General features: G+C 41.2%; 1 protein-coding gene across 1 annotated transcript; it reads right to left on the bottom strand.

The window, feature by feature from the left end:
* Nucleotides 1-48,745: 48,745 nt before the first annotated feature.
* DOCK11 (dedicator of cytokinesis 11) lies at nt 48,746-242,402 on the bottom strand. The gene is made up of 53 exons (XM_043974522.1): nt 242,201-242,402; nt 185,737-185,853; nt 185,551-185,640; nt 184,998-185,080; nt 182,435-182,504; nt 180,436-180,531; nt 161,912-162,046; nt 160,807-160,984; nt 160,352-160,431; nt 158,538-158,621; nt 156,054-156,194; nt 155,287-155,502; nt 151,208-151,330; nt 149,998-150,080; nt 146,790-146,912; nt 146,395-146,471; nt 145,271-145,455; nt 145,092-145,157; nt 143,295-143,387; nt 141,537-141,660; nt 133,946-134,067; nt 133,585-133,671; nt 132,794-132,883; nt 129,135-129,253; nt 127,146-127,215; nt 126,933-127,058; nt 124,664-124,735; nt 123,827-123,973; nt 117,347-117,430; nt 116,547-116,658; nt 114,321-114,499; nt 111,605-111,721; nt 107,047-107,122; nt 106,413-106,525; nt 100,172-100,280; nt 96,987-97,053; nt 95,883-95,930; nt 94,283-94,425; nt 86,076-86,191; nt 83,601-83,738; nt 77,912-78,094; nt 76,121-76,234; nt 74,246-74,461; nt 74,097-74,154; nt 69,837-69,943; nt 61,496-61,618; nt 60,837-60,950; nt 59,778-59,924; nt 56,560-56,770; nt 56,058-56,248; nt 55,025-55,125; nt 52,522-52,660; nt 48,746-48,892 (listed from the first exon to the last, which is right to left on the bottom strand). The coding sequence occupies exons 1-53, from the start codon at nt 242,300-242,302 to the stop codon at nt 48,770-48,772; spliced, it is 6,228 nt and encodes a 2,075-aa protein (XP_043830457.1). The 5' UTR covers nt 242,303-242,402; the 3' UTR covers nt 48,746-48,769.
* Nucleotides 242,403-252,592: the final 10,190 nt, after the last annotated feature.

The following is a 252,592-nucleotide window of genomic DNA, read 5'->3' as shown; positions in this document are numbered from 1 at the left end:
TCCACACCCAGCACTCTAAAGCTAGGTGGTACCATAGTAGATAGAGTACTAGGCCGGGAGTCAGGAAGACCTAAATTCAAATCCAGTAGGACCCTGGGTCAGTTAGTCACTTAAACTGTCTCAGTTTCCTGAATTGTGAAATTGGAATAATAATACCCAATGATATTTTTGTTTTGTTTTGTTTTGTGGGGCAATGAGGGTTAAGTGACTTGCCCAGGGTCACACAGCCAGTAAGTGTCAAGTGTCTGAGGCCGGATTTGAACTCAGGTCCTCCTGAATCCAGGGCTGGTGCCCTATCCACTGCACCACCTAGCTGCCCCAATACCCAATGATATTATGAGATACTTGTAAAGTGTCTGATCCATAGTGCTATACACATACTAGTAATTAATAATAAATGCTTGTGAACATTTTAAAATTCTTCAGTCCACATGCTGGGCGCATACTTCATGTCAAAAGTCACCAAAATTCACTAATTATTTAGTCATTTAAAAAAATGGACTCCAGCACTAGTACAATATCATTATCTGCATGTATAAACTGTTTTTTTCCTGAATCTTGAGTAATGCCAAAAAAGTCATAAAGGGTCTGAGAAACTGAGGTAGGGAGGGTGTGTGTGTGTGTGTGTGTGTGTGTGTGTGTCTGTCTGTCTGTCTGTCTGTGAGTGAGTGTGTAAGTATGTCTCTGTGAGTATGTATGAGTGTGTAGGTGTCTGTGTATGAGTGTGTGTCTCTGTGTGTGTGTGTGTGTATTCTGAACAATTTCCTTTGACTGTTGTGGTTTTGTGCTGCCTACAAGTAAGATAATTATATTCAGTTCCCCTTCCTTCCCCACCTAAAGTTTAAAAAAAAAAATAAATGGCAATAAATAAGCAGTACCCACAGAAGGTTGGGATGGAATGGCTTCAGTGCACAACCTGAGCTCTATAATCTTTCTGGATTTTGTTTATAGTCCTGTAGGTTGATTTAGACTATTGAACTAAACTCATCCCATTCCACCTCACAGGAACATATGTAGAAAGAAGGGATTTTCCGGAACCGTAATATAGTTGGGAGACCATATTTCTTGGCTCTGTGTAACTTTAACCAAGATGAATCAAAATAACTCTGGTGGACAAGGAATCTGAGACTATGTCATCATTTGGGAAAGGAAAAGGAGGAAGATACTTATAAAAAGCACTTAACTTATGGAACAAGGAATGTCCTTTCACATGAAAAAACAAACAAACCCCACTCTAGACACTTTGAGACTTCCCTTCTGTGGCATTCAGAAAGGAAATAGCAGCAACGATGTAGTTAGAAATCCTGGGCTTTATGGAAGCATGGTCCAGTGGAAAAAATCCCTGGATTTGGAGTCAGAGACCCTGGGTTCAAATTCTCACTCTGTCACTTATTTACCCATGTGACATTAGGTCAGTCACTTAACCTCTCTTGGCCTCAGTTTCCCCAACTGTAAAATGAGGGGGTTGTTCTAGATGATATGTAAGGTTTCTTCTACTTTTAAACCTATGCTCCTTAAAAAAAATTCATAAGGGGACCCCTTATTGCTTGGTATTTGCAAAACAGATTTTCAGTGCTGGCCATGATTTATTTGTGTGGTATTTAGAGCAACGGAGAGAGAAAAGAGAAGTGGGCAGGAGCTTCTGTGATCCTTGCTCAGACTCCTGTGCAATCTCTGCTGCCTCTTAGAACTTTGCCCACACAGACCAGAGCTGGGGCACACTGTCTCACCTCAGGGATTCACTCTTTACAAGCCCAACAACTAGTATCCTCTAAGTTTAGAGCAAGGGATTTATTTTAACGTCGGATCTTTGAACTTTCAAAAAACAATATCTTGCTATCTATCTCAAAACAACTGGTTTCCTTTATACTCCTACATGTTTTATTTTATGCGTTCAAAACCAGGAGTCTGAGAAGGGGTTCAGAATTTTCACCAGATTGCCAAAGAGGCCCATCAACACAAAATCCCTGGTTTAGAAGGTTTGACCAAAATAAGTTTTGTATATACACACTGTCCATTTCTGACCAGGCTGTAAAGATTCATCTTGGAAGAAAGAATCCCAAAGTATGGGTGGCACTGGAACTTGTTTTTTCAACTTTTGCTTTTATTAATAGCTTCTGGGGAGATTTAAATCACCATCATTTCTGAAGTATCGATTAGCTTTTACAAAAACACATTTAGTTCAAAGATATAGTAAGAACAGTAAGAGCAAACATTTCTCCCCAAAATGTTGTAGTCATCATTGGGTATCTACTTTCCATCTGTCCACCTCTGTTTCTGGAAGGAGTCTGCTCGACTTAGCTTCATTCTTGGCTAGCATTGGTCCTTTTAAGTTTTCCAGATGCTGACTGAGTCTTCATCTCTGCTTCTGATGATATGGGTCCAGGAGATCATTCTGGAAGGTCCCTGGGGGCCTCAGTTCTGCATTGGCTACAAAACCAGCTTGAACTCTGACTCCCAGATTCCTGTGGCTTACTCCCTTGACCCTTCAAAATTCACATGGTGGGAGCTTATGAAGGCCCTATCAGTGCCTCCAAAGCCAGTCAAAGAGCCTCTCATTCACCGCAGACCAAAGCCAGTTACACCTGCTCCACAGGCTCTCCAAAGTGCTTCCCCTCCACGTTATCCGGACTCTCCTAGAAACTGGAAAGATGTCATCCAAGACACTTTGTACATGTATCATAAAGATGAATGAGAAAATCCCTACCTTCAAGGAGTGTTCCATCTGGTAAGGGGGAGAACACATAGTTTAGGGATCTGTAATTTCTCCCATTGGCTCTGGTGGGAGCGGCCTAGGGGAACAGGGTCTGGCAGAGTGAATGCTGAGGGGTACCCTTCTCCTCCAGCCTACCTGCCAGGGCTGTTTTCTCTTTCCTCATTCTCCCCATCCCCTTCACTTACACTCATCAGCCATAGTCAAGAACAGCAGGCTTATCATTTGCCATGCTATTGCTCCCTAACATCATCTGGGTCCTACCATCTTCTCTGCTGCTGGTCCTTCCAAATCCTTGGGCACAGCCACTGCACTCTTAAGACTTCTAGGCCTTTCCATTACTCCTATGATTGAACCAAATTATTTTTTATTTCTTCCAATTAGGGTGACAGCTCCTTGACTTTTAAAAAAATTGTTATTGCTATCAGTTTGAGGTAAGAATTTATTATTAATTTATCAGTATTATACCAGTAAAGGATTGACCATGTGTCTCCCTAACTTCTCATGGTCTCAGGCCGAGTGGCAGAAAAAGCAGGAAGAGAACTTCAGCGTGTCAGCAGGAGAAAAGTCCCAAAGTACCTATGATGTCTCCCAGAGAGACTAAAAAGAGCTCAGAAAACCTAAAAGACCCAGAAGATCTAGAATACCCAGAAGCCCTAGAAGACCCCAAAGACCCAGAAAAGCCTCCTGTGGAGTCTTCCAAAGGTTTTTATTCTCTTTTGATAGAGGCAGGTCATTATACATTGATCAGAGCTAATTGGTTAACATCATTCAGTTCCATTGGTGCCATACCTTGAAGGTAGTCTACATTACAACAAACATCAGGGGCAGCTGGGTGGTACAGTGGATAAAGCACTGACCCTGGATACGAGAAGACCTGAGTTCATATACGGCCTCAGACACTTGACACTAACTAGCTGTGTGACCTGGGCAAGTCACTTAACCCTCATTGCCCGCCCCCAAAAAACCCAAACAGACAAACAACCCCCCCCAACATCAGGGAAAAGAATGCAAAAGACCCTCACTCAGGTTGCTTAAGGCAAGGCCCGTTATCTAGGTGTGTTTAATCCTTCACAGATCTAGACAAAAGAATCTACTTCTATTCCTTTTGCTCTCTTGGGTTTGTCCCAGATGCAATTTGATGAAATTTCTCATGGAGACCTGTACTTTCTGGAGAGAGGAGGGGGAGAAAGGACTGAGAAAGTGATCTCTGGGTCCTCCCAAGAAATCCATTATTGTTTTTTTGTTTTGTTTTTTTTTGTTTTTTGTTTTTTCAGGCAATGGGGGTTAAGTGACTTGCCCAGGGTCACACAGCTAGTAAGTGTCAAGTGTCTGAGGTCGGATTTGAACTCAGTTCCTCCTGAATCCAGGGCCAGTGCTTTAACCACTGTGCCGTCTAGCTGCCCCAGAAATCCATTATTAATAACTGTTTTCTCACCATAGCAGGGACTGTCTTCATTTTCTACTTGGTTCTTCAGTATTTAGTTCAATGCCAAACATATATAAGTACATAACAAATGCTTTTTCAGTCATTCCCTCCATTGACAGAAATCATAACCTTGCAATAATCTAGTACATGGTCTTTGAGAGTTGTAGTATCCAAAAAATTAGCCGCTCTCTCTTTTTTTCTTGCCCTCTCTTAATGAAGTCAACGCTGAAGGATTTTGAATTGGAGTGGGTAAGGAAATGGTTAATAAGTACAGCACAGAGGTGGAAAACATGGGTTAAGTAGTTTAGTTTGGCTGGAATGTGTTGGTATGTGTTAGGGGAATAGTGGGAAATAAGGCTGAAAAGGTGGTTTGAAACTATATCTTTGAATTAGGAGCTTGGAGTTCCCAAGAAAGAGAGGTGAGATCGTGGGGCAACATTGAAGGCTTTGGACAGGGTAATGACGTGACCACAATTGCCCTTTAGTAAGATCATGAAAGCAGCAGATTGGAGTGAGGAGAGCTGGAGGGCTGACCATGCCACTCACCTGCTCAAGAAGCTTCTGTGCCTCCCTTTTGCCTCAAGGATAAAGTCCAAACTAATTTTTTTGGGTCATTTAAAGCTCTCTTCAGTATGGTTCCCACTTATATTTTCAGGCTGATTGCTCATTATCCTTTCTCATACATTCTGTGCTATAACCAAAAGAGCCTATTTGCTGTTTCCCAAATATGGCCTTATATCTCCTGCCTCTGTGTTTTTGCACAGGTGATCCATGCTTGAAATGTTTCCCCTCTTCCCTTCTGCCGTAGGAACCCTTAGTTCCCTTCACGGCTTAACTCAAGTGGGAGCTTTGCTAAAAGGCCTTTTTTTGTTCTTCCAGGTATTAGCACAGCCCCTTTGAACTGTTGGGTAACTATTTTGTTTTTACTTTTCAATGTACTTATTGTATCTCCATCAGTAAACTTCTGGAAAGCAGGGACTATTTCATTTTTCTTCTGGTGTAGTACCTGGCGCACAGTAGGTGCTTAATTAAATGCTTGTAGAATTTAGGGTCACTGAGGTAGGGAGACCAATTTGGAGATGATTGCAATAGTTTAAGAGATAATGAAGGAGTAACCTCAGGTGATGGCAGAGGAAATGGAAAAGAGGGAACAAAGTCTGGAGAAATTGAGAGAATTTAGCTTCTGATTAGATGTGGGGGATGAGGGTGAGGGGAGACTAAAAAATGATGGTCTGGGTGACTGGAAGGATGGTCGTAGCAAAAGCAAAAGTGAAGGAGGAGCAGCAGCAGGTATAGGAGTGGCAGAGGATGAATGCAGGTGTGGACTTGTTGAATGTATGTGCTGTTATCAGTGGTTAGCAACCAGATGCAAATATGGGGCATGAGTTCAGGAGAGAGGTACAGAAATGTAGGCTTGGGAATCATAAAGTTGATATTTGAAGTCATGGGAGTACATGCGATCATTGAAGCAGTGTAGGGAGATGAGAGGGTCAACCTACATTTAAAGAGTGGAAAGTGGGGGCAGCTAGGTGGAGCAGTGGATAAAGCACCGGCCCTGGATTCAGAAGGACCTGAATTAAAATACGACCTCAGATACTTGACACTTAGTAGCTGTGTGACCTTGGACAAGTCACTTAACCCTCATTGCCCTGCAAAAAACCCAACCCCCCCCCCCAAGAAAAAAGAGTGGAGCCAGTGATTCGTCATCAGAAAAAGAATAGGACCAGGGATGTCATATTTCCAGATTTTGTGCTGCTTTGCTGTCTTTTCACTCTCTCTAGATGAACATATCAGCTCCTTTGGGTTTAAGTAGCACCTTTAAGCAGGTGACTCCTAGACCTAGTCAGCCTTTGTGTTGTTCCTGATGCCTCACATTACCAACTTCTTCTTAGACATTTTTTTGGGGGGGGCTGGTGAGGCAATGAGGGTTAAGTGACTTGCCCAGGGTCACACAGCTAGTAAGTGTGAAGTGTCTGAGGCTGGATTTGAACTCAGGTCCTCCTGAATCCAGGGCCAGTTCTTTATCTACTACGTCACCTAGCTGCCCTTATCCTCTTTCTCTTGAGGGTGCTTTCCAGTCATCCAGATTCATACCTTCAGTGTCCTCACTCTCTGCCTCTTCACCCCACCTCATCCAGGCATTTGCTAGATTTGCTTATTTCTATCTTCACAACATCTCTTGCATGCATTCTATTTTCTCTACTCACATAACCACCTATCTAGTGCAGGAGCCCTTCACATCTCACCTGGACTGTTGCAGTAGCCTCCTAATTGGTCTTCCTGCTCTAATCCATTCTCCAGAGTCACCAACAGGATTTCCTCCAAGTCTATGTCTGACCACATCACTCCCCAATCCATAAACTCCAGTGACTCCATTACTTCAGGATAAACTCCTGTTTTCCATTTAAATCTTTCACAGCTTTGCTCCAGCCTGTCTTCTCTGCTGTTACTCCACTGCCTATACTCTCTGGCCACATTGTCTCTCTTGTCATGCCTCACACACAGCCATCTTCTTGGAACTCCTGGTTTCCTTCAAGGTTCACCTCAGGTAACACCTTTTTCATGAAGCTTTTCCTGATCCATCCTCCCCACTTCTCTCTGTTCACTTCACTCTGCATCAATTCATAAAAATCTCAAGTTTCTCTTAACAGTCCTTTTCATAATTTCTTACAGCACAATAGTATTACATTATGTTCGTGTAACATAATTGGTTAAACCAATTGATGGACACCTCCTTTAAGTTTCTCTCTCTCTTTTTTTTTTTTTGGTGAGGCAATTGGGGTTAAGTGACTTGCTCAGGGTCACACAGCTAGTAAGTGTTAAGTGTCTGAGGCCGGATTTGAACTCAGGTACTCCTGACTCCAGGGCCGTTGCTCTATCCACTGCACCACCTAGCTGCCCCTTTTTCTCTTTTTTTTTTCTCCTTTAAGTTTCAAGTTTTTTGCCAATGCAGAAAGAACTGCCGTATCTTTGTACATATAGGGCTTTGTCCTTTGATCCCTTTGTATTATAAGCCTAATAGTGATATTGATGGGTTAAAAGATATGCACAGTTTAATAATTTGTAGGGCATAGTTCCAAATTACTTTTCAGAATGGCTGGACTAATCCACAGCTCCACCAACAATGTACCTGTTTTCCTACAGCTTCTCCAACATTTTTCATTTTCTTCTTTTTTTTTTTGTTTTGGTCAACTTTGCCAATCTTATGATTGTATGATGAAACCTCAAAGTTGCTTTAATTTGTATTTCTCTAATTAGTGATTTGGAACATTTTTTTCATATTGCTACAGATAGCTTAGATTTCTTCCTTTGAGAATTGCCTATTCATATCTTTGACCACATCCATATATTCATATCTTTTGCCATATCAATTGGCAGATGGTTCTTATTCTTATAAATTTTAATCAATTCCTTTTATGTCTTCAAAACGAGACGTTTATTGGAGAAAGTTGTTATAAAGATCCCCCCAATTAACCATTTCTCTTTGTAATCTTATCTGCATTGGTTTTATTTGTGCAAAATTTTTAAATTTTAATGTATCTAAATTGTCCATTTTATCTTCTGTGATCCTCTCTATTACTTGTTTGATTATAAACTGCTCTCCTATACATGGATTTGAAAATGAATTTCTTTCTCACTGTTATAATGTATCATCTTTTATATCTAGTTCATATATCTATTTGGAGCCAACTTGGCATAGGGTGTGAAGTGTTACTTTAAATCTAATTTTTGCCAGACCAAAATCCAGTTTTTCTAGCAATTTTTGTCAAATGGTAGGTCCTTTCCCCCAGTAGCTAGGGTTTTTTCCACATTGATTTTTTTTTTGTGGGGCAATGGGGGTTAAGTGACTTGCCCAGGGTCACACAGCTAGTAAGTGTCAAGTGTCTGAGGCCAGATTTGAACTCAGATACTCCTGAATCCAGGGCCGGTGCTTTATCCACTGCGCCACCTAGCTTCCCCCCACATTGATTTTTTTAAATTAATAAAGTATTTTATTTTTTTTCCATTACATGTAAAGATAGTTCTCAACCTTTGTTTATACAAGCTTTACAATTTCAGATTTTTCTCCCTCCCTCCCCTCCCTCCCCCCTCCCCTAGACAGCAGGTAATCTGATATAGGTTATATATATATACACACACACATAATAACATTAATCCTATTTCTGCATTAGTCATGTTATAAGAGAAAAAAAATCAGAGCAATGATGGAAAACCTCAAAATAGAAAAAAAAACAACAGCATCAAAAACAAAAGAAATAGTATGGTTCAATCAGCATCTATACTCCGCAGTTCTTTTTTTTTTCTTGGATTTGGAGATCCTCTTCCATCACGAGTTCCCTGGAACTCTTCTGTGCCATTGCATTGGTGAGAAGAATATAGTCCATCACAGTAGATCACCACTCAATGTTGATGTTACTGTGTACAATGTTCTTCTAGTTCTGCTCATCTCACTCATCATCAGCCCACGCAAGACCCTCCAGGTTTCTCTGAACTCCTCCTGCTCATCGTTTCTTATAGCACAATAGTATTCCATTGTCTGGGCAGCTAGATGGCACAGTGGATAGAGCACCGGCCCTGGAGTCAGGAGTACCTGAGTTCAAATCCGGCTTCAGACACTTAACACTTACTAGCTGTGTGACCCTAGGCAAGTCACTTAACCCCAATTGCCTCACTAAAAAAAAAAATAGTATTCCATTGTATTCATATACCACAACTTGTCCAGCCATTCCCCAATGGATGGGCACCCCCCCAACTTCCAATTCTTTGCCACCACGTAAAGAGCAGCTATAAATATTTTTGTACATGTGGGTCCCTTTCCCCCTTCCATGATCTCTTTGGGAAAAAGACCCAAAAGTGGTATTGCTGGGTCAAAGGGTATGCACAGCTTTATCGCCCTTTGGGCATAATTCCAAATTGCTCTCCAGAACGGTTGGATCAGTTCACAGCTCCACCAACAATGGATTAGTGTTCCAATTTTCCCACAGCTTCTCCAACATTTATTATCTTCCTTTTTTGTCATTTTAGCCAATCTGATAGGTGTCAGGTGGTACCTCAGAGTTGTTTTAATTTGCACCTCTCTAATCGTTAGAGATTTAGAGCATTTTTTCATATGGGAATAGATAGCTTTGGTTTCTTCATCAGAAAACTGCCTGTTCATATCCTTTGACCATTTCTCAATTGGGGAATGACTTGGGTTCTTATAAATTTGATTTAGTTCCCTATATATTTTAGACATGAGGCCTTTATCAGAAGCACTGGCCTCAAAAATTGTTTCCCAGCTTTCTGCCTCCCTTCCAATTTTGGATGCATTGCTTCTGTTTGCACAAAATTTTTTTAATTTAATGTAATCAAAATCATCCACTTTGCATTTTATAATATTCTCTATCTCTTGTTTGGTCAAAAACTGTTTTCCTTTCCAAAGATCTGATAGGTAGACTATTCCTTTCTCTCCTAATTTACCTATGGTATCACCTCTTATGTCTAAATCATGTATCCATTTTGACCTTATTTTAGTATAAGGTGTAAGATGTTGGTCTATGCCTAATTTCTGCCATACTATCTTCCAGTTTTCCCAGCAGTTTTTGTCAAATACTGAGTTCCTATCCCAGAAGCTGGAGTCTTTGGGTTTATCAAACACTACATTACTAGTGTCATTTACTACTGCATTTCCTGAACCTAGCCTATTCCATTGATCTACCACTCTATTTTTTAGCCAGTACCAGATAGTTTTGATGACTGCCGCTTTATAGTAGAGCTCCAGGTTTGGTACCGCTAACCTTCCTTCCTGTGAATTTTTTTTCATTATTTCCCTGGATATTCTTGATTTTTTGTTTTTCCAGATGAATTTTGTTATTATTCTTTCTAGCTCTATAAAATAATTTTTAGGTAGTCTGATTGGTATGGCACTGGATAAGTAAATTAATTTAGGCAGTATTGTCATTTTTACTATATTAGCTCTGCCTATCCATGAGCAATTGATATCTTTCCAATTATTTAGATCTGATTTGATTTGTTTGAAGAGTGTTTGGTAGTTGTGTTCATAGAGTTCCTGGGTTTGTCTTGGCAAGTAGACTCCCAAGTATTTTATATTATCTACTGTTACTTTAAATGGAATTTCTCTTTCTATCTCTTGCTGCTGGACTTTGTTGGTCATGTATAGAAATGCTGATGATCAGGGGGCGGCTAGGTGGCGCAGTGGATAAAGCACTGGCCCTGGATTCAGGAGTACCTGAGTTCAAATCCGGCCTCAGACACTTGACACTTACTAGCTGTGTGACCCCGGGCAAGTCACTTAACCCCCATTGCCCTGCAAAAAAAAAAAAAAAAAAAGAAATGCTGATGATTTATGTGGATTTATTTTATATCCTGCTACTTTGCTAAAGTTGTTAATTGTTTCAAGTAATTTTTGAGTTGATTCTCGAGGATTCCTTAAGTATACCATCATATCATCTGCAAAGAGTGATAGTTTTGTTTCCTCCTTGCCTATTCTAATTCCTTTAATTTCTTTCTCTTCTCTGATTGCTAAAGCTAACATTTCTAGTACAATATTAAATAATAGGGGTGATAATGGACATCCCTGTTTCACCCCTGATCTTATTGGGAAGGCCTCTAATTTATCTCCATTGCATATAATACTTGCTGATGGCTTTAGGTAGATACTTTTTATTATTTTAAGGAAAGCTCCCCCTATTCCTAAACTCTCCAGTGTTTTTATTAGGAATGGGTGTTGTATTTTGTCAAAAGCTTTCTCTGCATCTACTGAGATAATCATATGATTTTGGTTGGTTTTCTTATTGATGTGGTTGATTATGTTAATAGTTTTCCTAATGTTGAACCAGCCCTGCATTCCTGGTATAAATCCCACCTGGTCTTAGTGTATTATCCTGGTGATCACTTGCTGTAATCTCCTTGCTAATATCTTATTTAAGATTTTAGCATCAATATTCATTAGGGAAATTGGTCTATAATTTTCTTTCTCTGTTTTTGCTTTGCCTGGTTTTGGTATCACCACCATATTTGTGTCATAAAATGAATTTGGTAGAACTCCTTCTTCACCTATTTTGACCCCACATTGATTTTTTTTAAGTTTTTAAAATTTCATTTTATTAAATTGGATCTATAGCAACCAGTTTATCAAAATCTTCTGGGATCCTATAAGAGCTATATATATATTTTTTTACATATAAGGTATTTTATTTTCTCCATTACATGTAAAGATAGTTCTCAATTTTTGTTTATACAAGCTTTACAATTTCAGATTTTTCTCCCTTCCTCCCCTCCCTCCCCCCTCCCCTAGACAGCAGGTAATCTGATATAGGTTATATCTATATATCTATATATCATATCCATATCCATATAGATATATATACACACACACATATATATATATATACACATAATAACATTAATCCTATTTCTGCATTAATCCTGTTACAAGAGAAAAAATCAGAGCAGTGATGCAAAACCTCAAAATAGAAAAAAAAAAAACAACAGCACCCAAAACAAAAGAAATAGTATGGTTCAATCAGCATCTATACTCCACAGTTCTTTTTTTTTTTTCTTGGATTTGGAGATCCTCTTCTATCATGAGTTCCCTGGAACTCTTCTGTACCGTTGCATTGGTGAGAAGAATATAGTCCATCACAGTAGGTCAACACTCAATGTTGATGATACTGTGTACAGTGTTCTTCTGGTTCTGCTCATCTCACTCATCATCAGTTCACGTAAGACCCTCCAGGTTTCTCTGAACTCCTCCTGCTCATCATTTCTTACAGCACAGTAGTATTCCATTGTATTCATATACCACAACTTGTCCAGCCATTCCCCAATTGATGGGCACCCCCTCAACTTCCAATTCCTTGCTACCACGTAAAGAGCAGCTATAAATATTTTTGTACATGCCCCCACATTGATTTTTAAAAAAACTTTGTGTTCCAAATTTTCTTCCTCCCTTCTCACCCCTCCCTAAGAAATCAAGCAATTCAATATAAATCATACATGTGCAGTCATGCAAAACATCTTCACATTAGTCAGATTGTGAAAGTAGACAAAATAACTTTAGAAACAGGAACTAACAAACAAAATTATACTTCAATCTGTATTCAAATACCATCAGTTCTTTCTCTATTGATGGTTTGCATTTTTCATACATCCTTCTGATAGCATCCTGTTAATTTCTTTCACAGTTACTATTGCTAACTGTATTATCTTCCATCCTATTCCCTCCCCTTGATATTTACTCTGTTTTCTATCTTCTTTCACCCTCCTTGAAAGTGTTTTGCTTTTTACTGCGCCCTCTCCCAGTCTGCCCTCCCTTCCATCGCCTCTCCCCCTCTTATCCCCTTCCCCTCCCACTTTCCCCCAGGGAAAAATATATTACTATACCTACTTGAGTGTGTATGGTATTCCTTCTTTGAGCCAATTCTGATGAGAGTAAGGCTCACTCACTCCCCCACTCCTTCCACTCCATAAGCTTTTTCTTTGTTTCTTTTATGTGAGCTACTTTACCATCTTCCACCTCTCCCTTTTCCCTTCTTCCAGTGCATTCCTCTTACTCCTTAACTTTATTTTAAAGATATTATCATGGGTAAGCTAGGTGACATAGTGGGCAAAGCACTAGCCCTGGACCCAGGAGGCCCCGAGCCCAAATCCAGCCCCAGACATAAGTCACCCCACCCTGTCTAAAAACAAGGATAAATGAAAAAATAAATGCTTTACAGATATCATCCCTTCATATTCACTTCACACCTGTGCCCTCTGTTTAAGTATATTCCTTTAAGCTGTCCTAATACTGAGAATGTTCTTATGAGTTCGAAGTATTATTTTCCCATGTAGGGATTAAACAGTTTAACGTTTTAATATCCCTCATGATTTCTTTTTCCTGTTTACCTTTTTATGCTTCTGTAGGGTCTTGTATTTGAAAATCAAATTTTCTATTCAGTTCAGCTAATATTAGCCATGTTGCAAAAATAAAGCAAGAAAAAAAAAACAGATTCACCTAACTTCTTGAAGGCAACTAATTATTTCAGTAGTTTAATTGTTTTTTCAGTTGGTTTGGACTCTTTGTGATCCCATTTGGGGTTTTCTTTGCAGAGATACTGGAGTGGTTTGCCATTTCATTTTTCAATTCATTTTATATATGAGGAGCTAAGGCAGACTGGGTTAAGTGACTTGCCCAGGTTCACACAACTGATGTCTGATTGTCTGATGTCAGATTTGAACTCAGGAGGCTGAGTCTTCCTAACTCCAGGCCTGGCGCTCTATCCACTGCTCTACCTAGCTGCCCTAATTATACTGTCACATAAATCACATCTCTCCATCTTGACGGCAGGGATAGCATGAAAGACTGTCAAGTGCTTTGCTAAAATCTAGACATACTATGCCTATAGAATTCTCCTGATCTACCAGTCTAGAAACCCTTTTAAAGAGGAAAATTAGGTCAGTTGGCATGACATGTTCTTGATGAAGCCATGTTGGCTCTTTGTGATGCCTCTTCCTTCTTTTAACGTTCACTAGTTATCATCTAAAATTTTGCCAGGAATAGAAGTAAAATTCATCTACCTATATAGTTTACAGACACCATTATTTGCTCATTTTGGGGGAAATTTAGGATATTTGGTCCTCTCCTGTCTGAACAGTCTTTTTGAGATGACTGATAGTGTCTTAGAAATTACATTATTAATTTTTAATAACCTGGGAAGTGGTTCATCTGGACCTAGTTACTTAGCAGGAAAATGGAGGTCAGTCAGATAAGAGTTGAGTAGCTCTTCTTGCCTTTGAACCTACCCTTTGAGGCTTTCCTATCATTCCTTTGATCCTCTTCTTCCCTCCTTTTTTTTGTTCAAAAAGGGAAGTTAGATTTGGAAACCAGAGGTCTTTGGTAACTTTCAAAAGAGTATATCTTTAGTGGAATGGTTGGGATAGAAGGCTGGTTTCAAGGTGCAGAAGAGTAAATAAGTAGTAAGGAATGCTACACTTCCATGACGTCTGGCAGTGAAAGGATGGAGAAAGATAAGATGGTACATTGAGTAGCTATCATGTTACAGGAAAAGTTTCTTTACAATGGGAGAGGATGGATCTTGTTTATAGGCAGAGGAGAAGGATCCATTAAAGAGTGATAGATTGTGGGCCCTTTTAGAAAAGCCCAACCCTAAAGCAAGAGTTGGCAAACTTTCTGTAAAGGGCCAGTGAGTGATCTCCCATTAGTTATCTACAATTCTTGTTTTAGGCTTTGTGTGCCAAGAGGCAAAATTGAATACATTCTGTAGTTACTTTTGTAACAAAAAGGAAAACAAATTTCCACAAATGTTTATTGGTGAAATTAAAAAAAATGGTAATGTAATGAAAAATAATAATTTTCTGTAATATAGATCTAATGAGAACAATGGAATTCTTCATTGGGCGATAACATTTCACTTAATTAGGGTTCATAGGGTTCATCCCTATCACCAAAATCTATTGCAAATGTTCATCTGTTAATGCTCATCTATGAGGTTTGACATATTTCATCTTTGAAAATGTGTTTTCACATAGATAAGTATTGCCAAATACTGATATTTTAAACAAGTTTATTTTCTCTGGATGCTTTCTTCACATGCTGTTATAAAACACGATTTAATTAACTCAGCTATTGGCAAATGGCCTTCCTTGCTTGGCTAGCAAATGAGCAACTTGGAAAATTACTTCGGTTGCAGCATAATTTTTCATTTTTATTTTTTGCCAAGAAATTATGTTACGATACTCTTTTTGAATTTTCTAATCTTTCTGACCTCGCTTTCCCCTAAGTGGAGAATACATTGATGAGCGCTTAGTCTGGTAACTGATGTATTTGTAATTCTTTTAGCACAGCTTTATGTATAATAAACACAATGCTTTGCAATTTAATTGAATGACAAAATCATCCACACTCCACTGAGCCTTAAAAAGCACAACAACGGAAGCTCACTTTTCTCTTTTTGTTTTGACGTGATGTCTGTGCACTGCTCATTGGTAATAAAAAGTAAAATAAAGTGTTGTGGTACTCGAAGCACTTTATGAGAATGTTATAATTACATTGTTGTGATTTTTAGCGTGAGTAGCAGTGTGAAGAGATGAGAGTGCCACATAAGGGCTTTGTCAAAACCATTCAAATTTGCCATTGTAGTATGAAAACAGTCATAGCCTTGCTCCAATAAGACTTTATTTGTGAACATTGAAATCAGAATTTCATATAATTTTCATGTGCCCCAAAATATTATCCTTTTGATTTTTTCCAACCATTAAAAGCGTAAAAACTATTCCTAGCAGGGGCAACTAGTTAGTGCAGTGAATAAAGCACTGGCCCTTGGATTCAGGAGGACCATAGTTCAAATCCAGCCTCAGATACTTGACGCTTACTAGCTGTGTGACCCTGGGCTAGTCACTTAACCCTCATTGCCCCGCAAAAACCAAACCAAAACAAAAAAACCCTATTCCTAACTTGTAGATAATACAAAAACAGGTGGCAGCCCACAGGCCATAGTTTGCTGACCCCTGCCCTAGAGTTTTTCTGACCATGCTTTCCTGTTTCCAGTCTCTAACTCCAGTAGTCTTTTTTTTTCCTTTGGATTTCTGGAGAGGCAAGATTCTTCCCCTCAGACCTACCTCCTCCTGACTTCTGATCCAAATTGCTATCTTTGCAGCCACGTTCCCCATCAATTCAGTTAGCATTTCCCCGAACCCTAGAAATTCTGTTATCACTACATCTCCCCAGAACCTTTGCTCTTAGTCTTTTCTTTATTCATTCAACCCTTTCACTCTTTCATCTGAAGATTTTGACTAATCCCTCCCTAGGGCTACATTTCCTCTTAACCCCCCTCTCCTAGTCTTTGCCTGATTTCTTGTTGAGTTTCATGTATTTCTGTAGCAAACATTTTGTGTGTGTATTTAACCCTTCTTGGTTTGGTTCAGATGAAAGTGAAGCTTATTTGTAGCCTTTTTTCCACTCCTTCCTCCACATTTGTGTAGTCTTTTTTTCCATCCTGTATGTACCCTGATAATGTGAATGTGATAATGCCTTATTTTCTCCCTCCTGTGACTCTTGAAGATATTAGGATACTCAGGTTCATTTTTTCTTCTCCCTCATTAGACTATAATCCATTACACAGTTTTTGGCCACTGCTCACACGGATTTGTCTTTCTATATTTCTTTTGACCTTCTGTGTTGACATTTTAAAGTATCTTCTCGGCACTAGTCCCTTCAACAGGAATGCTTGGAAGTCTTCTGCTTCATTAAAGATTCATTTTCCCCCCATAAGATTGCACTCTTTTCCCAGGTAAATTATTCTTGGTTTTACCACCAAGCTTTTATCTTTTGCCTTCTAGAACACCTTATTCCGAGCTTTTCATTTCTTTATGATGGTAGCTGCCAGGTCTTTTTGTGAGCCTGACTGTGGTTCCTTGGGACTTGAACCCTTTCTTTGTGGCTGCTTATGATATTTTTTTCCTTTGATTTGGAAGCTCTGGACTTTGGCTATGATGTTTCTGGGAGTTTTCATTTTGAATTTTCTTTTAGGACATAGCCAGTGGATTCATTCTGTTTTCACTTAGTCCTCTTTTCTATTATATCTGGTCTTTTTTCAGTTATGATTTCTTGAGATATGGCATATAGGGTTTTTTTTTTTAATTTTTGCAGGGCAATGGGGGTTAAGTGACTTGCCCAGGGTCACACAGCTAGTAAGTGTCTGAGGCCGGATTTGAACTCAGGTACTCCTGAATCCAGGGCCGGTGCTTTATCCACTGTGCCACCTAGCTGCCCCCAGCATATAGGTTTTTAATAGTGGAAATTTTCTGGTAGTCTCATGATACTTAAGATTATTTCTCCTTTATCTTTTTTCCAGGTCAGTTATTTTTAATGGGAGCTAACTTGCATTTTCTGCTATTTCTTTTTGGTCTTACAGTTTTGTTCTAGTATTTCTTGTTGTCCCATGGAATCATTAATCTGGCTCTCTGGCCCTATCTAATTGTCATGGAACTTTTCTTCCTCTTACTCAGCTATGTTGAGGAAAGTCCCCAGCCCTTCCACTGTCTGTCAGTTCATTTCAGAGTCTATGTCTTTGCCTCCTTTCCTGTTTTTCTTAAATGCGATTTTCTAAAAAGTCTTCTTTGCTTATTAAGACTGGCTTATTTGGCTTCAGCCCACGTTGGTGTTCCCAGTGTTGCCATGAAAATTCTATACTCTTTTGGCTAAAAATGTTTAGAACATATAAGATCTCTCATGTATATTTTATGATATAAACCTCTATTTGCTTCTTTAGAAGTCTCTCCTCAATAATTCTTTTGGGGGAGGGAGGTATTTTGCACACTCTGATCTGCCTCTGACATCTCACTCAATTGCTGCCTGACTACTTGTTAAGACCTCAAATCACTGGGAGGCCATATACGTAATCTGAATGGTCAGTCAGTATTCAAGGTATGAAGATAATGAACTGGGATAAATATTAAAACTACTCCTAGATGTGACAGCAACATTCCTTTTTCCCTCTCCTTTTCTCTCCTCTTCTCCCTCCCCCCCCCATCTCCCCCCCCCAACTGCATTCCCATAGGCTTAATCTCCCTTTTGCCTAGGTTAACTTTTTTTTTGGTGTGGTCCTATTAATAACAGCCTGAAGGCAATGCTGCTCCATTTAGATTGTGCCTCCTCTGTAGGGTTCTCTTATTTTTTACTGTTCCTCTTCCCTTGTTCTCCTTTTTGCTCTCGCTGTTCCATTTGTTCTCTTTCCATTTTCTTTCATTTCTCCTTTATTGTCCTTCATTTCCAGTTTCCCGTTTTCTCCTACCCTTGATGGAAGCCATGAGGTATATAGTAGATAGACAGCTGGCCTCAAAGCCCAAAAGATCTGGATTTGGGTAGTGGCTGTGTGATTGTGAGGAAGATGCCTTATGCTGTGTTCCAGGGAGCTTCCTTCCTAAGACAATTGCAGAGATGGTACCAACCTTTATTGTTAGAAGGGATTTTACTCATCTGGGAATTCTCTATCAGCAAAATATCACAGATCTCATCCCTTTTCTAAGTTTCTACTCCCTGTACAAGTACCAGTAAGCCAGGTTTGGAAATGTGTGAAAGGATGGCGGGGTTAGTGTTAGGCTAGGGGACTGAGGCCATTTGCCTAATAATTCCTACCCTACAGGGTGACACAGAGCAGTGTGGTATAGTGTTGGATTTCAGGTCATGGGCCCTTGGTTTGTGTGACTTTGGGCAAGTGCCTTAACCTCCTTGGGCCTCCGTTGCCTTAACTGTGAAATGGTGAAGATGAACTAGGTCTCTAAGGTTCCTTCCACCTTTATTTTATGACAAGACTACATGGTATAGTAACAGGGAATGTTGTCTGGCATAGATGTAGAGTTCTTTCGGGATTCCATTTTTGGCAATTCAGCAAGCACTTATTCGGTGCCTCCCATGTCCCTAGGGCACTGTACTAGGTGTTGGTGTTATAGAAACAAACAAACAAACAAAAAAACAGCTCCTGCCCTCCCGGAGCTCACTCTTAAGAACCTGACTCTTTGTATCCACTGCAAAATTGGCACCTGTAGTGACACCACCTTGGGCAAGAAGTATACCAGCTGCTCTTGAGTTTAACTGCCTTGTACCCTACCTGTCCTACTAGAGTAGATCTTTGGCTTTCTGTTTGAAGAAACCAGTGGAGGGTGGAACTGATGAAGTGTTTGTACATGTTCAAGCCAGGGCCTGGAAAGAGGAACCACTTGTGGTAAAACACATTGTGGTCAGAGAAAAATCTTGTCATAGTTGTTATGACACCCTTCCAAGCTAAATTTAGCAAACTTCGTATTTGTCAGTGACTCTCGCAGAAATTGACACAACTATTTGCGAAAAGCCTAAGATGTACAGACAGAGTCCTTGCTGCTTCTCCTCTTAGCATTTGGTTGTTGGCATGAAATGAATTTCATGATTCCAGTTGTTTCATGTCTTCCTCCCCTCGCCACTTCATCTTTCTCCTAATTTTGTCACAAGTTATCATGAGAGCTTTGCCATATGTCAGAGTTGGGGACACTTTTCTAGCTTTTGGCGATTTCCTAATTGTTTGCCTTTGCAGCTGTTAGACATTTAGATTTGTAATGTGACTCATTCAGGCATGTCAGTAAGTAGTTGTAGTTTATCGATGTGCCATTAAGAAATTTGCACAGATTTCCCACATTCCCACTTGTTGGTCTACATAGCAATAAGATTCATGATAAATGTGTTACATTATCCCATTGTTGGTCATGTTTGAAGAAGATGTATCCGCTATCATGGGGTCAAGAGATAGAAGGGATGTTTGAGGTTATCCACGCCAAGCCTCTGTACTCTCCATTTTACAGTTGAGGAAACGAAAATCCAAAGAATTTCAGTGACTTTCCCAAGGTCACATAGCTAGTCTGTGGAAGAGCTCTCCACTGTGCCATGCTACTATTGTCACTGTAGCTTTTCAGGCCTACACATATGGAAAAAGGCCAAGTCTATGCTAGGTTGGTCTTCAGGGGAAGCAGGTAGATAGTTGACAATGACACAGAGTCATGGAGAGGATGAGGATGGGGGAGTGGGTGACATACATACAGAACCAGACATGGAGAAGGGTGAGGGGCCTTCCAGCATAGGTTGGACCATCTCTGCTTGGAAGTGCTATAACAATGATTCCTCTTTAGGTATGGTTTGTTAGTATACTAGCCCGAGGAAAGACAGGGCTCTGTGTAGCCAGAATGCACTAGTGCATCTTGTCACAGCCCTTTGGAGCTCTGATTACCTTCTCCAGGAGTTTAGAAATGGCTGGTCCCATACTGCGTTCTCACTTTCATTTTCAAAGTTCAGCATTTATTTTTCAAATGAATGTTTGTCTTCCCAGAGGTTTCTTTGGGTGTATAAAAGAATGATTTTAGTTTCAGAAATGCACTGTCCACCCCCATCCCCAAGAAACTCCTAGGTTTAGTGTGACTATTGGCAGGGCAATAACTATTTGAACCATGGCTTAAATCCCCACCTTAAATGTCATTTCTAAATATACCAGAGACATAGACATCTAATAGCAGAAGCATTTAATTATAACATGAAACATCAAAAGAAATTAATCAAGCATTTATACATTCTTTGCACCCAGACCTGGAGGTATGCAAATCAGTACCTTCAGGGGTGTTACAGTTTAATTCCCCATCAATCCTTCCCCCCTCTGAATAATGGGAAGACACTGTCTCTTTGCATTCACAGTCTTGGGTGGTGGATAACATACAGTATGGTCTGTTTGTCTTGCCTTGACTTTGTAGTTATCATCATGATCTAAGAGGGACAATAAAGTTTAGGATTTCATTACGATAACCCAACAGAGTAGTCTTCTCTTAATTCCATTTGAGTGAAACTTCTATTTTGCTTCTTCCATCCACTTGTCCTTGCAGCTCTTGCTTTTAAACATCCCACCTTCTAGAGTCTCTATACCAATTAGTGTCTTCATCTACCGAGATCACTACACTGTGGGCTCATATTAGCAGGAAATAACATTCTCTGAAGAGGTCCCTTACAAAGGTGTCAGTCAAAATTTGCTAGATATTTCTGAAATCAACACATGAGAGCTGAGTTCAGATTTAGTAAAACACAAGAGTAATGATGAGAAATAAGATGGTGGGCAGTTGAAACAACTCAAACTAGAACTATTTAAACGAGTAATTGAAAATAAAAATGGGGAATGGACAGAAACAATACCAATACTTACTACAGTAAATTTACCCAATGCAAATTAATTGCCACAACTAGGAAACCAAAAGAACTTAGGAAGTGCTTCAGTAAGCAAACATTTGACTTACTTGCCAAAAAGAACAAAATGGCTGCCAAAGACAATATTGGATATTTGTAAATTACTTCAAAGAAAGATGATGGACCATGGTGAGTAGCATTGCCTCATAAAGCAGATAGAAGAAATCAAGGTCAAAACATTCTTCCTTGGCACCTTATTCTGCTTCACTTCTAACCCTGAGACTAGCCTGAGGTGTTTACATATCTAGAGCTGAATTAAAACATTCCCATGAAGTGTAAAATGCGCCATAGCATCAATTAGTCAAACAATACACATTTATCAAGTGCCTTTGTACTAGGCATGAGGGAAAGAAAGACAAAAATGAAACATTCCCTGCCCTCAGAGAGCTCACATTCTTTTGGTAGAAACATGTACACATAAAAGGCTTTTCATTTTTTAAAAAATATTTATCTGTGTGTTTGTTTTTAACATTAACATTAATTTTTAAAAATTTTGAGTTCTAAATTCTCTCCCTCCCTTTAGCCCCTCCCCCACCCATTGAGAAGGCAAGCAATATGATACTAGTTATATACAAGTGAAATCATACAAAACATATGTCCATATTAGCTATGTTGCAAAAAACCCCCAAGAAAAATGAAGAAAATGAAAAAAGTATGCTTCAGTCTGCATTCAGAGTTCATCAATTCTCTTTCTAGAGGTGGATAACATTTTTCATTATGATCCTTTGGAATTATCTTGAATTAATGTATTAATCAGAATAGCTAAGTCTTTCACAGTTGATGATCATTACAATATTGCTGTTACAGTTTACAGTTGATTCTGCTCAATTCACATTGCATCATTTCACATAAGTTTTCCAAGGTTTCTTTGAAATCATCCCCCTCATCATTTCTTTTTTTTGGTGGGGCAATGAGGGTTAAGTGACTTGCCCAGGGTCACACAGATAGTAAGTGTCAAGTGTGCCACCTAGCTGCCCCCATCATCATTTCTTATAGCACAACTTTCTATATACCACAACTTGTTCAGCCATTTCCCAATTGAAGTGCATCCCCTAAATTTCTAACTGCTGTAAATATTTTTGTATATATAGGTCCTTTTAGTTTTCCTTCATTCTAGGATCTTCTTTGGGATACTTATGTAGTAATGGTATTGCTGGGTCAAAGAGTGTGCACAGTTTTTTTTAAGTGAAGCAATTGGGGTTAAGTGACTTGCCCAGGGTCACACAGATAGTAAGTGTCAAGTGTCTGAGGCAGGATTTGAACTCAGGTCCTCCTGAATCCAGGGCTGGTGCTTTATCCACTGTGCCACCTAGCTGCCCCCTTTCACCTCTGATCTTATCGGGCTCTAGTTTATTTCCAGTATAGACAATGCTTGCTCTTGGTTTTAGATAGATAATATATATCATTTTAAGAAAAGCTTCCTAGTGTTTTTAATAGGAATGGGTATTGTATTTTTTTAAAAATCTGAAGCTATTATGATAATCACATGATTTTTGTTGTTTTTGTTAATGATATGATCAGTTATGCTTATAGTTTTCCTAACACTGAAACCAGTCCTGCATTCTTGGTATAAATCCCACCTGATCATAGTGTATTGCTGTTATCTCCTTACTATTATTTTAACATTTTTGTATTAATATGCATTAAGGAAGTTGGTCTATAGTTTTCTTTTTCTATTTTTGTTCTCCCTGGTTTAGGTATCAAAGCCATATTTATATTGTAGAAGGCATCTGATAGGACTCCTTTACCTACTCTTTCTTTTTTTTTTTTTTTTATAGGTTTTTTTTGAGGCAATTGGGGTTAAGTGACTTGCCCAGGGTCACACAGCTAGTAAGTGTCAAGTGTCTGAGGCCAGATTTGAACTCAGGTCCTCCTGAATCCAGGGCTGGTGCTCTATCCACTGCACCACCTAGCTGCCCCTTACCTATTCTTTCAAATAGTTTATATGGTATTAGAATTAATTTTTCTTTAAATGTTTGGTAGAATTCACTTGTGAATCCATCTGATCCTAGGGATTTTTTCTTAGGGAACTCATTTATGGTTTGTTCAATTTCTTTTTCTAAGATAAAGTTATTTAAGCAGTCTATTTTCTCTTCTGTTAAATCAAGCAATTTATATTCTTGTAAATATTCATCCATTTCATTTAGATTGTCAATTTCATTGGCATATAATTGGGAAAAATAGCTCCTAATAATTGCTTTAATTTTGTCTTCGTTGGTGGTCCATTCATCCTTTTCATGTTTGATACTAATAATTTGGTTTCTTCTTTAAAATTAAATTGACCGATGGTTTATCTATTTTGTTGTTTTTCCCTATAAAGCCGGCTCCTAGTTTTATTTATTAGTTTAGTGGTTTTCTTACTTTTAGTTTTATTAATCTTTCCTTTGATATTAAGGATTTCTATTTTAGTGTTTAATTGGGGATTTATCATTTGTTCTTTTTATAGTTTTGTTTATAATTGCATGCCCAGTTCATTGATTTGCTTGTTCTCTCTTTTATTAATGTGGTTAGAAATACAGATTTCCCTTAAATACTTCTTTGGCTGCATCCCACAAATTTTGGTACATTGTCTCATTGTTGTCATCTTTAATGAAATTATTATTTCTTTGATTTGTTCTTTAGGATTAGATTATATAGTATCCATTTAATTTTAAATTTATGCTTCTACTGCTCTTTATTGAATGAAGTTTTATTGCTTTATGGTCTAAAAAGGATATGCTTAATATTTCTGCTTTTTTGCATTTGTTTATGAGTTTTTTATGCCCTAGTTTTTGTGAAGGTACTGTGTATGGCTGAGAAAAAGTTATATTTATTTATATTCCCATTTAGTTTTCTCCAGAGGTCTGTCATATCTAACTTTTCCAAAATTCTATTTATCTCCTTAACTTCTTTCTTACTCATTTTGTAGTCAGATTTATCTAGTTCTGTAGTTCTGAGAGGGAAAGGTCCTTCACTAGTATGGTTTTACCATTTCCACCTGTAACTCATTTAGCTTTTTTTTGTTTGTGTTTTTTTTTTTTTTTTGCGCGGGGCAATGAGGGTTAAGTGACTTGCCCAGGGTCACACAGCTAGTAAGTGTCAAGTGTCTGAGGCCGGATTTGAACTCAGTTTCTCCTGAATCCAGGGCTGGTGCTTTATCTACTGTGCCACCTAGCTGCCTCTACTCATTTAACTTTTAAGAATTTAGATGCTCAAAAAATTTGAAACTAGAAATCTTATAAAAACAAATGTTGAAAACTATCTCTACATGTAACTGGAAAATAATAAAATACTTTTATAATTAAAAAAGAATTTAGATGCTCTGCCATTTGGCATATATATGTTTAGTATTGATATTACTTCATTGGCTATGGTATCTTTTAGCAAAATGTAAGTTTCCCTGATTATCTCTTTTAATTAGGTCTAGTTTTGCACAGTGGGTAGATCTACATGCCTGGAGTCGAAAGACATGAGTTCAAATGTGACTCCAGACACTTCCTAGTTGTGTGTGACCCTGGGTACATCACTTAACCGTGTTTACCTCAGTTTCCTTATCTGTAAAATGTGCTGGAGAAGGAAATGGCAAACCACTCCAGTACCTTTGCCAAGAAAACACCAAATAGGGTCATGAAAAGTTGGACACGACTGAAATGACTGAACAACAACAAAGGTTTGCTTTATCTGAGATCATAATTGCTACCCCTGCTTTTTATGCTTCAGTTGAAGAATAATAGATTTCTGTTCAGACCCTTATTGAACTCTATATGTCTTTCTGTTTCAAGTGTTTCTTTTTTAAAATAAATATTCTATTTTTTCCAATTATATTTAAAAATAATTTTTGACATTCATTAAAAAAAAATTTAGTTCCAAATTTTCTCTTTCCCTTCCTCCCCTCAGTTGAGAAGCCAAGCAATTTTATATAGGTTATACATGTACAGTCATGCAAAACATTTCCATATTAGTCATGTTGTGAAAGAAAATGGAGTCCAAAAATTCCCAAGAAAAAGAAAGTTAAAAAAAGTGTGCTTTAATCTGAATCCAGACTCTATCAGTTCTTTCTCTGGAGGTAGATAGCATTTTTCATCGTAAGCCCTTTAGAATTGTCTTGGAGCATTGTGTTGCTCAGAATAACTTAAGTCATTCACAGTTGATACTGTGTCTGTCATATGATATTGTTGTTACTGTGTACACTGCTCTCCTGGTTCTGCTCACTTCACTTCGCATCAGTTTATGTAAGTCTTTCCAGGTTTTTCATTTCAAGTGTGTTTCTTGTAAACAACAAATTGTTGGATTGTGATTTCTCATCCATTCTGGGTTTTTTGGGGTGAGTTTATCCTATTTACTATGATTACTGTATATTTCCTTCCATCCTATTTTCTTCTGTATATCCTTCTCTATTTCTCTCTTTTTCCCATCTCTCCTCAAAAGTCTGTTTTGCTTCTGACCACTGCCTTCGTTAATCTGTCCTTCCTCTTATCAGGCCCCTCTTATCTCATTGCCTTCCTACTTCTCTGTTAGGTAAGATAGATTTCTATACCCAACTGACTGTGTTTATATATTCTTCCCTTTTGAATCAGTTCAGATTAGAGTTAGGATCAAGCATTGCCTGCATCTCTCCTCCATTTTTCTCTCCACTGTAAAAGCTCTTCTTGCATGCCTTTTTTTTATGAAATAATTGTCCTTGTTCATCTTCTCCCAACGATCCCTCTTTCTCACTCCCTCCATTTTTTTAGATCATCCCAACATAATCAACTCATACCCATGCTCTCTATCTATATAGAATCCTTCTAAGTGCCCTAATAATGATAATGTTCCTAATAGTTACATGTATCATTTTCCCATATAGAAATGTAAACAGTTTAACCTTATTGAGTCCCTTATGATTTCTCTTTAATGTTTACATTTTTATGCCTTTTTTTGAATCTTGTGTTTGAATGTTAAATTTTCTATTCATCTCTGTAAGTTTGTAAGGTCTGCAAGTGTTCAGTGCTTCCAAGGTAGTGTGATCCAGGGAGAGGTATGGTCATTGTGATCCTTCCCCAGGAGGAGCCCCTGTTCCCTTGCAGTCTTAATTGCTTGCGCTTTTCTTTGCCCTGGAACTGGGACGAAGGCCCCTGCTCCTTTGTGACCACAACCACACCTCTTCACCATGGAACTGCGACCTGGTGGTGGGTATGTGCAGTGGAGCTGACAAACAGCGTCCCGTCCTGGTCCCAGTGCTAACACAGGAGTCTCCTGTGATCTCTTTCTGAGCAGTCATCCAATCCCTTTACCTTGTCTGGGCTGAGAGTTCCCAAAGCCGCAGCTGCTGCCGTCACAGCCACCTCTAAGGCTCACGGCATGTGCTCAGGGCCATCCTCTACCCTTCTCCTTCTGACCTCCTGAGTTATCCTGGGCTGAAAAAAATGTCGCCTCAATCTTTTGTTGGTCTTTCCACTCCAGAATTCAATTTGATGTGTTATTTTAGAATTGTTTGGAGGGGAATGTTGGGAGAGTCCAGTTGCAATGCTCCCTCTACTCCACCATCTTGGCTCCATCCTCAAAAGGCATTTTTAAAAAGGAATTTATCATTTTCACAAAAGTTAGTAGAGTCTACTGGATAGAGAGCTGGCCGCAAAGCCAGGAAGACCTGGATTCCAGGTCATACTCTGACACATTCTGGTCATGTGATTCTGGACAAGTCAGTTAACTTTTCATTGTGCTAGGAAACTCTAAGATTAAAAGTTGCCAAGAGAGCATCACCTGCAGTGGAGTTTCCTTCTATGGGCATTCCTTACACCAGTCAAGTGACAGATCCATTCTTTATTATTTGGGGGCGAGGAAGTTAGGTGATATAGTGGAGAGTGCTGGAGCTGGAATCAGGAAAACATGAGTTCAAATCCAGCCTCAGACACTTACTAGCATGTCTCTTAACCTCAGTTTGCCTCAATTCCCTCATCTATAAAATGGGGGTAATAATAGCATTTGCCTCCCAGGGTTGTTGTAAGGATCAGATGAGGAAATATTTGTAAAGCACTTAACACAGGGCCTGGCACATAATAGGTGTCATATAAATGTTAGTTGTTGGGTATTTTTTCCACAGATGTTTTATATTTTATTTTTCTAAGAGAAATGAGAAATGGAGAAGTAAAGAGAATTGGGAAAGGAGGAGAGACAAAGGAGAAAAGGGAAGAGAAAAGACATTGGGAAAGTGGAGAGAGAAATGAGGAAATAGGAAGAAGAAATAGAGTGAGAGAAGGAATAGAGAAAGAAAGTGAGGAGGGCAGAGAAAGAAAATTGGAGAAGAAAGACAAAAGGGGCAAATTGAGGGAGGAAGAGAGAGAGAGAGACAAGAAAAGAGAGTAAAGGATACAGCTGCCACCAGGAGGCTTGGGACCCAGGCACCTGCCACCTTCTCTCTTTTGCTATCTCCTTCACTCCCTACACATACTCACATTGCAGTCCTTAGCCCTCTCCTGACAGCAGCTGATTGCTATCAGAGCCCCCTGACAGGATTGTAGTTTATGAAAGGACAAAGTAAGTGAATGATGATATTAAAAGAAGGCCATAGGAATTCAAAAGGACTAAAAATGAGACCATGTCCCATTTTTGTTTTTGCTGTTCTGTCTTATATGCAAGCACAGCAGGACACAAGCTAAATCAAATAATGGTATCAAATAATGGTCAGTCAAGAAACATTTATTGAAGTGCCTACAATGTGCCAGACTGAGCCTTAGCAATACAAAGAAAGCCAAAAGGCAGTCCCCACTCTCAGGGAGCTTACAGTCTAAGTACAGCCTGCATATATACAGGATAAATTGGAGATAATCAATAGAGGGAAGGGGGACCAGGAAAGGCTTCTTTTTATAATAAGCATTTTTACTTATAGTTTTGTCGTTTTTGTTTTTTTGTTTTTGGTGAGGCAATTGGGGTTAAGTGACTTGACTAGGGTCACACAGCTAGTAAGTGTTAAGTGTCTAAGGCCGGATTTGAACTCAGGTCCTCCTGACTCCAGGGCCGGTACTCTATCCACTGCGTCACCTAGCTGCCCCTACTTATAGTTTTGAGTTCCAAATTCTGTCCCTCCTTCCCTCCCTCTCTTTCCCCCTCCCCGAGGTATTATACATGTGAAATTATGTAAAACATGACCAAATTAGTCATTTTGTATAAGAAAACTCAAATAAAAGAACAAATGAAAGAAGGAAAGTGAAAAAGAACATGCTCCAGTCTGTGTTCAATCAATATCAGTTCTTTCTTTGGAGGTGGATAGTGTGCTTCATCATGAGTACCTTGGGATGGTCTTGGATCATTGTCAGGAAAGGCCTCTTGAAGAAGATGGGATTTTAGCTTGGACTTGAAGGAAGCCAGGGAATCCACAAGATAGAGATGAGGAGGGAGAGCATTCCAGGCATGCGGGACAACCAGTGAAAATGGCCTGAGTTGGCAGATGGAAGGAAAACCAAGGAGGCTGCTGTAGAGCGCCTAGTGGGGCTGGTGGAAAGTCAGTGGTAGTTTCCAAACCTTTAAAAAAGTAAAGCAAATTGTCTGTTTCTTCATGTTCATAAGGCCCATTAAATCACTTCCTAAGGACGTGGAGAGGTGCACTTGGAAATATCCAGCTTCTAGAATTTGTCCAAGTTTCATGTCACAGCTCAGGAAGCAAACAGCAAGGGCTTTATGACAGAAATTCTATCCGGTGATTTAACAGCATGGGAATTTGATGGAAGTGAGAAACCTCCAGCAAATGGCCATCTAGCCTTTCTCTGCGACACTGGAAAAGTCACTTCACATCTGAAGGGGAGGGTGGGCTCTGGGAAGATCTCTAGAATTCTAAGTGTTAGACTACTTGCTGATCTCCATCATTAGAAGGAATTTCCTTCTACTAATGAAATCATGGGTGTGGTCGAGAAAAAAATTCCCCCTGGAACAATCAACACAGTGTACATCCTCTTATTAAAACCTTAATGAACGAATGAATAGTGGAAAACAAATAAAAATCTACTAAGCCCTTTCCTATTCTTCCACCAAAGTTAGGAAGAGTTTAATTTACCAGGTCATTTTAAAAAGGTAAAATCTGAAAACTGAATTTACATTTTCAGTTTAAGTGAATTAGTTTGATTTTGCTAACAGGCATTACTTATACCACAGCCAAAAAGCAGTTTGGGGCTGTAGAACTCAAGTCTCAAGCACCTCATAGAACTTTCCTTAGTCAGTGTTCTTTGAGACATTATAGAGTATAAAAGAGGTTCCATAGCATTGGAGCAGGGAAGATACTATTTCAGTTTTTTAAAAAATGGAATAGGGGCATCTAGGTGGCACAGTGGATATAGCACCGGCCCTGGATTCAGGAGGACCTGAGTTCAAATATGGCCTCAGACACTTCACACTTACTAGTTGTGTGACCCTGGGCAAGTCATTTAACCCTCATTACCCTGCCAAAAAATGGGATAGAGTGAAATAAGATAACCATAAGTCATTGTAGTTCAATTCCTGGCAAAATTTTAGACTGTATTATGAAGAGAATATTTAGTGATCTATCTAACAAAGAAAGTAGTGATTGAAAAGAGCTGGAATGGCTTCAAGATCCAGCCATGTTGGACTACCCTTATTTTCCATTTTGACCGGAATATTAAAACTAGACACAGTTTGCTATAAGAGAGTATTTTGTTCTGCTAAATCAGATTTCACTATTCATTTTCCATCAGCAACTCTGCTCAGTTCCAACTTCATGAACCATCATGCCGATGTAAGCTGATCACCTGAAATCTCACCGCCACGGACTAAACTCCCACAGTTTCTCCTCCTGGTGAATCATGGTATTTTGTAGTCCTAAGTCGCAGCAGGGAGGGTACATAAAAGGGAAGAGAGGAATGTGTGATGTGTCCTAATCAAGTCCATGGATAAATAATTAAGGAAAGAACTACAGGAGAATGGGTGAGGTTGCAAAGGCAGGGATTGAAACGGAAAGAAAGAGGAAGATCTCAACCCAGTGGTGTGAGGGTATCCCACTGAAGACCATTCTCATGGGTGGAAAGATATAGTTTGTAATGGGTGATAGGGACCTTACCATAATGGGTCTAATCTTCAGTGAGTTGGTGCATAGGGAAACCATTTCCTCTGACATAGTGTTGTGCTTCTGTGGACATCAAGTCCTCAAGTGAAGGGAAATTAGAGCTCCTAAGGATAAACTGGAATCTAGAAGGGTGTGAGGGTATAATCATGGCAAATTGGGAAGTCAACAAATTATAACAAGCACTTACTAAAGATCCGACCATTCTGGAGAGCAATTTGGAACTATGGCCAAAAGGTTATAAAACTGTGCATACCCTTTGACCCAGTAACTAGGTCTGTATCCCAAAGAGATCATCAAAAGGGGAAAGGACCTATTTGTACAAAAGCAGCTCTTTTTGTGGTGGCAAGGAATTGGAATTGGGGAATGGCTGAACAAGCTGTGCTATATGAATGTAATGGAATACTATTATGCTGTAAGAAACAATGAGCAGGTGGATTTCAGAAAAACCTGGAAAGACTTAAGTGGACGGATCCTGAGTGAAGTGAGTAGAACCAGGAAACATTGTACACAGTAACAGCAATATTGTAATGATGATCAGCTGTGAAAGACTTAGCTCTTCTCAGCAATACAATGATCCCAAGGCAATTCCAAAAGACTTATGATGGAAAAATGCTCTCCACATCCAGAAAAAAGACTATGGGGTCTTAATGCAGATCGAAGCATACTATTTTCACTTTTTTCTTTCTCGTGGTTTTTCTCTTTTGTTCTGCTTTTTCTTTCACAACGTGACTAATCTGGAAATACATCCACATCCACATTCATATAACCTGTGTCTGATTGCTTGCCATCTTGGGGAGGAGAAAAAGAAGGACAGGAAAATTGGGAACTCAAAATCTTACAAAAATGGATGTTGAAAACAATTTTTTTCATGTAATTGGGAAATAAAATAAAATACTACCAACCCCTCCCCCCCAAGCACTTAGTAAGTATTTGCTATGTGCCAAGCACTGTGCTAAGAAAAGATCATTGGAGAAAAAAAAATCATTGGGATACTTCTGCCATGAATTGATGTTTGTAAGAGTGAGACACAACAGAAAAGAGGGGTGAGGGAGAAAGATCAACAAGGCAATAACAGTAATAATGATAAGAAGTTAGTAATAGAAGAGGGAATAGACTTACTGTTTTGGAAGCTTTAGTTTCATGAGGAACACAAAAAGGGTACGATCTCAGCAGGGGGCCCCTGGTAATACTATTCTCACAGAAGGAATTAATGAGTTAATTAATCAAAGGAGTCAGTCAACAGTCAACTATCATTTAGTGAGTGCCTGCTTTGTGCTAAGCACTGTACTAAAGAGTGGCAAGAGACCAGTCTCTGCTTTCAAGCAGATCACAGTCTAATGGACTTAGTCCAATTTTAAAGAATAAAAGTTCAGAATAGACAGAAATAGAAGAAAATAAAGAGAATAAGGTTAAGAAAGCCATTTTAGGGGGAAAAAACCCCTTACAAGTGAAGGAAGTTGGAGGGAAGAAGAGAAGCGGGAATATTTTAATTAACCATTTAACTGAGAAGGGGAAAAGGAAGGAGAAGAATTAAATAACTAAATAAGAAGAGATTGAGGGTTAACAAATTGGAGGAGGGGTGCTGAGGATGAGAAGAAGAGAGCTGTTGTGGGAAAAGGGTTGTGTTATAGTAAATTGAGCAAAACTAACTGTAATTATAGAGACAAAGTACTACCTTAAAACAGGAAGGGGAATGCACGTGTACACACACACACACACAGAAAAAACTCCTAATTCAGGAAAAAAGAAATGCTAAAGACACAAATGGAGGAAATATGAAAATCTAATAAAATGAGAGTGACAGATTGGTTAAGAAAACAAAACCTCATACTCCGTGGTTACAAGAAACACATCTAAAAGGTAAAGACATACATAGAATGAAAATGAGAGGCTGGAACAAAATTTACTAGGCAGCTGGTTAATCTACAAAACCAGGAGTTGGAATCATACTGTCAGACAAAGCAAAATCCACAATATAAACAAAGATAAGAAAGGAAATTGCATTTTGGTGAAAGAAACTGTAGACAACAAACCAACATCAATATTTTTTTTAGTGAGGCAATTGGGGTTAAGTGACTTGCCTAGGGTCACACAGCTAGTAAGTGTTAAGTGTCTGAGGCCGGATTTGAACTCAGGTACTCCTGACTCCAGGGCCGGTGCTCTATCCACTGTGCCATCTAGCTGCCCCTCAAACCAACATCAATATTAAACTTATATTCTCCATATTGTTAAGAGGTTTTTTCAGTCCTCATTCTCTTTGATCCTTTCTGCAACCTTTGACGTTGTCAGAGATCATTAGGGAAATAGCATGGTAAAGCAGAAAGACCATCAGATTTGTAGTCTGAGAACCCAGATATGAATCCTTGTTCTGCCACTTGCTACCTGTGTGATCTTGGGGGATTCACTTTACCTCTCTGAGACTCAGTTTCTTCTGTAAAATGAGGGTGTCAGACTAGATGGCCTCTCTTACGTCTTTACAATTCTAAAAATATGGGTCAAACTGCTTAGTTCTACTTCTTTTCTTTTCTATTCACTTCCTCACTGCCCAGTGTCTCTTACAATATGGCCTCTGCCCCCACCACTAGACTAAAACTTACAAGTGACATTCTCATAGTCAAATCAGATGCCCCCTTTTCAGTCCTCATCCTTCTTGACCCCTCTATAGCTTTTGACACAGTTCCTTACTTCCTATTGAATGACCTCAATCATGTCACCTAAACTTTTGGTGTGTTTCCATTTATTTATCAGATGGGGATTTTTTTTTCTCTGCCATAGCAGGTCATAAGGCTCAAATGAGGTGACAATCCTTTTAAAGTTCAAAAGTTCTAAGAAACGTAGGGAGGTATTTGATAACAGAACAAAGGTACTAAGTTAGCTGCAGCTGTGTTCTGTCTGTCCATTTACTTGGCCCCTTACCATCTGCAGTGCAAAAATCATCCAGATAATTTTGTTGCTGAATCTGTTATGTGAACAGTGGATTGTATTGGGTTATTCAGTATAAGTAGCTCAAGAAAAGATTATTCTTCTGAACCATCTGCCATATTAGGGGAAATAGTTATATATCTATATCTATACACACACACACACATATATATATATACATACATATATATGTGTGTGTGTATGTAGATATGTGTTATTTTTTAGACTGGGTTCTTCAACCTATATTTTTTTTATTTAAAAAAAAAAAACCATGGCGCTTTTGTTTATCACAACATAGTCATTTTCCAGTATCCTCACACTGTCTCAGTCATTTAACCCTCCCTGGTAAAGAAGAAAAACCAGTTAAGCTTAAGCTACTAATAAGCAACCATGACTGACAACCCTCTGAACTTAGAGTGCCCTTCCTCTCAGCTGAGGATAGGGGAGTGTGTTATGTCATCTGATATTAAGGAACAACCAAGATTGATCATTGCAGTGAATCTGAGTTTAGTTGCTCTTTAATGTTTTCATTGATGTTATCATGGTCATTTTATATATTGTCCTGAGTTCAAGGAACTGGAAACTAAGGGAGTGCTCATCAATTGGTTAATGATACAACATATTATGGAATACCATTGTGCTCTAACAAACTTGGGAAAACTTCTGTGAACCAATGTAAAATGAAGTGAACAGAACACATAGGGGGTGGTATTTGATACCACAATTTATACTATACATTACATTTATACTATATGTTACATTATATACTACACTAGAGTATGTCTGTATTTATACTTACTAAATATATTTACACACATGTACACTAAATATGTATTTATGTATAAATATATAGAATAAATATATTTGTACTAACCACTTATAACTACAGTATTATACAAATGCAGTTTTGGGTGGGAGGTGAAGCCAAGAAGGCAGAGGAAAGGCAGTGACTTCCCAGAGCTCTCCGCAGGACCTCTCCAAATACCTTCAAATAATGCCATAAGACAATTCCTGGAGCAGCAGAACCCACAAAAGGACAGGGGGAGATAATTTTCCAACCAAAGAAAGCTGTTTTTATTGGTATTTCCCCTGCAATATCACCATTACTTCTTAATAACTTTCTTCCCCCACCTCTACTCCTAGAATCTTCCCTTTTGAGAAAAAGGGAGCAAGGGGGCGGCTAGATAGCACAGTGGATAAAGCACCGGCCCTGGATTCAGGAGTACCTGAGTTCAAATCCGGCCTCAGACACTTGACACTTACTAGCTGTGTGACCCTGGGCAAGTCACTTAACCCCCATTGCCCCGCAAAAAAACAAAAACAAAAAAAAACAAAAAGAAAAAGGGAGCAACCCACAAATTGCATTTACTACATATGCCTTATTCTGTACCTATAGTCCTCCAACTTTACACTGAGAAGAGGGTATGTTTCATTCTCCATACTTAGGAGTTGATATTGGCCTTTGCATTGATCAGAATTCTTATGTCTTCACCCAATTGGGAGGAGTAATCTATCTAACCCTACAGTAAAGTAGGAGGGGAAGAGGATAAGGAGGAAAGAGTGAAAGAAGGGAAGGCAGAGCAGGGGAGGGAGCAGTCAGAAGCAAAACACTTTTGAGGAGGAATACAGTTAAAAGGAGATAGAAAATAGAGTAAGGGAATAGGATAGAGGGAAATAGTTATGATCATTGACTATAATGGCAAAATGTATGGTACCTACTTTGCTGGGATATTGTGAAGAAAATTCTTTGTCAAGTTGAAGGTACTATATAAAAGTTATGATGAACAGGATGCTATCAGAAAAACCTGGAAAGACCTATGTGAACTGAAGCAGAGTGAAATGTACTGTATACAAAATAACAGCAATAGTGTAAGATGATCTATTGGGAAGCTTGTGGTTATTTTCAGCAAGGCAATGATCCAGTATAACTCTGAAGGACTTAGGAAAATTGCAATCCATCTACAGAGAAAGAACTGATGGTATCTGAAAACAGATTGAAGCATAATTTTTTTTTGACAGTTCCTTAATCTGAAGTTTTGGTTTTATCTGTTTCTCTCACAACCTAGCTAATGTTTCCCATGACTACTCATGTATAACTTATATTGAATTGCTTGAGTTCTTGGGAGTGGGAGTGAGAAGGGAGGGAGGAAGAGAAGTTGGAACACAAAGTTTTAAAAAATTGATGTCAAAATTTTTTTTTACATGTAATTTGGAAAACAAAATTCTAAACAGAGCAAAAAAGAATTCTTATGTCTTTCAGTATTGTTTTCCTTTATATTATTGTGGTAATTATGTAGAATATTCTGGTGCCCCTTTCCCCCACACTGCTTCAGTCAATACAATCTTTCCCTGTCTTTTTAGATTCTTCATATTAGTTTGTTTCTTACAAACAGAAATGGTGGTGTTCACATATCACTATTTGTTCAACAGTTGCTCAATCAATGGACATCTACCTTGTTGCCAGGCTTGCGTGAGATCTTTTGTTTTCTTTTTTACTTGCTTGAGGTCCATTCTCAGTATTTATATAGTTGGGTTAAAGGTGGTATGGACAATTCAGTACTGTTCCTTGAATCATACCAAGTTATTTTTCAGGATGCTTTCACCAGTTTACAATTCTGCTGACCAAATGACCATCTTTCCACAGTTCTTCCAGCACTGTTTCTGTCTTTTGTTTATGAACTCTTTTTATTTGGATTTCTTGTGTTATTAATGATTTGGAGCATTCTCTTTTGTGTTGCCTTTCACGTGGATTTCATCAGGGAGCATAGACTGTCTAGTACAGTACACATATAAGGCCAATAAGTAAGTGCTAAGCCACATGTATTTTCCTGTGAGGGAATCAACCTATTTTACTCTTTTGTATATCAGAAGTATAAAGCTCTGGCTAGTCAGTAGTTTGTGGAAAATCTTGATAATGCAGTATTTTCTATCCTCAGCTGTTACCTAGCTGAAATAATCTTTATGAACAAAAGGCTTAGGATTCAAATACTATGACCTTGTTGGTGAGTCTCTTCAGCTTACTTATTAACTACTGAGTCAACTCTAGTAATAATCAAGTGAGGCAAACGTGGTCGCAGGTTCTAAGGCTGCTGTTATTGCTACAACTCTTAGTGTCTGTTTCGGTTTTTAGAGGGATACACAAATTTTTGTCTTACTCAGCTAAGGCCCTTAAGTTTGGTCCCAGTCCTGTCTCATAAACTTTGTTCTACCCAATTTGTAACTATTTTGAGTTAGGAAAAAAGATGCATGAAAAGCATCTCTTGTTTTCTTTATGATCCATCACTGCAGTGCTATAATCAGTAGCAGCTGTGGTGAGTTGTTTTCATTTCATAGTTAGTTCAAAGGCTTTAATAAACCTTAGTGATTTCCAGGATAAATGGGATGATAATAATAATAATAGTTGACATTTTATCTAGTTTGGTTTTTTTTTTTGTGGAGCAATGGGGTTAAGTGACTTGCCCAGGGTCACACAGCTGGTAAGTGTCAAGTGTCTGAGGCCAGATTTGGATTCAGGTACTCCTGAATCCAGAGCCGGTGCTTTATTCACTGTGCCACCTAGCCGCCTCAACATTTTATCTAGTTTTAAGGTTTCAAAGTACTTTCCATACATTCTTTCATTTATCCTCAGAACATCCATGGGATAGGAATGCTTACATCATCCTCATTTTGTGAATCATGAAAGTATAGCAGTGATTTTCCCAAGGTTCTGTAACTATCTAATGTGAGGGGTGAGACTTGAACCCAAAGCTTCTCCATTCCACTGTATACACAGGTCAGATTGGGGAAGGGAGTTGGGGCCAGATCAGTGAGGGTTGGAACCTCGAATACCATGCTGAGGAGGCTGGACTCTACCACTAAGACAGGGTATTGTGTATGAAGCCAAATGTGGTGGTGTCCATCTGTGCTTTGTGCGTCCAGGAATACCAAGGGTGGTGGATCACTTGAGTTGGGAAGTTATGGGATACAGTAGGGTTGGAGCAAACTGGGTGTCTGTAATGAGCCCAGCCCCAATGTGGTGGGCCCCTGGAGAGGGGCAGAAAAGTGGAGCTGGTTAGAGGTTTCATTCCAATCAGTGTTGGGACCAGACTGGGCGAGAAAAGGAGACCTAGTCTCCAAAAAAATCTTTGTTATGTCATGGACTCCTTTGGCAGAATGGTGAAGCCTATAGACCCATTTTCAGACTAGTGATTTTAAATGCATAAAATAAAATATATAGGATTGTAAAGGAAACAAATTATATTGAAATAAAAACAAATTAATAGAAAAATATTAAAAATTCCAAGTTCATAGACCTTTTGAATTCTATTCTTAGATCCCTTAGGGGATCCATATTAAGAACCCCTACTCTAGGCAATGGGAAACCATTGAAGGGTTTTTTGATTTCATTGAAATCATATTTCATTGAAACAGAAAGGAGTATTAGAAATGCAAAATGGAACCAGTTTGTATTTCTGTAGCCATGTCTAATCACCAGTGACAGTGGCACCCTATATCTGGAACCTCCTCAGTGTAATAGGCTGTTATTTAAGAAAGAAGCAATGCCATTCACCAAATTTACATGGAGGTGACTCAGTTTATTTATTTTATTTTTTATTTTTGAAGGGAAATGAGGGTTAAGTGACTTGACCAGGGTCATACAGCTAGTGTCAAGTATCTGAGGCCAGATTTGAACTCAGGTCCTTCTGAATCCAGGGCTGGTGCTTTATCCATTGTGCCACCTGGCTGCCCCCAAAGTGACTCAGTTTTTCTTTCTTTCTTTCATGAGGCAATTGGGGTTAAGTGACTTGCCCAGGGTCACACAGATAGTAAGTGTCAAGTGTCTGAGGTCGGATTTGAACTCAGGTCCTCCTGAATCCAGGGCTGGTGCTCTATCCACTGCGCCACCTAGCTGCCCCAAGGTGACTCAGTTTAAAAGACACACTTAAGTGTAATGTGGGCCAAAGGTGGGCAAAAGTCATGAAGGGGTTTCGATATATAATAACTCTTTTTTTTTGTTTTTAATTTACAACACTATAGCATCATATACAGTATACATATAGGAAATGAATTTACATAATGTGAAAAACCAAATCTTGTAAATGGTGAAAAATAAAGAAAAAATAATTTTCAAAAAGTTATTAAAACATCATGACTTTTGGTGCACACTGTACTTCTATTGTTTGTAGTTTGGGTAAAAATTTGGGTTACTGCATACAAAGAAACTTGATGCTATTTAGTATTGATGATCATCATTGGTTTGTCCCTTTGTGTCATACTGTTTATGTTTGCTGAGTTTTTTTGGTAATATGTAATCTCCCCTCTCAAAATTAGTCCACTATGAGCCCTCTAAGTAGTTTGGTCTGTAGCCTGACTTATTTTACCTATGGAATCTATTTAACAAGGCTTGTCTCCTTAGGGGATAGCATCATCATTGTTCTTATGCTTTGTATTAACTGTTGTAGTAAAGTATGTAAGAAGATGCTTCCCAGTGGTCTTTTGTTGATAGTGAGCATGAGCAAAATTAAAATATTGTAAATTTGGTTTATGGATCAAAGAGAATTGTATGAATTAAACTGACTCCATTTTGATACTTGTTTGATTTTCTTTTAAATTCTACCTATTTGCTAATCATGGGAATTGTGACATCCTGTTTCATATCCAGGGAAGTCTACCTGCTCACTCTCTCCTCCCAACTCCTGAAACTCACTCATCCCCCTCCTAACTCAGAAAGTCCCTAATCTTTCCTTCATTTATAAATCAGGTTGCCTAATCTCATATCATGGTTTATATCCTGTTAATTGTTATCTTTTAATGCATAAAAATCTGTCTTCTCCTGTATTTGGGGTCCAGTGCCAAGTTGAGGGGACCTAGTTCTGATTTGTTATGAATTTGGTATGCATTGCTTACTAAATTTATATGTTTGAAAGCTCTAATAATATTTGTTTCCTCAAGTTATTTCATATTTCACCCATCGCATCTGTCAATCTTAGCTCTGATTTCTAAGCAATGTGGTGTAATCCTGTAATATTTGAATTAACCTACCTTTGTAGTTAAAGACCTTGCTCTTGGTACTTGCAAAATTTGTTATCCGCATTGCCATTCTGGAAATTACTATATGTTTGGGAATTTAAAGTGTGTCATTTTCCTCTCTTTGCTATCCAGAATAAATCAATTAATACTTTTTGTCACTTTTAACAGCCCTTGAGCAATTTTCTTATAATCACTACAGGATAGTATTCAGGTTTTTAAATTTATCATGTTTTTCTGGGAGACCTATGATCCTTATATTATCTTTGAATATCCTGTCTTATGGGTCATTTGCTTTAGCTTGTATAGAACTCATGTGTTTCATGTGTTCTTTCAAAGTTGTTGTCTTGTACTTCTCTTCTGCCAGATTTGGTTCTAGACCTGCATTTTTGAGTTCCATATCTGTGATTTTTTATAAGCATCTACTATTTTTAGCCTCATCTGTGGTACATTTTAAGTTGTCTACTCTGCTGTTTGTCTTATGTATTTCTCCTTTGAGAGCTCTGATTTCCTATCTAATTTCCATCATAATATCTTTTAAAAGTTTTATTTATTTTTTAAAAACATTTTGGTCTTTCTTGTTTTATGATCTCTAAAGAATCCTTGAGTTTATTTTCTTGCTTTTTCCCTTGAGGTTTTTGGTTCCTTTTGTATTGAAGTATCATACTTATTCATTGTGCTGTACTCTTTTAATTTTTTTCTCATTTTTCCATCCTGTCTTTATAAGTCTCACTGTTGATTTCTATGGCATCTTAGCTGTCACCTAACCACTTTTTCTTTCAGCTTTCTTTTTTGTATTCCCAGATAGTTAATTTTTTTCTTTTCTTTTTTTTTTGGCAGGGCAATGAGGGTTAAGTGACTTGCTCAGGGTCACACAGCTATTAAGTGTCAAGTGTCTGAGGCTGGATTTGAACTCAGGTCCTCCTGAATCTAGGGCTGGTGCTTTATCCACTGCACTACCTAGCTGCCCCCGACCAAAGGCTCTTTATCCCTGGACTCCAGTCCAATCAACATTTAGTAAGCATCTACAGTTTTAAGCACTGCTGGGAATACAGTAAATAAAAAGAAAGCCCCTGCCCTCAATGAGCTTACAACCAAATGGAGGAAATAGCATACAGAAGGAGGCTAGAAAGTGGATGGGGAAGGGAATGGTATACCAGGGCGTACCCAGTGTGGGGAGCATCTTGTTCTGTAGAGTTCAAATGAGGCATGGCATCAGATGCAAAATGAAGTGATCGAAGTCAGGTTCTGCCCTCTATAAAGGAAGGCATTGGGAGGAGTTGGGTATTTTGCCCTCCTGCTCTCCAAACAGAGGGGAGAGGAGGCTGAGAGAGGTGGTGTCAATCAAGGTTTGAGTTAGCAGCTGGTGGAGAGATTAGAAGTGATGTGCTTGTCCTGGGAGGGGCATCTTGTTCCCTGGAGTTGAAACCAGGGAGAACAGCAGGTAAAAAGTTAGGGAGCCTGGTTGGATCCTTGCCATGTAAGTGGTCTGAATGCTGCTAGATTTGTAGTCCCCTTTCCCTCAGGCAGTTACATCTACTTTCTGTCATGTAGCTGGACAGGATCAATGTTTTATGACCCTTTATGTTGTGTAGAATGTTAGAGTCTGAGTTATTGCTGTTTAGGTATAGAGAGTCTGAAAGACAAACCTTGCAGATTGTTTAGGTAGGCCTGGAAGGAGGTGGTGGGTAAGGCTAATGGGAACTTTCCATATCTTATTCTTAGGATGACTTAAAAATTCTGGTTTTCTATTGTCATGTGACAATATTAAGGCAACTACAAGAATTGTATATACATTGGCTAGATGCATACATGAAGAGGTATGTAAATGAAGACTTTTTGTAACTCAAGATTGACTAACATAGCCCCACGACATTGAGTGAAAACTGGCTTAAAGAAACAGAAAACTGTTTCTTATGGTTTGGATTCACCTTACTAGGATGGTAGCATGGTGTTAGCACTGATTTATAAACTTTTTTTGCTAGCCTTAGGAAAGAAATTCTAGAATAGTCAGCTCTCTTAGATACTGGAAATCCAAGCTTTAGATATATAGAGCTGATCTATATAGATCTGTATAGATTTGGTGTTTCATAGAATGGATTGACATTGTCACATCACCAGCTCAGTTCTCTAGAGAAAAGGAACAGCCTCACATGCTACATGAAGAGACCTGCATAAGCATTTGGATCAGACATGTACAGGGTATACTAAAATATACACTAAGGGAACAATTGACTTGGATATTAGGTCAAGTCAATAATGATTCAGTAATCTAAAATGTGCTGATATTTGTCTAATATTGAGTACAAGCTTCCTCAAGTACAGGTCTCTTTTAAGAGGCTTATTCTAGTTTCATAAAGGTAACATGAGTATACATATAAATGTATCTATACATATCAGGATAAGCATATACTTTGCTAATATTTATGTAGCACACACTGAGCACCTGCTGGTAGTTGATTTAGAAGCATTTGCGATGGGCACTAGATAGGCCTTTGAATAAAAGGTATCTTCCTTCTTGCTGATCCACATCTGCTGGAAGGTAGAAAGAGAAGCCAGCAGAGAGTCACCGATCCAGACACAGTACTTACATCCAGGGGAAGCATTGATTTTCATTTTCATTGTGCTAGTCTCCAGAACTGTGATTTCTTTTTTCGTTATGTCAGCAATAAACTGACACTATCATTTTTGGCAGATAATATGATGGTTTATTTAGTGAACCCTAGAGATTCAACTGAAAAATTAATTGAAACAATGAACAACTTCAGCAGAGTTGTAGGATATAAAATAAATCCATACAAATCATCTGCATTCTGTATATTGCCAACAAAATTCAGCAGAAAGAGATAGAAAAATTCCACTTAAAATAGGTACGGACAGTATAAAGTACTTGGGAGTCTACTTGCCGAGACATACACAGAAACTATAGGAACACAATTGTAGGACACTCTTCATACAAATAAAGAGATCTTAATAATTAGAGAAATATTAATTGCTCACAGACAGGCTGTGCCAATATAATAAAAATGACATTACTACATAATAAAATTATTTATTCATTGCCATACCAAACTACCATAGAGCTAAAAAGAAATCCATCTGGAGGAACAAAATGTCAAGAATATCAAGGGAATCAATAAAAAAATGATAAAGAAGGGGATCTAACAATACCAGATCTTCAACTATACTGCAAAGCTGTAATCATCAAAACAATGTGGCATTGGATAAGAAATAGAGAGGTTAATCTGTGAAACAGATTAGGTACATAATATAAGCAATGAGTACAGTAAGCTAGTGTTTGATAAATCCAAAGATCCTAGCTATTGGGTCAAAAACTCACTATTCAATAAAAATTGTTGGAAAAACCGGAAAGTAGTCTGAAAGAAACTAGGTATAGAGAAAAATCTCAAACTGTATACCAGGATAAGCTCAAAATTCAGATTATGCAAAATTTAGATATACAGGGTGACATCATAAACATAGTAGTGGAGATGGAAGAAAATTCCTGTCAGATCTGTGGTTAGGTGAAGAGTCCATGACTAAACAAGAAATAGAAATGTTAATGGGGCAGATGATTTTAATGACATAAAATTAAAAAAGGTTTTGCACAAACACCAAATGTAACTAAAATTAGAAGGAAAGCAGGAAACTGGGAAGAAAAATTTACAGCAAATTTCTCTAATAAAGGTGTCATTTCTAAGATATATAGGGAACTGAGTCAAATTTACAAGAAAAAAAGAAATTCTCCAGTTGATAAGATATGAGTATGCAGTTTTTAGAGGAAGAAATAAGAGCTATTAATAGCCGTCTGAAAAAATGTTCTAAATTACTAATATTTAGAGAAATGCAAATTAAACAACTTGAAGGTACCATTTCATACCCATCAGATTGATTAAGATGACAGAAAAGGAAAATGACGAATGCTGGAGGAGTTGTAGGAAAGTAGGGACATAAATACACTCTTGGTTGAATTGTGAACTAATTCAACCATTTTGGAAAGCAGTATTTAAAACTACTCCTCAAAAGCTATTAAACTGTGCATATCCTTTGATTCAACAATGATGTCACTAGGTCTACATCCCAAAGAAATCAGAGAGAGGAAAAGGACCCATATGTACAAAAAATTTATAGCAGCTCTTTTTGTGGTGGCAAATAACTGGAAACTGAGAGGATATCCATCAACTGGGGAATAACTGAACAAGTTATGGTATATGAATATGATGGAATACTATTGTACTGTAATGATGAAGGGGATGGTTTCAGAAAAACCTGGAGAGACTTACATGAACTGATGCCAAATGAAGTGAGCAGAACCAGAAAAGTTTATGTAGTAACAAAAATATTATAAAGATAACCAACTCTGAAAGACTTAACCCTGATGAACACAATGACCTACCACAGTTCCAGAGGGCTCATGATGAGACATACTGTCCACCTCCAAAGAAAGAACTGATGGACTCACAGAGTGTAGACTGAAGCATTTTTTCCTCTTTCTTTTTCTTGCCTTTTTTGTGGGGGTGGTGGTTGGAAAGTGGCTAATGCTGAAATTTATTTTGCATGACTTCATATTTGTAATGGATGATATATTTTTTGCCTTCTCAATGGGGCAGGGACAAATGGAGGAGGGAGAAAACTTGGAACTGAAAATAAAATAAAATTGAATTAAGCAAACAAATGTAAATTGGAGAAGCACTGTGGTATAGTCAGTACAGAGCCAGTTTCAGAGTCTGAAAAATTAGGGTTCAAGTTCCACATCAGACATATATTGGCTGTGACCCTAGGAAAGTCACTCAAACTCTCATTGCCCCAGGCAGTTCTATACCTAAAAGAGAAGGTGCTCTCTTCATTGGTAGAGGGAGTTTCATGCTTTAGTGAAATCTCAGATCTTGTCTAAAATACAAACTGAATCTGTAACACCATTTCTGACTTACCTCTAGAAGAGTACCCCAGAGTTCTTTCCTTGATCTATTTTTTGGTAATTGCTTAGATTAAGAAACAGAGGGACATACTTATCAAATTTGCAGGTAACATGAAACTGGGAAGGGAGGGATAACCAGCATGTTGGAAGACATGATCCAAAAGAGAACTTGTAAAGCTAGAACATGTGGGGGTGAATCTAAGGTGGAGATAGTTTAATAGGGGAAAATATCATGTATCACACTAGGGTTCAAAAATGACTTTCATGAGTACAGACTAAGGGAGGCATGGCTATCCAGAAATTCATGTGTGAAAGATCTAGAGGTTTCTGTATATTTGCAAGCTTAATATTCATCAACAGTGTGACATAGCGAGGGGTTGGGAGCAGGCTAATGAGCTCTTAGCCTTCCTTGAGAGCCATGCTATCCATTACTAGAAAGGTGATCATACCATTGTCCACTACCCTGGTCAGAGTCCATCTAGAATATTGTGTTAAGTTTGGGGAAATACATCTTAAGAAGGGCATTTGATGAGCTGGAGTGCATTCCTAGAAACTCAGTCAGGATGGCAAGTGGATTGGAGATCATACCATGGGAAGAGTCATTGAAAACTAGCTGTTTATCCTGTAAAGGAAAGGGGTTCGATTTGTTCTGCCTGGCCCTGGAGGGCAGGAATAGGAGCAGTGGGTGGACATTACAGAGGTTTAGGTTTGGGAAAGGAAAGGAAAAACTTCCTAGAAATTAGAAGTATCTCAAAGTGGACTGGGTTGCCTTGGGGTCATGGGCTATAGATTTTGAGTTAGAAGGGACCTCAGAAAGCAACCTGGGGAGGTAGAGTGGGTTAGCCTTCATTGACAACACTAAAGCAGAGGCTTTAGCTAGCTTGAGCCATGGGCTTCATTAGATGTCTTCTGAGGGGCCTTCCAAGACTGAGTCCTACCTCTGCTCCTTAGTGCTTTGGCCTTGGGAAGATCATTTCCACTCTCTGGACTGTAGTTTCCTCATTTATAAAAAAAGAGAGGATTGGAATACATGAACTCTGGAGTCTCTTCCTGCCAAGACCAAAATCTAGGACAATTTCATAGTCGTGAAGTATGGGAGTCACTTCCAGGAGCAAGTTTCTTAGGTTCTTCATCATCTGTAAAAGAAGTCTAACGAGGAATGTGTTGGAGCTGCTGATCCTTCAATTTTCTTTTTCTTTTTTTTGGTGAGGCAATTGTGGTTAAGTGACTTGCTCAGGGTAGCACAGCTAGTAAATGTCAAGTGTCTGAGTCAGGATTTGAACTCAGGTCCTCCTGACTCCAGGGCCAGTACTCCATCCACTGCGCTACCTAACTGCCCCGTCCTCCAATTTTCAGTATGAACTTTTACACCTCAGAAGTCAGCAAAGGCCACAAATCAGGGCTTGATTTACTGTTTTGTTGATTTGTCTAGGCTCAAGTGACAGAGAATAAAAGATGAAAGTGTCATCCCTGGCATTTGTTACTTCAGTAAAAATGACCACATAGATGACCAAAAAGGGGTTGTAAATAAAGAATCTTAGAGCTGGGTTAGGAGTCTCCTTTGTAACATCTCTGACCTGCCTATATCCATTGCTGCTGGCATATCATGAATGTCTTCTCTTATGCTGAATATACATTATAGAAATTGTGTTAATTATGGGGCTTTCAAAGGCAATATTCCATGACAATAGCCTCTACTTACATGTTCAGTGAATCTAATAACACGATTTCATTTCTGTACAAAGACAAAATCAAAACAGTTCCTGTCTTCAAGGAACTTACATTCTACTAGAGGACCACAAATTGTTTATGATTAGTAAATGCACAGTGATAGGGGTGAGGGATGGGGGTAGGAAGGAGATACTAACAACTGGGGGGATCATTAAAGGTCCCTTTAAGGAGGTGACACTGTAGTTGAGCCTTGAAGGAAGCTATGAGTTGTAAGAAGCAAAATTATATAGGGGAAGTATCCCAGTCATAGGAGACAGCCTGTGCAGAGCATAGAGTTATCATGTATGGGGACTAGTGAGTAGAGGGGGGAATAATATGTAAACCTAGAAAAGCAAACTGAAGATTACAAAGGACTTGAAATGCCAGCAGAGAAATTTGTTAAAAACATAGAGACAATGAGGAGCTACTGCAGCTTCTTGGACAAAAAAGTGACTTGGGTAGGCCGTTTTGCTTTCAAAGCCCTTTGGAACTTGGTCCCTGTGTATGTTTCTAGTCTTCTTATACCTTACTCCCCAACATGGGACACTGGCCTGGTCCACTTTTACTCCTTGAACATGACACTCTTTCTCTAAACTCCCAGCCTCTTCATGCCTGGAATGCTCTCCCTCCTCATCTCCACCTCCCGGTTTCCATGGCCTCCTTCAAGTCTCAGCTAAAGCCTCACCCTCTGAAATAAGCCTTTTGGCAGTTCCATTAATTGTATTGCCTTCCCTCTGAGCTTATCTCCACCTTATCCTATCCACATATCTTGTTTGTACATTGTTTGTTTGTATGTTCTCTCCCCCATTGGACCGTGAGCTAGTTTGTTGCCTTTCTTTTAACTCCAACAATATGTGCCTAGCAACTAGATACTTAATAAATTGTGGCTGTGTGGAGGATGTGCTGGAGAGAGGGGATGTGGGATATAGACAAAATAATTAATTAGGAGGCTGTTGCAATAGTCTAGGTGAGAGATGATGAGGGTCTAGACTGGGTGGTTATGGTATGAGTTGGGAGAAGTGGACAGATGTAGAGATGTTGAAGTTCTTCTTTATAGTCAACTCAAATCTTCCACCTTTAATTGCTATCTTTTGGTCTTCTACTCTCAGGAATTACACAGAATTCATATATTTCCTCTTGTAGATGATAGCACTTTAATAAAGACAGTTGTAACCCTGGCTTCCACCCAAATATAGTGGGAAAAGGGCAGTTCTGTGTTGTATGTTATAGGTAGAGGGAGATTTGATTTCTAATTGGGAAAGAGAAAACTGAGAGATGGAGTTGGTGGCAAATCTTTCTTGGAGAGAGATGTGGTTCCAGAGACTCTTCGGGAGAGACACACAGAGAAAAAAGATGTGGGAATCTGAAGACACGTAGAGGGAAGCTGGCTTCTCAATATGTCCCTGATTTCCAGCTTGCCTCCCCAGCGACATGGGGGACAGAATTTCTGTCTGGAAATTTCAGTCTGTCTCTGGAGAGACTGGCCCTCTCTCTTGCTTTGAGCTAAGATGTTATCTTGTTCCTAGCAGACTTTATTCACTCTTGTGTATTTTCTGGTATTTTAATCTGCAAAACTTCTCTAATTTTGTTGCTGTTTTGCTTGGACAAGTGGGTTTACTTGCTATTCATGATATTGTCGTGGTCTTTTGTGTAATCAGCAATTGGTGGTGGGGAGTGATAAGCTTGGGGATACCCTTCTCTTTAAGTGGCTAGAAAAGTGACTTTTGTTCTAAATCTCTAAAATTGTCTCCTTAGATTGGAACAGAAATGTTTTAGGGGAAAGACATAATTCCATCCCAATATTGCTCTGGGTTCTAGGCAAGAGAAGGAGCCTCCACAGCCCTTCTGCTCCCATTCAGGTAGAAATTGTAGTCTCTCTTGGAGAGGGCTGTGCCAGATTCCATAGATATCTATCCATGCCCACCCATAAGCCACATCCATATAATTAGACAACTCATGCACATAAATCTCTCATATGAACACATCTGTTACTTAGTGATCATGTCTATCCTATTTTCTCTTCTCTTGATTAATCATCTCTAATTAGTGTTCCTTCCGTCATGCTTTGAGACCCCTTACTAACCCAGTCAGTCTTCTCTAGACACATTTCAGCTTGACAGTGTTCCTTTTAAAGTATAGCACCCAGAACTCAACAAAGTATTTCTGATGGTGTCTGACCAAGGCAAAGGACAGCAACTCTATCATCTCTTTCATTCTTTTCTTAATGGAGCCTAAAGTACCATTAGCTTCAAGGGTAGCCTTCTCACACTGCTGGCTCACATTGAACTGCAAGCCACTGAGCCTTCTTCATCCTCTATTTTTGTTTGAACTAAAGTACAGAACTTTCATCATGCCCTATGGATACTTGATAGAAGTTATAAGAAAAGTGCGTAAGAATAATAACAATCCAGTGAGATAATATTTATAAATACATGCTAACTTAGTAGGGCCTCTACAAATGCTTATTTCCTTCCCCAAATTGGTAATCACAGCCTATTTTAGGTTCAGGCTCTGTCACAGGCTGTAAATGCTGAGAAATGGTCAGGCCAGCTTTGGGGCCATCCCCAGCCCGTCAAGCCCAAGAGGCTGGGGACAAATTCTGGATTCTAGTTATGGAGAGATTGCATCTAGAACTCTTTCCATGGGTGTGAAAGGCACAGCTCTAGTGTGCAGAGCAACTTCAAGAACTGAAGGCCTGTTATCTTCTACACCCATACCTCAGCCCTGGAACCGTCATTCTGCAGGCTCCTGGTTAATGGGAAGCCTGTTGGTTCTACTAGTCTAAGTGCGCCTCAAAGACAAGTATACAAATAGCTGCCCATTTTGAACTGTTTTCTTTCTTATATTTGTTTAAATAAAATCATATGAACCCTTTCCCCAAGGACTACTGTGACAATGGAAGATGCAAAGTAATATTTTCTTTACTTCCAATTACAAATGTTTTGCCTTTTATTATATCCCATTGTACAACTTTACATAGTACCATTACAATTTTGAGTCATAATTAAGCAAACTGAATTAATTTGTTGGAGCTCTGCTTTTCTAGTACACAGGTTTAACTAAAAAAAAAAATACAAAACAAGCACAGTGGCGCATTATCCAGGCACTTCCACATTTCTTAAATATTGCAAATAAGTAAGCACCCTGTTTAAGAGCTTGACAGTGTTGGCTGTTGGTGGTAATAAGAAATACTCCATGGATATGAATCCTTCCATCTCACATCTGCACAGTTCCAAAAATGCCCGGGAAAGGGCAGTCTGGGGCAATGTGACATCTGTCATTCCTCATACTTCTGCTGTATATCTTGGGGAACCATACCCTCCGTCTCCTGATGTCCCACTGATTGCACAGAATACATGTAATGTATTGTTCATCCAGGGGGAATGCATTGGGTCTTCTTGAAACATCTAAAACATAAGAGAGCCATGAGTTAGGCATGATGCAATGCAGCCATTGTGGGAAAAGAATGTGAATGGGAAATAGCAGGTACAGTTTCAACTCATCACTGACAGCTGGGTAAAATGACAAGGCAGAAAGAACAATGTGTAACATTACCCACTTGAGTCCTCACAGCTGGGTTGCAAAGGCAGCATAGCAAAAAAAGTAAAAAAAATGGTTATTTATTATGAAAATGTGATTAGTTTTCTTAACTAGTTAGGTTAGATTCAATAGAAAGTTGCTGGTATAAGGTGGGAATACCACAGTCTCTCAAATGCTTTAAGCAAAAACTCTGAACAGTAGTCTCTGATTAAGGCTTAAACTTTACTTGCTTATGCAAGACATTCTAGACAATAGATGCAGTATTGTACTGAAAGAATTGATGGATGTGCTGGAAAATCGGGCTTGCTTTGTCTAAGGAAGGGTTGAATGTTCATAAAATATAGATGTGAAATACTTTTGAGCTTTCAAGGGCCAGTGAAGACAGAGGCCTAAGTGCATAATTTTTGACAACTCATTATGTTTCACAAGCTAACTATTATCAAATAATACAGGAACCTATTATTGGCAACAAAACCCTCTTTTATAAATGCGGAATATTCTAAACCTGCAGGCATCTAGGAAGCAAACGCAACATGGGTTTCTTTGCTTTGAGGAAATGAGGTACACAGATTCCCCCCATTTTATTCATTAGTCACCAGCTTGTGTTTTAGGTCTACCTTCTAATTCTCAGTATGCCCTGAACACCTGGTTCTAGTTTAGTTTTGAAATTTCAGTATGACATTGGGTAGCTGGCTGACCTGAGGATCAAGTGGCCCCTCCCCTGAATCTTCTTGGTGTGGTCCTGCCAATTAACACAATTGGTGGTTCCTCTAAAAAGTATGACTTGAAGTTATTTGCTGTATTTATAAATATATTTTTCTTACATCTTGGCAGTGGTCTTGTGAGGCTCAAATGAGATAATGGAATAGAAAACATGTTGCAAACCTTAAAGTGCTGCAATAGTGCAATACAGGAGTGCTCTGGGAAATATATGCCCCTGCATTTTGAAGTTCATTCTTCATTATTAACACTTCCTTAAGTCTAGGACAGTTGATGAAACAACAAATTAAGCCCTGGTTTGTAGGCTGGCCTTTTTCTGAGGTGTAAATGTTCTCACTGAAAATTTGGCTCTTGCAAGCCGGTTAGAGCTGCTTCTAGCACACCCCTGAATTTTAGGGTGACCATTTTTTTCCTTTGGGATGCATTTGCAACCTTCTAATGGGGCCATGTGGCATAATGGAAAGAAAGCTAGCCTGGGAGTGTCACCTGCATGGGGGAACCTTCAAGTCATTTCACTTTTATGGGCTTCAGTTTTCTCATATGTAAAATGAGAAAGTTGAATTCAACAAGAATGGATAGAACATTGAACTAGGAGGCAGGAAGATCTAAATTTGAATCCTATTTCACACACTTACTAGCTGTTTGACCCTAAGCAAGTCATTCTCTCAATCTCAGATTCCTCATCCAGAGTTGAAATAAGAAATGTAAGGTGCTTTGTAAGCTGTAAAGCACTGTATAAATGCTAGTTATTGTGTATATACATTCACATGCCATTTTATATAGAAATACAACATCTATATACACAATATGTAAATATCATATTCTATATTACATATACATACTGTCTATAAGTAGATAGAGAAACCTGTATGTCCACACAGTGACAAGAGGATCACGAGTACAAAACACTCTAAACTCTGATATCCTGGGTTGGTTTTTAACCTAAAATATTCTGTAGCCAAAATATTCATCCCAGTAACCAACTGGAGCTACCATGTGTTGTGGGAAGGAGTTGACAATGGTAGAGAGGGGGAAAGGGGCAAGAGATTTGCAAAAAAAAATCATTGTTTAGAGAAAAACAAACCACACACAAGAACTGCTTGTTTTAAACCCTATCTTTCTTGATCCTGTAATAATTGAGCACACTGAGTAATTTGCTTTCACTTTGAATAATTATGGGTTAAAGAGTAGGTCAGCAGCTGTAGGCAAATTGCTATTCATACTTGGCCATGCCTTAAAGACAATATTTCACATGTATGTGATCACTACTATTTCTGTCGTTTGATCTGCTTTTCTTGTCATTAAAAAAGGATTTTACCTTAAAATAGCTATTCCACAGAAACCTCCCCAAGTGACTTTTTTGATGGGAGATTTGGAAAACCAAGGGGCTGGCCTGGTTTTTTCCCTTCCCTTTCCAGCTCACTTCGACTCACCAGGCCTAGTTGTCGTGTCTGAAGCTGTACAGAATAACTAACCCATCTTCCACATGACAGCTGTGGGGATTTTGGAGCAGGCATAATATGTCCCCACCTAAGTTTCTCTTTTCTTCAGGCTAAGCACCCTCAGTTCCTTCACTGCTCTTTCTACGACAGTTTTTAACCCCTTTGTCACACTGTTGACTCATTCTTTGCAAGTAACTAATACCTTGAAATCTTTTATACATAAGCTACTCTAAAGCTACAAAGTATTTGCTTTTTACATTTTACTTTTGGAAACTTAGTCTAATATTTATAGATTTTTTGCTATTAAATGACATCTTGGTATATTTAGCTCATTAGCAGTAGACTCCATCAATTATATGCATATCTGTGTGTGTGTGTAAATTTCTCTCACTTTACTTTTGTCTTCACCCGAATACCATTCACTCTACTTCATCCTCTCAGGTTAAATTATAGATCTTCCTGACACATAGCATCATTGCGCTGTCCCATTCTTACTAAGCTAGTCCTTTATTCAGATATAAGCAAAGGAGGCCCTTAAAAATGCTCGGTAACTTGACTTGGGCCGAGGCCAAGGTGGCCAGTTTAGCTCAAAGTGTAGAGAGTTAAGAGATAGGAAATAGAGGCGCCTATTATAGATGACCTTACCAAGAGTTTAGCTAGAAAAGGGAAAAGATATAGTAGATGATAGTTAATGGAGATGGACAGATCAAATGGGTTTTTAAGAGGCAACATGGGCATATCTGCAGGTAGTAGGGAAGCAGCCTAGAATGGGGGGGGGGCAATGTACTGGAGAAGATGGGGTGGACTAGGATCGAATGCAAATAAGAAGGATTAGCCTTGGCAAAGAGACGAGGGTGAAAGAGTAGATATGAAGAAGAGGGAGATCTCAATGGATGGCCTCCATTTGTTCAGTGAAAGACGGGTCAGAACTGTGCTTTAGGAAGGTTACTTTGGTGCTGAGGTGGAGGGAGAGTAGTTGAGATGAGACAGCTCTCACAAGATCCAGGTGGTAGCAGTCTGAGTACAGAACAAGGGATGGATTACGAGATGCAATGGAGATAAAATGAATGAATTTACAAGAATTAGAAAGTTCATGAAAGGCTCTTCCCCAAGCTGAGAGTCTATTGGTTAAGATTTATCACCTAGCATTGTCCAGTGACATTTTGGCAAATCAAGGAATTTGGAGAAGGTTAATAACTTATACTTGCTTTACGTCCTAGCATTCGACCGACAGTTTGAAGTGGTAGAACAAAGGAAATGCCAACTTTCAAATATAGACCGTTTGCAGAGTAATGTCCATGGAACCAGTATAGTCTGGGTACCATGATACTTGCCTGCTCGTGGATAATGTCAGATAATTCCTTGACCATGTCTCGGAAGTTTGACTTTAGTCCTTCGTGATACTCAATTTGATCTTCTTTAATAAGTCGTTCATTGAGTTCAAGAGCAATGCTGCAGGCTTGTATGAATTTCCTGTGGATGAATATGAACAGAGCAGATCTTATTGATCCCTAGCTTTTTTTCATGATGGAGGACAGTCTTAGGGTCACAAAGACTTGAATTCAGGTTCTGCCTCTGACTGGCTGTGTGACTCTACGATAGTCATTTAACCTTTCATTATACCTAGTCAACTCTGAGGCAGCAAGTAGCAAAACAGTTGCTTAATCAGCATAGGGAGAAGTTTCCTGTCAGTCTTTCAGCCAGCAATCATTATGTGCCAGCAACTGTGCTAACTAACCTGTAGGTATCTATGCCAGTGAAATCACAGGTCTGGCTCCAAAAGTTTCTGTGACAGTTTGATACGCATTGCAATTGTGACCTGCTTAGTAGAAAGACCAAGGGTCTTGATTTTCCTCTGGTGTTTTTTCTTACACTTGGAATGCTCACCCCATACCTGCTTTTCTTTGTGAAAATCTGGCCCTAAATTCATATCCACCAGGAGATGTCCAAGATGATTTCCCCATCTCTATTGGCATATATTCCTGCTTGATGCTTTTTCCTTCATGTACTCGGCACTAGGAAGTACTCAAAAATGTAAGCTAGACTTTGCCTCTAAGAGTCTACCCCCCACCCCCAATCTGGGGGAAAGTTGTACAAAATAATACAAAATAACAACGAGCTCTCCCAAGGCATAGTTTCAAATGGGAAGTTTAGACCACAGGAGGGTGTAACCAAGGGAGGGTGTGCAAGGACATGAAGGAATGTTTTTTTTTTTTTTTGTGGGGGGGGAGTAAGGAGATGATTCTGGTTGTAGTGGAAAGTTGGTATAATCAAAAAGGGGGAGATCAAGCTGGAGAAAATTTAGAATGACAGATCAAGGAGTCTGGATTGTCTTATTCTTTTTTTTTTTTTTTGCAGAGCAGTTGGGGTTAAGTGACTTGCCCAGGGTCACACAGCTAGTAAGTGATAAGTGTCTGAGGTCAGATTTGAACTCAGGTCCTTCTGAATCCAGGGCCAGTACTCTATCCACTGCACCACCTAGCTGCCTCGATTGTCTTATTCTTTAGGCAATAAGGATGTGGTGCAAAGGGTGTTAAGTGCTTACATTTATATCCCATTTTAAGGTTTGCAAAGTGATTTCCAAGTGTTATCTTACCTGAACCTCACAACAACCTATGGATTAGGTGGTATTTTTATACCATTTTACAGATGAGGAAACTGAGACTCCAAGAGGTTAAATGACTTGCCTACAATCACAGAGCTAATAAGTTGTCTGAGACAGCTTTTGAACTTGAGTGTTTTTGACTCCTGAGTCCAGCACTCTTTCCACTCTGCCACCTAGGAAGAGTGGCTGGGGAAGGGGGGTGGACACTGAATTTAACACTCATAGAATTTGAGAGTTGGAAGGGACTTCAGTGGTTACTTAGTTCAACCCATGTAGCAAAGGCAGCCCTCCCATATATAGCACAGCCAACAAGTTGGTGAGGGACCAGGGTGAGCCCTGGTGTATTATTAACCAGACCCCTTGTGTCCAGAATCATGGCAGCTGGTGCACAGGAGGGGCCAGAAAGGCCTCATGGGTATTGTGGCATGTTCCCTATCAGGGCCAAAGGGCCTGGGGTGGCTCTGCCACAGACCTGCATCCATCCATTCCATAACAATGGCTGATACCTGCATCCATGAGCTGGGGCTTCCAAAGATCTAAATGGACCATGGTGTCATCGTGTGGGTACATTTCCTCAATTAATCAAGACATTTTTAGAGTTAGGGGACCCAGAGCAAGCAATGGCTGGAGGCTTTTCAGAAATATTCCCGACTGACTGAGACAACAAAGGAAAAGCAGCCAGGAACGTTAGAATCAGTAACTCTAGAAGAAAAGTATGGCCTCAGTGGCAACTCTTGCTATCATCTACCTTACACATAACACACATAGTGAGAGCAGCTAACATTTCTCTGCCTCTTTAAAGTTTGCGAAGCACTTTGCCTTGAAATGATCAGAACATTTCTAACATAAGCCTGTTCAGCCATATCTCTGGGGCCACCTGCTGCAGGGCCTCTCATTGAACACTAGATGTTGAACAACTTAGAAGGAGGTGAGGGGGCGAAAGGCTGTACTGTACTGCAAGTTGGGGTGCTGGGATGGACAATAGGTACTTTGGCTTATGAAACAGGCTTCCATTTGCTCTGCCTGAAACCCAGAACTGAAAAAATCCTGAGCCACTCCCGAGAAGGCCAGTAACAGTCTGAAGAATGATCGAGACTGTGTGCTTCCCTTACCACAAGAGAGAACTTGGGCACCATGAAGAACCAGAGCCTAATGATCTTTGTTTGTGTTTGGGGGACAATGACTAAGGGAGGGACTAGGGTCTAACACCAAGAAGCTCAAGAGTAACTTACCTGAACATGTCTTTCAATTCATTCACTTTCTTTGTGGGATACTTGCTGGCCTGACTGTCACTTAAGAAAGCCCTGGCATATGCCAAGGGGCCGGCATTTACCTAAAGTTGCACAGGGAGATAAATGACATGAGAGAGTTAAGAGTTTCCAGGCTTCTCCTGAAAAAACGCAGTCTCTGCTTGTTCTCAGACTTTTTGGTCAGAGACCACGACCGCTTTATGCTCTCAAAAACCATTGAGGAAAACACCATTGAGGACCTCCTCCCAAAGAGCTTTTGTTTATGTTGTCTGTATTTACCATATTAGGAATTTAAACACCTTAGTATTATTGCAAAAACTGTTTTGACCTTGAGGACCCCCTGCAAGGGTCTCAGAGATCCCCAGCACACACTAACCCAGTCAGAAATGTTGATAGGTGTGTCTGTGTGCCCCATGAGCTATGATTATAGCTTCATTATAGTTATAGCTGAAATGAGAGTAACTTTAAACTCAAAATCATTTTTGCTTTTCTCCTTTTCAGAAGCAAGAGACTTCGTGACCCTATTTGGGGTTTTCTTTGTAAAGATGCTGGAGTGGTACAAGGAACTGAGGCAAACAGGGTGAAGTGACTTGCCCAAGGTCACCCAGCTAGGAAGTATCTGAGGCCAGATTTGAACTCATGAAGAGGTGAAGTCACACCAGATTCACCAAAGTAAGTACTGGAGGCCTTGCTTTGTCATTTTCCTTGTGGTTCTTGTTTGCCAAAATAAATCTTAGGGAGAGATGACATTCCAATGAATCAGTTAATGATTTCTGGTCTGTAAATTCAGAACTTGGCTCTAGCAATAGGCTTTTGTGGCAACTCCCTCTGATTAGACAACACTATAAAGTGCAGAGAAAGGAATTTACAGTATAATTGCATTAGAATGAAAGACAGCTCTGCCCCCCCCCAGACCATCCCCAGGCTTAAGCATCTTCTATGATCCTTGCCAGCAAAGCTACAGTGAATGCTGGTATAGGGCTCAGCACTCCTAAATAGTTATTGCAGGACATACCTGTACAGAAACACAGCCTTGTAACTTGAGTTGGAGCTGGATCATGTCCACATCAGCAGAAGAACAGAGTTTTTGCAGCTCAGCAGTTTTATCCTTTATTTCATCAGTAGCAACATCGATGGGTTTTAAATTTATTTGTTGTTCATAATTTATAGGGATCCTCTTCTTAACGTATGGGAACGAGTTTGATGCTATCAAAATGCCAAATGAATTTACTGTCTCAGAAATAACTTTTCATAATAGTCGAACAAAACAAAAGAAGGTTCCCTTTCCCCCATGACTTCTCTGGGAGTTGGCGCATTTGAGTAGCAGGACTGGGGGAAGCCTTTTCAGCCATCAGGAATTACGGCAATGTTGGAGTTCAGCAGAGTGCATAGCTAGGTCTCTGCAGGAGAGCCATGGATGGCAGCTGATCTCTTTATGCCAACCAGCTGCCGCTTGTGTGACTCAAAGGGGACTGGACCACTAGGGGAGCCCATGTGGGATGGGGATGGATACTTACTGGTCAGAATGGTCCGCCGTTTGCACTGCTCTTCCACAGAGCCTTGCTTTTTGCCCGATAAAGTGTAAGGAGCCTCAAAAACAAATCTGTTGATGTTATGATTTTTTTCAAACTCCGTCTTCCTTTCAGATAGTTCTTTGTCTTCAAAGTAGGGCTTCACGTAAGTGACTTGGATATGGGCATACTTTGGATCAAGGTCTTTGATGTTTACCTGCAAGACAAACAGTTTTACTCACTCGAGGGGGAAAAGGAGCATCCCCTAGGGATAGATATACTTGCCTGAATCAATCCCACTTCTCCTCTCTACCCCTGTATACTGAATGGGGGACTCGGATGACCCATCCTGGTCTTGCCCCAAAGGCATTATGAAATTCAAATGCTCAGAAACAGGTCAGAAGCCCATGAAAGCCTCAACTCCTTGAGGCATCTGCTGGATCTTTTTTCTTCTTCTTCTTTTTTTTTTTTTTTGCGGGGCCAGGGGGGTTAAGTGACTTGCCCAGGGTCACACAGCTAGTAAGTGTCAAGTGTCTGAGGTTGGATTTGAACTCAGGTCCTCCTGAATCCAGGGCCAGTGTTTTATCCACTGCGCAACCTAGCTGCCCCCCATCTGCTGGATCTTTAGGGCATAGTGGCTTTTCTAAAAATGTGATTCAGTACTCTTGGACCTGCAGCAAAAAGTATTTTATTAACTTCCCCACACTTTCTGTAGGCCCCTGCAAAGACCTGAGTCATTTTCCACTGTCCCTAAGTTTGGGAATATAAGAATTTCATTGCTAGGGCTCCTCTCCTGTGTGATGGCTTTATTTTGATTCAGCTAGGAGGTCATGAGCATCATATCCTGTCTGAAACATTTGGTTTATGCTTTTAAGATGTGACCTGAACTTATTTTAATCCTGACCACAGCATTAAAAAATTGTACAGTATTTTCTTTATGTTCAGTTGTACTTTCAGGTTCACATTTTTCTGTCCCACTCCCTTCCCTCCCCCCCAAAAAATTATGTCATTCCTCCATTGGCCATGTCCATCCCTAAACCTGTCTCCATCTGCACTCTTGAGTACATCACTTCTCTGTTAGGATGTGGATAGCATAAAACAATATTAATGGACACCTCACCAGTTACACATTAATCATACTTGAAGCAATGCTTATGATGTCTTACATTTTTCTCACTTCTAGTTCTAAAATGATGATCGCAGATAGAAACTTATCGTGGCCCTTCAAGGCCTGGAAATTAGCTAGAACCAAATCTGAACCATGGGCCAAGATTGCTGAAAATTGTCAGGACTGTTAAAGGGTGATGGAACTTAGGTGCCATGGTAACTGAAAACCCATGCCAGGCTCTTTCCTGCTCCTGATTGAAAGGAAGAAGGGAAAACTTGGTGACCATGACACACGTTTTGAGAGAGAGATGGAGTTTTGCCAAACCTTGAAGCCCCAGATTGGGGGCTGAGGTGAAAAGAGGAGACTGACTTCCACCGTTCAGAAATAGTTAATTCTATTGTTTTACTCTCGAAGTTTCCTTTCAGATGTTATTCTAGCAGCTTAAATTTAAAGTCAGGGTAAAATAGTTATGGCTTACAGTGGCGGTGTTCCTTGGGGCTTGTCAAAGTGTGTATGGCACCCTCTCCTCCACATTACTCCAGAGGTGATCTCCAAACCCTTCCATCACTGCCTAGAGACCTTGGTAGGGAAACTTACTTCACAAAATCTTTATCTAACTCTGTCCACCTGGAAGAAAGCCCAGCAGCCCTAGGTGAGCAAGGGGGATGGTGGGTGTGGATTAGCCCCATCTGCAAAAATTCTCTTCAGTGGAAGGAGCTGGTGCTTTCTAAGGATGGCTTGCATATATGGCCTGCACATGAGGGAGACTAGGGTATTCGTAGTTTCTGCTTGTTCCATAAATCATTTCTCATTGCAGCTCTTGCTAACAAAGTGCAGGAGCTGCCAGCTCTGCAGTCCCCTTGGTAGGAATGTAGACAACATCTGTGTCCGGTCCATATTTTGGTGGCTGCCCAGACTGTCCTGTCTTAAAAGAATTGAGAGGCTCCTCTGATGGCTCTCTGGGAAGTAGTGAAAACTTCCTTTCCTGGAAGATAGGGCCCTCTGTTCTGCTAGCTATTTTTTGTTGTCATAGGACATCAAACAAAATAATGTTATATCCTTGTACAACAGGTAACTGTCCAAAAATTCAAAACAAAGACATGTTTGACAAATATACCTACAGCCTAAGTTATTAAAGGTTTAAAGTACACAGGGATTTTTATAAAGAGCTTATAATCACATAATTATCCTATAACATAAATGCAAGGTCTCAGGATCTGTGAACATTTCAGGGACAGCTGTGAGGGACTGGGAGCATGGGCTGACACTTGAAATGTAAAATATTGTGAGATTCTTCATTTCTTTATCTTTCTCAACTGTTTATCTTTCCCAGAGCCTAGCACAGTGTTCTTTGTACACAGGAGGTGCTTAATACAGATTTGTTGTTTCATATTGTGTCTTAGAAACTGGCAGTAACCATCTGTAGAAAGATGCTATGAGAATCAAATGATTTGTTTCCCCGCTCCTACCATTTACTCCTATTTAAGTTCAATATTTGGACAAGAAAAAGGAGTTGTCAACACTCAGCAGATTGAAAACATTTTGCTTTCAGTTGATTTAGCGTCTGAGACAAATACAAACATTATTCCAAATAATATTCTTATTACTTGTGGCACAGAAAGCAAAATCAGTCATGCAAGAACTTTTTCTCTTAAAGAAACTGCTACATGTTTACCTTCATATTAATGGAATAAATAGAACAAACTATTTATCAGTGTACTTGAGGACAGGCAAAGTATATAGAGCAAGTCAATATAATGAATTCCTTTTCCCTTTAAACACTCTGTAAATAACCACTGATGAAGGGACTATTACATGCAGTGTACTAGTGGCACACCACCAGAGAATTAAATGTAGACACAATAATAAGCTCACCTTACATTTGGCTAATGCTTTCCACTTTCTTAATGGACTTGCATGGCTGTGATTTCACTAGATCCTGGGAAATAAAGGGTGGAGGGGAGGCTGGAGGTATCTGGAAGGAGAGATAAAGGGCTTGCTGCCCCTCGTCCTACTTACCTCTAGAGTCTTCTGCTACACAACTGAAAGATGAAAATAACCCAGATATATTGGAATGGAATCTAAGTATTACCCTAAAATGCAGAACATAGATTACCTTGTCTGAATCTTGAATTATTTTGACATTGTCTGTACCAAATTTTTCACCATAAAGTTTAATGAGTCTCAAGGAGATCTCGGATAGGCCTGTGAGCTTTGGCTCTTTGTAGATGTATTCCTTTCCATCTTCTTCTTCAAAGAAAGCCTATTGCAAAGTTCAAATATAGAACCACTTAAGAATGGCATGGGCAGACATCGAAACTATTCATTAAAAACACAGTTTTAATTATTTTGGAAACAAAGTAATTAAAAGATATCTAAGATCCCAAAGTTAATATAAAAATAAGAGGCTAAGTAATTATAGCAAAACTCATTTCTGTCCCTCTAAAAGCAACAGCAAGAACCTGCTTCTGGGTAACTGCATTACTATATAAACCTCCCTATGTAGCAGTACTGGTGCTCCACAGGCTAGAGACTTACTTTCCCTGTGTTCTCTCTAGTACTGTAAAACAGGGGCAGATTGGCCATTCCCCTGTTCACTCTCCTGCTTCTCCAGCAATGGGGAAAGGGCTGGTCCGAATTGGGTACTGGTGGTGGTGTTGAGCAGGTAGAGTGAGCAACAGTTAAATCTGAGAGGGAAAGCAAGCCTAGGCAGCAGCCCAGGAAACCAGCCTCAAAGGGCCATGGCCAAACACAAAGGAGCAACAAAGGAAGGGGAACAGCTTTGCTTCTTAGAGTTAACTTCCAACCCCAGCCTCTAAAATAATGTTGTGATGTCATGTTAATAGATGATGTTATATTGTCGCGGAGAAGCAAAGGGGAGAACTCTGGCCAAAAGACCCCGAGCCTCTAGGGGATTTACCCTTTGCACTCCTTTAAAAGCCACATCTACTCCAATTTAAATGTGTACTTTAGTAAGCCTAATAAAGAATGAAACTGAGCAGAAGGAATCCAAATCTGAAATCCTATCCTGGTCTCTTTAAGCACATATGCAGGAATCGGAGCAAGCCTGGAATGGGTCTCTACAAAGGACCTGGAAGGCCCTTTGCTGTTCCAGTAACCCAAGGGCTGAATATCGTAATTTCGTTTCCAGCTGTGCCAACCCCTGCCCACTTACTTGTCCATAAAAGGCCACTCTGAAGAAAGTGCCTAAAAGCCTTTTCCTTGTGTGCATGACCTCCAGAATTTTGGTATATGCACCATGCAGGGTTCGATAAACTTGAGTTAGTTTCTGAAAAGTGGAACACACACATCAGTTTCTATTGCAAAGTGATTTGGATGAGGATACTTCCCCTCTGCCACTATTATTCAGAAGCCCAGGGAGAAATAAATCGGGTATCTACAAGAGAAACCACATCTCTGCCCTCCTGAATTAGGATTGGAAAATATCGCCCTTGATACCCACCACTCTTTAGTGCTGCTTTGACACTCCGCTCGTTTGGTAGAGAGGTGTTTACAAGTACAAACACATCTTTCCTCTGCATAGTCCAGAAATGGTATATACCATTTATATATATATATATATATATATATATATATATATATATATATATATATATATATATATACACATACCATCTCTAAGGTCTTGGTGGCTCCTGTAGCTGAGCCTGCACTTGCCTCACAGCTTCTGGCCTTGACAATTTTCCAATTATTGCAGCCAGATGCACAGACAAATGAAGGTACCAGGCACTTAGTAACTGTTGCTCTACCCCTAAGAGAAGTGCACAGATTCCTACTGTGTACAGTGTTTTGATGATGATTCAAATCCCTTACCTCAAATTCCCGACGTTTCTCGTAAATTGGAATGATCAATTTGGAAATCTCAGAAATTACTTCATAACGTTCTGCTTTCCACAAACCATCTACACACTGCTCTAAGAGCTCCAACAAAACTTCCTGTGATTAACAGAAATATGCCATTAAGAAATGCAAACAACAAAGGAGTTGTGGACCTGTGCTTTCTGAAATATTCAAGTTAATATGATAGTTAGAATTCCATTCACTCTAATGACTTTGAGATATCATACCATCTAAATGAAAATACACCACTATGGTGTTTTCAATGAGAGCACTGCATCTTCCTGGGGACCTGATTTGTCTATGCAAACAGAAAAGCAGTGAGCTTATGATCTGGAAGAAGTTGAGAAGGTCTAGTAGGATGTAAGATCCTTAAGGGCTAGGACTGTTTTTTGTTGGTTTGTTTTGTCTTTGTGTTCCTAGGAAGAGCTATGTGGCATAGTGGATACAGTACTAGGTCTGGAGTCAGGAAGACCTGAGTTCAAATCCCACTACAGAGACTTCCTAGCTGTGTGACCCTGGGCAAATCATTTCACCTCTGTCTTAGTTTTCTTGAGTATAAAATGGGAATGATAATAGCCCCTCCCTCCCAGCATTGCTGTGAGAATCAAATGAGAGAATATAAAACCTTCCCAGACTAGGCATTTGGTAAATGCTTGCAGCATCGAATCCAATTGCTGGCTCTAAAGTTCAAGGCGGCTGCTGCTGCTGCTTTAGAAAACTACCCTTAACATTTCAGAGCTGCCATTGGTCAATGGTATTGTAGTTCTCTTGACTCTCCAACCAGTAGTAAGAAAAATGGACATTTTGTTAGGAATCCTTAATGCTTGCATTAAAATATAGGCACATCTTCATTAGGCAAGTTGCTCAGATGGATAATAGCAATTTGTTCTATCCAGGCTTCTGTTCCACAGAAATTGTATGGGCAAGATATGGGAACAGTGCGATTCTGTAAGCAAAGTGAGAGACCCTGTGGTCTAGTGGACAGAGAGCTGGCCTCCAAGTCAGGAAGCCAAGGTGTTACCTCTGAAAGAGACTGGCTGTATCACTTAACCTGCCAGCCCTGTAGGAAACTCTCTAAGACTATAGCAGTTGCATTGGTGGAGGGAGTTTTCTTACCTGGGAGTTCCCTGTGTCAGGAAATGTATTCAAATAAAATTCTGCTTGTATATATATATATATATATATAATTGAAAGGAGTTATAAATCACCAAAGATGCAAAAGCATTTTTAGGGGTGTTCACAAAGAAAAGGGATTCCAGTTCTTGGTTGGTCACTGTAGCTCCCACTCCCATTTCCTCTGACTCACAGTCACTTTGTATGAACAAGCTGCCACTGGGTTCCCAACATCACTATATAAAAAGCCTTTTACAGACTTTCACACCCTAGCACCCAGGCCTCTCCTTCAACAGCTCACATGGCGATGAACCCCGAAGTCACAGGGAAAGGCTTAAGGCCCAGAAAATCCCCCACTGCCTCTTTGGAACTTTGAGAGCTTCGGAAATCACTTTGAAACAATTTCCACATGTTAACTCATTATCATGAGGCACAAGTAGATGTGGGGGGGAAAGGAGTATGGTTAAAAAAAACTCATGGGGGAGGGTGGTTGCGTAATTAGAGTTGTAATGAATCGATTTGTCATTTCTCCAAGATTTCAGAAGGTTTCAATCTTTAGAAACTGCTGTTTTATATTTTCTGTAGGACTCATAAGAGGAAGGACTCTTAAAAGATGAAAAAGTAAAAAGAATCATCAGAACTATTATGCCAAAACTGAGAACACAAAAGAAACAGTTATAACTTCAAAAATATAAAATACCACCCCAAACAGAAAACCAAATATAGAACTTTGAGTAATACAATCTCAGAAAAAGTTGAACTAGCTGAAATTAACTCCAAAGGGAAAAAAACCTCTGCTAGTCCTCATGAATTCATAAGAGAATTCTATATAAAGATATAGTCTATATTCTAAAATATTATAATTCAAATAGTATATATTCTATATACAACTCTATATAACTTAAACCCATTAGTACCAATACTACACAAGTTATTCTCAAAAATTGAGAAAGAAAGCATTCTACCAGACTCTTTTTATTAGACAAATATAGTCCAGATACCTAAACTAAGAAAGGATAAAACACAGAACTATAGACTGGTATCACTAAAGAATATCATTTAAAAATTTTAAATAAAATCCTTTCAAACAGATCACAGAAATTCATTTAAGAAATTACTGATTATGATCAAATTGAATTTATACTAGGAAGGCAAGGATGGCTTAACAACAAGAAAACAATCAACATAATTAATCATACTAAAACCAAATGCATTCAAAACCACATAATTATTTCAATAAAGAAAGTCTTTGACAAATCCACATTTATGGTAAAAATCCTAAAAAGTATAGGCATAGAATAGCTTCATATGTATAGTGAATATTGTATTTCTTACCTTCTCAATAGGTGGGGGTGGAAGGAGGGAGAGAATTTGGAACTGAAAATTAAGAAAAAACCCAAAGCATAGAAGCCATAGAAGGACCTTTTTAATATCATCAAAAATATCTAAAAGCATCCTATGCAATGAGGACACACCAGAAGCTTTCCCAATAAATACAGTAGTAAAACAGGGATGCCTCACTATTATTTGATATAGTTTCTGAAAATACTAGCAATAGCATAAGACAAGATAAAGAAATAAAGTTGTAAAGATAGGTAAAAAGGAGATAAAAACATTACATTTTATTGATGATATAATGGTTTGCTTAGAAAATCCTAGGGAATCAATAAAAATACTAATTGAGATAATAGCTTTAGTTAGCAAAGTTGCAGGCTACAAAATAAACCCTCAAAAATAAATAACATTTCTGTATAAAAAGAACAAAATCTAAGAGGAAGTTGTAGAAAGGGAAATCCCATTCCAAATAATCACAAAGTGCATAAAATATTTGGAGGTCAATCTACCAGAGCACACAAAATATTTGTATAAATTCAATCACAACCTGTTTCCTAAAGAAATAAAGAACAACGTAAATGGCTGGAGTAAGATTTGGTGCTTGTGGTTGGTCCATGCCAATATAACTTAAAAAAAAATAACAATACTGCCAAATCTAATTTATAGATTTAATGCTATACCAATCACACTATCAAAGGGATACTTCACAGAGCTTGATAAAATAATAACAAAATTCATTTGGAAAAATAAAAGGCAGGGGAAATATTAAAAAGAGCATGAATGGATGAAGGGAGCATAGCATTTCCAGACCTCAAACTGTATCATCTACTGTTGGTTTAAAAAAAAAAAAGAGAGAGAAGTAGTTCAGTGGAACAAACTCAACAAGGGAGAATCAGGAAAAAAAAATTCGGTAACCCAGGGTTTAAAGAACTCCCTAATTGATAAAAACTATTGGAAAAATTGGAAAGCAATCTGGTACAAATTAGGCTTAGACCAATACCTTATACCATATTCCACAATAAATACATCCTAAATGTATATGTGACCTTGATGATAAAGATCATACCATTAAAAAATTAGAAGAAAAAGAAATACATAACTTTCACAGTTATGGGTAGTAAATGTCTTCTTTTTTCAAAATATTTTTATTTCATTAAATATTTCCTAATTACATTTTAAAGTTTGTAGCAGTCAGTTTTTAAAAATTGAGTTCAAAATTCTCCCTCTCCCTCACTCCCTGAAGAAGGTAAGCAATGTATCAGTCATGCATGTGAAATCATGCAAAAACACACTTCCATATTAGTCATGTTGCAGAAGAACCCCTCCCCCCCCACACATCCCAAGAAAAATAAAGTAAAAAAATTATGCTTCAATCTGCACTTAGAGTTCATCAGTTCTCTCTGGAGGTGTATAGCATTTTTCATCATAGGTCCCTTGAAATTATCTTGGATCATTGTCTTGATCAAAGCAGCTAAGTCAGCTATTCTCAGCAATAAATGATCCAAGACAGTTCCTAAGTATTTATAATGAAAAATGCTATCCACCTCCAGGGGAAAGAACTGTTGGAGTCTGAATGCAGATTGAAGCATTCTTTAAGCTTTCTTTTTTATTCTTAGGGGGTTTTGGGTCTGTTTTCTTTTGCAACATGGTTAATATGAAAATGTTCTGCATTACTGCACATGTATAATCTATATCAAATTGATTGCCTTCTCAAAAATGATGTTCTCCTTGTCATTCCTTACAGCACAGTAATATGCTATCACAATCATGTACTACGCCTTGTTTAGTCATTCCTCAATTTATGGGCATCCCCTCCATTTCCAATTCTTTGCCACCACGAAAAGAGCTGCTATAAATATTTTTGTACAAGTAGGTCCTTTCTGGGGTAAGGCTAAATAAGCTGTGGTATATGATTGTATTGTGTTATAAGAAATGACAAGTAGGGTGATTTCAGAAAAACCTGGAAGGACTTACATGAACTGATGTATAGTGAAGCGAACAGAACAAGGAGAACATTGTACACAATAACAGCAATATTGTGTGATGAAGAATTGTGAATGACTTAGCTATTCTCAGCAATGCAATGATCTAAGACAATCCCAAAGTACTTAATGATGAAGCATATTATTCACCTCCAGAGAAAGAACTGATATTGATCAATCACAGACTAAATCATGCTATTTTCACTTTCTTTCTTTCTTTCTTTGATTTGAGTCTTATACAAAATGACTAATGTGGAAATGTTTTACATAATTGCACGTGTATAACCTATGTCTGACCCTTACCGCCTCAGGGAGGGAAGAGGAGAGGGACAGAATTTAGAACTCAAATATTTATTGAAAAACAATAGGTCCGGTTAGAGCACGGGCCCTGGATTCAGGAGGACCTGAGTTCAAATCCAGCCTCAGACCCTTGACACTTACTAGCTGTGTGACCCTGGGCAAGTCACTTAACCCCCATTGCCTCACCAAAAAAAAAAATTATAATAAAAGAAAAACAATAGGTCCTTTACCCCTTTTTTATCTTTTTGGAATACAGACCTACTAGTGGTATTTCTGGGCCAAAGGGTATTCCCAGTTTTATAGCCCTTTGGGTAGTGGTTAGGAGATGTATTTTTAGTCAAACAAGGGATAGAAGCAATTACAAAAAAGACAACAGATAACTTTACATCACACCGAAAAGCTTCTGTGCAAACAAAAATGAATGCACAAAGGAAGAGTAGGGAAGCACTAGAATGAGCCAAAAAAATTGCTTGCAAACCCAGCAAATTGGCAAAGATTATAAAAGAGGAGAATAGTTAAGGTTGAAGGGGTTGTGAGATAATAGGCAGACCAGTGCATTGTAGGTGGCATTATAAATTGGTGAAAGCAATTTGGGATTATGCAAATAAAGTTACTAAATGTCTATCCCCTTCAACCCTGAGTTTCCATTCCTTAGGCTTATATCCCAAGGAGGCCATTTATAAGCTGAAAGTTCCCATATACTAACCAAAATATTTATAGCAGCACTTTTGTTCTGTTTTGTTTTTGTTTTTGTTTTTTTTTTGCAGGGCAACGAGGGTTAAGTGACTTGCCCAGGGTCACACAGCTAGTAAGTGTCAATTGTCTGAGGCTGGATTTGAACTCAGGTACTCCTGAATCCGGGTCCGGCGCTTTACCACTGTGCCATCTAGCTGCCCCTATAGCAGCACTTTTAAATATCAAAGAAATTAGAAACAAAGTAGATGCCCATCCATTGGGAAACGTCTAAACAAACTGTGGTTCGTGAACATAATGGAATATTACTGTGCTATGAGAAATTAATATGATGAATACGGAGAAGCTTGGGAAGATCTACATGAATTGATCACAAGTGAAGTAATAAGCAAAGCCAAGAATACAGTGTAAACAGGGGGAAAAAATCCCCACTAACAACCAGAGAGCAATCAAAAGTAAATGGTGCAAAATTACAAAGAACAAGCCTGGCCCCAAAGAAGAACTATGGGAAGACACTCCCACCACACCCCTTTGTACAAATGGGAAGTCCATGAAGGTGGTAGGTATGTGGCACACATTTTCAGACTTTTTCTATGTACTGGTGAGGTTTTTTTCTTCTTTAAAAAAACACTGTTAAATGGAATGACTCTGGGAGAAGGGAGGGGCAGGGATATTGGGGAAATTTTTGGTGATGTAAAAAAAGGTATCAGTACAGATTAATTTTTTAAAATTACCTTTGTAGGCTGGATTTATTTCCCTTCTTCCCAGGTTCTTATAAAATTTTTCAGACAAGGACACTTTTACAGTGAGTTCTGTACTTCTATTTGAGTTGAGGCTAGATAAACCACTCATAAGGGAGTCATATATATATTATATATATTATATGTATGTGTATATATATAATGACTCCTCAGAGCAGAAGTGTGGTGACTTGCCCAAGGTGTCACAACTAGTTAGTGGCAGAGTAGGGACTAGAGCACAAGTCTCTTTATTCTCATGCATTGTTCTGTTGATTTTAGATTTGGGGCAATTTCCCAAATCAAGGCACCCTCTCTCATTGCCTCTCAATATTCTTTCTTTCTACTTGCTGCCTACATTTCTAAACAAATCTTAGGTTTTGAATAAGTATTATTCTTAGGGTTGCTCACTCTCTGATCATATCTCTTTTGCCTCCTTCCTGTCACCCCAGAAGGATGACCATCTCCTAAGTCCTGGTCCTTAGCACTTCCTCTTTCTTCTTCCATGTGCATTGTTTCTGCTCCCTTGTCAGAGGCACTATGGTGGAATGGAAGGAATACTAGCCTAAAAGTCAGAAAACTTAGCTTTTAGCTCTGGCTTTGTGTGACCTTGGGCAGACCTCTTATTTGCTTCTCCAAATCTCGGTTACCTCATCTGTAAAATGGAGCTAACAATGACTACCCCCACAACATGGTTGTGAAGTTCCAGTTAAATGATGTGTATAAAAACATTTTGAAAACTCAAATGTGGTCCAACTGTAAGAGAATTACTCATCCAAACTGACAGTGATGGCCAGCTGTGGCCACTCTCAAGTTCTAGTCCTGTTCTCACCTCAGACTTGGCATGTCTAAAACCAAATTCATCCTCCTCCCCCCAAACCAGCTCCACTTTGCTCACTTCCCTATTTCTATTAATGGCCCCTTAGCTTGAAATTTGAGTCATCTTTGATTTCTCTTCCTCCCTCACCCAGTCCTGGCATTTCTTCCTTTGCACTGTTTCTCACTTCTGTTCGTTCCTTTCCATCCCCAATGCTACAGCCCCAGTTGAGGCTTTCAGTACCTCTGCCTCTTGTCTCTCCCTTCTCTAATCTAACTCCCAGAGGAATGTTTCTGAAATACATTCATTCTGCTGTGTCACTCTTTTTCCATAAGTCTCCACTGCTTAAAGGAAGAAGTTCAAACTCTGTAGCCTGGCTTTCATAACCTACCATCAGTTACTTTTCCACCTTTACCTTCTATTCTTTTACCTACATGAACCCTCTGGTCCATCCAAACTGGTTTGTGCTTTCCTGTCTCTGTTCATATCCCTTTACTTCCCCTTGGTATATATACCCTTCATCTCCTCTCCATCTGTCTAAACGCTATCAAATTAGATACTGTTTGTAAAGTACTTAGCACAATGTCTGGCACATAGTAAGTATCTGATAAATGCCTGCTCCCTTCCCCACCCTCAAGTTATCCTCCAGGGCCTAGATCTAATCCCACTTCCTTCGTGACCACCCTAGCCAAAGCAAGGCCTTATTCCTCAAGCTCCTGAGCACACACTGCTTGTCTGCACGTGTACTATCTTGTGTGTACACATGTTCCCCCAAAAGATGGTCAGTTCTTAGAAGGCAGGGAATGTTTTCTGTTTCTGTCGTTCACAAAGGATTTCGCCCAGAACCTCTACATGTGGTTTATTTATTTATTAATTTATTGATTAACTGAACACCTGTTAACACCCTGTTAAGTTTTAGGGAAAGATTGAATTATTCCCTTGGTTTTAAAGATAGCAAATTTTAATTCTGAACCTTTATGAGATCTTTTCCAAAGTATGTTTACACGGATTAGAAGCTACAGATTTGTGGTTAGTAAAGTGCTGCGATTTTTAGAAATGTTGATCGACATGTCAACCCATACAACCATGTACTCACGAAAGAGTTGGAGAGGCTGATCTTGGGAGAGGCAACCTTGCCCCAGGCACTTTATCTGCCCCAACAGGTCAATTTGGAGTAACTCGAAAAGTTTGCCACCATACCTGATTCCCCAACCATACTGGTTCCTAACCCACAGATGTTTTTTGGACATGGCTTTCAACATTAGCTAAGAGATCAAAACATTTGTAAACTAATAGAGTTTCAAAGAAAAATGAAGTATATGAAGCGGGAATGTTACCTCACTATAATGGACATCCATCATTCCTGCATCTTCTTTCATTGCCCCTTCCTCATCAATATTGGGAGTGATTTTCTTGAATGCTGAGCATCCACTGGAGAATAACTCTGCATGTATAAATTCATGGGAGTTAATTAATGGAAAATTCACAATGGCGATCTGGCATAAATAAGACTTTTGGGGGGCTGTTATACTTAAAAATGTGACCTTAGGGAAATTTGTATAAGGGCCAAAGGCATGACTTAAGTTTGCTACCACAAAAAGGATACTTATTTCTATGTTTTTCAATCACTTAAACACATTGCATCAGACATTCTATTAAAAGAAAACTCCATGGGGGCAGTTAGGTGGTGCAGTGGAAAAGGCACCGGCCCTGGATTCAGGAGGACCTGAGTTCAAATCTGACCTTAGACACTTGACACTTACTAGCTGTGTGACCTTGGGCAAGTCACTTAACCCTCATTGCCCCACCAAAAAAAACCCCACCAAAAAAACCTCCAATCAGTTATTATTTTACTTGGTAAAATTGTAAACTCCTTGAGAGGAGGGACTGGGTTTTTTGGTTGTTTTGTCTTTGTATTCTCAGAGTTCAGTACAAGGCCTTGGTGTATGGTAGATCCCTAATAAATATTTGTTGAATTACCAGTAAGTAGTAATATAAATATTAAATATTTAAATATCCAAATGGCTCTGGTTACTAATTGGGTAATTCTATCCCCAGATTCCTAAGACTTTGTCTATTTGGTGACCTAATTAAGGAGGGGGAATTGCTCCCCCACTTCCCCATCCTCCATGACTATCGTATGTCCACTCATGTCCATCTTCAGTTCCTTATTGCACCTGAACATTTGGCAAAGAAAGAAATTGTTCAGCCCAAGGCTAGTTACTTGCTGTGTGAAGGGAGAGAAGAGGTAGAGCTTGAAAGAGCTTTTTTCCCTCCTCAAATGGACTTTTCCCTTCCAGGGGTTATAAGCTAAATCAGGGCTGGGCAAACTATGGCCTCTTGCCATGGATGCAGTCTGAGTTTTTTGGACTGCCCTTAGGCTAAGAACAGACTTTACATTTAAAACAAAAAAGCAGTGCTCCCTCGGGCAGTAGTTTGGTGACCTTTGAGCTGGAACACTTGCACATAGGCTGTGAGCTAAAACTGCAAGTAGATAGAAGGCTGCCAAAGGAAATGTCCATTTTCATAGGGAGGCTACATCCAAGCAGTAGCACCATGCATGCATGCAGTGGAGAACAAGGCATCCAGGATGAAGGTTTCAGACAGAGAAACCTCCTCAAGCTCTGCACCCATGGACATTGTGTCCTAGCTGTGGAAGCGCCCCCTCCTAGCTGGTGCAAACAAGTTTTACCAAGTGGAAACAAATCCCCACTCCTATCTCCGGTGCAGATGGTGATCTACCCAGAAGAAGGAATTGGGTTTCATCTGCTATGAAAGCTAGATGCCACCTTGAGAAGGGACTTGCTCTGTCCTTCAGAATTCCAGTGAAAGGAAGGTCACATACTGACTCTTGCTCGTGTCTGTGCTCAGTCACCAGTAAGAGTCTCCCAAGAGAGGCCGAGTCATCTGGGGATCACACAGACGCTACGATCAAGTTCTCTGCTAGAGAGGGCTGAGTTCATACTAGCTGCAGGACATGGCAAGGGTCCTGGGAAAAAATCTCTTTCCTCCCCAAGTAGGAAAACTGCAGTTCCAGGACAGGCAAGTAGGGAAAGCTGGAAGCAGCAGAAAGAGGGCCTTTGAAATGCTCCTATTAAGGTAGCCCGTGGTCGTGCCAGATCTATCTGCAGGAGTCTACTGCATGTGCCCTTCCCTTAATATCACAACTTACAGACTTGACATGAAGAAAAAGCTCCCAGACTCCAAAGCCCCTTTGAGACACAGCTACTGTGCCAGCTGACAAAGGTAATTTTATTTCCTCTTAGAAGAAAGAAGAGTTTGAGGGAAGATGTGAAGAGAAAACCCGTTTGGTAGTTTTTTTTTAATTGAAAATGACACATGGACAAGCTCAAGGGAGTCATATGCTGCTCTACGTGAACCTTTTTCCTTTTCTCATCGCCTTTATTGGCAGTATTATGCTGAAGTAAAGGGTCCTGCATCAGGGACATAGAGTGCTATATAAACATGAGTTTGTTTAGCAATCTGCCTTTTCATCGTGAAACATTCTCCATTCTTTATTCACATTTATACACTCTGCAGCCTTTGAAAGTCTGTGCCGGGTTTAGCCTGCCTCATCTGCTAACAACTGAAAATTTTACTGGGTGAGTCTTGGTCTGAATAACTTAAAAGTTATTTGAGGAGGGTTTGTTAGATCAAAATAGCAATGAAGCACAATACTGTCTCTGAGGGGTTAACCGCAACTATATACTAATGATTAGGGCAATAAAATTTTTCAGGTTTAAAACCAGACAGCAACTATAACTGAATATGCAGCCTTTTCTTAAGTGGATATTTTTTTCCATAATATACAATTTAGTTTTCTCCCAGAGAGAGAACTTCTTGGATAGGCAATAAGGATAAATTCTAAGAGACCTTTAAGGCATTATACAATAAATATTTAAACAACTAGTTACAGGCACTGAAAGTGCTTGCTGCATCGCACATATGCTGGTGTACAACATTGGGAATCTCCTTAATGCAGGTTTCTGAAAAGCCACAGGGAGATTTATACACTATTTTCATTGATACTGCTCAATACTCCACTAAAATTTCTAACCCTGAAAGACTGATAAAGAGAAAAAAAAATCAGTTTCTCCTTAGTTTTGAAGATCTGCGCTTGTGGAAGACATTGGGGAAGCAATCTGTTTAAAATCTAAGCAATAGCTTGGTGTGGTAGGCACACACTTCAGATTTTAGTCCTACCAGTTTAAGAGACAGTAGGGCCTAACTTTAATTTCTCTTTAAGAACAAGTTATGGCAAATATTTCTAATATAAGCTGCTCTTCACTTTTCTAGTTATGTGGAATTATTGAATCATAAATTCAATATTTTATTTTTATTTATTCATTTATTTGCTTGTTTATTTATTTAGGGAGTACATTTCCCTATCTTACCCAGTCTGAAGATACAGCAGGAACTCACAGGTCTTATCCCACCCCTGATGGGCATGGGGGCTTTGACCTGCTCTGTTTCTGCCCAGGGCCAATTTGCCCATCCTTAGGTAGCCTGGTGGGTGGGGCTTACCATTTTGATGTCAGACTTAGTCCAGAAGCCAGGTCACCTGAATGCACTGCAGCTCAGAGTTCCCAACCATGCCCTGCCTGATATTTTAAGTGTACTATAATTTTTCTTTTCAGGCATACCCTTGACGTGAAAAATGTGAAATCAGGCCTTTTCTAGTAAATGTCTTGCCATTTGAAAGAAACTTCACTAAAAGGAGAACAAGAAAGTGCATACAAATTGTATTTATCTGAATTGGGCAAAGCAATCTCAGTATTAACTAATTTTTAAAAATAAAAATCCAAGGAAACGAATCCAGATAGGAAGATAATGGTTAAAAAGAATATTCGTGAGCTATCTACTTAGTGTTTTTTTTATTTCTCATCATATAGTAGTGTGTAATTTGTATATACTTACAGGAGATAACTGAATAACGATTCCTCAACTAATTAGGAATTTGTGCAATACTTGAATCTTGAGGGAAACCTTTAAGTTTTGTTCTCACAGCTTCCAAAGCTAGGCTTGCTTTTGCCCTGGCCTAGCTGTCCCCCAGTCTCAGCAGGAGGCAATTTGGATTTATCCATTGGTTCTCCCTAGTGTCAGGCAGCTTCCAAACTTGTGCACCTGCTTTATGATGTGAGTGGGTACAATATTCTTTGAGACATTCAGAAAAGGAAGCTGTCACCAAGACAAACCCCCTGTGTTAATCAGGGCAAACATCACAAAGACTTGGGAGCCAACTAAGGGCAACTATTGGATTAGAAGAGCAGGTGTTCCCCTGGGCGGGCACTGGGTGAAATGTGGGCAGATGTCAGGAAAGTAAGGTCTTTATACTGCTGTGAGCTTTGCAGGAATGCAATCTGAGGCAGTCTGCCAGGGAGAATAAACATTGCACACCCGACCTGGCACGCCTAAAACCCTTATCTGCAGCCCTCCTGCAAGCAGAAAGTAAAGTTTGTTTTTCTAACAAATTCTGCTGAAGCTAAACTCAATCTAAAGCTGAACATATTTTTCAAAACCAACATTTTTTCACCGTGTTAGCAAATATAAACATTTTCAGCCAACCTTTCTCCAGTGCTAAACCAATAGTAGCTTACTTTTTCGGTGAAGAAACTCTGCCACCAGAGCTGCTACGTGGACATAACACATTGCAGCCTGCAAAAGGATGAGAAAGAAGGGAGCGTCAGGCGGGGTGTGCTTCAGAATCCCCTGTAGCTAGGGCTGCACCCTAGCCCCCAACAGTCACCTCGGAAAAATCGCCATTTTTGATATGGATTTTGGCCATGCTGTCAAGCCAGGTTTTCCGCAGCTCCGGAGTACTTGCATAAGACTTGGCTAAGCTATACTGGAGATCAGTCAGCATCTCCGGGTCTTTCTCATGCTCCTTCATCTGAGCTGTGGCCATAAGAACTGTGCGGATTCTCTTGGTCAGATCTTTCACTTCTGTGGGAAAAGCAGTCGCCTAATTTAAAGCAAAAACAAAACACAGAAGAATTTCATCATAGTCCAGTGTGTGGCGAGTCACTTTTTTACCCAGAGAACTTCACACTTTTTGCCACTAGATTTTCAGCTTCAAAGACATGCCCTTTGACACATCTGACACACACAAAATAATTGTAATTGAGTTTAGACAAAACTGGAAAACTGATCTGATGCCAACGCACTGAGTATATTTGCAGTATCATTTGTCTACTTCTCATGCATTGCTTGGTTTTTTCTTACATAGGTGGCCAATCTTTAATGGCCCCAAACTTTTAATGAGGTGTTCAGCAAAAGTAATGACCATGCTGTGTTTCTCTCATTTCCTTGTGGAGTAATACTGAAGTCAGCCTTGCCTTTAGTCCATCCCCTGCCTACCATATATAGTAAGTTAGAAGACAGTGAGAAGCAGGCTAAATGAAATCCCCCAGAGCCTTGGCACAGGAAAATTCTCTGACCCAAATGACCAATTATGCATTGTATATAACTAACTTGTCTCTGTCCAAAAGAATTTTCAAAGGTCAGTAATCCCTCTTAGGATATTGTTTCTGGACTAGAGCAGATTGAAAATGTGGTAAATTAAAGATGTTTCTCACTGGCAATACACACACACACGCATGTACATACGTACGCACGTGTGTGTGTGTGTGTGTCCACAGGCTTGTGCATTTATTCATCATCCTTCCTTTATTTGCTTGCTTGGTTATTCATGCTGAAGGAAAAGTTAGGATCCTTTCTCATAATTCCACTAGAATAACCCATTATTATCTGTGTTGGTGTTGAAGAACAGCACAGGAGAGACAGCTGGGAGTTTATTTACATTAATTTACAAACACCAATGTGTACTATAGAGCTTAAAGACCTTTTAAGACTCTCTTAGCCACAGGTCTGTTGATTTGCTAAGTCATACAGCATCTCCCCCCAGGAGAAGGTATGCTTCTTGGGGAAATTGGCTGCTTCATTTTGGCCTTCATAGGTCCATAACCTACCTGGCACATAGAAAGTGCTAAGTTTTTTTCTGGATTTGTTGTTCATGTCTTAATCCATGATCAAGCCAAAAGGATATGATTAAGTCATTTGAGAATTCCAAGAGAGGCAACCAACCCAAACCCCATTTTTGTAAAAATCAGTTGCTAAATAAGCCAGAGGCCATTAAATATGAAAACAGCCCATGGCACTGAGGAGAGTGGCCCATTAAGTAAATAATACACCATTAATGCAAAAGGGAAAGATTATTACATGGCCAAAGTTATTTCTGCACTAGGATTTGCTGGAGCATGTACTCACTCTCTGGGGAAACCAGTATGACTGGCTGTTACACAAATGCTCCCAGCTGGAAAGCAGCTGGAATTTTTCAAATTGATTTCTTCAGCCTTGACAGAACCCCATGGGAATGTTTCTTGATTCCACATATCCTCAACAATAAATACTTCGTAATTTTAAGCAATAAATGAAAAAACCCAACATCTGAACCCAGGCCAGTTCCAGGGCAGGCTGAAAATCAAGCTGAAGAATCGCTTTGCAATGCCAGTTGGCCACCCAGTCTAAACAAATGTCTCATGAGGAATTATGATGGCTGAGTTCTAGATCTCAAACCCAGAGATTGCACCTTATCTCTCATCTAGCGATTAAGAAGACTTACCTTCATTGGCCTGTCGCTGTTAGCAAAGTTATTAACGATGAATAAAGACTCCTGAAACCTTGATCCTCCACTCAGTGCCACATCTGCTATCAGCTGGCTTACTGCAATTATTATCTGGGGGAAAGAGGGAACCCTGAGTTTTTTTACATTTAGAGATCAATATACAGTTGAGAGTGTATTTACCAATTACCAATGCTATGAAGTAGTTAATACATATACCATTATTTGCCCTTTTGGATAAGAGTAGTAGGCCTCCACCAGTCTCGGACGACCATGGATCAGCGCCTTGAAGAGCCACAGGCCACAGTGTGGCTGTGCAGTCCGATACGGGAGCCGCAGCTCCTGAGTGACTTATAACCAGTAACTGGCGCATCCTGTGTTGTATCTACCCCATGAGGAGTAGCTGGAGTGTCCTCTCCAGGGCACTGGCCTGGGCAGATCAATTGGAAAACACGCTGTTGCCCATGCAGCAGGTTTTCCCTCTCTGTGACATTGGTGGATCCAAAGGAGAGGCAGAGCCAATACGGTTTGGCACCAGTGCTGCCGCAGGAGTTGCCAGAGGGATGTTATGTTCAACATCACATAAAATAAGAGTAATAATAATACTAATATATTATGGTTCAGAAAGGGTAATCAAGTGGCAGAAAGAAGATTCCAACCCAAGTGTCCTTACCTCCAGTGCCAGGCTACCTCTCTCATACAAAATCATTTCTATAAAAAGACTGAGTTTCTTTTTTTAAAGAGTATGCAAAGTTATACCACTTTTTCTGATTCATTTATTTCAATCAAAAATTATTTGAAAAAACAAATGATCATATGGGTTTGCATTACACTGCTTGCTGGAATTGCTAATCCCAAAGTTCCCAGTACAAATTGTGGTTTCAAGGATTTTCTTCTGTTTGGCTGATTGGTCTTATAGCTCAAGTTATATTTTGCCTCCACTGTCTGGGCCATGGCTAGCCCTAGGTAAGACTGGCAAGAAGCAAAGTTCGTCACCCCCCAAACACCTTTCAGCACGGTCCTCCCTTCCTTCCCCAATCTGCTTCTTTGGACCTCTTCTCTACTAGCAACACTTGAAACTTAGGATTTTTGTCCTGTGTTTCATTCCCTTAGCGACTTGCTAGTTTATCTGATCAACTAATTTACAGGAAAGTATGCTTTGGGCAAGTCAGTTCTGGGCTTACTTTTTCCCTCTGTAAAATGAGATAGTTTGGTATAAGGACCTCTATGGCACCTTCCATTTCTAAAATCCTCTGATCTTGTGGTAATAATGGTTCAATCTTTATCATTTCACAGGGGACTCCCTGAAAACTCAATGCTCCGACTCCATAGAATGCACCACTGAAGGTAATGCTTCAGATGAGGTGCTAGACCAGTGGATCAGATGTTTGGGGAATCACAAACATAAGAGATTTGTGGCCTATGTGTAAGACCGGCCCATAAAAGAGAACAGAGGCAGCAAACCCATTTTGGGAAGAAACATGAAGTATAGAAATACGGTAGTGGACAAGGATTCCTTCCAACCCTGTCACACTCACCTGGGGAATATGGAAGTTGCTAAGAGTGCCCTCCACAATATCCTCACCCATTCTCCATCATAGTCCCCCATGGAGGGAGGCTGGCTGAAACTCTGAGGACCATAATTTCCCAGGTTTTGGCCAGGGTCCAAGGCAGCTCAGTACTGCTGTGGCCAATAATCAGGGAGTGCAGAGTTTGTGATAACTCAGTCTAACACGTGCATGAAGCATTGACCCTTAGGAAGGAAGGGAGGGAGGCTGGCAGGTCACTGACCTGTAAGTGTGTCCTCAAGAAGGTCCTCCGCTTGGTGAACTCAAAGTTGCTTCTCATCAGCAGGTACAGCAGTGCCGAGGCCTCATTCCTTGTGGAGCTGATCTTGGAGGTGCAACACTTGAGAACCTCATAGCAAAATGCTGCACACATGTTGACCCGGCCCTTGAAAAAGGCTGAAGGAAACTGGAAAAGAAAAGAGAAAAGGGTATTGACAAAGCCACACGGCCAGCAGTAAGGACTGATTGACACCAATACTGAGAGCAGTCTAGACACCCAGAGGAGATCAATTCAGGGCCATTCAGAATTGTATGTCATCGAGCATCAGAGAGCGTCTGAAGGCTTTCTAAGGCAGGTGGGACTTCAGTATGGACTTCCAGATTATCATGGTTATGACCCAAGTATTGAGAAAGGCACGGCTAGGATAGATTAACAAAGCTGGGCGTATGTGAAGCCACCATATCCATATACACACATCCTCCTACTCCTCTGATTGTTCCTGTTCGATGGCTTTTGCTGGTTTGTCATCCAGAACATGTCTCATAAGGATGGGTGTCTTCTCTTCTCCCTCAGCACTCTCTTAGAGCCTAATCAGCTCATCGGTTCAATGATCCTTTCTCTACTGATGTTTCCCAGGTCTATATAATCAACCTCAGACTTTTCTCTGAATTTCAGTCCCACATCACCAATTAGTAACTGGACATTTCAAACCAGATGTCTCAGAGATACCTTAAATTGAACATTTCCAAAACTCTTTACCCCTAACCTGCCCCTTTTCCAAACTCCTCTTTTTGGGGGGGGCAATGGGGGTTAAGTGACTTGCCCAGGGTCACACAGCTAGTAAGTATCAAGTGTCTGAGACCAGATTTGAACTCAGGTCCTCCTGAATCCAGGGCCGGTGCTTTATCCACTGTGCCACCTAGCTGCCCCCTCAAACTCCTCTATTTCTGTCCAAGATACTGCCATTATTCCAATCTCCCAGGTGGGTAGCTTTGACTCCTACCTCTCCTTCACCCCCTGCCAAATCTGGCCATTTCTATTTCCACAACATCTCTCACACCTGACTCACATAAGTGGCCTTTAGTACAGGCCACATCACCTACATTATTGCAACAGCCTCCTACTGCAATCAGTTTTCCTGCCTCAAGTCTCTCCCTGCTTTAGTCTGTCCTCCTTACTGCTGCCAAAGTGATTTTCCTTAATCATAGTTCTGTACGTATCACTCTCCTTCTTAGTAAAGTCCAGCACCTTTCCTAGTGCCTCTAGGATCAAATATAAACTTGCCTTTTTGAAGCCCTTCCCAACCTTGCCCCAAACTATCTTTCTAGGCCCACTATACTATGCGCTCAGGTACTCACCTGCACTGTGATCCTGCTAAACTGGCCTTTTCTGTGTCCCTCATTTACATCGTTCTATCTCTCATCTCCAGGCCTTTGCACCAGCTATCCGCCATGCCTGGAATGCCCTCCCTCCATACCTCCCTCTCAAGTAGCACCTTCTGCATGAAGCCTTTTCAGATCCTTGCAAACGACCTTGGATTTAACAATTTGGTATTTATTTGTATTTATTCTCTGTATACATACATATGTGTGTGTGTGTGTGTGTGTGTGTGTGTGTGTGTCTTGGTTATCTCTCCCATATTCTAATGAATGAAACGATCCCTACTTGTATGGGTGGAATTTACATTCTAGTAAATTCCACACAAGTAGGGATCGGTTCATTCATTTGTATCCCCATCACTTAGTACAGTCCCTGGCACATATTAGACAGTTAATAAATGGTTGTTGATTTCTACCCATGTAAACACCCATACATAGAAGATCTTCCTGTACTAGATCGCCTTCTACCGTGGATCCTGGAGCACAGTGCTGTGAAGCAGGCTGGGTAAGTTCCCAAGCTATAGCCACCAGTAAGGGAATATAAAACAAAGAGCAAGAGAGCAATTTGCTTTGGCCAGTGAATGCCAGTTCCAGCTCAGCAGCTAATTAACACACAGTCGTGCCTTCCACAAGAGGATGGTATTGGATGAGCCCCTATTGTATTAGGAAGAAGACTGGCAAGCTGAAGCATGCCCAGGAGAGAGTGCCCAAGATGGTGGGGACTAGAGACCATGCCATATGAGGACCAGATCATCTTATTTGTCTCCCATATGTGGGTCAAGAAGCAACAGTTAGAACCAAACATGGAAAAAGATTGGAAAAAGGCTGTATACTGTCATCTTATTTAATTTATATGTAGAGTACATCATGCAAAAAGAAAGTGAAAAAGCTGGTTTAAAGCTTAAAATTGAAAAAAAAAAAACCAACCACTAAGATCATGGCATCTGGTCCCATTACTTCCTTGCAAATAGAGGGAGAAGAAATGGACAGACATAGTGCCAGATTTTATATTCTTGGTCACAAAGAGCACTGCAGATGGTGACTGGAATCATTCATTAAAAGATGCTTGGTCCTTGGAAGGAGAACTCTGGCAAATCTGGATAGTGTACCAAAAAGCAGAGACATTGCCCTCCCAACACAGGCCCATATAATCAAAGCGCTGGCTGTGAGAGTTGGACTGTGCCACAGAACCCACGCTTTCAAAATGGGGCTGGAGAAGACTTTGGAGAGTTCCTTGGACAGAAAGGAGCCCAAATCAGTCAGTACTTAAAGAAATGAATTCAGGCTATTTACTGGACGGACAAATACTGAAGCTGAAGCTTAAATCCTTTGGCCACATAATGAGAAGATGGGACTCTTTGGAAAAGACTCTACTGCTGGGAAAGACTGAAGGCAGAAGAAGAAGGATGGCAGAGACTGAGATGGAGAGAGAGTGTCCTGGAAGCAATGGACATGAGCTTGGACAGCCTTTGGGGGGACACAGTGAAGTATAGAAGGGCCCATCTTGCTATGGTCCACAGAGTCATGAAGAGTCGGACATGACTGAACAACAAAATATGGCAGCCAGGAATGAATACAGTGTTTTGGCAGAGGACAGGGGAATGTCTTAGGGATGATGCCTCCCAAGTCAGTCTAGATTCGGTTTTCTGTGCTGCCAAGTCTCAAGTTAGCAAACCTGTAGCTCACTTCCCCCTCCCCCCGGATCTTTTGCAAACAATTATGTACAGACAAGATACACAAAAGATAAAGGAAGGCACCAAGACTTGACAACCTATGAAAGTTAGGAGGAAGAGAAAAGGAATGTGAGCATTTCCGAAATGCCAGCAACAATGTTTGGAGTTGGGAAGTGGACTGTTCTGTGCAAGGAATGGTAAGGAGGCCAGTATCACTGGGGGAAGAGTGTGTGTGTCAGGGAGTAAGAGGTAGGAGGGCGCTGGGTGAAGAAGGGCCTTGAATGCCAAAGAGAACGCATTTTGTATTTGATCCTGGAGGTGACAGGGAGCCACTGGAGATTGAGTAAGGGAGTGACAGGGGCAGACTTGGGTTCTATGAAGATCACTGTATTGAAATGGAGATAGACTTGAGGCAGGGAAACGGACCAGAAAGCTGTTGGAATTGTCTAGGCATGAAGTGATAGAAGGGTGGTGGTAATGTCAGAAGAGGAAAGGGCAACAGATGAAATGAGGAGTGAAAGAGAGCCTGGGTGAATGGCACGATCCTGTGACCCTTTACAGCACCAGGAACTTTAAGAGGAGAGAGCTGGGGAGGAAAGATGATGAATTCCGTTTTGGACATGTTGAACTTCAGATGTCTATGGGACATTTGGTCCTAGATGTACGATAGGTTGTTGGAAATGTGAAACTTAGAGGTTAAGGCTGGAGAAATCGATTGGAGAACCATCTGCAAAGAAATGATCATTTAACCCATGGTGATTATTCACTATGAGGTTCACCAAGCCAACAGTACAGAAAGAGAAGAGAGCCCAGTACAAGAGTCTCAAGTGACAATTGGCCGGACACAATCTCAGGGTCTAGCAGAGGAGACTGAGAGCAGGTGAGACGGGTAGGAAGAGAATCAAGAGAGAGTTACATCCTGACTCTGACACATACTAGCACATCATAGGAACAGAGATTTAAAGGTGGAAGGCCTCATTTTTCAGGTAAGGAAACTTAGTACAGAGAGGTTATTTGCTTAAGGTCACATAAAGTAGCAAATGGTAGATCAAGTTGTTAACCCCAGACCTCTATCTCCAATATACGCAGGTACCTTTTAAATCAAGTCACCTCTAGTACAAATTCCCTCCATATGAATTTCATGAGGGGCATTTCCACTTCACCTACTAAGGGGAATTCAGATAGTGTGGTTTCACTGGCACTAGTGATGAAAATGCTGATAGATTTCCATTCTATATCCATTTCGTGAACCTCTTCCAATTTCAATCAGATGCCAAAATAGAATGGCGATTTGCTCCCCAACTATGTATTCTCTTCAGTGAATGCCTTTATCTTGTTGAAATCACCCATATAACAAAAGGGGGCTGAAGGAGGTTTTACTTCAGGTGTCTTCCCCTCACCTTGAGTCCTTCTTTGGGCATAAACATCTTTGCAGTCTTCTAGACTCTGTGGCTTTTACCTCAGGGGCAGAATTTGAGATTAGATAAGGACCTCAGTGACCTTCTAGTCTAATCCATAACTCAAAAGAATCCCCACCATGACACCTGACAAATGGTTCTGCTTGAAGGCTTCCTACCATCTCTCAAGGCTGCCTATTCCACTTTGGACAGTGCTGGTTATCAGGAACTTTTCCTTGGCATTAGGTTTAAATTGGAAGCTCCACCCCCCCCCCCACCATGCTCCTAGGGGTGCCTGATGAGGCCAAGTAGAACAAGCCTTATTCCTCCTCTATATTCCAGCCCTTCCAATCCTTGACAGACTACAGTCCTATAAGTCTTCTCTTTTCCAAACAAACACCCCTCTTTCCTTTAGCTGATCCTCATCTGGCATGTACTCAGGGCCATTCACATCATCCTGCTCGCTTTCCTCTGGACATTCTCCAATTTATCCAAGTTCTTCTTAAACTGTGATGCCCAGAATTGAGCACATTACTCTGAACACAACATTCACAAGAATGAGGAGGTTGTTTTGTGGTGGAGGTAAGTGACCTGAGAATTTGGGGCCTTCAGAAAGAATTCAACAAACATTTTTAAATTGCAGTGTTTTGTGCTAAGTGCCCTCATGGAGCATGTAGTCTAGCAGAAGAGTGATGAAGAGATTATTGTTCTTCTGCTTTAGTTTTACAGTGTTTTTTTTGTTTGTTTGTTTGTTTGTTTTTTTGGTGAGGCATTTGGGGTTAAGTGATTTGCCTAAGGTCACACAGCTAGTTAAGTGTTAAGTGTCTGAGGCTGGATTTGAACTCAGGTCCTCCTGACTCCAGGGCCCCTGCTCTATCCACTGCGCCACCTAGCTACCCCTACAGTGGTGTTTTTTTTAAAGCAGGAGAAAAGGAAAACTGGCACAAGTAACTAAAAATGATAGGCTTATAGGAGCCTTATGGGAAAATAGGATAGGAAAGGGAAATAGAAAAACCACCACCAAATATTTTGGATTGGAGAAGGCTCCTGGCCAGACCCTCTATCTTAAGGATGTTTGCTTTGTTGGTCTTTATTAATTTTTACAAAAATATTCTCCATGGCTTCTTTACATGACTTCTTGGGAACCAGCAACATGAGTTAGCAAAGTACTTTGGGAGCAGTGACTGTCGCCCACCCCCTCTTAAGGCAACTAAGCAGCCATCAAGCCTTCTATCTTACTTACCTTGCTGATAAAAGCCCTCAGGGAGGCAAACACATGCTTAAGGGATGCTTCAGACTGCCCATTCTTCAAAAAGGCAAGATGAATATCAAAGACTTTTTTCATTAATGGGTTGTGGCCATCATTGTTTAAGAGTTGATTCTATAAGAAACAAGAAAACAACTGCATTTTTGCAACAATCTACAGCTTTTTTGTTCTTTTAATAGGCAATGGAGAAGTGACTTGACTAACATACAACCAAACTACCATGATAGAGAAAATGAAAGTCTGAGGCTGTATGTAACGATGTTTTGATGAGATCCTTCTTTGGTCTCCCCAAATATTCCATAGATGTTATCTGGAAGGTTTTGTAATGATTGGAATGACACCACCTGCTGGAGACTTATTATAGGAAAGCTCCACCATGAGGAGAAGGCCTCTGAGGGCAAGGCCATGTGGCTTTTCCTTGGCGTCAGGAAGTGACGTTTGCTCATGGGTACTGTCTATCAAGGCTACCAGCCAATCAACTTGAGGAGCCTCCCATTGCTGGGAGGAACACACAAAGTAGGAAGCAGGTGCTGGGGGAGGAGTTCACACTCTTTTTAGGTTTCTGACTTCACCGTGGTGGAGGAGAGAGACTCCAGAGGACTTCACAGGAAAATTGAGGAAAGACAGGATTGCCGGGCTGTAGGAATTCTGTTCTCAATCTTTCTCTTTCTATCTTTCAATAAACCCTTAAAAACCTAAACTCGTTTTATCAGTGATTTTAGTCAGTTTCCCCCCAAACTGGGGGAACAGATTAGAACCCACATTTAGAATTTTAAATTACACAGTTTTCTTACTCCTTTTTATAAATCAGAAGGAAAAAACCTGAGAATCCGGATTCTTTTTCCACTGCCATAAAGCAAACAAGTAGCTAATATGAGAAAAGCATTCCTTAATCTGTTTACTTAAGCATACTCCTTGTAAAAGAACAATTAGTCACTTCAAGAAAGGTGCATGCCAACCAGCCTGCTGAGAGAAACTCTGGATTTCTCTGTGGGAAAATGAACAAAGTGGGAGTCACAGAACAAATATAAATTTTATGTCAAATGTCTACCTAGCATGCACTTCTGCTTTCAAATAGGGATCGCCATGAGGCCATCTGCCTACTAGTGACATTGAATATTTGGGAGTAGAGGAGAGATGACTAATCGGGCATGCATAGACTGCTCTGTTGTTTAAATGATATTTGCAAGAAGAAGGCAGAGGAGGGTGAGGGGGAGCAGATATTCAGATTCAAAGGCAGTTTGTAGGTTTGAGGATCTTAACAAATCAACTCTGTTTAGACTCTACCTCCTTGCCCCAAAGAGAATAAGGATTGAAATGGAACAAGAAAACAAAACAAAAAGCCAACACTGCATTGGACTCCAGAGCCGCAAGAGATCCAAGGCTAACCTCAACCACTGAGCCTCCCTGAGTGGTACTATAGCCTCCTGTCCCTGATGCAGCGAAGTCACAGCAACAAAAAGCAAACGAAGAGCACAAAGCCAAGGGTCTTTCTCATGCCTTGGCACAATATCTTTTATTGGGATCAGAACAGATTTCGTGTGTCATGAGTGGACTCCTCACCCAGCTTTCCTTTATTGTACTCTCTAAAATTTACATGCCAGGTTTTTGCTTGGCCAAAGTGAAAGGAGGGAGGAGAGGATTTTATCTGGATTCCTTTTCCCTTTCTATCCTTTGCAGGGTGCAGATAACCAGACTGGAGAGTCAGAGTGCCTGTGTGACCCTGAGCAAGTCACTCACTATTTCAGTGTCCCCAAGCAACTTTCTAGGACTATCTAAGTAGTACAGGAATGGATGATTTGCATTCGTGGAGGGAGTTTCTACACTGGGAATCCCCATGCTGATGAAATCAGAAATCCATTAAAAAAAAAAGCCCAGAGCAACAATCCTATGAGATCATTGTTTCAGTGCTCAATTAAGTTTTGGCCACAAGGTTTGAGACAAACATCTCAAAAACAACTACAGCTTGGAGAAAGAAGCACCTGGCTTGACTCCACATCCTTTTGGAGTTGCTTTAGCAAAATGACCAAGGAATAAACTACACTGTAAAAGCCTTCTACTTAATTTTATCCTTTTAAGAAAAAGTATACAATCTCTTTTAAATATGGCATTTTAAAACACTAGAATAGAATCCAACTTCCAGAATAGTAAAGCTGGAAGGAACCACAGAGATGATCTAGTCTAGCCCTCTAGGAAGAAACTGACTCCCAAGGGCAAAGGAGCCAAGGTCACACAATCCAGTGGTCATTCTACCATACCGTGCCACTTCTCAGTAGTTCTGGCTTTGCCACCACCCTTCTCTGGGCCTCCCAACTGACCTGCCTGAATTGATGGGATTGGACTAAATTTTCTCTCAAGAGCCCTTCTAGGTCCATTCTATGATTCTAGTTCGGTTACGACTCTCATTTTTCATTTGCAAAGAGCAGTAGTGCCCTAAGTCCCAGATCTCACCTTAAAGCATTGTGTAAAAAAGGAGATGGTATCCAGCACTGTGAGGGAAACCTCAGTAGCAGTGTTGCCTTCAAGGAGTGCCTGGTGGAAAATGTCTGCTTCAGATGTCCCCGAATCTACAATCCAGAAAGAAATCAAAGTTTTGACTAACACACAAGTTCTTGTGATCATTCTCAATGAGTTGTCCTACAAAACTACACCCACAGAGACCAGAACACAGGGCGATCTTAATAACTGCTATCTGAAGGAGGAATTTTCTTTACTCTTTTTGATTCAAAGACTAAGTCTAGGCTGCCTTTGAGGCAGCATGGCCCTGTGGAGAGAGTGATGGCCTCTGGCACTATTCTTGGATGTGTGGCCATGTGACAAGTAACTTGATATTTCTAAGCCTGATTGTTGATCTGTAAAACTGGGATAATCCTACCTATTGCATTTCCCTCATAGGGTCATTGTGTGGTTCAAATGAGATAACATGGAAAGTACTTTGCAAACTTCAAAGCAGTATATAAATGTTGGGTGCAATACTACTACTATTATTTTTAGAAATGGGCCTATATCAAACAATCTCATTTAAAGCCAATTATCCATTTGGGCTCAATTTCCATTACAACTTTGTATCAACAGCTCTGCTAAAAACTGTCTCCTCATTAATCTACCTCAAGTCTCTCCCCACTCCAGTCAGTCTCCCACTCAGCTGCCAAAATGATATTTGTAAATATCTGGGCTGACCATGTCACTCCCTGCCCCCATTCAGTAATCTCCCAGTAGCTCCCTATCTCCTCCAGGATCAAATGCAAAACACTCTCTTTGGCATTCAAAGCCCTTCATAACCTGGCTCCACCCTCTTCCTGTCTGGTTTTCTTATACCTCACATCCCCTGCCTCCCCCCACCCTCCATCCCCATTCTCTGTGATCCACTGATGCTGTCCTCTTTGCTGTTCTTTGAATAAGACACTATCTCCCAAATCAAGGCATTTTTATTGGCTGTTTCCTATGCCTGGAATGTTTTTCCTCTAATCTCTGTCTCTTGGAATTCCTAGCTAAAACCCTTCTCCTTTAGGAAGCATTTCCCTGCCCCCCTTCATGCTAGTGCTTTCTCTGTTGGTTATCTCCAATTTAGCTTGTTTTTACATAGTTCAAATGAGATAATCTCTGTAAAACACTTAGCACAGTGCCTGGTACATAGCAAGCACTTGATAAATGTCTACTGACTGACCCATTTTAGGAGTAGCTTACCTTTTCATCACAAATTTCTTTAATAATATTCTTTTTTTAATTTTTAAAATTTTAAATTAATTTTTTTAGCATTTTCCCCTAGTTACATGTAAAAAAACCAATTTTTTTCACATCAATTTTTAAAAACTTTGTGTTCCAAATTTTCTTCCTCCAGTCTTCCCTGCCCCTCCCTCAAGCAATTCAATATGTTATACATGTGCAGTCATCCAAAACATCTCCACATTAGTCAGGTTGTAAAAGAAAACAGACAAAATAACTTTAGAAAGGGGAACTAACAAAAAAATTATACTTCAATCTGTATTTAGATACTGTGAGAAATGGGTAGTTGTCTCCTCTCAATGTGGATATAACAGTCAGTCATACTCCCCCAGACCTGTTTGTAGGACAAAGGTCTCAGATCCCCTCCTTCCCCTCAGGTTAGCAAGGTCACATGGTTCAAGGAGCCCTGGTCTCAATAAGGTCCTCTCCAGAGTTCTGTCCATATAAGGAAGTATAAGGTCCACTCCTGAGTTATGCCCATACAAGGAAGAGGGGTGGGAATACTGCGTTCCGATTAGCTAGTTTTTGCACTTAGATTGTAACCCCACCAGTGATGAAAAAGGGGAAGGTCCATTCGCGTTAGGGACTAGGGTATAAAACAGGGCCTGCGAGCCCCCTTTCTGGGCACCCACTAGCTGCACACTAGGGTGTCTCCTTCTCATGAGAAGAAAATAAAGCCTTTGTCACCTCACTGCTGAGTTCCCGAGAATTATTGAGAAGAGGATGGATTTTTCCCTCACAGATACCATCAGTTCTTTCTCTGCAGATGAACTGCATTTTTCCTAAGTCCTTCTGATAGCATCCTGCTCATTATTTCTTTCACAGTTACTATTGCTAACTGTATTACCCTCCATCCTATTCCCTCCCCTTGCTATTTACTCTATTTTCTATCTTCTTTCACCCTATCCCTCCTCAAAAGTGTTTGGCTTTTTATTGCCCCCTCCCCCAGTCTGCCCTCCCTTCCTTCACCTCTCCCCACTTATACCCTTTCCCTCCCATTTTCTCGCAGGGCAAAATATATTACTATACCCACTTGAGTGTGCATGTTATTCCCAATAATATTCTTTATATTAATTTTCATTCCATGTCTTCACTGGGAACAGCTTACTCCCAATATGTGTCTCTCCCCATTGCCCTCTGGGCAACCTTAATTCTTTGGTGACTGTGGTATTCTATGCTTTGTAACCATATAAGCATCACCAAGAAAACATTCATATTAGAAAGCTAGGCCTTTGTTTCAGGGATAAGCACTGTGGATTTTTCCAAACGTCCACCAGCTTGCTTTCCTTTTCTTGTTCAATTGTGGGCCTAGGTCCTTATCCACACCTTTATTCTTTGACCAAGATGTTTGTACTGGTGGATGGCCTAGCTCTGTATATCTTCCATCTGGCTGCCTAGCACTATGTTGATCCATATTCTTCAGCCATTTGGCTTTTTCCCACATGGATAGTTAGGCCAATATTTTTCAATCTGTGGAAATGATGCAATGTTCATGGTCTGCAAATGGAAGCATCTGGAGGTTTTTTACCATCCACCAGAAATTCCCCTTTCATTTGGCTTCCAGGATGGACGTCCTCCATGACAAACACTCTTGGCAAGTCCATGTCTCCCTGCTATATGTTTGTCTTGGTGTTCATAACAAGATGGTCACCAAAGTACTCACACCCCATGACTCTTCCTCCACCCCACCTCAGCTCTGTACAGAGACCTTGATCTTGCCATCACACCCACGTGTTCCATGTACAGGAACTCTGACATTTTTTTATTTGGTCATAGACATTTACCATTCCATCTTTCCCACTGCTTTATGACCGCTGACCCCATTCTTCATCCTCACTTGTCATGTCTAATCCTTCCACCCCTCAGTTATTGTTTTTTGTTGTTGTTTTTTTGGTGAGGCAGTGAGGGTTAAGTGACTTGCCTAGGGTCACACAGCTAGTAAGTGTCAAGTGTCTGAGGCCGGATTTGAACTCAGGTCCTCCTGAATCCAGGGCCGGTGCTTTATCCACTGCGCCACCTAGCTGCCCCTCCCTCAGTTCTTTCCCAGGCTATCACCCCTGTACTGGCCACACTCTCTTCCCTTTCCTATACTGACCTCTTGGTGAACCAGTATAACTCTACACAATCTTCTTACACTCCAGTCCCTTACCCCCTGATCTTATTACCAGTTATACCCTGCGAAGCCTCAGCCTTAATTACTCCTATCTTCCACTGCCTTGGATTCTATTTTTGTACTGCTGAACAAAGCTGAAGAAAGCCACAAAACTGTGCTAACCAAGTCCACTTGCAAACTTACGTTACATAATCTCAAACAGGCCCTCATTGTGGCTTCCTGATCAATTCACCATCCCACTCACCATGGAACTTTTCCAAACCTTTTAATCACTCCTCAAACCTCTGATGGTTCATATTCCGCTGAAAAAAAGTAAGGCCATTCACTGTGAGTTCTCTTCGTCCCCTCATGTAACTCAGATGCCACCTTCTCTTCTCTCCTCTTTCAACCCGGTTTGTCCTGGAGAGGTGGCTCTTCCTTGACATTCCATCTTCCAATAAATTAGCCCTTCTACCATCCCCGCTCTCTCACTAATCTCCAGTTTTTCCTTGTCTACTGGCTGCTTCTCTGATGCCTACAAACCACGCCCTTGATTCCCCAATCCTCAAAAAACCCTCACTTGATCTGTCCATCACTACTGCATCTCACATGGTTAAACCTCTTGAGAATTGGTGTCTCCACTTCCTTTCCTCTCACCTTCTTAATTCTCTGAATTCTGGTTTCCAACCTCATCACTCATCCAAAACTTCCATCTCCAAAGTTACCAGTGATCTCTTAACTGTCAAATCTAATGCCTCTTTCTCAAAATCCTTATCCTTCCTGACTTCTCTGTAGACTCTGACACTGCTAGTCACTTTTTTTGCTTGACAATTTCTTGTCTCTACCTCTCTGACAATTCCTTCTCAGTCTTTTTGCTAGATCCTTATTTATGTCTTATCTGCTAATGGTGGTTCTCCCTTCCTATACTATTCTGCTTAATGATCTCATCAGCTCCCATCGATTCACTTATTTCCATACAGATGATCAAATCTAATTATCTAGCTCTAACCTCTTTCTTGACCTACTGGACGTCTTGAACTAGATGTCCCATACAACATCTTTAACTCAACATGTCCAAAACAGAGCTCATTATCTTTCTCTCCAAACACTCCGCTCTTTCTAACTTTTCTATTACTATCAAGGGTACCGCCATCTTCCCAGACACCCAGGCTCACAAGCTAAGTGTCATCCTCAACATTGCCAGGTGGTGCTGCAGTGGACCTGGAATCAGGAAGATTTGAATTCAAATATGACCTCAGACACTTTCTAGTTGTGTGACTTTGGACAAGTCTAGACCTCCGTTTGGAACCTGGGGGTAAATACTAGCACCTACCTCACAGGGTTGTTGTGAAGGTCAAATGAAAAAAAAAATCTATAAAAGTTCTAAGTACACAGTAGGTGCTCTATAAATGCTTATCCTTTTCCTTTCCCTCCTCACTCTCTCTCACTCCTCATATCTGATCAGTTTCCAAATCTTGTTGATTCTACTTCTGGAACATATATACTAGCTTTTCTCCCCCTGACACGGCTACCTGCCTGATCCAGGATCATCACCTCACGCTTGAAATAGCTTTCTAACCAGAAAGCTATATTATCCTCCTGGCAAAAGTCACTCCCCACTCCAGTCCATCTTCCACTTAGCTCTCAGGATCATATCTTCCTAAAGTGCAGTTCTGACCATGTAACTGCCTTCCCCACCTCCAATTCTGCCCCTCCCCACCTGCTAACGTAAAATAAACTCCAATGGCTCCCTATTACCTTCAGGATAAAATATGAAATTCTGTTTGGCTTTTAAAGCTCTTTATAACTTTATATAACTTATAAAGCTCCTTATAACTTTATAACTTGATCCATGCCTTTCCAGTCTTCTTATACTTTTACCCCCCTTCACATACTTTTCACTGACCCTGGACTCCTTGCTGTTCCTCCCACAAGACACTTTATCTTCTGACTGTGCATTCTCATGGGCCATCCCCACACCTGGAACCCTCTCCTTCCTCCTTTAGATCTTGAAGCTTCCCTAAAGTCTCAGCTAAATCCCACCTTTTCCCTTAAGGCTAGTCCCTTTCAGCTGTTGATTGCCTCCAATTTATTCTATAATACAGCTTGTCTGTACATAGCTATTTGCATGTTGTCTTCTGCATTAAAGTGTGAGCTCCTTAAGACCAGGGACTGTTTTTTGACCTTTTTTATCCTTAGCTCTTAGGACAATATTCTAGCATATAACAGGTACTTAATAAATGCTTGTTTACTTAGCTTGTTGAGTAAGCATCTGGTATGGGATACAGCGATCACAAAGACCCAGGCTGACTTTAAAAAGAGGTCAGGTCAGACTAACCTCATTTCCATCACCAGATTAGTAAATCAGGATAATAATAATAATAACAGCAGGGTCGGCTAGGTGGCACAGTAGCTAAAGCACCGGCCCTGGATTCAGGAGGACCTGAGTTCAAATCTGGCCTCAGACACTTGACACTTATCAGCTGTGTGACCCTGGGCAAGTCACTTAACCCTCAATGCCCCGCAAAAAAAATAACAGCAATAAAAATTATAGTTTACATACTATAAAGAGTTTTATGGTATACAAAGTATTCTATATACATCAGCTTACTTGATCCTTATTACAACCCTGTGAGGTAGGTGCTATTATTATCTCCATTTTGCAGATGAAGAAACTGAGGCCAAGTGACTCGCTCAGTGTCACACAGGTTAAGCTCAAAGTACCTGGGCAGGGATGGATTTGAATCTATCTACCTGACTCCAAGTCTAGCACTCTCTCTGCTATGCAAAACTGCCTCTCAGTGCTATGGAATAAGTTTAATCTAGATTTTAGAAAAGCATTTGACACCTCTCATGTTATTCTTGGAAACAAGATACAGAGATGTGTATTAGACAATAATGTAATTATGTGGACTTAAATATGGTCGAATGCCCAGATCCAAAGAATAGTTCTGTTTCTACTTGGAAAGAGATCTTCTGGGGGAACTACCCACACATCTGGGCTTTTTCCCTGTGTTATTTAACATCTTTATCAGTGATTTGAATAAAGTCATTAATAGTCTGCTTATCAAATTTGCAGGTGCAAGTTATCCTGTTTTTATCATGTTTGTATATATACAGTTTATACTGTATATGTTTCCATATGTACATTATGTACCCATTATGCTTGAATGTGTGTATAGACACACACACACACACACACACACATATATATATATATATATATATATATATATTATTTACATGGTGTTTCTCCCATTAAATTGTGAGCTCTTTGAGGGTATAGACTGCTTTTGTCTTTCTTTGTATCTCTAGTGCTTAGCACAGTGCCTGGCATATAGGAGGCATTTAGTTTAGTAAATGCTTACTGATCTCGCTCTTTAACTTGGTATAGATCACTAATTACTTGGATAAAAGAATAAATATCCCAAAAAATCCTAGCAAGCTAGAATATTGGCTAACATGAAATTTGGTAAAATGTAATAGAGATAAATGTAAAATCTTAACCTTGGGTTCCAAACATCAATTTCTCAATTACTAAGGATTTTAGCTGACTGCCAGCTTCATATGAGTCAGTAATGTGGTATGGCAGCCAAGAAAGCAATTAGAAGACAAGAGAGGTGTGCTCCTCCTTGATCAGGCCACATCTACAGTAGCATATCCAATTCTTGGTGCTGCCTTTCTGGAAGGCTTGATAAAGTGGAGAACATTCAAAAGGCAATCAAGGGCAGCTCGGTGATGCAGTGGATAAAGCACTGGCCCTGGATTCAGGGGGACCTGAGTTCAAATCCAGACTCAGACACTTACTAGCTGTGTGACCCTGGACAAGTCACTTAATTCTCATTGTCCAGTCAAAAAAAAAAAATTCGACCTAGCTAATGTGGGGATGTTTTCCATGACCACTCATGTATAACTTATATTGAATTGCTTGAGTTCTTGGGAGTGGGGGGTGGGAAGGGAGGGAGGAAGATAAGTTGGAACACAAAGTTTTAAAAAATTGATGTCAAAATTTGTTTTTACATATATTTTGTTAAATAAAATTCTAAACAGGAAAAAAAGGAGGCAATCAGATGGTAAAAGGCTTTGACATCATGCCACGTGAGGACTGGCTGAAGAAACTGAAGATGTTTAGCCTGGAAAGAATATGGAGGGGGACCCAAGAATTCTCTTCCTTAATAATTAGAGCCATCCCAAAGTTGAAGGGGCTGCCTCAGAAAGGCATGTGCTCCTCTTCACTGGAGAGCTTCAAGCAAAGGCCCAAGAAGCACTTGTTGGCTATACTGGAATTGGGATTTTTTGAGATACAGGTTGAACTTTCTAATTCTGGATGCTGTCATTCAGTACTGTATTAAGTCACACTATTACCTATATTTGATTTTAATAGTAGGAATGAAATCTGGGCAATGAAATACTAACCATGTCATAAAATTCATCAAGGGGAAAATGCAAAAAAGAACCTAATTAATATTTAAGTAAGAAAGACTATGGAGGGCCACAGTTGTTGAATGTGAAAAATACACATGTGGGTCTATATGAGAGTAAGCATGGAGTCAGGAAAACCTGAGTTCAAGTTTCACTTCTGATGGATTCTAGCTAAATGGCTCTGGGCAAGTCACTTGATTGCTCAGTGCCCCAGGCATCCCTTGTGGGGAGCGCAAAAAATGTTTCCTCACCTGGGATACTGATGACATCACATGTCTAGTTCAAAAAACAAAATGAGGAACAAGGATTGCTATAGACATGCAGGCACGTGGAACTAATCATTCACTGTATTCCTTCTGGATCATTTAAAAGTCAGGGTTCTTTACATGAGAATCATTCTATGTACTTCTGCACTTACTGTGATTAAGTGTGAATGAGCTTTCCAGGCTACTTAGATGCTGAAGTCGGGCCTGCATCACCCCTGCCCGGTTACGAAGGGCTGGCATGGTCTGGGATTTTCTGTCTATTCCAAAATGTTTGGACAACCAAGCGTCATGTACCCTGGAATAAAGACCAGATAGAAGGGATGAAATGAGCTAACAGTACTCCACAATGTTAGATGAATCATCTAAGGTTTCTATCCAATTCCTGTTGCAGCATAGTGCTGTGCTACATGTCATCTAGCATTCGATAAACCCAAAGATCCAAGCTTTATGGACAAGAACTCACTATATGAGAAAAATCGCTGGGCGAAGTGGAAAGCAGTTTGGCAGAAACTAGGTATAGACCAACATCTCACACCTGTATCCCACAATATCAGGATATGGTCAAAATGGGTACATGATTTAGACATGAGAAGTGATATAAGCAATTTAGAGGACCATGGAAAAGGTTACCTGTCATGTCTATGGCAAAGGGAAGAGTTTATGACCAAATGAGATATAGAGAACATTATGAGAAATAAAATGGATGATTCTGATTACATTAAATTAAAAACACAAACAAAACCAATACAGCCAAGATTAGAAGGAAAGCAGAACACTGGGGAAACATTTTTAGAGCAAGTTTTTCTGATAAAGGCCTTCTTTCTCAAATATATAGAGAACTGAGCCAAATATTCCCCAAGAAAATGGAATCACTTCTGATCCAAGTGATTCATTAATGACAGGACATCAGAGAGCTATAAATGCCACCTAAATCACCTCCTCCCTTTAGTTGTTGGCAGTCCTTAATAATTAATTACCTTCATTTAAAAAAAAAAGTTTTCCCCCAAAACATAACAGCTAACACCCAGAAAAATTCTTATACAACATAGTTAACCTAATAAGGTCGCTGTTAGTTCTGTCCTTAACCACATCAGTACCTTCTCCAGACAAAGACTAAAAACTGTAACAACAAGACAGCCTATCATTTTTCAAATAAAACAAAAAAATGATAACTGTATTAAACTCTTTAATACTACAATCAGTATTGAGTAATTTTAAATATACACAAAACAATTCTACCTTCAAATATATCTTGCTAAAACAAATAGGTAGTTCCTCCTAAACTTTATAAAATAATTATTTAAGTCACTGGGGCTTTGGTGGCAAAAGTGAAAGGATAAGGTACCAGATCACCCCCATCTTCAGCCCAGGGGGTAGTCTTACCATATGGTGACTGAAACATAACAAAATGTAGGCAGAAGTACCACCTTTCCTCTTGTTGTCATCTTAGACATTTCTACTTTCTCCTTCTAGAGAATAGTAGCAGCAAATCTAATATAAATGAGATCTCACAGACCATAATCTCAGCCTACTCTTTGGAAAAAACATTAATATTTGTTCTAATGGCTATTAATGTGGAATTCTGCTAACATGGACCCCTGGGTGGTCTTGGCCTGCACAACAAATTAATAACTTTAGTTTTCTAAAGCAAAAAATTAAAAAAATTAAGACTGCCCTCTACTGGAATGAAATAAATCTATAAAAAGCATGAAAAACACAGCAGGGGCATTTTCATAATAGAAGATACTCTACCTTGCTATGTTTCTTTTCCCTGTGTATCTGAAGTGAAACAAGCACACTCTAGAAAGAAAAAAAAACAATAGTATGTTAGTGGCATTCAGGAAAAGGCTGTATAATTTCTGCAATTTAGCAAATAATTTAAAAAACCAAATTAGCTGTGTGAACATGTGCATGTTAAAAAAACACCACTTATCTAAATCCGATTACCCCAGACATGTTTACTATCCCTTCTAGCCCATATACACATATACACATATGTGTGTGTTTGTGGCACATAGGGTTACTAGGCTTCCTTTGCCTCTGATGACTTGCTATAACTACAAGTCTCATAAGCACAAAATATGGCCCTTTTGGACTGTTCCAATGCTAGCTACAGTAGCAGCCATCTCACCATACACTTCCCTACTAATTCTCCTCTGGGCTCTCCTGCCACGGTTGTTAATTGCTGAAAAACACTGTTGAATCCTGTAAGATCACTTGATCACAATTGTTTGTAAATCTTGCTAACTGCTAAATCATTAACTGCTCCATTGCAACAATGTTTTCTAAATTTTTTTTTGATGATCAAAGGTGTATAGGGCAGGAATCTTCTCTCTCAGGAAACATTCAACAAGAGAAGCTATATATGTATCATCCATGAAAATAACACCTTATGTATCACATTAAAGCTTTCAAAAAAAAAGATGCAAATTTAGCAGCGCGGGACAACTAACCACCTTCCTCCATAAGGCCTGGAGCACACTCCTAAATGAGCTTCTGAACTTTGTAGAATTACTGAGATCTTATGTAATAGCACAGATATTAGATTCTAGTAATGAGTTGCTGGCTAGCCCATAGCTGCTCTAAACTCATGAGTGGCTTGAAACCACTTCAGGCTTTCTAGATAGATTATACAGGACTCCAGTTGTATTGTAGATAGAATGTTTTTGCTGAGGCATTCAGCAACAGGCCAGTTGTTTCATATCACCATTTGTTGTGTTTCTGTATGTAAAAAAAACCACACGGTATTTTAAATCGTGGTTTCCAACATAGGCAACAGCAGGGGAAAATTATTGGTATAGAAGTAGCACAGATAGAAGTTAGAGAACTAACACACACATAGAAATGACTACTTACTCTAGAAGTACCAGGATATTTATGAGCTCCTGTGGAGACACTTTGTTCCAATAAGTTAGGAGAGTATCTAAAAATGGAAGAAACAGGAAAAATGTTACACCTTGAACCTTGACTTTCTTGACTCAATTAGGTTTCATTTCTTTGATAGAGTGGTGGATCAACGGAATAGGTTAGGCACAGGAGACACAGTAGTAGATGACACTAGTAATGTACTGTTTTGTCATGGGGTGCAGAGCACCCCAGAATTTCTCTGGGGCACACTGAGGAATCTTCTCCTTGAGAAACTAAACCAGAGGACAGATAACGCCTAGAGAGATAAGCTGAACCAAATCAGACTGAGCTAGCTTGGGATTCCTACCCTTCATTCTGGTCTCCCTTACCCTGGGGAGATAAATTTGGGTGTGGCTTCGGCCTTTGTGTTCTGAAGAGGGATCCATAGCCACCCCTCACCCAATTCCTCTAAGTCCCTACCAGTGGGGGATGGTCCTCCACTCCTCACCCAATTCCCCCAGCTACCACCAGTGGGGGATGGTCCTCTCTCACTAAAGGAACTTTTCACGGGCAGATGGTCCACCCCCATCAGTCCTCTATAAAAGTACCTTCCAGTCTCCTGTTCCAGGAGATTTGGTACCTCTGAGCCATGTGCTTTATGCCAAATCTCCCCATGAAAAGTCCAAGGATTTCTTTCATGGTTTCCCTCCCCCCACCCTTCCCTTCCCTTGTTCCTTAATAAACTACCACCTTATTCTAACTACGTTTTGTGTGCAAGAGGGTGTAATTCTTTAAAGAGGAATTCCTAAGAACCCCAACTCCCACCAACCTGTACCCCATTTTCCCACCATATCAGTTTGATAAACCCAAAGACTCCAGCTTCTGGGATAGGAACTCAGTATTTGACAAAAACTGCAGGGAAAACTGGAAGACAGTATGGCAGAAACTAGGCATAGACCAACATCTTACACCTTATACTAAAATGAGGTCAAAATGGGTACATGATTTAGACATAAGAGGTGATACCATAGCTAAATTAGGAATAGTTTACCTCTCAGATTTATGGAAAGGAGAAGAGTTTATGACCAAACAAGAGATAGAGAATATTATGAAATGCAAAATCAATGACTTTGATTACATTAAATTAAAAAGGGTTTGTACAAACAGAAGCAATGCATCCAAAATTAGAAGGGAGGCAGAAAGCTGGGAAACAATTTTTATAGCCAGTACTTCTGATAAAGGACTCATTTCTTCACTTATCAACAGATCATTCCTTCACTTCTTATTGCTCCTGTACCCCACCTACCCCACCCCCTGACCTTGGAATGCTAGTAGAGAAAAGTTCTTGTATTTTTACTTCAAAGGATAGAGCCAGGTCTTTTATCCTTGAGCCCCCTAACCATGCAAACACTTGAGAAATCCTGCTTGGTGTTATTGAAGATGACAAGTGCAGCAAACTGGAGTCTCTGTTTCCCCCTCTCCCCCTGCCTCCAGGTGGCCACCACTGCACCACACTATTTGTCACTGGCCTCAATGCAACAAACGTTGTTGTGAAACACTTCTATGTGCAAGGCACCATTCAAGATACTGGGGATTCAAACAAAGAAGCAAAGTATTCCTTGTCCTTGAGAGGCTTACATTTTACTGGATGAAAAATATAAGGGACAAAGGAGAGATCAGAAAAAAGTGCTCTGGGATAATGTGGAGAAGCATAGAACACCAACAGTATGGGAAATTGGAAAAGACTACCAAGGAGAGGTGGCCCCTGAGCTGAGCCTTGAAAGAAGATAAGGAATCTGCCAAGTGGAGATGAAGCAATAGTACATTGCTGGCATGGCAAGAACTCCCCTAAGCAAAACCAGGAGAAGCAATGTCATATGCAGGGACTGGCTCAGAGACCAATTTTTGCAAATCTTGCAGATCTCACTTTTTGGTGAAAGCCTATATTTTCAAGGCCTGCTCCAACAGGACATACCAGTCTGAAATTGTGGGTCCAAAGACCACCTGTCCAGCTTTTGAAGAGCAGCCAAGCTTAATGTGAAGAAACTAGGCAGCAGGAAACTGGCCATCAGGTGTTATGAATTCTTTTTGCCCACAACAAACTGTAGAGGTGATCAATGTGGGTGGAAGGAATAGCATCATGGACAAAAATCATAGATAGTTAAAGTACTGATGTGAGTCCTAAGGATTCTTTTTGAAAGTATTTACAAGGCTGCCTTACATGCCTTTATTACTTTATGCATTCTTATTTAAACTTCCTAAATTTAGGAGTCTACAGTATTATTGCATAGGGTGAGTAAATCCATAAATAAGCAATTTTATCTTCTGTTAATTGAATAAGTAACTTGTTTCACACACGTGTGACTTTTCCAAAGTGTATAGATGCTGTTGTGGTCACTAAAATGCAAACCCATGCAAAAGCACTGCTAATTCACAGTAGGTTTTTGCCATTATATATTTTCTCAATGAGTGGGTACTAATAATACGCCTATTATCATGTGGAGGTCCTTGAAGTTTTGGAAAAGTGTGGGATCCACTGATGTCATCCAACCCCCTCATTTTACAGGTGGGAAAAACAAGAGCGAGAAATTGACTTGTTCAAAATCATACAACATGATCAATGGCAGAGTCCATGCCAGAAACTTCTGTGGTGGAAAACAATAGGACAAAGAAGCACAGCTTTGTACTACTACTAGGTAGTAGGCACTCTGCAAACACCACTTAAATGAACTGAATTGCATCTACCAGCTATCGGCCGGACTATGATATGCACATAGGGAAATCCCAAAGGGTTTTCCAAGTTGTAATGCCAATGAGTGAAACTATGTGCTTCTGCCTCAAGTGTATTACATACTAAGTACAGATAATAGTTTTCTCCTCTTTTCATACTAGACCTCATTCCATGCACTAGATTGAACCTGTTCCCCAGGGCAAAACCCATTATGTTATTCCCACAAATTTCCCCATTTGAGGGATTCATTAGGAAAATGGCTATTAAACTAGGAAAACTAAGATACTCAAAGCTGAATTCAACATTTTAAAATTGTAGTTTGGGATTTTAAAAAATAGTACATACTAATGGCTGTGATCATGACATAGTTGGGAGGAAGGGTCAACAAATACTTGTTGGCAGACTGAGTGATTATTCCCAGAACATTGGTGATTAATTGTATCTTCTGCAGACTATAACTTACCTTCAGAAATCATTTTGATGATGTACAGGTAGCACATCAGGAGGCTTCTGATTTCATACTGGTCCAGCCTGTTACACTGGGATACACTACTTCGCGTAGAACTTCTTGTCTATAACAAAAAACAACACACCTCTGATCAACTTGAAGGTGCTGCTTTGCAGGTCTTTAATAATAATATGAACAACACAAGTTTGTTGGATTGGATATTTCATTGGCCAAAGATTCAAATCTTTTTCTCCTAAGGAAGAATCTACACACACACTATTGTATTTTTCACCATTATCTGAAAGCAAACGGACCAAAACTCCTAGTAAAATCAATGGGGAAAAAAGGGTTTTTGGGGGGGGGGGCAGTGAGTGATACCAAGATGCCACTCTGAAAAATCCTAGGCAAATAACATGTCTACAAAGGCAAACTCTGTTGCCTCATCATCATTTGGAGGCAATCCTAGATTCTAGTGGGCTATGCCAGGGAAACATAAGCTCTGGCAGGTTCTACATAGTGGAAAGTCTCTGAATAGTGTTCTGGCAATATACTAAGTCTGGAGACTAAGAGGCAGCTAGGTAATGCAGTGGAGAGAGCAATGGGTCTGCTGTCAGGAAAACCTGAGTTTAAATCGAGTTTCTGACAGTTACAAGCTGTGTGACCTTGGGGAAGTCATTTCATCTGTCTGCCTCAGTTTACTCAATTATATTATGGGAACAATAATAGCACCTACCTCTCAGAGTTGTTGTGAAGATCAAATGAGATCATATTTGTAAAGCCCTTACTACAGTGCCAATGGTGGAACAGCAGAAAAGGGGAGAGAGAGTGCTAAAAAAAATCACTATTTTTGAGACCATACACATAATTTTGAATGTTAAATTAACCATGTGTATTCTAAATATGAAATTATTATTCAATAACCAAATATCTGAAATACTCTTGGAAGAAATGACCCACATCAACACCAATTCTCACAACAAACAAAACCAAAAGACAAAAGGAAGATGCAGTTAAATGGAATTAAATTCTCGTTGGAATTGGTTTCATCACATAACCAAAGGCAACAAGAAACATTTCATGAGGCACCTAGTCATCATCTAGTCTTGTAGCATTTATGATAAGCACAAATAAAAAGACCACCAGGAAGATAACTGCAGCTCAGGTGCCTATGAGGCACCATATACTTTGATCCTCAGTAACTTTTGAAAAATGGAAGATGTCAAAGGCTTGCAGTCTACTAAGAAACATGAAACTTTTATATCACATATACTGTCTTCCAGAAGACAGTTAGAAAGCTCTAGGGATGGCAAGCATCAAAAAGTATCACAAAAATGAAATTGACTATAACTTGAAATTCAGGAAACAAGTGGTATGAAAATCCTATCACATTCAGCTTTCTGTATGTAATCAGACCATATATGAATTGAAGCAAAGGTCAAAAGCAATGTCAAAATTAGAAAGACTATAAAGATGAGGAACAACACTAGGAACAAGAAACCACTCCAACCTTATATATTCAAACAAACCATCGACAGGAAATATGAGGGAGCAAATATCTTGACCTTGGCCATCACTGTTTCCTACAAAAATTGATCTTTTAGAAAGCCACTACTCCACCAAATACTTGATGTCCTTGACTAGTGGAAAGAAATGGCAGCCAAAGGCAACATTACTTTTAGAATGCAGACTCATCTGTAAAAACCAGAGGAAGAGGACCAAAGATCCCATCACCTTTTTTTGTTTGTTTGTTTGTTTGTTTTTGTGAGGCAGTTGGGGTTAAGTGACTTGCCCAGGGTCGCACAGCTAGTAGGTGTCAACTGTCTGAGGTCAGATTTGAACTCAGGTCCTCCTGAATCCAGGGCCAGTGCTTTATCTACTGTGCCACCTAGCTGCCCCCATAACCTTTTAAAACAGCAAAAATAATTAATAGAGAAAACAAGTATATAGAATGCCACTTAAATAAGTCATATCATCCAAAGAACATTTATGATGAAACTGGCAGGATAGCATGAAAATGTAAAATGGAGCACATTTAATGCTGTTATAATTATATATTTTTGTCATCAGTAATGCATCATATTTGGGCCCTAACACCTCAACCTTCAACTACATTTCAATATAATTGGTTTCCTTTATAATCTCATGTATTTTCTTTTAAGCATTTAAAAATTATTAAAATGAGGGATCAGTAGGCTTCACTAGATTGTCCAAGAGGGCCCATGATATAACACAAGGTTAAGAATCTCTGTGCTTAATCTTGTATAACCTTGTATGTAACCTTGTGTATAACCTTTATCAGACTGCTTGCTATCTTAGGGAGGGAGAAAATTTAGGAACTCAAAATCTTATAAGAAATGAATGTTGAAAACTATCTTTATTGCAAGTGGAAAAAAATACTATGTACTAAAAATAAATTAAGACATTAAATTTTAAAAATAAGATTTTAAAGTAGAAAAAAAGAATCTGTGCTATATGAAGGGTCTGGGGCAGATCAAGTATACACTGGCGTAATTCATGCTAAGAAGAACAAGATAACTCAGAGAGGAGAAAACATCAAAAGAATAGGAAATAAACAAATCATGGATGATGTTACTATCCCATTAAGTTGACTGATCAATTACTACTGATCCATATGCCTACTTTCTCATCTTTATGAAATCTTTATGAGAATGATCTGCATGCATATCAAGGATTGCTTTCTGCAAATGATTCTCTACAACTGATCATATCTTTACAGCCACATAATTGACTGAAATACAGAGTACAAAATCCCTTTGTTTTTACATTTTTAATTATACAAAAAAAATGTGATTAAAATGTGTAGAGCCAAATGTGGCTTTAAAGGCTACCAAGGTGTCTCCCATATATATGTTGATTGCATAAGATTCTTTGACAGAAGCAATCACAGAGGTAACTTTGATGATGCTCCTGTTCAAGTGAGGCACTTGCCAGAGGTGTTCTTGGAGGATATCATAATGGATAAATGTCACAGAGACTGTCTTTTGCAGGGTCCCATGGAAGAGGGATTCTTCATGGATGGCAAGGGGCTCCAGATGCTCCTTTTTTCAAGAGATTAAACCCCTAAATACTACATGGCCTCCTCAATGAAAGCTATGATTAGTAATAATAATCTATAGAGGAACTAAGAATACCTAGCATCCTTTCTATGAATGTGAATGTTGATGGCCAGTCTTCTGAGATAGTACATTAGTACATATGCTGGGGAAAGGCCCTACATATAACCAACCAATTGGGACCAGAACTGAATAGGAGTAAGAGAGCAGGCTAGATTGCCTTTGGGAAGTTGCACAGTGTTTAGAAATTTCAAGCTGATCCCTAATGTAAAACCAATGTTGTTCTTGAAATGCTGCATGGTTGAGGGCAGCTAGGTGGCGCAGTGGATAAAGCACTGGCCCTGGATTCAGGAGGACCTGAGTTCAAATCCAGCCCCAGACACTTAACACTTACTAGCTGTGTGATCCTGGGCAAGTCACTTAACCCTCATTGCCCCACCAAACCCAAAAAAGAAAGAAAGAAAGAAAGGAAGGAAGAAATGCTGCATGGTTGTGAATCTTAGAATGCTACATCATCTTGAAGAATCAAATTTGCAGATGGTTTAAGGGCAAAAAAGAGGCAAACAGTTAACCTAAACAAGGTCTACCATTATTTCCACTGATTACAAAGCATATCTTTGAGGAAACGGGTGATTACAAAAAAGGAAGTGAGCCCTCAAAAGCAAGGAATAAATAAATGGACAGCCAAAGTAGTCTACTGGTAGCTACAAAGTATAAAAAGACTAAAGGAAGACCTTCAGCATGTTGGGCAGATCCTCTGTGGTAGATCAAGAACAAGAATTTCATAGGATGAGAAAGCATTCATGGGGGCTGAGATCTGTACCAATGAAAAGATCATCTATATTGATGAGATCAGGGATCTGCTGAAGTATCAAGATAATGTCTTTGTGAAGATGATTATGTTTGTAGAATATATATTTTCAATAAAAGGAGTTCTTTACACTAATAAAGATTCTGATTATGTCCTGTATGAATGGTGCGATAAGAGAAGCTCATATTTATAAGGTTTGCAAAGTATTGTATGTTCACTAACTTGTTTTCTTAAGGCTTTAAAATCCTAAACTTTTTGATTTGTCTCCACTTGAAATGTATGAAAGCATGTCTTCTAAACCTTGGATCAAAGAAATTATCTGTACGAAAAGCAGACAAGTGGAAAAAAATATGATCAGAACAAGAGGCAGGGCCCAACTGTGGTTCAGAACTGAAGTCTCTGCAAATTCAAGATTTTGGCTTTGTTTAGTGACTTTTATTGAATCTTGGTGGTTCACGTTGGATACCGATAGCATAATAAATATAATTTCTTAGTTCTAGATTAGCCTTTTAAAAACAGGCAAAATTTTTCCACTGCACAGAAACTGGAAGTATACACTTATCACAACTCCAAACTAGGCAAAGGTTACTGAATTTGCTATTTATTTACCTAGTGGTCTTGAGTGAGTCACTGTAATGTAATCTATAAGGTAACATTGTAGTTTAGAGAAAAGAGCTGTCAGAAGTTGGTAGCTTTGAGACAGTTTCCCTGCAAACCAATCCTTTCCCCTTCCTGGATCTCGGTTTCATTTGTCAAATGAGAGTGTTAGACTAGACTCATTAGAACTCGTGTTAGACTAAAATTTGGATTCTTTTCTCTTTTCTTCTCCCAAGTTAACCTGATTTCTGTGATCACTAAACCATCTGAAAATGGAGTCATGGTTTAGCAAGGGAAGCCATTCCCTTAGGGAAGCCTTTCTGGATCCTTCCTCTGTGCTCTCTCCCAAACCAATCAGACTTGCTAAGAGAACTTCATGACACATTCTGATTCACTTATTTGGGCATGTTCATACGAGCAATTTTAAAAGGAAAATTCCTTGAATTCTTTTTTATCCTAGTTAACTTCATTAAAAAGTTGACTCAGACCTACCAGAAAATGACCTCTCATATTTTTATAAGAGTGAATCAGAAGCATGAATAAAGATGTAACCACCTTTAGTGTGGCAGAAATTGCTGACTCACTCAGGTAATTATTAAGCACATACTATGTTTGGCCCCTGTGCTGAAAGTCTGAATTCTCTGTATTTGGACACAGTAAGGATAATTTGTGAGGGGTATAGAGAAGGCAGCAGGACCTAGGTTCCATTCCTGCCTTTGACATATGCTAGGTCCCCACAAGAAAGTGACTTGATGGCCACTCTCTACGACTACATATTATGGACGCATTGCTAATCTGCAGTGGTGGAGGGAGATTACATACTAGGAGGCCTCCCTCCTCAAAGATCAGAGATTACAGTGCATTGCTGTGGACATTTTCATGTTCCTGCCTGCCCCCCAGTATATTAACTCTTTGAGGATAGGCGATTTTGGTTTTGTCTTTCTATCACCAGCTGTTAGCACAGTGCTTGGCATAATAGGCACTTAATAAATAAATACTTACTGAATGATTTTAGTTCAGTAATGTCTGTGAAAAATGAAAATCCACCTCCCTTGACTCCCCTTCCACCAGTACTTCAAACCTGAACACTGGCCCTCTGGAACACTTTTCATGGTGTTAAGGATGAAAGATGATAATAACAGACATTTCTTCAGTGTTTGAGCTTTGCGAGGCATGTTATGTGTGTTATCATATTTGATTCTCACAATAACTCTGTGAGGTGTGGATTATATGTTTTTACACCTACTGTACAGATAAGGAAACTGAGGCTCAGAAAAATGACATGACTTGCCCAGGGTCACACAGCTGGTAGCAAGGGGTGGGGGTCAATGAGGATTTTACATAAGTATGTCCTGTCTGAAACTTTTCACAATACCACATTCTTAGAATTACCCCTCTCCAACTTAAGCCATGTGCCAGGTACTGTGCTAAGTCCTGTACAGGGATCTCATCTGATCCTCACAACAACCGTGGGAGGTGGGTGCCATCATTATCCCCATTTTACAGCTAAGGAAACTGAGGCAGGCAGAATTGAACTTACCCAAGGTCATAGAGGTAGGAAGTGTCTGAGGCCAGATTTGAAGTCAGGTCTTCCTGACTGTAGGCCCAGTGCTCTAACTACTGCACCACCAGCTGCCAAAGTGGGTGGTTAGCAAGGAAAACTAAAATGGCTTCTTTCCAGATACAGCATTGGGAAAGATTAAAGAATCCCATCTTTCAAGAAAAAAAATCCGTTAGACACTACTACCCATCCATCCCTGGGTCTGTTTATTACGTTGTCAGCTGTGCTGCTCTGGTCAGGAGAGATGCCTGCCAAATCTGTGCTCAGGGAGCCTCTTGAATCTTCTCTTTTGATTCCATGTCCATTGGGAAATGAGGCTCCATAGGCTAGAAAAACAACATACTTCTAAATGTCAGTAATGAGAATGAAATTGCCAAGAAATTTCAAAAGTCAGCATTTGACTAATTTACAAACAATATGTTTTTAGATAAATTCTGGCAATATAAAATGGGAAATGTTTGTAAAACATCTGAAAGCAAAGCAGAAGACATGCCATGTATGACTGTATCTCATTATACTCTGACACATACAAGGATATTTCAAGAAATTCCTTGGAAGGAATAATTCCCAACATGTTTGAGGTAGAAGGGACCTTAACAATCACTGAATCCGACCTCCTCATTGTGTAGCTTGGACTTGCCTAAAATCCCACCCCCCCCAACTAGGGAGGGATCCAGGACTCGAATCCAGGCCCCTTGATTCCCAGGCCAGGCTCTTTTTCCTCCAGCCTGTTTTCCTATTATAATCAAGACGGAAGAATCTGCAGATTGATGCAAATGTCTAAGCAATGAAATGGTGATGAAGCTTCTCTAATGAACACATCCACTCTTGAAAAGTGCTTCCTTACCTGCATCTTTCTCTGCCACCAGACTTCCTCTATTGGAAGGTGAAGTAAAGCCACATACGAATTCATCCCTGGATGCCTGAAACACAGCGTGAGGCCTGAGACATTTTAAACACGTCACCAAATCAAGAACCTGTCTGTGCCGAAAATTGAAAATAAGCTAAATGTCCAACAGTTGGAGACCGACGGAATAAATTACGTTCTGTTAACTCATTGGAATGTTATATTGCTGTTGAAGATGAAAATGCTTCACCTGGAAGTCGTGTGTGTGTGTGTGTGTGTGTGTGTGTGTGTGTGTGTACATGGTATGCGTAAGACTTCCTTCACCTGGCTGCAGGTCTATAATGGTGGACTTTGGATCCAAGGATTTTAAGAGAGAGTGTCTTTGAATTTGAGTTCTCTTGTTGCTAGGTAAGTTTTGAGTCAAGTATCACGTATTCACTGTATGTGTAATTTGAAGAATTCCAGAATGTTGTTATTTTTAATTTATTAGTGAAAGATAAGTGAAATGTAACTGTTAGGTAAACAAGAGAAAGTTAATATTCAAGCTCTAAGCACACACTGTGATTATTGAAATTTTGCTAATTGAAAATTTGAGATAAAAACTCTTGTGACTATAATTTAATATCATTTTGAGATTTGATTATAGGGATGGTTGTCTGAGTTGTCATGAGGCCAACAGTCCATCATTCAAGGAGAAAAACACATGTGCTGCAGTCTGAGAACTGCTACAGGTGGATTATTGCCCCTGGGAAAAGTTGAGGGGATGACTTTTGTATCTTGACTCAGTTTTCCCATGGTGCTATTTCCTTTTGGAACAGCAAATTTCCCTCCTGATTAATCTTGAGTTTTGCTATGGTACCCTGTGAATAATATGGAGCTTTGTCACGTGATTCCTTGTGAATCACGTGACAAATATGAATCATGCCTGAAATCAAACAGCTTGATTTTCCTGTTGTGATATATGTCAGGTCAGTATGTGTTTTTGAGGGAACAGTCTTAACACTGTTATAACTCTGTTCCTCCCTTTTCCTTTTTTTAAAAACAAATTTCTATAAACAGCTGTTTACTGTGGAAGTTTTGTAAGTACAACACTAAATCTATTAATTAATAGATTAATACTGTAACATCACTGAGTTACTATTATAGGACACAAGCATTAAAAATCTTATAATTTTAATCTGTATTTGTGGTCGAATTATAATATAGGGATGTTATCTTCCTAAGGAAGGGAATTAGACAAAGAAATAAAACAGTGTAAGTAATAAGTAATAAGACGGTGGGGGGGAGGGGACAGCTAGGTGGTACAATGGATACAGCACTGGCCCTGGATTCAGGAGGACCTGAGTTCAAATCTAGCCTCAGACACTTGACACTAGCTGTGTGACCCTGGGCAAGTCACTTAACCCTCATTGCCCTGCCAAAAAAAAGTACTAAGACAAAGATGTAATATATAAGTTTTCTAATTAAATGGGATGGTAAATTTTGAGAAAGTAATAGGACTGAACTGTTTTCTTTAAGAATTCAGATATATACATATGTATATAATTGGTTTCCAAATGAATGGGAAATCCAAGCTTTGAGTTTATGTTTATGTATGTTTACACATACAGTGAACATACTACTAAAACATAAGTATCACAAGTTCTCAAAATTGGATTAAGCATTTTACATATAAAATTGCATTGATAATTGTGAAGGAAGTGAAATTATTTTCCCATTTTAAAGTACTGGTCTGATAATTTTAAAAGACAGAAGGGTTTATTTTACATGTCAGGCCCCCATGAATTTCTTTTTAGATTCTTATATCAGGTACAGGGTTTGGGTAAAGAAAAAACAGCAAATGGTATATAAAAACTGAAATTCTCTGAAGTTTCAGGTTTGGACAACTAAATTTAATAGGATGTACCAAAGGGTATTAAGTCTTGTTACTAGCAGATTTTAGCACAATTATCTAGGAATCTCTACAAGTAACTTGGAACTGAAGAATAACCCTTTTCAGAGCTGCCCTGAGAATTAGGCCTATTCCAGAATGTCCAAGAGAAGATCTTTCCAAGGACTAGATGACTACATCTAGGACTCGAAATGAAATGATTAAATGGACATTGGGAATGGGATACAAGGAGACTTGATGTTATTTAGTATTGATGATTATCATGGTATTGTTTTGGCCCTATGTTTCATGCTGTTTATGTCTGCTGAGTTTTCTTGGTTACCTTGGTGACATGTAAATCACCCCCTCTCAAAATTAGTCCATTGTGAACCCTTTAAGTAGTCTGATCTGTATCCCGACTTAGTTTACCTAGAGAGTCTATTTAATAAGGCTTGTCTTCTTAGGGGCTAGCACTATCATTGTTCTTAGACTTTGTGTTAGCTGTTGTACTAAGCTGTGTGAAAGGATACTTCACAGTGGTCTTTTTGGGTATGTAATGTTGACAGGGAGCATGAGCACATTAGCCTTATAAATTTGGCTTATAGATAAGTGATCCATAAGTGGGCTGACATCTACCCCATGAATCAAAGGGGGCAATTGAGAGAATTGTCTGAACCAAACATTTCACCTTGTAAAACTGATTCATTCTAAGACTTAAGTTTCATTTTCCTATAAATTCTTAAGTCACTTAACCCTCTTTGCCTCAGTTTCCTCATCTGTAAAATGAGTAGGAAAAGGAAATGGCAAACCACTCTAGCATCTCTCCCAAGAAAACTCCAAATGGAGAGTCATATCCAACTGAAATGACTGAACAATGTAGAAAAAGAAAAGATGGGTAAAGATGAAATTTAACAGAAGTATGTAAAGTCCTGCCTTAAACTATTTTTTAAAAAAGAACTTATCCAAGTGTAGGCCTGGGGTGGGGAAGGGAAGGAGAAGAGAGTACTGGCTCCCTAGCAGTGCTTGTGAAAAAGATCTGGCAGTTTTAGTATACAAGCTCAACATGATCCAAGAGCTGCTTTTTTTAAAAATATGGGCCTCATTAAGAGAACACTAGTGTCCAAAACAAGAGAGGTATGAATCCCACTGCTCAGGCCATATCCAAGGGATTGTGTCCAGTTCTGGGCAATATAGTTATCCCTTCCACATCGTGGGGGTTAGGGGCACAGCACTCCTGGGATCTGGAACATCTGCATAGAGTTTTTGGTCCTCTTCAAACCAGAGAGGTCTGACTTTTTATTTTTTTGCTTTTTGCTTTTATGATGTGTTTACAGTACCTTCTTTCTTTCATTTTTTTTTGTTTTGTTTTGTTTTGTTTTTGGTGAGGCAATTGGGGTTAAGTGACTTGTCCAGGGTCACACAGAGAGTAAGTGTCAAGTGTCTGAGGCCGGATTTGAACTCAGGTCCTCCTGAATCCAGGGCCGGTGCTTTATCCACTGCACCACCTAGCTGCCCCTCTTATACTTTGATATAGTACCAAATCTGTCAATGAATTTAAAAGTATTACCATTTTTATTATATTGACATGGATGATCTCTGAGCACTGAATATATCTCCAGTTAAATCATTCTTTATTTCTTTAAAGAGTCATTTGTAACTGTATCTATAGAAGTCTTGAGTGTGCTGGGCACTATACTTTAAAGAGGACACTGACAAAATGGAATGTCCCTAGAGGTAGGGAGCTAGGATGGTAAAGGGTCATATAAGAAATAATAACAACATTTCTGTAGTGCTTATGTCCCAGCTGCTGTGCTAAAAACTTTACAATGATTTTCTGATTTGATACTCAGAACAACTCTTGGAGATGGATGCGATTATCCCCATTTTACAGATAAAGAAACTGAGGCAAACGGAGGTTATGTGACTTGTTCAGGGTCACATAGCTAGAAATTGTAAGAAAAATGGTTACAAGATTGGGGGATATTTAGCCCAGAGAGGAGACAATTGGTGGGGTGACCTTATTGCCATTTTCAAATGTATAAAGAAAGAGTAGGTGGAGGAACAAGTCCAGTGGCAGAGATACAGGGAGGCAGATTTTAGGTCAAAACAAGGGAAAACTTCTTAACATTTAGAGCAACCCATACTTAAGAAAGTAATGAGCTCCCAATTCCTAGAAGTATGAAAGCAGAGGTTGATGGGGCTTTTGCAGAATGGATTTCAGCATTGGATGGACAGTTGAAGCAGATGAATGCCCCTTTTCCAGCCCTTAACTTTCTGTGGCCATTCTACTTGACTAGAAAGAGAAAGGGGGAAAGAAAGGGCTATGCCTCAGATGGGGGCAGCTAGGAGTCATTAGCTTAAGTGTTGTTGAAAGGACCCTGACCAGAGCTGTCTGCCAAAGGACAAATGACTAATGCTGAGGCCAGACCTTCAAAGAGATGCACTTGTGTGCCAATTTGGTGTGTTATTGTCAAGGACACAAAACAGCAAACCTCCAATCTGGAGAGCATGACAGCCTTTGTGGAAGATGGAGGGACTGGTTACATCACAGTAAGCTCGCTGGAGGATATGAAAAAGCCCCAATGACTGATGGAAAAAGTACACGATGTATGTGCATTTGTTCTACCCAAAGTTAAGGAAATAAGAGAAAGGCAACGGCAGGCAACAGAAACAGAGAAGGCTACTCACAGAACTGGGCACGGCAGTGCACGAATACAATGTGTCTCGCCCAACTAATCGCTGGATGTTCTCTAAAAGGAGTCCAACCAATGGGAGGTAGAGCTGGGCTATTTTGGCCTGTTGGTTCTGAAAAACAGTTCGAGTCCAGAGTTATAACTAGGACATGGTTTATGTATATCACACATCAAGAGAGTTTGGTGCTGCATCTTTGTTTTGGTTAAAGACTGGTCAATAGCCAAGCTACAGTAAGTAGAACTTGTTTATAATGAGGATTTGTATATTCTATTACATGCCAATTCCCATGCCCTCAAACATAACTATATTGTAAAATCTGACATCCCACTTCACCTGTAAGGCAGGTGTTAATGCTCTCTGTTCCTCGATACCACTGTAGGTATTTTTGTCCTCTATTTGAGTTGTCTTATCATGATCAGCCTTGTTTGCAAATGTAGCTTGTGATCTTAGCTCCCCAGGATAAAATATCAGACAAGATTTGGGCACATTTGTAAAAGTGCAAACACCTCATTTATGGTCACTAATGGCCCTAGCCAAGGGTAGCTCCTCTCTTAAACATCTGCTTGCTATTTATGTTGGAGACATGAAACCCCCTTCATTAAGCCCTGAACCTGAAATAATCAGCATTTTTCATATAAAGCATCTTCTCAACTCCCTTAGGCCTTATCAAGGCCCACTCACAAGTTTCATACTCAATAAGCTTGTCTTCCTATTAGGCCCAGTATTACTTGTGATAGAGATACAGTATGGCATAGTAGAGAGAGGGCTGGCCTTGAAGGCAGGAAAACTAGGGTTCAAATCTCACTTCTGAGAGATAGGGGCTGCGTGACCCTGGGCAAGTCACCCAACATCTCAGTGCTCTAGGGAGTTTCCTCACCTAGCAGTTCACTATAACCAATGAAATCAGAACTGATTCCTCTCCCCTGTTATGAACAGTGGTCACAACCAAAGCCGTGAAAACTGTCAGATAATCTTCTGATGGAAAGCTAGGGGCTGAAATTCTCTTTAGAGCAGAACATAAAGCAAGTCGTGCATATCTGAAAGTCTCAAATTAGACGACTTGGCAATTAAATATCTTCCATGAATGCTACTCACCAAGCATTTTTGGTTCTCACAGACAGATGAGAATATTCCACAGAAATAATTACATTTCTTAAAAAATGGCAAATGATCCAATTTATACTTTGATAACTTATGATTTGGGAGATAGGGAGTTTGGCATGAAAGGATATGTTATTTAATAATATCATCACTATATAAACAGCAGGGTATTCCTAAGCTTTCTAGACCCAGCTCTGACTCAATAGCTAAACTGAGGGTGATGGCAGGGTGGGGGAGGGCAGCCATCTCTCCTCTTGGAATGTGCTCATAGTTTCCAACCACTTCTGACATGATTAAAGGCAAAACCTCACTGTCACTGTAAGGGTGTGATGCATGTTTCTTTTTTTTTTTTTTGGTGGGGCAATGGGGGTTAAGTGACTTGCCCAGGGTCACACAGCTAGTAAGTGTTAAGTGTCTGAGGTTGGATTTGAACTCAGGTACTCCTAAATCCAGAGCCGGTGCTTTATCCACTGCGCCACCTAGCTGCCCCCATGATGCATATTTCTAATTAACAGTGTCTTAAAAGACTTCCTAGTGCCTCCCTGCCAAGATGCGGCCTGGCTGAGCAGGGATACAAACACGGGTGGTGCCAGATGTGCATCCCCAGCCATACTGCTGTTTAATAAGAGTAAGCTTCCAGTGGCCATGTTGCTTAATCGACTTTTCCAGTTCCTAGGGTTTGCAAATAAGTGTGGCTTCAATGGAGACATAGCTAGCTTTCCAATACAAAATTTTCTGCTGACTCCTACTGCCCTGCTATTGTGGTCAGGCTCGTTGTTAATGGTAATGGGACCTTCACTGAGTATGGTCCTTCTGAGCGAACCTTTATGTTGACTTAAGGTTGGGGAAGATGATTTACTTAAGACTTAAACAAGGATGGTTTAAATATAGGCTTTAAACTAAGCAAAAAACCACTACAGCCATACTGAAGGACAGTCCTCATATGTACACGACATGGAAAAGATGGAAGGATAATTTTAGCTGCCAACACATAAGAGTCATTTCTAAAGAGGGAAGAAAAGCATCTACCGTGTGTGTGTGTGTGTGTGTGTGTGTGTGTGTGTGTGTGTGTGTGTGTGTGTACACATATTCTCTACTCAAGTCCCCAGTACCCCATCCCAAAACAGTAATGACACAGAGTATCAGCCTGTTGACAGATAGTGGGTCTGTCATGTGAAACCCAGCCTGGCTAAGTTCAGGGAGCCCCATCACCAGAAAGTGAGCCAGTGGCGGATGGATGGATGGATGGATGGGATAGATTGATAGACAGAGAGATAGATATGTAGATAGCTATCTATATAAATAGCCCAAGAAAGCTGTTTCCTAAGGTATTATGGTCTGAAGCTGTGTGAAGAGTATCCCCACCTACAAAATCCTGGTTCCTTGAAATCTGCATGTAGTGTGTCTATACAGATCACTGGTAGCCATAATTGCCTTTAAAATTATTTTTAAAAAAGAAACCATCATCTGGAAATTGAAACAACTGAAGCTAATTTGTAAAAGGTGGCCTTAAATACTCAAATTGTCTACTCTGATGAAGATGCCAACAGTAACACAAAACCTCACTGGTGTCATATGTAGAGATTGATTACGTAGAATCAGTCCTCACCTTGTGCTGGTATCTAGTATCAAATGCATGCTTTATCAACAGATGCTTTATAACAGTGATAGCCAAATAGCGGATCTCATAGCTGTCTTGCAGAGCAACAGATGTTTCCCTCAGAAGTAGACCAACCAAAAAATGATGTTTGCAATACTCATCTGATAAACTCGATTCCAGATTGGAATCTGCAGAAAACATGAAATTACAAAATCTGTTTATAAAACTCACTTTAAAGCTGTTTTAAACAAATTAAAATAGCATCTTATCTCATGAATACATAACCATGCTATATAAATATAACTATTATTTTATTATTTTATGAGTTGATCAGCACAATTCCCTTCTCTCATAAAATAAACATGTGTACTTCCACAAAATACAAAAAGGTTCTTTGAATGGGGTTTGTATTGATGATCCTTATGATGAGTTAAATCAGTGAGTTGTACCCTATATTCTTTTTGACTTAAAATCTTAGCCTAGAAAAGTACAGGAAAAGAGCTTCCTTCATATATGGCAGATATGGTGGTGAAAGCAAGTTTAAACATCTTTTTTAAACTAAATATTAAGGCTTAAAATCTCCTTTCTCACCATAGTAATAAGACTATAAAATGCATGGAAACCTTTTAAACTTCCTCTCAGAAATCTTCACCTCAGTCTCATTTTCCCATCACCCTCTCTGATTTCTATGGCAACCTACCCTCAAATTCTCTGATTGTGTTTGGTCTGAGTGACTCCTCACAAATAAATTCTCCTCGGGAGAGTATTATCCATCCTACCATTTCCTCAAATGTATTTTCAGGGCCCTTGTTTCTAGACTTATTACCCTTAGCGTTTCACTGACAGTAGGCCCTATGTTTTCTGGTTTTGAGCATTCCCTACAATAATTACTTCCTATCTTGTTCTGTATTCAGTAGGTGTTCAATAAATATTTGTGGAACATTTAATGTGAATCCCAGGATGAAGAACAATACCCTGTTCTCATCCCCTTACTTTCACTGTCAATATTCAGAAGAGAACAAGTGAGGAGTTGAGGTACTTGGGCCTTTGCTCATTTTTGTTTCATTTCTGCTTTTAGTTCTATCCCTGTCAGATAACCTCTCACTGTCATGTCTCATGTTCTTCAGGGTTACTCTTGAGAACATCTGTGTTCATCATCCTTTCCTCTCTGCAAACAATCTGGAATGTGTTCGTGTACCTAGAGAACCTTAATCCCTCTTCTGGGGCTCTGGCCAATCTGGGCCTTTGTTGGCTTTTTCTAGATTGGCTAGAAGAAGGCAGCTTGACCATGAGAGCACTGCAAAGCGGCCCACAGTAGGGAGGAGAATTCTCCCTGCCTCACCTGAAAGCCAGCTGCACACCCATCACCCACCCCCAAAAGTCATCCTACCCCCAGAAGGAACAGGTTTCTAAAGCCATAAAGCAGTTTCTTCTGCTGGTGAATTAAAGGAGGGTCCCCTCCAAAGTTCTATGAGAATGTCACTTGAGTTATACAGTCAAATCAACAGAGTGTGTGGTGCCTAGCAAATTCAGTTAGAAGGAACCCAGTCAAACCTACCTACTGAAGTCAAACGGTCCACAGCAAATGAAAAAAAATCTAATTACCATGTGAAAAGAAAAGGGACAAATAAAAACATAGCAACAAAAGAACAATGGTTCATTATAAAGCATGCAGAGCAAAAGCATTCCCATTCCACAGTAGCTTGGACTGTATTTCTCTGGTTTTGTCAGCAGTTGAGCATTCGCATCCCAAATTCTCCTGCACCTATCTAGAATCTGTACCACAGAACAGTATTTCAGGCAATGAACCTGGTGCAGTGGATAGAGGGCTGGGCCTGGAGTAAGGAAGACTTATCTTCCCGAGTTCAACTCTAGCCTCAGATACTTACTAGCTGTGTGACCCTGGGCAGGTCACTTAACCCTGCTTGCCTCAGTTTCCTCATCTGTAAAATGGGCTGGAGAAGGAAATGGCAAACCACTCCAGTATCTCTGCCAAGAAAACCCCAAATGGGGTCATAGAGAATTGGACACAACTGAAGAACAACTGAACTGACTGAAACGTGACTTCTCTACACTATACATTCTAATGCTGTCAGGAAAAAGAGGCTGTTGCCAAGCCCCCTCAAAGAGCACTGGCCAGACTTCAGCATGTCTGGCCCCACCCACTGAACTCCCCAGCATTCTGTTCAAGGAGCCCCAGAAGATGGAGAATGTGGACCCAACAACAGGATGTACCTTGAACTCTCTGAAGTTTGGGTTTTGCAAATGCCATCGGCAAATTTAGAGGAATGTAATGCTCGTGATTACAAACTGTTTGTAGAAATTCAAACTTGTACTCGGCCAGAACCTGGTAGGAAACAAAATTAGGCATGTGTCCATATCAGTGCAATTTGGCAGCAACTTAATGTTTTTCTCTTTTAATGGTAAGCATTCGTTTTTGCAACACAATTTTTTAGGATAATAAACATGGGTAGGAATGATCCTTGAGAGGGCAACAGGGGGAGGGGTGGCCCTTGCTTCATACTGTGGTCTAAAAGCCTCCTGAAACTGCACGAGATACCTGGTCTCATGCTATACTATCTCCCAAGCCCTCGGTCACAATCTGCTCTCATTTTAGCTGGGAATCTGCATCAGAGGATCTTAAATACTTGAAAATATGAAAAGAAGACTCCTGGGCCTAAGTTACAAAGTAGGTTGGACCATAAGTACAGAGAAGACGGGCCCCTAAGTTTGGCAACCCCAATCTGTCTGTTCAGTGCCCAGAGGAATGAAGCCAAGACTCTTTCCTATTTCCCTTTTCATTTCTTAGGGCAGTAAATCATCTCCCAACATTCTTTCCTAAGCTCTAGCTGTTTTTCCAGATTTCTGTAAATTTCAAATCACCCTATATTTTACAGAGCTCAATAACAGAGAAGCAGCTGCCATTATTAACCTTTGTTTCATCTTCCTGTACACAAAATGTAAAAGAAATGTTTTTATGCCCACTTCCAATAGGAAGCAAATGTTTTGTTTAGCTCTTTACATTTCTAACTCACCTTGGGATCTTTGGGGCTGAATCCAGACATATAGTCATTGATCAGGTTGAAAACAAATCCTCTGTCCATCAATGTCAGACAGCGCTATAGAAAACAGAAAAAGTTGCTATTAGGGACACAATTCCCATAGCCTATCAGGCACATGAGTATTCCACCAAAGGTTAGCTATTCCCATTCTGTTGGTGAAGAAATAAAAATACAGAAAGAGTAAAGGAATGACCAGTGTCCTAGAAGTACAAAAGTTGGAATTTGGGGCCCACCCCTGAAGTTTTCACAAGTTGTCTAATCTGTTCAACTTTGCTGCTTCCCTTTTGGCCAGGTCTCCAAAGCCTACAATGAGGGTGGTGTTGCCACACAGCAGACAAAAGCATAGCTTTCTTAAGTGGTCTCCCTGCCTCTGGTCTCTTTCCCTCCCACCAATCCACTATCACATTTATCTTCCTCAAATAGCATTATGATCAGGTAATCTCAAGCTCAGAATTATCATTGGATCCCCAGTTCCCCCCCAAATTAAATCTCCATTCTGTAGCTAGGAATTCAAGATTCTCTGTAATTGGACTCCAACCTAATCTCCAGCCTTAATAATAGCTAACGTTTACATAGTGCTTCCGATGTACCACACCACTACGCTAAGTGCTTTATATTTATTATCTTATTCAGTCTTCACAACAACCCTGGGAGGTAGGCACTATTATTATCCCCATTTTAGAGTAATTTGCTCAGGGTCACACAGGGCCAGATTTGAACTTGGGTGTCCCTGATTCCAAACCTAGCACTTTATGCACTGTACCACCTAGCTTCCTTATCTCCTATACTACTCTCCTACATAGGATCACAGCATCACAAATGAAAGAGTTGGAAAAGAATTGAGATCATGTAATCCAGTTCTTTCATTTTACAGGTGATGAAATTTACTCAAGGTATGTGAATGGCAGAAATGGGATTCCTTATATATACATTTTATATGTCAGGTTTTTATCTGTTATAGTTTCCATAAATATTTTCCCAAACTGTTCATTTTCTTTCAATTATATGGGATTTTCAGTGTACATCATTTTAAAAAAAATTAATACATCAAGCCTATCTACCTTGTCTCTTATAATTCCTTTCCATATCCCTAAGGAAAAAAGTCATTTCTTATAACATTTTATTGTTCATTTTTAGTGTATTTTTTGTGTTTCATTTTGTTATACAGCTAGAATTCACTGAGGCACATTGTGTGAAATATGATCTAAGTTCAATTTTCCCATGCAAATTTATTAAGTAATCCTTTCTTTGGAATATAATTTCTATAGGTTTATCAAATACTAGGGTGTTAAGGTCTTTCACATGCTCCTCTTTGTCTGGAAACAATGCTGACCCCTAAGGGAGATCCAAAATCACTTCAAAGAGCTCAGCCTAACCATATACACAAGAAAAAAACAAGTGCATGAAGAATCCTTACTGCTCAAGCTATGATATTCAGTTGAATGGACAACCCATAGTTCCAGCTGTACCTATCTCCTGGATAGTCACTAGAATCAAACAGAAGCTACAAAGTAAAGCTGTTTTTGAGAGATTGCACGGTGCTTTTCATAGCCCCAACTTTCTCCTCAAAACAAAGATCCACATTATCATCATTAGCACATTAGCTATTGGGATGTCACAATTTCTGCAGAATACAAGTTGCAGGTCACCCAAAAGGCAACGGCGAGATGCATGGTAGCTATGAATAAATAATTACATATTATTATTTATTTTTTACACATTTTTATGTAAATAAATATTTTTCCTGAAAAGTATCATTTATCAGAAAGGTGATGAGTCCCCTTAATAACTGTTAGGCCAACTAAGGTGCTGTGAATTCCCTTCAAAAATATCCTTCAGATCCCACTAAATTAGTCTCCTTGATTTCTTGGTCTGGAATCCTTATGAGAAAGGATTGCCAGGAGAACTAGTATAAAGGATATCAGTAGAGTGACGTTTGATTGGCAAAAAATGTGAAACTAAGGGTAAGGGATGACTGATGGACAGACCACAGCCTCTACTGATGTCTAGAGGAAGGCCCTCGGCGTGTTGGCTAAGGCCCCTATGGAGGACACGGAAAAGAGTCACACAGGACGAGAAAGCACAGATGTCTACAATTCGTATCACTGCAGGGAATACCCACATAGATGAGGTCACAAATCCATACAATTCAGTGTGTGCGCTGCTGTGTGTATACTGTTTCCAATCAGCTAATCATGTGATGCAGAGATTGACTACTGATTGACTGTGTAGCCGGGACTAGGATGTATTCAGAAGGCTCTCATTGGCCAAATCAAAGTGGTCTCCATTTCTGCATCCCTTGGGCAGGCTGCTGAAGCCTATGGGTCATTATTAGAATGTGTTTTAAATACATAAAATATATAGGGTTAAAAAGGAAATAAATTACATCAACATACAGTTATCAAAATATATAAATGCACAGCCCTGCTCTTTGCGTACATCTGTCTCTGTCATTTCTATTTTTTTGTTGCTCTTAGATGAGAAGGAGATTAGAGATGGTTACCACATTGTAAGCTTCCAAAGGTCAGAACAGAAAACCACTAGAGGCCCAGAAGCTAGAGTTGATGTCAGGTTTTGCAGCCATCCAGCCCAGCAGCCAAGGCCCTAAGAAATAACCTTCAGGATCCAGCCCAGCAGAGAGGCTCTTGAGAATGAGCTGAAGAAACCAGCCCAACTGTAGTTAACACAAAGACTAATCCAGGAGCTGTCCTGGGTTTGGAAGTGAAATTGTTGGGACAAATGCTCTGTAGAAATTGCCTTACTTCTGAGCCCATTCTCCTCAGGGGATTAAGGCAGTATAAGGGAGAATGTGCCTCTGCGTATTGGGAAGAAAAGCTTCACGCCTTCACTTCTTACTATAGCTGCACAGTAAATATCCTTTTATAAAAGTTAACTGATGTTAATTGGTTAAATGAAACTAGTGCCCTAATCACTATTAGTTAACCATGGGGGGATGGAGGGAGAACACACTGGAATGGGGGCTCTGAGAGCATTAGAGAAAGACTTCCCTCCTAGAAGAAAGGTACCCACAAGAACCCCGAGGGGAAGATGTAGCCAGCCTTGTTCTGGGAGAATGAATTCAGAATCTTGCTATATTTGTGTCTCCCATGATGCCTAGCACAGAAGACATGGTATAATAGATAAGAGTATTGGACCTGGAGTCAGGAAGACCTGGGTTCAAATGTGATCACCAATATACTTTAGTAGCTATGTGACCATGGACAAGTGACAATCTTTCAGAGCCTCAATTTCCCTATCTATAAAATGAGGACAATAATATGTCTTCCATACCTCAAAGGGTTGCTGTGAAGCTCAAAATACAAAATGTTAGGTATCATTACAACTGGTGCTCAATTATAGAAATATCACATTGTAACAAATACAAAAATAAATGTGGTACTTTGCTCTACCTAGCCAGTCTTTAATTGTTGGGCATGGGCTCCCAAGAAAAGACTCAAAAGATCAAATCTTTTCTGATACTTTAGATCCCAAATCATCTTTTACTGAATTTACTTGAGAATGGAGTTTTGCTGTTTGTTTGGTTTCTAATACACAGAAAGCCTTATGTAATAGTAGCAAAACCTCACAGATTCTGGCAAAGAAAGGCATCAGGGATCTGAGACCTGTATCCAGTATTAATAATCAGAAAATTGGAGCGTATTCCTAAAAGCACACAGATGCGTTATTGTCTCCAGGGCGATTAATTCTTTGAAGCATTGTGGGAGGAGTGGGGTGAGAGAAGTAAGAATGAAGAGTCCCATGGTCCTCCCTCATCCAAAAGACCCACCCAACTTGCCCAACAAAGCAAGTACAGCTATTCCTTTCTTTAAAAGAATATTCTGTTAAGTTTCGTTATAAAAATGCTTGTTTTCTCATAAAATTGGAAGTGTATTTTTATCAGGAAAAGAAACACCTCAATATATTTAAAATGTCTGAAGAGGCTTTAGGGTGATGGCCAGGCCCGTGGCATGTTTGTTCTTGGTGTAAAGCACCTCCTAACTCTGGCCTCTCCTTCCCTCTACTCTTTTCCTTTCCTTCTTTCCTTTTCCAGGGCTACAAGAGTTTCCTCAATACCTTGGGACCCTACAATTCTAGGAAATTCACTGTAATATTATATTTCTTTTGTCTGGTCATTTGTAATGTTTAATGGGACTGGGATAGTTTTTAAAAGGTCTAATTGAACATGTTAGATAATCAGGGCCTATTCTGTGGAGAGTCACTGGTTTAGAGGTTTAGAGAAGCTGGTAGAGATTCACTTCAATCAGTCACACCTCCATGCCTCTAGCCAGCTTCTAATCTTGGCTCTGTGTGGCCTTGAGCTAGTCACTTCCCCCTTCTAGGCCTTAGTTTCCCAACCCCCAATGGGGTTGGAATCTAAGTACAAAGAACTGCAAAAGGAAAGGAATGCTACATATGACCAAGCTTGGCCCTGGAGAAGAGATGAAAAACTCCCTTTCCTTCATTGGATAAGTGGGATACTATGGGAGTAGATAGGGGAGGAGAGGAAGGGAAGAAAATGAGCATTTATACAGCACTTATTGTTACAAGCCTTGGAGGTAGGTGCTATTATTACCCCCATTTTATAGATGAGGAAACTGAAGCAGAAGAGGTTCAGTGACTTGCCTAGGCTGGCTTTGAAGCCGGGTCTTCTTGATTCCAGGCCCAGTGCTCTATCTCCTGTACCACTTAGCTGCCTCAATCCATGTGGAATTTCCATTGAGAACAGTATCCATATGCTCTACCGGTATGGAATACTGGATATACTGTTAGACAAGGTCAAGTTATTGATTGGTTTGGCTGAAATGCTTCCTCTGCCAATTTTTCTTTTTAAAGAAAGGCTTTAAGGGCAGGAGAAGAGATACTTGTATGGGAATATTATATAAAAAAAACAAAAATCATCAAGAAAAAGAGGCAGCATGGCATACAGAGCTGGCCTCTAAGTCAACAAGACCTGGGTTCAAGTCCTATCCCAGCCACATACTGGATCTGTGAAAGGGTCGATTGAGTTCTCAGTGCTCAAGACAACTTAGATGAAATTGCAGAGAAGGTGCTACCTACATTGGTAGAGGGAGTTTTCTTACCCAAAGGATCCCTCTACCTTTTGTTGTTGTGTGTGGGGTTTTTTGTTTTGTTTTGTTTTGTTTTGTTTTGCAGGGCAATGAGGGTTAAGTGACTTGCCCAGGGTCACACAACTAGTAAGTGTCTGAGGCTAGATTTGAACTCATGTCCTCCTGACTCCAGGGCCAGTGCTTTATCCACTGCAGCGCCACCTATTTTTATTCTTCTTTTCTGCCTAAATTGTCTAAGCTGAAATTCTGTAAAGCTACAATCTGGGCATTCTTCAACTTTCAAACATGCAGACTTGGAAACAGCCTGTGCTGAGGAGAGCCTGCCCCTGGGGCCTAGGAGGGAAAGCATGTCCAAAGGACCCACACTCCTTTCTTACTGAGTCATGTGGCCAGCAGTCAGTCTAGCTGCAACAAGAGGTAACAATGATTTCCATTACCCCATGTTCCCTTCTGGCCATGTGTTGCCAAATCTACTTTCCTGTAGAAACTAAGTTATGAATGGTAGGTAGCTGTCCAGGCAGGTGCTCAAGACAATTTATTCCTATTATCAGTACTAATAATACCATGAGTGCTAGTAATGGGTATAACAGAAAGAACATGGATCTGGAAATCAAGAGACCTGGCACTAGGAAAGAAGGAAGGAAACAAGTCTTTATTAAAAACCAACTATGTGCCAATCACTGTGCAAAGAAATTAACAGGTATTTCATATGATCTTTACAACAACCCCAGGAGGAAGGTACTAGTACTACTGTTATCCAATTTTATAGATGGGGAAACTGTGAAATGACTTGCTCAGAGTCATACAACTAGTATGCGTTTGTAAGGTCTGATTTGAACTCAGGTCTTCCTGACTCTCCAGGTCCAGGCCTCGAGCCACCTAAACCAGCTTGCTGTGTGACTTTTAGAAAGTCACTTCCCCTCTCTGTGCCTCAGCTTCCTTATCTGTCAAATGAGGGGATTGGACAAGAAGATCTCAGAGGTCCCTTATGTACCTTTCAAAGTCTAAGTTTCATTAATAACCTTGTTTTTATGGGAAAATGTGTTCAAGACTCCAGAATACCATTAATTTCTAAGCTGGGGACTTGCTGTGCACAGTTCTAGGAGCTTGCTTATTTTCTACAAACACTGCAAAGTAGTCTCAAGTATAGTAACAAGAAGAAATGTTTACTCTATCTTACATATGTGTTGTATATCCTCCATACTTTGGGGAAGTGTATAGACAAAGCATTACACCCGTTGCTTACTTTTTTATATGAATTGTATGGTTTGTGTGCATCAGATAAGTCAAACAACTGGTTGTTTTGACAGGAAAAAAAAACAGCCAAATGCAGCCAAGCTTCTGAACCACAAGAGAAAACAAAGGGGGATGATGAACAACTCACCTTCAAGAAGGTGGCCAAGCTATAATTAACATTTCTTGATTCCTCTGGGATCTCTCCGTATCGAATAGTCACATGAGGAATTATTGCAAGGAGGAGTGAGTGGAGGACATGATGGTAGGACTCAGGAAATCTCTGGGCTCTGGGAAGCTGAAATGAGACATGCAGAGAAAGGACCCAAAATGGTAACACTGGAGGCAGGAGCAAAGTCTGTCTTTTCCTCCTCCAAACACATTTCATGGAGATGAAAGAAGACTTGACCCAAGCTACTATGGGAATGAGCACAACTGACTCAATTCCTCATTTGCCTCCCTGCTACTAGACTGCTGCTAATCCCACCGCCCCCCCCCCAGCACCGTTCTACACCCAGTACAGCTGCACTCGAAGCCAACAATTTGGATGCCCCAAATATCTCTCTGAAGAGGGAAGGGGGATGGCGTTTTTGCTTTGCAGACCAAATCTGCTGCACAAAGCAAAGCACTCCAGAAAAGGGCTAGAAGATGGCTATATATGACAACAACTGTGCTAAGTCAGAGTCATTTCTGCTCTGGGACATTTCCCCCCAAAACATTCAGAAGCCAGACTCCGAAGAGATTGGGAAGAGATTGGCCGTGTACAAGCTTCAAGTGGCAACACTTGAAAACAACTTGGCGCAAGAGAGCCCAGAGTCTGTCTGTCTCTATGCAACTTAAAGTGGCCCTTTTCTCCATGGAGGCTTGGATCCTTGCTTTGTTTTCACTTAGTATTCTCCTCAAGCTAAGCCAAGGGCTGAAATGCCTTTCAATACAAAGCATTCTAAAAGGAAACGACCTTTGTTCATTTACCTTTGACTTTATTTACCTTAATTTTGTTCTCTTCAAGTAAGTACGAGGCCATGGACTTAGCCAGAGCTTCAAAGAAAAACCAGGAGTACTAGAATGGAAAAACAACGACAACAGATAATTTCTAACATCTTTAAAAGCCGTCAAGATGCTCATATGCTGGAAAGCTCTGTGTGTGTGTGTGTGTGTGTGTGTGTGTGTGTGTGTGTGAGTGTGAGTGAGAGAGAGAGGGGGGGGGATGGGGGCAGGGGAGGGAGAGAGATGGAAGTTTTCAATATGTTATTTCCCTTTCATCATTTTAAAAAAGGGTTAGGAAATGAGTGCAATCTTCTGAGCCCTGTGTTTGAATCTGGGCTCTGCTCCTGCCAAGTCATTTGCCCCCTTGTTTCCCCGCTTCTAATGGAGGATGTAGTGGGTGGGGGAGCTGGCCTAGGAAATTTCCAGCCCTAGATCCCATGATCCACCAATAGATACAGAGACAGTGGTGATCTGAGGAACCTCCCCAAATAGCTCCCACTTATCTGTCCATGGTGCCAAAAATCTGACCCTGAGAGATCCTATTTCCTGGGTTAAAGGAGTATTACCAATTAAAATGAAACTTCCTTTGAAATGGGTAATCATTTATGCTTTAGTGTGATCTCATTTTTTAAGAACTATACTGGTTTATCAGCTCCAGAGAGCTAAAAGTCAGCTTTGATGAGGAAGGGTGGAGAGAGTTTCAGAGCACTAGATACCTGGACAGCACTTGAGGGAAGCCTACAGGGGACAGAAAGAGGGAGTAGAAGGATGTGGACGGATTTTGTGTGTTATACACTTGCTTGGATTCTAGAGTAGCTTTTGTTTGCAGCTATATAGTCACCCACAACTAAGCAGAAAGGGCTCTGGGTTTGAGGGGTGGGGTGAAGATGGTACAAGCCCAAATGTTACATCACCAAAAAATGGCCTCATATGAAAATCAAAATCAATGAAATAGAAAAAAAGAACCAACAAAGCCTATAGACTTCTAGCTCAAATCATCATCCTCTAGACTAGATGGCTTCTCACAGGACCTTCTGGAACTTCGGTTCTACTGTCACCATCGAAAAGTATTTACTAGAGATACAATAGCAGTGACCAAAAAAGCCAAAAATAAAACTAAAACCAAAGTTATTCAGTATGAAAAACAGAGGGTTAACACTTATGAGAAAAGGAGAAAAACCAAAACCCAAAACTGAATGTATCATAAGATATAAGTCCATCCAGAGATGTTGTGTCCATGATTACAAGACATTTCAACAAGCCTGCAATTTCACTGCAGTGGGAACTCTATCGTCTCCTCCCCTCCACCTTCACCCACGGTCTCTGTGAGCCACCAGGTAGCAGACCTCCTAGCAAAGAGCTTCTCCAAGCTGAAACAGGCCGGTTCTCAAATTGGCACACAGTCCATCCCAGTGGGAGGCCTACCCTGGCTTGTGATCTGTTGATGTGACCAGAGAGCCCCCGGGTTCCCTACTCTATTGCATATGAGATCCTGGAGGAGGCCACTGGAAGATTATAATTGGATCAACTCCAGATTGTTGTTGTTCTGTGCTATGGAATAGCACAGAAAGAAAGTCTAGATCAACTATTCCAAGTGGAAAACAATTCCAGGCTACAATATCCAGTGGGGAAACCGTCAAACTAGTTGATAGGGAAAGAAGGCAATAATTCCGAGGTTCATTCAAGTTATTTGAAATTTAGTTTATAAACGGTCCCTGCTCAACATGTGGATTAGCCTTTGGGGGTTATTTAAATCAATGCCTTGCCAGTACTGAACAATAAAATGGAATCAGCCAAATACAAGAGATTTGGCATGCAGGGTATTTTCTGGGACTAGGCTAGACATGGCCTAAAAGAGTCACAAGAGAGTTTTGCCTTCACAAGTCCATCTCAATGCTTCTAGAATTTACCAGCAGATTAGTCTTTCTCTAGAGGCCCTGTTGGCCTTGCCTTGAGCAGAGAGGATGGACAAGTCACCTGTCCTACTCCTTACATTTTGGATGAGTGCATGGGGGTCCCCTTGCTGCTCAGGGGCCACACCCTGGTGATTTTACTTGCAAGCACAGCCTAGACCTGCTTTTTTGCCAAAGGCCATGCCCATGCATAAAGGCAGACTAGATTTTCCTAAGAACAGCATCTGCACCAATGTGAGCTGACAAGAATTTGAAGGGAGTGTGACTTCAGCCTTCCAGGGTCTGAAGCTGGGGCCTTCAGGCCTCCCTCTTAGGCTGGCCTTAAGCTTTCCTTAAAAGTAGCTCCTGGGCTCTTACCTTCAGCAGTTTATTTATGGCTAAAAAGTCTGCAGACTGCTTTAGTGCTGTTGTCATTGCTGTGGCCAGGATTTCATGTGTCATCTGGGCCTGAGGGGTACCTGGTTTCTCAGCCCGGAAACTATACTACAAACAAAAAGAAACTGTGAATCCAATGCCATTATTAAGGCATCAATACCCTCTCCCCCAAAGAAGAAAGCTTCCCCCACCAACCTTTAGAAAGGATCTTAAGTAATGGTCCAAACCTTCTTCATGGCATTTTGACACAATGTGCAAGAGAACCCTGAAACGACATAGCGAAGAGTCCAAATAAGGTACCACAAAGCTCCTTTGTTCCTCGCAGGAAGCAAGTCTTCCTCTCAAGGGCAATGGGTGAAGGTGTCACAAAAGCAGATTTAGGCTTGAGGTCAGAAAAGGCTCCCTAAGCAGACCTGTCTACAGGAAGGTCCCTCCACCATCACTGGAGGGACTGCTAGATGGCCGGAGGGTCATTTGGTGGGAATGCTACAGAGGAGACTCTTGTTCAGGTACAGGTCAGACTGGATGGCCGCTGACGTCTGTTCTAACTCTAAGAATGAGGAGATTCGTGTCAAGCTCCATTAAGTTAAAAACAGTGGTCATCAAGATTAGAGGAAGGAAGAATCAAAGTGAGCTGGCTTTCAGAACAGCTCTTCATCCCTGATCCTCTAAGAACTCTTTTACTTGATGATCTCCATCCACCTCCAAGGCCTTAATTATCATCTTTATGCAGATGACCCCCAGATCTATATGCCAAATCCTTGTTTCTCTCTTGATTTCTAGTTCTGCATTACCAACTGCTTTTTGGACACGACAAACCAGATTCCCATAGGTATTTCAAAGTCAACATGTCCAAAGCACAACTCCTCATCTTTTCCCCAAAACCTATCCCTTCTCTGTTGAAGGCACCATAAGCCTTCCTATCTCCCACATTCACAACCTTGTCATTATCCTTGAATCTGCATTCTCTCTCACTAAACACATCCAGTCAATTGACAAATTTTGCCATTTCTACTTGGACAACATCTCTTATCTGATCCCCTTCTTTCTGATAGCCACCACTCTCATTCGGGCGCTCATTACCTTTCAACCCAGTCTCCTCCTCCTCCAATCCATCCTCCTGACAGTGGCCAAGTGCTTTTTCCTAAAGTCACTTTCCTACTCAGTCAATTCTACTGGTTCTTCTAAGATCAGATATAAACTCCTCGATTTATCATTTAAAGCCTTTCACAACATAGCCCCAAACTACTTTTTCAGTCTTACTATATATGTGCATACCTCTCTCATATATACATATATATATATATAACTGTATATTTAAGCATGATAGCATTATGCATGGAATGAGCTCTCTTCTCACCTCCCCATCTTAAGAATCTTCTCTTTCCTTTCAAACTCAGTCCAAACACCATCTTCTATGTGTAAAGTCTTTCTTGACAGCCCCCCCCCCAGCTCCTAGGTAAATTACCTGGTATTTATTTGATCTATATCTTCTATATTTATGTATATATTATCTCTCAATAGGATATAAGCTCCCTGAGGGCAGGCAGTTCATTTTTTAATCTTTGGCCCACTGTAGATGCTTAAGAAAGGGCAGCTGACTTAGATTTAACGTTGTCCCATATTATGGAAGAATAAAAAGGGGCATCGTTGTACAAGATGAGTTAATCATCTAAATTCAAATACAGCAACATCCAGCCAACTAAGAGCCTTAAAAACAACATGACTCCCAGTCCAAAACACATACCTTTAGGTAACCTAAGCTTTGCACATTGTCATTTAGTTTCTTCCCAGTTATTTTAATGTGTATCCTAACTATTATTGAAGCTGTTCTATGTGATACAACACCTGGAAGACAGACTCACATTTAAAGCCCAGGAAGAAAGGATAAAAAGAGAAAAAATGATGAGAATTATGTTTGTGGTTAGGACAAGCGAAGGACAGATTTGAGCCAATCCAAAGTCACCAAGGGAAGAAAGAGTGACAACTTTCCAAATCTTTTGGTCACTGAAAAGCACAGGATCATTAGTGTAAGAAATAAAAATTAGGAAGGGGGGGACTCCATGACAGAGAAATCATCGATATTTTTAAAGCAATGGCCTGGAGGCGGCTGTTTCTCAGGATTCCATTTACTAGATTAGCACTCGGAAGGTAAAATTATATTCAGTGATTTGTGAAACTCACATGGTGCAGTTGAAAGCCACATCATCTTCTTGGGTCATACTTGTGAGAACACGAAAGAGTTGCGTAAGAATTACAGGTAGAAACTGTATCATTACTTGAATCTCCATGGCATGCAAACACTAAAATGAAATGTTTAAAATACACACACACATTTACTAAATAGCATTAGTGATGAAAGCGAACAGAAACATGAGAGACTCACGTAAAACTCAATATATATATATATATATATACACACTTCAAAATGTCAAGGACCTATGATTCCATCATAATGGGACTTCTCTTACAATCCTAGAGCTGCCTGAAGCTCAGAGAAGTCAATCAGCTTGCCCAGGTTACACAGTAAGAGACAAAGGAGGGTTTTGAGTTCCAATTTTCCTGACTCTACGTCCAGCAGTCTACCCACTGAGTAGCATTGCCTTTCAACCACGAATACAGAATTTCCCACAATTCTTAGTGCAGTTTAAATAGGGTGTATGGGAACACTCTGTATAAAGTACTACGTAATACTAAAAATTATTTTATTGTAGTCAAAAGTCAAGAGATTAAGGAAGTTGTTCCCTTTAAAATGAATACTGGGGGTTTGTGGGGGGGGGGCAACTACGGGCTCAGTGGATAAAGCACCAGCCCTGGATTCAGGAGGACCTGAGTTCAAATGTGACCTCAGACACTTGACACATTCCAGCTGTGTGACCCTGGGCAAGTCACTTAACCCCAATTGCCTCACCAAAAAAAAAGAATACTGGGAAGGCAAAATGTAACCCCAGTCTGAATGGGCCTATCTATGACTCGAACCTTTCCTTGTTTTCTTGGAGTTTTCAACATTTCCACAGGAATTTTATGATGTCCCAGTTTTGAAGAGAGTTCTTTGTTGCATTTACATATATAGTATATGAAACATCTAAAACTGTAGATGCCATGTGTTCATATACTTCCTCACCTGCAAGGTGGACTTAGCTGACCTATAGGCCCCTTCCATATGTCACGCTGCCCACCAGACATGGATGTTGTGGAATGGATTTCATCTGGGTACAGCTCACATTCCAGGATCTCAGCTCAAGAGGAGCTAAATTGTATTCCAGAAAGCATGTGGCAATTCACCAACTGCCACTAGGGGGCAAACTTGCATAGTATAAATAACAGCAGGTTCACGCCCTCTAAAAAATGTTTCTGTCCTATTCTATTCTATCATTTACGAAGTTCCTCACCCCTGAAAAAGCCAATGAATCTAACAGACATATGACTGGAGAATCAATGAGAGATCCTTTGCCTGGCCAATACTGGAAAATGGATTTGAATTACAGATAATGATGCCACCTCATGTGCAACAGTATTCTTTTCATTGATTAATATTTTATAGTGTTCAAAGTGCATTCACATCCATTTTCTCCTCATAACAAGCCTGTCAATTAGACAGGGCAGGTATTATAACCTCCATGTTACAGATGAGTACACTGAGATAGAGGTAAGTCAAGTGACTTGCCGAGAGTCACACCCCAGTAAGTGACAGAATAAGGACTAGAGCCAAGACCTTCTGACCAAGTGGAACATGGGTGGGGAGCGGGGGAGAACAGGGAAGGGGGAGGGAAATGAAAGATATAGCCACAACCTCTCCATGTCTCACTTTTCAATGAATACTTATGGACTTTGATTTGTGGGTCTCATACAGCCTTAATGGTCTATGATACTATTGGTTAGGCTCTGCTTGGCTAAGACACTGAACGTGTGTGCACTCCTGGGAAATTCTGTCAAGTCTTCATCCATACCTATCAAATATGTCTCCTCCTATTAGCTAGCCTAGTAAGAAGCAGCCCCTAGCTGTACTTGTACTAGGTGAGTACTTTACTCTTTTTGGGGGGGGGGTGTTAAGTGACTTGCTCAGGGTCACACAGCTTGTAAGTGTCAAGTGTCTGAAGCCAAATTTGAACTCAAGTCCTCCTGAATCCAGGGCCAGTGCTTTATCCACTGTGCCACCTAGCTGCCCCGAGGACTTTACTCTTGATAAGTATAGGAGACATGCTGATTGATTTTAAGCTGTCTCTAAGGCTCACCATCTCCATAAAAAATGGCCAAAAACTTGACACCACAATCTCCATAACAGCAATATGTAACCAAAGTCGCCTTTGGTTCCTCTGAGAACTCTGCTTCTGGTCCCCCTTACTCCTTTTCCCAGGTTCAACATGGGGGCTTTTGAGTTCTGTACATTGTGGCCCTGAGCCGCATGGCTATAGTACTGTATTCAGAGGCTATGCAAGAGGCACACATCCAGCCAGTAAACTAGGATTTATTTGGGTGCCAGACACTGTGTTAAGGGAAATATACAGCACCTTCCCTCAAGGAGCAAAGCATGCTAATCCAGACACAAAAATAATGAAAAAGGGAAGAAATCATCCCTCTGTAAAACCTGCTACCCTCTGTACTCCTAAGACATAAGTGGCATTCTCTACAGTTCCAGAGGTGGTGGATGGGAAACAAGTCAAGTGCTGGAGAATTTGACATGAGGGTAGAGACACTATCCTGACTGCCACATGCTACCTGTGACCTTGAGTAATTCACCCAACTTTTTGGGACCTCTATTTCCTCATACAGAGGATCTTACAATCCCATATTTCCTGAATGTGGGCAGATGGAGTGAACACAGTCGGGCGTTTTACCCTCTTCTTCCATGGCCAACACTGAAATCTACTTTAGCCCTCGGAGACTGGCTCACCTTCTTTCTACTCCTGGCTGCTTCCACACAGAGTCAAGCTCCTGGGTTTCCATCTTTGCCAGTCTCTACAGCCCAAACATGCAGAATGTGGAGCGTATCCTCCAATATCTCTCACTCACAAGACCAGTCTCTTGACATCAGACTGCTTTACTTGGACCCTCTACCTGTGACAACTCGGGAACACCCTGGGACTCCCTTCACATGCAGCACTCCATCTAGGTGCTGTCATCATCTCTCATCAAGGCATACTCCCTAATGAAAGGAGCTTCCTTGGCTATAATGGGCACTTGAGACAGTGCTAAAGAACAAATGCTAAATACACAGAAGACGTTTGTTCTCTTCTTTCTGACTGGCCCTTTGCACAGACAAGGACAGGGGCCTGCTTCTCATTTCATCCCCAAAGCAACACTGGTTCAAGCTCTTGGGGCTTCTCTGTCTTTTTGAAAAATCTGCACTTCCACTCTGAGGTCTTTATTAAGAGGAAAGCAGTAGGATAAAAATACTTGGGAAATTTCAGTGTATTGAACTGAATATGCATTTTCAGAGAGAATGGCATTTTGAGAGAGTGGAAAAAACCCTCAGAAGATCTTGGTCTGAGTACTTGATTCCGCCACTTACTACATGGTAAGCCCATTTCCTCAACTGTAAAAATGGGGTACTATGACCTACCTTGCCTGTTTCAGAAAGTCCTGGGAGGAATGAATGAGAAATCAGATGAGAGTCAGATTTGGGATTCTTGGGTTAGAATATTGGCCTCTCGCTAGATGGTTTTGTTGTTTGTGTCTAGAAAGCCGTTTAATGGAAAAGCATGGAACAAAATGCATGATCTCAGCAAAAACATACTCCGAGTGTTAGCTTCCTTTTTCCAAATTAAAATGGGGTAACACAGAGGCCTACGAAGCAAACTCGTTTTGACTAGAAAGCTTATGGCCAGCCAGCGTGCGTTTACCTTTAAATATTTAATGAGCTCCCCGGGAACTGCTTTAGTGCCAGACTGTATTGCCTGGCAGTGACGGAAGAATTTGTGCACGTGCAGATCCTAGAAATCAGATGGAAAGAGTCGTTATCCTTGGGCCCAGGTCTGGCACTGCCTTTACTGCCACATCTGCCAAATGGGCTCAGCCTCTACAGCAAATGCTGTCACTCTTTTCATCTGAATGCTCCAGGCCCCCTTGACTAGGACACATCGCTCTGTCTCTCTTCCTGCCTCACCTGGCTGCCTCCCTCCCTCCCTTCCTTCCCTCTCTGCTCCCTTCCCCCTCCTTTTCTCTCAATGAAGTCCTACTTTGTAGGCACCAGCGTGTCCAAAATATCATGCTGTCTTTTCATGTCACAAACTAAGAAATAAACGTTTCTCTCAACACCCCAAGGTGGGGAGGAAGGGTAAGAATGGAGGGGGCAGGGGGAGGGGTTAAATCTTCATTTAACCCGGGTTACTATTAAGTGGATTTCCACAGAGGACAGGCTAAATGGTTTCTACCTCCTCCTAAGAGCTATTCAGGTGCATAGACCCAACCCGTTGCAGAGAGCTTGGGAAGGGGCGGTCCTAGACACTTCACCAGTTCGAGAAGCCAGACAGGTCACTGTCTGGACACATGGGGTGTTTGGAGGCCCTGCTCACCCAGGACCAAAACTTCCCAAGGGTCCTGAGCACCGTGCTTGCCAATACTGCTAAAGCTCAGCCACCAACTTCTTTTTCTCCAACACTAAGGTTGACAGACTTCTGATCATCTGCCTTACCTGAGTGTAGATGGTTGATTCTAAGTGTGTTTTGATCCTTAACAGAGGCTTTGCACCATCTACCCACTTAATATCAAAGTTCGGTTGCTGTGAATAGAAAACAAGGCCTTGGGTTTGTTTCATTTCATCACAGAGATATACATATGAACAGCTTAAAACCCCTTTCTGTATTTCAACATTTCTTCTTCTTTGGGTAGAGGAGCTTTACACAAAACTCATCTGCACATTTAGACTAAGGATGCCAAGCAAAGTTCCCCTCCAAAAGAGCAACAGCAGAGAACAAAATGTGACCCCCCCTTCAAAAACTTGGCCATCTTCTACTTGCCATCACCATCCCTTTTTATCAGTCAGTGTTTCCTACCCTTCTGGATTCTGGGTCACCAAGGCTCAGGTAGCCAGGAGGCAGGTTGGCTGACACCGGGAGCTGCTGTTCCAGCGTGTTTACTCGGCCGTCCTTCAGCAAAGGGACCCAGCTGAACCCAACTGCCAAAACATGAGCAACATGACAGCCAAGCCAGTGAGTCCCCGTCCCTTGGGTCTGAGGGATGCACGGAGGGGGAGGAGGAGGAGGTCAAGGATGGTGTACCCTAGCCCTGGGGCTGTGCGGCATCATTGTATAGGAAGAAGAGCACCTGTGGAGCAGGAGACAGTTCCCCGAAAGCTAACTTCACAGAGCGAAGTTATTTAGCCTCTTTCTCAGTTTCTTGGTCATAGAATTTTAGAACTAAAAGGAAGAAACCAAGGCCTTGAAAACTTGACTCAATCCTATTCAACAAACATCAGAGTGCCTACTATGGCAGGGAGCACGATATGGTGAATGGATGGATGGTGTTGGAGGTAGGAAGAGCTGTATGGCCACGGGTACTCAACCTCTCGATGCTTCTCAAAGACTGTCAGAGTTTCCTATACCGAAGGTGGCGAATGCCCACAACACTCCCAAGTATGGCCCAAACCACATTAAAATGAATATGGAAAACATTTAACAAAATAAATTCAAATACAATCAAAATAGATAACATGACACCTGAAAACCAAGTCAATATAACGCCCACAGGAATCATTCTGTACAGATTAGTAGCTCCCGTTTCTATTTGACACCACTGTCCTACACGGTCTGGCTCAAGTCTGGAACAGGATAAAAAAATTAAACAAAACGTACCAGGAACAATGCTGAGAGCTGGGAATGCAGAGGAAAATTCAGAGAAAGGGAGACTAACCTCAAGGAGCTACTGACATTTAGGAAGTTCTATGTGGCAGCTGTGGGGAGTCAAGGACACCCATTAGGAGGCTCTTGCAATAGATAAGGTGAGGAGAACTGTCAAGTGACTGGAAAGGAGGTTTAAGGGAAAACCTGGTCACGTGATGAAGGATGGTGGTGTGGGCAACCAGAATGTGAGTCTGGAGGAGTGATGGATTTTAGGGAACTAGGATGACAGCGATGCCAATATTTGGTCTGTACCCCAAAGAGATCAAAGAAAAAGGGAAAGGCTCCACATATACAAAAATACTCATAGCAGCGTTTTTGTGGTGGCAAGGAATTAGAAATTGAGGGGATGCCCATCGAATGGGGAATGGCTGAACAAGTTATGGTGAATGATTGTGATGGAGTACCATTGTACTATGAGAAATGATGAGGGGGGATGGCTTCAGAAAAACATTTATGAACTGATGTAAAGTGAAGTGAACAGAACCAAGAGGACAATTTATACAATAATAGCAATATAATAAAGATCATCAACTTTGAAATATTTAATAACTCTCAACACAATGACCCACCACAATTCCAAAAGATTAATGATCAAACATGCTGCTGACCACCAGAGAACTGATGCACTTCGAGTGCATACTGAAGTACTCTTTCTTTTCTTTCTTCCTTTTCCACTCTTTCGTTCTTTTTTTTTTAATATGGCTAATCTGAAATTTTGTTTTGTGTGATTATACTTTTTTATAGGTTTTTGTTTTCCTTGACTTCTCAATAGGTATGGCAGGGAGGGTAAGGACAGAGAGAATTTGGAACTGAAAATAAAATTTAAACAATTTAAAAAGAAATATAAGTTCTATTTTAGATATGTTGAACCTGGAATACCTACAATATTCCCAGCTGGAACTGTCCAGCAGACAGTCAATAATATAGGACTGGTACAGTGTTCTGGGAATGATGGTTCTATAGTCAGAAGACCTGAATTCTTATCCTGCCTATGACCTTACTACCTGTGTGACCCTGGACAAATCACTTCATCTCCCTTGGCCTCAGTTTCCTTATCTGTAAAATGGAGGAATTGGACTCCGTGGCCTCTCAAGGTCTTCAGAGACCACTTCCCAGGGGTTCTCTAGGAGTGTTTCTCTTGGGATTCTTCCCACCTCTCAAATCCTAGGATTTTCTTGAAAGTAGGCAGTCACATCCACAGGGACATCTTTGACTCTGCCCACTATCTTCAGTTGGGCAGTCCCCATTGCTGTCGCTTCTCTCCCATCTGCCCTTTCTTTTTTACCCCTCGGGATCCTTATCTCCCTTGAAGGTTCAGTTGTTAGTATTGTCTCTATCCCTCATCTCTCCTGAACATTCTCCACACAGCTGCAGGAGTGATATTCCTAAGACATAAGACCATGTTACCCTTCCAACCCAAACATCTTCCATGACTGCTTATCACTTCCCAGATAAAATCCAAACTCTTCAGCCCAGAATTTAAAGCCCTCCACCTCCTCTTCCAGAGTATTCTTTCCTGTGAAGGTCCCTCCCCTACTCTATGCCAATCAAGCTGGCCCCTAGACAGGAAGAGGCCAGACCTAGGATTTCCTTGCACCTTCTCCATAGCTTAGCATCTTCAACAGTTGCCCAGGTCATGGAGAAGTGAAGTGCCTTGCAGAGGGCCACATAACCAGCATATGTCAGAGACGGGACTGGAACTCACATCTTCCTGGTTCAGAGGCTGACTGAGTCTTTAAGCACCAGAGTGTCCCCACCTCATCCCTGCACTATTCCCTTTCATACAGTTCACCCCCTCCTTCCCCATTCTTCGAGTTTCTGGAAATCCTTTCCTACTTCTTTATTTGCACTTATGCTGTATCTTCTTAGAAAAATAGAAGCTCCTTGAGGGCGATTGTTGTTGTTGTTGTTCATAATAATAATAAATAATAACAATATCCTCAGCTACTGGCAAAGTGCCTTATACAATGCAGCTAAGGGGTGCCACAGTGCAAAGAGTGCTGGGCCTGAAATCATGAAGACCCAAGTTCAAATCCTGCCTCAGCCACTCACTAGTTGTGACCATGGGAGAGTCATTTAATCTGTTTGCCTCGGTTTCTTCATCAAAAATGGGATCATAAGAGCACCTACCTCCCAAGGTTCTCATGAGGATCAAATGTGATAATAAAGCATTTAGCACAGTGCCTAGCACATAGTAGGTGCTATCCAAAACGTTAGCTGCTATCATCATGATCGTTATTGGTTTTGTTGTTGTTGTTTTGGTTTGGTTTTTTTGTGGGGCAATGAGGGTTAAGTGACTTGCCCAGGGTCACACAGCTAGTAAGTGCCAAGTGTCTGAGGTCGGATTTGAATTCAGGTCCTCCTGAATCCAGGGCCGGTGCTTTATCCACTGTGCCACCTAGCTGCCCCCTCGTCATGATTATTATTACATAGTAAGGACCTAATGAAAGTTTACTGAATTTCCAACTGTCATAATTACCCATTTTCATCTTCTTTTCAACTGGCTAAGCATCCCTAGCAACTTCCCCTGGTTCTTATATGGCATAAACTCCAGACCCTTCATTCCTCTTATTAACAGAATTCCTAATGTGTCACGGCTTCAGGTGAACACAGAACTTCATATACGGCAGTGATTCATTAATGCTGCTTTTCCTACATGTTTGCGAACCATTCCTTCAAGAAAACAGTTTAGAATTTTGCCAGGAATTGAAGTCAGACTCCCTGGCCCAGAGTGTCTTCTCTTTTTTGAATATTGGGCCATGGGCCCTTCTCTAGTCTCCCACATTCCATGATCTAATCCCATTTTCTAGTTCTCTTAGTAAATATTAAGATGTCATTCATCCGGATTACAGTCATGTCCAAAGGCCATCAAAGGCAACTAGGTGCTCTCTTACTTTCTCCTTAATAAGATAAGCAAATTTGAAGGAGGAACAGATTTAAGGACTTAATCCCTAAACAGAGTTTAGGGAGCTCCTGGCACTAGAAGCCAGTTTCTAAGAAAAGAAACTCAGTTTCCTTATCTATAAATGAGGGATACTACCCTTTGTCTTTCTATCAAACGGTTTATGTAAGGACAAAATTGAATCATGAAAAAAATATATATAAGAAACTCTACAGCAATACATTATCATTATCATTCCTTAAATCTAGTTTAAATAAAACTTATTAAGTAACTGCTTTGGGCAAAACCCACCAAACAAGGAGCTTACAGTCTACTTAGGGAGCTCTAAGAGTTGTAAACAAAGTGCTATGTGAGGCCTGGGGGAGGAAAGGTGATTCAAGACTGGGAAATCAAGGAAGGCTTCCTGAAGGAGGCAACTTTTTGGTGAGGCTTTAAAGGGTCCAGCAGAGCAGAAGTGGTGCAAACAAAGGCATGGAGATAGGGAGCAGGGGATGGGCCAGAGAAGAACAGTATGAGATAATGCTCGGTTTCCATCTGTCATGGCTTCCCTACCTAGAAGATTCCCCCCCTCCAACACACACACAATAGCATCTACTTTCTTCCCATTAAATGGAAATAACTGAAACAGCAGAAACACACCTGGAATGAGATGTCACAGAGACTCTCCAATATACTAAGGTTCTAACCCTGCTTGTGAATGCTCACATGACTTGGCTATGTTGTTATTTGTGGTCTAGTCATATCCAACTCTTCATGAACACGTGGACTATGCTGATATATACCAGAGTGCTTTGTCATTTCCTTCTCTAATAAACAGGTTGAAGTGACTTGTCTAGGGTCACACACCTAATAAGTATCTGAGGCTGGATTTGAACTCAGGTTTTCCTGAGTCCAGGCCCAGCCCTCTAACCTCTGAGCCACTAGCTGGGTTATCATCCTTCTGTGCAAAAGGGACTGGGAAATGTGCTCTGTTAAAGCTAGATTTCTCCCAAGCAAAAGGCACCAGTACTTTGTGTGATGGGACCCAGAGGGGAGTGGCAGGTGAGCTGTAAGTACAGCCTCATGCTTTCGTTCCACTCCAGGATTTCCACACCAAAGTCATACTAAGAAAGCTAGTGTCCTGTGTCCTCCTCAGGATGAAGGGAAGCTGCATCTCCACTCTTTATATGACTGGGCCTTTCAGGGGCCTATAACCTCGCCCTGGATTGCACTCTTTGAAACCCCACTTCAGGGCATAGCCTGGAATGCATTTGTCAGTGTGAGCTGGGAGCGTGAAGGCTGCACAGTTTCTGTCAGAGGCTTCCTTCTTAATTGCAGGATCAGTCCTACACGGCCCAAGTGGCTTTCCCAGAATGCCAAGTGCCTGAAGCTCTTTCTGTACTAGCAGAACTCCGAGGCTGGGTTGTTTTATAAGAAGTCTGGTCCGTAACGTGAGTTGAATAGTCATGCAGAAACTCTGTCAAAATAGTTAAACCAAAGAGCTGACAAAGTGAGAAGAGTTTTCCAACCCAGAAAATATGAAAAGGAAAGAAAAATGTCTCCTTTTGTCATTGGCTCTGTATTGTGAATCAGTCTGAGCAGTTGGACCATGGACATTCGGAGCCAAAGGCTGGCTTAGAGACCCTTTATGGAAGGAAACTCAGTAAGGAGGCAGGGCCACACTCCAGCAGTGGTTTCCTTCCTTAGCTGATTTCCAAGTCTAATGTGCTACAGAGGCCAGGATGGCATGAAGCAGAAGCAGAATTATGCCATAGAACTCGCCTGAATGTTCACTGGAACCAACAGAAAGTTCTAGAAGGTCTACAGGCAACTGGGCAACAAGACTGAATTAAAGGGACAGCTAGGTGGTACAGTGGATAGAGCACCAGCTCTGGATTCAGGAGGACCTGAGTTCAAATCTGGCCTCAGACACTTGACACTAGCTGTGTGACCCTGGGCAAGTCACTTAACCCCCACTGCCCTGCAAAAAAAAAAAAAAAAAACCACAAAAATCAAAGAGTCCAGTCTAGGCCTTATTTAGGGCCAGAATAACTCAGGAAGGACAAATCTTGGAGATAAAGGACAGGAACTACCCAATTCCTGAGTTTATCCCTTGATCATGTAAGACTAATCCAGGCTTAGCTGTGCATACCCTTTGACCCAGTAATACCACTACTAGGTCTGTATCCCAAAGGGATCATAAAAAAAGGGAAATGATCCACATGTACAAAAATATTTGTAGCAGCTCTCTTTGTGGTGGCAAAGAATTGGAAATCGAGGGAATGCCCATCAATTGGGGAATGGCTGAACAAGTTGTGGTATATGAATGTAATGGAATACTTTTGTGCTGTAAGAAATGATGAACAGGCAGATTTCAGAAAAATCTGGAAAGACTTAAGTGGACTGATGCTGAGTGAAGTGAGCAGAACCAGGGGAACATTGTACACAGTAATAGCAACACTGTGTGATGATCAACTGTGACAGACTTAGCTCTTCTGAAGCAATACAATGATCCAAGACAATTCTAAAGGACTCATGATGAAAAATGCTCTCTACATCCAGAAAATCAAAAAAACCTGTGGAATCTGGATGCAGATTGAACCATACTATTTCTACTTTTTCTTTTTTGAGGTTTTCCCCTTTTGTTCTGATTCTTCTTTCACAACATGACTAATGCAGAAATATGTTTAATGCAATTGTACATGCATAACCTCTATCAGATTGCTTTCTGTCTTGGGGATAGGGGAAGGAAGGAGAAAAATTTGGAACTCAATCTTATAAAAACAAAAGTTGAAAACTCTCTTTACATGTAACTGGAAAAAAATACTATTAATATTGAAAAAAAAGACTAATCCAGGCTTGCTCCTGTGTAAATCTCCCAAGATCCCTGGGAATGAAGCTATAATAGACATGCATTTGGGGATGCCTAGGGCAAGCTGATTCACGTGGGCCCCAAGTTCTATGCAGAGGTATCTCTAACACTACACAGGGTCCTAAGGGACCATCTTTTTTTTTTAAGTGAGGCAATTGGGGTTAAGTGACTTGCCCAGGGTCACACAACTAGTAAGTGTTAAGTGTCTGAGGCTGGATTTGAACTCAGGTACTCCTGACTCCAGGGCCGGTGCTCTATCCACTGCACCACCTAGCTGCCCCAAGGGACCATCTTAATTATGACAATAACTTGCCTCTGTTTGGGTACTTTGAAATTTCTGTTCTAGTTCAGAAAATTCTGTGGCTTTTTCAGCCTGCCCCTTCTGTGTCCAAGAGTATATTTCCTAGTCCTGTCCTTTCCTGCCTGGTAGGATTTGAACCCTGTTCTCCTGACAAGTCTGACATTCTATTTGCGGCCTCCCTCACTAGGTGGCCTAACCAATCGTTTTTTCAGGGATGCCTTCACGATGGACTCTGAGGTTAGACCATGCCAACATACTCCCTGTGGCTTCACTTCCACAACCTGTTCAGTCTTAGAGCTGTCCACTTCTCACTGGTGCCAGTCAAGTACTTATATCCTGCAGGCTCACAGATGTCCCTGGCACTAGAATTATTGTCCTGTTCTACAATGAGCAGGACTGGAATTCTGGTTACCACCCCACCTCCACTAAGTGGGTTAGCTCTACCCTTCAGTCCTCGATGTAGAAACAACAAATGCACTTCCCTGAGCATACACTTAGAGGAGCATAGGAAAATTACTGTCTAGTCTGTCCAGTTCTCCGAGCACCTAAGTGGGGTTTCAGAGTTTTAGGTTCGGAAGACATTTTAATCAGATGAAAGCACCTCTCCTGCTTAAGGAAAAAAAACAAAACGAAAAAAGGAAGAGTAATTGTTTTCAAAGCAGCTGGGGAGACATTCCAAGAAGACACATACCTGAAGTTTCCACAGTGTCCTGTTTCTTGGCTGTCCCCTTTGTGTTGATATCACAACTAATGTGATAAAAAGTGAAAAGCAAATGATGTTTTTGATGAAGGTGAATGGGAAGTTCAATTTTAATCTGAAAAGACAAGATATGGCATTTTATTTCAATTTTTCCATGATCCAATTCCATACCGAATTATTTTCATTTGGCTTTTATCATACTGGTCAGAAAGCACTCCCTGCCCAGGGGGCCAGGTAGGGAATCCTAGAGTGCTTCTGGACAATGCAGTGGTTTCTATTATAGTAGCTTGGTGGGCCCCTCAGACACCGAGTGAAAAATATATGGCTGTCACTCCTCCCCACCCTACCAGAAAGGACATTTGTCAAATTGAATCTGTTAAAATAAGACCCACTTCAATTCACCTGAATAAAGCAGCAAAGAGGCCACTTTTTACTGTCTCCTGAATCATCATAAATATGGGAAATTTTAGAAAATCTCTCATCGTTACAGAAAATCACCACAGTAATAACCTACAAAATATAGCCCTTAAAGATCTTCAAAAAGAACTTTTCTTTTGAGCAAGTAGATGAAAACTAATTATTAACCATTATATAGTGAACACAACCATAATGTTTGTCTGAGAGGTCCTGGAAGCATTTTATGAGCATGACCTCATTCACATTTGTAATACCTCTAAGGGATAAAGAAGAGAAATATTCTCATCTCACAAAGCATCTAATACGGCTTGGGATAATAGCAATTTTTATTCTCTCTTTTTCTTCCTCTCTCTCCCTCCCCCCTCCTCTTTCTATTCCCCTTCTTCTCCCTATTCCTCCCTCTTCCTCTCTCTCCTTCCTCCCCCCTCGCCTGCCCCTCTCTCCCCATCTATTCCCCCTTTCCTTTCTCTCTCTCCCCCCCCCCGTCTCTCTCCCTCTCTCCCTCTTCCCCTGCTCCCTGTTCCCACCATCTTAAAACCAACATCCCTCCAGAGCAGCGCCTGGCTGGAAGTCCTATCTCCAATGTACAGTTGCTACGGAACCATGGGCAGGCCACATGAGTTTGCCTTGGTGGTTTGTAAGCCTAGGGTGCAAATGGCTCCTTAAGGGGCGATACTCTACCACCTTCCCCAACTGAGAACATGAGCTGTGGATCCAAGAGAACAGACCATAGAGGGGAGAGCTGAGCCTTTGGATTACCTTTATGACTGATAACCACGTATCACAGGTGGATCATGGTGCTCATATTCATAATACAATAGACTTAGAGCTCTAATACCCCCAAAACGCCACCATTCCATGACAGAAATGGAGACATGAAAGGAAGGTAGGCACAGTGCTGGAAACACAGGGGAGGGAGACAGAGACAGACATAAGGTGAAGTGGATGCTGGGAAAGGAAGGCATATGCCAGGAGGGGCTAATGGCTCAAGTGTATTGAGGTACCTCCTTCTGAATGTAACTCAGTGGCATGAAGGACTTCTAAATGGAAGGGGATTTAACAGCTTTGAACCATGGGACCTTAGTGCCTCATCCAGTCTTCTCTTCTCTTACACAGAAGGAAACCAAGGCCAAGGAAGGGAGTCACAGATAACACTGTCTCCTAGTAGAGAAATCACTTCCTCTAGCTATTCTCCTGCCACAGGGCTAGAGACTGGCCTCGATTTGCCAGCATAACCTCCAAGTAACAGGCTTGGCTTGAGCCATTTTTAGTTCCCTAGACCACACCTTTGCATCTGTGTAGGGCCTACCTGTTGGAGGAAGACACTCTTACCTCATCATAGAACTCTGGATTTTGGTTGTGATGGGAGACGATGGCAAAAGCATTGGCAACAAAAACAGACCCGGCAGGCTTGCCATAAATACACTGCAAAAGAAAGAACCACTGTCACTGGCCTAATCCCATATTGTCTTCTCTGAGGTTTCATGTGATGAAGGGGTCTGGGGTCACAGGGACAAAGGAAAGCATCAAACACCCCAATCAGCTGGAGTGTGAGGCTCCAAAAGATCTGGCAAAATAGGCTAACTAAGGGAGGAGAGGCCTGGAGTTATCCACCAAAAAGAATTTGGAGCCTGGTCACAAGCTAGCTACCTCTTAGCAGTTGGTGGGGTAACGTTCTGAATATTAGGCAAGTGTTCTTCTTGAGGCTTAGGAGGTCCATCGAATGGACCAACTAAAGAAATAGACAGTCCAACAATCTGGGCCCAAAGGGGCTCCCACCCAAACATCCAAGCCAGGAGCTTACTTCCTCCTTCCTTGTAAGTCATCTACACAAAGGACTGGCCTTCTAGTTCTCTAGCTTAGTACGTCATTCTGTTTTCCTTTCAAGTGTGACTGTTTGATCTTCCTAGGCCCAGCGCAGGGCTATTCTTCTATTAGTTTGCCTCACTTTTCAAAAGTCTAATCAAGTTGATGCCCTGGATTGCATTTCTGAATATTCCACCACTGCTCAGCCTGATCCTTCTTTGACTCCCTTTTTGACTTGCTGGTGAACTTCTTTGCCTATTAAGAAATGACACACTACACACACACTGTGTCCTGTGCTGCTGCAGAAACACTTTGAGATCACTGATCTTATATTCCAAGGTCCAGGGATTACTTTGGAATGAGATTACCCAGGACTCTAGGAGCTCGCCAAAGGAACACAGATAGAGCACTGGAAGGAACTGCAGAGGTCACTTAGTCTAAACCTCCTGTTTTCCACTGAGGAAACTGATACCCAGAGAGGGTAAGGGATTTGCCTAAGGTCACACAGGTAGTGAAAGAAGTAGGATTTGAACCCAGTCCCTTTGACTCCCAAGCCAGTTTTCTTTCCACTGTACCATGATGCTTCCTATTACATTTTATTGCCACTGAAAGTAGAAAAAGGGCTTAATTAAAACTACCTAATTTTGCCTGAAATGTAGGTTTCTGAAGGGAAGGGCTGCTCAGCATGAAAAGGAGACCCTGAGGGACAGAACAGACTCTGTTGCCCTCTAGGCATCTGAAATAAAGTCTGGTTTAGGGAGGCTGAGCAGATGTTAGGTGGCAGTTGGATGCCCCCTAGCAGGCCTTTTCTGTCCTGTGACACAAAGTTGCCCCAAAGTGGAGAAGTCTGGCAGTGACAGCAGCCCCCTTATAACACCCTGTCTTGGCTCTGGAGGGAACAATGATTCAAGAATCAAGGCCCCAATGTGCAAAGCACAAAAGGCAAGGTACAACATAGATCAAGGCGGGCATGCTTCGGTTTTGCCTGCTCCAAGCCTGTTCAGGTTGCAAGCAAAAAGGTGTTGGCTAGTCCCATGATGGTACTATCACAAGCTCTAGCTGGTCAAAAGACAAGGTGACCTGGGACCTTTCTACAAAAGCAGAAAGGCAAATCAAAAAGCTATAGACTTGAGAATCTTGCCCAAACTGTTAGGCTCTTGATTATCATCACTGAATTCTCCCACAAGGCTAAGAGTCAAAGAGAATTCAGATATCTTTATGTGTCTTTCTCCGTGTGATCCTCCCTCTGCTCGCTACTGACCTCCTGGAGATGAGCGGCCCCATGGCTAACAGAAACAAACACCAATGAATGAACTAACGCACCTTCAGAGCGCTAGCATCACTTTCATCTGAATCCCGGAATTCCACACACACAGCAATGTTCCTCGCCTAGGAAAGAAGGCCTTATTCAGAAAGATTATTCATGATTCGGGAAGAAGCCAGAAGACTGAGGGTTCGAACAGAACCTCTACATTTGAAAATGAAGCTAAATAACTACTCACTTTTGCAAATGTCTTCTGGCTATCATACTTTAAGTGCAGAGGATATACGTACAAGTGGTTTTTGTAAACTGTGAAAGGATAACAATATTTTGCCACTTCGGGAACAAACTCTTCAACTTCCACCGTGATATTCTGAGAATTCTTCACAAAAGGTTTCACAGGCACATAGGAAGCAGTGACACAATCTACGAGTGAAAACAGAGCCAGGTAAGGGCTACACATGAGGCAGCTGCAGCCCACATTCAGACAATCTGGCATTTCCTAAACAAATGACCTACGAATGCACAAAGCTCTCCCAATAACTTGCTCACCAGGTTGAATTCTAAGCGACTTCCTAAAAATTAAAAAAAGAAAGAGCTACTACAGAAACACGAGCAGTCAAGAGAAGTAAGTGTGAGGCTGGTCCAGGCCTGATCTCAACACCGACTGTGGAAAGTAATTGGCTGCAACACAGATTGCCATTTCAGCCTTCAATTGTGTGAAGAAATCGATTCTTTTTTCCGTGTGGTTGCAATTTAGCTTTCGTTGCATCTTTTTTTACCAGCAGCAGCAAAATAAGAGTAGATTTCCATTGCCAACCAGCTCATGGTTATTAACTCAAAAAGGTAATTGGGTCCAAGTGTAATTTTTCACCTGTGAGACAATGGAAAACTCCAGAAATGTCATTCTTAAGATGTGCAACCAATGAAATGCTTAATCCAGAAAAGGGATTCCACAGAGCTACAGGAAAAGTTATGAAAAAAGAAACCATTACGACACAGAAAAAATTCCTCGTGGGCTGGGATGGAAACTGAGGAGAGTAGCTGGAAAGTGCCTTCACCTTCCCTTTGGGGAAGAGCATTTTATCACACAACCTTTGCACTTCACTTATTAAAATAAGATCCAATTGACTTAAGTGTCCTGGAACACAGAACATGAGAGCTACCAGGGACCCTGGGGATCCATCCCAACCTTCTCATTTTACACAGGAGAAGACTAGGCCAGAAAGGGAATAAACAATAACAAAGGGTCATCTTGTAACGGTCACTATTGTTTTATATTGCACAGTGAAGAGAATATGGCAACCGCAATGTACTATATAAAGCAAAAAAGTTACTTTTAACATTACATATGAGAGTTCTTACTTGAGAAATCTGGTGGTACACATTCTATTACAATGTTTAACTGTCCAGGAATGATCTGTAACTTGGTCTTCTCTGGCCTGGGTATAAAGGAAACATATGTTAGTCTTTAAATTGTGAATATGGAACATAGTAGCAATATTATTCTCAATCTCAAGATCTGGGGGGCAGCTAGGTGGCGCAGTGGATAAAGCACTAGCCCTGGATTCAGGAGGACCTGAGTTCAAATCCGGCCTCAGACACTTAACACTTACTAGCGGTGTGACCCTGGGCAAGTCACTTAACCCCAATTGCCCCGCAAAAAAAAAAAAAGAATATCCAATATTCCCTAGATATTACTCAAACTTCTCTTTAAATAAAATGAAAATGCTTACACTTTAGTAAGCTAGTCAACTTACTTCTTGTATTCAGAAAGTAACTTGAGAATATCTTCACTAGAGAGCTTGTTGCTGTCTTGTTTATAGAAAGGAGAAAATCTCCCCTCTAGATCCAGAGAGCCTTGACTATCTTTGAAAACTGGCCTAAAAGAACAATAAAAGGGTTTTTCAGTATCCTAAAATATTCCCGAGTGAGCCGAAACGAAGAACCATTTCTCTAAATTCAGTCTTCAAGGAATGTTGACACACGGCATGGAATGTCTGGGGGATACTCTGACAAGCTGTCTCTACGTGCTGAGAATGCTGTTTCCAGTGAGAAAGCCTTTGAGTGATGATGATGATGACAGCAACAATAATAACTAGCACTTTAAAGTTTGCAAAGCACTTTACATGTTATCTCACTTTATCCTCAAAACAACCCAGGGGCAGCTAGGTGGTGCAGTGGATAAAGCACTGGCCCTGGATTCAGGAGGACCTGAGTTCAAATCCGGCCTCAGACACTTGTCACTAGCTGTGTGACCCTGGGCAAGTCACTTAACTCTCACTGCTCTGCAAAAACAAAACAAAAACAACTCTGAGGTAGGTGCTATTATTATCCCCATTTTACAGATGAGGAAACTGAGGCAAACAGGTTAACCGAACCAGTTGGGGTCACATAACTAGTAAGTGTCTGAGGTAGGGTTTGAACTCATATCTTCCTGCTTCCAAAGTCTTAACATTCTATCCACTGTTACCTTTGATGGCTTGGTCAGAACTTAAATACTAAGAATGCCTTTTAAGAAGACTTCTTTGATTTTAAGCTAATATGTCCAGTTGAGGCAGCTGGGTGGCACAGTGGAGAGCACTGGCCCTGGAGTCAGGAGGACCTGAGTTGAAATCTGGCCTCAGACATTTGACACTTAATAGCTGTGTGACCCCCGGCAAGTCACTTAACCCCAATTGCCTCAAACATCTTGGGCTATAGGCAGTTGTCCTGATGTGTATCTTGCCACTGGACCCAGATGGCTCTGGAGGTTCTCCAGTGAGGCTGGTGACATTGCACAGCCCTCCCTCACTTAAATTCAATTCAGTGCAAGTCATGACACCATCTCCCAATGTCATGTCTTCAAGAATGAAGGACAAACAACAACATGTCGGATCACACTTTTTTCAGGTTTGAACCAATCCTTCTGCAAGGATTCCGGCTGCTCCTGATAACCAAAGCAACTTGTGGGAAGATTGAGTACATAAAAATGGCAAAAATAAATTGACAAAGTAGGGGAGAGAGGAGAAAGGGGCCATGAGAATAAAAAAAATCGGTTTTAGCTTTTAAAGCTTTTCAAATGTTTTGCTGCCCTATCCAATATGGAGGAATCAGGAGTCAAGTGTGTGTATCTGCAGTCAGGAACTTTTTGTGAGAGCACTGGACCACACGGCTCCCACTTCTGAGCATTACCTGGATAGCTGCAGGGTGCCAACGTATGCTACTCTCTACTATCTACCTCCCTGGTTTTTACTTTTTCAATCTGAAAAATAAGAATGAGACTTTTTGTCAACTAATATGCACTGCACTTTGAGATCTTCTAGTGAAGGAGTTGAGTTCAAATAATGAAAGGAGAGAAAGCTCACTTAGTCAGCTTTTCCTCCAATCTGTGTTGCACCCAGTACCCTAACCTTGCCAGAATTAACTGAATTCACAAGATGCTGCCCTTTCCCCCAATGAATCTGAAAACTGCACAGCCTCCTTGTTCTTATTCAAGTCATTTGTCAGTCGTGTCCAACTCTTTGTGACCCCATTTGGGATTTTCTTGGCAAAGATACTGGAGTGGTTTGCCATTTCCTTCTGCATCTCATTTTACAGATGAGGAAACTGAGGCAAGCAGGGTGGAAGTGATTTGCCCAGGGTCACATAGTTAAGAGTCTGAGGCCAGATTTGAACTCAGATTTTCCTGACTCTAAGCCCAGCACTCTACCTCTTTGAATTCACTCTGTGCCACCTAGCTGGCCAGTAAAATGGAAGCTCCTTGAAGAGAGGAGGTGTTTTTTTTTTTCATTTTGTCTTTGTATACCTAACACAATGCTTCGCACCATAGTAGGTGCTCAATAAGTGCTTGCTGGACCGTGTCCTCAAATATACAAGTAAGAAAGATATCATCAAAATGTCCTAAGATTAAGAGTAGCAGTGGGATATATCAGGACAGAGAGGTGAACTTGAAGTTAGAAAGACCTGTGTTCAAGTCTCACCCCTATATATACTGCCTGTGTGACCCATGACAAGTCATTTAACATTTCAGCATGCCAGTCAACATTTTACTAATATAGCTAGGTGGCACAGTGGATAAAGCACAGGCCCTGGATTCAGGAGGAACTGAGTTCAAATCTGACCTCAGACACTTGACACTTACGAGCTGTGTGACCCTGGGCAAGTCACTTACCCCTAATTGCTCTGCAAAAAATTAAATTAAAAAAAGAATATACGATGCATGTATAACCTATATCAAATTGCTTGCTGTCTTGGGGAAGGGGGAGGGAAGGAAAAATTTGGAACTAGAAATCTTATAAAAGCAAATGTTGAAAATTATCTCTACATGTAACTAGAAAATAATAAAGAACTTTTATGTTACAGACAAGCTGACATTCTTGATCAGTGAAAGTTCTTTCCACCAATGCAAAGGTCCAAACCAAAAAAGGTAGCTGGGGGTGCCACAGGGTACCCAGCACTAACCCTGGAGTCAGAAAGAACAGAATTCAAATCTGACCACGGTCACTTCCTAGGTGTGTGACTCTGGGCAAGTCACTTAACCATCATCTTCCTCAGTTTCCTAAACTATAAAATGGGAATAATAACAGCACCTACCTCTCATGGTTGTTGTGAGGATCAAATGAAATTTGTAACAGTGCCTGTCCCCAACCTTGAGTCAAAATGGGAAATTTTCTCAAATAAAGAATGAGTCCTTGATACACAGCAAATTCTAAGAAAAAGAACTCTTACACTTCACATTTCCTATTGAGAATAAGAAAAATGCTCCACTGCATATCTCAGTAAGAACTCAATTCCATTCAACAAGCAAAACACTATTGCTCCCACCCCTATGCCCAGAAGAATGTAAACTCCTGGAGGGCAATATTTTTCTATCCCTCAGGCCCACTGTTGTACCTTGCACATACCAGGTGCTTCATACATGCTTGGTGGATTGTACAGAATCTCAGCACGAAGACCAAAAGGATGTGAATTCAAACATGTACAGACCTGGCAGCCCAAGCAAAGGGCATCCGGTACCGTCCGAGCCTGCTGCACACTTGCCTGGCTGCCTTATGCACCTTCTGGGCAGTCTAAGGGAAGAGACAGGAGAAGAGCAATGGTTATTCCCACTCCCACTTTGGCCGACACATGGCTCAAACTATCATCCCCAGTGGAGCCATCAAATAGAGTCCAGTTTCCATTTCCTTCTGAAACACATCAAAAGCAAAGAGACCCACCAGGACTGGATTCTGAAAGACCAGACCAGCCATATCTTCAGCTGGTTTAAGCTTGTTTCCTTTTGAAAAATGCTAATTAATCAGACAGGAGTGGCCTGCACAAGATACACATGACCTCAAGGAAAGAGACCCATGACCAATTACCAAGTGAATGCGTCTTGTAGCAATAAGTGTCAAGGAGTTACCATGCCTACAAGGTAACAGAGCATTTGTCTGCCTGCCTCCTCTCCCGAGAGACAACGTAGGCATCTGGCCCACTGCTTTCATATTTTCCAGACCTTCCCTTCACAAATGAGTCATACATCCCTGCAGCACCTGCCAATTCATAAACTCATTGAAGAAGTAAATCAATGAACATGTGGGAAGAACATTGAATTTGGATTCAGACCTGGCTCTGAACTCTACCATGCTACTTAATACTTGGATGGCCTTGGGCAGGGCCTCAGTTTCTTCATCTATGAAATGAGAGGGCTAGACTAGACAGCCGCTAACGTCACTTCCAGGTGTTTATGACACAGAATCTGTGCTAAAATGGTTCATGCCAACAGGAGAACAAAGGAAAGAGCGTTAGAATGCAGCTGAAAGAGCTGAGTTCCAGTTCTGCCAGCCAGCTAAGTGCCTCCCTTGGGTAAGTGCTGTCTATAGTACCTTGTAGAGGTGGATATTCCCTAGATCTAAAAGGTAACTGGCGCTGGTTGTTTGTGACAGAGCAATGGTACTTTCTAAAATATCTAAGCACTATCTCATTTCCAACATATACGCAGAAAGCAACAGTAGCCACCAGCCAGGACAGAGATGGAATGGAACAAGTGACTCCTTTCAGCTGCTATATGTGTTTTATTTGAGCTAACAGAGGAGACAGAACACTCAAAGAAAAGGAATTTTTTCCTTGGGACTGACCAGAAATATTGTTTAAAAGCTCAATAAGATGTAAAAATCCCCCCCAATCTGAAATTCTCCCGTTTTCACCTCCCTAATACCTTAACTGGATCAGAGGTCTTGATGTAGGGCTCAACACAATGTGTAATGCTCCCCTGTAACACCTTCTCTATGCGGGCAACGAGATAAATTTCAACATGGGGATTAGTCACTGAGAAAATTCCCTGAAAGAAAAAAATAAAATTATTGCAGTTAGTTAATAAACATTTATTAAGTGCCTACACTGTGCCAAGCACAGTGCTAAGAACTAGGGATACAAAGAAAAGTAAAAGGTGGTCCCTGCCCTCAAGGGGCTCACAGTCTACTGGAGGAGACATCACACAAATAACTAAGTGCAAAGAAAATATACACAGGAAAAATAGGAATCAATCGACAGAGGGAAGGCACCCAAATTCAGAAGATCAGAAAAGGTTTCCTGCAGATGGTGGGATTTTAGTAAAGATTTAAAAGAAGCCCAGATGAAGAGGAAGAGCATTCCAGGAATGGGTGGGATGTCTGATTGGAGGAACAGCAAGGAGGTCATTGTCACTACATCAAAAAATACATGGAGCTTGGGGACATGTAAGGAGGCTGGCATAGGATTTTCTATTTGATCCTGGAGGTGAGAGGGAGCCATTGGAACATACTGAAGGGAGGTCTTACATAGGAGATCACTCTGACAGCTGAGTGCAAGATGGACTGGAGCAGAGAGAGACTTGAGGTGGGAAGACCAACCAGCCAGCTATTACAGTGGTTCAGGTTGAGGAGATGAGGATCTATAGTAGGGAAGGGGCAGTGTCAGAGGAAAGAAGGGGCATATAGATGAGCGATGTCATGTAGGGGAAATGGACAAGCTTTTGGCAACAGATTGGACATGGGTGGGGGGTCAAGACAGTAAGGACTTGATGACACTTAAGTTGCCAGCCTGCATGTCTGGGATGATGGTGGTATCCTCACCAATAACAGGAAAGTTAGGAAGAGGTGCCTGGCATATAGGAGGTAGTACATAAATATCCCCTCTTCCCTCCATGTTGAGTTTGAGATTTCTACAAGACATCTACTTCTAGAAGTTCAAGAGACAGTCACAGATATGAAACTGAGTGTCAGCAGAGAGGTTAGAGTGGAATTTTTACATCTGAGAATCATTAGCACAGAGATGATAATGGGAGCTGATGAGGTCACCAAGTGAAATAGTACAGAGAGAAAAGACAATGGGGGTCAGGATAGAGCCCTGGGGGGATACCCCCAATTAGCAAGCATGACCTGAATGTAAATCCAGCAAAGGAGGCTGAGAATCGGGAGAGAGAAGGGCATCCCCAAAACCTAGAGGAGGAGAGCGTAACTAACAGTGGCAAAGGCTGGAGAAACATCAAGGAAGATGAGGACTGAGAAAAGTCCACTGGATTTGGCAACAAAGAGATCATTGGTTTCAGTTGAATGATGAGATCAGAAAACAGATTATAGAGAGTTAACAAGAGAATGAGAGGCAAGGAAGCATTGATTATAGACAGCCTTCTCAAGCTAGAAGACATATAGGACCACAGTTATGGATGGATCAAATGAGATCTTTGAGGGTGGGGGAGACATGGGAAAGTTTATAGGTAATAGGGAAGCAGCCAGTGTAAAGAGAGAGATTGAAGTTCAAGAGCGGAGGTTATAGGGGCAGCTAGGTGGCGCAGTGGATAAAGCACTGGCCCTGAATTTAGGAGTACCTGAGTTCAAATCCGGCATCAGACACTTGACACTTACTAGCTATGTGACCCTGGGCAAATCACTTAACCCCCATTGCCCCATAAAAAAAGAGTGGAGGTTATAGAGGGGACAATCTGCTGGCTAAGATGGGACAGAATGGGATGATCTTCATGTAAAGGAGTTGGCCTTGGCAAGAAGGGCCACCTCATTTTATGAGATAGGGTGAAGGAAGAGATGGTGGCAGAAGGCATATAAGTGACATGAGATGAGGAAGAAAGAAGAGGGAGCTCTTGGCAAATGGACTCATTTTTTCAGCAATCCCAATGGCAACCCATGGTTGAATGCTGTTCTATGTGGGCGGCTGCTTCTTCTCAACTGGAACATCAAAGCAATAGGTCTAGCCTACTATGGAGCAAAGTGAGAAAAATCCTCCCTCTTCGAAAGAAAATCCCCTCCTTCTGAGTGAAGGGCATCATCTCTCCCAGGTGTCCTCAGCCGGGCAAATAAAGCTCAGGGAGAGATTTTGGGTCCCTCCTCTCCAGCCAGCCAGAGCCTTCCTAGTCTTCAAGACTCAGCTCATGCCCCACTCCTTTTAACTATAGACCACCAGTCTCATCTTTAGCTTTCTTTAACTCCTAGAGCAATCACTCACTGGCTGTCATTATACATCTTCAGTATTTTCCCAGTGATCATGCATGGCTGTGAACCTTGGACTACAATATCACACAATAGAATCTGCAGGTGACCCAAAGGCTGGGCATAAGTTCAGGTGCATAATATCTATGTGCCACAAGTAGTTTAGGTCATGTATGAGCAGAAAGGAGGTGGACCGGCCACCTAGCAAGAACCATGTCAAACAGATGCACAGTCTGCATGCTGCTCTGCTACCTGCGCAATGACAAAAGTTCTCCAGTGCATTGAGGGGACAGTCTGTGGAGGATCTATGGGAAGACATGGCCAAGAAGCCCATGGGATGAAGAGGCATGGTTGTAAGCTACACAGAGGGACAGAGTATCCTTCCATACTGACAAAATCTAGGATCCACCCAAGTATTATTCTTTTAACTGGCCCTTGTGTTTAGGCTTACTTCACTAGGTAGGTTATAAGACCACTTGGGAAAGGGGCCACATCACAGATCTTTATATTACCTCACAATAAACACTCAGTATATATCCGATGACTTGAAATGCCTTGTTAAATATTGTGAGGGAAATCTAGTGTTGCTACACATTATCATGTGTGTAGGACAGATCTGTGCACACACATGCAGACATATTGACAACATACACCCTAGAAGGACCTGCCTAGCAGATCAGGTGGTGCTAGAAAAGGATCAAGGGAGATTAAGGAGATAGGGGTTGGAATAATGAATCAGAGCAAGGCCTCAGATGCCAGTGAAAACAGGCAGAAATTACATCTCATCCACCATGCACAGATTCTGTCCAAGCCATTTCTCTTTCTCTCCTTCTCTCCCTCCCTTCTCTCGCTTTCTCGCTCCTCTCTGTCTCTCTGTCCCCTCTCTCCCACCTCTCCCCCATATCCTTCTCTCTCTCCTCTCTTCTCTCTCCTCTCTGTCCTTTCTCCTTATCTCTCTCCCTCCTTTCTCTTTTCTCCTCTCTCTGTCCCCCTCTCCCCCTCTCTCCCTCTGTCTCTGTCTGTCTCTGTCTCTGTCTCTGTCTGTCTGTCTGTCTGTCTGTCTGTCTCTCTCTCCTCTCTCCTCTCTCCTCTCTCCTCTCTCCTCTCTCCTCTCTCCCCTCTCCCCTCTCCCCCTCTCATCTTCATTATACAGTAGCCGGCTCTCCATTTGGTTTGTTTGGTTTTTGCTTTGGGTTTCATGCCTCTATTGGCATGGAAGGGAGACTATGAACCCTGTTTCCCCTTCATCCCTCATAGTCTCCAATCCATACAGATGGGAGAATTCCTAAGCACTTTATAGATACTATGTTCTTGGCACAGGCTTCAACAAGAGGATGGAAAACAGACCCTTTATAGTTAAACAGCTGCTATTATTCTACTAAATTAGCTCAACTTACCTCCCAGTGGACAGAACACAGGATCATGCATCTGTGGTTTAAACAACTGCTTTCCATAAGACTTTACACTGAGTCCTTATCCACAGGACAGATACCTTAGCTGTCCAGAGAAGTTCTTCAGACTTTCTTCCCTTACGGTCTAGCTGCCACAGCACAGTGGTTTAGGGGGCCTCGTGCCTTAATGTGTTAAGCAGGTATATACTGATGTTCTCATGCTACCTATGATGGTGATTACATGTCACCCATAATGCACTGGGAACACTTTGAGCACCTCACTCTCTCTCCCACCACCTCCCTGCGTACCTCTAGACCTTAAAGAGGTAGACTGGAAAGAGTCTTGTAAATCCTTGGAATTGCTGAGGGTGCATTCTGCTTTTGATTCGCTAAGCCTTGTAAAGGCTAAAGATAACACGCACCTGTTTTATATAGCGTAATTGAGACTCCTCGATCCCATGAATAAAATTCTCCTTAGATGAAGATCCCTTTGGAGTGCCATCATTGTCCATGTGTGATGATGGGCCCAGTAACATTTCCCGAACAGATGGAGGGTTAAGGTCCACGTGGAAATCAGCGGAAATCTTGCAATTATTTCTCACATCAAACAAGGCAAGGTTGAGAAAGAAAGGCTCGACCTGGGAATGGAAGTGAACATTTGCATTTTTAAGTGTGACAATCCATTATTAACACTCTGAATTTCCCCCCCCGCCCCCCCCCCCCCCGCCCCAAATCGTTTAATCATTTCTGCAGCTGGGAAGAAGCCCTTTGCATTCATTTTCATCCCCTTCACGACTCAAAATGAATGGTGGCTCATTTGCATGCCAGAAAAAGACGTTTGAAAATAGCAAATGATAGACTTTGTCAAATTGGAAGCTGCATTCAAAAGCAAATCTGCAGAAACACTGTTAATATACTGCTGGAATAATTTTTTATGTTACTGAGGCCCAACCAAGAATAGGAAAATCAAATCATTTCTTGTTTAAGTCAGACAAAGATGCAAAGTGATAACTATCTCAGAATCACAAGTATCTAAAATACCTTTTAACTTTTAAAATAACTTTTAACAAACCGAAGGATATTTGTCATTTGGTCAAGGCTGGGACGAGAATACAAGAGGAGCATTTCCTGACTGAAAGAATTGCACCAATGACAAGACTGTGGTTTCCAAGAGTCAGGTCATACATACATTCGTGGGTGGTCCCTGGGTGTTGTCTCCAACGTGGCCCAGGACATTGAAGGTCATGTCATGGCAGCTCACTATGAAACGGCGGCTACACTTTTCTTCGAATGGTCTTATGTCTGGTTCGATGCCCGAAAAGTCCAACCTCTAGAAAAAACACACAGGCAGAATTACCAGCAATTTAAAGGACTATAAGCCTTGGGATCCAATCAGCAGGACCCAACCTTAGTCTGTGGGCTTGGGTTCTGGCTCGTGCCAAAGCTAAGCAGATAAGCCACCAGACACCACAAAGAGACCTGGAAGAGAACATGCCAGTGATAGTCTGAGGAGCCCTTCCCTCCCAGCCCTCAATTTCCAAGCCTGGCCCCATTGGCTCAAGCAACCCAGGTGCTCATTATTTTTGTTCTGTTTACAAATAAGGGGAAGAGGCAGAGTTTTGTCATGATGACTCTGGGCTAGAAATGATCTGGTGGTAGACTGACATCGAGGCAGATTTCTCTCTTCTTCACAGCAGAGCGATGACTATTTGGTGCTGGATGAGGCAGAGAGTTGTCACTGAGGTCTTCCTGACTCCCACCCAGTTGCATGTGGTCTCATGAATATGAGAAGAAGAAACTGCCAATATGGATATCAGAATAGTAAACAAACTCTTTCCTCAAATTACTGAAGTAATTTAAATCCCAGTAGGTTTCTTTACCTATAATGTCTCAACTAATTGCGGTAGTGTTGACCTAGCCTATTATAAAAGATCAAATCCTCCTGAAAGGGGCCTTACATATTAGATCGGCTTACCTACAACAAACAAATATAAAAATGAACATAACTATTCATGGACAATTCTCAACAGCAGCATGAGAAAGCAAATTGTGGCTAAAAAGGCCTGTCCTAACAGCTGCCTAGTGATCTGTTGCTGTTTGTGTTCTCAAATGTTGGAATGAGAAGAGATGTATTATCTCCTATTTGGAGGCCATCGATCCCTTATGAAAGACCATTAGGGCCTTCCCTACCAGCTCCAAGTTTGAGGCATCTCTTTCAATTATCCAGGAGACATCTGAGGCAATCGTGTCAACATGTTAAACCGGGAACTTAAAAAGGTGCTAAAGCTCTACAGAGAGAGCCCACAGGAAAAGGATACTCAGATCTATTTCCTCTGCTTCCATATTGTAAGACTGACATCTTTTATCCTCAGAGCTTTAGTACAAGAACCAGGCATCTTTCTTCACAGTAACTCATTGACAAGCAACTACCACATAAAACCAGCTCAGTTCCATGACCGCGAACATGTTATACCACAAATTAAAAAAAAAAAAAGACTGGCTGGCTTTGGTTTCAACCACATTCAGTTGGTTCCTTTGTATAGCAGGAACAAGCCTGACAAGTCCAATTAAAGCCCAATTATCTGGGGGGAAAGACAAGGCTCCCATATGTTTGGCACATAAGATTTAGGAATGGATGGCATGAGACCGACGTTTGGGAAACCAAGCATGTTCTCTCTTATTGGCTCTAGAGGAAGGAAAAGGGCAACCAAACCAAATAGCACTTCCCAAAGGCTCCTCATTTCTCATGGTGCCGCTTTGCTAAAGGGAGATGTTTACACTACTCCCTATTTTTTTAAAAAACCCTCTTTTCCAACTTATCTTCAAGGTGTTGGGGAAAAGAGAGATTAAACATGAAAAATATATTAAACTCAACTGTTCACACAACAGTTCAAAATGAACAAAACACACAGAGGAATTGGTGCCCTTCAGGGTGCAAAACTGGTAGCTCAACATTACACAGGTCTTCCTTCTGCTGTCACTCTAATGCAGGACCTCACACCTGCCTGCCTTGACTCTCTGCAAAAAACTCCACTCTCTGCCCCACCCGCAATGTGCCCTCCAGACCCCTGCTAGAACAATAAAGATGTGAAAGATGGGAGCATTTTAGGGTTCTGCTCCTGAGTCATCAGAGGCTTCCTATCACCTACCAAATCACATCTGATACCAGATTCTGGGAGGCCTACTATTTAAGGCCTCCTAGAATCTGGTATCACCCCGCCCTCCCAGGCTGATGGCAGATAATTATTCTCTTGACTGTATACTACAGTCTAGCCAAACTAGGCTGCTTCCTGCCCCCAAACATACCTGTTGCTTTTTCATCTTTTTGTCTTTTCTCATGCTGTTCTTTCCACGGGCCTAAAATATTCTCAGTGCCCCTCTTTTACCTGATGAAATCTTAGGCAGCCTTTAAACCTCATCTCAAGCCCCACCTCCTCCATGCAGGCTGCCGTGCTCCGCTTTGTCAGTAACAGCCTCCCTTTTTGGATCTCGTCTGTAACACTTTGTTAAGTGCATTAAACATTAGGACTGAATGCGCTCGTTATCTAGTAGTGTATTTGACAGCTATTGGGGTTTTGGGAGCTTCTATTCATACTGGACTGTAACCACCATGAGGGCAGACAGGGTCTGTGAGCTACCCAAACTCTGCAGCTCCCACAGAGCCTAGCATTACCTGCACGTCAGCATCAAAGGAAAAGAGGTTCTGTCTCCCGTCTCCTCTACTGAGCTTGTTCAGCTGTTCAGTTTCTCTTCCATACTAAAAATGAAAAAAGAGATCAAATGCCTTTTTATTTTTCTTCAAAGTTTGCAAGATCACAGTTTACCAAAAGTTGCAAGATCACAGTTTACCAAAAAACAAAACAAAATTATAAATGCTGACAATCTCCAAAAAGGTGAAAAATGCTTTCTTCCAGGGACATTGGCTCAACCAAGGAATCACTGCATCAATCAATAATCACTCTCATCTGGCCTGTAAAAACCTTGAGACCAGGGGCCATGTCATGAGCATCTTCACTCCCCTCCCCCCACTCCCTGTACCTGACAAGTAGTCCTGGTCCCCACATCTTTTTTTTTTCTTTCTTTCTTTTTTTTTTTTGGTCCCCACATCTTAAACCCTAAGAGAGCCAGCCTGGAGAAGGTCAGAGAAGGACAAGTGACATGGGCCTAAGGAGAGGCGAGGCAGACTCGGAAAACTAAGATTCTTCAGTTTGGAAAGGTAAAGATTGAGAAGGGACATTGGTGAATCACTAGAGATAGAGATTAACTGAAGAAAGAGTTATCTACCAGGTCTCATGTTACATCAGGGGCCATGGAATAAAGACTTGACAGTTCTGTCCAAACACTTCGATTTTTAAAGATAGGAAAACCAAGGCCAAGAGAAGGGAAGGGACCTGCCCAAGGTCACACAGCATGTAAGTAAAAGGTGACCTGGGGCAGCTGGGTGGCACACTGGATAAAGCACCAGCCCTGGATTCAGGAGGACCTGACTTCAAATCTGGCCTCAGATACTTGACACGTACTAGCTGTGTGACCCTGGGCAAGTCACTTAACCCTCAATGCCCTGCCCAAAAAACCCCACAAAAACAAGAAGGTGACCTGGCCTGCTGGCTCTTGATCCCAGTACCTGTCTTTGGAAGGTAATGAATTCCCTATCCAGTGAGTCTTTAAGCAGAAGGCTAGATTCCCACTTGTCAAGGATGTCATAAAGGGGATTTCTGCTCAGTTATGCAGCTCCCTTCCCTCAGTGGGTTTCTGGGATATAAGGAGATTGGAAGATGTAGTTTTAGAACATATTTTCATCTTGTTCACTCATGTTCAGTTGTGTCCAACTCTTTGTGACCTCATTTGGGGTTTTCTTGGCAAAGGTACTGGAGTAGTTTGCTATTTCCTTATTTTTTATAGATGAAGAAACTGAAGCAAACAGGGTTAAGTGACTTGCCCAGGGCCACAAAGCTAGTAAGTGTCTGAGGCCAGATTTGAACTCAGGAAGAGGAGTTTTCCTGACTCCAGGCCTGGCTCTCCATCCACTGCAGCGCCACCTAGCTGTTATATATGTTTTTATGTGTATTACTATCATACACACACACACACACATATATATAGATATGCATATTCAAATATTCACAAAATGTGGTCCACTTCGCAAATTTGACACTTGGTGACATGACTCATTCATATTCATACATACACACACACACACACACACACACACACGCACACACACACACACAGATACACGTATATTTCTAGTTTACTGAAAAGTGTAATGGATGTCCATCAGATTATGAACTGAGAGGAAGTGTAGTAGAACACCTCCCACATTAAAAAGGTCACTTCCCAAAGGGCTTCTCTGTAAACACCAGAAGTAAACTGGGAAGAGCACCAGCCAATGGGAGCTAGTGCTAACACTGGAAGAGTTTCTCCTTCGTTCTCTCTGTTTAAGTTAAATGACTATTAAGAAGATCAAAATCAAAATCCAAGCTCTACCTTCATCAGCTCAGGGTGCATACTCCTCTCCAAGCTTTCCATGATGTTCTCTGATTTTCCTTGGCTACTCGTTTCATCTTCTATAAAATCATTAAAAGCAGATGTTGCAAACCATACAGAGCATGTCTTCCTAATCACCTCAGAAAAAGCGCCCAACCAGCTCTCCTTGTCCCATGCTCAGATTTATTGCTAAGCTTTTTGATTACGAGAGCAATGGAAAACTTTAATGGACTCTTGAAAACCTGCCATGAATTTCCCATCCAAAGTGTCTGGTTTCAAGGCTGCTTATATTTCCCACGTCAGAATATGCATAGCACTGCCTTACATTTCTCTTTTAATCCTTCCACCTCCATAGTGACCTTTAACTAAGGACAAGGTCAAGCTGCAGATGTTTACCCACACACGCTTAGAGACAAGGGCACGACCTCAAGAATGGCTCATTCGAAAAGTCCGACCTTGCACAGACTCCATGGCCTCTTTCTTCTCTGGCCCCGAGCTGTCGGCATTGATCTGGATGACCTTTCTCAGCAGTGTCAGCCACTCTTCCATGTCCTGCTCAGTTTCCGCTGCCAGATAATGGCTGTACTTGTCTAACATCTTGAGCTCGAAGGCATGACGCCGCATTTTGGGACACTGATGGTTAAAGACAAGACACTCATCCAGTTAACAGAGTTATTTCTGTGTCGTTGTAAACACATCTTCCAACTAGAATGTACATTCCTACAGGATAATTTGTCACTTCCCTCAGCAGCCAGCACCCAAAACCTAGCATCCAGCACTAATCACCTAGCACTTAGCACCTAGCACCCAGCACCTAGCATCTAGCACCTAGCAGCCAGAAGCAAGCACCCAGTACCCAGTACCCAGAACCAAGCATCCAGCACCCAGCATCTAGCACCAAGGACCCAGCACCCAGAACCTAGCATGGTGATGAACACAGAGGAGATACTCAATAAATACTCTTGGAGTAGAAGACGACACTTCATTTCTTGGACAGTCTCCCATTTTGGAGCATGGAGGAGCTGCGGCTCCACAAAAAACAAATGCCTTACCCTTGCCCTGCTACCGAAGTTTTGCTTATACGATGGCAGACTTTTATAAGATGATGGTAAATGACAAACCTAATTGTGACCCAACTCAAATCTGGAAGCAGAGTGGGGCAGTGGTGAGAGCACTAGATCAGGAGACAGCTTCGTTGCAATGCCTTTGAATATCAGCTTTATGCCATTGAGCAAGTCACTAGCACTCAGTGGTCCTGCCCTTGGCTCTGAACCTACAATGTGTCTTATGTGTGTTGTATGGGAAAGGGTTGTCTCATCCAAATCTTTCTATTCAAATTCATCTTTACAAACTTGAAAATCAGACCCCTCTTTTATGTCAAGTGTGACTAGGCAGGAGTTTAGAGCTCATCTCACCCAAATTCTGGTTTACAGAAAATGTAACTAAATCCCAGAGAAATAAAGGGCTTTGCTTGCAGTCACACAACTTAAGGGAGCTGAAATTGGAATTGAATTCTTTTGGCTCCTATGCAGTCAAGACTTCCCATGATCCCCTGCCTACCTGAACAACATCAATGCAGGCATCCAAGTAGATGCAACCTTTCGATTCCTTTGAATTCTTCTCATCTTTATAGGAATTAAGAATATATGAGCCATCAGGAAGGTGAGTTAAATAAAAATACCTTCTCTTGAACACCTGTAAAAAGAGAAGAGCACCAAGGATACATTAGTCACAGTTACATTCCTTTGATCTGAGGATCTCAAAGGGCTTTTCAGACACCACTTATCTCAACAATCTACAGACATACCTGTGAGGTAAACAGAATTCTAATTATCTCCTTTTTAAAGAAAGAGCCAGTGAGGTCAAGTCATTGGCCCACAGTCAAACATATACCAGAAAAGAAATTAACTCAATTCTTTAGCATATTGGAGCCCTCGTCCCCAGGTAGGCTTTTCTTTTTCATTCCCAGATATCCTACCTATTATTCTGTGGGGGCAGAAGAAAGAGCAGTTGGGAAAGGGAATCCTGACTGTCAATGGGGAAATGGACATCCTCTAGCTGTTCTTACTTCTTACTATAGTTTTACTTGCTATAGCATTCTGTGGTACCTTGCTTATGATATCTAATCATGGTGATCATGATAACTCATATTTTATAAACTTTGAAGTTGGCAGAACACTTTCTATACTCAAAATGTTCCAAAAAACCTAATTGTCTTTCCACCCAAATCCTACTTCTCTGTTTCTGCTAAAGACGCCACCCAATCATCCAGCCGCCAACAGCCAGGTAACTCCAGAGTTATCCTTCACATTCCCTTTGACTGTCTTACCAATAACCAATCAACTGCCAGACTGTGTTGATCCCGCCTCGACCACATCTGGTCCATCTGCTCTCTACTCATGCAGCTAGCACTCTACATCATCAAATGACCTCATCATCACCTCCTGCCTAGAATACTCCATAGCAATAACCCACAAATTGGTCTCCCTGACTAGAGTGTCTCACCCCTCTAATTCATCTTCCACATAGCTGCTAAAGTGGTCTCCTAAAAGCAGAGCTCTGGCCATGTCACTCTAATGCTCAAGAAGCTTCAGTGGCTCCCTATTACCCTCTGGGATAAAATACAAAGTTCTCTGTTTGGCATTTAAAGCCATTCACAATCTGGCTCAATCCATTTTTCCATACTAGTTTCATGTCATTTCTCTTCACATAATCTCTATGATCCTGTCAAACTGGTTTACTTTCTATTTCCCATACACATTTCATTTCCCAACCCCATGCCTTTTCACGGGTTGTCCCCAGGTCTGGAGTGCTCCCTCTACTTACCTTAATTTTATCAAGTCCCTGGCTTCATTCAAAGCATAGCTCAGATACAGTTCATACAAGAGGTCTTTCCTGATTCCCATAGGGTACTCTATCCTGAAATTATTTTGTGTTTACTCTGAATCTATTTTCATGTACACCCATGCGTGTATGTATGTATGCTATGAAGAGGCACAAAAAGAACCCATTACAATAGAGGGAAAGAAGGGAGTGGTGAACATTGTTTCAACCTTACTTTCATCAGATTTGCTTCAGGGAGGGAACAACATACACTTCCATTTGTATAAAGAAACTTAGCTTACTCTTTAAGGAAGCAAAAGGGGAAGGGAGGGGGTGGTATTGATAGAAGGGAGGGTAGAAGCAGGAGAAAAGGGGCAAGAAAAGGAACGGCAGCTGATAAAAGGGAGGGCAGACTGAGGGAGGCAGGGGTCAGAAGCAAAACACTGGTCAAGAGGAATAGGGTAAAAGAAGGGAAAAAAGAGTACAAAGGGGAAAAGAGGATAGAGGGAAATAAAGAGTTAATAATTTTAACTGTGAATGTGAATGGGATGAACTCTCATAAAACGGAAGTAAATAGCAGAGTGGATTAGAAATCAGAATCCTACAATATGTTGTTTACAAGAAACACATTTGAAACAGAGAGATACACAAAGAGTAAAGGTAAAAGGTTGAAGGAGAATATATTATGCTTCAGCTGAAGTAAAAAAGCAGGGGTAGCAATCCTAATCTCAGACAAAGCAAAAACAAAAATAGATTTAATTCACATAAGGAAGGAAACTACATCTTGCTAAAAAGTACTATAGATAATGAAGTAATATCAATACTAAATATGTATGCACCAAGTGGTATAGCATCCAAATTCTTAGAGGAGAAGTTAAATGAGTTACAAGAGGAAATAGACAGCAAAACTATACTAGTGGGGGATCTGAATCTTCCCCTCTCAGAATTATATAAATCTAACCACAAAATAAATAAGAAAGAAGTGAAAGAGGTGAATAGAATGTTAGAAAAGTTATATATGATAGATGTCTGGAGAAAACTAAATGGGGATAGAAAGGAATATACCTTTTTCTCAGCGGTACATGGCACATATTAAAAAACTGACCATGTATTAGGGCACAAAAACCTCATAGTCAAATGTAGAAAGGCAGAAATTGTAAATGCGTCCTCCTCATATCACGATGCAATAAAAATGATATGTAATAAAGAGCCACGGAAAGGTAGACTGAAAATTAACCAGAAACTAAACAATCTCATCCAAAGAATGAGTGGATCAAACAACAAATCATAGAAACAATCAAGAACTTCTTCCAAGAGAATGACAATAAGGAGACAACATGTATGTATGTTGTTTCCTCCCAGTGGAATGTAAGCTGCTTAAAGGCAAGGTTAGCTGTAGTGTTTTGCTCTGGTCTTTGAGTCCCCAGTGCCTGTGTTATTTGGATGATCTCATCTGAGCCCCAGAACAACGTCATAGGGTACAGAATATAGGTATGATCCATTTTTACAGATGGGGAAACTAAGACTCAGAGAGGCCAAGTACCTTGCCTGTCCATAATCACATGTCAGAGGGAGGATGCGAACCCAGGTTTGCCTTTTTCATACCATGTTTCTTGTCTTAGCTTGAAGCCTTCCACAAATCTGATTATCCTTCTCGTGATATGTTCTAACTAATCAAGGTTCTTCCTAAAAATGTGATACCTGGATCTGAACACAATCCTCCAGATGCAGTGTGAGGAAGTCAGGGAAGAGGGGAGTGAACCTATCACCTCCCTTGTTCTAGACACACCCACTGGTGACTCAACTGGACTTTGCTGTCCACTTGATTTCATATAAACTTCTGTCTAGACACACCTAGCCCATCCTGTACTTCTGTGGTTGTGTTTCATTTTTAAGTCAAGTTTAGGACTTTACTTACGCTTATAAAATTTCAACTTATTAGATTTTGCCATTGTTCCAATATATTAAGATCTTTTGGGATCCTCACTCTTAGTGAAAACGTCAAATAACCTTTTTTTTCTATTTTTAATTTAATTTAATTTAATTTTCAGATGTGAACTCCCCCCACCAACACACCCTGCCCCATTGAGAAAGCAAGAAAAACAAAGTTCTAGTTACAAATATATGGAATCAATCCAAAAATATGCCTCAATCTGTACCCTGAGTTCATCATCTTTCTTTCTGGAGGTGGGTATCATGTTTAATCATGAGTCCTCTGGAATTGTTGTTGCTCATTGCATTGATCAGTTACTAAGTCTTTCAAAGTTGTCTGTCTTACAATATAGTTATTATTGTCTAAATTGTTCTCCAAATTGTCTAATTTGCTCACTTAATCTATTTTTATTTATTTATTTATTTATTTTTGGGTGAGGCAATTGGAGTTAAGTGACCTGCCCAGGGTCACACAGCTAGTGAGTGTTAAGTGTCTGAGGCTGGATTTGAATTCAGGTCCTCCTGACTTCAGAGCCAGTGCTCTATCCACTGTGCCACCTAGATGCCCCTTGCTTACTTAATCTAGCATTAGTTCTTCCCAGGCTTCTGTGAAACCACCCCCTTCATCATTTCTTAAAGGTCATTCACATACCATGAGTAGTTCAGCCAATGATAAGGACAACCCAAATGATAAGGACACATCCTCAGTTTCCAATTCTTTGCCACTACAAAAAAAACCTGCTTATAAATATTTGTATACATGTGGGGGGAGGTCCTCCTCCTCTTTCTCTGATATCTTTGGTGGCATAGACCTTGTACCAATATTGGCTCAGTTTTATATCATTTGCCAATCTGAAAGTTTTAAAAGATTATGGAGTAATTAGGTGCAGAACAAAGCTAGGAGTGATTCTTTAAGCCAATGTTACTACTGAATTATGTAAATGAACTAAAGTGAACTATGATCAAATCTAAGCTTGAATAAAAATCTACAGAAAAAGCCAAACTGTTTGCAAGAGGCACTGTTAACCACAAAGTATAGGACAGAGAGGGAAGGCAGGAAGTCAGGTATTCAGAGGATCAAGATCAAAGGAAGGCTGCTCAGTGTTTTCCTCACAACCCTGCTTCAAAACAAAAAGTACATTTAGCAGTGGCAGCAGCAACAGTAGCAGCAACAGCTTCCACTTTCAATATTAGCAAAGCACTAATATTCTAACAGGGAAGAAACTGTATGGCTGAAATGAGAGAAAATCACTTCCTGCAATGGAGCCCTGCTGTGGCATCTAGGAGTACTGCTCACCTACTATGGCCATTATATGTTAGTCTTATGTCTAGTGAGAAGCCTGGGAGCTCTGTCTCAAAGTAAAAAGGGACTTTCTGTCCTTTCACTAGGAAGGAAAGGGGAGTAAGGAATGTAGCTTGGCAAACATTTATTGAGGTGTCTATGCCGCTGGTACTGAAGGTAGAGGGTTACTGTACTTTCTATTTTGGTAATGAGACCAGTTATCCAAATGATGACCATATGGAAGAGTGTCAATTATCCAGGCTGTGGATTCTTAGGTATATGTACCTATAATTTACCAAGCACCAACTGAAGGAGCCAGAGGTCTCTTGGGTGTATAAAAGTAAGTTTGGAAGAGAACTGGAATCAGAGTGACCAGCAATCACTGGACTCAAAGAAAGGGCAAAGAAAGCCCCGTTGACTCGCCTGCATTCTCCAGAAGCTTCTCTGAAGAGCTCTTCAAATATTCTGCCCTTTTCAATCATTCTGATTCTTTCTCCTTCTCAAGGGTCTTCTTGTTTCAGAGTTGTGAACCTGTTTACTTTCTGGTCTTTTTAATTAGATGCTTAGCCCATAGCTCATTTTGTGATGTTTTGTTAACATTAGTTTTCAGGGGCAGCTAGGTGGTACAGTGGATAGAGCACCAGCCCTGGAGTCAAGAGTACCTGGGTTCAAATCCGGCCTCAGACACTTAACACTTACTAGCTGTGTGACCCTGGGTAAGTCACTTAACTCCAATTGCCTCACCCCAAAACGACAACAACGACGAAACAAACGAACAAACAAAAACCCATTAGTTTTCAGAGGCAAAAATTTTCTTTTCAGGATTGTTTTATCTGCAATCCAAAAGTTTTAAATATGTTTTCTGTTTTTTTAATCCTCTTGGTCAACATAATTACTGTACCTATTATTTGTTCTTTAGCTCACTCATTCAAGAAGTTAGTCTCCATTTAAGTCTGCATGTTTTGTTTCTATTTCCTTTATTAAATATTATTTTATTGCATTATATTGAGTGAAAAATGTGTTTATTAAATAAAATAAAATACCTTGGCCTCCCAAATCCATGTCTATTTATTGCTCCTGTTTCAGTGGTTTAGGAGAGTAGTATCTCAGCGGTGAACAAAGATAAAAATTCCCAACATGCTCCTATTCTCCACCCACCTCACTCAAAATAGGAAAGAGACAATATTGCAGAGGCCATATAAATATGGAGTATGGAGGCCTGTTATAGAGAGACAAGTAGATAGGAAGACGTGGAAGATCCAAGTTCTAGGCTTGGGGCTAGGGTAAGGCCAGGTTGTCTGTGGCCTGGGCAGTAGATTCATTCATACTGAGGGAAGTGCCAAGAGATCTCAACCAAGTAGTCCTTTCTGGAACAAGAACAAAATATTATTGTTCTCACTACCAGACACCCTTAGAGGCAGCTAGACAGTACAGTGGATAGAGCATGGGACCTTGGAGTCAAGAATATGTGCGTTCAAATTCAGCCTCAGATACTTCCTAGCTTTGTGATACTGGGCAAGTCACTTAACTACTGTCTGCCTCAGTTTCCTCATCTATAAAATTCAGATCATTAACAGTACCTGCCTCCCAGGGTTGTTGTGAGGATCAAATGAGGTAATATTTATAGAGCACTTGGCAAAGTACTTAGCACATTGTAGGTGCTTAATGACTGTTTTTTCCCTTTCCTCCTCAGGTGAATAGAACACTAAGGAAAGACCGAAAATAGGCAACACTTAGTATCCTTAAGGTAGGCTCCTTATAATTTTATATAACTAACTGTGGGGAGAGAAGCTGGACCAGATAGATCAAGTACATACAAGAGTATCTGTGTTAGAGCAGGCACAATTCTGAGAGCGGTTGAAGGGTTAACTTTCAAGGTAGCTAAAGGAGGGGAGGACATTGAATGTTAGGAAAAAATTTCAGACCTTATTATTACCAAAAAAAAAAAAGTAGCCAAGAAGATATTGATAGTGACTAAGAAGGCAAGATGGTATAGTGGGTAGTGCAGTGGACTTGGATTCAGGAAAAACTGAATTAAAATCTTGCTTCAGGAGGATACTTAACTAGTTGTGTGACCTTGGGCAAGTCTTATAACTTCTCAGGGTCAGGAAAATGAAGACATTAAGAGCACTTGACCTCCCAGGGTTGCTGTGAGGATCAGATGCGCGCGTGCGTGCGTGTGTGTGTGTGTGTGTGTGTGTGTGTGTGTGAGAGAGAGAGAGAGAGAGAGAGAGAGAGAGAGAGAGAGAGAGAGAGAGAGAGAAAGAGAGTGTGTGAGAGAGAGACAGAGAAAGAGAGAGTGAGAGTGTGAACACGCTTGAGCGAGCTCTTGCATGCAATGGCGTCTTCCAGATGCTCCTGTAAGGATAACATCGCACTGACTATATCAAACCTTGAGAGGCTACTAAGCCCCCGAAATGAGACCTGCATCACCCAAATGAGTTCATTTGAATTTTCCATAAAGGAAAACCAAAGTAAATGCAGAGCATCAATGAATCTGACCATGTCTCTAGAGCACAGAGGGGAGCCATCCCCAGAGAGGGTTAAGCACAAGTTGCTACAAAAACAAAGCTAGAATCTAGATTTCTAGAAAGAACATTCCCGAAGGAAGAATCCAAGAAGAGCAAATCAACAACATCTGAGAGTTCAAAGGTCACTGACAGTGACTTGAGAATCACATCTCCTAGTTCTTTCATCTTGCCCTAGTAAGGACAGCTAGGTGGCACAGAGTTCCAGTCTTGAAGTCAGGAGTTCAAATCCATCCTCAAACACTTCCTAGCTCTGTGACCCTGGGTAAGGCACTTAACTTCCTTAACTGTAAAATGGGGGGCCTAACAGCACCACCCCCATGCCCGGTACACACAAACATCAGCTTCATCAAGGGCAGTTAGGCGATATCTCCATACTTGGGCTATTTTGGTTTGAGCAGTCTAGCCTTATTTCTCCTGTCATCATTCCTTCCACGACCTTGTATTATTGAACACCCTCCTCCTGAGGACCATCTTTGCTTGCCTAGGATCCTCTTTCATCTGCTCTTTTCTCCATATCTTTTCCAAATCCCAGTTGGTCAGTGTTTCCTATGGAGCCACACTAGTCTCCCCCTTTTGGGTCACACAGGGTCACACAGCTAGGAAATGTCTGAGGCCAGAGTTGGATTCATGAAGTTAAGTGAGTTTTTCTGACTTCAAGCCCAGTGTTCTATCTACAGCACCATGTAACTACACCACATCTAATCTAAGATGGCCAAAAGGCAGGTGATACATGTGAGGATTGGAGCTCAGGAGAGAGGCTGAGGCTAGATATAAAGGTCTCAGAACCATGTGCATAGATAAAATCTCAGGAGCTGATGAGGTCACCAAGTAAGAAAGAAGGGAGGGCAAAGAGCAGTGCTAGAGGCCTGGAAGACCCCTACACTTAGCAGGTAGGATTTGCATGTAGATCCAGCAAAGGAGACTGAGAGGTAGAAGTCAGAGAGGTAGATCAAGAGACATAAATGCCACAAAAACTTAGCTAGAACAGAGTATCCAGGAGAAGAATGACTGACAGTACTCGAAGCTGCAGAGAAGTCCAAAAAGACACTTAGAGGGACAGCTAGGTGGCACAGTAGATAGAGCACCGGCCCTGGATTCAGGAGTACCTGAGTTCAAATCCGGCCTCACACACTTAACACTTACTAGCTGTGTGACCCTGGGCAAGTCACTTAACCCCAACTGCCCCGCAAAAAAAAAGACACTTAGATTTTGCCATCAAGAGACTGTTGGCTACTTTGTTTTAGGATGAAGTCAGATGCCAGACTGCAGATACCTAGTATAGAAATCTTTCAAATTTGGCTGAAAAGGGAATAAAGAATATATAAGGGCTATGCCAATGAGGAATAACTGCATCAAGTGAGGGTTTGCTTTTGTTTTTTGAGGATGGGTGAAACATGAGCACATTTGTAGGCAGTAGATAAGGAGAGAGGGAAGATAAGAGAATGGAAATGATAGCGAATGAAATCTGCTGGAGAAGACAGGAGGGAATAAGATCAAGGGTGCAAGCAGAAAGCAGGAAGGCTGCATCTCCATGTGAGGCAGCTGAAGGAGAAGACAGTAGGGGACGACCTGTGAGATCAGCTGGAGGGGGCAGGAAGGAGCTCTTGGTAAATGGCCTCTGGTTTTCAGTTAATTATGAGGCAAGATCCTCATCTGAGAGGGGGAAGGGGACAGGATCAGGAAAGACTTCTTGTAGGATTTGAGCTGAATCTTGGAGAAGGCAGAGGGGAAGAGGGAGAGCATTTTCTAGGCATGGGGGCCAGCCAGTGAAGAGATGGGGCATAGAGTGTCATGTACAAAGAACAGCAGGCTAGCTAGTATTGCTAGATCAGAATACACAAAGGAAAATTATAAAAATAGGAAGGGGCCAGGCTGGCCAAGAGCTTTAAACGTGGGAGGCTTGAGGAAGATGAAGAGATCTGGATTAGATGCTGTGCTGAGAGGAATAACGAATCCACCAGGGAGCTGTAAAAAGATTGTCTTGCTGGGCCCAGTTGAGATGATCAAATTTGTAGCAGAGCCAGTCAGCCCATTTTTGTGATTTTCTCCCTCATCTCTTCAGCAGCAAGTGAATAGGAGCAAAGGTAGCTGGACTTTGGAAAGGCATGACTGGTGATAGGCTAAGGCACAAAGAATCTGAGCATAGAGGACAGAGTCACGTTGAACTGAGTCACCAAGGGGGTCAAGATGGAGAGAGGAAGAAGATGTAGCCAGTGCAGGCAAGAGTAAAGATCATTTAACAGAGGGACCTCTGAATGTATTTGTGTAAGTGTTGTTATCTGATGCTGCTTGGAATAATGGTGGCTTCACAACAGCTCTTGAACTCAGATTAGATGTCAGGACTACTTGGGAGAGGACTATGGGAGCAGGAGGATACAGGGGTCAAATGAGAGAAGGGGGCAGAAATGAGAGAAGCAATCACCTTGACTTGTCTTAGACCAGCACAGAAAGACTAACAGGGAGCAAGGAGACTAGGTCTCAGAGCAGGTCAAAAAATGATGATCAAGAGAACCCCAAATGAGATTATAAGCTCCTTAAGGGTAGAGATGGTTTTCTATTTTAGTCTTTATCACCAACACCTGGAACAAAGTAGGCGCTTCATTTTTGTTGTTTTTTGTCCTACATTCTCAAGAGGACTATGACATCAGGGAGGTGAGTCATCACTTGCAATGAATTGGATTTAAGTGAGGCAAAAGTCACTGTGCAAAGTCACCAACCTCGCTCTCTCCTCCAGAGCCATCTGAATCCTGTGGCAAGATATATATCAGGACGACTGGCCCTGGATGTTTGAGGCAATCAGGTTAAGTGACTTGCAAAGGGTCACACAGCTAGTAGTGTCAAGTGTCTGAGGCCAGATTTGAACCCGAGTCCTCCTGCCTCAAGGGCCAGGGCTCTATCCACTGCTCCACCTAGCTGCCCAGGAACTTAAATACTTGTTGAATTGAAACTGACCTGTCATAAAGCTGGTTTGGCAGTTAATTACACTACATCAGCAAAAGCCCCCATCCTGCTATGAAACCCTCCAACATCTACCCTCAATTTGGGCAACTTGATCTGTCATCCACCATGTTATATGGGGCCATCAACCTTTATTTAGCCTTACCCTTAAAAGGGGAACACAGATGAAAACCATTTTGTTGTTCAGTCATGTCAGACTCTCTATGGCCCTGTTTGGGGTTTTCTTGGCAGAAATACTGGAGTGGTTTGCCATTTCTTTTTCCAGCTCATTTTACAGATGAGGAAACTGAGGCAAACAGGGTGAAGTGACTTGCCTAGGGTCACACAGCTAGTAAGTATCTGAGGCTGGATTTGAACTCAGGTCTTCCGAAGTCCAGACCTGGCTCTCTAGCCACTGCAGTGCCACCTAACTGCCCCATGAAAACCATTGGTTCTTGTTTGTTTGGTTTGGTTTGTTTTTTTTGCAGAGCAATGAGGGTTAAGTGACTTGCCCAGGGTCACACAGCTAGTAAGTGTCAAGTGTCTGAGGCCGGATTTGAACTCAGGTCCTCCTGAATTCAGGGCCGGTGCTTTATCCACTGTACCACCTAGCTGCCCCCATTTGTTCTTTTTAAATAACATCAAATGCGGTGTCTAGGGAGTTTTCGCAAGTGAAATCCCATTCCAGTCTAACTAGTGCCCACTCCTCCCCTCCTGCCGGTCTGACCACTCCTCAGTCTGCTTGGCTGCATCCTTCTCCACATCCCAGCTCTTGTCTGAGCATGTCCCTGAAGGATCCCAGGTACACACATCTAGCCCCATGTTCTCTAGTCCTGCATCAAACTGGCCATTGGACCTTTCAAAAAGGATGTTCCATGGGCGCCTCAAGCTTAACATGTTCCAAATAAAATTCATTATCTTTCCTCTTTCAAACTTACCATCATCCTCTGTAACTCTGGAATCAAATGACCCCTGACTCCTTACAGCCACCGCCTTAGTTCAGCCTCTCATAACCTCTTACCTGGATCATTGCATTATCCTAATTAGTATGTATTTGCTGCTTTGCTTCCATTAAAGTGTAATCATTTTTATCTCTGTGCCTAGAACAGTGTCTGAAACATAGATGGTAAGGAATAAAAGCTTGGTATAAGGATTATTCCCAATTCACCATGAGTACCACTGCTGCCAGATTTTTCTTCTCTCTCATATATGTGTGTGTGTGTGTGTGTATGCATATATACATACATGTGTGTATATTGTTGTTGAGTTGCTTCAGTCACATATGACTCTTTGTGACCCCACTTGGGGGTTTCTTGGCAGAGATACTAGAGTGGTTTGCCATTTCCTTCTCCAGCTCAATTTACAAATGAGGAAACTAAGGCACACAGGGTTAGTGACTTGCCCAGGGTCATGCAGCTAGGAAGTGTCTGAGGTTAGATTTGAACTCAGATCTTCCTGACTCCAGGCCTGGCATCCTATCTAGCTGTCGTGTGTGTGTGTGTGTGTGTGTGTGTGTGTGTGTGTGTGTGTGTGTGTGTGTGTGTGTGTAAAATCTCCTTCCCTCCCTCTCCTCTCAAGTACTTTCCATACATTCTGTCAGTTAAGCCTCACAACAACCCTGAATTAGCTACTGTAGATGGTGTTATCCCCATTATACAGATAAGGAAATTGGTTCAGAGACATTAGGTAACTGCAGTGAGAGGTGGATTCTGACCCAGACTTTCCTGACTCCAAGTCTAGAATTAGATGCCGTCTTTTAAATATCTTTTTCAAAATGTGACTACCTAGGGGCAGCTAGGTGGCACAGTGGATAGAGCACTGGCCCTGGATTCAGGAGTACCTGAGTTCAAATCCAGCCTCAGACACTTAACACTTACTAGCTGTGTGACCCTGGGCAAGTCACTTAACCCCAACTGCCTCACTAAAAATTAAAAAAAAAATGTGACTACCTGTTCAAGACCCTTTGTTAGTACTCGAATGCCCACAGGGTGCAGTCAGTCGAAAGCCCTTGACATCCAAGGTCCTCCACAATCTCGCCCCACCCTCCCTTTCCACCTTTACTTCCTAGAAACTCCATCAGAAAGGAACTTTCTTGAGGGGCAGCTAGGTGGCACAGTGGATAAAATACCGGCCCTGGATACAGGAGGACCTGAGTTCAAATCTGGTCTCAGACACTTGACACTTACTAGCTGTGTGACCCTGGGCAAGTCACTTAACCCTCACTGCCCCACAAAACAAAAGAAACAAAAAGCCCCTGTCCTCATGGACCTTACATTGTAATGGGGAAAGTCAACCCATAAAATGGGAAACCAGAAAGAGCCACTATGATCTATTTTCATACTCCCCCTAAAAGATATACTCATCTAGCGACTAGAAGGTAGGGTTGGGGAGGGGGGTTGCAATTAACAGGAAAGTGTACACTGAAGACATGTATTAATTTCCCGAGGCACTTCTCATTTGGTTTTTACTACTGACAACAACATATATCGTAAGGCCCAAAGAAAATGGAAATTATGGTCTTCTTCATCCCAGGAAATCAAGAGAGCTTTTGCAATGGCCAGCTGACCCCAGCGCCATCTTTCAGTGTTACTTTGGGAACTGTAGGAGTGGTGCGTCTTATGAAGTTTCATAGCACACAGCTGGGAGCAAACTGTAGGATAAGGGAAGGAACCAGCTCAGTCACTGGGATGGCTTCCAAAGCAGGGTCAGTTCATCACCGGGCTGCACCAATCGTCCCAATACCGTAGCAGGTTGGAGGACAGGAAGGTTAAGGGACTCTAACCCTGAAAAGGTAGCTTCCCTTGGCCACAGTGGCCATTTATCACAGCTGCTCAAAATAGCAAAGGGCAAACTCCAGAGGAATTGAAGCTCTGTAGCCCCGAGATAAAGGGGATGATCAGAATCCCATTTGCTCATCCAATTATTCATCCACTGTCTCCCACAAAGGTCTGTCAGTTTCGATGCCTAAGAAGGGAGAACACCACCACGTCACAGATCTCTGCTGATCATTGTCTTGAGGGTCAGGAAACAAAAGTGTGAAGAGATCAAAGCAAACCCATCACCATTACTGGAAAAAACCAACTCAGTGAAAGCCCTGAATGAGGGGGGAAGAGAAGAGAAGGGCAATGCTGGTAATTCAATTCAGGAAACATTTTTAAATGCCTACTATGTGCAGGATACTGTCCTTGGTGCTGGTAATGGAGAAACCACCACGGTGCCTGCCCTCAAGGAGTTGGGGAAAGAGGACAGGATATAAATCCAAACAGGAGCATGCACTTAGGAAGACAAAGTCGTTCTGACTCCTGGCCTAGCACCCTATCCACTACCTAGCTGCCCTAAAAATAAGTTAATAGTTTTTAAATATTTCTGGATAAAATTTATTTTCTTTATCACCAGTCTAATAAAACTCAAACTGAGCCAGAAACTGTAGCTAAAGAATTTGAAATTGAAATGATTAAGACTGGCTGATTGCTGGGACTGAGGTGAGCAGCACATAGTTTCACTGCTACTGCTGGCAATGTCCTACATTAGAGACACATTTTTCTCATTCTCCTTATTCTGGTTTGGCAAACATGTTATCTAACATCAATTTCTTATAAAACCTTGCTGTAACGATTGACACTCTTAAAGAATTTTGATGACTTTCAACTGCATTGCAGTCAACATCAACAAACATTGTGAAAATGCTTAAAAATAATCCAACATAAATTAAAATTAAGAGGTGAAAGAGAAATACACTGGGAGAAAGGGAAAGGGAGAGGTAGAATGGGGTAAATTATCTCACATAAAAGTGGCAAGAAAAAGCTTTTAAAGTGGAGGGAAAGGGAAGATGAGGGGGAGTGAGTGAACTTTAATTTCATCAGAATTGGCTAGTGAGTGAACTTTAATCTCATCAGAATTGGCTCAGAGGGAATAACATACACTCTCAATTGGGTATAGAAATCTATCTTAGGCTGTAGGAAAGTAGGAGGGGAAGGGGATAAAAGAAGGGAGAGTGATAGATGGGCGGGCAGACTGGAGGAAAAGGTAGTCATAAGCAAAACACTTTCAAGGAGGGACAGGGAAAAGGGAGAGAGAATAGAATCAACGGGGGCAGGATAGGATGGGAGGAAATACAGTTAGCAATAGTAACTGTAAAAAACTTTTTGAAACAAGTTTGTCTGATAAAGACCTCATTTCTCCAACATATAGAGAACTGAGTCAAATTTATAAAAAATAAGAGTCATTCCCCAACTGATAAATGATCAAAAGATACGAACAGTTTTCAGATAAAGTAATCAAAGCTATCTATAGCCATATGAAAAAAACACTCTAACTCACAATTGATTGGAAAGATACAAATCAAAATAATTCGGGGAGGGGGGGGGAAAGGGGGCAGCTAGGTGGTGCAGTGGATAAAATACCAGCCCTGGATTCAGGAGGACCAGAGTTCAGATATGACCTCAGACACTCGACACTTACTAGCTATGTGACCCTAGGCAAGTCACTTAACCCTCATTGTCCCACAAAATCAATCAAACAAACAAACAAACAAAAAACCCAACAAAATAATTCAGGGGTATTACCTCATACCTGTTATATTGGCTAATACAACAGAAGGGGAAAATGACAAATATTGGAGGGGATGTGGGGAAAATGAGATATTAAATGAACTGCTGGTGGAGTTGTGAACTGATTCAACCATTCTGTAGAACAATTTGGAACTATGCCCAAAGGGCTAGAAAACCATGCATACCCTTTGACCTAGCAATACCACTACTAGGTTTGTATCTAAGAAGAGATAAAAAACAAAAAGGAAAAGGCCTATATGTACAAAAATATTGATAGCAGCTTTTTCTGGTAGCAAAGAATTGGAAATTGAGAGGATACTCATCAATTGGAGAATGGGTGAACAAACTGTGATATGTAATTATGATGGAATACTGTTATGCTATAAGAAATGCTGAGTAGGATGCTCTCAGAAAAACCTGCAAAGATTTACATGAGCTGATGCAAAGTGAAATGTACTATGTACAAAGTAACAGCAATATTGTAAGATGATCAGCTGTGAATGACATAGCTATTCTCAGCAATACAATTCAAGACAACTCTGAGGGACTTATGATGAAAAATGTTATCTATTCCCAGAGAAAAAACTGTTGGTGCCTGAATACAGGTCGAAGCATATTTTTTCACTTTCTTTATTTTTCTTGAGTTTGTCTATGTTTTCCTTCACAACATGACTAATATGGAAATGTTTTGCATGACTAAAAAATAATAATCCAACACACCATAAAAGCTTTGGACAATTGAAAGATCGGCACTAGAAAGAATGAATCTCAAGTTGAAAATCTGATTAATTCAGAAGTTTAAAAACATGTCATTTCACACACAAAGAATGATATGATCTTCCTAAGAATATATTACTTGAAAATATAATTTGACACATGAATTTATATCTCTTATTGGACAAAAACACTAAAGAAAATATTTTAAATTATTATGACTTAATAGAACCTTCTACTTGACCATGTGAAGAACTTTACTATGTACATTTGGTGGAAAAAATATATCATTTAAGTGAAATTTTAAAACATGAAATTGATTTATACAATTTTCAGGATTTTGTTGATAATAATGTAAATCAAACCATGTTCCAATCCCTGTGACAAAACAAAAGACCAACAAGATAATTAGGGCTATTACAGTCAGAAGTGCTAACACTGGAAGAGCTTTCAGTTTAATGAATATAATTTGTACGATGAGGAGAAAGAGTTTAACAGAAGATCCTGTATGAGCTTTAATGACAATAAACTGGGATGCAATGTCATTATCAAATAATGGCTGACTCACAACCACAGGTTAGCTATGAATTCAAGTGTTCAGCAAAAATCAACAAAAGCATTCTTTGACAATCAACTGGCTATATGGAATTTCTGATACAGGTTATTGTATATTGTTTATTATTTGTAAATTGCATGCTATACATCCTTTAAAACAGTAAAATTTCTAATAAACTCATGTATGTTTATGGCTATTAAACATTAGCTACAGTTTCTGGCTCAGTTTGAGTTTTATTAGACTGGTGATAAAGAAAATAAATTTTATCCAGAAATATTTAAAAACTATTAACTTATTTTTAGGGCAGCTAGGTAGTGGATAGGGTGCTAGGCCAGGAGTCAGAACGACTTTGTCTTCCTAAGTGCATGCTCCTGTTTGGATTTATGGCTATTAAACATAAACTGGGTAAACCACCCCCTGAATCACCAACAATTAACTGCACATAAAACACGTCCAGATCTTCCAACCCAACTGGGCATTGTGAAGGCAAATTAAAGTGCCAACGGATGGGCTTCCCTTTCCACAGAATGTTAGAGCTGGAAAGGGCTTTAGAGATGGTAGGGCCCAAACTCCTCTTTTTATAGCAGAAGAAACAGACCTGGGAAGCCATGGCTTCGCCCAAGTTCAGTACAGTTCACATTTCGACAGCACTTTACATATATTATCATCATTTGAACTTCCTAAGATCCCTGGGAGCCAAGTAGAGGAACTGTTCCCCCCCACGCCCTCCTTCCCTGCAGGGCTTTTGTCAGCTCAGCTCAGCTCAGGGTACAGGGTACAGGGTGAGTTATTTCAAAAGAGGTGCTCCCTTCATTGACAATGTGGACCTCACCCCTCCACACCTTAGCAGAAGGCTCATGTTGCAAATGACTCTCTGGAATACATGAGCCTTCTTTGTATCCCCAGGGTGCCTGCCGCATGCTGGTGGAATGAAATTAAAGACTTGGAGCAAATGGTGCGTGTGTCACTGTGCTACTGCTGAGTTGTGTTTGCTGAAAGGCATCGGACCTGGGGGCTGCAAATGAATGCAAATGAATTGGAGCTAGAAGAAGCTGGCTAATGCTAGTTGGGTAGATCTGGCAGAGAGGAGGGAACAGTAAGCATGGCTCAAAAGCAAGGTTCCAGGGAGCCTTGTGTGTGCCTCAGAGGGCAGTGGAGAACAGATCTGACCAAACAGACAGCTTATGAGGGAAGTCACAAATTCTTGAGCTCACTGTGAGAATCAAGAGGTTGCGGACTCAAGGGAACCATTGCAGTGATCTCTAGGTATGAGCTCGGTCTAGGTTCCTGCCTAAAATTGTCACTGACTGTGTAATTATTAAATATGAGTTGATCTCTCTGCTAAAGAAAAATGTGAAAGGACTCGAGAAATGTGCCCCTGCACTCTGACTTCCTAGAGAGGCTCCGTTTCTCCTACTCTTCTCTGCTCCTGTCCTAAATGTTTCACACCTAATTCCTGAGTGAAAATACATCCTGGTAAAGGGTCTACCGCTTTCTGCTCAGCTGATCAGCCTGGTTTGCTTGTGAAACCCCTTGGAAGTCTCATAGCTGTGGTGAAGGGCCTAGACAGAGGGCTAGGTAGGAATGGCTCAAAAGAGCTGTCTGAGAACAGATTACATTTTAAACACACCAAGGGAGCTCACCACGTAAAAGAATTCTAGAGTGAATTCTTCTATGAATTAAGAACCAAACTGAATTGTTTTTAGAAATCTGAATTGGCATATATTGGATTTGCTTTAAGTAGGGTGCACCTGGAGTGTGGATGTTTGTCCCTTTGTGTATGTATGTATGTTTTCAAGATGTGGAGGCAAAGAAGGAAGATGAAAGGCCATGGAACCACCATCTACTGACACCAATGCATAAAACAGCAACTTTCTCTGAACTGACAATTTTTCTGACCTGTATGTTTGGTGAACAGCTGCAGGAGAATAATAGTGAGCATTTCTATAGGCCTTTAAGGTCTGCTTTACAAACATTATCTCACAAACAAATTATGGTATACATAAGAGATGGAATTTTACAGCACAGTAAGAAATGATGAAGGGGATGGTTTCAGAGAAACCTGGAAAGACTTATGTGATCTGATGCAAAGTGAAATGAGCAGAACCAGGAGAACAATTTATGTAATAAAATGATAATATGAAGACAAACAATTCTGAACAACTTCAGGAATCTGATAGACACAATGACCAACCATATATCCAAAGGATTCATGATGAAACCTACTATCCACCTGCAGAAAGAGAGCTGATGGAGAATGCAGATTGAAGCTATTTCTTCTGCCATGAATGACCTCCAGCACCCATGGAAACTGGACCCTCCTTTAAAAATCCATTAAGCTTTCTCTGACCATCACAGACAAAAGTTCTCTTTTTCCTCTAAACTACTCTGGCCCTTAGTGTGTCAAGTGACAATTTTCATGTACTGCTTCATCCTTATGTACATGTTTATTTCATTAAATTTATTCCTTAGCATAAGAATCTTCAACGTCCTTTTTCTCAGAGTTTCCTCTCTTCGTTTAACTGTCATTTTCCCTTTTAATGAACCGACTCAGAGGGTAGAAGCTAATTGCCATTAACAAGCTGCTCTCTTCCATTTATGCTTATGTCCATAATCTTAAAATACCATCTACTGACCAGGACCCTCGTGTTGAGGAAAGAAGATGGCACCCTCGGAATCAGTGCTTCAGACATCCCACCAAAGGCAATGCAAAAGGAGGTGCTAATTCTACCTGCAGATAGGACATGACAAGTTCTTACCTTCATGGTAACAGTGATGGTACTATTCACGTTGGCTTTAAACAACCAGCCCTGTTTAATCATTCCACCCTTCTGAGAGCACAATGAAGATGAGTCCTGAAACCAACAAAATTCCCAGTAAGCCATTCACGAAATACATCTGCTGGACATTCTCAACATATAAAACCCTTTGTAAGGCCCCATCGTGTTTCACATCTTCCAGTTTACATGTGGAGCCGGGCTTTGTGCCCACACACCAATGGAGGAAGCCGAGGATTCGCCAACAGCCCAATAATCAGTACTTCTAAATGTCATGGCAATACAGTTCCAGATGTATGAGCCTTTCATTTTGTGCAACTTGGAAGGGAAAAAGCCGAAGCTACTTATGTGGCACTTGGCAACAAAGAGACTGGCCTGAGGTGTGGATGGTTCAGCACAGGCATTCTTATGTCCAGAAAAAAGTAAATAAAATGTATGTTCTACTCTAGGGGAGTCAGTATCATCAGCGAGGCAGTGCTGTGGCTAGTGCTCTGGGTCTAGAATCAGGGAGGTATGAGTTCAAATCCAACCTCGGACACGACTAGTAAGGCAAATCATTTACACTTCTGTCTGCTTCTGTTTCTTCATCTGTTAATTGAGGACAGATAATAATGGTACCTACCTCCCAAGGTTGTAGGGAGGATCAAATAAGGTAATAGCACATAGTAGGTACCTATAAATACTTGGTCCCTTTCATCTTCCCCATTAGTTCTGCATCCTAACCAGAGATTTATTTCCCAGCAGTGTTTTGCACTTTAAAAACCTTGACTGATTGGAAACCTAGCCACGGAGAAATCTAAGTCAGAGTCTCCTCTAGCCTTTGCAGAATGACTAGTGACAAAGAAGATGATGGATAGTAATGTCCATTTATATGGTGTTTTAAGGTTTGTTGATACTGCGGACAGATTCTTTTCTCTCCCCTATTATCCTAAAGGCATGGATGACCATTACGCTGTCCTGGGTCCTCCTCTTCCTCCCTCTCTCCCTCTCTCTCTCTCCTCCCCCCCACTCTGATTTTCCCCACTTTGATAATATCATCTGCTCTAACAGATTCAATTAGCACCTTTATGCTGAGGACTCCCTAATCCAACCTTAATCTCTTGCCTAACTCCAGTCACATATGACCAGTTATGTTCTGCGTTTCACCAAGTTGTCCATCAGCATCTCAAAATCAAAACGTCCAAAACATTCTTTTTCCACCCTCTTCCAAATGTCCCTATTTCTGTTGAGGGCAGCAGTAGCACTGCCTTTAGTCACTAAGGTCCACAACACTGGAGTCATTTGGGATTTCATACTCCTTTACCTCTTACCTCCATATCCAATAAGCTGCCAGATTTTGTCAATTCTACTACCGCTCTCTTTATCGGTCTGCTTCTGTCCAGTTACATGACAACGACTTTAGTTCAGATCTTCCTCACCTCTCAACTGGACTCTTCCTCATCTGTCTACTGAGTTCCAGTCTCCCCTTCTTCAAAACATCCTCCACATAGCTTCCATGTCACCCCCAACCCAAGAGTCTTCAGTGCTTCCCTTGTTCTATCACCTTCTCAATGTGGCATTTAAAGCTGCCTTTCCAGACACTTCAGATTATGCCCTTTCATGCACTCAAAATTCCAGCCAAAGTTGCTGTACTCTGCAACGTAGCTTTTGTCTCTTTGCGAGCTGTCCCCCATGCTCAGAATGTATGTCTGCCCCCAAAATTCTTATTCAAGTTCAGGTGTCTCCTCCTCCATGGGGCCTTCTCCAGTGTTGGTAAACTCCCCCCTCCAATTACCCTGTACTGACGTACCCGTGGATGGGCTGCACACCCCCCAGATAATGCAGCTCCTTGAGAACAGCCGCTTTCATTTTTGTCTAGCGCCTTGCACTGAGCATGTGCTTAATCAATGTTTGTTGAATTGAATTTTCAAGGAGTTCACTGAAAATGCCTTTCATTAGACATAGCAGAACACAAGGCCAATGCTATTGTCTTTGCCCTTACCTCGTCCTTTTCACAGTCCTCATCAATCTCAAATACGTGACTGGGAATTTTTTCTGGTCTCAAGGATTTGCTGAAAAACAATGAAATCTTCTTAGAAACCAAACAGCACATAGAGAAAGCTTCTAGATAAATGGGATCTTCTCTCACCTTCCTATGCATGACGCTATGAACCATGGAAATGGGGAGGGTGGCAAGGGCAAGACAGAGACGACTGGCCACCCTACGTACAGCTATGCTTGGAGAGGGGTTATAACGTCCAGCCCTCAAAGCATCAATCTGTCTCATGTCCCTACAGCCTCCAGTCCCTTAACCCTGGAGAGGATGCTCTGGGGCGAAAGAACAGCAGGCCCTGAAAGAAGAGCACCTCACTAATGGGACCTTGCAGTTAGCAGGCCCAGACTGGATGAAGGAATGGTGGTGGAGTTAGGGGGCTGGCTTATCCCTTTCTCAGATTTTCCCCTGTGCTAACAAATCAAAACATCAGAGATTAAGGACTGGAAAGGACCTCAGAGACTATCTAGTTCAACCCCTTCCTTTCATAGGACAAGACTACTGAGGTCCATGGAGGTAAAGTGACCTGCCCAAGTAGCTACACTGTGGAGTAGACAGTGTGTTGGACCTGGAGTCAGGAAGACCAGAGTTCAGATGCAACCTCAGACACTTCCTAGATATGTGACCCTAACATGTCATTTGACCTCTGCTTTCCTCAATTTCCTCATCTGTAAAATGAGGATATCTTCCAAGGATGTTGTGAGGATAAAGTGAGAGAACATATGTAAAGCACTGTCTAAATGCACACTATTCTTATTACTGGGGTCAGAAGTAGGAATGAAGCTCAAGTACTCTGCCCCTGAGCCACTGGTCCTTCTGCCATCTGGCTGGGGCAGGTACAAGAGATGACTCTAGTCAGGCGCTTTCCGTCAAAGGAACGGGATTAAAACTCAGGTCTCCTTAATGTGCTGGGCCCAATGCTCTTTCCCCTACCTCACAAATAGCCCTTCCCACACTCAATACAAAGACAAGGAACATAGCAACTGCACGAATGAAAAGTTCAACAGACTAGGAGGAGTCAGAAAACCTGGATTTGAGTTCCTATTTTATGATTTCCTGGCTGTGCAACCTTAGGCAACTCACTTAACGTCTCTGAGTCAACATCCTCATTTGTCAAGGAGAGAACAATGCCTACTCTACTTACCGGACAATAATTGTGAGGAAATTTGGGGAAAACATGTAAAAATGCCCAAAGCTTAATAGTGCTGTATCAGCAACAGGGGTGAGCAGGGGGAAGCTTACTCTCCAGGGTATAGAAAGAGTTAACTTTAGGGTTTCATTCAAGAGTTACTGTGAAGCATGTTTTAGCTGTTAACGGAGCCAAAGAAAGTCCTTAGGAGGAAAAACAAATCGTGGACAGAAGGAAGAATTCCTTCCGATTATAAATCTTCTTCAAAGACCAAAGAAGACAGATGTAAATGTTATGGTTCTTGTAGAAGTTTTAGAGAAGGGGGCTGGGATTCCATCCACTGCCTCTGCTAACCATATTCTTCCTAAGAAGATACAATATAATAGATGCAATGTTTTGTTCTCTTTAAATTAAAGGCCCCATTTAAATACAAGGTATTATTTCTTCTTCCTTTGAAGATATTTTGATTTTTTGCAACCATAAAAATAGATAAAATGAATAATTATTAGGAAAAGCCTCTTCTCACTTTGTTTTGTTTGACAAAAAAAATCATGTGACAATGCATAATGATGGCTTGTGTTGTAGGTTATAGTGCAATGAAAGCACCTCATGTCAGCAGAGCCAAGGTCCTCCATTGGGAGGGAGAGCATTTTATAAATCACAAGGAGTTTTAAAAACGTGAGCTTTCTCTTCTTACAAAAAGGTACAGTGATTTCAGCCGTGTTTTCAGTTTTTCTGTGGGACCAGGAGTTTCTCAAAGATCTGAAACAATTAGCTAAAAATGGGCACCCTTTGAAATTGCCATCCACCAGCCTGTAAAAGTGTGGTGGTAGATGAATGACTGGACAGGAGATGATCTTCTTGGAACTCTTAGCCAAATAGCAAACTCATGGAAGGTTCTAAGAAATCCCATCTCAAGTGGAGCTTGATCCAAAAGAAAAAGGAACAAAAATGAGATGAGAAGATGAAAAAGAGAAGGGCAAGTGACAGCATGGAAGGAGCAGTGAAAGACTGGACAGAGCTCTCCAAGCCAAGTCACACTGAGCACCAGCGAAGAACAGTTATCCCTGCCCTTTGGGTCTAGATGGGTCATGAGCTGGGCCTGCTCTGCCCTTAGGTACCTGTAGGAATAGCAGCTTAAGGCACCCAGGGCAGAGCCCATCACTGTCTCCACACCTCTCCCTGCCTCCCTGGGGGCAGGACACCATCTCTGCCAGCCACACTGAGTGCTTATGGGTTTTGATGATCTTTATGGCATTCTCTTTATTATATATACAAGGACAGCCGTTGCTAATGCAAAGGGGCCTCAGTTAGTTTAAAACTATAATGGAGTCAAAAAGTTCCCCTTTCTGTTGGATGATTTCTGCTGATTGCTCAACTTACCAGGGCAACATTCGAAAGTCTCCAGAGAAATCCTCATACTTGTAGTTGACCACGTGCCAGTCTGAGCTGTATGTCCTAATACACTGCAAGCAGACTGAAACCGTTAGTCTGGGGCACAGAAAAGTAAACGTAAATAATTATTTCCAAAGACAAAGACAGTCTGGGCTTTGGATTGTAAAAGACAATTCTGTCACCTGTGTTTCTCAAGGAACCTCCCCCCTCCCCTTTTGATCAGGTGTCTTTGATAATAAACAATTTTTTAGAAGAGCCCGGTAAGAGGCCTGTATAAAACGCAAGCTCTCGGCTTCTCCCTGCCTGGGGCCCTGAAGTCAACAAGGAGCTCAGGAGGAGGGAAAGCCTGGCAGTGCCACCGTACAGGTAACTGGCATTATTGCAACTACATTTCTGCTTCGTGCTGCATTCAGTGAACAAGAAGCTCCTGGCTTGGCTGGGTAGAAGACTGGCTCTCCTATTCAAAATCACAACAACAAGAAGAGAAGAGAAAAGCACACTGAATGTGTCAACAGGAGCTGGGAAGTCATGTGGCCCCTACCTCTTTGACAAAGAGGCTCTGAGCCTTCCTTTCAGCATCTTCTGGAACTGTGGACTCAACTGTTCTTCGCTGCCGCGCTATCACCGACACCTAAGAGGAGGAGACAAGTCTTGCTGACCCTGGCTTGGCCAAGCCCCTGGGGTTTGGGCGAGCATCAGAGCGTCATTTCAAGGCTTCCCTACTCACAGACAGGTCTTCCATAGGGAACATGAGCAGGTCTCGGAGAGGGTCACTGTAAATCTGGGCCTTCCTTTGGGTAACAACATTCTCATAGTCCAGGGGTTCAACAACTTTGGCTTTCTCCTTTGTGGGGAAAAAAGGAACACACAATGAAATCACACTGATATAACTGCAAAATAACCATACTTAAAATAAGAGAAATTTCCTGCCAATGGTATCATAAGTGAAGGAATCATTCTTTCTCCTAAAATACTTCCTGGCAACATTTTCATAAAAGCATTAAGCGCCATCTCCCCCCCCCCCCCCCAAAAAAAACCCCACCACCCTTCTCTTGCTTAAAGTAACAATACTGCCTCTGTTTATCTGTGTGAGGCCTCCAGGGCCTGGGATCTATTGAGCTCCATTTGGAAGTTTATTAGCTGACAAATAGCCAACAGGATGTCTAGGGTTCCACTGAAATCTCACGCTAACGACACCCAGAAGCCTCACTCCCCATCTCCAAGGAATGCACAAAGAGAAAGAGCTGGAGCAGATATCTAGAGCCTCTGGCTTTGAGCTTGGAATAGATTTACCCTTCTCTCCCTGTTCTATTCTTTTCAGTCCTCTGGGCTCAATCAGAGTCAAGCTTAGATCTGTTGCTCCAAATAATGGTAGAGAAAAATGAATAACTAAAATAATGATCAATTTGAAAATGTATTTAAGTGGCTTTTACTCTTAAAAACGCTTGAGGATGCACTAAAACTCAAATGTGGCACTTCATAGCCAGCATGGGGTCAGCTTTAGGGTCAGGAAGCCTTGTCGCGTTCAAGTCTAATCTCTGGCACATGCTAGCTGTGTGACCGCATTTACAGGTTCAGTAAGGTTCAGCAACTCAAGGGTCACATGCTGAGGGTCCTGCAACCCTTCGAGAAGGAGGGAGAGTATGGGAGGGAGAGCCATACTTAGAGATCTACATGGACTTCCCCTAAGCCAAGGCTTCGCTTGGGTGATAGGTGTAGCTGCTGAGACCCCAAACCTGGGCTGGCATGGCTGAGAGGTGGAGCAAGAAGAGCCAGAATACGGGAGCAGGCAGAGCAAGAATAAAGTAAGACGGCTTCACGGAGGGGTATGGACACAGGGCCAACTTCTGGGATACTGGAGTTAAGCACCCAATGGGTGAAGCAGATGGGGTTTTATAGTGTCTTTCTCTGGGTCAAATGGGACGAAGCACTGGGGGCAGGGAGCAGGGAGCTCAGACCTGAGGTGTGTGTGGTTCAAAGTTGAGTGCCTCCTCATATTAGGGGGAAGTCTTGGTAACTGGTAAATAGTAGATTCTAAATCCCTGCTGATGGCCAGCAGCAAGCAAAAGGTCATCCAGCAGTTCCTATTGGCCCTACTCTGACTTCAGAGATTTGCTGAATTCCTTACACCTTGGACAAGTCACCTCTCAGTCCAGGAAGCTAGCCTAAGACTTGTCAATGAACTGTCAATCTACATGGGTAGATGGAGTTCCCTCCACTGATTAAATCAAAGGTATAGAAATTCCCCAAATGTTCAAATATATCATCCTTTTAGAACAAAACATTTAAATAGTCTACAATCAGCCCAAAGACTTCATTCATTCACTCATTCAGTTGTGGGAAAAGTGGTATTGGGGAACAGGACATCATTGTTCACAGAACTCTGGGGCTAGAGTCAGAAAGATCTGAGTTCAGATCCAACTTTGGACACTTACTAGCTGTGTGACTCTGGGCAAGTAACTTCACCTCTGTTTGCCTCAGTTTCCTCAGGTGTCAATCTGAGATAATAATGCCTAAAAGCAACTGAGTGGTGGCACAGCACACAGAGCCCTGGGAACATAGGCCTCAGGTACTTCCTAGCCGTGTGACCTTGGGAAAGTCATATAACACCTCTTTATCTTGGTTTCTTCATCTGTAAAATGGAGGTAATAACAGTACCTACCCTGCAGATTTTTGTGAGGACCGGACTAAACAAGATAATATTTGTAAAGTGCTTAGCACATACTAGGTGCTCTAGAAATGCTTGTCCCCTTCTTTGCAGTCAATCATTCAATTCAGCTTGATTCAGTTAAATTATTTCAATCTCACAAAAATGTGCTGGGCCTCTACTACACGTGGGCCTGTCACTCCCTGTCCTCGAGTAGGTTTCATTCTACAGACCTGATGAAACCTGCACACAAGATTTTAAAAAATGAAGAGGGCAAGAAAGAGATCAGACAGACGGGGAAGTCTGGGGAATTGGGGGCAAGATAGATGATGCCCAACTGGGAGGCTCACGAGAGGCTTCCCTCCAAAGAAGGCCTGCCCTGGAGCTCTGGAGGAGCAAGGAAGAGAAAAGTCCCAAAATGCCTGTCCTTCCTGCCCTGCCCTGCAGCCCCCATCCCCAAGAAGATTCGAGGCTCCAAGCGGTCTCCCTCCCCCCTTCAAAGAAGCTTCTTTAGAGAATCAGAATTCTGTAATAGCTCAGAGTGGGAGGGGCCACATGCTCAGAAAAAGCCAGGAGAAAGAGCTCTGTGCTCTTTGGGGAAATCAGGGAAAGTTTCATTTGGAGGGAAGAATATGGAAAATTCTGACAGGATGAGACGAGCCCTATGTTTGAAGCTTCTCAAAGGCTCTTTTATAAATTAGGGAGAAAAACCATTCTAACCAGTGGGTTTAGTTAATATTTACAGAACCAGTGGGAGTTAGTTCAAAAGATGCCAAAAGGCACCAATAAGTCCTCATTTCAGTTGTCAAAGTATGGATTTGTATCTCCAAAGACAGCAAGCTTGTTAACAGCAATTTATCCAAATAAGGTACAGATCACAAGAATAACACCCCTGGGGCAGCTAGGTGGCGAAGTGGATAAAGCACAGGCCCTGGATTCAGGATGACCTGAGTTCAAATCTGGCCTTAGACACTTGACACTAGCTGTGTGACCCTGGGCAAGTCACTTAACCCTCATTGCCTTGCCAAAACAAACAACAACAACAACAAAAAAGAATTATACCTTTCCCCTCCCACACACACAACTACCACCATCACCTCGCCTGAACAAATGAGCATCTACAAACTCAAATTCAGAAGAATATTGGGCTTGGGAATTTCACAATAACTAAAGAAGAAACTAATTTTCCATCTCTATTAAGGCACAGTCCTTCAAGCTAGTCATGGTACAATGGAATGAATGTTGGAATTAGAGAGCCAAGAGCCCTAGATTCAAATGCCAGCTCTGTCACTTATTGGGTGGGCCAACTATTGAACCTGTCTGGGCCTCTGTTCCTCATACATAAAAAGGGAGGTGAGATGGAACAGATGATCTCTGACGTTCTTTCTAGCTCTAGATCTATGATTCTGTGATCCCAGCCCTTCTTCCTCTCAACATATTTTCACAGAACAGAACTGAGGGAAGCAGAATGTGTCAGTGAAATGAAAATGGCTTCTATCAATCCAAACACTGCGTCTTGTTTTAGTGATGGCTACCATCTCCCTGGGGGCAGCTAGGTGGCGCAATGGATACAGTATGAGGTCTGAAGTCAGGAAGAGTCATCAACAACAGCCATCTTCCTGAAAAGAGAGGCGGCACAGTTCATGTATCTCTCAGTATAATGGTTCCTCATCTGTAAAATGGGAATCATAATTGTATTCTCCTTCCAGGGTTGTCACAAGGATCAAATAAGATAATAACTGTAAAGCACTTAGCACAGTGCCTGGCACATACTAAATATGATAAAAATGTTAACTTTTTTATTATTATTATTATATATGGCCAGCTAAGTGGTTCAGTGGATAAGAGCACCAGGCCTGGAGTCAGGAAGAACTGAATTCAAATACAGCCTCAGACACTTTCTATCTATGTGACCTTGGGCAAGTCATTTCATCCTGCTTGCCTCAGTTTCTTCATCTGTAAAATGAGCTGGAGAAGGAAATGATAAAGCACTCCAGTATCTTTACCAAGAAGACCCCAAATGGGGTCACAAAGAGTCGACCAAACAACAACAAATTATTATTATTATTATTTTGAACTTATTTTTTCTTTTTTATTCATTTTTATGAAATGGCTCCTTGAATAAGGGAAAAAGCAGAGATATATTCAGATATGAAAGTGATATGAAAACAAAAGATATCAATAATTTTTTAAAAGAGGTGAAAAATCTTGCCCCACAGACCAATGAGCAATCTACTTCTTCAGAAGACATCACCCTGGTTGCTCCTTGTGAAAAAGGAAAGTCTTTTGCCCTTTTGGGGGGGGGGGGTATTCACAATGCCTGGTGCATAATGATGCTTAAACAAATGTTTATTGACTGACTGCCTAAGGATCACTTCCCAAAGACTTCCCGACACCATCTGCTTCAAGTAACTATGGAAAATAACATCATGCCCAACTAAACGACGTTTCATTTTCTCATATAGTTATCCTTCACTTGAAAAAAGAAAAGTCCAAGTAAATTACTACTTTAAAATGTATTGCCCAAAGAGATCATGGAAAGGGGAGAGGGACCCACATGGACAAAAATATTTATAGCTGCTCTGTACGTGGTGGCAAGAAATTGGAAGTTGAGGGGATGCCCATCAATTGGGGAATGGCTGGACAAGTTGTGGTATATGAATGCAATGGAATACTATTGTGCTGTAAGAAATGATGAGCATAAACCCAAAGACTCCAGCTTCTGGGATAGGAACTCAGTATTTGACAAAAACTGCTGGGAAAACTGGAAGATAGTATGGCAGAAACTAGGCATAGACCAACATCTTACACCTTATACTAAAATAAGGTCAAAATGGATACACGATTTAGACATAAGAGGTGATACCATAGGTAAATTAGGAGAGAAAGGAATAGTCTACCTATCAGATCTTTGGAAAGGAGAACAGTTTATGACCAAACAAGAGATAGAGTATATTATAAAATGCAAAATGGATAATTTTGATTACATTAAATTAAAAAATTTTTGTACAAACAGAAGCAATGCATCCAAAAATTGGAAGGGAGGCAGAAAGCTGGGAAACAATTTTTGAGGCCAGTACTTCTGATAAAGGCCTCATCTCTAAAATATATAGGGAACTAAATCAAATTTATAAGAACCCAAGTCATTCCCCAATTGAGAATGGTCAAAGGATATGAACAGGCAGTTTTCTGATGAAGAAAACAAAAGCTATCTATTCCCATATGAAAAAAATGCTCTAAATCTCTAATGATTAAAGAGATGCAAATAAAAACAACTCTGAGGTACCACCTGACACCTATCAGATTGGCTAAAATGACAAAAAAGGAAAATAATAAATGTTGGAGAAGCTGTGGGAAAATTGGAACACTAATCCATTGTTGGTGGAGCTGTGAACTGATACAACCATTCTGGAGAGCAATTTGGAATTATGCCCAAAGGGCTATAAAGCTATGCATACCCTTTGACCAGCAATACCACTTTTGGGTCTTTTTCCCAAAGAGATCATGGAAGGGGGAAAGGGACCCACATGTACAAAATATTTATAGCTTCTCTTTACGTGGTGGCAAAGAATTGGAAGTTGAGGGGGTGCCCATCCATTGGGGAATGGCTGGACAAGTTGTGGTATATGAATACAATGGAATACTATTGTGCTGTAAGAAATGATGAGCAGGAGGAGTTCAGAGAAACCTGGAGGGTCTTGCGTGAGCTGATGATGAGTGAGATGAGCAGAACCAGAAGAACATTGTACACAGTATCAACACTGAGTGTTGATCTACTGTGGTGGACTATATTCTTCTCACCAATGCAATGGTACAGAAGGGTTCCAGGGAACTCATGATGGAGGAGGATCTCCAAATCCAGGAGAAAAAAAGAACTGTGGAGTATAGATGCTGAATGAACCATACTATTTCTTTTGGTTTTTGTGCTGTTGTTTTTCTATTTGAGGTTTTTTATCATTGCTCTGATTTTTCTCTTATAACATGACTAATGCAGAAATATTTTTAATGTTATTATGTGTATGTATATATAAAACCTATATCAGATTACCTGCTGTCTAGGGGAGGGGGAAGGGAGGGGAGGGAGGGAGAAAAATCTGAAATTGGAAAGCCTGTATAAACAAAAGTTGAGAACTATCTTTACATGTAACAGGAAAAAAATAAAATACTTTATTAAAAAAATGTATTGTAGATCCATTTAAAAGTGACAACTACATCTAGCTCCAAGTTGTGACGGATATTTCATGAACATCTAGAATTCACTGTTGTTTAAAGAAAAGGAGAAAGTTATACTGTCCTGGTGGTGATATAAAACAAGGCTTCAAATGTCATTTAAAAGATCTGACTAAAGTCAAATCCACCCTGTATAAATACCACATAAAACCACTCAATCCTCCTCTTCTACTTCGAAACTGTTGTTTTGTGATAGGAAAAGTTGGGATGTTGGCCCTTGCTCCTACAAAGTTCCCTTGAAGCCAGATATGCACGGGCTCCCTTTGAAACAGTCCAGGCCAGAAAGACTAGAGTCTAGCAGTTTTGTTTCCACCCCTTTCCTCATGAGAACATGGAGAAATAGCTAGAATGGAAAGGAAATGGAAGATGTATATCACTTTCCATAACAGAACAGCTTACAGGAATGAGCACCAAAAAGACAGACTTTGAATTTCGATTTTAGCCAAAACCTATTATAACTCTGTGGTCAAGAACAAGAACAACAGCCCTTTTGAATTTCCATTACAAAGTGGGATCTCTCACTTAACTGGTCCTCAATGTCTGCCAAGTCATGCACCTTTTTGGAAAGCCCATAAACATAGCACATTAATAAATGTTTTGAAAATCTACAGGCACTATTATTGATGTCAGCCATCATCATCATCATCATCATAATCATGATATAATTCTCCTAATCTCTTTTCTTTTTGTGGGGCAAAGAGGGTTAAGTGACTTGCCCAAGGCCACACAGCTGGTAAGTGTCAAGTGTCTGAGGCCCGATTTGAAATCAGGAACTCCTGAATCCAGGGCCAGTGCTTCACCCACTGCGCCACCTAGCTGCCCCTCTCCTAATCTTTTTTTTTTTTTTTTTTTGCTGGGCAATGAGGGTTAAGTGACTTGCCCAGGGTCACACAGCTAGTAAGTGTCAAGTGTCTGAGGCTGGATTTGAACTCAGGTACTCCTGAATCCAAGGCCAGTGCTTTATCCACTGCGCCACCTAGCTGCCCCAGTCTCCTAATCTTTTTTTAATGGAGGTCAGATAGAAAGGGTGCAAGGAGGCCTCATTTCTAAAATATATAGGGAACTAAATCAAATTTATAAGAATCCAAGTCATTCCCCAATTGAGAAATGGTCAAAGGATATGAACAGGCAGTTTTCTGATGAAGAAATCAAAGCCGTCTATTGCCATATAAAAAAATGCTCTATATCACTATTGATTAGAGAGATGTAAATTAAACAACTCTGAGGTACCACCCACACCTATCAGATTGGCTAATATGACAAAAAAGGAAAATAATCAATGTTGAGAAGCTGTGGAAAAATTGGAACACTAATGTATTGTTGGTGGAGCTGTGAAATGATCCAACCATTCTGGAGAGCAATTTGGAATTATGTCCAAAGGGCTATAAAGCTATGCATACCCTTTGACCCAGCAATAACACTTTTGATTTTTTTTTCCCAAAGAGATCATAAAAAATGGAAAAGGACCCACATGTACAAAAATATTTATAGCTGCTCTTTTTGTGGTGGCAAGGAATTGGAAATGGAGGGGATGTCCATCAATTGGGGAATAGCTGAACAAGTTGTGGTATATGAATATAATAGAATTCTATTGTGCTGTAAGAAACGATGAGCACAAGGAGTTCAGAGAAACCTGGAAGGACTTGCATGAACTGATGATGAGTGAGATGAGCAGAACCAGAAGAACATTATACATAGTATCATCAACATTATGTGTTGATCAACTGTGATAGACTAGATTCTTCTCACCAATGCAATGGTACAAGAAAGTTCCAAAGGACTCATGATGGAAAAGGCTCTCCAAATCCAGAAAAAAAGGAACTGTGGAATATGATGCTGATTGGACCGTACTATTTCTTTTGTTTTTGGTGCTGTTGGTTTTCTGTGTTGAGGTTTTTCCTTTTTGCTCTGATTCTTCTCTTTATAACATGACTAATGCAGAAATATGTTAAAAGTTATTATGTATACATAACCTGCATCAGATTACCTGCTGTCTAGGGGAGGGGGGGAAGGGAGGGGGGAGGGAGGGGAGGGAGGGAGAAAAAAATTGGAAATCTTATATAAACAAATGTTGAAAACTATTTCTACATGTAACTGGAAAATAATAAAATACTTTTATTTAAATAAAAAAGAAAGGGTGCATGTACAAATTGCTATTCTAGTATTTTCTTATATTTAATGAAATGCATTCTAATGTAGACATATGACAGCCACTTTTTATAACTGATTAAGAGTACTGAGATGTAGACTCACTGAAAGCATCATCAGGACAATTACAGTAGCAGAAAGGACAATAGGGATGACATTCCACCCCAATATGGTTTTAATTTCTTCTACTAGGTCTCTATGTTTTAAGAGTTTTTAATTCCACATACTTTAGAAATTGAATATTTTGTGTGGCAAACAACATAAATATATTATTCTTATATTTTTATGGCTCAGTGCTATGTTTGGCTATTAGAAATCTTACAGCTGTAATACACTTTATTTATTGAATTCTCAAAGATACTTCAGGGATTTGCCATCTGTCCATATATAAGATATAATGATCTTCTGGTATATAATTCTAGCCCATTTCATTGTATTTTTCTTGCTATCAATAACTGATCAGTTCTTGCAATCTGCACAAACTTTGCTGATCAATAATTTTAGGGTTCTTAAGATGAAACTTTTTAATCATAAAAAGTATTTTATTATTTTCCAGTTACATGTAGAGATAGTTTTCAACATTTGTTTTTTGTTTTTTTTTTGTTTTTTAGTGAGGCAATTGGGGTTTAAGTGACATGCCCAGGGTCACACAACTAGTAAGTGTTAAGTGTCTGAGGCCGGATTTGAACTCAGGTAGTCCTGAATCCAGGGCCGGTGCTCTATCCACTGCGCCACCTAGCTGCCCCAACATTTGTTTTCATAAGATTTCTGGTTCCAAATTTTTTCTCCCTCCCTCCCTTCCCTCCCCCCTCCCCAAGACAGCAAGCCATCTGATATAGGTTATATGTGTACAATCGCACTAAACATATTTCTGCACTAGTCATGTTGTGAAAGAAGATTGAACTTTCTATGAGTTCTAGTGGCAAGGACCTGATCCTAAATTAATCTCATAAAGTTCTTCGCTTCAGATAATAAATCCAAATGACATCGCTATTTGTTCACTTCCTTATCAACACATTGTTGTTCCACATGGATGTTTGCCCACAAAGTGTCTCTTGATTCCATTCTTGGATATTAGCCATTTCATAGGTTCCACCTGAAGACAAACCACTTTGGGTTACACTCAAGGAATACAGTAACATATACCTGTTGTCAGCCTTTATGACTTGTTGTGAAATGAAGTCTGTCTGTTGCAGAAGTATTTCGATTACACTTTTAGCTTGTTTAGTCTGTGCTCTGTGAACATCAATTGTCTTCCTCCTTTCTAAGGAAGCAACATTAATCTTGCTATAGCTGCCATGGGTGAGGAGCCCCACGTTTCCTTAATGTTTTACAAATATTTGTTTAGACACTTCTCGTGCCAAAGTCAACCATTTTCCAGTGCAAAAGTATGCAACAAGACTGGTGTTACATAGGCCCTTATAGTCACTCTATGTTCTTCCTGTTAAGATTTCACTTTGATTTGTCAGATGGTCTCTTAAAACGACACAGTCTCAGCTTTCTCTTTGTGTGCCTTGCCTGGAGAATACCAAGCTATTTGTCAATGACGCCTTCATCCACTGGTTCAATTTGACCTCTGGATTTGAACTCAAAGTCTTTCATCTCTATTTATCACTGGTACATATATTCATCATTTTATTATACCATTGAGCTCGAATGCCATTTTGATATCATTGGAGAAAGTTTCCATGAGATGAAAGGGCTGTTTAATATGCTTTTCAGTGGAGCCATATAACTTGATGTCATCCAGATAACTAACACTAACTCTAACACTCTCTCTCTCTCTCTGACTTGAAAGAGACTCAGTTCTGCTCAGGAATGGTGATAATAGGGTTAAAACTAAGCAGAACTACAGCAGGCTTAAACTGTTTCCCTGGAAGATGCCGTGTTTGATAACAATTATTCTTGACAATTGGCACATCAATAAAGAACGGTCTTCCATGAAGACATGAAATACTGAAGCATTCTCACTATGCTTATATCTATTTTATATATTTGCAATACTTGACTAAAGCCATGAGTACAGAATACAGAGGTGTGAATACTTTGGTGTTTTCAGGTGGCTTGTCTAATAATCAGTGAACCAATAATAAGGTGTTCTTTACATCCTTGGGACTTTTTGACATATCCCTTTGGCTCCTCATCCAATATATTATTTTCTTCTAAATGTCTATAGATTTCGTAAGCAATACAAGCTGTGTGTGCTTCCTATCAGGCAATTAGCCAATGTTTTTAGAGGGGTTACTGAGGTCCTCATGTTTCAGTAATAAACATGTGATGCCTTCTGATCTAAAAATAAAACAATGGAATCAAGCTTACATCGGAGAGGAAGTTGGTAAAGTGCTTTGCTAATAATTTGTGAACACACTGCGAAGCTTTGAGCCAATAATCATGGATCTTATCCAGACCTGCTACTCTCCAGTTTCAAGCCATTTCCTTTTGTGCATTCATTATATTGATGGCACAAAAGCTGTTTCACATCTGATCCAATTTGCCTTGTCACTCTGTTGAACTTCTATCACAGAGACAACCAGAAAAGTTTTCTATCCTCTTTTCTTAGGAGTTCTTTCTCCTCTCCTTTCTTGTACTCTTTGGTTCTTTGTATTGCCTTACCTATTTTGGTTTTCACTTTCAATTATTGACTAAGGGAACTAAGAATTTCTGATTCCAGATTCCATTCTACAGGTTCTTTTTGGTTGCTTTTTAATCAAGCAATATGATATTTAAGCATAGGGCTCACTTTTTTTTTAAAGTGAGGCAATTGGGGTTAAGCGACTTGCGCAGGGTCACACAGCTAGTAAGTGTCAAGTGTCTGATACCAGATTTGAACTCAGGTCCTCCTGTATCCAGGGCTGGTACTTTATCCACTGCGCCACCTAGCTGCCCTGGAACTCAAAAAATTTTTAATGAATATTTAAAACTTTTTACATTAAATTGGGAAAAAATAAAATATTATTTAAATTTTTTTCAAAAAGGAGTTTTCCTAGATCGCTTCATCTTTTCTCCTATGGTCTTATGGTAGTAATGGCATATGGTAGTATTGGCATATGCAGGTCATGAAATGTTTTATGCTCTGTGAATGACCTGTGGAACATATACTCATTTATGAAGGTTTATAACAGATATCTGTTTTTTAAATTACTGTTTTGCCATCAAATTGTGAAAAAGGCTTCTAAGGACTCGATTCTAAGTGTGCCCCTCTCTCTTCAAAATCATGCAAGACAGGCATTATTTCTGCCATCCATTTCAGTATTAAGTAGCATTTCTGATTTGTTCTGATTCATCCTGTCTTCTTCTTGTATCAAAACATGAAGAAGTGCTATTCATACATGACTTTCTTTTTATTTACTGTATTCCTGGCACTTGGCACAGTACCTGTCACGCAGCAGGCACTGAATAAATGTTTGGATTGGATTGGATTGGATTCACATTCACTCTGTTTTTATGTATGCTCAACTGAGTACTGGGATGGCCTTGGGTAGCTGCCCTATTTCTTAGATTCAGAAGAGTACTCATATCACATTGGCCAGGGTGCTCAACCCATCAGTGCCATTACCCAAACCCAAATGGACAGCATTTTAGGGTTCTGACCAGACGGTCACAGCCATCACTGAGGTCTCAAGGGGTACAAAGTTTCTCCTAGATAGATTATCGGAATTAGTACTCCCCTACTTAACAGTTTCTCCCTCTCCTTCCACTCACAAACAGGATGATGGGTTAGAGGTTGAGGGGGTGCGTGGTGTGCTAAGTTGTTGTTACTTAGATGATAGAGGGGACATGGTTTTTACCAGATGCACAAATGAATCTATGAGGCAATGATAGTTCTTTGCAATGGGTTTTTTGTAGCATCATATCACAGAATCACCACATTTTCAGGGGTAGAATCTACCTCAGAGTCCAGTTAGACCAACCTCAACCTGAAGGACACCATTCCCAGCATTCCCGACAAGTGATCACATATTTGGACTGGAAAGAGCTAGATGTGGTGATATGGGATTAATATGGGTCCTCTCCCTCAGTGCCCTGAAATGTACTATTTTATGTCTACTGAAGCCTTTGTTCTGAAATGGACAATAGCCAACACAGCCTTCCTGCTAAGTTGAAATATTCATGGTATAAAAAATTTGGCCCTATCTAAAGGGTCTCCCAGTAAAGGTCATTCTGGGGACAGAGACCATCTGTAAAGAAGGAGCCCAGGTGTCAGTATTTTCCCGGGCTGACAAAATAAGCTTCCCAAATTGCAGTCTCCTCTGTGCTCACTGTTTGCCTTTAGGCTATTAGGACTTCAGATCTAATTGATAATAAGTTAAGCACATTTAGGCCACAAAGGTAGCATTTAATTCATGGTTGCAGAAGCAAGGAGGAATGCAAGTCTGTCTCAGGAGCTACTCAAAGAACTGGACAGTTTTCGGTTTACAGAATCTCATTCGTAAAGATTAGGAGATTCTAAGTTTCATCATTAAATATTTAAAATATTCATTCATGCAACAAGCATTGATTAAGCAACCTACAATATACATAAAAACGACTATGTGTTCTATACTTCCAGACTCTGTAAGTAAGAAGAGCCAGGTCTCTTGTTCCTTTGGCAGTACTCAGAGTGCCTAGTCTAGTGCTGAGTCAACAGGAAGTGCTCAAGGATGCTTAAAAGGACATCCCTTAGGACCTAGACAGAATCTGAGAAGCCAAGAAGTCCAACATTTCACAGAGGACGAACCAGCTTATTTGTTAGAAGGAAGAGAAAATAAGTTGTAATTGAATGTAAATGTGGGGTTCCAGTGACTAGTTTATTCTCTTAAAAGTGACTGCCTTTGTTAGATTCAGAATATTTGAGTCATAACATACACGTGTGCTGAGCTGAACAAAAACAAAATTCAAAGCCTTTCTATTTTGGGGTGGACTTTATACTGCAAAATGTTTTCAAAATTCATTTAGACCTGATCCCACCAATGTTACAATTTTTACCCAAGTGAGATTTTGGCTTTTAATAAATACAGAAGATAATGAAACTCCATGGTTTGGAGAGCTAAAATGGTCAATCTACAGCTTTCCACTTTTGAGATGCTCTTTCCGATTTGCCCTTTTTCTGGAAGGGAATTAGCACCTCAATAGTTCCCTTTCAAAGAACCGAAGGAATCATCAGATTCGGCTTTAAATGGGCAAGACACACATTACAGACAGTAACAAAATACTGTCAAGAGCCAGAAGTCTTTCGGACCCAGCTGAGAGGGTAACAGACTGATTAAGAGGATACGGCACTTGATGTTAATAATATTGTACAAACGCTAAAATCGGAGAAACACAAGGAGGTGCCAGGGCCAGGGACCTTCAGCTGAAATCCAGAAAACACAAGCCCAAAACATAAGGATTCACAGGATAAATGGAAACAAAGGAAAAAAGAAAACCCATCCTTTCATTTGGGGACAGTTTTCATAAGTGACACAAAGTTGCTTCTGAAGTCCCCAAAGTCACATTGGCTCTTCCTTTTCCTAGTTTTGTAAAGGGCTTTCCCCTATGGCTTCTAGCATCTGAATTCTGCAACTAAACTTTGTTTAAATAACTTACCTTGATCTTATTTTTAAATAGTTTTTTCTTGACGTGTTTTTATTTTCAAAGCATAATCATTTCTGGATATACTTCTATTCCCCTCTCAGAACCAGTCAATGAGCTATCCTTTGTACCCTCACAGTCTCCCATATAACCAGGGAAAGAAGGGAGGTGAAATACCTGACCTCTTCTTGGGACTGGTCATTGCAATCACCCAGCACTCAGCTTCATCTTAGGGTTCTTTTATTATATCAAGCATTGCTCAAACACAAGGGATAAACAAATGCCAATAAATGTTGAGTGACTTTTTTATCTCAAATTCGGTCAATGCTGATAAGGGTTTACTAAACCAGGCAACTCTCAATTTCCTGTGCTAAGGGACTAAAATGAGATAGTAGCAATGAGTTTACAAATAATCTCAAAACCAACACCCTCAAAACCCATTTGAGTCCAAAGTTTCATTTTCTCCATCTCCAAGCATTTACCTAAGATACTGAAAACTGGAGAAATGAAATTACTTCACTCCCCTTCCTGACAAACGCAGGAAGTAATCAAGAGAACAGGAACCTTCTAATCAAAAGAATAGTATTCCTATGTAAGAACCACTAAGCGTGGAAATGGTAGACGGCCTTGGCTTTGGTACAGTGGCAACATTCTTCCTAAAATTCCAAATCTGTTGATAAGAGCTAAAGAATCATATGCGCCAATCTTTCCCAGCCTCCCTTCTTAGAATTATTTCCTGTTTCTCCTGTCTACAACTTGTCCTAATACACATTTGTTTGCTTGTTGTCTCCCCCATTAAACTGTGAGCTCTTGAGGGCAGGGAACATCTCCTATCTTTCTTTGTTTCCCTGGCACTTAGCTCAATGCCTGGCACATAACAGACACTTAATCAATGCTCGTTGACTGACTATCATAACTGAATGTTTGCTGATTTCTGTGCTGCCACAAGGGTTGTGTAGACTAGTTTATTAGCCCTGTATCTCAGTCCTTCAGTGGTTCTATAATCTCATCGATGTGGGACCCACAAGCCATCCCCACCCACCCATCCATCCTGTGTGATTCTTATTCACATTGCCCACCCCCCCAGGAGGTCTACCCAACACGCTGGGGCCATACTTGTTTTCTCCTGCTATCCTGAAGGTACTAGCTGAGCACAAAAGCTGATGAACAAAGCTTTATCTGCCAGATCTTATTTTTTTTATGTCCATTTGTTCTCACTATGACATCCTACTGCCTCTACCAAAGCCCATATCAGATGGCTCTTTGCGGCACAGAGGTCTCAAATGTTCTAGCAGAAATAAAAAGAAAGAGTTCTGACAGGGGCCTACAAAGCTGGAAAGGCTTAGAATCAAGAGCCAACAACCTCATTATAGGATAAGCCTAGTCCAGTGAAGTGAGGCTCTGACAGGGGTGCTGCTGGGGCCAGCTTGAACCAGCTCAAGCTGACTGTTACATTTCAGGTGAGCATTTACACTTCATAAATTGGAAAATGCTGCAAATCAGGGCTTTCATTCATTTTTTGTTTGATTGTTTAGACTTAAGAAAGTGTTAATAACATAAATTAAGCTTAAAAGTGTGCCCTGCCTTGTTGGAGAGACTGTTGTTAAACATTACCAGAACATTTCCTGGGCTCAGGGCCAGAGGGTAGGCCACCAGTTGATAGTTTTTTCAATCAGAGCAACTCAATGCAAACCATTCAAGGCCTGGAAGGAGTGCCTACAGTAATGAAGCCCCAGAATTTCCCTAACAAAAACTATGGCATGGCTTGCCTTGTGCTTTTTCAACAGAACAAAATCATAAATGGAGATGCTTAAACTAGAAAACAAAATCCCCCAAAGGACCTATCTACTTGAGTCACGGACCTACTGGATTACAAAAGAACACAAATAAAGCAACCAAACAGAGTTTATCCAACCTAGGTCAGATCCATCTATCCACCTCATTGGTCTGTACTGACAGTGGAACCAAGGGAAAGGCTTCTGTTTTCTCCTCGATGTTAACCTCAAAATTACTACACAAGCGCCAATGATATGCAAAATTTTCTAATGAGATGCTTATTACAGAGACATATGATTTGCATTAATTTAAATGATCTAAATTCTTGTTTACTTTCATTTCCAACTTTTGTAAATCTTTTCAACCAAAGACCACTGGGATAGCAAGTTCCATTATGTTTTTTCTCCCACACCACCTCTCTTCTGAACTTCCCTACCACTTCTGAAAGCGCCACCATCCTTCCATGTCCCAGATTTGTAATCTCAGTTATCATCTACTCCTCTCTCTCACTAACCCTTCATAGGCATTAAACACAAACTCTTGTCATTTCTACCTCCACGATATCTCTCATACACATCCCCTCCTCTCCTAGTTCATGCATTTACTGTCCCTCACCTGGACCATTGCAATAGCCTCCTATCTGGTCTTTTTGGCCCCAGTCACTTTCCTCTCATTCTGATCGATCCTCCACACAGCTTCCAAGAGTGATTTTGCTAAAGCAGAGAGCTGACACCATTAGTCCCTTACTCAGCAAACTTCCATGATCCAATAAAAAGTCCCTCATTTGGCAATTAGAACTTCACAACCTAGATCATATCAACTTCCTGGTTTTCTTATTCATTAGTGGAGTCCACAAATTCTACAATCTAGCCATACTGACTTACTTGTTTTTTTCTTGTACATGACATCTCTTGTCTCTGTGGAATATTCTTCCTCCTCACCTCTACTTCTTAGAATCCCTAACTTCCTTCAAGACTCAGCCCAAGTGCCACCTACTATGGGAGGTTTTTCCTGATTCCTCTGCCAGCTACTAGTGCCTTCCCCTATAAGTAGTACATGCCTTGCTATCAATATATGTACATGTTGTCCCCTCCATTAGATATAAGCTCCTTAGAGCAGGGACTGTTTATACATTGATCTTTTTATCTCCATTGTTTAGCACATTGTGGAGTGCAAAACAGGAACTGCAGAATGCTTGTGGATTGACTGATCCATAAATTCCCTATCAGCTATATAAGTAACAATTCCTTTTGTCAAAAAACATTTCTTTTTTCAGGAAAGGAACCGTACATATAAATATTAATAGTAGATCTTTTGGTGGTGACAAAGAACTGGAAACTAAGGAGGGTGCTCACTGACTGGGGAATGGCTGAACAACATTATGGTAGATGAATATGATGGAATATGAGATGACAAAGAGGATGATTTCAGAGAAAACTAAGATTTCTATGAACAGATATAGAATGAAGTGAGCAGAATCAGGAAAACACTTTACACAGTAAGAAGAAACACTATAAAGAAAAAAAATTTGGAAGACTTAAGAACTTTGATCAATGCAATGACCAACACATATTCCAAAGGAGTTATGATGAAACGTGTTGCCCACAACCTGACAGAGAGGTGACAGACTTAGGGTGCAGGTTGAAACCATATATTTTTTGGACAAGGCCAATGTGTGACATTGTTTTTGACTGTGCATATTTGTTACAAGGGATTTTTCCCTTTCTTTTTTCAATGAGAATGGAGAGGTAGTAGGAAGATTATCATCTCTATACAGATGAACTCAAATCTATCCACCTATTCCTAACTTCTCTCCTGACTTCCAGTTTCACATCTCCAACTGTCTACGAAGCACCTTAAAAGCTGTTCATAGGACATCTTAAACTCAAGATGCCCAAACTTGTACTTCTTATTGTCCATCCCCCCATCAAACCTCTTCTCTTCCTAACTTCCCAAATGTTGCTAAGGATTTCTCCATTGTCCCTGTCACCCGGGCTCACAACGTAGGTGTTATCCTCAGTTCTTCGTTCTCCCTCATTCTCTATATCCAGTCTGAGCCAGGTCCAAGTGATTCTACCACTGAAATATCTCTCTCCACTGACAGTGACACCACTCTAGCGCAAGCCCTAATCACCTTACACCTGGACTATTACAAAACCTTTACCCTTAGTCTGCCAGCCCTCAAGTTTCTCCCATTCCAGTCCATCCTCTGTCAGTTGCCATGACGTGATTTTTGCCTAAAGCAGCCGTACTGACCATGTCAACCCCTCCCCCAACTCAATAAATTTCCAGGGGCTCCATATTACCTGCAGGATCAATATAAAATCCTCTATTTGGATCTTTTTTTTTTTGGTAGGGCAATGAGGGGTTAAGTGACTTGCCCAGGGTCACAGAGCTAATAAGTGTCAAGTGTCTGAGGTCAAATTTGAATTCAGGTTCTCCTGAATCCAGGGCTGGTGCTTTATCCACTGTGCCACCTTAAAGCCTTTCATGACCTGCCTTATTTCCTACCTTTCCAGTTTTCTTACATCTACTCCCTTTCCATGAACTCTTCAACCCAGTAACACCCACCTCCTTGCTGTTCCTTAACAAGATTCTCCAGCTCCAGACTGCATTTTCACTGGTTGTTACCCATTCCTGGAATTATCTCTTCCATGATCTCTGCTCCTGGGACTTCCTTGTCTTCCTTCAAGTCCCAACTAAAATCTCACCTTTATACTAGAAGCCTTTCCTAATCTCCCTTAATGCTAGTGCCTTTCCTCTGATTTTATCTCTACTTTATCCAGTCCATATCTTGTTGAATGTTATCTCCCCCATTAGACTGGAGCTCCCTAGAGAGAAGGGACTATTTTTTCCCTTTCTCTGTATCCCCTGTACTTAGCACAATGCCTGGAACTGTAGGTGATCAATAATTGCTAACTGACCTGACTGAATATCAATTTTTTGTCCTTGAAAAACACAATTTTGTTTTTATCTAATAGCTTTTCTAACACACCTTTTAGTTTACCTGAAATTCAAAGTCGAAGGTTTAGCAGACTGCACATTTCTGCTTAATCTCTCTGTTAACACCTAATGCACAGTCAAGTCTAGATCCCAGCCCTTCTTATCACAAAGAAGTCATTGAAAAATGGAAACAAAAGGAGTTTCTACCAAATTCGTTTTATGACACAAATATGGTGGTGATACCAAAACCAAGTAAAGCGAAAACAGAGAAAGAAAATTATAGACCAATTTCCCTAATGAATATTGATGCTAAAATCCTAAATAAGATATTAACAAGGAGATTACAGCAAGTGATCACCAGGATAATACACTATGACCAGGTGGGATTTATACAGGAATGCAGGGGCTGGTTCAACATTAGGAAAACTATTACACATAATCAAACCACATCAATAAGAAAACCAACCAAAATCAATATGATTATCTCAATAGATGCAGAGGAAAGCTTTTGACAAAATACAACACCCATTCCTAATAAAAACACTGGAGAGTTTAGGAATAGGGGGAGCTTTCATTAAAATAATAAACAGTAATCCTACCTAAAGCCATCAGCAAGTATTATATGCAATGGAGAGATAAAATTAGAGGCCTTCCCAATAAGATAAGGGTGAAACAGGGATGTCCATTATCACCCCCTATTATTTAATCATTGTACTAGAAATGTTAGCTTTAGCAATCAGAGAAGAGAATGGAATTAAAGGAATTTAGAATAGGCAAGGAGGAAAGAAAACTATCACTCTTTGCAGATGATATGATGGTATACTTAAGGAATCCTCGAGAATCAACTCAAAATTACTTGAAACAACAACTTTAGCAAAGTAGCAGGATATAAAATAAATCCACATAAATCATCAGCATTTCTATGCATGACCAACAAAGTCCAGCAGCAAGAGATAGAAAGAGAAATTCCATTTAAGTAACAGTAGATAATATAAAATACTTGGGAGTCTACTTGCCAAGACCAAACCCCGGAACTCTATGAACACAACTACCAAACACTCTTCACACAAATCAAATCAGATCTAAATAATTGGAAAGATATCAATTGGCTCATGGATAGGCAGAGCTAATATAGTAAAAATGACAATACTGCCTAAATTAATTTACTTATTCAGTGCCATACCAATCAGACTACCTAAAAATTTTATTAGAGCTAGAAAAAATAATAACAAAATTCATCTGGAAAAACAAAAAATCAAGAATATCAGGGAAAATAATGAACAAAAAATTCACAGGAAGGAGGGTTAGCGGTACCAAACCTGGAGCTCTACTATAAAAGCGGCAGTCACTCAAAACTATCTGGTACTGGCTAAAAAAGAGAGTGGTAGGATCCATGGAATAGGCTAGGCTCAGGAAATGCAGTAGTAAATGACACTAGTAAGTAGTGTTTGATAAACCCAAAGACTCCAGCTTCTGGGATAGGAACTCAGTATTTGACAAAAAACTGCTGGGAAAACTGGTAGATAGTATGGCAGAAAATTAGGCATAGACCAACATCTACACCTTATACTAAAATAAGGCAAAATGGATACACGATTTAGGACATAAGAGGTGCATACCATAGGTAAATTAGGAGAGAAAGGAATAGTCTACCAATCAGATCTTTGGAAAAGAAAACAGTTTATGACCAAACAAGAGATAGAGTATATTATAAAATGCAAAATGGATAATTTTGATTACATTAAATTAAAAAAATTTTGTACAAACAGAAGCAATGCATCCAAAATTAGAAGGGAGGCATAAAGCTGGGAAACAATTTTTGAGGCCAGTACTTCTGATAAAGGCCTCATGTCTAAAATATATAGGGAACTAAATCAAATTTATAAGAACCCAAGTCATTCCCCAATTGAGAAATGGTCAAAGGATATGAACAGGCAGTTTTCTGATGAAGAAAACAAAAGCTATCTATTCCCATATGAAAAAATGCTCTAAAATCTCTAATGATTAAAGAGATGCAAATAAAAACAACTTGAGGTACCACCTGACACCTATCAGATTGGCTAAAATGACAAAAAAGGAAAATAATAAATGTTGGAGAAGCTGTGGGAAATTGGAGCACTAATCCATTGTTGATGGAGCTGTGAACTGATACAACCATTCTGGAGAGCAATTTAGAATTATGCCCAAAAGGGCGATAAAGCTGTGCATACCTTTTGACCAGTAGTAATACCATTTTTGGGTCTTTTTCCCAAAGAAATCATGGAAAGGGAAAAGGGACCCACATGTACAAAAATATTATAGCTGCTCTTTACGTTGGTGGCAAAGAATTGGAAGTTGAGGGGGTTGCCCAGTCCATTGGGGAATGGCTGGACAAGTTGTGGTATATGAATACAAATGGAATACTATTGTGCTGTAAGAAATGATGAGCAGGAGGAGTTCAGAGAAACCTGGAGGGTCTTGCGTGAGCTGATGATGAGTGAGATGAGCAGAACCAGAAGAACATTGTACACAGTATCATCAACATTGAGTGTTGATCTACTGTGGTGGGACTATATTCTTCTCACCAATGCAATGGTACAGAAGGGTTCCAGGGAACTCATGATAGAAGAGGATCTCCAAATCCAAGAAGAAAAAAAAAAGAACTGCGGAGTATGGATGCTGAATGAACCATAGTATTTCTTTTGTTTTTGATGCTGTTGTTTTTTTTCTATTTTGAGGTTTTTCATCATTGCTTCTGATTTTTTCTCTTATAACATGACTAATGCAGAAATATGATTAATGTTATTATGTGTGTGTGTGTGTGTGTGTGTGTGTATATATATATATATATAAAAAATATAACCTATATCAGATTTGCCTGCTGTCTAGGGGAGGGAGGGAGAAAAATCTGAAATTGTAAAGCTTGTATAAACAAAGTTGAGAACTATCTTTACATGTAATGGAAAAAATAAAATACTTTATTAATTAAAAAAAAGAAAAATGGAAACAAGAGGCTTCTAATTTTCAAAAAGTGGGGAGAAAAAGCTGTTTAAATGGCAGCTAAAATGGCACTCTGACACTTACAATACCAGAGTTACGTTTCTAAAATCTCAGGTGAGCGCACATGAATGCCAACCAGCTTGTTTAGCTCTTTAGACCCTCCCCACGTACAAAGATCCACACAGAGGCTTGCATTTCTTGGTGGAACTTTCTCCCATTGATGGTTTGGTAGAATTAGCATTATTTCTGATAGTGATGGCATTCGACATCATAATTATAACCATGCCTCACATCTATCAAACTCTTTAGTTTTAAACCTTCTGAAGTGCTTTCACAGCCATGATCTCATTTGATCCTTGCAACAATTCCCTGAGGCACTATGTTATTCCGGACTTTACAAATAAGGAAACAGAGATGGAAAGATGTGTTCTAAAGCATGCTTTGCTATCTAGGATATAGGCAATATCAAAAATCAACCAATCATTAATGAGCACTACTCTGGACCTGCTTCTGTTATGCAATAGAGGACACTTTATAAAGCGCTTGGCTCTGGTTCAAAAGAAAAGGGGAGATCATTAGGCTGTGGTGCTGGTATAATTAAGAAGGTAGAGAAAGAAACTAAATCATTACAAATAAGATAGGGAAGATTAGTTGCTGTCAGAAGATCTGGGTTTGAATTCCAGCTCTACCCATTTCAAGGTATATGTATAACCTTAGGCAAGCAACTTTTCTCTCTGAGGTTCAGTTTCCTTCTCTTTAAAATGTGGAGTTAGAACAAAAACTCATTTGACAAAAACTGTTGGGAAAGCAGTATGGCAGAATGAAACTAGGTATAGGCCAACCATCTATCAAATACGGTCCAAATGGGTATATAATCTTGCACATAAAGGGTGATACCATAAAGCAAATTAGAGAGCATGGAATATTTTACTCTGTCAGATTTATGAATAAGGGAAGAATTTAGGACCAAAGAAGATATAGAGACTATTTTCTATTTATTTATTTATTTATTTATTTATTTTATGGGCAAATGGGGTTAAGTGACTTGCACCAGGGTCACACAGCTAGTTAAGTGTCAAGTGTCTGAGGCCAGATTTGAACTCAGGTACTCCTGAATCCAGGGCCAGTATCTCTATCCATCTAGCTGCCCCCTAGATATAGAGACTATTACAAAATATAAAATAGATAATTTAATTATATAAAATTTAAAAATTTTTGCACAAACAAAACCAATGCAACCAAAGTTATAAGGAAAGTGGAAAACTGGGGAATTTTTTTTTTTTGCAACAAGTATCTCTGATAAAGGTCTCATTTCTCAACTATGTAGAGAAATGAGTCAAATTTCTAAAAGTACAAAGTTCATTTTCCAATTGAGAAATGGTCAAAGGATATGAACAGTTTTCAGACAAAGAAATCCACACTATCTATAGTCATATAAAATGCTCTAAATCACTACTGATCAGAGAAATGCATATTAAAAACAACTCTGAGTTACCCACCTCACAGCTATGAGATTGGGATTGGCTAACATGACAGAAAAAAATGACAAATGTTGGAGGAAATATGGGAAAAATTAGCACCCATTCTGGAGAGCAATTGGGAACTATGCCCAAAGGGCTATAAAATTGTACATACCCTCTTGATTCAGCAATACCACTGCTAAGTCTATATCCCAAAGATATCCAAAAAAAGGAAAGGACCTATTTGTACAAAAATATTCATAGCAACTCTTCTTGTAGTAGCTAAAAATTGGAAATCAAAGGTATGCCATCAGCAGTTGGGGAATGGCCTAAACAAGCTCTGGCATATGATTGTAATGGAATATTATTGTGCTATAAGAAATGACAAGCAGGATGACTTCAGAAAACCTGGAAAGGCTTACATGAACTGATGCAGAATGAAATGAACAGAACCCAGGGGAACATTGTACACAATAACAGCAATATTGTTTGATAAAGAATTGTGAATGACCTTAGCTATTCTCAGCAATACAGTGATCCAAGACAATCCCAAAGGACTAATGATGAAGCATACTATCCACCTCCAGAGAAAGAATCGATATTGACTGAATACAGACTGAAGCATGCTGTTTTTCACTTTCTTTCATTCTTTTTCTTTTATTCAAATCTTCTTGTACAAAATGACTAATGAAAATATTTTAAATAATTGCACATGTTAGAACTCTATATCTGCTTAGCATCTCAGGGTGACGAGGGAGGGATAGGATTTAAAACTCAAAAATTTTAAATAAAAATGTAAAAATATTGAAAAAAAATTAAATGAGGGGGTTAGACTAAATTAGATGATTTCCAAGGTCCCTTCCCACTCTAAATCTCCACTAACCTAATATCGTCAATATGGCCAATGCCCTAGAGCAAGGATGACTATCGTTTGCACTACCATAGGATTCTGTGTCACCTTTTCAAAGAAAAGGGCCAAGTTATACATGAGGCTACCTTATAATATGTACCAATTTAAATACTGATTACTCTTACTAATTCCAATTTTTAGTGCAAAATCCATCTACATTTACAGGAGCCGAAAATGGCTCTCTTGCCAGGGAATCAGGGACAAGCAAATGGAAGTGCCTGGAAATTCACTGCATCAGTAATCCCATCTCTGTTCTTGAAACCATCTGAGTGTTACTCTTGAGATCCATTCAGGCTATGTGCCAATCACAGCAGCCCCATGCAGGGAAAAATAACAGTTGGAGAACTAGCAGCCTCTGCTGAGATCATCATAGCCACCCCTGCTTGCCTTTGGATGTCAGCACCTGAGAACAGCTCCGCTGTTGCAGTTGAAAGTAAAGTGTATGGAACCCCAAACCGGCAGCAGGTCTTGCTAGGCTCATGAGCATGGATGGGAACATGTGGGTCTCTTTATTTGAGAGGTGTCTCTCCCTCTGGAAAGAGGCAACCAATATGTGTGGTGAAGAAAGGACTTTCACGGGGCATCCTGGATATAGAAGTGAGTGCATGGCATGGCCCAAGTACAGGGCTTTACTGATATGGTTCCTCTACATACTCTTTAAGGACGATCCACAAGACGATTCCTATGCCTTCTTTTCGATGGTCCAGGGCAAAGCCTGGCTAAAAGGGGGTGGCCTAAATGGGATGCTTGCCTGGGACCCATATATAGATAATGAAGAATTAACTTCTCCACACAAAATGGTTAGCCCATGTTGGAGGGGGGGGAGGGGGAGGTGGCGGAGCTTTGACTGCTTGAGTGGTGCTTTCATGGGGGGGTACTCCCTCTCCCCATGAAGATATCATCAAACCCTACACACAAGTAGTCCATTGTCTTCTGAATTGCTTGCCGCCACCCTCTGCTGCAGAGGTTCTGGCCCGCTTAGCTGAGTGGCTGGGTGTTAGGAGTGGTCAGCCTCTGAGCCTTTTCTAGCATGGCCCAATCTCTTCTACTGAGTTGCAAGACACAAGCCCCATTAGCTTCTAGGTGGGAACCAGGTACACAATGCCAAGCAGAAGACAAGTAACAGGGTAGCATATGATTGCAACACTTCCAAAGACAGGCTGCAATAAGAACTGGTACCCAGAGAGCCGTAAATGTATATGTGTACTTTATGCCCCTTCCAAGAAGGTAAGTACCTGAGAGTAGAAACCTTCTTCTCTTTCTATCCTCATTTAGTTACCAAGGCTCTCTGCACACTGTAGGCCATATTGGTGAATGATTCAGAGGAACACTTACACAATACAGCTAGGGAGACACAATGCAAAGCGACATAAAAAGATCAGCTCTTTGTTTTGGCAGGGCTGTGGTAAGAGAATTTCAGGCCAGGATTTCATTGGCTCAGAGAATACATGGTGGAGAAACTGCCTCAAATGAGACAGATGTGGAACTTCTCTGTCACCAAGTCTTAGAAAATTGGGGCACAGATATGTCATACAGCTAAGAGGTGTCAAAGAAGGACCTGAACCCAGGTCTTCCTGAACTACAAGGCCAGTCCTCTAATCACTAAGGCCTGCTAAATAGCCGTCAAAACCATAAACCATATATCACAAGGTAGTACTGATTGTGAAATAAGGAGTCCAGCAAGTAAGAGGCCCAGTTATGGCGATCAAAGGATATAGGATTTAAGCTAGGATAAAAATGATTCAGATCCGTGGAGATGAAGATCGGGTATCTTGAGTCTGGGAGCATGGAAGGGATATATGTACAAAGCAGCACAAAAGGAGGAAAAGAGAAGGTGTGTTAGGGGGGAGCAGCTAGTCCGTTTGAACTGAAGCTAAAAGGACTAAAAGGAGAAGGGGTGGGGAAGACCCACTCTGAATTTGGGGCTTAGGATATCTGACAGCTGATTCTGTAGGCCTGGAAAGCCATTAGCCTTAGAGCGGCGGAAATTACAAGGGGTAAGTAGTGCTTTAAAAGACTGCTGTGGTAGTCCAGACAGGGGGTGCCTTGGCAACCGACTAGGTAGCCTGGAGGGATAAGAAGAGTCAAAGATGATTTCAAGGACTCAATCTCCGCTTTGTTTAGTGTTGTTTTCAAATGCAGTGCACCAAATCATCATTGAATTTGGAACTGGAAAGGACTTTACAGATTTTTTGGTCCAAGTCCCTTATTTTGCAAAGGAGGAAACTGAGGCATAAGAAGGGACAAGGGTTTAGTGATCTGCCCAAGGCCAGAAAATAAGTGATTAGCATAGCCAGGATTTGAATCCAAATCCTTTTAACTCCAAATCCAGGGTTCTATCCACTATGCCATGCCACCTTCCCTTAAGTTCCCAAGGCTACCCGCCAAACTTAATTAGATATTACTGAATGGGGTTGGAAATGTAATTATTATTTAAAAACAAAACCCAAATTCAGTTTAGAAGGCTCACGTTTCCCAACATGATTTCCCTTATGGTTTAGCATTTCATGAATGTACTCTTCCCACCCTACCCCCCCTCTCTTACATGGGACTTCTATGATGAAGGGGCAGGAGTTCAGTCATTTTCTAAGGATTTTTCAACTACAATTCATTGCTTTACATTTCAAATGAGAAGCAAATCTATATACTCATTTGCCTTTCTTAAGAGGTCCTGAGGCTGTCCTAAATGACTGTGCAGAAATGGTTTAGCCTTGAGATCACTATGGGAATAATTAAAAGTTAAAAGTTCCTGACCACTAGAACCTTACTAATTCGATGTCCTTGGCCTTAAAATTAGAAAGTAATCGAAGGTGCTGTAAATTCATATTTCCTGGTCTGCAAAGGAAGTCCAGCATCCTAAAACCCACAGGCAGCATAAAGAAACCACCAAGACTCAAAACCTCAGGTGAATGAGTAACCATGACTTTGCAAAAGTGTCATGATCTGTTGTAGAAGTGGGGGAGGCTAAGTCCGGTTGTGGCTAGATATGAGGGAGTGGGGATACAAGCAGGTCCAATGGACTCTTCCAAATGACCCACTCATACTAGCTCTTCCTGTCATCTGTTTAGAATGCTGGCCTTAGCAGGGGAGAACTTGGGGCCATGCTCACCAGGAACTGCTAGGCACTGAGAGGGCAAGTGACTCCATACCTGCTCTAGGCATTCACCTCCCAATATTCTCACCTCTGAAAACTACCAAGTATGCAATAACCATACTTTGCTTTTCTTTCCAGCCTCCCATCTCTGCCCCCACTTCATTTCCCTCTGAGGCAAGCAGAACACTTAAATTTTTAGAATCACCAAATTTCACATTTGGAAAGGACTGAGAGCCATCTACACGACCAGACTCCCTCACTGCCCAACTGGCTGTACTACTCTGTGATGTGGCTGGGCTCATGCCAGTTTTCGTGTTCAGTTGTTTTCAGTCGTGTCCGACTCACCATGACCCTATTTGGGGTTTTCTTGGCCAAGATACTGGAGTCGTTTGCCGTTTCCTTCTCCAGCTTCATTTGACAGATGAGGTAACTGAGGCAAACAGGGTGAAGGACTTGCCCAAGGTCACACAGCTAGGAAGTGTCTGAGGCCAGACTGGAACTCGGGTCTTCTTGGACTCCAGGATCGGCACGCCATACACTTTGCCACCCCAACATGCCTCTGCTTTAAGTGATCCAGCCCCACCCCTTCATCTTCCCTCTGTGTGTTGTTTCAACTTCCTTTTGTGTCTTGTCTTCCCCATTAGAGTGTAAGTTCTTTGTGGACACATAGCACAATACCTGGAAAACAGTAAGTGCTTAATAAGTGTTTACTGACTGTTTATTGGCTGACCTTTGCTAAAATTCTTTAGTTAAAGGTATCCTCTACTCTTAAGGCAGCTCCTTCATTTTAGACAGCTCTAATTGTTGGAAAGAGTAGCTAGGTGTGCAGGTGGATAAAGTGCCAGGCCTGAAGTCAGGAAGACTCATCTTCTGGAGTTCAAATTTGACACCGACTAGCTGTGTGACCCTGGACAAGTCACTTCATCCTACTTGCCTCGTTTCCTCATCTATTAAAATGAGCTGGAGAAGGAATGGCAAACCACTGCAGTATCTCTGCCAACAAAACCCCAAATAGAGTCATGAAGAGTCAGACTGATGGAAACAACGGAACAAGAACAAGATCGTTGGGAATTTCTTCCCACCCTTGTTCTCAAATATGCCTCTGTGAACCGTCTACCCATTGCTCCTAGTTCTGACCTTTGGGGCCAATAATAACAAATGTAACCCCTCCTCCCTAGATAACTCTTCAAATACTTGGAGAGATAACCCTCTCCCCCCACAATCCTCTTTTCTCCAGGCCAAACATCCCCTGTTCTTTCAAACAAATCCTCGTGTGGCCCCTTCTCCTAATCCCACAAAAAGAACAGGCACTCAAAAAGCTTCCTTTTCAACAGGGTCAAAAACAAAAGTCCAATGAGCATGGGGGCCATCGAAATAATTCCCTGTTTGAGTGAAGACAGAATGAAGAGAATCTCACAGCATATAATGCTGTAGTTTTAAAAGCATCCCACCCAGAGACTTTTTTCATGACCATATTACTCCACAAAAGAAAAGAAAAAACCCTCCATAGGAACAACTGGACCGCTGAGCAAATGCTCGGTGCTATATATCCCCTAAGGAGGCCATGAGCTTCAGAAAGCAAAGACTCTTGTCTTCTGTGCTCCTGCCTCCTCAGCCCATTTTCAACACTAGAAAGTGTTGTGTGCTATTTGACAGGAAGATAGATGGGGCAAGGGCGGCAAGCTCCAGCAGAGATTACCCTTTGAGAGGAGAATGAGGATTGTAAGAAGGGGCCGGCAGTCTGCTTGCTCTCTTGTGTATTGCAGGGGAGCAGGGAAGAAAGGTTGAGAAACCTGGAAACCATGAAGCAGTTCAGCGTAACAAGAGCTATCTCTAAATGGCTAGCACTGGAGTTTGTTTCTTTGTTTCAATATAGACAGTATTTGGCCAAACAAATGGTACAGTGGAGTCAGTTGGCTACGGTTCAAAGATGGGCAAGTCATTTAACATTTTCAGGTCCCCAAGTTTCCTCATCTGTAAAAGGAGATTCAATGACGTGGCTTTAAGTCAATGACCCTACGTTGTTATCATCTAACTTACATTTGACTTCTTAAATGTATCATCCCACCCCACCGCATAGCTCTAGATTGAGGGCACCCGCTAAACCAGCTGAAAATGTCATTGGAAAATATGTAACAAAGCACATAACAATACATGAGACCAGAAAGAATGACACTGGATTTCTAAGCCAATATCAGGGGGCGGGGATCCTTGGGGATTTCTATCAGAGTTTGACCCCAGACTTGGAGCCCCAGCGCCCAAGTTGAAATCTGAGCCCAGACACTTCCTAGCTGTGTGAACTTGGGCAAGTCATTTTTAAATCTCTGGGCCTCAGTTTGTAAAATAAAGAGGTGGACAAGATGCTTTTTTGAGGTTCCTAAACCTGTGAACTTCACAAACATAGCCTGGAAAATAACAGTTCCTGTGTGTATGGAAAAGAGCCATGTAGAGATGGATGAGGAAGGTCATAGGGCTTGAATCTCCCAATCTACAAAACGAAGGAATTGGACTAGATAATAATCTCTGTGGTGCCTTCCAAGTGAAAATCCTAGGATGCTGTGAAAAGCTAACTCATTTTTTCCAGAGCGTTGGTTTCTTACTTCTGTACAAGTCTCTGCCACACATCTGGAAGTATTTTTCTAACACTAATTTCAGTGACTCATCCAACAACATTAAGCAATGATTCCGTAAGGTGAACTCTGATTAGAGTTTTCCATTAGCTGGCATCCAATAGGGTCACAAAAGTTGGCACCAAGCTTTTAGTAACTCACATTCTATTTTCTTGGTTTTATATATCAAGAAAAAAAAGTCCAGGAGGTCCTAGAAGGTAGTCTGTCTTTGAGCACCAAGGCATGGCCTGTCTATGGCCCAGTTCCTTCTGACCACTTGTGGGCATAGCATCGGAGATGGCAACATACAAAAGATGTAACAAGCAAATCAACTATAATCAACCCTGGCTCAGGGACCTTAGATAGATCCCTTCCCCTCTTAGTGTCCCAGTTCCTTCTTCAAAACAAGAAGGGTGGATTAGCTTCAAATCTCTAACTTTATGACTAAAAATGAACAGAAGAATGTTTTCAAGCAACTTGAGAACAATGTCACATAATGTTGGCCCAGCAGCTGATAGGTCAATCTGATATGCAGGAAGGAGAAGCTAAGGCAACTCAATGAATGAAAGGCAAGCAGGCAACAAGCATGTATTAAGCACCCACTATGTGCCAGGCACTAGGCTAGTGACTCTGTGTGTTTTTATGCATGCATATATAATACACACAACACACACATATAGGCACTTCTATCTATATAGAAAACACACCACAGTCCAGAAAGGACTGCCAACAATTCAGTGTCAATCCTCGAATTACATCTGTACTCGGTAAGTACGTTTACACTACCATGAACAGAACCTTGCACTTAACACAAGAGCCCTAGGTTAAAGCTCAAGATCTGCCATTTCTGGGCTGTGTGACCTTAGTGGCTCAGATCATGTCGCCTCTCTGGCCTTCCATTCCATCATCTGTAAAATGGAGCTGATAAACTTGAAACCTGGACAGGATCATTGTCGGGGAAGTAATAATAAAAATTATAGCAGCAATGATAATAATGATAACAACTTGCTTTTATATGGCACTTCCTCCATGCCAGGTGCTTTATAAATATTATCTGATTGATCCTCACAACAACCCTGGGAATAGTGCTGTTAATTGTCCTCATTTTACAGAAGGGGAAACTGAGGCAAGCAGAGAGTGACTTGCCTAAGGTCACAGAGGCCAAATCTGAACTCAGGTCTGCCTGACCAGTGTTCCGTGCACTGTAGCGCCCCTTGGCTGCTTTATAAAGTGCTATAGAAATGTAACTACCAAAAACAACATCAACTTCTTTTTTAATACATTATATATAAATATTCAGTGACACTGATATTTTAAACTTTCAAAACAGTATTAAGTTTAAAAAATAACTAAAATAAAAATAAATTACCTTATATGTAAAAAAAAAAAGGAAAAAAATAACTAAATGTATTTCCTGATACCCCGACAAGATTTCAATAAACTCAGCCCTCAAAGGATCATTTGCTAAATGGTATCTTCAGGCCTAAAAGAGTTGATGCAGCTTCCTAAAATAACTGTTCACTACCAAGAATCACATTAATCTGCGCATGCCCAACTCATGCCAAACCAAATTCCCCCAATCTAAATTACAAGAGATAAAGGGTAACTCCTTGCAACAGTCCAGTAGGATTCAATTTAAATGGTAAGGTCACAGACATAAAAAGGACATCATCAGGAATGACAGAGGAAGCTAGAGACAGAGAGACTCCAAGTAATTTGCTTTCAGTCCAATTCCCCAAATACTTACTAATGACTTCCAGGTGCCAGGCATTGTGCCAGGTGTTGGAGAAAATAGAAATTAAACAGCTCCTGCCCTCAAGGAGCTTAGATTCTCCTATACAACAAATGTACACAAATAAGTAAACATAAGGGAATTTAAGGGGAGATGGTGTAATAACAACTGAAGAGAAGGGAGGGATCAGGGAAGGCTTCAAAAGGAAAAACTCAAGCCAAACCTTGGAGTAAAAGAAGAATTAAGTGAGGCAGCGTTTTGGGAGAAAATCTGTTTTGTTTTGTTTTGTTTTTGGTTTTTTGCGGGGGCAATGGGGGTTAAGTGACTTGCCCAGGGTCACACAGCTAGTAAGTGTCAAGTGTCTGAGGCCGGATTTGAATTCAGGTACTCCTGAAATCCAGGGCCAGTGCTTTATCCACTGCGCCACCTAGCCGACCCCCTCGGGAGAAAATTGGAGAGGTGAGAGATGACTTGTCAAATTTGGGAAACAGCTAGAAGGTTCAAATGTGGCTGGAACACAGACTCGTGATAAGTGTGGAATAAGTCTAGAAATGCAGGCTTGGAGGCAAATATGGAAGGCCTTAATGTTTAGGTTTAAGATTTTGTAGTTTATCCTAGAAAAAAAAGGGAGCCACTGAGGCTCCTTAAGCAAGGGAGTTTACATGTAAGATCTATTCCTTAGAACAGAGTTCTTAGCCTGGGGTACATAAACTTTAAAAATATATCTATTTTGAGAACTGTATTTCAAAATAATTGGTTTCCTTTGTAATCCTATCCATTTTACTTTATGCGTTTTAAACAATATTATTCTGACACGTGGTCTACGGTCTTCACCAGACTGTTAATGACACAAAAAGGCATGGACAACCCCAACCTTAGGAAAATTATTTTGATAACTGTGTACAAGATAGATCTAGAGAGGTGAGAGGTAAGAAATGATAAGAATGATCACAAATAGTCCAAATGAGAAGTGAGGAAGGCCTTAACAAGGTCAATCACCATGTAAGTAGATAAAAGGGGGAATCCCTATATGAGAGGATGTTGTGGAGGAAGAAATGATAGGGCTTGGTAACTAATTAGCTAATAATGGTAATACCAATAACAGTTAGCATTTAAATCATGCTTGAAGGTTCACAAGATGCTTTATATGTTATTTCATTTAATCTTTCTAATACTCCAGAGAGGTAGGTACCATGATTATGCCCATTTTTCAGACAAGGACGCCGAAGATGAGAGGCTTAAGTGATGCACCTTGTCTAGCATCACAGGATGCTCAAGGAAAACAAAAAGAAATACAAAAGTGTTCTACTCATAATTGAACCAGTAGGAGCAACATTTTAAAACAATTCAATTCTTTTGTTTCTACATTACCTTCCTTTCTGGATCTATCCCCCGCCCCGCCCCCCATCACTCCTCCTCCCCTACCCAGCAAGCCATCCCTTGTAACAAAGGATAAACAGTATGTAGCCATTTGTTTCCCTTACCAACACTGCTTACAGCTGCATTTGTGTGCACTCTCTTTTTCTTTCCCCCTACCATTTTTTACCTAACATCAGAGGATGGAGTCAACCCCCGGATGGCAGAGCTCCGAATCCTGTTCTCTCTCCCCAGCACCACACAGCCTCCACTGCCCACCCCCTCCCTGTATTTTTAATGATTCCACACACGCATAAATGGAGGGATACAAATGCCCAGGACTGCATATGCTGCACAAAATAAGCACAGCTAGAATAAATACCCAGTTTTACTAGCATTCCTCTCATCTGCATCCCCATGACCCCCATATTTCATAGGTGTGTGGATACTGTGGTCACATATTAAGGAAAAAATGACTCTGAAGCCTTTGAGTCTTAATTTTCCCACACTGACAAGAAGAATATGTGGTAAAGCACCGGCCCTGGATTCAGGAGGACCTGAGCTCAAATCTGGCCTCAGACACTTGATACTTACTAGCTGTGTGACCCTGGGCAAGTCACTTAACCCTCATTGCTCACCAAAAAAGAATATGTTGCTTCTTTCTAGCACCTTCTATCCAAAATCCAAAATGCTAAATATCAGCTCAGTGGTCCTTAATCACATTTGGCAACCCAGAGGATGACCATGCCCGGAGATAAGCCAACAAGTGAAATAAGGAACAAGAAGATCAGGAGTGGGAAACGGTCCACAAGAAACAAAGCAAGAGTGACAGAAGTATAAAGTTACTCAACAAAGAAAGAGACTTTTTCAAAGGAAGAAGAGACCTAAATCACCACTGGATAAATACAATATTCCTTTTACCAGGCTAACTGGGCAGCTGACCCTGGTGGCCTAGCACTCGAGCAACAGCATCCCCAGCCAAGAGAAATGTGAACAAACTCTCTACAATCCAGTACAGTCACAGAAGGAGGGAGGTTGTGGACCATCTGCCTAACTCAGTCCCAGTGTAGTAACAATTCAGAGGGTCTCCCAATGATCACTGAAATTGGCCTACTCCAAAGACCTCAGTCTGACCCTTGGCCAAGATCTCAAACAGGATTTTATAAAAGATTGTTAGAAACCTTTTAAGTTTTACAAAATCTTGAGTGTAATTTGCTGGTTTGATGGTGGGCACTAAAATGATAAATGGTGCACTTGAGGATCCAACTTGTCCAGATAGATCTCTGCTCTCTTCCCTTGGCACACATGCTACTGGCTCCCCAAACAAGGCACTTGGCCATCTTGGGCCTATGGAATTTTCCACCCTTTGCTAAGAAGGTATTAAATCACATGCAAAAACTACCGAGTGATGGCTTAATCCCATAGATAACAACTCCTTGGCTGGACATCCTACAGAGGAGGTAAAGCTGACTTGAGGCTAGGGAGGAATTTGTCCACCAATGAAGGGAGGAGCAAACTAGAGAGAGTTGTACTGGGACAGGGTTAGAGACGAAATATAAAAGGGTGAGGGAAGAGTCAAAAATGATTCCGTTTTGGAGCCTGGGTAAAGGGGAGAATGTCAGGGGAGTCATTTTTCAATATGTTGGGTTTGAGGTGCCTGTGAGACGTCCAGGTAAAGATGTCTGGGGAAAAGTTGAAAATAAAGAACTAGAACTCTGTAAAGAGGTTGGAAAGGAACAGAAACAGAAACAGAAATCTGATTCTCCTAGGATATAAGATTTAGAGCTGAAGAGCGAACTCCAGGGCATCATTTGGGCCAACCCTTCATCTTACAGATGGGGAAACAAGACCAGAAAGGCTAAACAGTTGTTCAAATTGAAGAATTTCCATTCACCTATTCAATTCAGCCCAATGTTCCAGGCCTGTCTAGGTCTTGTTGGATCGTGGCACTAATCTAATGTGTTAGTTAGCTTTCTGTCATCTGCAAATTTGACAAACATGACACTTATGCCATGTCACTGATGAAAATGGTAAATAAAGGGAATCGTAGAGAGAAAAGGAGAGGAAAAGGGAGCCCAGGATAGAAACTGAGAGGACACCTGAATTTAAGGGGGCTTGGAGGATGAGAAAAGCAGAAAGGCAAGTAGGTGTGGTCAGAGAGAGAGTGAGTGAGTGAGAGCGAGAGAGGGGCGAGAGAGAGAGAGAGAGAAGAGAGAGAGAGAGAGAAGAGAGGAGAGAGAGAGAGAGAGTGAGAGAGGAGCGAGAGCGAGAGAGAGAGAGTGAGTGAGTGAGAGCGAGTGAGTGAGAGAGAGCGAGAGAGAGTGAGAGAGAGAGAGTGAGAGAGAGAGAGAGCAAGAGCGAGAGAGAGTGAGTGAGTGAGAGAGCAAGAGCGAGAGAGAGTGAGTGAGTGAGAGAGAGAGCAAGAGCGAGAGAGAGTGAGTAAGTGAGTGAGAGAGAGCGTGAGGAGAGTGAGAGAGAGAGAGAGGAAAAGAAGCCTATGAATACAGCATGACAACAGCTGAAAGAGATGGCATCACAGGAAAAAGACCAACGTTTCTCTTCCTCCTCCAACAGGGCATGTGTCTTGGGTGGCTTTCACTGGATTCCTTAGTTCCTTCTCCCACACCACAGCCCCAGATGTTCTTGGATCCGGATATCCTCTCCAACCTCTAAGATGTTTGCTGAAGTAAGGCATAAATGCCCATCAACTGTGGAGGTCAGTTGTGGGGCACTGGTAAAATGCAAACCCCAAAACACAATGGAAGAGGCTTAAAATAGGAAAGAGGACAAGCAGAAAGGGAAAAGCCTATGGTTTGGAACAAACTAACCCCCAGGTTTTTCTAAAAAGCTATAGTAGTTGGGGCAGCTAGATGGCGCAGTGGATAAAGCACTGGCCCTGGATTCAGGAAGACCTGAGTTCAAATCTGATCTCAGCCACTTGACAATTAGTAGCTGTGTGACCCTGGGCAAGTCACTTAACCCTTATTACCCCACCAAAAAAAAAAAAAAAGCTAAAGTAGTCAAGGAAGGCAAAGCAGCATAATGTAAGGAGTAAAAAATGCCCTGGATTCAAATCTTTTTAGAGGAAGAATGGTCATAATTTCAAAATCAATACCCTTACCAAAGTGTAATGAAAAAGCATATTAACATGCTCACCAAAGTATTTAAAAATTAAATAGAAATCATTTTCTTTCAGAAATAACCGATTATTGGATCACTTTCCTTCCTTCTGATTTCTCTATATCTGTAAGCCCTGAATCATTACTACCACTACTCCCATTTTATATGGACAGACTTCTTTTTAAGCGTTAAAGCCCTTTCAACACAGCGGATATCACAAAGCCCTCTAAGCTTGCTAAAAATACTTAATGACCCCTTACTCCATGCCATCCTCATGACAGGCTGTCTCACAGGTGAGGTAACAGAGGCTCTACAGCTGGCATCAGAGGTGGGAACCTGGATCTCAACTCCAAAGTCATTCCATCATGCTGCCCCAAACTATCCCCATCCTAAGTGAAAGCAGACCGTTGTTATTATTTTGTAGTCAACTGATAGCCCAGTGTTTGACACACAGAAAGAGCTTAATAAAGGCTCATCTCTTTCCTTGTTTCCTAATGGCCAAATATTATAGCTCTCATCTCAAACCCTGAATTATCACCTCCTCCTCACTAAGTAAAATCCACGTATTTTCCAAGTTTCCGTGTACCTTGAAACTCCTTAAGACTAAGACTAGGGGGAGGAAGCCAGGCAGATGCCTAGGGTGTAAAAAGTTCACTTTTTAATGTGACTTAAAAAAACCCAAAATCACATACTTAAAAAAGTGCTAAAACTTTCCCTCTCCATAACATGTGGCTCTCAGCCTTGGTTCCCTCTTCCGAATAATGAATGGGTTGGACGGGATGATTCTCAGACAGGACATTAAGGAATGCTAACCACAGATAGCAAAGAACAGCATTACATTTCCTTACCCTCAAAAAGTGACCCATAACAATTGCTATTTCACTAGCAAGGTTCTCCATGAAGTTTCTAGCTTCTAAATTATGAAATTTTGTTAGAGCAAAATAGAAATCTGTTCTTCTATACCAAAGGTAATTAGATCATTCAAGAAGGTTGTTTTTTAACCAAAATCCATTGGAAATCCAGCATCAATAGCCTGCAGTGGCTCCTCTTTGAGTTGAAGGGTACCAAGAGTCCAAACGTTGTACTTCAATAGAAGCTGATCACTTCTCAAGGTCTGTTGATTTCCCTTCTCTCCACATCTACCCTTTCCAGCCATAACACATTCTGCTCATTATATACTCTTATATTCCAGCCCAGATGGAACGAGCCCCCAAAAGACATGCATACAATTTGTATAAACTCCATTCCCGAAATACCAGTCCTAACCTCATTTCTGCCTTACGAAACCCTTCCCTTCCTTCACCTCCAGGCAGCAGGCTTCCCTGAAATCAGGGGTGTGCTGAAGCTAGTAAAAAGGACTAGCCTTTCAGTATGAAATCCACAAACTCTACAAATCAGGGCTTGTTTTGTTGATTGTATAGGCTTAAGAAGTGAGAAAAAAATGTTATACTGCAGATTAAATTTAAAAGTGTCTCTTGCATTCATTCCCTCCCTACCAGGCCCTTTGTTAAATATTTACCAGCAAGCCCAGGCCTAAAACCTTCCCAGAGGCTCCCAATGCAAAGTGTGCTAACTGCTGCAGGGTTCAAAGAGAAAACGAGTGATACAATTCTGCTCTCAAAGAATTTACATTTTCCTGGGAGGTCTTTCTCTAAAATTACTAATGATCTCTCAATTATCCAATCTAATTAATGGCCTTTCTCAGTCCTTGCTTTCTTGAACCTTCTCATTGAATGAGTGAATAAAGCATTTATTAAATGCTTATTATGTACAAAGTACCCTGCTCAGCTATTGGGGATACAAATGGAAAGTCAGACAATCCCTGCTCTCGGAAGATCTCAGGGAGATCTTTTAACGGGGGAGACAAGAGCTAGAAAAGGTTTTAGCTGCAAATCAGATGGAATGGTCCCATGGTCCTCAGAGTCTGGGGGCAAAACCGATGCTAGTATCAAGGTGGTAGTGGCCCAATGTGCCTCCTGTCTCTACCTTCGGGGGCTTGGCTGCTTTAGCCAGCTGGCTTGCTTGCCCTATGGGTGGCAATTGGTTGGCACTTGGTGAGGAGTGGGCTGGGCCTTTTCTCAGAGGAATTGGCTATGAAGTCTGGGCTAGCAGTATGACGTAAGGCCTGGGAAAGGCTGCCATTCCCAGGGTTCCTGGGCCTCTCTGTTAGTGGCAGTTGGTCAGCAGTTTTTTGTTGGTGGTAATGAGGTAGCAGGCCCCTCTCCACAATGAATTTCTTCCATCAATGACGGCTGGAGGGTGAGGGTGGGATAGAAAGCAGGTCTAGTGGTTTGTGGAGCATTTCTATTCCATAGACTCTTGGGCTCGGAGTCCTGGGCTCTGTCCATCAGTGTCTACAGGTAAAGGATAGTCGTGGTGGTAGAGATGGTGGTTGTTCTTGTTTGTCCTTCATTCTCAAAGAGGACCGTGACACTTGGGGTGATGTCATGACTTATAGTGAATTGGATTTAAGTGAGGGAATGCTGTGCAAGGCCACCAGCCTCACTCTCTCCTCCAGAGTCATCTGGGTCCAGTGGGCAAGACAGACATCAGGATGACTGGAGAAGGCCTCCAGATGCAGTGGGAGATTTTGGCTTGGGTGAAGATGGTAGTGGTTACGCTGGCACACGAAGGAAGCCTCCTGTCTCTCCCTTGTGGCCTTCCTGCTTCAGCAAAGATGACCTGTTTGCTCTGGATGAAGCAGTTGGGTGAAACCTGGTGGGAATGGGTGGCCTCTTCTCCCCTGGAGTTGCTTCCAGGAGAGCTGGCCTGGAAGCAGGAATGGGTCTGGGAGCTGCTGCCTAGTGCCAGGGCTCCTATTGTCTAGCAACACTGTCGATCGCTCTTTCTTCCTAGAAGATTATCCTCTTTTTGGGTTTTGGTGACTCTTCTCTCTCCTGGTTTTTCTCTCTGACTGTGCCTTCTCAGTCTCCTTTACTGCATCTTCATCCAGATCACAAGCAATAACTGTGGCAGGCCCCCCAAGACTCTAGCCTAGGTCCTCTTCCTCCTTCCACGCTATACTTTCTCACATGATATTCTCATCAGCTCTCATGGATTCAGTAACATCTTTATGCAGATAATTCCCTAGATCTGTTTATTGGAATTTCTCCCTCTCTCTCCTGAACTGTAGTCCTCCTGTATCACCAACACGCCACTGGACATTTTAAACTGGATTCCATAGGCAGTTCAAACTCCAGATATCCAAAACAGAACTCAATATTCTCCCCCTTAAACCAACTCCTTCTATCAGAGGCACCACTGTCTAGTCATGCTGGTTTGAAATGCGATGTCATCCTCAACTCCTCTCTCCACTGCACATATCCAATCAGTTGCCAAATCTTGTAATTTCTTTCTCTACAAACTTCTTTCACATCTATCTCCTTCCTCCACTCATGCAGCTACCCACTCCAGTTCAAGCACTCATTACCTCTAGACTGGACTATTGCAATAGCCTTCTCATTGAACTCCTTGCTTCAAGTCTCTTCCCAGGGGCAGCTAGGTGGTGCAGTGGATAGAGCACCAGCCCTGGATTCAGGAGGACCTGAGTTCAAATCTGGCCTCAGACACTTGACACCTACTAGCTGTGTGACCCTGGGCAAGTCACTTAACCCTCATTTGCCATGCAAAGAAACCAAAAAACAAAAACCAAACAAAACAACAAAATCAAGTCTCTTCCCAGTTGCCAAAGTGATTGTCCCTAAAGTGCAGGTGTGGCCATATAATCCCCTGAACTCAATATATTCTCATGGCTCCTTATTTTCCCTAGGATCAAACAGAAATTCCTCTGACTGCGTTCAAAATTCCCCTACCACCTGGCTCCTTCCCAATTCAGTCATACTGGTCTACTTGCTGCTCACACAGGACACTCTTTTCCATATCAATGCTTTTATACTGTCTGTTTCCCAAGTCTGGAATGCTCTCCATCCCACTAAGAGGCTCTAAGCCTCTTAGAAACTGACTTCACTCAAGACTCAACACGAGCACTACCTCCTGCAGGAGGCCTTTCCTGACCCTCCTCGGTACTAGCGCTTCCCCATCTAGGGTCACCTTCTATCTATTCTATATTTATCACTTCCCTACGAATCGATTTATGTATATGTGGTCTCCATCACAACACAAGATCCCTGAGGGCATGGCTTATCTTTGCTGGGTTTCTTTATTTCCTGTAAGTGTGTGGCACAAGGTAAGTACTTAATAAATGCTTTTTGATTGACTAACTGCTGTGGCCTCCAAAAATTCAATATCTGATCACCACCATTATGGTAATTAATCCAGGGGGACTAGTGAGGCTGCTTCTCAGATGGTAGCCAGAGGCACTCATCAGGCATTCCAGCATGGTTAGACCTGCCAATGCTTGGGCTCCACTGGCAGAGCCCTAAAGAAGCGAGGGTTCCCTCTATCCCCCATGAGTAGAATTTAAGTGGGAGATATGGAATCATGAAATAATTTAAAGAATTTACATCTGATTTACATAATCCTTTCTATTATTCCAACAAATCCAACCCCCAATCTGAGAAATTTATGGAATACCATATACCTAGGAATGGCCCCACAATGCCTTCAATCGTCTCATTTTAGGAAGAAAAGTTAAGTGGGCTCAAATCTCCCTCTAAGTCTGCACTTAGGCATGATGAGGATCCTTTTACACCAGCCTTCTTTGAGAATGCCCCCCCAATAGGGCAGCATGTGGCATGGAGGCACCCCAGACAGCTCTTGCCAGGGAAGTGCCATAGCCCCAGGGAGCTCCGAGTGGGCTCCGAATGGCTCCCCTCTTTGCAGCCTCTGTCCTGAGGACACACTGTTTAGGACTGGTTCCTGACATGGGAAAGCTTTCCCTTTGTCTACATCATACTCTTTATATCATCCAGCTGACCTGCTATTAGGGAATCGAGCACCCCGCCTGGTGATGCTTTTCCAAGACTTCATTTATAGGAAATCTGATTTGGGAAGGCTGCTTTCCCTGTGGACATCTATCTCTGCAGGGATAATTGCAAAACCGAAGATGTTCCCTCCAGTGGTTTAAATGCATCTGTTTCAAAATTAACTCTGCTTCCTACAAAGCTAAGACATAGGCAGCCTTGAAAATTTTAAAAAGACTTATTCTGATGACTTCGATCTTTGGCAAAAGTGCAGAGAGAAGATAGAAAAGCCAATACAGATATGCGCGCGCACATACACACACACACACACACACACACACACACATCTATTTAGCCTAAAGTTAATGACTTAAAATTTTATTAACTACACAAGTCATCAAAGATAGAAAATATAAATACAGAAGGGAAGCCTAAAACCCCTGGCATTTCACAAAATATATGCCCAAATAAATGAAGTGAAAGGACATTTACATAATACTCTTTTAAGCAAGGTCCTTCCAAAGATTCTATTTTTTAACCAGACCTCATAGAGTTCAAGCTGGAAGAGACTTCAGAAGCCAGTGATTCCAAACCCCTCATTTTCTTGATGCCAGTTACTACAATCTAGGACAGAATTAAGAACCCATGTGTCCTGACTTCAAGTCCAGCATTCTATTACTACAACGTACCTGCCTGTCGTATATAATTATATGCCCCCGATAAAAATGGCTTCCTTTGGCTTTCTCCAGGCTCTTTATAGAAGCGGCATCAGCCTCCGTCCAGGACAGTGCAGAGAGCAACGTGCCTGTCAAGTCAATAAGCATTTACCCAAAGGGAGGGGGGACCAAGCCTTGATTAATCACCTGGAGTGCTCCAGCACTATGCTAAGCACCCTGGGAGGTCAGGTGCTGTACTATCCTGCTTTACAGATGAGGAAACTGAAGCAAAGGCTAGTAAGTGGGCAAGAATAGATCTGAACCGAAGTCTTCCTGAATCCAGGCCCCAGTGCTCTATCCACGGAGTTCTCTCAATTTACCCCATTTGAGAATGATACCTAGGTTGTGAGCCTGGACGACTAGGAGGATGGTGCTCTCTCTCATGAGTAATATAAAAGTCAGGAAGAGGGGAAGGTGTGGGGGGGGGGGCAAGATGAGCTCAGTTTTGAACACGTTAAGCACTGATACACGTTGTCAGAAAAGGATAATGTATCAACTGTTTTTGCTTTCCTGAGGTGTGGGAAAGCTGGTAGTAATTGAGAAGTGACTAGGCTAGAAAAAAATATTAATAAATCATGGTTTTGGGGGCGGCTAGGTGGTGCAGTGGATAAAGCACCAGCCCTGGATTCAGGAGGACCTGAGTTCAAATCTGGCCTCAGACACTTGACAATTACTAGCTGTGTGACCCTGGGCAAGTCACTTAACCCCCATTGCCCCGCAAAAAATAAAATAAAATAAAATAAAAATAAATCATGTTTTTTTTAAAAGATGGCTTTATCTCATTTCCAATCAGCAAAGGCCACTTTAGCCCTGCGTTCTCTTCATAAGCGGACTCTCTCACATGACTTATCATACCCTGACTCTAGGTGTAGGACAATTCCGAAGGACCCATGATGAAAAATGCTCTCCACTTCCAGAGAGAAATGATGAACTCTAAGTGCAGACTGAAGCATAATTTTTGTCACTTTCTTAATTTTGCTTGCTTTTTTATCTTTTGCAACGTGGCTAATATGGAAATGTATTTTACATGATTTCACATGTATAATTGATATCATATGTCTTGCCTTCTCAATGGGTGGGGAAGGAATGGAGGGTAGGGTGAGAATTCAGAACTCAATTTTAAAAATGAATGTTACAAATAAATAATAAATGTAGCAAAGGGAAAGATACTATAAGTGTATTACACTGTTAGTCCTTTTCTAGAAATGGTAAAATGACACTTTTATTTTTAAAATAAGGTGGCTAAGAATTCTTAAGGTAATTTGAAGTCATTAAATATTTCTTCGGTTCAAATGATACAGTAATTGAAAATAAACAAACCGGTTCAGTAAACATTACTTCCCAAGCAGACTGCCAAACTTCTGAGAATAGGCATCACCCACCTCTCCTGTTGCCTAGGGGTCAGAGGGAGCATCTCTACAGGAATGGAGCAGTATGGGGCAGTAAAGCCCCAGGCTCAGCCCCTCCCCACTGAAACACCTGTTCCCAACATCACATGTCCCAGCCTTTTAGGTGAATTCAGCCTGATGCTTGAAGGACAGGAAAACAAAGGGCACACTAAGAATGAGGTATTTTTGTTTCTGTTTCCCTGTTGCCCTAGGGAGAAGGGACTGGAATATTCTGAAGAGGCAGAAATTGCAAACCTAGGGAGACAGTGCAGTGAAGTGGAAGGAGCCCTGGAGCTACAGTCACAGGACTTGGGTTCAGATCTCAGCCCTACTCCCTCTTGGGCAAATCTCTTCCCACCCCTTTCTCTCTTGAGCCTCAGTTTCTCCTTCTGTCAATGGGTGCTCACATGGGCCATCAGGGGCAAATCACACAGGGCAGCTGGAGTGAGTACTTTCCTCCAAAGCCTCCATTCTGGCTGTTAGGGTACCATTTGGCAGCATTCTGATTCAGAACCTTCTCATGCTTATGCCAGGCCCTCTCTGAGACCATTCAGAAAGAATCACAGCACTTCACGGTGGTAAGGGGCCTTAGAGACGACCAAGAATAACCTGCTCAGTTTCCTGAAGCTGACCTGCACTGGTACCGAGAGCTCCTTCTACAAATGACATCACAGCCCCACTCCCCTGGCCCCTTCCAGAGAGGTTTACTTCCTTGAGGTCACACAGGTGGTTAGCAACAAATCCAGAATTGAAACCAGGTCTTCTGACACCAAATCCAGTCTTCTTCCTATTACACTATACTGATTAAAATTCGACAAACATGTACCAAGCACCTACAACTATATACCGGGGACGTGCTGAGTGTTAATGAAACAGTCTTGGGCCTCCAGGAGCTACAAGGGGAATACAACAGGTAGACCAGGAAGCAAATACAACATAACCCGAATGTCTTAGAAGGTAGGTAGAAGCAGCAAGTTATTTATATTTTTGTAGCTATTCATCCATTTCATTTAGATGGTCAAATTTACTGGCATATAAGTGAGCAAAACAGTTCCTACAATTGTCTTAATTTCCTAATGGTGGTACCATCAACAGAAAGAGACAAGTCTGGAGAAGGTTTGGGTTCAGGTGAAAATACAAGTTGGTTTTGGAACTGTTTAAGGAGTTACCTTTAGACTAGACATCCACATAGAGACCTTCAACGTCACTACCTACCCACCCAACTGGAGATCAGGGAAGAGATTAGGAAAGATTGTCAATTTGGGAGATGATAACTGAAGCCATGAAAGCTGAAGAGAGGATGAAAAGAGAAGAGGCCCCAGGACAGAGCCTTGGAGGGGACACTCACACTGAGCATGGCCTTTTTAATAATGTCACATTAGAAGAAGATGTGGATAATTTCTAAACTATTTTAATGTATTGTTTATTTTGAACATTTTAATTCCACATTCTCTCTCTCTCCTCTAGCTCCCTCCACTCCTCCCACCCCCCAACCAAGAAGGCAAGCAATATGATAGCTTGACATGAATAATAATAAAGAAAACTAGCACCCATGGTATGAGAGAAAAGGAAATGAATGGAAGTATTAATTTTGATGTTAAACTAAGAAAATAAATTTATTCTAGCAACAGTTTCTATTATTCTAGTCAAACCATGAACAAAGTGTGAGCAGGAAGCTGTTGCAAAGTACAAAGTTGGCCATTTGATTTGTCCACTTTCACTAATATGAAATATGGAAGAAAGAGAAGTCTATCTTTTGAACAAGGTGACCTGCTTAAGAAAAATCTAAAAACTAGCACTAGAAAATTGATCCTGGGCATCATTCCAGACAGCTCGACCAGGACACTTGAGATTTTTATAGTCAGCTATTCAAACAGCTTTCAAAATCATCAAGCCTGATCTTGGCCTGACCATCAGCACTGGGCCTGCGCACGTTTATCGTTACGAGTTCTGTTCCCTCTCATCAGCCTGACCTCATACTTTCCCCCAGATTCCTAAGCAAAAAGAACACCATCAGGCCAAGAACAAACGGTTTCCTCGTAGACACAGATGCTGTCAAGTCCATTTCTCACTGCAGAAAAGAGGCCCCGTTTCTTCTGATTTATCCAGGGTCACATATTTCATTGGGGCAGAAGTAGGCCTAGAAGCCAAGTCTTCTGTCTCCAATGCGAGATTTCAACAATTACTAAAAAATATGATGGGAATTATATTTCCACCGCTTCAAACATTAGCCAGAAACTATACCACACTGAAAATTCAACATTCACTGCCAAAGAAGGTAAACACATAACTTCCTGTGAAGACAAACTCAAAATATAAGAATTATGAATTGCAAGCAATTGCCTATGGTCAATTGTTGTGTGAAGTGGGACAGCAGATGGACCTTGCCAGGCCCTGGCATTCTGGGCATGATCAAATCGGATCTGCATCGCAGAGAATCTACAAGCCCCCCATTCATTCTCAAGCGAACTTCTCTTGCGTGAAAGGCCCATAAATGGCTCCACATATAAACATCTTAGTTGTAGTAGTTGAACTGAATTGAATTAGAAGATGCTTGAGTATGTAGGAACCTTAACGTGATGCCAAAAGCAAAGAATGAGAAGACAGCCAAAATGTAAACATTCCTCTAACTCATCCCATCAGAGAAGCGATGTGTGAAATGTCAACCTCCAAGAGGGCTGAGCAAGGGCTAACCGCACCCCGCAGACTAGTCTGTGCCTCCATGTTAGTCAAAGTCAACAGCGATTCTCTAGTCCTGGCTTCCCTATTTTATTAAAGCCATTTTCCCAGTCACCCAACCGCAGAATCATTTCTGACTCTTCCCCTGCTGCCCCCCACCCTGCCTGCATGCAGTCAGTTGCCAAGTCCTGAAGAGTCTAGCTGCAAATATCTCGTGCATGTATCCCCACTGCCTAGTTTTATTTAGTCTTTCATTCTCCCATCCTGTACTAATGACGACTATAAAAACCTTTGAACCAATCATCCTCACCTCTCATCTTTCCACCCTCCAATCCATCTTTCTGATCTCACTTCACCAGTCAAAACCCTTCTTGTGGTTCCCTACTGCCTACTGAACTGAGTCCAAACTCTTCAGCCTCCTACCCAAGGCCTTTCATACTCAGGATCCAACCTATCTGGAGAATTTTATCACAAAAGGGCTACATAGGTACCAGTGAAATCAGCCTAGTCACCATTCCCCGAACAAGTCTGATGCTCACCATCACCTCCCACCTTTGTTTCTGAAGTGCTGGCTGGCCATGTCACTCCCCACCTCCAGAAACTCAAGGAGCCTCTAGAGCAGCGGTTCTCAAAGGGTGTGTCTGGTGTGATGTTCCAGCTAGCATGCTGGGAGGTGTACAGAACTTACCCCGCTCTCCCATGTATCCTATTTATCATAGCAAAAAAATCCTTCTGTGCCATTAGATAATGAGCATTTAAAGCCTTCCACAGTTGGTTGAACCTCTCCAACCTCAGACATTACTCCCCTTTCTACACTGTTGTCTATCCAAACACCTTCTCAAGGGGCCACATCTTCCTCTCCCCAACAATCAGCTCATTCATTAATTCCCTATGGTATACCAGGTAAAAGACAATGCCTGCCCTCAAAGAGCTCCTAGTCTAATGGTGTAGACGGCACAGCATGCAAACAATTATAGACAGGATAAACTGGAACTAATTGCAGAGGGAAGGCACTAGCATGAAGGGCAAATGTTGAAGGAAGGTAAGGAAGCTAGGAGGCAGAGATGAGGAGTGAAAGAAACATTTATCAGGTCCTTACTATGGGCAAAGCCCTGTGCCAAGTGTCTGGGATACAAAGAGAAAAGTCAGATGGTCCCTGACCTCAGTAGATCCCATTCTATTTGGGAGATGTTTCAACTACAAGTCAGGTGGAAAAGTCTCCTGGAGTACATACAGCAGTAAAACGGATTATGTAATGGCACTATTCCCAAGCCTCTTGGACTCAGGGTCCTGGGCTATCCCACAGGTACCTGAGGGGAGATAGTGGTCAAGGCAATAACGGCCTGGTATGGCCTGCACATGCTGCCTCATGTCTCTACCCTTTGGGGGCCTGGCCTTGTTTCCCTGTGGGTGGCAATTGGTTGGCACTTGGTGGGCATGGCTGAGTCTTTCTCCACAGGAGTCGCTTCCCCAGATGATGGCTATGAGGCCTGCACTGGCAGCATGATCTAAGGTCTGGGAGATGCTGCCACTTTCAGGGCAGTCTGATGGTGGCAGTTGGTTGGTCAGCAGTTGTTGCTGGGGGTGTCGAGGAAGTCTGCCCCCCCTCAACAATTTCTCCTTTCAATGATGGCCGTGGAGGGCAGGGAGGATGCCCCCCATCTCCGAGCCTTGGCTCAAGCTAGCCTTTCTATCTGCAGCCTTTCCTGGTGCCTCCACAGCTCACCAAGTTGCTATGCTGTATGTAACTTATATCTGTGCTTATTTATAGTCACATTGTTTCCCTGATAGAAAGTGAGCTCTTGAGGGCAGGAACGACCAATCTCCCTAGCATCTAGTAGACAGTCTGGCCCACAGGGGGCACTTCATAAATGCTTATTGATTGATCAATGAATTGTTCAGTCTATTTCCTCCACATGCTGAAATCCATCCCGTTCTTGAAGACCAGCTCAAACATTGGTTCACAAAAGCTTTGCTGATTGACCAAGTGGAAGTTCTCTCTCCTCCTCAGAACTCTCAGACTATACCTCTACTAGGCACTGCTGCTCTATTCTGTTACTGTTACCTGGGCACAAGTACTATTTATTCTACTGGACCGGAGAGTAGGAATCCTCCAGTATCTTTCTGTCTTCTCTGAACACCCTGAATTCAAGGGCCCTACCTTATACTGCTAAGCCTGCCTCCAAGTGGAAAGCTGCCAATCAGCTGTGCCAAGGGAGCTAGAGCAGTGAGCTCCACCACTCAGTTTCCCATATTCCTAGATCTGAACAAGCCCATTGCGGCACGGCTTGGGCAGCGAAGGAATCTTCACTGACAGCCCCCTTTTAGGCCTGGGGACTTTGTGGACAGAGCTTCTCTTCGTAAGCCTCCACAGAAGCCTGTTCTGGTGCTTCAGGTACCTGGAGCTGATGCCCTCCCTCCCTGCCCATCTGAAGCTGGCCTGGTCCTATTCTTGCTGCAGCAGGCAGCCCGGGAGAAGCTCCCTGCTGAGACCGGCCTTGCCTAAATTTTAGGATCTTGGCTCTCCCAAGCTGCTCTAATGGTGTGCTGGCTTGAACTCCCTGTTCTGTCTCAACTACTGCCTAAAAACCTGCCTGCCTTTCTATCACTGCCTCACATCTGGATCTTTAGCTTCCTTTATTCCTTGGGTCCAGACTGTCCTCACTCATTCCCTCATTCTTTCTCTGTCTCCCCAATCCATCACTGTCTACAATTTGGCTGCCTTTGCACAGTCTGTCTCTCCTGGAATGTATTCCCTTCTTCCCCTCACAGAGGCCTGAACTTCCTTACAAGCTCAGCTCAGGTGGGCGGAGGTGGGGGAGGGCACCTCCTTCCCTGATCCTCTCTCCCCACCCAGTCATGGGGGTCCTCCCTTTTGAAAATACCATTGGTATTTAAATTTCTGTGTCCATCTACACATTATTCAGAAGTAAGAGAACTAAGAACCCAACAGAACTAAGCTTCTTAAAGGTAGAGGCTCTCGGTTTTTGTCTGCTTCCCGGTGGCTGGCACAGGACCTAGCACAGAACAGGTGCCCCCTAAATACCGAAATGCCTGTGAGGAATGTTTTTATTCAACAAAGGGTTAATTGAACCACGTGTATGTGCAGAACACTGTGCTTATTAATCAGCTGTGCAGCAACAGTAAGAGTTCTATGTTAGAGGAAACCTTTTTGGTGTCCCAGACCTCTTTAAGTAGGCAGTATGGTGAGGCCTGCCTTCACCCCTTCTCAGATTCATGTTTTTAAATCATTGAAAGGAATGCGAAATTTCAGTTGGAGATAGTGAAAATAAGATGCAATTCTTTTCCCCATCCAAGTGCACAGACCTTCTGAAATCTATCTATGTAGCCCTTGGAAGTCCGTGGAGCCCCGGTCAGGAACCCCTACTCTGACAGGTGAGAATGGCTGTAGAATATGTAGGTGTACACTGGTTGTTTAAAAAATGGGGAAAAAATCTGCCAGCCAGAGGACTGTTAAGCGGCCCTTCCAGGAAAACAGATCATATTTTCTTCTGCAGCTTAGAAAAGAGGCTTCTCTCGTTTCTGCTAACTGGAAATCCCTAAAGAGAAACCATTCTGCTTTGATTCCCCCCCCTTCCCCACACACACATACACACAAGGAGACGGCTAATTATGAGCTGCTCCCAGTTCAGAGAGGTTCAGGTTCAGAGAGGCTCCAGCACCCAAGGTAGTGTCACAGGGAATAATGCAACCGAAGCCCAGAGATGGGCATGATTAGCTATAGTAACCTGAAGAGGAGAAGGGAGCCCATCGATTCTAAACATTGAGTAAAGCTGTTTTGGCCCATAGGACTTTATTTTCTTGGGCGACTTCTCGCCCAGTTCCAGAGCATTCCTTATTTTTCACCTGTATTGAATGCTTTCTCCAAGTTCCTCAGTCAGGAGAGAGGCAGCTGTGCTAATCTTCAGGTCCTTTCCTAAATATCAGCTTCATCATGCCAGGCAAAGCGGAGGAAGCAAGGCAACAATTCTAGACATTATGCAGCCCTTCTTACCTATCAGAGAGCAGGGATCGATCGAAAGATTTCAGGGAGTCTGTAAACTTGAATGGGGGGGGATAATTTTTGTTTTCACCTTTTAACTAAAATTAAGCATTTCCTTAAATTATTTTAAAAACATAATTCTGAGCAGAGGTTCATAGGCTTCACAAGACTTGCAAAGGGGGGTCCAAGATACAAAAGAAGTGGAGTAGAGGCAATCTTTATTAGAGAAATAGTGTGGAACCTGAGCAGGGGATGGTACATGGACTAATGTTCTTCCGGTAAAGCCCATGGCTATTGCACCGAGAAGAAAATTCAGCTGGCATCTGGCACAGAAGGTCATTTCAGGATACCTAAAGCACAAGAATAGCCTTTAGAATCAACTGTTTATTGAGTGCCTTACTATCTGTAGCATCTCTTCCAAGTACAGAAGTAATGTGTAAGCAATCTACCAATAAGCCTCATGTTTATCAAACATATTTTAGGGTGGGGCAAGTAGCTATATCCTCTTTTTTGTCTTTTTTTGTGAGGTAATTGGGGTTAAGTGACTTGTCCAGGGTCACACAGCTAGTAGTGTCAAGTGTCTGAGGCCGGATTTGAAACTCAGGTCCTCCTGAATCCAGGGCCGATGCTCTATCCACTGCGCCACTTAGCTGCCCCTATATCTTCTTTTATAGCAAGCAAAGAGCTTCAACTCTAAACTTATTACTTTTACATTCAAAGTCTTTTTTTTTTTTAGTGAGACAATTGAGGTTAAGTGACTTGCCCAGGGTCACACAGCTAGTGTTAAGTGTCTGAGGCCAGATTGAACTCAGGACCTCCTGAATTCAGGGCCGGTGCTCTATCCACTGCGCCATCTAGCTGCCCCCAAAGTCCTTTTTGATCTTCAGCATCTATCCTCAGTTTATAATTTTTTTCTCATTACAGATATGTGAAGTCAAGCAAAACAAATTTTCACATAAGCCATGCTCCTCCCCAAAGAAAAATGTTTTCACTCTGAGTTTGTCACTTCTCTATCTAGAGGTGTACAATATGCTTCATCATGAGTCCTCTGAAATTGTGGATTGGTCATCGTATCGATCATAATTGCTAAATTTTTCAAAGTGGTTTGTCTTTACAATATTGTTATTATTGCATAAATCATTCTCCTGGTTCTGCTCACTTCCCTTTGCATCAATTCATACGTATCTTCTCAGGTTTCTCTGAAATCATTTTAGAATTTCTTATAAAACATTAGTATTCTATCACATTCATATACCGTAACTGTTCATCCATCCCCGAATGATAAGCACCCCATACAGTCCTTTGACACCACAAAAAGACCGGCTACAAATATTTTTGTATGTATGGGTCCTTTTCCTCTTTCTTTGATCTCTTTGGGGTACAGACATATTAGAGACATCACTAGGTAAAAGGGCTAACAGCTTCACCAACTAGTGCACTAAACGTACCTGTTTTCCCATAGCCCCTCCAGCATCTGTCATTCTCCTTTTTTGTAAACTAGGACAACCTAATGAATGTGATATGGTACCTGAAAGTTCTTTTAATTTGCATTTCTCTAAGTTTTAGGAAATAAGAGCATTTTTTCATATGGTTATTGGGAAGCTTGGATTTTTCCTCTGAAAATTACCTATTCATATCCTTTTACCATTGGCGAGTGGTTCTTATTCTTATACATTTGACTTAGTTCCCTATATAGCTTAGAAATGAGACGTTTATCAGAGAAGCTGCTCAACTAATAATCTTGTTCCCAAATGACCTATGAAAGAAGCCCCCTCCTAAGAACCATTTACTAGCAGTAATTGACATGTTCCCATTCCCTGGGACCACCGATGAATGTTATGCCTCCAGTATGATATTTATGTAAATATACTCTTGTCTGTTTTCTAATGTACTCATTAGATTCATGAAAATAAACAGTGAACTAATGGTGAAACATACGGCACAAATCCTAGTACTTTGAATACTGTGAGTGTCTAGCTGCGGGATACTGATAACATGTCAGCAAGGCTAGATTGGGAAAATGAAATCTAAACAGAAAAATTAGCATGACATAATATTGCAGGTCTGGGGTTACAGTAAGGAAAATACCACAGCGGAAAGAGCACTGGAATTGGATGATGATAATAATAAATGATGCAGGTTCATATGTCTTTCCTTACAATAACACACTGGGGTAGGTATTGAGAATAGTATTGTCTCCATCTTAGAGATACAGGGATAGGCAGAGAGGCTGACTTGCCCAATGTTATGAAACTGGTGTCAGACCTAGAATTCGGACCAAAGCCTTTACTGTCTCCAAATTCTACGTTCCTTCTAGTACAACAAGCTGTCTCTCAAAATATAATCTGTAGCCCATTACCAAAGCTCTAAACTCACAAAAGATTAGGTTCGACTTTGGGAGCTTCTCACGCAAATTTCTATGACTTGTGCTCCTACCAAAGGCTGCTCCTGGGAACATCAGAATTTGGCTTGTGCCCCCCAAGAATGAAAGACAATCAGTAGGTCCTATCAAAGTATTCGAACTAACAAGGAATTAAATACACCATAAGGCAAGTTTTATTTATATCACTACAGAACTTGCAAAGGATTTGTACCTAAGAACCCAGATAAGTTAAATTAACTCCCCTCCTGTTTCCAGGGGCCTCTGGCTTCTCCAAGGACACATATACTCTTCAAAGCATAGAATAGTACCCTGGGTAGGACTCCCTCACAAAGGGAAAGAATTCAAGGTTGCTACTTAAATAATCCCTGTTCCCTTTTGCTAGGTGTAAAACACTAAAGAAATATAAAAGGTTATTAATGGGAAATATGATTTTAGGTGCAATATAACTGAATTCCTATAACTGCAAAGCACTTTGGTATTTGCTATAGTTAATCTTTCTGTGGAAGATGGCTTTGTATTGAACATTCCCTTCTAATTTAATATCACAAATTGGCTAAAATCCAAAATTTGGAACGTGTCTTTCTAGTGCCCAATCTGCAGTCCTTGTGACCTAGTTACCCCTAATAACTGCTATCACCAGTAAGGCAGATCATTCTATGGAGATGTGAATAATATAATATTTGCAATACTATTTTCCTGTGGCAGTAGCATTAGTGATTGGTTCTTGCGGCAAAAGAAGCATCACACACAAAGTCATTTCCTTGATTATTCTGTATACTCAGCTTTAGGCTAAGACTGTATACTCTGAATGTCCCAATGACAAACACTTTCAAAGACCATCCACCCCAACTGAACATGTGAACTGAGTACATGATGTTATGCACCTCCATATATTAACCTGAGATGCAATGAGGAAAAAAACTCCAGTTACTTTACATGAAGTGTCTAAACACGGTCTTGCACTTCGCAGGTAAAACTTCATATATATATATATATATATATACATATATATATATATATATATGAAGTGTGTGTGTATAATATATATATGTATATATATAGACTTCAATTGTATATTATTAGAATTTTCAATTAACATTTACATGTGGATCACGCTCTAAGTTAATGATTATTATTATTGTCCCACCTCCCAGATCAAGAATTTTGAAATTTTATTCTCTAATATTTTGTTTGAATTTCTGCATTATGTTCATTAAGAATAATGATCTAGGGACAGCTAGATGGTGCAGTGGGATAGAGCACCGGCCCTGGAGTCAGGAGTACCTGAGTTCAAATGCGGCCTCAGACACTTAACCACTTACTAGCTGTGTGATCCTGGGCAAGTCACTTAACCCCAATTGCCTCACTAAAAAAAAAATAATAAATAAATAAATAAATAAATAACAACTATATTTGTATGGCAGAACCTGGAAGGGTCCCTTCTTTTCCTATTTTTCCCCCAACAGTTCATATAATAGTGGAATTAATCATTCTTTAAGTGTTTGATAGAATTCACTTGCAAATCCATCTGGTCTTGGAGTTTTCTTTTTCGGATAGTGGGTCATTTAAATATAAATTCTATTAGCCAACAGTTTCTTGCTGTACCACCAACACTAAAAAACTCAACTTCACATAATGACATATTCACAAACCATCTCTCCACTCCAGCTTCATTAATCTCTAGATCTAGCCTGCCACTTTAATGATTCACAAACTACTATTACCCTAAAATCCTATGTCATCTTCTCATCCTACTCCCATGACATTCCCAGTCTGCAACTACTGACCCAAGGGTAATTCCACCATCCACTGTTCACCCACTACTAATTTATGATGCATAATTTAAACTGAAATTTTGCTGCTGCTGCTGCTGCATACTCTTCTTCCTTATTTCCTGTCCAACAGTATCTGTCCGGAACCTTTTCTCTTCTATTTTGACACCTAACTTCACTCTTACCACAGATGACCTAGACTCCTACTTCATTTGCCACGAGCTTCTGGAATCCATTTCTCAAAATTCGGCATCATATCCTCCAGGCTTCTTCCCTAAGGCTGATCCTTCTATCTGTGCCCTTGGTGACACTGTCTTTCCTCCTCCAGCAGTCATTCCCCCTCTCTCCCATGCATCATCTCCTGAAATCCTTTTCAAATCCTTTGTAAGAAGACCTCCTTTGGACCCCTCTGTCATACAGAACTACCATATTCTCTCTCTTTGCTGCTAACCTTCATCACCACTCATTCCTCAACTCTTTGCAAATCTGGCTTCTCTGACCATTCTGCTTGGAACTGCCCTCTTAAAGGAGACTGGTGATCTCTTAATCATTAAATTCCAATGACCTTTTTTTTTTTCAGCTCCCATTCTCCTTGTCCTCTGTGTTGCTTGTGGAACTGCTGAATAGCCTCTTTGACTGGAGATTCTCCCTACCCTTGCCTTTGGAGACTCTAACGCTTTCCTGATCTTTCTCAAGTTCTAAAGTGGATTACTCATGACATCATAGATTCAGAGATCATCTAAGCGCTACTTCTTACTGTACATGAACAGTGAGGCCCAGAGAGAGGAAGTGGCTTGTCCTCTGACATTTAAAGCGCTTCCTACCTTTCTTTCCTATCTTACACCTAACTCCTCTACAGGAATTCTACAGCTCCAGGATCCCCGAAGTTCCTCAAACACAACACTCCATCTCTTGTCTCAGGGCTTTTCCATTCGTTGTCCTCTGTGCTTGGAATGCTCTGCCCCTTCACCCTTCTACTGGCTTGTCTCAAGACTTCTCTCGGCTCAAATATTACTTTTTGCAGGAGAGTTTTCCAGTCTCCCTCCCCACCCACCCACCCCATGCTAATGCCTTCCCCTTTCAGATAATCGACTTCTACTCTATATTGATCTTTCCTGTACCTAGTTGTTTACATGTTGTTTCCTTCATTAGACTGGATGATCACTGAGGGAAAGGGGTGGTTTTTGCCTTTCTTTGTATATCCCCAGTGCTTCTTCCAGTGCCTAGTTTGTTGATGGATGTTGGACTCTTGAACAAGATCACCCAAGTAATAGTTTGTGTTTGTGTCCAAGCCTCCAACCAAACTATGAGTTCCATGATGCCAGCCAGGGCCACTGTCTTCTGCAAACTTTCCCCAGTATCTAGAACAGAGCTCTGTACAGAGCAAGTAAATAAGAACTGTACTGAGTAAATGAATTCTCCTGCATTACTCAAACTTGGTCCTCTAAAAATCTAGACAATCATTGAATTATTTTCAAACCTCCAAAGTCTGGCCAAGAATGTTAACAGATTAATTTTCTACCTCTTAAGACTGAAGTCCACTTGTTGGAGAAATCAAATTGGAGAAACAGTTGGTAGCCCCAGCTAGTGTCATGGGAACCTTCCATCTGCCATCATCACCAAATACCATACAAGACCATTCCTCCCTGGTTGCTCATGGGAGTTTCGCTAATGTTAGAGTTGCCTGAATAAAGTTGTTAGGTCCTTCGGCTGAGAGTACTAAGGCCAAGGGTGCAAAGAGTGCACAAGTACCTGATGTCATGCACCTCCATATATTAACTATCAGTTGGGCAAAAGAAGGGTCAGATTTGCCTTCCAACAGGTTCGGAGTAGGACACGAGCTAAATAAAATAAGACTAATATTGACTGAAAGGATATTAAAGATCTGGCTGTAAGCCGGCCCGTTCAACTTTCAAGTGTCTGGCCAAGACAGAACAAGGTCTTTTCAAGTCTCGGGCTCTGCATGGCTGGAGCCATTAGGGAGGACTCAGATGGCTATCTCAAAGGTACACAACCAACCTTTGATCTTCCTCCAGAGCACCCGCTAATGTCAACTCCTGCTGCCCTAGTGTGGCTTTTCCTTTCATGTTGGCTTTGTCGCCAAATCCTGACAATTACACTGCGAAGCCGCGAAAGTTGGCTCGGCGTGTGGAGCCCTCTCGGCCACGACGGCCCCCTCTGACACGGGCAAAGGGATGCAGAGCGAGCCGGCAGGCGCTGGCTGGCATCGCTGGGGAGGGCAGGAGAGGGCAGGGGAGGGGGGGACAAGCCGCGGGCCGGCTGGCCGGCTCCTAGATCGCCTGGGTTTGGGAGCCTCGAGCAGGAAGAGGCGGGCAGCGCCCGGAACACCCACGGGGCCGAGGGGAAGGTGGCACCGGCCGGGCGCGCAGCCAGAGCCCCCCCTGAGCTGTGGCCTCCCGGAGAGGAGGAAGTCGCCGCGCTTCCTCTGTCACCGCGCCCAGCCAGGGGGGGTTGGGTGGGGCTCTTTTTTGTGCGCCGCGGCCGCCGTGCGGGGCGGCTGTGCGCGTGCGCGCGCCTCGCGCATCCTTCCTGCTGCCGCCGCCACGGGCACTACCTCAGGTGCTGCCCGGGGGAGAGGAGCTAGGGGGAGGGCGGGGGAAGGCGAGAGGAGGGGAGGGGGAGCCATCCCGAACCCCGAACCGCGCCTTCCGTCCTCCCGGCCCGGCCCGGCCAACTCTGCCCCCCCCCCACGCTCGAGCTGTCAACCCGCGGCCTCGGACGGGGCCAGCGCCGGCCGTCGGGCGGCCGCCAGTCCGTGCCTGCCCCCGCTCCCGTCCCGGTCCCGGTCCCGGCCCGGCCCGGCCCCCGCTCACCAGCACCACGGAGCCCCGCACCGCCTCGGACACGCTCTGCCGCAGCTCCGCCGCCGTGCCGGGCTTGCTGAGCCGCTTGGTGAACTTGCGCACTTCGGCCATGGCAGCGCGGCCCGGCCCGGCCCTGCCCGGCTCGGTTCGGTTCGGTTCGGCTCGGCTCGGCTCGGGTCAGGGTCGGCGGGCTGCAGCCTCCGCTGCCCCCGGCGCCGCCTCGGCCTCTGCCGCCTCTGCCGCCTCTTCTGCTGTCGCCGCCGCCCTCTTCGCCCTCCTCGCTCGCTCGCCTCGTCCTCCTCCTCCCCCTCCTCCTCCTCCTCCTCCTTCTCCTCACACGCGGGCCTCGCGCCTCGAGCCGGCTCCGCCCCCTGCTCCTGCCCCGCCCCCTCCCCCGTCCGCGGGCTCGCGCGGGGGATCCGGGGAGGGTGTGCCCGGGGGGGGGGGGGCGAGGGTCACGCGGGAGGAGGCGGGGGCCGGGAGGGGGAAGTGGCCCCCTGGAGAACTCCTCCCGCCGCCCAGCTTGCTTGAGCGCTTGCACCCGGGAGGGGAGCCCTGGTGGCCCATTCGAGGAGACTGAGGCTGGGCTGGGGCCCCGGAGCGCGCGAGGAGGGGGCTGACAGAACTGCAGCCCGATCTCGGCAGGAGGGGAGGCGCCCCGAGCTCCCAGCCCTCGAGATCCATCTACTGGGTGCGGCAGTGACCCACATGGCCCCGCCCGCCCGCCACTTCCGGCCCCCTTCAGCCTCCTTGTCCCGGAGCGTCCCAGAGGAGAGGGGGTTGTTGGGGGCACTGGGGCGGACCCCACATGCCAGGGTCTGGGAGACTGGATGCCCTGTTGGATAATGCCCCACCCACCCACGCGCCTGGTGGTTTCTCTTCTTCCCTTAGTCTACCCTGTCCTCAGCCTCCGGGCCTTTTGATACTTTCTTGGACGTGAGCAGATAGATCGTGGTCCTTATTCCCGTGCATTGCTGTGCTCGGCCCTAGCTCCCAGAATCACAGCTTCTTAGATTTGGGAAGGGCGTTAGAGGTTTTGTGGCATAATCTATACCTGAATACTTGGCCCCCGACCCCAGCTCCCAGCCCAGTCTGCTTTCGGACAGCCCCCCTGGTTAGAAAGTTCCTCCCAGCATCAATCATCACTTTGGCTTTACGCCTCTTTCCCCCCCCCCCCATTACACCTAGTTTAACCTTCTGGGGACAAAGAGAACAAGACGTTTAATCTCTGTTCTGTGAGATTAACCCTCAAATACTTGTCAGCACCCAACCCCCAGTCTTCATAACCCCAGCTGCTTTAACGTCTGTATAATAATAACCGGCAATTTAGAAGGATTTCCCCCCATATATCATTTGACTCCAAATCCAGTACTGGCCCCCAGGGGAACACTGCCTTACACGTATAAAAAAAAAGCAATGAATTTAGAAACTTGGATTCTACTTCTAACTTTGCCACTGAAAGCTGACATTTATACAGAACCTTCCACAAACTGTCTCATTTGCTCCTGACGGTAACCCTGCAACAGAAATATACTAGGTATTATCCTTATTTTATGGCTAAGGAAACCGAGGCACAAAAGTTAAATACTGTGCTGGATCTGGGTTCAAATCCAGCCTGTTACCACTTGACTGACCTTGGTCACTTTTGGGGGCCTCAGTTTCCTCAAATGTAAAACAAGAAAGATGAATCAACTTACCTGGGTGATCCCTTCCAACTTAAAACCCACACTCCTAAGTCACTTGCCAAAATCTTTCTCCTGCCTCCTTTCATCACACCACCCTGCCTCTTACTCAGTCTCTTTCCTCTCTGGGTATGTTTCCTTTTCTGTAAAAATAAAAGGGTTGAAATTGATGGTATCTAAGGGCCCCAGGTCCAGCTTTAACAAGTCTATGGTTCACTGACTTCTATTAATTCTCACTATTGTGAAGGACAGCAATGAGTCAGTATGATGCCTTAAGAAGGACCTTCCAGCATGCTCATTTTACAAGCAAACACATGTGCGGTCACACAACACGACTTCTCACTGAGCACCTCCCACAAGTCAGTAAGAATGGAAGAGCCAGCACCAAAAGACTGTCCTTGATGAAGATGGCACTTCTCAAGGTCTAGTGAAGGATAATAAAGCCTTCCATGTAGTTAATAGAACTGTATACTGTGTTTAAAGATCTCTGGACCATTCAGTTCGATTCAACAGACATTTATTACTCAGTAGACAAAATGCTTCTGAAAGGGAGAGGACTTTTTTATTTTTGTCTCCCTTGCCTGCACACTACCTCCAGCAGAACAAGCTGCTTGCGATGTTAGTTGAATTGAATTGAGTCTCAGAGAAATAGAATGACTTGCTCCAGTAAGTGGCAGTAAAAGTCAAATCTCTGAACTCCCAAGCTAATGCTCTGGCCACCCCCTACACTGTTTGGTCTGGTGATTTCTCTCACGTCCAGTACCTGGCACAAAAGAGATATGCAAGAAATCATGATAGCTCACATTGCTAATGCAATCTATGACTCACATATGTTTTCCTTACAACCCCACAATGACACTGGAAGGTCAACTATCATCCCCATTTTATAGATAAAGATCTTGGCATTCCCATCTCCCACCTATATACCCTTGCACAGATTTTTCCTCCCATACCTGGGATGCTCTCTCTCCTGTTAGAAATTCTGGCTTCCTTTAAGGCCATTTATTAAGCTCTCAGTTGAGTGTTGACTCTTCAAATGATCACATATACGTACATACATAATACATACACATACACACACATATGAGTGTGTCTGTAGCCCTCCATAGAATGAAAGCTGCTGCTGCTTCTTTTTTTTTTTTTTTTTTTTTTTGAGCAGGGCAAAGAGGGTTGACTTGCCTAGGGTCACACAGCTAGTGTCAAGTGTCTGAGGTTGGATTTGAACTCAGGTCCTTCTGAATCCAGGGCTGGTGCTTTATCCACTGCGCCACCTAGCTGCCCCATGAATGAAAGCTTCTTGAAGGCAGGGTCTTTGGATCCCTCGGACCTAGCACTGAGCCTTGCACATAACAGGTGCTTAATAAATGTTTATTGGCTTGAACTAAAACAAACTAAGGCTAAAAAGGTGGTTGCGCCACAAATTTTTTCCATTCCCTCTTACTTTTGTGGCTTGATCATTCCCTGAATCAGAGACTGAAAATCTCTGTTTGATCTGGGGCTCCAAGTATTTTTCAAAGTTGCAGAAGCGAGGGAAGATGTTTCTCTTGGCATGAAAAGTGTGCACTTACAGTGCTGAAGTAGGACTACTTAAGTGTAGTAGATGCTCTGGAGTTACTCTCTCCACACGAACTGGTACTGGTACTGGCAGGCTAGGGCCTCAGAGCTCAGCTGCTACAACCCACTCCCCCACATCCACTTCGGGGCTCTAGGAGCAATCAAAAGTATTTGTCAGCGCTCCCTTTTTAATGCTCCAGTTCATAAGCCCCTGCTGGTGCACTCCCCCCCCCACACCCCTTCATTATCAATTGATACCAATCAGACAAACAATCTTTTAAGATGGTGATTTACTCTGGTGGTATAGTTGGTACCAAACATCCCCCCAAAGACTGTGATGAACTGTCCACTAGTACATAAAAAGCCCAGGGGAAAACTCAAGTTGAGAGAACATGTGGCAAAGGGGAGAATTCACATCCCCTAGAAGTGGTTTTGCTGGAGTTCTCAAGGTTTTTCCTTTAGGTATCGTGTAGCTTTCCCGCTGAGCTTGTTGTAGTCCCCTGCATCTCCCTTTCCTCAGTGTCCAGTCTGTTCTTCGTTCCCAATGCAGATACTGCTGTCAGCTCTTCTGGGGATGTGCCAGGGCCCTAAATGAAAATCCCAAATCTTCTGCACCCTTCAAAGCTCAGAAGGCGCTCCTCTGTCCAAAGGAAGAGACAGAAATATAGGCTGAGGCACTTCTGTTCTCTCCACATCCCCTCACTAAGTGATTCCTTCTTCAGGGCTTGCTGTTCTCTCCACATCCCCTCACTAAGTGATTCCTTCTTCAGGGCTTGCTGGAGGCTTCCTCCAAGCTTCCTGGTGATGACCATCACAGGGTTCTAAACTGGTCTTTTATTTTATACAAAACCTGGAAGGGGGAGGGTGACGGAAGCTCCTCAACCCATCCAGACACTTCCTGTACATCACTCCAGCTCATCCAGTGACTTTCAAGGACATCCAAATTGATCAAAGATGTTTTCCAAAATTAGTACAAAGCCTATGATTGAATAATTCACCCAATGTGTTCTCGCTTGCTTATGGTATCAAGGTTTAACATCTTGTCACTTTAAGTAGGGTGGTGTGATTGATTAATTCAGTCAGCCCCATCCTGAGATAAGTACATAAAATATCTCAGGCTGTGAAGAGATTAGCACCTTCAGCTGAGCCTGGTGGCTGACATCCCAAGGTAGAGTTATAAAGGGCAAAACATTATTTTTAATGAATCATGAAGTAGATATTATGTGTTGAAAAAGTACAGGTCTAGGTACACAGCCTGCTAAGACTGATAAAAAGAACATTGAGAACTACTGCTACTTGGGGCAACAGATAGAGAGCAGGAATTGGAGTAAGGAAGATCTGTTTGAATCCTGCTCAGTTGTCTGATTTAAGAAATTTGAGTCAACCTTTCTGTGCCTCAGTCTCCTCATCTGTGAAATGAGGACAATAATAGCACCTACCTTACAGGCATGACAGAATCAAACATGTTAACAAATGTAAAATGACTTTGCAAACCTTAAAGAGCTATATAAATGCTAGCCCCCAAAAGTGAAAAACTATTTAAACTAGAATAGGATGGGATAGAATAAAATGTTGGAACTAAACTAGACCTTGTAAGGTCTAATCCCCTTCCATGTTCCACAAGTTATTCCTTTCAATTTGGGCTGGTAAAGGAACGTCACAGGAGGAGGACTCATTGCAGACTGACAAAAAAGAGATGGAGAGAAAATAAGAAAGGAGTAAGTGGGAGCTGAGCCTAAAGCCGGTGGGAAACAGGGTGGATGAGCCTACAGAATTCCAAAGGTCAGGATCTGGGAAGGGGACCGACACATATGGCAAGTGACACAAAGAATTCCCTTGAAGTATGGGCTTGTGGCTTTAGACGTAATTCCTTACTAGAGTCTGGCCCTTTAACCATAGGCCAAGCTAATGAGCAAGTCGTGTGAAGCTGAGTAGGGGATATACACCTTAGCTGTATGAGGGAGGGAGGGAGACAGAGAGAGAGACAGAGAGACAGAGGGGGGAGTGAAGAGGGAGGGGGGGAGGGAGAGAGAGAGAGGGAGACGGAGAGACGGAGGGAGGGACGGAGGGAGGGGAGGAGAGGAGAAGCAGAGAATGAGAATGTCAAGGAACTCAAGAGCCACCCCCACCCCACCTTGCAGCTGGTTCACCCAGGTGCTCCTGACTCCTAGGTTGGGTTCATCATTTACAAACCTCACTGATCCTTGTGATAATAGCTAACATTTATATAGTGCTTACTATGGGCTAGGCACTGTTTTAAGTGCTTTATAATTATTATCTAATTTGATGATAGCTTGTGATCATATCCACTGGGGCCTTTCCTTCCATTTTCAGATTGTAGAATTCTGATTGGTTTGGGTTTACTTTTAGAGAAGCTGTTCTATCTTTCGATCATTTTGTTTTTTTCTCTGGACTTTTCCCAGCTCAGTTATTTATTACAAATCAAACAAACAAAAAAATCTTTGTTTTTTAAAGTCAATTCCAGCCCTCCAATGGATCTCCTCAATGTAGGTGCTCCCTCCAATAATACAGATCACAACCTATTCATGCCTCTCTAACTTTTGTTCTCTCAGGCTACCAGCTCCTCCTCTTTTTCAATTATAATTTTTTATTACAACTTTTACCTATTGTTCTTATAATAATCATTTCCCAATAGGAATATAGCTGCTAACACTCCCCCATCCCTCACCTCCAAACCTTTCCTTTTAACAAGAAAAGCAGTGAAGCAACACAACAATTGCATCTGGTAGCCTTTACACCATTCAGCACCTATAGTTTCCCACCTCTAGGGAGGGAAGCTTGTTTCATCATTTGTCCTCTGGAACCAAGATTGCTCGTTGCATTTAATCCAGCTCAGCTGCTTGCTCACTTGTCTCCTTTCAAACAGCGTTTTCGGCACCAACCATATTTCCATATGGTTGTTTATCATCAGTCATTAGTTATAGAAAGCATTTTCAGTTTCTCCCTCTCAGACAATTCCTTATCTGTGGCTCCTTCTTAATGGTTATTGACATTGGCTTCAGATTTCATTTGAAACTGCTGAAAACCTCCGCAAAGCCAAGCCCATTGGAGATTTTACTCAGGGCTTTCTGATATTTTCTTTTTCTACATATCAGTTTGTTACTGTATATAGTGGAGATTCTCAAACTTTGTTCCTCAGGATCGTTCTAAATCTATTATATTATATATCTATTATATTATTATATACATTTTTATTCTATACATTCAGTGTGACAGATTGTGAGTGGATTAGATAGGAATGGGGCCCAAACCAGATTCAAATGTAATTGAGAAGTATGTAACTAAATAAAAATACAATAAGGCATAGATAATACCACATTTTAAAACTAAATAATTCTAGGACCAGCAGCATGCCTTGTGGATGGTTTGTTGTGTTCAGTTGTTTTCAGTTGTGTCTGAATTTTTGTGACCCCACTGGTTTTTGTTTTTTTTAACAGAGATACTGGAGTGGTTTGCCATTTCCTTCCCTGGCTCATTTTACAGATGAGGAAATTGAGGCAAACAGGGTGAAGTGACTTGCCTAGGGTCACCCAGGTGTCTGAGGTCGGATTTGAATTCAGGAAGGTGAGTCTTCCTGACTCTAGGTGTGGTGCTCTATGCACTATGGCGCCACCTAGCTGCCTTATCCTATGGTTTAGTAGCTTCTGTTTCTATCTTAATTTGGCCCTACTGGATTGGATGGTGCTGCCCAAAGTGTCATTTTTTTTTTCATTGCCATGTCGAAATAGTATCCACTATAGTCCTTCTTTCATATGTAGATTAGAGGTGATGCTGGGCTCTTGGAGGAAAACAAACTCTGGCAGGTTTTAAGCATTCAATCAGTAAGCATTTATTGTGTCTACTGTATGCCAGGCACTGAAGATTCAAAGACTGAAATGAAAACAGTTCCTGCTCTCAAGGAGGTTACAGTCTATTGGGAAAAAAACCCTGTATATAAGGAAGTAACTATAAAATATCTCCCAAAGGGGTATAAGATAATTTGGGGGGAAGCATTAGCAGCTAGGAGGCTCAGGAAAGGCCTTATGTAGAAGGTGCTGCTTGAAGTGAGCTTTGAAGGAAAGTAGAGAGAGAGCACAGTAACTGAGCCTGGAGTCAGAAAGACTCATCTTCCCGAGTTCAAATCTGGCCCCAGATACATTTGACCCTGTTTGCCTCAGTTTCCTCATCTATAAAATGATCTGGAGAAGGAAATGGCAAGCTACTCCAGTATCTTTGCCAAGAAAACCCCAAAAGGGGTCACAGAGAGTGGGGCATGACTGAAATGACTCAACAACAACAACAACAAAACCAGAAGAGAATGCCCAGATCTATATCATAATTGGCAAAGCATCTACAGTTGGAAAGAAAAGCACCCTAGCAATTTATCTCCAGTGTGCAGTTCAATGAGCACCTTGACCAATAATGTTCTTTGCCGCTTTAAAAGAACTGGTGTCAACCACAGGAGAATGTATTTTCAATACAGTATTGACTATTTGAAATGATTGTGGCTTTAATGAGAAATATTTGAAACCAAACTTACTAGCATTTTGTTCTGATGGTGTAAATACAATGCACGAAGAAAGTTTAGAGTAACTACAAAGTTAGGAAATTTTCCTAAAATAATCAGTCAGCCTGGTTTTAAATCATTAGTTGCAATGACCATTTGACAATTAAATATTTGAAATAAAATAAGTTAACAATTTTTAAATATACTTAGATGAAATTTATTCTACTTATCATTGATCTAATAAAAAAAATCAAACTGGACTAGAAACTTGAAAATGAAATTATCACAAGTGGTCAAATCCTGATGAGCAGCATGTAGTTTATGACCTCCTACTTCTGTATGGTGTGAATATCCTACCTTTCTCTTTTTCTTCTGGTTTGGCAAAGTGATTAGTTAATATTAATTTCTTGTAAGACATTGTAACAATTGACATTCACGAAGAATTTTCATTGTTTTTACTTGTATTATGCTCAAGATCAACTAAGATTCAGAAAATGAAAAGATTAATCAGAAGCACCATAAGAGAATAAGGAATTTAAAGATTGGGAATGGAAAGCATGAATCTCAAGGTAAAGATTTGATAAGCTGTATAAGTTTAAAGATATTCTATTTAGGGAACTAAATCAAATTTATAAGAATCCAAGTCATTTCCCAATTGAGAAATGGTCAAAGGATATGAACAAGCAGTTTTCTGATGAAGAAATCAAAGCTATCTATTCCCATATGAAAAAAATGCTCTAAATCACTTGATTAGAGAGATGCAAATTAAAACAACTCTGAGGTACCACCTAACACCTATCAGATTGGCTAAAATGACAAAAAAAAAGGAAAATAATAAATGTTGGAGAAGCTGTGGGAAAATTGGAACACTAATGCATTCATTGTTGGTGGAGCTGTGAACTGATCCAACCATTCTGGAGAACAATCTAGAATTATGCCCAAAGGGCTATAAAGCTGTGCATACCCTTTGACCCAGCAATACTACTTTTGGGTCTTTTCCCCAAAGAGATCATGGAAAAGGGAAAAGGACCCACATGTACAAAAATATTTATAGGGGCAGCTAGGTGGCGCAGTGGATAGAGCACCGGCCCTGGAGTCAGGAGTACCTGAGTTCAAATTCGGCCTCAGACACTTAACACTTACTAGCTGTGTGACTCTGGGCAAGTCACTTAACCCCAATTGCCTCACTAAAATTAAAAATATATATATTTATAGCTGCTCTTTTTGTGGTGGCAAGGAATTGGAAGTTGAGGGGATGCCCATCAATTGGGGAATGGCTGGACAAGTTGTGGTATATGAAGGTAATAGAATACAATTGTGCTGTAATAAACGATGAGCAGGAGGAGTTCAGAGAAACCTAGAGTGTCTTGCACGGGCTGATGATAAGTGAGATGAGCAGAACCAGGAGAACATTGGGCACAGTATCATCAACATTGTGTGTTGATCAACTGTGATAGACTAGATTCTTCTCACCAGTCCAATGGTACAAGAAAGTTCCAAAGGACTCATGATGAAAAAGGCTCTCCAAATCCAGAAAAAAAAAGAAAAGAAACTGTGGAATATGGACGCTGATTGGACCATACTATTTCTTTTGTTTTTGATGCTGTTGTTTTTCTTTTTTGAAGTTTTTCCTTCTTGCTCTGATTCTTCTTGTATAACATGACTAATGCAGAAATATGTTTAATGTTATATATCAGATTACCTGCTGTCTAGGGGAGGGGGGCAGGGAGGGGAGGGAGGGAGAAAAAATTTGAAATTGGAAATCTTATCTAAACAAAGGTTGAAAACTTAAATAAATAAATAAATAAATTTAAAAAAGATATTCTATCTAGCAAAAACAATAAACTGAATGCTCTTCCTAGGAATATTACTAGAAAATATAACCCAACACATGACCATGCCTTTTATTGAACAGAAATAATAATGGAAACATTCTTAATTATTTTGATTTATTAGAATCCTCTACTGGCCTTATAAAGAACTAACTTCACCATAGCTATCTGGTAAAAGGAAAAATGTATCATTTAAGTGAACTTTTCAAACATGAAATTAATTTGATTTTCAGGATTTTGTAGCTAATAATATAAATCTAATCATGTTCCAATCCCTGTAACCATACAAAAGGCCAACAAGATAATTAGCGCTGTTACAGTCAGTAGTGTTGATGCTGGAAGAGGTGTCAGTTTAATGAATATAACTTATATGAGGATGACATATAGTTTAACAGCAGACCCCGTGTGAGATTTAATGACAATAAGCTTAATGGGAAAAGAGCTGGAGGACTGGAAAGGAACTCAAGCATTAAATTTATTATCAAATCATGGTTGAATCACAACCACAGGCTAGCTATGAATACAAGAATCAAGGAAAGCATTCTGTGAGAATCAAGTGGCTCTGTGGAATTTACAATATAGAGCACTATATACTTACTATATACTTATTTGTAAATTGTATGCTGCACATCCTAAAGGATGTATCAGTAAAATTTTTAACAAATACACATACACACACATATAGATAGGGTTGTGGTTTGTTTTTTTTTTTTTAGAGAACTCGTTGTTAAACATTTACCAGTACACCACTCTTTATGTACCACTGAAGATTTGCAAAGCACTTTACATCCATCATTTCATTTGAGCCTTATGGTAACTTCCTGGG

The sequence above is a fragment of the Dromiciops gliroides genome, chromosome X (assembly GCF_019393635.1).
Source record: "Dromiciops gliroides isolate mDroGli1 chromosome X, mDroGli1.pri, whole genome shotgun sequence".
Classification (NCBI taxonomy): domain Eukaryota; kingdom Metazoa; phylum Chordata; class Mammalia; order Microbiotheria; family Microbiotheriidae; genus Dromiciops; species Dromiciops gliroides.
The sequence above is the reverse complement of the archived record's forward strand: the minus strand, read 5'-3'. Positions and strand labels throughout refer to the sequence as shown.

What these genes read in the sequence shown, in the direction of transcription:
- DOCK11 (XM_043974522.1), bottom strand. Translation starts at nt 242,302, where the DNA reads ATGGCCGAAGTGCGCAAGTTCACCAAGCGGCTCAGCAAGCCCGGCACG. An exon ending in CCATCACTGTTACCATGAAG is followed by an intron (nt 162,047 to 180,435) that starts GTAAGAACTTGT and finishes CTCTTTTTACAG; the next exon opens with GTGTTCAAGAGAAGGTATTT. An exon ending in AATATCCTGGTACTTCTAGA is followed by an intron (nt 95,931 to 96,986) that starts GTAAGTAGTCAT and finishes TTTTCTTTCTAG; the next exon opens with AGTGTGCTTGTTTCACTTCA.